This window comes from Brachyhypopomus gauderio, chromosome 12, assembly GCF_052324685.1.
Source record: "Brachyhypopomus gauderio isolate BG-103 chromosome 12, BGAUD_0.2, whole genome shotgun sequence".
Lineage (NCBI taxonomy): Eukaryota > Metazoa > Chordata > Actinopteri > Gymnotiformes > Hypopomidae > Brachyhypopomus > Brachyhypopomus gauderio.
Window position 1 is genome coordinate 6,801,128 of NC_135222.1, and position 286,091 is coordinate 7,087,218.

Sequence of the window (286,091 nt, forward strand, 5' to 3'; positions counted from 1 at the left end):
CTCCAACCTCGAGATATTGCACTCTGAACGGGAACACCCCCCCCCCCCCAATCACGTTGTTGCATAGCCTTTAAATGAAACCCGAACATAAAAGGAGATTCTACACGTCCTAGATTCCCTTCCAGTTTAATCTCTGCCTGCGAGTGCAGTACAACACACGTCTACTGTGGGCTCGCTGTACCATGATGGCATTAGAAGTCTGCAACAAGTGGAAATGTGAAATGTAACAAAAGCTGAAGTCAGGGAGATCCTGCAGTTTGATTGGCTGGCTTCAGCTTGCTGATCTGGCAGACACACGCACCGCTCCATTCCGTCTCACTTCTAACCAGTTATGATCTATTTACTAATGGACATCAGACCATCTTTCTATGACCTTTGATAATGTATTCATCTAACTGCTATCAACAAACAATGGCTGACTGCATAAATGCTGAATGACAGACACATGACTCCTCTGTGACTTGCTCTATTGTAAGACACAAAGTTCTTGGTCTGGGTATGTGCTATGGTACTCGTAAGAGTGTCGCTTACTTATAAATCCTTAAATTACTCCCCCATACCATAACACATACTATTTGGTAGATTAATAAGAATATTTATGATGGAAATTGTTTTTTTTAGGTGTGCATTTATGATGCAATTGTTACCTGTGAACTAAGCAAAGAGCAGCAAGAAGCAACACTACCCTGGAAGAGGGTCTACGTCCAGGGAACTATTCCCACCTCACAACACTACCCTGGAAGAGGGTCTACGTCCAGGGAACTATTCCCACCTCACAACACTACCCTGGAAGAGGGTCTACGTCCAGGGAACTATTCCCACCTCACAACACTACCCACGGGGTTACAGCAGTGCAAGCTTAAGGCAACCATTGCAACATCCTCAACTAAAAGATCACCCTTAAGTGAAGGTCAAAACTGGCAAGAAGCGCGTGCTTCACACACACACACACGCACACACATCCCTCAATGGAGAAGTACCAAGAAAAATTTTCTTGTCTCGACTTGCAGGTCTTGGTTGGGTTGGGTGGCTGGGGTCTGTCTGCCCAAAAACCCCGAGAACAGTTTCAGAAGGCTGTGTAACAAACTATAATGGTGTTTCTTTTTTTTTTAATCAACAATCAGACCACCAAAGAGGGAATTTGTCTGGAGAGTGGGAAAAGAATTTACACAACACCAGCACGTTGTAAGCTGTGAATGTACATAAAATGCAACTTGGCTAAATTTGTCAAAGCAGCAGAGACTGGGGTGGGATGGGGGCGTGGCTTCTGCTCAGCCTGTGCATCATAGTGAGTGCTCGTAGTCACAGCACATCGCCTCAGAAACGTCACGTGCCGTTGAGGGTCAGCTGACTAAACCAAGACTGGATCCTCTTTACCCCGCTGAACTCATACAGGCTCACAGGAAATGGGACTGGAAAACACATCAGCATATACGCACACCCCCAGTGATGCAAGAAACCAATCATCTATTAATCATAAAAAAAAAAAAAAACTAAACAAAACAAAAATCACTCACAAAAAAACTGCCCTCATTATGATCACACCCTCAAACGTGGTGTCTTTTCACTATAAATCGAGAAGCGTCTATTTTCATTTCAAGTCTCTAAGAAAAGCAAAGTCTGCTTCTGATCCGCCCCAGTTATTGGCCAGACATGTCGTGGGATGGATTGACGTCACGCTCCTTGGCAGAGGCTGCTCCTCTTCCTCCTCGAGGCCTTCCAGATGCGTTTAGGATGAAGAAGCTCTGTGCTGCTAGCTGAAGAGGACCAGGAGGTGAAATCGCAGATTGGAGGGAGGGGGGAGGGGCAAACGGATTCCTGGCTCAAGAAGGGGCGGAGCCTGGGTCGTTCTCGCTCGCTCTGACGGCGTCCCAGTCGGCCCCCTGCCGGGCATCCACCGCGCCCGCCTCTGACGCTCTGCAGTCCATGATGAGTGGGGCGGCTCCTGCCTCGTGGTCCTCTCCTCCTCCACCTCCTCCTCCTCCTGGGGGTCCCAGGCCCTGAGAGCAGCCCTGCGTTTTCACCTCCGCGCCCGGACACCCCTCACGTTCCTCTCCGGCGGGGGAGGAGGCTCGCGGCTCGGCGGCCAGCTCTGGCGTCTCCCCGCCGTCCAGGCGCGTGGACGACAGCGCCTCCGTGATGATGGCCTCCGTGAGGACGGCTGCCGTCTCAGCCATCCAGTCCTGCTCCGTGGGCGTGGCTGCCGCCGCGGCGACGGGGATGCCGTTGGCCGTCTCGGCCTGGGGCGGGACCGGAGCGGGCGGGCGGTCCTGGCTGTTGGCCGCGGCGGGCCGGGCTGTGGGGGCGGGGCCTGCCGCGCTCGTGTTGTTGTTCAGGTTGTCCTGCAGGGCCGTCTGGTTGGCTTGGCCCGCCTGCTGGTTCTGCAGCAACATCTCCTGGATACGGATCTGCTGGAGGATGGCCGGCAGCTCGTAGTGATGGAAGAAGTAGATCATGGAGTGCTGGAGACGGACAGGGACACACACCAATAAGCAGAAGGTTTTTGTTTTTTTTTTTTTTACTTTGCATCATTAAAACATTTTGTGGGCGGTCGTGTCTGTTCAGAAAACAACACGCAGCTTAAACTGAAAGCAGACATTCCCAGCTATGAGCAAGAGGCCTCACCTGAATGAAGAGCCAGGACGTGACCAGGGCCAGGCTGCTGTACTGCCCGTTAAAGCGATAGTGGTAGGCGTAGAAGGCAAAATGGTACAGATAGAAGAACCTGGGGGAAAGGCAGAGCCGGTTCACTGAAGTGACCTTAGAGTAACGCTCTCCTCTCCTTTACCTCTAATGTTTGTGCCGGGGGAGGAACCGTGCTTCAGAGCAAACACCTGCAGGAGCACCTTGACCTTCACGCTTTGAGTTGTTTTAACAGGGTAAAAGAGGATGTGTTAATGTGTGTGTGTTTATCATAGCTCAACTTAGGACTTGAACCAGTGAGTTTGACTCAGACGTGTGCTTGCAGCTACACAGCCTGGGCGTTGAGCAGCACTGTACTTTAAATAACTGTGCTTTTAAATGAGGGGATTTGGGGGGGCGGGGCGGAGCAAGGCCATACCTCAGCCAATGGCGTTTACTCGTGTTGGTGTGGCAGCAGATGGCATCATACTGGTCTGCCAGCCACACGATGAGGATGATGTAGAACGCTGTGGTAGTGTCATTGAAAAATTCAGACATGATGGCTTCCATTCCTGTAGATGAGATTGAGGAAAATCTCTTTGAATTCTGCCAGGTTTCAGCAATGCCACCCATGCATTTTACAGTCATATGAGCTTAAATAATAAAACGCAGCAAAGAAAACAAAAATCTTAAGGATTAAGGCTGATAATGCCAAATGATTTTCGCAAATACAAGAATCTTGCATGCTGAGTGAGACTTTGGTGTTCCTGTCACTGTTTGATACATATTGTGATTCTACGAAGTGAGAATATTTAGGCCAAATGGCAGAGTCCTGGTGGTCAGGGGTGATGCTGTGTAAACGCAGCCCGCTGCTTGGTGACGGGCATCTGGCCTGGCAGGCCACGTGGAGCAGAGCCCAGCAGCGCCACCTACCCACGAGGGCCAGGATCACAGTCAGCAGGGGGGCCGCAGGGAAGGCAATGGTCATGTTCATCTCCAACATCTGCAGGAGGTCCACTGCAAACGGGAGGAACCAGGGACGAATGAGAACTTCAACAGTTGTAAAGGACTATACATGATGGTACTGAACATGGAAGGCCTGTGCTCAGGGCAGTTTGGCCTGGACTACTGCTGCAGGCACACAGCGAAGGAGGGGTTGGTGTGGGATGGCGTTGGGGGGCTTACCTATGAAGACGAAGATCTGGTGGTGAGAGTAGCGGAGCAGCATAGAAACAGACAGAGTCTGTGGCACATGAAGACCCAAACATCAGGGTTCAAATATCTCCATTTTAATGAACAGCAGGTAGAATATTACTAATCTTTCTTCGCTAATATGATGAACAAATATTCAAAACTACATGATATTTGCAAAAATACACAATTGCGACAACAATGCATTTGTCAATTCAGTTGTCCGTTTTATACGTCCTGTGCGTTTTCTGAGACTCCAGCATTATAGGACTGCACTGACCAACACACGTCAGGAACACCACCAGTATTACATTCTCTGTTACGACATATGACCAGGTCAGCCAGTCTCACCACAATACTTACAAATATCACCATGATCACAAAGGCAGCCAGGTATGATGTCCGAGCCATCCACATACTAACAAAACGGTAGTGTTCTCCTGAAACCACATTCCTCAGGAACCCTACACACACACACACACACACACACACACACACACACACACACACACACACACACACACACACACACACACACACACCAATCAATTCAATTACATTCAAATTTTAATCACCGTTATTCCAGTCCATGTTGATACATGTTTATATGCTTAATATTTTTAGGGGTTCAAACACAAGCATTTTGTAACTGTGTAACTGCATTAACACATGAAAACTGAATACATAGTTTTCTCTCCTACGGATCATGAGCCTGCTTGGCCTGAAGGGGGCACTGCAGCAAAGCAGAATGCATTAAGGCCAATGACTCCTGATATTTGGGACCAAGAGACAAAATCCTGTAAATCTTGCAGATTCTGATTGCTTGGTTCAAGCCAATAAACAGAAAGTCAATAGGACCACTAAGCTCCGCCCACTTAGATTTCTTCTACATTGCATAATATACAAAACCTACTTTTGCAAACAGCCCCTAGTGGAGTTTTGCCGATTTGCACAAAATCAGTGTCAAAGTATTCACAATGTTTGCACTTCAATAATTATCTAAACTGCTTTGACATTTGCAAATAATATGGATATCATGCCAATCGAGTATGTAGGTCATGAATCCTCAAATTTCAAAACGCAGCCTACAAAGACTGGCGGATTTGGCCTTGGGGGGGTAAAGGTGTGGGTAGAACAGTCAAAGCACTTTTGGGTTTTACTGGGCTTGAACCCAACAAATCTATTTACCCTTGTTTTCCTCATTTTCTGCTAAAGCTTTAACGCTGGACATCAGTATGTCATCATAGCCCAGGAACTCGTCCAACAGGAAGCGGCTAAAACCGTCTCCAAAACACTGGTCCTTCATCGGGTCTACAGACAGGAGAGGAGCATCACCATACTGCCAAACATCAAATCATCATTTACAACATTTTTAAAGTACTCCGCCATGATAAATGAATATTCATAACATGTCATTTTAAACATGCATCATAGCACACAGAAGCGAAGGGTTGTAAATATAAACAATATCACAAAGTGGCAGCAACGTCTTCCTTTGAGCTTTCTTGAGTGTCTGTGGGCCTTACGGGCCCTGCCAGAGACGTGCCACTCACCCAGGGTAACCACCATGACGGGAATGTTGAGACGCTGCCGTGTGGTTTGGGACAGGCGGAGGAATCCGTACTCCAGAGAATACTCCACGATGTACTCCTCCTGGGGCCACACTGCACATGCAAACACACAGACCTGTCAGAACGTAACGCTCCTGCACCACTGCGTGCTAGTACGCGACTAAGGTTGGCAAAAGAAGCCAGCTGTGCTGTGAGACATCTCACCAAAGCCCAAAGGTAATGTGGATTAATAACAGTCAGCCCTGAATTGTTCCCACCTCACCCTGCTGGCCTATTTTACACATTATCGAGGAACAGTAATACAACTTAACAAGGCTTAATGTTCCTGCTAGTCAAATCAATGACAGACATGGCACTGCTAGACCATGTGAAGCCTTTATCATTTTTATTATTTCTGCAGAGATTTGACCTGAAATGTGATCTAATCCCTAAATTTAGATAGACATAAAACCATTACAAATTTTTACATTTATTTATTGAGCAAAAAATTTGAAACATTAAACATCGCCATTGTAAAAGTTGTGGCTACGGTTGAAATACCCTACTGCATACCGGATACTGCACACTAGTCTCCATAATAATATGCAGTATAGCGTCCAGTATGCGACAAACACAAGGACACATGAATGTATGAAGGTTCTGCCCACTTTTAACAGATTTTCCACCACCACTTCTTGACAGAATGCATTACAGCACAAAGATAACTGATCACAAACTGGAATATTTGGCACAAGTAGTACATCTCCTGCGTTTCTTTCTTATACAGGAAAATGTATTTTGGTTTTATACGGCATACTGACTTGGGGCCCACTCAGTATGTGGTTATTTTGAACACAGCATTTGTGAATCTCTAGGGGTTAATTTAAAGGGGTTATTAGAGTGGATTTAGCAGGCCTTGCCATTTCAAGAACATACATTTAAAGGAACCTCCACCAAACCACTGTGAGGCAGATGATCTACAAATGGAGTTCAGCCACACTGTTACTCACCCAAGGAGTGGTCGTCCAGCAAAAATTGCTCCAAGGGTGTGGTGCATAATATTAATACTGAAAATCACAAAGAATCCCAGGGGTAACATCTAGATGGTATCACCTAAAGATCTATAAATCTCTTTCACATCGAACAACATCAACATTACAGAGTCCACCATCAGCGAAACACTGAACGAGAATAGTTTACATGAATGAGGAAGCCAGTGCTCTCCATATATAACTGTTGCCAGTCTGAAATTTACTCAAGACGGCATGGATAAGTTAGAGTCTTACTGGAAGAGAAAAGAGCCAAGTTAGGATTTTTGGTTTAACTGAAAAATGTTATGTTTATTTAAAATCAAACATTGCATTCCAACCCAAGAACCCCTTTCCAACTGTTAAGCATGAAGGGGGGGGCCCGGATCATGGTTTGGCTGCTTTGCTGCCATGGGCCCAGGGCAGTTTACCATTTTTGATGGACCTATGAATTCTGGATTGTGCCAGCAAATACTCTGTGCTATCTGTGAACTGAAGCTTGCCCGTAAACAGGGCATAAACAGCAAGACAACCCTAAGCAGAGAAGTAAGTCTAAAGCAGACAAAATTCAACATTTTAATTTGAGCACATCAAAGTCCAGACCTCCCCCCAACAGAAATGTTGCATAAAGACTTCAAAAGGGCAGTTCCCACAAGGAAGCCCACCAACATGCCAGAGTTGAAGCAGTTTTGTAAGGAGGAATCAGCCCATTGTGCAGGGATGATCACTACTTAAGCAATTCTCAAGGGACTTGCACCATGGAATGCAAGGGCTCATTTCCTTTTTAAATGTTGGGTAACTCTGCTCATTAAATATATAAAAAATATGATAATTTTTGCACATTTTATTTAATTGGGTTCTCTTTTATTCTAAATTTAGGGATTAGATAAAAAATCAGATCACATTTCAGGTCACATTTTTTTGCAGAAATATAGAGGATTGTAAAGACTTTCCAGCAGCACTGTCGGTGGGAGAGCGCTAATGACAGAAACCGGGAGCTCTGTGCTTTACTGAACGGAGTAAAGTCCAGAGCTCAGACACAATCAGCAGGGACGCCCAGCAGCCTTGTCAATAACCAGAAGCCCTGTTAGCTACTAGAGCGCAGCCCCACCACCGCCACCTGTCGCCATCTCGCACACTCGTGCCGCAAGCGTGTGCAGACGCAGAAAGGCCCTCATTGTTCCAACTCTGACAAATCCCGTGAGTAAGGCGGAATTGTACTCATTCGTTTCAAAGCCACCTACACAGTCAACGTGTGACCAAGACATCTACACTGAACACCGCTTACATGACATCAAATGCAACATGATTTAATAGTTAACGAAATTAAACAAACAGAAATCTACAGTGAAGCTTAAAAGGATCGAAACAGCGAAGGGTTGAGTCAGGGTTAAAAAATAATGATAATCTATTTAGAATACAGAGCTAAAGCAGACCTCTTGCTGTCTAGCCAATGGCTGACAAGGTTACGAACTCTCAGTCCCTTGTTCATATAATATCACATTACCTACATGCCTCAAGGCCACCCAGCACAGAACCGCCTGCCATAAGACTGAGAAAGCAAAGAAACTGGGTGGAAAGAACAAAGGCCCCGAAAGGTGGGAGTATCGCGGGTGGAGGAGAGTGGAGGCGAAGGAGAGAAGCAGGCGAGGTCTTGAGGTCAGAGGGGACGAGCAGGAGCGGAGCAGGTTAGCATTGTTGGGGCATGAGGAGCTTTACCTGCTTGGGTTAGCATCTCAAACTGGGAAACCCTCTCCTTCGGCAGCTGCGTACCTTTAGAGGGCGCCTGGCTGAAGGAGAGGTTCTGCGTGTCGTTGTGGCCTGGGGCCGGGACACCTGCCCCCAGCGACGGCTTCAGCCGCGGCTCGATGTCCAGCTCGAACTGCGTGGGGGTGAGAGAGAGAGAGAGAGAGAGAGAGAGAGAGAGAGAGAGAGAGAGAGAGAGAGAGAGAGAGAGAGAGAGAGAGAGAGAGAGAGAGAGAGAGAGAGAGAGAGAGAGAGAGAGAGAGAGAGAGAGAACCGTGTTAAACCCACTGCTTCTGTATTGCTTTACCATAGGCCGTCACACGCCGGACCCTCACCCGCACGGAGCTGTTGTCGAACATGTCCATGGTCATCTCCTCTTCCTCCTCCTCGTCCTGGCGGGCGCCGTTTGGGAGGGTGCCGTCGGCGTCCGGCTCCCTGACGAGCCCCTGGAAACCTTCGGCCTCGTAGAACTGCAGGAAGATGGGCGCGCGGCTGGAGTTGCGCTGGATCTCCACGCGCAGGATGCCGTCGCGGGGCCACTTCTCCCGCACGTGCTCCAGGCAGTTGATGGGTGAGCGTGAGAAAGCGATGTGGATGTAGGCCAGAATAAAGAGCACAAACAGGGCCTGCCAGTGGAAGTGGGGGGTAACCAGGACACACACACACACACACACACACACACACAAAACTTACAAGGTGAAATATCACTGAAAAGAAAAACAGTACAGGTCACATCCATTATCCGAAACAGTTCAGGCCAGAAATGCAAGTCAGTGTGGCAGACAAGACCCTCTTAAATCAGTAAAGAAAAAACATTCTGAAGTTTTATCCATATGCTGACACAATGTTGACACCTGACTCAGTCATTAAAACTGGCGCCTACCATCACTGCCAAATGGGTTTTATCATCTCCTCTCACAAGGATATTTGATAATCGAGGTTTGGGTAAGGGTGATAAAACGGATGCCTTGAAGACGCCTCTTCAAGCCAACATGTCCTCATCAAATTGCACGAACATGGCAGTCTTCCCCTCACCTTCAAATATTTGTACCAGACTCATTCTTAGGGTTGTGCTATAGTCCATAGCTACAGAGCACTATGGAGTCTGTATTACAGTTACAAGTAGGATATTGTGTCAATATCTGTGAAAACATTCAGTATAATCTTCTTCCCGTAATTTCACACTCAATCACAACAGATTTCTCTGTGCAGGAGGTGGGGCTTCTCTGACGGTTAATTTAAAAGGAAAATCCGCAAACAAGCCTGCAAGAGGCTGTCAAGGGACTTCCACCCATCTCACCAAAACAGTAAGCCGGGTGGAAAGATCCAAGCAAAAACGGGGAGCTGTATTAGCCACAAACCAAAGGTCAGCTGTCGATATTGGGAGGATTTCAACGCTGTGAAATTAAACCAGACAGCAGTGTTAAATATTTCAAGACAATTATTTTCCTACTGCCTCGAATTTATTGGTCTCAAATTCAACAGGAACCAGTTTTAGATCCATTATATATTTAATGACATCAATGCCAATGGAGTCGATTCCACATCTCATCAGCAACGACATATTAGGACGAGGACTGTAGAAAAGTCATAAAAACACACATACAAACGTACCTTCAAGAGTACGAAGAACTCGAAAATGCGCCTGAAGGATGGTGGAAACAGCCTGGCGTAGGTGACTGCCATCTTAAAGAAGAGGGCGTGAAAAAGTCGGTCCCGCACATTGATGAGAGGGTTCTGGTTGATGTTGGGATTGCGCATTCGGTTCGGCCCGCCGTTGTTGTTCAGTGGCACGTTGTTGTTCAAGTTGCCCTGGTTGTCCGACATCCTTATTCCGGCTCCGAGACTTTATTAAGAGAATTGTGTCTCATGCAGGGAGGGGGGGGCAATGTACGCAGACACAGCTACGGATCACCAGGTGTTTTTATCGCAGATATAGGCGAGGGTAGATGGCTAGATAGGCCACTTCTCGCATTAAAACGCATTAGTTAACTAGCCACTCGCTGCGATGGTGAATGTCACATTAATTGGCACAGGCTAGTTCATCACGAATGTCATATATTGGCGATGGCGACGTGATGGGGCAAGGTTACTTCATGCTCGCCAGCTATCCAGCTACGCGCTTCTCACGACATGGCTACACGGCGGCTAGCAAAAAAAAAAACCCCAAACATTTACACAAGTTTATCATTTTAAGGACAAACCGAGGAGGAACATGTTACTCTTGAGCTGCGGTGGCGTTTCTGTGGCGGTTATTTCTGTGCGTTTGAATCAACGCTCCTCTCCGCTCGTACATCGTAGGGCTTGGCTAACTACTCGCTAACTTTACTCCGCTTAGGCTACGACGACCATTGACGCTACATTATAGCACTTTATACAGACTTTATTTCACATAGTTACGCTAACTAGCAGCGGGCCGTTTTTGCCCCTCGAATTTAAATCCTAACTGCGATATTTAGATATTTTGCTACCACCACACGGCTAAGCTGGCTACGTTAGCTTAGCGAGCTCGCGCAACTGCTAACTTAAGCGGTCCGCCACAGGACCCGTATGTTGTGGTGTTCTAACGAGCTTCCCGCTCTATAAGCCGCGACGCTGACGGTCACTGACCGGACGAAACACCCGACAGCTCCAGGAACGCTGTATAAAAATCTCATGGGAATCCTTTCGCTATGGTTTCCCCCCGCCCCTGTTTACTCTCGGCTTTAAGGCGTATTTGGGAGTGACGAGAAAGAAGCAAATGAGACGATATTAAAGACGAGTCGCGTCGATGTGTTTGAACTTGTTTTAAATGTAGTTTCAAATCACAGCGCCACCTGTCTGCCGAATGACCACATGCACTCAACAAGCTCTCACTTACTTATTTTCATGCAACACAGAAGCAAGGATTCACTAAATAGCCACAGTAAAAACACAAGCTATGAATCAGAGTTAGGAGGCGTTTTGTGGCTATAGCTTTTGGAGACCGCAAAAGCAGTAATATAGCAGATATTATCTCCAGTGGACGTTTCTCAGCGCCGGTAGCGGCTACCATTACACTCCTATCCAGTGGGGCGCTGTGACACGTATTCGGGGTTTGTACAAACCGTAGAGTGAGAGACAGACATAGCAAAAACCTCTGGTTCAGAGGTCCATTGGTTCTCTGGGGAAATAATCGAGTTTCTGAACGTCTGTTGTTTAATATTCTCAGCATATTCTTACACAGAACTGTATGGATAAGTTACATGTATGTAAAAACGTCGTCCTATCCTCTTTCGCGCTCAGTTTTGTCGAACTAGCTAACGTTATCTAGCTAGCGTTTCTCTGCCCCCAGATTCAGTGACTGGTACCTTGAACATTTAAGCAACCCAGATTAAACGTTCAAACATCACATTAGCGTGCGCCTTCATCAATGAAATAGTCATGGAGGTTGTGTATGTGTGCGAGTGGGAGAAGAGACCTAAAAGCAACCATAGCCCCTCTATCTCGTTGGTATGTGCATGGTCCTGCAGGAACCTCATCGCCTTCACAACAGACCTTAAAAATGAAGAAGACGATAAAGGTAGGACGTGCCGTCGGTTTCCATCCATATCAACTGCATTCTGCGATATTAATGTATGAAGAGAATTATTTTGATGACCAGGCACATCAGGTGGACCAGGCGTAGGACGTTACATGTGTTGTGGTGTATAAGCTTCATTATAAAACTTCCAAACACGGTGCTTCTTGTGTTTTAGATCTCAGTCACATGATCCACATCATTGACACTGAACATCCCTGGGATGTCTACTCCATCAATAGCGGTCATACGGAAGTGATCTCTTGCTTAGAATGGGACCAGTCAGGTAAGTAAACCTAAATGCCTCATTTACGCATTTTAGAGTCATTTTACAAAGGAAGCTCAATTGGACCTCAGTTATTTCCCATATGATTGTCTCTTCACTTTTGTGTCTCCAAATACTCCATGAAAAACATTTTAGTGATGTTTGGTATACAAAATGTGCATCTCTGCCTAGAAATTGACAGTAAGCCAGAAGGTGCATCTTTTAGATGATCTATATCTCAGTGAGGAAATATGTGCATACTCACAGAAAGGTTATTAGAAGCTAAATTATCAATTTCCTTCACATTAACTTAGACTTTAGAAGTATCTGACCTCATAAGTTTCAGATACTTAAGTTGGCTACGTCACTGAACTGCTTGGTTCTTACTGTTTTGTATGGATGGATGTGCACTTCCTTGTTACTTGGCTCTTGTTGAGAGGTGGCGTGCTGAACTTTGCAGTTTGTCTGATGTAAATGTGTGTGGCTAGGATCCAGGCTGCTTTCTGCCGATGGGGATGGACAGATCAAGTGTTGGGCAATGACTGAGCACCTTGTAAACAGCTGGGAAAGCATTCAGAGCAGCTCCGTGGAGGGAGACCCTATCGTGGCTCTCTCGTGGCTGCACAACGGGGTCAAGCTCGCCCTGCACGTGGAGAAGGTACGGAGGGGAAAAAACCCACGACTTTACATAAACATCTCGCCAGTGCAAGTCTCGGGTGCATACTTTTCACTTTGCTCCCCTCACCACACAGTCTGGCTCAACCAACTTCGGTGAGAAGTTCTCGCGGGTGAAGTTCTCTCCGTCGCTCACGCTGTTCGGCGGGAAGCCCATGGAGGGCTGGCTGGCGGTGACCGTGAGCGGCCTGGTGGCGGTGTCGCTGCTGAAGCCCAGCGGGGCGCTGCTGTCGGCCAGCGAGAGCCTGTGCAGGCTGAGGGGCCGCGTGGCGCTCGCCGACATCGCCTTCACGGGCGGCGGCAACATCGTGGTGGCCGCCACCGACGGCAGCAGCTCCTCGCCCGTGCAGTTCTACAAGGTGTGTGTGAGCGTGGTGAACGAGAAGTGTCGCATCGACACGGAGCTGCTCCCCTCCCTCTTCATGCGCTGCACCACCGACCCGGTCCGTCGCGACAAGTACCCGGCCGTCACGCACCTCAAGTTCCTCACACGCGAGAACTCTGAGCAGGTGAGGTTGCACCTTTGGGTGGAGGATGGCCAGGAGGATTTTTTAAATGTTTAAACTCATTGAATACTGAATGTTTTGATGCAGTCTAGGGTTCTAGGTAAAATTATTGTCTTTTTAATAACGTGAATGTTTTTGAAGGTACTGCTGTGTGCGTCCAGTCAGATGGGTAGCATTGTAGAGTGCTGGTCATTACGAAAGGAGGGACTTCCAGTCAATAACATATTTCAGCATCGTTCACCTGTTGGTAAGTAATGCAGTATCCACTCTGTAGATTTATTTGTTTGTGGCATGCTGGTCCTTTCAAATGCAGCATATGACAGTGGTATGGAAGCCTGCATTGTTTACCCCCTTTGTCATTTGTGTAGAGTTCTGTGTAGCCCTATTGTCTTGTGTAGCCCTCTGGTTCTGGAGAATCGTTGCTTTGTTTCTCTGTGTACTCTCACACACTGAATATGGTTGAAATGGCAATAAAACCCCACTTGGATTGAATTGACTTGGCCATTGGTTTGCAGTGGGGGAGAAGCAGCCGATGATTTTGAAGTGGCGAATCCTCTCGGCCACCAATGACCTGGACCGCGTGTCTGCAGTGGCACTGCCCAAGCTGCCCATCTCCATCTCCAACACGGACCTCAAAGTTGCCTCAGACACCAAGTTTTGTCCCGGCCTTGGTAGGCACTTGTAGGCACCATGCATTACTTCACACCCTTATCTTGACTTTCCTTTGGGGTTTAAGAATTTTTTAAAATGCTCCACATCTTGGGCATTTTACTGAGGTGATCTTGTGACCACCAGGTCTTGGTCTGGCGTTCCACGATGGCAGTATTCAGATACTTCACCGCCTATCCCTCCACACCATGGGAGTCTTCTATGGGACCTCTGGATCTTCCCAGAGAGTTGGGGACGAGCCGGCCATCAAACGCCAGAGAGCAGGCGGCCCCACCATACACTTCAGAGCCCTGCAGTTCTCCTGGACCTCGCTGGCTCTGGTTGGTGTGGACAACCATGGAAAGGTGAACCAGCCAGTTACACACAAGCAAATTTACTTATTTTAACTGGGATAGTCCTCAACATTGGCTAACGGAACATCTTTTTTGTGTGTTAGAATATACTTAAACTCTGCCTTACTTCCTACTTAATTTTAGCTGCACATGATCCGCGTCTCCCCCTCCATGGGCCAGATGTTGGATATGAACACTCTGTTGCGCCACCTGCTGTTCCTGCTGGAGTACTGCATGGTGACTGGTTATGACTGGTGGGACGTGCTGTTGCACGTGCAGCCCGGTATGGTGCATAACCTGGTGGAGAAGCTCCATGAGGAATATATGAGGCAGAACCAAGCCCTGCAGCAGGTACAGCACGTCTCCGAGACGTCAGCAGGGATGGGGGACCTCGCTCTTCGATTGGTGGAAATGATCTACATGAGTGTATATCTGCATATGTACATAAGATGTTAGCGCTGGTTAGCAGCATGTAGACTCAACTTTTGTTTTGACCCACATTGAGATTTCAATTTCCTAATTGAAAACCCAAGTTGGCCATTGGATAAACCCACCACCTTCTGCTATTATTCATGATATTAGCACTTCTGTGAATCTGAACGTCTTTGAGCAGCTGTTTGGTTTGAAGTAATATGCCATCAATACATGGTCCATAGCCAGGACTACCATCTCTGAGATATGCAGTGTGATATGTCAGCTGAAAACACGTCCATGAGCAAACATAGAGGCGTTGGAGATTAGTTTGTTTCCCAGCTGAAATAATCTATCGACTAAAACGGGTGCCCACAAGTTTTCAGCTTGCGAGCTACTTGTACGATGACCAAGTCGGAAAGATCTACCTATTTATTTTTTAGCTGCGTGTGTTGCTCGCTGACGGGGGAGGGGGGGGGCATGTATGTCAATCAAAATACAACCGTCAGTGCAGATAGTCGATAGCCTATCATTCATCCACTACTTTTTAATGTCATGCGATCTACCCACACTTGCGATCGACGTGATGGGCACCCCTGGTCTAAAGTAACTGCAGATGTTTACAGCTTGTGTTCTATAATAGGATGGATAGTGTGTTCTGAACCTGTTTTTCTTATTCTTGGTCACGTCTGCAAGGTGCTGGCCACACGTATCGTAGCCGTGAAGGCCTCGCTCTGCAAGCTGTCCTCCGCCACGGCAGCCCGGGCGTGTGACTTCCACGCCAAACTTCTGCTCATTGCCATTAGCTCCACACTCAAATCTCTGCTGAGGCCCCACGTGCTCAACACACCTGACAAGAGTCCAGGGGATCGGCTGGCGGAGATCTGTGCCAAGAACACAGACGCCGGTACGAAACCTGCACTACAGCATACGTCACTCTGAGAGCTGTTTCTAGATCACCTTTATTCCTAAACACATTAAGACTGTTTTGGATAAGAAGAACCTTCTTCAGGCCTGTCTGGGCCTAGAAGAAGCTGCACTCGTCCTGTCTGGTCCTAGATGGTACAGCAGGGGTGGCCACAGTTTTCAGCTTGCGAGCTACTTATAAGATGACCAAGTCAGAAAGATCTACCGGGGTGGCGGCGAACGTAATTTGTTGAGCGGGGGGGGGGGACGTAATTTGTTGAGTGGATTGCAGATTGGCTACCGTGAATGTCAATCAAAATACAACCGTCAGTGCAGATGTGCGATTCATCTACTACTATTTTATGTGACGCGATCTACGCACATTCCTTCGCGATCGACCGACACTTCCTCGGTCGATCGCGATCGACGTAATGAGCACCCCTGTGGTACAGGATTAGAGCTTAGCTGATAGTCAAGTGAAAAATGATGATAGTAATACACATATGGTGCAAGCAAACCAGAACAACTGGAAAAGTACACCAGACATCTACAACATCTATAATCTACAATGCATTGTGCTTGTGCCACAATCTCACCTAAAATGCATTTTAAATGTATTAAACAAAAATGGCTTGCAGGTAAAGGACATTTTTTTATCTACTGTGATTTACGTTTTGTTGCAAATCCTCCATAGGCGAAGGTATATGAAGTTAATTCACAAACGCCCTTTGGGATCTGCAGATCTAAACGTTTCGATCTGTTGAGTGATCCTTCTCGCCTCTTGGTTGTTCTGGCCAGACATTGACAAGGTGATGATCAACCTGAAGACGGAGGAGTTTGTTCTGGACGGGCCCCCCTTGCAGTCCCTCCAGCAGCTCATCCAGTGGGTGGGCGACATCGTGCTGTACCTGCTCGCCAACCTGCCCAACCAGGTCTGTTTAACACCTGCATGCTACATGAAGCAGCGTAGAGTTAATAAAACACAAGAGATGCGCAGGCCATCATGAGACGTGATGTGTGGTGGGTATTATTAGTCAGTCAGCCATGTTGTATGTGTTAAAGTGCAAACATTGTGGTTGTAATGCATAATAAGGTAATTTTTTGCCTGCGACACTGGTAAGTTGGCCACACCTAATGTTCCTCCTCATCCTCCTCTTCCTCTGCAGGGATCCATCGTTCGGCCGGGTTTCGGCTTCCTGCGCGACGGGTCCTCGCTGGGAATGCTGCGGGAGATGATGGTGATGATCCGAATCTGGGGCCTGCTGAAGCCGGGCTGTCTGCCCATCTACACGGCCACGTCAGACAACCAAGACAGCATGTCTCTGCTGTTCCGCCTCCTCACCAAGCTCTGGCTCTGCTGTGAGTCCACCACACGACAAGCTTCAGACAAGCATTGACTGTGGGAGTCTTTTTATGTTTTAAGCTTTTTGAAATACAAAAAGTAGAGAAAGGACAAAAACAAAGTAAAAAAAAAAAAAGCTTTGAATGTCTGTCTGGAAGCAACCACACTTACACTAGTGTAATGTGTCATCTTTCAGTGTGATTCACATATCATCAATCTTCCTAAATATCTACCTCTTCTTGTCTGTTACACTCCTGAAGGTTAACATGGTGAACGAATTGAATGTGTTTTTGTTTCCCCTGCTGTGGTTTCTCTAGCACGGGATGAGAGCCACCCACAGGAGCCGGATGACGCACTGCTGGACGAGTGCTGCCTGCTTCCCAGCCAGCTGCTGGTTCCCAGCATGGACTGGCTACCCATCAATGACGGCGTTATTACCAAGATCCAGACCAAGCAGCAGCTCCGTCTGCAGTTCGGCAAGCCCTATACACTGCCTGGACTCAACCCCAACGCCCAGGTGGAGATCTTCTCCAGGTGAGCTGCACCGATATCACCATCTTGGTTCAGGTCCTGTCTTTACCACAGGACGTTTGAAGTTAATGTTGGGAATTCCTTCTCTCCGACTACTACACTCAAGCATGGAGTAGGACAAGGGTCTGTTTTAGAGCTGGTACTCTTCTCTATATATATATGCTTCCATTGGGCTGTACAACATTTTGTTTCACGCTCATTCAACTTCATCTCCCACTGAGGCCTACTGATTCATGCTCTGATGGTCCATCTCTACTTCTCTAGCTGATAGTCTAGGTGAACACCTTGGTGTACTGTTGAATCAGGTGAAACCTCTGGTTTGACAAACAGATAAATTATGTTGTCCAGAATAGTTTCTTCCATCTTCAGTCAGTCTTGGAAAAAATGCTTTGTGAAGAGGTGAGTCTTCAGTCTTCGTTGTGAGTGTCTCAGCCATGTGCACACCACTTAGGTAGTGAGACAGCAGAGAACATCCACCCATCCAGTTTGTTCTTTTAAATGCACTTGTCATGTACAGCTATATGTCCAGGCCAACCAAGGCTTAGTGGACTGATTTCAACTAGGGATGCACCGAAATGAAAATTCTTAGCCGAAACCGAAAACCGAAAATGAGGAAACCAAGGCCGAAAGCCGAAACACCGAAATACATTATGCCAATTATTAGTAACATTGGATTTTTGGCTAACCTCACTAAAATCAAGGCATTGCTTTTCAAAGAATACATCAACTGCAAAATTTGATTTGAAAATATTTATTTAGCACTGACATTACAGTAATGCATATTATAAAATAAAATTAGTGGTGGGCCGTTAACGGCGATAACGCTGACAAGGGCCGACCACTAATTAAATTTAACTCGCTTGCAGACCGTTTTTATCTGAGAGGATAAATATATGTATTTTATACGAGTTAAATTTAATTATAACTGACTGGCCTGAAAGATAAATATAAATTCTCTCATAAAAACGTGACGCGAGTTGCAACAACATTAAACAGCTCAGGTAAACACGCTTCTGAGAAATGTCGTCTGCCCTGCAAAACATAACGGGGCTCAATGTGCTCTATTAGCCTACGAAATCCCTACGACAGAGAACGGCTGATCGTCTAAGGCAGGGATGTCAAAGTCAAATACACCGAGGGCCAAAAAACCAAATTTGCTACAAGCCGAGGGCCGGACTGGTTCAATGTTTATTAAAACATATTGAAATGATTGCACATAGCCTATTGAACCAAGACCTAACACAGTGTATATTATTTAATGCTTAAATGAATAAAGCAATATTTTTGTATGGATCTGTCAGTAATTTCAAGTGAAAACATTTTTCAACAAGCAAACAGATAAAAACAAACTTCCTTCAAAGAACATGTCCTGTACATTAAATGAATAAAGTAATAAAGGTTTGAAAAGTGCTGGAATTTAGGCTAAAGTACTTGAAAATGCTTGAAATTGTAACTACTTCGTTTCACAACAAATATCTGTGACTGCACAGTTCTCTTGTATAACGTTAACAAATACGAGCCTCTTGTAATTCCAGGACGAAACATGAGAGAACGTGAAGTTAAGATTGGGCGTTTTGAAAATAATGTGAATAAAAAGCCAATTATTTCGAATATATGTATAAATATTTAACATAATTAAGTTTATCGTGCTGGGAAATATTGAAATGGACCTTGAAAGTGACGTACAAGTGTTTTAATTCCACCTTATAAAGGTGTATGAGCCCAGCAAACATGACTTTGTTCATTGCGCTGAGGCGCGGCGCGCGCAAAGTTACAAAATTCGAGAGGTGCACGACCTCGCGAATCGACAGCGCGCGAAGCCCTCGCACACGGGCGGAGCCACTGCAATTACGTCATTTTCACCGCGCGGACCCTCGCCGCTTGTGCGCGCTGCAGTTACTTTGCGGGCTACCGTTGCATTGTGGGGAATGTAGTGTTTGTGCGTGCAAAACACCAGCGAGCGGCTGTGGCCTGCGGGCCGCTTCTAATAGTAATTGAATATCATCCAGGGGGCCATAGATAATCAATTCGCGGGCCGGATCTGGCCCGCGGGCCTTGGCTTTGACACATGTGGTCTAAGGCAACGAGTTCCATAATTTTTGGTGTAATGTCCTTTTGCCTTGGCGCCATCACTGAAACTTTTTTGCTAGCTTTATCCAAATAAGCGCGTGCAGGTGGCGATTTTTGTTTGCGTCATCACAACACATTGTTTCGGCCGTGTTGTTTCGGTGATGAAAGTATTTCGGCCGAAAACCGAAAATGCAAATTTAAGCCATTTCGGCCGAAAATTTTCGGTGGCCGAATTTTCGGTGCATCCCTAATTTCAACCTTCACTGAGGCAAAACTGGAGAAACTGATCTTGCACAACTCGACTTGCTCTAATTAAAGTATCAGGGACATAACGGTCTTTGGAACTGGTTCACTAGAAGTTAATTATGACTAAATGTATTAAATCGCTAAGTGTATTAATCATTATTAATGTACCATTTATACCTATGTTATATCCTGTGGGTAAATGTAACAGCTACAGTTAGTTCCTGATATATTAAATCCCACTTAAGAAATAAAACACTATAAGATTTATTATTAGGTTCAGCAGATAATGCGTTTTGACAAACACTGGAATTCAAGGGAACCTTTTCGTGCTCAGTCAGGACGTTAGCTGCTGCTGGCCTTGCCCTGTTTTTGTCAGACCTACCCACAAATCCCGGCTCTGCTGAAAATAGCCAAGAAATGTCTTGCTGTGACACCAGTGAGCAGAGTGTGTGTATTATTGTTTATATTGTGTATAAACTAATACAAATGTATATTAGTGTATATAATGATCAGTCATCCACATGACCAAGCAGATTAAATGTTTGTATCATTTTTGTATCACTGACGGTCACAAAATGAATAGCTTTTTGTTTAACATGGTCTTATTCCTAAATGCAAGCCTGAGGTATCCAGTCTTTCTTATTGGCAGTGACCCATAGTATGTCTTTGGTCTCGATGAGTACTCTGTTCTTCTGGCGATTGGGAACAATGACACACTGCCTGGAACGTTGGTCACTCAACACACTTGGCATTCAGATAACCACTCAGGTTTGCACTTTTGCTAATGTGACTGTCTTTTCAGGAGTCCAGCGTCCCAGAGGATGGACAACCTCCGCTGCGTACACATGGGCATCTCTCCCACAGAGGACAGCAAGGCTTGCACCAGGTCCAGACACACACATTACTTATCTCTCATATGTGGGGGAGGGGGTGGATTATCATATTGCAATACGATTTGTTTATATAGACTAAACGGGTATCGGTTGTGTCGTTTACAAGATCCGAAGTCTTGTCTACAGCGCGAGTTTGCATGGCCGAACGATTGTTGTGGGTGTTTTTGTGGCTCAGGTGTGGCTGCGTTACGATGCTGCGCTCCCCAAACAAGACCAACGCCATGAAGCAGTGGGAACAGCGCTGGATCAAGAACTGCCTGTGTGGAGGTCTCTGGAGGAACATCCCCAACTCTCTGCCATAAGAACGTAGCGTGGTCAGAGTCACACAGGAGACGACTTGTGCTAACTGCCCTATCATGGGCTGTGTCACCAGTGAGGTGGTCAGCACTGCCATGCCGTTACAAGTCAAAGAGACGGACCCTATGGGATATTACTCTCACTGCTGAGGTCTTCAAACTCATCAGGCATCTTCAGTGAAATGTTTGACTGAGTAATGGTGGAATAATTTCATGTTATCACTATTTGTAAATACAATTCTTGCTATTTTTTCATCTTATTTTGTAATATTTTACCTTTCAATAAACTCCAAGGTAGACTGGAATAATATCCATCTGTAGGTATTTTCCGAGCTAATGTGTTTTCTGCAGTTCCTTCTGTGATAACGGAGTTTTTTTGCGTCTGTGAAACGGAAATTTTAAGGCTTACAGTAGAGCCACAAGGAGGTTCTCCATTTCTCATATAATTCTATACGCATACAGACAAAATGGTCTTGATAAAAGGCGCATATATCGGAAGATCTTGAACTCACAATCGGAAATTGCTGAACCAGGACCAGGGCTGCCGCTCTGGTCTTAATAATAGAAAGCGCTGCGAACCGATCCAAACGTTGCTGATCAAAACCGTGTTATTGCAACCCTAGCCTCACAAAAAGAGAGAGGATTTTCGGGGATTCCTGATCTGAGCGTGTAGCTTCTCACATCATCAGCGCTGCGTTACCAGATTTCCTCACCTGGACGGACTGTTCCCAATCACGAAATGTGCAAATGCCTGCAGAAAATGGCAACGGCAAAAGTGATAGGAATATCTGGATTACTTGTAAAGTTGAGACGCGTCCAGGGAAAACGATATTTCTGCGCCCTCGAGAGACACTTAATTACTGATTCAACGCGGTTAAACCCTCGTCTATAATCGAAAAAACATTAATATCCCCCTAACCCGCGCACATCTACCGCTTTACCCCTGCCTGTCTTCAAGTATTTACATTACAGTGGCCCTGTTTCTAGTCATTTCTAATCTAGTAACAACTAATATGCATAGGAACAGTTTCTAGATTTTCCTATTGGGAATTATATTTACAAAAATTATATGAAGCTGAATATGATATATAATAAACAGAATTGAGCTCATGTAACTATATATTGTATATATATTTTGTAGCGCAGCGTTTAAACCCGTCGTGATTCCGGTTGAGGGGAGAAACCGCTATTTTACACATCGCCCACACACATTCATTTTCCTGTTCATTATCACCGTTATCTGAGTCCTTGGACATTTATTTGGAAAATAGCGGCTCTAAACTACGGATTAAACTCCGGTATTGGGATATAGGCTCCTTCGAGGGACCTCGGTTAACTATATTATTCACTTTAAAAACCCCCCGCGATTGGCGCCTCTTCAGTAGCGCGCGGAGGGCGGCAGCAGCTACACCGCCGCGTGACCGGGCTGCAACGTGAGCAGAAAGAGGAATGTACATGCCAAGCTGAACCCACTAAGGACAGATTATTGTATGGTTTAGATACCTGGGAAAAAAACATCACAGAGGATCTCTGTATTAAAAATTGGAAATAGATTTTTCTCATATTAGGTGAGTGAAAATGTATTCCTACCTGTATAGACTGCAAAACGAAGGCAATTGGAATGATGGTGTGAGGTGTTGTCGCAGTGAGGTTACAGTGAACAATCTGTGAAGCGCGCATTTATAGTTTTTGACAACAGTATTACTTAATCGCATATTGCTTGTTTAGACCATTTATTCGGATTATTTCGAATTGTCTTTTGTCGTGCATTAATTCTTCATTATTATCCATTATTACTTTCAGGTTGTCTCATCACTGTGTTTTTATTGCTTGTGTGTGCGTTTAATCAATCATCTGTCATCAATCAGTCTTGTCAAAAGTGGACTGCTGTGTTACTGATGGATTGCGGTAATAACATGCAACGGAATGCGGATTTTCTCACGTTCACAGATCACTGAATGTGTGATGGACACCCGAGTGCTATTATTAAGATAAGAATAAATCCGAGAATCACTCTGTCCGTTCGTTTGTCCATCCATCCGTCCGTCCGTGTATCCATCCATCCATCCATCCATCCATCCATCCATCCATCCATCCACCCATCTCCATTATCTTTACAAAAATTCATTTAAAGCACAGAGATCCAAATTTTAACAGGACATTTCTGTCCCTACCAGTAATGTAGACTAAGAAGGTAGACAAAATTAAATGAGCCTAAATGACACACGCAGTGTTATCCAGTTGGATTGTTCTGAACTGCATGAACTACCTGAACATCACCTTTGCACAGGGTCCATTTTAAGACCATTTTATTTTAGGAGATCCTTAACTGAAGAGTGGCTCCTACTGACAGCAGAGCAGTTCTAATTTAATTGCTCTTTATCGGCAGCTCCGCAGTGTCATGCTGCACGTGTGATGGCAAAGATCAGCCTGATTGAGGAGTAACCCAGTGCCTAACACCCATGCACCCTCTCAAACACACACACACACACACACACACACACACACACACACACACACACACACACACACACACACACACACACACACACACACACACACACACTCACACACACACACACACACACACACACACACACACAAACTCAGACAGCTCTGAATGCCATTTCATTGCCTGGAAGGCATTTGTGCATTCTCAAGATAAACAGAGCCTGTCTTCATGGGAAAACAAGCATCCTGTTAAGTTCAGCCAAGCTTCGTTTGCTCTCTACTTGAAAGTCGAGTGCATGTCTTTGGGCCAAGGAGCTCATTTAGGCACTAGTGGTCCAGCTGAGGGAGCAGCCAATTGTTCTGTCGCAACATGCAATAGCAGAAATGCTGCCTGATTCTGGTCTTCTTGCCTTCCACTTCCAGAATTACAAGGAAATGAAGGAATGACCCATACACCTTTCCACAGGCAAACAGGGTGTATATCTCTGTGGATTCCTGTCAACAAGTCTTCAACAAGATCATTGTTTTTATTTTTTCCTCATTTAACAGAGGGGGAGCATCTGGAAAGGGTTCTGTCATTGGTCCTTTCACCCATATGTTTCTGTAAGAGATTTTACAGGATAATTCTGCCCATTGAAATGGAGAACTATGGGGATTTAGCTGCCTGAGTCTCTTTGAGAAGATGTGACCTCACGTCAGCTTGCAGAACATTAACCATTAACCAATGCTTCTTCAGGGGAGCGTTTGAGAGAAGCCATAATGATGCCCACACGAGAAAAGCTCAGGAAGAAACCCCCCAAAGACAGCTTAACACTATTACCCTGCTTCTATTTTGTAGAGGTGAGCTCTTATTGTGTTCTGCTGCTGTGAACTGTTTAATGATATGTCATTAGTCATTTTTCTCCTTCCAATAACACTGTGGTTTGGCAGCAGCTCTTTGGTGGTCATTTCAAGACAAAGCACTGCATTGCGAAACAATTTGGGACCTGGCCAGGAAGACGCTGCCAGACTTGTACAGTTGCATTAAGGGAGAGTAACTCCAGTGTCCAGGTCACTACACTGTAACGGCATGGCCGTGAGCACCTCCGTGGAAACATCTCTCTCTCTCCTCAATCGCAGCTGCCCATCGTGGCCTCGTCCATGGTGTCCCTGTACTTTCTGGAGCTGACCGACGTGCTGCAGCCCGCGCAGGTGGGCTTCCGTTGCCACGACCGCGCCCTCAGCATGCCCTACGTGGAGAGCGGTGAGGAGCTCATCCCTCTGCTGATGCTCCTCAGCCTGGCTTTCGCTGGGCCAGCCGCATCCGTGAGTGCTCGCCGCCACGTGCCAAAAACACACCCCACCAGCAGAGGGAGCTGTGTGACGTGCTGTTCCGTGCATTAACCAAGGAAGATATGCTACAATTTGGACAACCTTAGCCAAAATATAACAAGAGAGCTCCCGCAAGCATCTTAGCACTCCAAACCATTGATTCAAAAGTTCCAGGAGCATTGTTAGGTCCACAAATTGTTAGATCCAAGTTAGAGATGTCAGAATATTTAGATTTCTGTCAGAAAGTTTAGCTTTCTTTTGGGGCATATTTGTCAAAGGTCTGCATTCCTATTCAAACCGATTTCTTGGACATGTGCCAAATCCGGGCTTGTGTGTGTAAGCCCTGACATGCTGTGTGTGAGGCCTGTTAAATCACAGACTATAAGAAAGAGCCCTGTGAAGCATCAAATGGCTCGGGCCCATTGTCCGAGTGATTGTCTGGCGCTGTCTCCTGTGTAGATCATGATTGGAGAGGGTATCGTGTACTGCATGCAGTCCAGGCTGAAGATACGTCCTGGGAATGAGGGCAGTATCAATGCCGGGGGCTGTAACTTCAACTCTTTCCTGCGCAGAACTGTGCGCTTTGTTGGTAAGCAGCCCCGCCTGCTTCTTCTTTTGTTTCTTGTTAATTCCTGTATTTATTCATAAATACACCATGATGTATGTGGCCAGTTTACAGTATTGTATCATATTGACAACACACAACTCATTATTGTGGCTTTTATAGCTCGTGGGATGTTGCTGTGAGACTTATATACATCACTGCTTATATACATCACTTATATACATTTTATATTTTCAAATTTTGAGATTGGTCTAAAAATATTACATCAAGCCATGATATCCTGCTTTATAGCACCAATGGGAATTATGAATAATGAATCTGGTTCTAATAGCCGGGACTTTTTTTTTTTACACAGGAACACATTCAGTACATACGTTGAATGCAACAGTAAGCAGTCTAAGTTAGTGGCCACAGTTAGTGATACAGGCCACAGTTAGTGCTATCGTGTGTTGTTGACAGCACAATTATGTTGAAGCCCTTTTTTCAAGCCAATGTTGCGTTTATTTGGCAGTGTGTGTTGGGACAGTGTGTGCTGACTCATTATCATATTGAAATGTAAATTCATTCCTGAGGGTTGAGCATCCTCTCATGTGGATAGAGACTTTTAAATCTAGGACTAATTAATCTTCCTTTCCCTACAGCATGATTATACCACCCCAAATCACTTGTATAAGCCTAGTATATAACTTAAAAATGATCATAAAATGATGTCAATTAAGGACTTGGCCACAACTGGAACATTCTATGTCCATTTTATGGCTGGTGTGATGGGAAGAACTGATTAAAGCTGCAATATGCAAGTGTGGGGATTTGAGCATCCATGGTGGAAATTGGTCAATGAAAACAACTCTCAGAAGCAAATGTTTTAAAGTCTGGACTGTTGCTCACCCTTCCCACAACCAGATTAATCTGATGATTGCATGTGCATACTCATATATTGTTTAATACAGAGAATTCAATCAAGGTTAAGTGAATGAAATGTCTTCCGAGGAGGCAACCTATGCTGTTATATCGACTTCTTTGGCATTAGTTGCATGTTGTGAACATGTTTATTATGACGATCATTAATGTGAATTAAGACATTAATGTGACTGACACAGTTACCACATACTAAGCACCTGATTTGTTGTTAGCCATTTTAAGTATCTGGTCTGACGGCTGACACTGTTGCTAGGAGAAGGTACTGCTACTGTAGCTGGCAACCCCAAAATACTGTAGTCTGTGGGTTGTGCCTGTATGTTGTTACCAATAATGAAAGGCATACACTAAACTATCTTGTCCTTTCAAGCAAGAAAAAAAAGCCAACTTCACTCCAGTCTTGAATTCCTGTCTGATTTCACAGTTAGTTCCACACCTGCCTAGCCATGCTAGGTTTATTCCTGTTTGAGCCTCAGCTCTGTCACTCTCTCTCTCCTCTCACGGCTCTCCTGAGTTTGAGGGCACTTTTTTAATTGCCCACGGGTGACGTCACACATGACACAACTGGGGTTGCTGTTTTGAAGTACCCTCCTATGTTCAGTGAGAACTAATTCGGTGCACCTCACCGATTCATACCTGCACTGTAAGCGACACCCCTGCTACTTGGGTATAAAAACTGGACTGGCTTTTTGGATGTGTACCAAAGGCAAATCCCCCCTCCAAACACCACCTGATACCTCTTTCATGTCCATAATTTAGTCTTCAGGGATAGTACAGGGACACCATGTTTAATGTATTTTAGGTATTGTTTCCTCTACTGCATCGTAACTTTGAGATTTTAACCAAAAACATATGTACTGCAGCTTTAATATGGGTGTCATGCAGAAGCACAGACTTTTTCACTGCGGGAGTGAATCTGGCATAAAGCAAGAGGTAAGCGACCACACCAGCTCCTTGGGGCCCAAGGCAACCCAAAGTGGACATAGTGATATCACCTACAGGGTTACGTAGCACCATTACCAGACAAAGAGCACTAGAACATTACTTTAGTTCTTAGCCCACCAGTGACTACTTTGTCAACGCTAACACAATCTCGTATTAGATAGATAGATAGATAGATACATACTTTATTGATCCCGAAGGAAATTTAGCAGCCAGTAGCAGTTACACCAAACAGTTAAGGAGACACACAGCAATTTCACAAAAACGTATATGACATTCACAAACAATACAAAGACTATACAATACAAGTGTACAATTATCCAGTATCCCGACCAGATTGGTAAAACTGGAAAAAAATGTGCAATGACCAGTAGTGCAAATAAATGGCATGTGCTTAGAAGTGTCAAAGTGTCGAAGTATAAAAGTGTAAAAGTGACAAAGTGTCGAAGTGACCATGATGGAGTGTCATCTGTCCCCCTCCCTCTTCCGACTCCACTGGGAGGAGTTGAAGAGTCTAATCGCTCTCGGGACAAATGATTTTCTGAGTCTGTCTGTGGAGCTGCTCTGTGACAGGAACCTGCCACTGAACTTGCTCCTCTGGTCCATAATGATGGTGTGCAGTGGGTGACCATCATCCTCCATGATGGAGAGCAGTTTGCGCATTGATCTCCTCTCCACCACCGTAACCACAGAGTCCAGCTCCACACCAACTACAGACCCTGCACGCCTGACCAGCTTGTCCAATCGCATCTCGTCCCTCTTCTTGATGCTCCCTCCCCAGCACACCACAGCGTAGAAGAGGCAGCTGGACACTACAGTCTGATAGAACATCTGCAGGAGCTTCCTACAGATGTTGAATGACCCCAGCCTCCTCAGAAAGTAGAGCCGGCTCTGCCCCTTTCTGTACAGGAAGTCTGTGTTGGTAGACCAGTCCAGCCTATCATCCAGGTGTAGACCGAGATACCTGTAGGTCTTCACCGTCTCCACATCAACCCCCTCAATAGAGACAGGCTGTGTGGGTGGTCTGGTCCTGCGGAAGTCCACCACCATCTCCTTGGTCTTGGAGGTGTTTAGCAGCAGGTTGTTCCTGTTGCACCATGCTGCAAAGTCACCCACAAGGTGTCTGTACTCCTCCTCCTGTCCTCCTCGTACACAGGCCACAATGGCAGTATCATCCGAAAACTTCTGCATGTGGCACGTCTCAGAGTTGTACTGAAAGTCTGAGGTGTAGAGTGTGAAGAGGAATGGAGAGAGTACAGTCCCCTGTGGAGCTCCTGTGCTGCTGACCACAGTCTCAGATGTACAGTCCTTCAGCCTGACGTACTGAGGTCTGCCAGTGAGGTAGTCGGTGATCCAGGAGACTAGGTGCGGATCCACCTTCATCCTCACCAGCTTGTCTCTTAGTAGGAGGGGCTGTATGGTATTGAAGGCGCTGGAGAAGTCAAAAAACATGACTCTCACAGCACTGCCCCCCCTGTCCAGGTGAGAGTGGGTCCGGTGGAGAAAGTACAGTACGGCATCCTCCACCCCCACTTTTTCTCTATAGGCAAACTGCAGAGGGTCCATTGCATGTTGGACCTTGGGTCTGAGCTGGTGTAGAAGCTCAGTTTTTATTATTTTTTTTATTATTATTTTATTTATTATAATTCAGTTTTATAATACGAAATGTATAATGCACATTTCACGTTTGCATAAATCTGGTTTCACTCACCCTTCACAAATTCGCATCGTTTACACGTGTTCCATTGTTAGCATGTTGCTTCCTCTCTGATTTGCCGCATTATCGTCTCTTCAGGAGTTCATGTGTTCGGGCTTTGTGCCACTGCACTGGTCACCGATGTCATCCAAATCGCCACCGGCTACCACGCACCTTTCTTCCTGACTGTGTGCAAACCCAATTACACCCTCCCTGGGGTGTCCTGTGAGAAGAACCCCTACATCACTAAAGACATTTGCTCCGGCCAGGACCAGCATGCCATCCTATCTGCCAGGTAATCCCAAACTCTGGCAGCCAATCTAGATTAGTGTTTCCCACTGACAAAAATCCTTAACCTAAGTGAAGTTTGAATTGGCTTTATTTTTGCATTTGGTTGTTTAATCTATTCCTCTGTAATCCAGCCTGTTTTTGTTTGTGTTTTTGTTTGTTTCCCCTAATTTTATCTTACTCTGGGCATTTGTTTTCCTTGTGGCAGGAAAACCTTTCCCTCCCAGCATGCAACTCTTTCTTCATTTGCAGCTGTTTATATTTCAGTAAGTCTCTCCCTCTCAGCGTGAATGTGTGTCTGCTGGGTGTGTGAGAAAAGCAAAAGCTGGTTCCCCATTTAGCAAAGCTATTAGTGCGACTAATAAAGGCATTACATTACATTTAATGTAATAAACATTACATTTACTATAGATACTATAGGCCAAAGCATTAAGTACTCTGTTTTTGCACGTACAGTTTTTATAGTTACTCTTTCTTCTAACCATTTAAGAGGAAGCATAATGTTCATATTAACATCTTCATGTTCCAAAGTATCTGACAGGTTGCGGGAAGCGTTGCGTTGTGCGGGAGGTTTAGATGAGCCAGTCACTCCCCGTTTATCAGCCTGCGCGGAGGGAAAAATCAGACTGGCAGGCAATTGATGGCAGTTTGTGCGAGCCGCTCTGCGCCATCTGCTGTGTCCTCCGTTCCTCTAGATGTATTTCAACTCCACCATATCAGACAGCACCAAACTGCTGAAGCCCGTGCTGGTGTTCGCCTTCGCCATCGCCGCCGCCCTGACGGGCCTCACCCAGATCACGCAGTACCGCAGTCACCCCGTCGACGTCTACGTGGGCTTCTGCATTGGCGCTGGCATCGCTGCATACCTGGTGAGCCCCGTGGCTTTCCGTCACCGCGACCCCGAATGAATTCAGCATCGGTTTTACCCCCCCCAAGGGCAGGCAAAGTGACAAACCTCACAGGCAAAGTATATCTCCATTTTCCAAAGTGTCGGATCCAAGCAAAGGGAGTCTGGGCCTGCAGGGACCAGCTTAAATCTTTTTCATATCATTACTTTTTCTCTTCCTCTCTTTGATTCCCTCCTCGAACAAGACTGTCAAACTATGGAAATGCTGTAATTAATGAGGCTCCAAAATCCTTTGTGACCACTCAAATATCTGACAATTTCTCATGGCATTTATCTCTTTATTCCGCTTGCATTGGCCCAAATCAGCAGAACAGGAACACCTGTCTAATCTGAGACAAGCTAGTCAACGCTTTCAGAGTTTGTACACACTTACATTTCCTAGATAAATGAGAAGATAATAGAACTGGCAACAGGAGGTATGAGTTTTGTTAATGTGCATTCACCTGTAGGATAATAACAAAAATGGCACTAATCTATTTCATGTGTTCGTTAGAAGTTGGTGTTCTAAGTCTTACCCGAGTCTGCTCTGATTTGCTGCAGGCGTTCCATGCCGTCGCTAATTTCAGACCAGCAGAGGACACGCCCCCCCTCCCTGCCGCTCCCCCTCCGAAGGATGCTCTGAGAGCTCTGACCCAGCGTGGCCACGACTCAGTCTACAACAAAGGCCACGCCTCTGAGAGCAACGAGGAGATCACGTCACCGGCCTCCCTGGATACGCTGAATCAGCCCTTGCAGAGAGAGAAAGCTTCCTTGGGCAGCCTGAAGAGGGCCAGCGTAGACGTGGAGCTCCTCGCCGCCCGCAGCCCCATGGGTAAAGAGACCATGGTGACTTTCAGTAACACTTTACCACGCGCCACGACTGGGGGCCCCGAGGAGCCGACGAGGCGGCTGGTGACGGTGCCCGTGCCCGTGGACCCCATGCGCTCTCAGCTGCTGGTCTCGGAGTGGAAGCAGAAGTCGATGGAGATGCGCAGTGCCAGCCTGCAGAGTGAGGAGGACAGCAAGGAAGGCTCCGACACGGGCGAGGACACCACCGAGGAGGAGAGCAGCCCCTCGCCGCTCCGTGCTGCGACACCACAGCCTGCCAGGCCGGCCAATCCGCCCACTGGCGCCAGGGCGGTGATGCCTCCGAGGCCACCGGGACAGCCGTCGGTCCCTCCGCCGGTATCGCCCAAAAGTGCCAGCACCCGCGCCAAATGGCTGTCTATCACAGAGAAGAGTGCGGCCAACATTCCCGTCGCCCTCAGGACCGGGAACCAGCCTCGAATTATGCAGGTCATTGCCATGTCCAAGCAGCAGGGCCTCCTGAGTGGGACCCCCAAGTCCTCCGAGGCCTCGTCCTCCTCCGCCGCCTCCTCCGTCACGGGTGCCGAGTCGCCCCCTTATCGTCCTCCGTCAGAGCGCGACAGCTGCTCCAGCATTGTCACGGTGGACGCCCACGCACCACACCATCCTGTGGTCCACATGGTCTCCAACCCTGCAAACCCCTGGGAGTGGAGGGGGTCCTCAAACGGGGGCTCGTCCGGGACGTACGAACTCAACGACCTGAACCGCGAGGGCTCCAGAGGTTACCGTCAGGTCAGGAACAGCTCGCCGTGCTCTTCGACCAGTGAGGCGGACCACGAGTCCCTACACCCCCCTCAGACCCCCCAGCCTCCACAGATCCCCCACCTGGATCACATCGTGGAGGGGCGGAGCCTACGCCGCAAGACCCCCCTGGTGTTCTTAGATCATGAGAGCACTCAGAGCCAAAACGAGCAGGATAACTTCTACAGAAAGCTGAAAAGTGGCCAGCGCTTTAAAGAGTGATGCAGCATTCATCAGGGCTGCGAAGAGCACCAATGGAGATGCTGGGGTCCACATATCTCACTATGCATCACGCAGACTGGAAATCATTTTGTACATTTATTTGGTTTTGATGACTCGGTTTGCTAGTGAGGGGAAATACCTGGGTAGATGTCATTCATCTGCACACTCTAAAGGAAAAATAGAGAATCAGACAACCTGACAAGCACAATGGTCTTCATTGCATCTCTCCAAGACTGGAGTGCAAACCAACACCACCAAAAACCCAACGACTGACATGTATACCTGTGTACTGTATTTATCTCCGATTTTCAGTTAACAACATTATGAAAGGCAGAATGTAAAATGTGGAATTGGCTATTCTGTTATTTCTCTGTTAACACATGATTTTAATTTGTGTGTGCCTATGATGTCAAGTGGATTTCATGTGTGTGTTTTAGTATGGTACTGTTGTAGAATATATTGCCTTTGGGATATTAATACTTTAAGAAGAAACTGAATAGAGTTTGAATTGAACTTCTTCTCATGGAGAGAAATGGATTTCTTTGTTTAAAGAAATGCATCACTCAAAAATGCTAACTCCGCCAAGAGCGGATTAAATATTGTGGCATGATATTTTTTCCAAATGCTAACTTGCTCTTAATACTTTTCATTTATGCTAACAATCTTAGCATCCTTGAGTGACGTACACCTTTAAAGGGGAATACTCACATTCATACACTTCATACATTGATTTTACTAAAGTTGGACCTCACTGGAAAACCTATGGTGTGAATTGGTTGTAGTCTTAAGAATGCTAAAATTCTGTTTTGACTCAATGGTGAGCATGTTTAAAAATAGTGCTTTAGAATGAAACGGAGATTTCCAGAATTACAGAATTTCTGAGATTTCTGTAGATTTTTTCTGATGCAAGTTTTTTGAAATTTTTCCACAGCATTTGGAACAGGACTGAAGAAAGGATCACTGATCCTGAAGTTTCCACATGTAAGAATGAGCTACATTCCCCTATAAAAAGACAGTACCTCTTAATATCAGTTTACATAAAAAAAAAATATCTTTAATGAAGTACGTTTTTATTGTGTTTTGAATTAAGGACTGCATTTTTCTCAGCACTTCTCAGCAAAGCACAGGAAAGTGTCTCAGGTGGCAGGTGATTTATGGTCATAGGTTCTTGTAATAAGACTGGGATAACTATTGAGCCAGGTCGTTTACAGCATTTGCTGTCTACATGTCTCGCCTATTTCAGCCATGTGGGGAAGCCTGTGGCTTGTGCCAATAGACTACTGCATGTTATATAAGTGGTTGTCAAGTTGGAAGTTCAGCTGTGTTACAGTGATGAATTAAAATTTGTTAGCCTATCAGTAACTGTTATTCTATTGTGTGACCAATGCGGAGCACTGAATGTATGACATAGCTTGCTCTGAAGATTCATTGCTAGTCTCAGATCACTGCTTCTGATTGGTCAACCTTATCTGGTGGTGATGATCATCCTAGACATCTTGGAGTACTGATTCAGTCATGCAAAAAAAAAAAAATGCAGTGTAATGCAATAAACGCTACCCTTGTAAATCATGTTGACAGGACAATTACCGTTTGTGTCGTGGTATGAAGATATACACTTGTATGTGGGTACCATTTTTTTTACAGTTTGGGAGCTGTGATTGACATACAAATCAAGAACCCGAGTGCTGATTGAACAACTATGTAAATGTCATGGTTGTTACTTTGTCACAGGGGGGTTTGCCGTGTCTGAATGACAAGTCCGCGAATAACCCCATCCCGGTTCTATTTCGTAACAATCAGTTTGATTGTTGTAATCATTTAAGTGCTCAGTGCAAAGAATTGCAGTCATTTTCATTGCTTTCACAGGGTCCTTGACAAATATACTTGTAAAGTGTTGATTTGCAAAGCCAGTCCTGGGTGTACAGCAGCCTGACGGAGACCAGGGCAATAGCTGCTCGAGGCCAGAACGTGCAGTGCACTCGGCCCAAGAACCCTGACAGAGCCCTGGAATTCAAATTTCCATGACAACAAGACCCCAGAGAATTGCCAACACAAAATACATTTTCACGTTCACAGATTTTGTCCTGTACAAAAGTAGCTTTAATAGCATAGTTATTTTCTCATCAAACCTGACTTCAGTTTCAATGCAGACCACACTTTTTATTAAGACTTCAGTCCAATTTATTTATTTATTTAGCCATTTTTATTTGTGAGGTGATATGGCTATAAGGAGTTGACATGACTACATATCTCATATTTCAACCAATTATATCATAAGCACACACAAAGGAACATTTATGAAATAGAAAAATGTATATTTTTTCTTCGTATATTACAATTCTATCACATTTCCTGCAATTTTATGGACTTAAAAAATGTTTTTCCAAATTAGCAATAATTTTATAAGGAAAATAATTAGACAAATAGATGAATCAAAGACCAAAGCAGGTGGACAGGGAGATGCAGTGAAACAGAGTGGACAGGCAGCTACATGGGACACACATCACACCTCAAGCACAGCAGCAGACCTCACGCCTGCTGCTTAATTATAGACCTACTGTTGCCACGGCAATGGACCAGGTGCTTGTTGTTAAAGATAGATGGTCCCACGCCTTGTGGGCTGTGCTGTGTTCGAAATAGCCTCTACTACATACTACTCGCGTACTGATTGGGCCCCAGATCACTATGCCGTATGCAGTGAGAGGCCAAAGTAAACTTTTCCAGTATGTGAAAGATTCTCAGGTGTCGAACTACTTCCGCCAAATACTCCAGTTTGTGACCAGCGCTATCTTTGTGGTGTACTGCATTCCAGCATGCAACCCTGGCAGAAGGTCTTTGACGTGGGCGGAACCTTCATCCGTTCACGTGAGCGTGTAGTGTGTTTTGCATTTGTTGCGTAATGGATACTCTTCTGCATTTCTGCATATTACTATGTGGACCAATATGCAGCACACATTTTATATCGAAAGCAGGAAGCAGTATACAGTATTTAGTAACCTACTCAGAGCACAGCCATCATTTCTCTTTTCAGAGGGCTGTGTTTCTGTTTAATTTCAGCAAAACGAGAATCTTCTGCGAGATTAGGCTAGAGAAACATTTCTTAATTGTCTTTATGGTGTGTTACCTGCTATGGTAATTGACAAAGATGCTTGTCACACATCATTTAAAGTTTAATCCTGATACGCATGAGGTGTTTGTAAGAAATGTACAAAACAGTGACGGCAAAGCTAGAAATACCCCTTAGTAATAAAACTGTAGAGAGCACTAATGTGTATCAGGAGTCTTGTGCACAATCAATTAAAATAGCTGTGATCTCGGGCCTTGCACCGTTCTATGCGTTTTGTCAAGGGCTTGAAGCAAAGTGCTGCTTTAGCTGCGCTGGTACCGGACCTCGTTACGACCACACCTGGCATCCCTCCTACGGTGCTCCGCGCTTTACCGACGCCCACTCTATCCGCCGCAGCCACGCGTGGGCCCATCATATACTTTTCATTTTATTTATCTCCTTCTTCAAGCCTACACGGGCTCTAGCTGTTGCCATGGTGACCGGGGGCGAGCAGCGAGTATCTGCCATTCATCACTTTAATGAGAAACACGCGAGGGAAGGGAGGAGGAGGAGCTTTAAGATCACAATCAAATAGTGGTTCGATCCATTTCATTACCCTGAATCCCGATGCCAGGCAGGGCTACATCAGACCTCAGGCTGAACGAGCCGCAGTCACACATCTGTTGTAAAGGAAGCGCAGCAAAGCGTCGAGATCCAATTGGACTACAAAGGCCGAGTCATCAATCACTATTCAAAGAAGATTTTTCATATCAAACTTTGCATATCTGTGCTTCATAATCATTACAAATATCCCAAAAGGGCCTAACATTTCATTTTTACAACAATTTTTATCTGGTCTCTTGGCACATCTGTTACTATAGCAGATTATCTTTCATTACTCGAATAAAAGCATTTTAACATGGATTAAAAGCCAGTTGTTTTGCTGTACGTTTCTGATGTCCGCAGCTGTGTCTGTAGCTAGAATGGCGCGAGCTTGTGGATTGTTTGCATTCTTTTTTCACACCTAGTTTTCTACCCTGATCAATTTATAAAGAGCTTTAATTAAAACCAGGACCCCTTTATTATACAAAAAACGTTTCCTGGTGCCTGTCATCCTCTCGCATGTGGTTCTGATCTTCAAAGGCTGTAGTAGTATGTGACATAGTAATTAAAAATGTCATCGTACCATTTTCAATATTTATGAGTTGGGGGATTGACCGATGAGTGGCACCTTATGTCTACATCTCAGATCAGTGTTTTCAGTAAGGATTTGTCTCAACATTAAAGCATGGTCCTGCATAGCAAGCTGCTGCCCTGGGTGTGGTGCAACCTATTGATAGTTAAAAACACTATTTTTAAGCACATTAAAAAAATATCTGTTAGCTATTAACATCAACCCCAGTGTTCTACATGTTGTAGGTTGTGAGACGCTCTGCTCATTATGGTAGTATAGGGTGCTTATTTGAGCTAATCATGGCATTTCTGTCAACACAGCTCTCCCCTGACCTCGCTCATCAGAGCGTTGCCGTCCACAGAGATGATGCTCGGTGGATATTGTGTTTTTTGCACCATTCTGCATAACCTTTAGAGAACGTTATGCATGGAAAAACCCATGACATTTATAAATATGTAAAAGCAGCCTGTCTGAAACCATGGTCACTTTGTCTTTTTGATGTTTAATGTGAATTTTAACCAAAGCTCTTGGCCTGGGTCTGGGAGACCTAATATAAATATATATATATATATATATATATATATATATATATATATATATATATATATATATATATATATATATATATATATATATATATGCATGATACAATACATTTGGATATTATTTGGCTGCCTGACAATGTCTACAGCTCCTCCAGTTTCCTGCACTATAACAGAAGGTAGAAAATCCCTCTCTATCGTTCTGTCCTGCTCTCTTTTTATTTCTCCCCCTCTCTTGCTTGTCAAGACTCCGTGTAGCCTGTGAGTCATCTCGTGTGCGCCCCAAGGTCAGAGCTGAAAGCATCGTCAACCCTCCTCCCTCCGTCATAAAAACATACTCAGCAGAATATACACACTAGAAAGTCTATATTATTCATGACCGCCCCATGCAATCACAGGTCACCTAAAACATATCAAATGCAGTACATAAGTAAATGGATGCACAATTTGCGATGTGATGTTTGCTCTGCAAACAGTGAAGGCATAGCTGTCTCTCTTTCAGCTGTCAAAGGGCGTATAATGTATGTCCCCAAAGTCGGAAGTGTTTTATACGTAGTTCCCCAATTTTAGGGGTCTGAATGTACTCGGAAAATTGTCTGCTCAGTTATTTGGACAGTAGCATTATATTTATATAGTTAAGGCATACAAGAGCTCAAAAAGAGCTTAGACATCCTTCTGTACACTAAGTGGTGACATGTACTGTGTATATTGTATACTGTGTGTGTGTGTGTGTGTGTATACATATATATGATTATATATATATATATATATATATCAACAACATCAGGAACAAGAACCACATGAAAATGTATGCATGTATGTATTATATAATTGTGTATGTGTATATATAATTGTGTATGTGTATATATAATATCTAAATCAGACTGAGTTGGAAGCTGTGCTGTCCTCAGTTGGGCTGTCTGGAACACCTTCCCCCTTACCCCCAACACACACACACACACACACACCCTAACATGCTCTCCAGGCTTCGCTAACATTTTCATTGATCAGAGTAAAATGGAAACATGTCAAGTTACCACGGCAACTAACAGGCTAGCTCAGGCCTGTGTGTGTGAGCAGTTGAAGAATCCGCAGAGGCGCTGACTGTAGGAGGAAGAGGTCAGGACCAGTCAGGGGAGAGAGAGAGAGAGAGAGAGAGAGAGAGAGAGAGAGAGAGAGAGAGAGAGAGAAACAAATTAACTGTGGTGCTTGCTCACCTAAACATTAATGCTTCAGTGTTTTCTCAACTAGGTCTCTTATTTTACCCAGTACCAGTTCAAATTACCCTGAACCATTTTAGTCAGGTTCTCAAATGAGGCATTTGGAGTGTGATAGTGAATAAGAAGGTGCCACTATTCAGTCACCACTGATTCACTGGGGGGGGGGGGGGGGGGGGGGGGGGGGGTGGTTGTCGGCTTGTTTATTTACTAGCCTTGTCATTCTGGCAAGTAGGGTGAGATTTCTTTGGAATGCACACTGCTCAAATGTCAACCAGAGAAGAAGGCCTGTCCTGCAGCTCGTGGGAGGGCCTTTGGAAGAGCTGGCCTCAGCAGGAACCCACCACGCTGCACATGGTTGTGTCTCATCTTTTATACCTCACAGCTGTGAACTCACTAGTGCAAGAGCACGCCACATTGCTGGTTGACAAGGAAACCATTGTGTTTTCTATAAGCTAAACTGTTATCTCATAAAATGGCATGCAGACATTAAGTTACATTAGAGCATTCATTAAAATGGTTTAAAAGTGTCAATACGATTGATTTAAATGGTGTCATAGTGGTCTATATGATTCACAGAGCAAATATTATACTTTGTGGTTTTGTATTCCTACTAATTAGAAATATTTAACCTAAACTGTATGACTAGATGCATATAGTGCACAATAAGATCACAGGTTAATTAGTTCATTTGTGAGTTTTGTATGTGTGTTGTGTTTGTGTGTGTTTCTTATTAAACTATTTAGTGGGCAGGGGTGCTCATTACGTCGATCGCGATCGACCGGTCGATCGCGAAGGAAGTGTCGGTCGATCGCGAAGGAATGTGCGTAGATCGCGTCACATAAAATAGTAGTAGATGAATCGCACATCTGCACTGACGGTTGTATTTTGATTGACATTCACGCCACCCCCCCCCCCCCCCCCCCGCTCAACATATTACGTTCGGCACCCCCCCCCCCCCTCAACAAATTACGTTCGCCGCCACCCCGGTAGATCTTTCTGACTTGGTCATCTTATAAGTAGCTCGCAAGCTGAAAACTGTGGGCACCCCTGGTGTATAGTATTTCGGGAAAAACAACTAAATAGCATTCAACATACTAAAAATGTCTTGTTAATTTGCAGATGGTAGATAAGACTATTTGTGACCAGTTACTGAACGTCTAAGCAGGTGTGGGCTCATTTAGGTGCCTGATTAGAAATATGGTAGAAATGCAAAAAAAAGGCAAAATGCCCATTGCTGCTTCTTCGCTCCTTAACCCCGACATACCACAAATTAAAACAACGCCCCTTCCTCTAGTCACACAAAAGCTTCTACAGATCTGCCACTAGGTGGCGCATGTCTCCACAAATATCCGTTTTTTGGAGTTGCACCTTTGCTGCAATGTTGCTGCGCATGTGTGCACCGGTGCTTCTCTAGCACGGTTTAGGTTTTGCAGCAAATGTCATACAGTATGTCATAAAGTATATATGTAACTAATCATTTTGAAGTCAATGCCATCATTTTAAAGCATAAAAAATACCTGGATACACTTTTGGAATATGGCGAAGTCTGTGAGGTAGTCCGTGGGCAGCAAACATTAAATCACAGTATGTTGTATTGACTGCGTGTGCCTGTTTAAGTAGGCTGTGCCTTTATTATCGAAGTCGATAAAGGTTCAAGGTAAATGTCTAGAAGTGTTTCGCTCGAAGACATTTTCCTCGGCTCCACAAACCGTTATACATCCATAAGGGGGCGTCTGGATCGTTTCCTTTCATCACCTGGGTGGATGAAATCCACTGAAATGCACGAGCACTGAAGTCCACACACCCTTGCCGGACAAAAGGGACAGGACACTGTCGACGGGGGGATGAGGAGAGCTGCGCTCCGCGAGCTGCATTGAATAGTCTCGACGCTACACCAATGCGATCTGATTAAGCTACTGTATCAGTGGTCTTCACGCTAGCAGCAGACAGCAAAGAGGGACGCCACCAAATTTGCCCTGGTTACCCAGAGGGAGAGGGTACCGACCGAGATCGGCGTTTTTGCGTCTTTGATAGGAAATTCAGAAGAACACGACAGAAACCCCACACTTACGCGTGGAAAACATTTGGAAAAAATTAAGACACTGCAGAGTAAGTCTTGTTATCTTTCCCCTTTGTAGGCCACTGTGTATTTGGGCCCTTTTTGTAAACGAATTTCCTTCCGATGCCACACCTGCAGATCCATCCTCTTATCTGCGCTCGTGCACTTTGAGATGCCTTTCATCTGTGGAATACTGCTGCCCGTTTTCGCTTTCTAAAATGTTTTTTTTAGTAGCTGACTGTGAAACCACATGTTTATTCGAAACCTTAGCTAGGTTTGCATGGCATGACTTTGGACGAGGGAGCATAATGAAGAGAAGGCACGCGCACTGGTCAGCGATAGTTATGGGAGGCATTGAAGCGTTGACACTGCACGAGCTTGCTTATTATGTTGTTTTTTTTTGTGCGTGATGACCACTATTGTTCTCTAGTCATTTTACGCATTTCGTGTCCCGTGGTATCCATGTTGTTTTCTGGATCAATACGGACGCCGCTGTTTACTTTTAGAAACGTGTAGGCCCCACTGATATGATGGGATATAATTGAGCCATGCTCGCTCTGCTATTGCTGCGCTATGTACATCGTGTCGTATAGCGGTGCGGGTCCAAGCGCTTGCGTCTGCACGCTCCAAAGATGAGCGTGCACGTGCGAGGAGGATCCGCGGCTCGCGCACAGGCGCTCATTTTCTCGCGCGTTGACAGAAACAAGCTGATCCAACATGGTGACTGTTTAGTAGATCACGGATTTAATTACCTCAAAAAATGAACTGACTACTTCTCATCACCAGCGACCTAATGTAATGAAAATAAATAACCAGGTCCTCCTGGTAGGAGTTGTTTATAATGACACGCTGCATTTAGTAGATTATTCGTATCATAAAGCTTTGTGTAACTTTGAACTTAATATGCAGTGATTTACTTCAGGAGTCACCATAGAATTTTCACCATAGAGTATTAAAAAAATTAAAGACCATTGTTGAAAATAGGTCTGAAGGGTATTCAGTAAAAAAAAAAATCTCTATATACTTTTAAAACGCTATACTGTATTTTCTAGTCATAAAACTTGAGATTTGCATTTCACACTCTTCACATTACGTGTTGCCTTTGCTGTTTCAAGACTAACTGTGACAGTAGTTTATGAATATAGTAAGGATATTCACAGTGCCTTGAGTGTCCCCAGTGCTAATGGGGAGAGGCATGTGCTATCTGATATGGGCAGGGCCTTTCGCTGAGATTCCTGGAGCAACTGTTGGGGAGTGATGGGGCTGGTCCATCGGTCAACCTCTCTCCATGGTCAAAAGGGTTGTCGTTATTACCCTAAGGTGAAGGGCCTCCTGCTGTTACCATCTGCATATTCACGGAGGGACGGTGACTGCTTTGATTACTACACTCTTACTGCACACTCTGTTCTTGGTGGAAATGCATGCTTTTAAAGAGAATCATTTCTCCGCAAAGTAGTGCTTTTTGGAGAAAAGATTTTCGGTTTAAATGAGTGATTGTTAATGAGTAAGGTGGATCAGACATTCCTTAGCCATCAGCACAGGTGGTTTGTAGGTGGTTCACACTTCAGAAAGGAGTCAGCACAGTCAAATCAGGGACTGTGAGCCTGGTCTTGCTATATGTCTTGTTATGTAACGGCATAGTAGAACTACAGTCTTTCTCATCCATCCATGTTCTGTGTGGATTCAAGGTGATTTTGTTTTATATGGTTATGAAGTTGTTTTATTAAACAACCAGTGATGGTGTGATTTGTATGGTGAATGACTCTTGTTCTTTAGACAGTTTGTGGGTAACATCTCTAGAGAAACTGTGTATGTGTTTCTACCTCTATGAACAGTTTATGGTGACCTCTTTATCTGGTCAGATTAAATGAAAAGTGTTGAGTTCATAAGAATATGTAAAAGTATGTCTCAGACAAAGTCACATGTGAAAGGTACCGATGGCCACAAGAGGCAAATCCCCTGAACCGGTTGATGGAGCTGTACATGCACTCTACAACTTATTCTCACACAATCAGACAGTCCTCAAACTAGAGGGCTGCTAGCCTGAGGTGCTGTAATGTTCTCAGTTTGTATCTGTTTAACTTCAGAAACATGAAGTGCAGTGTTGATCTTTGGCTAGTTTTAGGCCTCCTGTTTATCCATGTGTTCAGATCTCCATTTGCTCTTCTGATTTACATCCATCCATCCATCCATTATCTGAACCGCTTAATCCCGCTAGTCAGGGTCACGGGGGGGCTGGAGCCAATCCCAGCATCTCCGGCCGAAGGCAGGGTACACCATGGGCAGGTCGCCAGTCCACCGCATGGCCAACACACACACACACACACACCTACAGGCAATTTAGAGTGATCAATCAACCTAACACACATGTCTTTGGAGGAAACCGGAGTACCAGGAGGAAACCCACGCAGGCACAGGGAGAACATGCAAACTCCACACAGAGCAGCCCAGACCGAGAATCGAACCCAGACCGCCTTGCTGTGAGGCGACAGTGCTAACCACCACACCACCATGCCGCCCCTGATTTACGTCAACGGAGAAACACAAAGTCATGTGCAGTAAAGGGAGACCATCAAAAACAAACACAGTCATATGTTAAATAGCATGGACGTCTTATAGCCTACTACTGATAACTACTACACGCTTCATTCGTTTTTCTTAGTGTAGCTGAGATGAATGCTATTAGTGTTGACTGAGAAGTCCATGCAGTGACTGACATATGAGGCAGTTATTTGGGACTATATGTCATTTAGACTCAGAGCTCCCTATGGATTAATATCTAGAGCCAGCGCAGTCCGACTCTGGTGCTGTATGGGTTTCTAATGTGAAGGGGGCGCATGGGTATGCTTGAGCTCTGGCTCATGTGTGGGTCCGCACCCCAGATCACACTGGAGACCTGGAGGCACAGGCAGGCCTGAAAGGACGTGTAAATCAGTGGGTTTTAGCTGACGCTCCAGGGTTTCCACTGTGATTGCCTTTTCTGGTGAGTAATGGTATGCAGGGGTATTTTTACCCTCAAGGCATCACCATTAAATGGCACACACTGTGCAGGGAGCAGGTTCTGGTGTTGAATATAAACTAACTGAACTGAGCAGTACTATCGTATGTACTCCGAGGAAGCCCGGAGAGAGTCGCGTGATGCTGTAAGCCCTTTACACGGTACAGATGATGACCCTTATGTATCATCTGATCTGGCCACGGGATCCTACTCCTGAAACGCTCAAGTAAACAGTGATGCATTGAGGCTCATGCTGAGGACATTTGAGTAAGGTTTATCGTGTTATGGTTGTTTGTGTTGCAAAGGTATTATTAGGATATGACTTTTTAGACCGATTGCATTCAGCTCGCCGTATTCCACCGCAGGGCTACGCACTGGAGTGAGAGAGAGAGGTGGAATACAAACACACCATCTGAATGGTATGGTAAAATGAATCCTCCAGATGTAACAGTGCTGTGGAACATACAATCAAGCGCTCTCGTTAAGCACCGGCCAATCACAGCTGCCTGCACCGGGCTCACTCCAGGGCACTCATTGGCTGCAGATGTGCTCGTCCTCCGCACCACGCCCTGGGGCTGATGGGTAGGAGCAGTTGGTGTTCCACTTCCTGGCACCGGTGTTAATGGAGTTCATCCTGAGCCAGGCACCTACTCATGAGCTCACAAGCAACACCTAACCATTTTGCTGTGTGACTTTATACCCAAGGGGCCTGGTGTCTGGTATGGGCACATTAGTGAGCAGCCCAGAAGGTGCAAAACAGGAAGCTTTTAATTAATTCAGGATGTCTGATGACAATTAAAGACTTGTTTGAGTCCTCAGTACTGTTGCATGCTTTAAATAAAGTAAACAAATTGATAACAGCATTAGAATCAAAAGATCATATATGAGTATTTATCATATATTATATCAAAAGATCCTCTAAGTCACCAAGACATTTTAGCTGAAAATGTGTGTCATTTGGACATACGTATTCCTCAATTTTTTATTTGCATTATGAAGTACATATAAATTGCATAATCATGCCTGAGAAATACAACTTCCCAACAGCCTGACACCTTATGCAAGATGTAGAGCTCTGACACTGAGACTTGAGTTAAACTTATTCCATTATAATATACTGTGTACATTTACTGCAACCTAAAGGTCAGACACACTAAGTCAATTAGATGGGTGGAGGTTCTTGTACTTACACCCCTGCTACTGTTAACGAGGCTGTTTTATGAGCCGTTTGTGATTCTTGTTAAACATAAGAGCAAAAACAGTCAATGCTCCTTATTAGCTTTCAGCCCATGCCGCGATTTTCCCGAGGACCCTCTTTTATGTGACATGCCTTCTCTAGTGAAAGCGGTCCGGATACGGGCCATATTAACACATCTCACAGCAATGCTGTCAGCACACAAATTAGTCTCGAGGACGAAATTTGGCACGACCTCCCAGTACCCCTCCTGACTTAGAGAAAGCGTTTGGCGGTCATGAGTCTTTCAAAGCCTCTCTTTGTCTCTTCCCCGAGCGGCCGCAGACTCCGCCACGGCCGGCGGTGCGAAAGCTGCTTCTGGCCAGCTGAGAGGCAGGGAGTGATCTAACTGCAGAAGCATGAGCAGAAGTGAGAAGGCTCAGGAGTTCAGGTCGGCGGGCCCCACGAGAAGCTCTTCTCAACCGAGTGGAAAAACATCTGTTTTAGCTCAGCTGCGTGTCTGAAATGATTTCTGAAAAAGGGGAAAAATGCTTCAAATTCTTGTTTTTCCAGGGGGAAGCTTTAACGAGGAAAGCAACGAATGTCATCGCAACTAATTCACTTCTTCTGAGGCTTTAAAAGACCTTAACGCACTGAAAAGATTCTGTTGGGTTGCAGGGTCGTCGTGCAAAGCCAAAGGTCACGTTCGTGTCCTGTGCTTATGTACTGACATGAACGCCATTCCTTTGATATTTTTAGGTGCAGAAGCATAGAGGGTATCACCACTGTCAAAAAGACTGGAGGTCTCACTTCTGATGTGGGAACAGCCATGACCTTATAGGAGACCTCTTGCAAGCCTATATATTTAACATTTAAAAATCTTTAGTACTTGTGCAGTTTGCGCAGTGAAGCTTGGCACAGCGCGGCTAATGTCTGTGTCCACAGCATGTTACTCCTCTGGGCTCTTGTAGTGATAAGCAGCTGAAATATGAGCACAGATCCACAGCTGTCCTGTCCATATAGATAGAGGAGACAAAAATATCACTGCATTGTTTAACAAGATTTTTCACCTAGCAGATATAAACTTTTGGGTTTTACAATATAGTGCAAGAGGATCAGTCTTCTGCAAAGGTGATCATGATAATAATTTAATCATGTATCTGAAGAATGTAATTCGATGTTTGTCTGGCAAACGGATGATGTGAAACAGAAACATCTTCTCAAACAGATGAGCTGCTTCCACCAGGATAGTTGGTGGGAGCTGTAAGATACAAGACGATGTTTTGGCTTTATTGTAAGAAGGGGGTGGTATGTCGGAGAACATATCTTAATATATTATTAGAGGTTTTATGAAAAGCACTTTAGAAGAGCCCCAAATGTGTAAAAGAAATTGCATTCAAGGAATGTAGTATGGTGCAATAATAACTTGATCTCAAGTCTGGCCCTGAGTTCCTGTCATTGTTTGGGCTAGCTGTGGTTAAAATGATCATTTGAAAACTATGTTTCCCATGATATTTATCCAGAAGATGCTAACACCGAGCCTTTCTCCATAATGGTGGGCAGTGTCTTGGCCTAGCATACGCATGAATCCAGATTGTAGTAAGTCAAAACATTCCAGACATGCATTCAGTAACACACACTGGAGTTTGTGAAGCAAACCATTTAAAAACATGCGTTGTGCGGCAAAAGTGGTGCTTGTGTCTGGTGAGTGCTTTAGCCTTCAGATCCTGCCATTGTTTATGAGGCAGCAGAGTTATTGTTCCAGAAAAGTCTGTAAGACGAATGGTGACTTTTCCCAAATGACCCGAAACGTGCAGCTGACTTTAAACGATGGGCCTCTACCCTTTAAGCCACCACCCGTATACGCGTGGCCCCAGAGGACGGGCTGTCCCGCGTCTCTCGTGTGCTATCCTGACCTCGAGGGTGTGTGTTTTCCCCACTGCAGCCCGGTGCGTTATACAGTTCTGCTCCTTGAGCTGCATGCTGTCAGGTCAGCCATGCTGGAGCGTGACCTTTGCAGAGCGTGCACGCCCAAACCTCGCAGCCGACGCATGCGTCTGCACGCCAGGCTGCTCGTTAGCATGGAATTACAGTCGCCGCTGTCGATTGCTGGGATTTCTGCTGACCAGCAGATAACAGTGGGGAGGAATAAACGTCTTCCACCAAAAGAACAGCAACAATAGAAGAAATCATCTCAGAATCGTGCAGCATTCCAAGAATTGCATTCAGTTTTCTCCGGGCTTCTTCAAGTTTGCCTCCTGTTTGTACAAGTGGTGTATGTTATATGTTGAGGGGGGTCAGGGCGTGTGTAGCAGAGTTGGGGTGGGAGGTGGGGTTTTTAGGATAGGAAACACATGTTGGACTGTGGGGTGTCGGGCAGCAGGGCTGGTGGGGGGGCAGAATCCACACATTCCTCTTCTCCCTGGTGGCAGGTCTCCTCATCTTTCAAACGCACCCATGGAGGGGTGTTTCCCCACGCCCTGACCCTCCGAGTCGCTCAGGGGACAAGAGACAGGCAGCCTGTCTCAACACTTATTAGCAAATGTGCATGAGACTCTGTCAGAAAGGCGGAAGGTTGACTTGTGCATCTGCTGTTAAACATTGGCATGGTGTCAAACAAGGATGTCTTCAGATCTGGGATCAGTTTTGTCCTCTAATTGTTAATATCCGAGATTGAGGCAGAGAGGCTGGACACACATCACGTTTACTGTAGAGCTGACTGGAATGCCTCCTGAATCATCCAGTGATGTGGGTCCCCTGAGCTTTTGTGATCAGAGTAAACTAGGAATAGAATAACAAACGGTGTTAAAAATGTTGTCGCCTCCTCACAGTTACTTTCATTTCTCCATGTACGTAACTATGAGGTCTTACATTCAAATTCTCGCAGGAGAGATTTACCTTATATCCAGTTCATTGTTTTCCTTCTCCCAGGAATGTGCCGTCTTAATTTAGCATGAGCCGGAAATGTTCTGAATGTAGCAGCTGTGTCCTTCAGTGTCTGCGTTAAACATCATAAAGAGCAGCAGGCTGAATAGGGACACGGAGGTCTGGGCTGTACGGGAGCGTTTAGTGTTTAGCGAGGCTGTAAATCTCACACTTCTGTTTCAAATGTGCCTGAAATTATATACAGGAAGAGCAAAAAGTGATCAGCCCCATGAATACTGGAGCAAATATTGATCCTGCCGTCCCGTGCTGAAGGATACCTGAATACACATGTTCTTCGTGATAATATAACAGTAGCAGGACACTGTATAGATTGCTGTCAAGGAGGTAGCATAAGCTCTTGAGAAAGAATGAGTGGCAATGTGTGTTTAAGGGGGCTGAGCTGATATTGTGCAAACTGAAGAAAGCAAAGTGACTTTAGCCAAAAGGAAGGAACTCTCCCTCCCCCCCCCACCAACACACACACACACACACACACACACACAAACTACTCTTCACTGAATCTGTAGTGAAACTGCTCATAAACTCTACAGGAAACAGTGAAGACACCTCAGACTGTGATTTCCACCTTTTCAATCCATTGCCTTCCTTAAAGATGTTTCTCACTCATGCATCTGTCTTTCTCCCCGTGTTCTCTCTCTCTCTCTCTCTCTCTCTCTCTCTCTCTCTCTCTCTCTCTCACTGTCTCTCACTGGCAGGATGTCTGAGGCACTGTCGCAGCAGGAGAGGCTCCAGGCTATAGCAGTAAGTGAGAGACTCGCATCACATGTTTTCCTTGACCCCCACTGACCCCCAGACTTCAACCACACTGCAACATCATGACCCGCAACATCAAAAGTGCCCTATAAAAGACATCTCCCTCTGTCCTAAACCCTCTGAACAAAGTCATTAATGTTAGCTAATGAGTAAACATGAACTTTGCTCTTAAATGGTTAATCAATGCAGGCTTTAAGAGTCCTTTGATGGGTAATGTTTGTCACTACGCCCAGGTTTCTGCTAGGTCAAGCAGTAACCTCTGCAAGCTCGGGGTGGGGGTATGCTAGCCAGTGGCGGACTTAGCAATTTGGGGGCTCAAGGCGAATTTAGCTAGGGGGCCCATCAACATTAATATGTGAGAAATAATTTAGCTAGTCAGGGGGCCCCTACAGTGGGCTGCAGTGGGAGGGGCCCAAGGCAATTGCCTAGCCACGCCTCTATGCAAAGGCCGCCTCTGATGCTAGCACTCCATCAGTAGTGATGTGACCTATATACCCTCTATGGGCATGTATGTGGACACCCTTCCTCATGATCAGGTTGTTTCAGCCGCACCCAATGCCTAGAAATGTATGAAATGCACCCTTAGTCATGTGACCTTGTTTAACACCTGCCCTGCTGTTTCTGACCCGGTCACCCGTAAGTGCGTCTCATTGGATAACAGAGGTGTCTAGGTGCAGCAGCAGCTCGGCCACGAAGCAGCATAGCTGCAAAATGCCCAAGCAGAAGACTGGCCTGTCCGGTCACTGCAGGCTTCCCAGCTGCCCCTGGGGGTAACATCAGCACAAGAGCTGTGCATCAGGGTTTCCTCCACCAATCAATTGCACGCACGAGCCTAATATCGCTGTGTGCCAAAAGCCAAGTGACAACTGGCGTGGTACAAGGCACGCCGCCACTCGACTCTGGAGTAGCGGAAACGTGTTCTCCGGAGTGATGAATCATGCCTCGTTCTCTGGCAGTCTGATGGAAGAAAATGGATTTGACAGATGTGAGGGAAAAGGTATCTAGTAGAATGCCTAGTGCCAGCGGTTTGGTTTGGTGGACATTGACCTAGAGTTGTTTTTCAGGATTTGAGTCTGGAGCCCTAGTTCTACTGAAGGATGATAGTGCTGAAGTATGCAAAGACGTTTCAGAGAATCACATCCAGCTTTGTGGTAGTAGTTTGAGGAAGGTCCATTCCTGTTTCTAGCATGGTTCTGACCCTGTGCTCAAAGTGAGGTCCATGAAAACATGGAATGACAACTTTGCTGTGGAGAAAGTTCAGCAGTCTGCACAGAGCTCTGACACCAGTGTAGCTGAACGCCACTTTGGGGATGGAACAACAGAAATGCTATTTTGACTGAATGAATGTTGATTCCCACAGACACATTCCAAAATGTTCTGGACATCTTTGGCAGAACAGTACAGAGTCTTAAACCCACAAAGGGAGGGACAAGTCCATATTCATGCCCAAGGCCGGAGTGGGCCCCTTTTTCAGCCCGGGAGTTTCATGCACAAATCCGGCCCAAAATTATTTTTCCCTCCCAATCGGCCCAAACTAGAGACTGACATGAGCCGGCCCATCGGGAATCCTCCCGAATCTTCCGATTAGCCACTCATGCCTGTGGTTTTAGAATGGGATGCCCATCAAGCTCATACAGGTGTCAGGATTTGGTGTTCACATACATTTGTTCATATAGTCTATATGTAAGTATAGGGCCGTGTCACCACTAGTGAGAGATTTGATTGGTTGCCTATAACAGCATGCAGTCTTTAACTGATAGGCTTTTAACACACTACCTTCAGCAGCTTCTTGATCTACAAACATTTCCAAAGCAGGAAAAATTGATGTGTGTTGGATGTGGATGTGTGTTGCTCTCAGGAGAAGAGAAAGAGGCAAGTGGAGATCGAGAACAAACGACGGCAGCTGGAAGACGACCGACGACAGCTCCAGCACCTCAAGGTGAGACGTTCTGCCTCTCGCCACTAAACACGCACCAGACAGAAGCAGCTCCTTCTCGCCCGAGTCGACCGGGAACCCGCTGGATGTCCTGTCAGCAGAACCAGGGTCTACCAGAGCTTCCTCTCAGCAGTTGAGGAGATAATGCCTCATCCACTATAGCTTTACTTTGCTGGAGGTGAACCCGTAGTGTTATCGACGGCCGCTTGCTTGCTTTTGCTTTTAGTTGTTTATTTATGAAGGCTGTGCTGTTTACCGCCCGTTACTGTCTTATGCCAGTAAACAGCTCGCTAGCTTGGCAGCTTGGCAGGCAGAACTAAGGGCAGTCCTGAAGGTTTTATGTGCCGGTGGGGGCTCTGAAGGCCCAGCGCAGCAGGGAGGTCCTGGACCACAAGAGACGACCGGGCCTTAGACACTTTTGTCCTGGAAGGGACGGCCCATGCCAAGGACACTCATCCGTCAGACACAGGAAGAAGAAGAATCTGGGATGGGTGGGGATTGGGGGTGATTAGACATCCTGTTGCGTGTGAAGGGGACTTTGTTTCCTCTTGCTAAATGGGTCTCGATGACCCCTCGTTAGGGTGTATGTAGCGTTGGGATGTTTTTGAGATGCAGAGAGTTTTTATTTGCTTGTTGTGTTTTTCCCAGATAATACCACCCTTCCATTGTTTGCATGTTGATATGAGTCTGTGCTGAACAAAAGGCTCCTATTATTAATTTTGGTTTAGGAACAGGAGATGAAGTGTTTTTTTTTCTTCTTCTTTCATGTGCTGTAGCACCACTGATCGAACTTTAAAGAGCGGCTTCAGCGGAGGGAGAGTTCTGCTGTGTTAGCCAGAGATAAGATCCAAAAACCCTCCATTAGCAGTTTCCATGGAGCCCCAAACTCACAGTCAGCAAAATTTGTATAGAGAGAGAGAGAGAGAGAGAGAGAGAGAGAGAGAGAGAGAGAGAGAGAGAGAGAGAGAGAGAGAGAGAGAGAGAGAGAGAGAGAGAGAGAGAGAGAGAGAGAGAAAGAGAGGGTGAAACAAATGCACAGTGGACAGTGGGCCTTTTAGATCGAGAGGCGCTTCAGGGAGTCTTTAACTGTATGTTGTTCATTTCTGATAAGTGCACACAAACGATACTAATGCCTTTAAATGCAGGGATAGCTCCTTTTGCATAATTCTGTATTGTGTGCAATATTACAATATATTGTGGATGATATCAAGGCTAACTGGCCCTTCACTGCAATGCTTGTTCCAAATTATACATTGAACGTGTGTATACATTTTACAGTTATGAAGTTATCAACAAGTGCACACCAGAAACAGGGAAGAGATCATGTTGCTCTAAAATCTTAATGTGTAACCGCAGGCGGATGGTGTATTTAATTCACGCACGTCTCAATCACACACAGCAGGCTGCACCGCTGGTGTCCTCTGGCTTCCCAGCTTCCGTCCGAAAATGCTAGCTAACGAGCGTGTGCTGATTAAAGGAAACCCACACATCCCAGGAGTTAATTACCGCAGGATGCTAATGAAGCTAATTGGCTTGCTGGGTGAGTGAGTGGTGTGGGATTCTGGTCCGTGGCCTTGTAGCGAGGCTTCAGTCACACTCACCCGACACTCCTGTGTGAAGACGCTCGTTTCCTGCTGCGTGCCGGAGAACAGTGGTTAGGCACAGGAGGAGAGCTGCGAAGCTTCTGATGTTTGGTCTTCTATTTTCGATCTCATTGTGTCAGTGCGGAGACTGCGGGGGTCTGAGCACCACACGGTCGCTCTGCTGGGAGAATGGAATGAATTGTGTGGAATATTAAGGAGAGCTTCCATCCATTCCTCTTCATCATCCCAAAGGCGGAGAATTAATTCATTCTACAGTGCTCCAAACCGCAATATTTTACGCCATTGTAAAACATATTATGGAATCACTGATAGGGTGGCTTACAAACCAATATACATCCAAGAATACACTTCAGGGCTGTCAGGGACAAATGTAAAATGTAAAATATTGTGTCCATATTGGAGGTGTCTTGCTGGCCCCGTGCAAGGAAGCAGACTGACATCTATAAAATCCTGATCAGGAACAGCTGGGAGAGGCAGGAACGGCCGTGGCCGGAGACGCATTGTGTATTATGCCAAAAAAACCCCAGGGAACGAGCCACGGCCAAAACACACAGCTCCCCATTGCCTGAGCACACCATTCCCTTCTACGTGCTCTGGGCTGTTTTCTGTTTTGTGTATTGTGTGGCGATTTTTGTATTGATATTTCCCCCATTTAAATACACAAGTTGACTGAAAAGTCAACAATTTGTATTATAGATTCATACAATTGGATGTTGCAAATATGTGGCGACCAGATAGATTTTGGTTTTCAAAAAGGAGGATGGGATTGGGGCATGTAAACAACACTTTGTTTAACAAATACATTTATTAGGCATATTTAACAAACGCATTCATTAGACTTATTAACAGGGCCACTGCATTCACAGCCTATATGAACAGATAACCAAATTCCTCCCCATTCACTTCTTCCTTTCAAATTGAGTAAAATAAAACATACCAAGTTAAAAAATAAGAAAGTGAAATGAAATAAATGAAAATCAGTTCCCATAAAAATCTATTACTTCAGTAGACACTTTTCAGTAGTTCTGATGTATCCACGTATACTGTCCTGAACCCAATTATACTGTCCTGAACCCAGAATAAAACCCTGAATAAAAATTAATTAAATCAGAGTGAAGGTGGTGTGAGCGTTAAGAGACTTATGATGTATGTCAAATAATTTTGTTACATGCTTGTTGTACATGAACAAAACAGACATTATAAATCACTGTCAAGGCAGAATGCCTGACTCGTATAGAAGGTAAGCGTCATGTATTCTCTATGGCCATATGCTCCTGTGAAGCAGTTATTCATACATATTCAGGAGCAGTCTGACCAATGCATGTAGGGCATGTACATGATTGGTCAATCATGGCATGCAAGAAGGTCAAATCCCGGTCATCTTGGGCCTTTTTGAACTCTTGTCCAGACACACTTTTTTTTGGGTCACAAAAAGATGACATTTCTGGGGAAGAGGATGGTCATCCTATGCTAAGAAAGTTGTAGGTTTCTGCATTGCAGTTTTGATTGCAGAACTACTTAAAAAAAAGTTAAATCACACCCGGTTTGGTTTGACGTTGTACGTTCTGAACTGCATCTTCTGCCATGCCAGTCTCTGGTTTACAGGAACTGTAGATGGATCCAGGCCCAGGACTGGTGCTGAGCTCTGAGTGGTGGATTGACCTTGCCCATAGCATTATTCTTCAGTGAATGACTGTTTCCTGCCAGTGCCTTTCACCAACCAGCTGAGTCTGCACCCGCAGCAACTCAAATGGCTTCAAATTGAGAGGGGAATATGGGCTCCTCTGGATACTGATCAGAGTCCAGTTTACACCTTTAGATTACGATGGCTTAAATTACCAGAGGCTTGGAAAGACTGGCCATGGATCAGTCTAAGACTTAATACACTTAGTAGGCAGTGTAAGCGCCCAGACCTGTACCCAATACGGCTGTCCTAGAGAAACATTTGTGGGTTCAGTAGACTAGGGCACCGCTGGCTCATTTTTTGTGAGAAGGGGATCCATTAGCTTTCCCTGTTGCACTGCAAACCAACCACTGCCCTCTTCAGCCTTTGGTGATCAGCTGTAAAGCAACATGGTTGCAAACTTTGATAATTTTAGTGCCAGTTACCTAGGTTAATTATGCATGCAGTGTTACGTGCTTGGTCAATCATAAAAAATGAGGTGCTCGCTGTAGAAATGAGATTGAGTTGTTCTTAATTAATTAGTGCAATGTTAAATCTTAGAATATTTTAGATTGATTGCAGTCTGCTGCTGCCAGATTTCATTTTAGATTATTTCAGTCTGTGAATGCAATCATGAATTAAAAGCAAACTAAAAGCCTGAACTAAGGCTTTATAAGGCACACTTTTGTTGCCTCAGGACTTTGTTTATCCTCTGACTGTTTTTCCTGCAGTCAAAGGCATTAAGGGAGAGATGGCTGTTGGACGGAGCGCCCTCTGCTGGCTCGGAGGAGGATGAAGCAAAGAAACAGCTTCAAGAGGACGAGGCCAAGACAAAAGGACTCGAGGACACTATTCTGAGGTACGCTGCTTGGATCATGTCGATCATGGCTGTGGGTGTGCGTGTTGAACAAACCCACCGTCAACACAAGGTAGTCAGAGGTGGAGGTCCATATTAATGACCCGGTCTCCGCTTCTGCAGCCAGTGTTCAGACGCTGATTCTGTGGCTCCACCCCTCAGTTCCTGCATGGAACCAGCAGCCAAGCTCTTACTTATCCAATTTGTCTCTTTTTTCCTGATGGTTAAACAGTACCATCAGTCTTTCTGCTGGCAGGCCGGTCAGTGTTGCTTTCCATCCTCTTGATTAAATTCCTCCTCTTGTGCTGTGGCAGGCTGGGCTCAGAGCTGGATGTTGGCTCCACGCGGGCTTGTCACTGAATGGGGAACGCTGGAGAGCTACTGTCCCCATTTAAGGCCCAGTGTAAAAAGAGAGTATCATGAAAGGAATCGTCAGCATTGCTGTCAGTTCAAGTCAAAGCTTTGATCAGTCTAAACGGGAAGGTTGACCAGAGGCACAGATCTTTTTGGAAGACATTGTTGTACTCAGGAGCTGCACGAGTCTCACAAACTGGTTAAATACTGGCAAGATTGAAATGGGTTTTCAGCACAATTTCAGTATTACAATTACAATATTACCTGTGACTTATCAATAACAAGGCTATGAAGTAGCGGTAAAACTCTTAACCCATTGGTTTTCTTTTTCTGGACTCTAGATTGGAGCAAGAACTGGAAGAGTTGGAGACGGGTGTGTCCACAACTTCCACCAAAGAAAGCCTGTCGGACGCTGCACGTCAAGATGAAATCAAGGTCACAGACAAAAAAGTGAGCTTCCCACCTACACTGCTGTGAGGCCACATTGCAAGAACACAACAAACACTCACTTACAGTATTGAGATTCATTGGTATCCCTATAGGGATTGTGTAATATATGTGCCCAAGCGAGGGTCTGAGATTGCTGGTTGTTTTGCTTTATCCGCTACACTAGTGTCGGTGTAGAATCAGCGTAAAAGATATTCATTTACTACCAGAGACGCACTGAATAATGCGAAACAACTGACAAACAATTGACCTTAAAGTCAAATCTGCACTAGCTAAGCCCGGCCATTTCAGGAAGGATTTCAGTACCTGCTCACACCTGTAATTGTGGCCTCTGATTGTGCTTTCCTGTGCCAATCGATATCCATTACCCCATCAGACCACATCTCTGCAAGTGATTCACCCTCCAGGCTCATAAGTAGATTTTGCAAGCACATCTTCATGATCTAATGTGCTGTTGGATCACGAAAGGCACAGATTACCTTTTTCTTTGAACTTGAGTTGCTTTTGGGCAGATCCAGTATTCTGGAGCCTCTGTAGTCTTGTCTCATATGAAACCCCGAGTATCCAGTGTGCAGGACCTGAGTTGCTAACCGAAGGAGGAGTCAGATTTAGCTTCGCAGGGGTTTTAAATTAGCCATGAAGATGCCAAACATTTGGTTTTAGTTCAGTTGAATCAAAGCTTCCATCTAAGCCTTTGAGTAAATCTTCGAGGCAGGAAAATACATCATTTTTTTGCCATCAGTTTCCTGCATACAGTGTAGACTGTGGGCGTCTCGTATGCTCTCAGTGTGATCCATATGTCCTGCTGGAGACCTCACTGTGCTGCCATACACTTGGAGGAAATGCTCCACATTTATTAGAAAAAGTCTGATACCATTAATAGTTTCCAACATGCTGAATGATTCATTGGAGTAAAACAAAAATAATAATTATATCCCCCCCTCCCCTCTCTCTCTCTCACTCTCTCTCTTTCAGGTTTTGGTAGACACTGTACAAGGTAACGGCTTATCTAAGTTCTTAGCAGTACTTTCAACTCTGATTGCATGTTCATTAATTCATTATTAATCGTTTTAAAATATTTTGTGGGAGATAATAAGTGTTGTCAGTTATTAGAACAGGGTTGCCAACTCTGTTGGGTTGCAATGAGCGTGAGACACACGCATTCGACTGTCTTCACACACCATACATCCGATCACACGCTATATATCCGAATTCTCTGTAGTTTATTTATGGCTGATCTACATCCAAGATTCAATGAGTTACTAGTTCGCCAACCACTGGCGATCGGTCGATAGCGATATAATACTTAATGTGTCCATTTCACCCCCCACCCCAAGTGATTTTGAAAAGTTGGCAACCCTGTAGAACACTTGCAATATTCACTTACTCATGTGAGAACACCTGTCTGTCAGCATGAAATCAACAACTCGGGTACTATAGAGGACTACTTTTACCCTGGTGTGGTATGGTTTGAGTTTGAGTTTGGAAAGTTTCAAAGCATCACACAGTCACACTGATACTGTGGCTTTTTTATAGAGTTAAATAACCCTTTGGTTATAGGTTTCAGTTTAATCAAACTAGGTCTCACATCGATACCTTTGAGCCAGTCTCAGCGCTCATCAGTCATCACTCGGTCACTGCATGCAGTGTGTGTTCAGGGCATTTCCCACGCTCTTTCTCAGCTGCTCCCCTTTGACACCTAGCTTTTAAGATTCTGACCTCTTTCCCCCCCTCATGTCCTTGTTTCATGACCCTCGTTAGAGGTCAGAGAGATCAAAGTTCACGTCAGCCCTCGTTTGGAGAAATCCAGAGGTGACTGTGACATGCTGAGAGCAGGTGAGTGTGCCTGTCCCCGTAGCTCCTGTCAAGACTCCCCCTAAGCACGGTCGTGAAACTACCCTCTCCGCACCACGTTTAATCTGGCTGTTGTTCCCGGATCAAAATTCTGAGCCGCATTTTGACTCTACACCGTGTTTAATGGGGCAGCTTCTCAGAATCTTCACGCGTTGAGGCCATTTTGTTGGCCTTTGGTTCAAGATGGACTCATTTGGCAAACAGATGATTCCCTGTGGCATATCATCTGACTCTTCATCCTCCTCTCCTTGAGCAAGAGGCTCTTTTGATTGTTAATCAAACGTTTGCTTTATTCTGTGACACCCTAGCTGGGAACAGTGCGAATAGATGGGCCTTGGAGGACACCGTGTTCCTCGGGAAAAACGATGTCTTATTAGTAGCAGTGCCTCTGTGTCTCTAGAAGCTCCGCTACGTGGCCTTCAGCGTCTGGTTTCATTAAGATGTTAAAGAAGTGGAAAATATTACTCCCAGACTCCAATTAATTTATAACAACCTCAAGGCAAAGGGCAAGAGATGCTCAGATTAAGCAATAAATTACAATCTCACAAAGGCTAGCCACAGATATACAGTACTCAGCATACTTAGATATGTAGCTCCCTAGGTACATTTATTTGATTAGTAATTAGAGCAATTATTAGAGTTCGTTGGCACTGTTCATGTATTCATAGCCTACATGGAGACGTACTATTGTGGCATATATTCAAAGTTTATATATGCATGATTTATTTTATTAATTTATTTAGTGCCTCATGATGATGTCTTTCAAATGTTTGAATTAAGGTCCTCTATTGCTGTAGACTGCCTCCAAAATAGAACTACTAATCATGTTTTCTTCATACTGTGTCCTAACTGTCTCTGTCTTCCCTGTCTTTGTCTGCATGTATGTGTGTGTTTTAATGTGAACAGTGAGATCCTACCCTTTATATTAAATAATTCCCCACTTACAGACAGAAATTTAAGCTGCTGAATGAGTTATTAGAAAAGTTATTTTTTATGTAGATTCTTTCAAAAATTGCAAAGTTGCCATGGCAGTGCATCTGCCTTTGAAAGGTTACCTTGGTGCTGCACTCTTAACTGTTGTCATGGCAGCATGCAACTCACAGAACACAATTCTTAACAAAACAACCTTTAGAAAATGGGCCTCTAGCCGCGGCATTATAATTGAAGTGATGATTGCAACCTACAACATATTTATCTTTCTGAAACCTATTCACTGTGATTCCTGTGTTAGTTGTCTCTGTAAAAGTACTTTAAATGAAAATAATCAATAACTTGTCATGGCTAGCATGACATCACCTTCTGTTTGTCACACGTAAATAACTGAAGTGTCAGTTGGAGACTAAAACCCTGTCAGGTCAGGCGCAACTGAATGGTTATTATTTTTATTTTTTTGCGAGAATGAGAGCGACACCTTTCCAGGATGTTAATCTCTCCTCTCGTTGGCTGTTCAGCGATGTACTCCGTAGAAATCACTGTTGAGAAGGACCTGGCAACTGGCAAGACCAAAGTCTTGTCCACCAGCACCCTGCTCCCCAAAGACCTCTCTCAGCACGGGGTCAAAGTGTATGAGGATGAGCAGAAAGGTGACCGAGCAGGGAGGACACACACCAGGCAGGTTTAGACTGGAAGCTACTTTACGAGAACTGCATCTGCTCCATCTTACTTCTGGAACCTTCTGGAAGAAACAGCAGTGCCTTCCAAATTACTTTTTGAAAACTAGGTGCAAAAAAAGTCTAACTGCCTTCGTGTTGTTTCAGTAGGTTTTTTTTTTACCTACACTCACCAGCCACTTTATTAGGTACGCCTGTCTAACTGCTCATTAATGAGAATGAATCAGCCAATCACATGGCAGCAACGCGATGCATTTAGGCGTGTAGACATGGCCAAGATGATCTGCTGCAGTTCAAACTGAGCATCAGAATGGGGAAGAAAGGTGATTTTAGTGACTTTGAACGTGGCGTGGTTGTTGGTGCCAAACAGGCTGAGTATTTCAGAAACTGCTGATCTACTGGCATTTTCACACACAACCATCTCTAGGTTTTACAGAGAATGGTCTGCAAAAGAGAAAATATCCAGTGAGCGACAGTTCTGTGGGCGCAAATGCCTTGTTGAAGCCAGAGGTCAGAGGAGAATGGCCAGACTTGTGTGAGCTGATGGAATGGCAACAGTAACTCAAATAACAACTCATTACAACCGAGATATGCAGAAGAGCATCTCTGAATGCACAACACATCGAACCTTGAGGTGGATGGGCTACAGCAGCAGAAGAAACTGAGGCTACAATTCGCACAGACTCACCAAAATTGGACAATAGAAGATTGGAAAAATGTTGCCTGGTCTGATGAGTCTCGATTTCTGCAGCGACAATCGGATGGTAGGATCAGAATTTGGCGTCAACAACATGAAAGAATGGATCCATCCTGCCTTGTATCAACAGTTCAGGCTGGTGGTGGTGGTACAATGGTGTGGCAGATATTTTCCTGGCACACTTTGGGCCCATTAATACCAACTAATTAGCATCGTGTCAACACCACAGCCTACATAGCCTACCTGAGTATTGTTGCTGACCATGTCCATCCCTTTATGACCACAGTGTACCCATCTTCTGATGGCTGCTTCCAGAAGGATAACGCACCATATCATAAAGCGCGAATCATCTGAGACTGGTTTCTTGAACTCGACAATGAGTTCACTGTACTCAAATGACCTTCACAGTCACCAGATCTCAATCCAATACAGCACCTTTGGGATGTGGTGGAACGGGAGATTCGCATCACGGATGTGCAGCCAACAAATCTGCAGCAACTGTGTGATGTTATCATGTCAATATGGACCAGACTCTCTGAGGAATGTTTCCACTACCTTGTTGAATCTATGCCACAAAGGATTAAAGCAGTTCTGAAGGCATAAGGGGGTCCAACCCGGTACTAGTTAGGTATACCTAATAAAGTGGCCGGTGTATAGAAATTTTAAATCTTTTCATAGAGTTCAAATTAGTCAAAGAAAAATGAATCCATGATTTTTATTTTTTTTTATGATGAAAAAAAAATTAAGATTTTCCTGGGCACTGTACACTGGCGATAGAAAAAATACAGGATAATAGCCTGCTTAATGGAATTGAAGTATTCAATAAAAGCTAAATGACTGTACCAGTGCAATACCAGGCTGAAAGCTTGTCAGGTCTAAAACTATGACTAATTCATCTGACACACCTAACAGCAGCTTCTCGTAAAGGTACAACTTCAGCTCAGCATGGCTTAATGGAAGAAGAGTTTCATTGTTGTTTTTTTTGTTATTGTTTTGTTTTTTTACAGTTCCCCTAAAATGTATTTCTTCATTTTATATCCTTATTTGCCACTTGTGGTGATCGGTGGCGCTCGCTGGTAGGCATGTGCTCGTGCTCACCCCGGCTGGAGCATGCTCCTTGCCCCTTAGAGATTTCACTAGCTGCCTCAAACACCATTTTAAAAATCGGTTTCCTCATTGAGGTAAAAACATTTGTGTTACATGCTTTCATGTGAGGTTAAAAAAGCTAGTGATGCAAGGGGGCTTAAATCACACAAATAAAAACTACCTACAAAAGAAAAACCCCATTGTTTTTCAAGCATTTGTCACAAGCATGTTAATACTGCTAGCTGCTAGTGCTAACAGTGGTGCTAATCCTGTGATGTTCCCACCTTGCTTAGCCCCTTCACTCTGTGTGCTAATGCTTGCCACAGCCTCTGACTGAGCCTTGGGCAGCTAAGAGTTTCAGTGAATTTCCACAACCACTGGACAGTATTCCACTGTTGACTACTGAGTGCTTTATTCATTCCCTTCACTCTAAGGGTGACAATGTTTACTACATGATGTTAATGCTTCAATTGCGTCATCTGATATGTTCTTATTAGACATAGTATGTTCCTCAGGAAAATAACTTCATACTTACTGCCACTGCTGTTTTTTCATGATTAAAACAAACAAACCAAAAAAACAATTGGGATACCTCTTCACTTCCCAAGTTATGTACGTTGAGAAATTTACAATGAAGGGTATGAATAAGGTTTAACCCACAAGTCTGTCCTACTCATCCTGTCCACCTGTGCCTAACCTAAATTTGTCTTTTACAGTGGTGCATGAGGTACGTGCCGTAGATGGTGCTGTGGCCAATGGCGTCCACCAGCTGAGCTCCTCTGAGGTGGAGGACCTCATTCACAAGGCTGATGAAGTCTCCATGACTGAGAGCAGCAGAGCTACGTCCACACAGGAGGTGGAGAAAATCTCCAAGGCAGAGAAACCGGAGGTCGCATCCGCGCAGGCAGGCGTCCCTGCCGCCGTGACGGAGATCACAGGGGTGGAGGCCAAACCCTCCGCAGCCACCCCGCCCACAGAGGTGGGTGCAGCCAGCGCAGAGAACCCCGTCACCATGGTCTTCATGGGCTACCAAAGCGTGGAAGACGAGGATGAGACGAAGAAGGTTCTGGGGCTGGAGAGCACCACTGTCACGGCTGAGCTCGTGGTCATTGAAGATGGAGAGAAGAAGGCCACCGCTGCCGCTACCCAGGAGGAGCAGGCACCCCCAAACGGAGGCCCCGCCGAGCCGGCCAAGGCCCAGGAGGAGACCGCGGAGGCGCTTCAACCCGAGCCCGCCTCTGCCGACATCAGTGTCAAAGAGAAGCAGCCGTGCAAATGCTGCACCGTCATGTGAGCGCAGGCACGGTGCCCTGCAGGGACCCTTCCTCACCACGCTACACCGTGACACCATGCCAACGAAACAACACCGTCGCAAACACAGAGGAGTGACAACATCTTGCATCTTTTCATCGAAAGCTATTGTTTTCTTCATTTTTACCTTTTATAATTTTTTACTTTTTTTTTTTTTTGTTTTTTTTTCCTTTGCGTTCATCTGCCGCATGCATTTCTTTTCTGCTTTGGTTTCATTGTAACTGAGACAGATGCTCTCTAGCGCCACCTTCCAGAAAGAAGGTTGCAGATTTCATTATTTTATGCTCTTGCTTGTTACCAAGCACCGGTCAACACGTGTCTTTCTCTTTTCCAGCTTACACTTCTTACACAAATTCATAGGTTTTGTAGTCTTACCTTTCTATATGAAGGACTCTGATATCTCTGTAACTATAATATATATATATATATATATATATATATACGAATCATTTATTTTTAATATATATTTATTTTATGCTCCATTCTTAAGCTCATTGTTTGCAGAAGCATGGTGTGTGAATCGCTCTCTGTTTCTGCTCATATTTGATCTTTGTCCAAAGCAGACAACACCGGGAGGGGAGGGAACAGTCATCCCATGGCATAGTGCTACACTTCTGACTGATCAAACTGTGAGCAAAGACACAGCCTTGCTGTTCTACAAGGAGGACTAAAGATAATATGGGATTTCATAAACACATGCTACACTTAAATAATAGGTCACATGTAATGAGATATCAGTCCTGAGCAAGCTTACCCATGTATTGATTTCAGGTTGCATGTAAAAGTGCTTGTGTGTGTGTATGTGTGTTTGCGTGCACCAGCATTTGTAATGGTGCTGCCATTTGATTACTCTGTCTCACACATTCACATAAAAAAAACACACACACATACTGTGAGGCACTACAGAGCAATCCTCGTATCTGGACCTTGTGTTTTAATAGCCCTCCCAGTCACACACTCTCACATACACACACACTCTCACACATGCACTCACACACACACACAGTCATGCCTGCTCTGTTCCCTCACTGAGGTCAATTCTGCATAGTTTGGTTTTATATTCTTGTGTGTCCATTAGGGAGTGGTCCTCTTTAATCTGAGAATTTAAAGAAAATTTAAATAGTATCACTAATGTTAAAGAGAGGGGTCTTTCATATTGAAAAGTCAGAATGAGGAAATGATTAGATTTTCTCAGTTTTTCCCTGATTCTCACTCTCGCCTCAGTTTATTTGCATTAATTTCTCATGCTTTTTGATGTTACCTGAAGTCCAGTCCAGTTCAGTTCCTGGCTCATTTTGTATGAATAGCTGATCAAATATCTGCCTATGTAAGTACTTCAACAGCCTTGATCTTTCTCTGAGGTAGATTGCTTTCATGGAAACAGTGTGTATGTGGGGGGGGTGGGGGTCATGTGGGACAGTGGTGTTGGACGGGTGGGGGTGCGGGAGGGGTGCCAACTTGCACTGCCTTTACTCTCCTCTAAGACAGTCAGCCCAAGGAGAAATTAACACGGAGAAATGACCAGTTTGCTGGAGCCAGACCTATGCAAGAGCTCTTCCAGGTAGCCTGGTCAGCAGCTGTTAAATGATGCTTGCGATTGTGAAGTAAGATCCTGGGGTGTTCAGTTCCCACACACCATTACATCTCCTCCTGAGCCCAGTGGCTCCACAGGGCAACACTGCTGAATGTGGATGCTGAGAATAAATTTGGCATAGAATGTTAACTGGCAATTCAACCAGTTTAACCAAGTCTCAAAGATGCCTATCACAGTGTAAAAATATTAGCATGCCAAAACCGAAGTTCACATAAAACATGTTGGGTTTTCCTTATTTTAAAAATTCTTTTAGTTTTTTTTTCTTTTTGTGGTCATTACTTTTTCAGCTGGTGTCAATGGCATATGGCTTGTTGATCTTAGTGGAAGATGTGATCGTTGGTCTGTCTGTAATACCTACTCATGTATTATGAGGATTGATTTTATTAAGGATTCTTGTGGTGCTAACTTATCCAAACTGTCATGCAACAAGTTCTTTTTCTAAAATGCATTCTTTGCAGCTAGCCTTTTGCTCCTGGTAGCAACAATGAGTTACTTTATAGTGTTTGCCTCTGAGTATCACTCCTGTTTTTCTAAATTTAGCATGTATGCTAACAACAAATGCTAGCCTTTCTCTTTTGTTGGCTAATTCACTTTTATTTTTTTTATTTTTAGTCATTTATTCTTTGTAAACAGATATGGAAATGCATTATAACGTTTTTTATTAAGATGTTCGAAATTGCTTTATGCTCTTTCACTGGCACTACCACACTAGTTTGGAGGTATTTGTTTGGGACTCTTGGTTTGTGTCTGTGTGCGCGTGTAAGCGTGTGCACTTGAGTGCTCTCCTTTTGTATTGGCAGGAATGATGTCTACATAGCTGCACTTATTCTGGTAAGATTTCCTTGGGAAATCCTTGGCGCGTGCCTTGACACTACTATAGTTCTGACCGTGAGCCAAAGTTGGACGGAAATTATGGAACAGCTACACCTGTGTATCCATGTGAACCGCAAGACACCCCATCTGCAGAGACCTGCCATCTCATCCACAAGATCCACACGGTGCGGTGTCTGTGAAGCTTGCTTGTCTGCGCGGACATCCTGATCATGGAGCAGGCCGCTTACCCTCAACCTTCACCAATATGGCAGACAAGCAAAAGCTGATGGCAGCCATTCTGAGCTTCCTGTACCATCACCTGGACTCACATGTCACTATGAGCATTATAGTTACCTCTGATGTTTTTTTTTTGTTTGTTTTTTTTTGCTCAGCAGCGCACCCTAGTGTTCATCAGTACTAACATTCCAGTTCCGATGTGTTCCACAGCCCCGAATGCCTTCTTGCCTGGCCAAACGGCCTGGCATCTCTCTTTGTAAACATGCATGCTTTTTATAGGTATATCCACATATCTACATATCCATGTCTGTGTTCAGTAATGTCTCCCTCTCCTTGTAGCTGAAGCCTCTCCTATCCTCCATAATGTCAGTGATCTAGATGTTCCAATCATTGTGTCTGGGAGCACGGCCGAAGGAGCGGACTTCCTGCTAGTGTCAGTGAGGTCACTTCCTGTATTGCAGTGAGGCTCTTGGTTGCTCTGACTCCATTTCTTCCTCACGGGGCAGACGTCTCTTAGTCGCCATCATGGAAATGAACTCGGGCTCGGGAAGATCTGCTTTCTTACTGACGTGAAAGTGCTGTAGAATGGGTCTGAAACGATATTAAAATGTGACGTGCTTAATGGAAAACGATAACGGTCTCCTGTGTTTTGCTCTCCTAAAGAATGACATCACAAACATCTAGTTAGTGTGCATTTTAGGTCACCAAGCAAAATATGGTCAGCAATGACGAGTGAGTTCTGCTGGACTTACAAAGGAGCACAGAGCGTTGCAAAGAATAGACATTTCCCTTCATGCTCCCAAGATAAGGGGTGTTTCCTGCCCTTCTCAGCAGCATGTTTTTCAAAGCCGTTCTGAGAGAGGTCTCACATCGTCACTACTGCTGTTCAGGGCTAAAGGAATGGACTAGACTCTCTGTATGGCATGAGGTGGGGCTGGATTAGGTTATGTGGGAGGTGGTGTTCTATTCTTTGACTTTGTCTAGGACTTGCTGATGGTCAGCAGCATTCCAGCCTCATATCCCTGCTCTCAGCGCGCACACACACACACACAGAGCAACTGCAGCCAGAATATAACAACCAGGTCCCAACACACCAACTTGGGGCTTTGTCTATTTGGCTAATACCTTCTGGACCACACACGCAGATGGTGGAGTCAAACACACACATGCACGCACGCACACACACACACATCCAGCCAAAAAGGAGGGGGGGCTTTAATAGAGGCATCATCCCAAAGTCCATCCCAAAAACCAATGGGCCTTTTTTAGCACTGGACCAAGATTTAATGCTGTGCCTGGCTTACACTGCATGGAACAGACTGCAGTGCAAACTGAATAATCCTGAGTGGGCCATTGGTAAGCATGAGACGAGAGCACATACCACACATACCCCACACACACACCCCTTCCCGGCTGTTGCTTAAATCCAGTATTCAAGTTAACAGTTCACTGTTTTTTGAAGTTATCAGCCATGTTTCAGTACACACCTCCATGTCAAGTGTTATGCAACAGTTTGGAGCATGTGAGGTAAGTGAAGTCTGCTGTACTACCATATACATGTAGATGTTTCACATACATGTACACACACAAACATTAAATATTTAGGACAAGACTTATTCTACAGTTTGTTTTTAAATGAAGAGTGGGTTTAGACATTACATAGCACTACCACTAGATGGCAGGATTTTGGTATTTGTAAAACTTGTTTATCAGATTCATATCAAACAGATAAATCATATGAAAATATTTTATCCAAAACATTTTCAACTTGTGTTCTCTGTCCCCATTCCATATGGTGCAAATTCAAACGGGATTTCCTCAAAATTGAATGCATGTCGAAAAACACAGAAGAATGCATGTCAAATTAATATGAAAGTACGAGAAACATTAAATCCAAAACAGAAAGTGACAACATGTTCAACATGTGGAATACATGTCAGAATGGACAGCAAAACCTGTTATGTTGTTTTCACATCTCATTGGGTTTACTGAAAAATACACGTTTTGTTTTCCATATAAAAATGCTGAATTTGTGTTGGCATGGACAGTATTCATCAATTTGGTGCCAAATCTCTTTGATAGCAGTTGCCAGATCAGCTTTGCAGGTCGGAGCCTTCTTGTGGACCATTTTTTCTCAATTGGGTTGAGATCTGGACTATTTGCAGGCCATGACATCGACTGAATGTGTCTTTCTCCACGGAATGCCTTCACTGTTTTTGCCCTATGGCACGATGCATTGTCATCTTTGGAAAATAATTTCATTATCTCCAAACATCTGTTAAATTGAAGGGATGGGGAAAACTGTCCAAAATGTCAATGTAAACTTGTGCATTGATAGAAGAATTAACCACAGTCATCTCCCCAGTGTCTTTACCCGACATGCAGCCTCATATCAAGGACTGTGGAAATTTGGTTGTTTTCTTCAGGCAGTCCGCTTTATAAATCTCATTGGAACGGCACCAAACAAAAGTTCCAGCATCATCACCTTGTACAATGCAGATTCTTGACTCATCACTGAAGATAACTCATCCAGTCATCTACAGTCCATGATTGCCTCTCTTTAGCCCATTGCAGTCTTGTTCTTTTCTGTTTAGGTGTCAATGATGCGTTTCTTTTAGCTTTCCTGTATTGAAATCCCATTTCCGTCAGGAGATTTCTTACGGTTCGGTCACATACATTGGCTGCAGCTTCCTCCCATTTATGCTTCATCTGTTTAGTTGTACTTTTTCATTTTTCAAAACAATGAAAATGGCCTTAAGTTATTGTCTTGATGCTTTGAAGTCTTTCTACCAGTACACTTGGCTTTAACAACCATCCCATGCTGTTTGTATTTGGTCCATATCTTGGATACAGCTGACTGTGAACAGCCCACATCTTTAGCAACCATGTGTGAAGTTACCTTCTTCATGAAGTTTCACAATCCTCTCTTTTGTTTCTAGAGACATTTCTCTTGTTGGAGTCGTGGTTCTTACCACTCCACTTCGTCCAGCAGCCCTCCAAGGTGTCATGACTGCAGGTGTTTTTAACTGCAGACTAACGAGCAGATCTAATCTGAGGCAGGTGCCCATTTAGGGAAAGGAAATTGACTGGGTGTGTCCTTATTTTCTACCTCCAATTTGAGTGATTCCATACAAGTTGCACTTTGGATTGACCTTATTATTGCATCATGTTTTTGATCTGAGTTTGTTCTACAGAATAAAATGTCTGAATGTGTGCTCATCCCAGACTGGTGATTCTATACTTTTTGCCAGGGGTTGTACAGTCCACCTTGAAATGTAAACAAGGCACAACTACACAGTGTGTTTATAGTTGTTATTCATCCATGACAACACATCCATTCATTGATTCACACCTGACTTAAATGAATGCCTAATTGCTCCATAATTGCTCTACTTCCCTTTGACTTGCCTTTGTTGTTCACAAATATTAAGTCAAGGTTTCAAATGTGCAAAAAGAGATTTTTCTGCAGAGGAAAAGACAAGCTAATTCAACCTGAATGCAGATTTTGCAGTCTGGGCAAATTTGTGACATGCAGGTTCCAGTAACACAAAGCTTTAGTGTCTCAGATGAATTCAAACACAAGCTACAAACCAGCAGGGAAATGCTTGAAGACTATGAACTAAGATAAATAAAGAACAAACCTTGCTTTAAAGTATCATATTATATAGAAAACGCATCCAAGATAAAGACAGCATCCTGATTTAACCAAAAACATTGAAAAATGAGGAAATGAAATGGGCTAAACATACATAAAGACTTCTAGAAGGTAATAGTAACCAGAGAGCGCCATGCATCATTTGCTGGGCCAGATGGACGAGCCAATGACTGGATCTGTAATAATGGTAATAGTAAAACGCATATAGATGCTGACACGTACACATGACACATTCACCTATCATCTCACCCTACCAGGTTCTTAACAAAGGCCATGGCATTTGACCAATGGGAAACTTTCACTGCTTTTGCTCTATAAAACTTGCCCATGGCTCAGTCCAAAGTACGAGTAGCCAAAGAACAATGCCAGAATAACAATGGAGTGGCCAGAGTAAACCTGCCTTTCAAGATGGCTTCTTATTGGTAGACTCTTAAAGATGCCATTGGCAATTTTTTTTGTTGATACTTCTGTTCAAGGCAAGGCAAGGTTTCTTTCCATAGTACCTTTCATACACACTGGAGATTCAACGTGCTGTACACAAAAGAACAGAAAAAAATTATTATGACCTGAGCTCTCTCATCTTGGGAAGGTCACTGCCACACAGTATAATACATACAATTTAAAAACAATTTTATTTCTATTTTAAAGAAATAAAATAGAAAAAAAAAAACATTTTAACAGCAGGACCGCATCTGGACACAAATGATTCTGAAGATAATTCCGAACACGTTATTGCCTTCCACTTATAAACCTTATATCTTGACATATACCTAATTGATATTCATATAATGAATATGAGATTGCATTTAAACAGATTAAGATCCACTGCATTCATCAACATTACTCAATTTCTTAACAGAAAAATAGTATGTGTGAATTTGTGTTGAATTAATTCAATTCAATGTCATTCAGACCGCTTTGAAATGCAAATAGCTCAGAACTAAACTGCATTCGTTTGAGTGCTGTGAATGTGTCAAAGCAAAACACAAGACACATCACGGCTATTTGTTCCACAGCAAAATGGCATCACTGTCCAGTAACAGGCCCCCTGCCAAATGTGCTGTGTGGTCCATATGGGGCCCTACAGACCACAGCAGAGTTGCAGCCAATCAGATCACCAGAGTTTACTTTTGTAGAATGTAACTTATGCTCGTATCCAAGGCAACATACATATGTACCAGTTTGACCTCATATGTACTGCTCTGACATTGGCAATACTACCACCATGTGCTACCAGGTGAGATACAGGAAGCCACTGGAAGTTCAGCAGTTATTTGTAATGAATGGATCCTTCTCTGTTTCCTTTTGTGGAATAGTTACCCATGCATCTCTTATCACTAACTAGTCTGATGATCTGATGAACAATTCCTCTGGACATTCACTCTTTCTTAATCTGTAATGTTGTGATGTCACCGATACAGTCCATTTCTACCATGTGGTGTTTTTTCTACCATGTGGTGTTCTACCATTAGGTGTAGGTGCATGTGTGTGTTTGGTGGGGGGAGTGTGTCTAAACAACTTCCCCCCTCTCCCCTCCACAATCAGTCTCAGACACTCAGACACTGTATGTCTGGATGTGGTAGGTGTGGCTGATTACATTGGTTGGACTTTGTCTGTGACTTCGATTCAATAAAACTTGGCGAAAGGCAAAACACGGTGCTAAGTGTATATGTTATTTTGCTTAATTTACTGTCATAAGGTAAGTTTCCAGCGTTTCACTGTTATCGGAATATGTGCTCACCATCTCGTGATTGTCAACTATGTTGAGGTTTTACTGAGGATGGTTGTATGTAGTTTAATATTTATCCTGAAGAATTTAGGACGTTTTATGGTGTGGAATAAGGATTTTTTAAAAGGTGGAGTAGAGGTAGGAGTGCTTACTGGTAAGAGGAGAAATTAATATGAAGTTAAAGCACAGGCACAATTTTTCCAGAATTGTGACCTTTGCATGTGTTAAGATACTTAGGCTTGATCTATAATCCTTTAATAAAGTCAGTAATTTTTACTGATAATAGTTAAATTACCCTTCGGTTCTTGAATATTCTATGGACTGATCCTTGGTATAATTGTTGATTAATATACCTTGTCTCATTTTTAAATCAGACCCTGATGAACTGTAGATGAATAAGAATAAGAATATCTTTATTGTCATTATACCAGGTATAATGAAATTAAGGTGCCTTACTTGTGGTGTAAAGTGTTTAAAATATTTTAAATAAACTATAAATTACAGTAATTTACAAGAAAGTATTTAACAAATAACAAATAGCTTTAGAAGCAAATGCTATTGAGATGCTATTAAAATGTAATGGGATATGTTTAGAAATATCTGAGATAGAATGTTGAGAGATTATCTTGAATGACAGCTATGTGGACAAGTGTGCATTATTAAAATTACTTCATTTTCATTATAGCAACGATAGCATTTAAAACAAAACATTCCTTCTGTAAGGCCTCCCGCCCTTGGCAGCTGGCACTTGGGCTGAACTGACTTACCCATTGTCTCTGTTTTGAAATAAAAAAAATGTTGCAATCCACCCATCTACAGAATGCTGTCAACAGCAAAACATGGTGAGAATTTGACAAAATTATGACAATCTCTTGTTTTTGGGGCCCTCCCATCTAAGAGCCTCACCCAATCAGGAGTGTGTAAAAGTAAGCTTCCAAGAAGTGTTGCTACAGGTTTATCAGGGACGCACAGGCCACAGTGTCTGAACTCTGACAGTTCAGCTCGGGGACCTAAACTTTTGAAAAACTACGTCAGATAGTCACTCGAGCAGGCTGTCTCATCTAATGATTTTACTACATTCCGCTGCTCTCCTGCATTACATGAGAATAGAAGAAGGATTCATTAATTTCATCCAGTTTTTACGAGAAAACTACTGTATTCTCTTCGTTGTTAGGAGGTGAGTTTTTCAGAACGGTGGATTACATTGTGAAACTGGTCATTATTTTATACATGGCACTCATCTCTCTAATACTTATTTGACTGTATATATTTTAAAAGGCTATAACAAATAAACCTAATTCCGATGAGGAATATTATGTTTCATATTTTTCATATTTCACCTACATTTAATTCAATATTCTACTCAACTATGTTTTGCTCTTGTTTTTCCATGCAACACAGCATAAAAGAATCTTCTAGACATCTGATGTCGTGTTACATTATGCAATATTTTCACAGCTGTGTGAAATGTCGCATTGTTTAAAAACACTGGTGGCATTTTTTCTACATAATGGGAGCTTAAATTGTAAATGATTGAAGAAGGTGTGGCTGCTCTTCTGAGTTTCTCCGCTCACACTATTGGCAATCATGTGCTTCATTGTTAAACCTGAACTGTGTTAGCAATGTAATTTTATTATCATATATTATATTTTAATATATAATTATTATATATGTTTATATATACTTCATTCATTATATTTAATCATGGCATCTTTTATTTCACTATTCTGTCACATCAGGAGAAATGTTTTAGGACAAACCACAAATACACACACACACACACACACACACACACACACACACACACACACACACACACACACACACACACAGAATTAAGAGTTACACACACAGTTAATAGTTAAAATTCTGTAATCACCAAAAGTAGTAAGTAATTTTAACAGTTTGTGCCCTTTAACCATATTCAAAAAGGACTGAAATCCTGGTTTCCTGATTTTGCAGAAAGAGACGCCCTTTGTATCAGGCAACCCTCAAGATGGGCACATACTAGTTGACCTATTCCTGTTGGCCTGCTGCATCACTGGTGCCTGTGTCGTTAGAGTCCCTGCTGGGGGAATCATCCAGGAGAACCATGGGCAGCACTCCTAAACGATGGGTGATGAAACCACTCACACCAAAGCTGGAGAAGTCTGACCTACGTCCCATGCTGAGCCCTGGCAGTGAACCACAAGCTCTAGATCAGGGCTGGAGTCCAAACCAGGATAGAGGATCTCCTATCTTCAAGTTTGATGCCATCTCAGTGTCTCGATTCCAGCCTGTGACACTGTCAGGCACAAATGGAGAGGGCCCTTTGGACGTGGTGGTTCATGCTACGCAGGTGTTGGTGTCTGATGAAAGCAACACCAGTGACGACTGGCAACACAGTGATCCCAGCAGTCCTGGGAGTACAGACTCCCACATGGGCTTCTATTCTTTTGTGGAGGATCCAACAAGCCCAGAGGCAGAGAAGAATGAAGCCTACATGGTTTCGCCTGAGCGACAGGCCAAGCTTTCCACCCTGAAGGAGAAGAACAGCTTTAAGCTACAAACTTATTCAGGAGACAGAATACCTGAGAAGCTGTTCCAAGACAGTAACGGAGATTCCCTTTACCAGTTAGAGGACAACTTGACAGAAAGCAATGGCGACAACAAGCTAGATCGTATGGAGATCATCCGTAGTCAGGCCCCGAGAAAGAATCAAGTACTCAAAGAGCAGTGGAGTGCTCTGGAGAATCTGGATCTTAGCAAATCTCCCCACAGTCTGGTTGAAGGCTTTAGTTTGCGCTACAGCCCTGCGAGCATGAAACTCCCCAAATCTGAAGCAGAGCCTGACAGTGTTGACAGCCAGCAGATCGACTTCAATTCAGCACGAAAGCAGTTTCTAATGATGGAGCATTCCAAACATAATCTTTTCCGCAAGGGTTCTCCTCAAATGCTGACCTCTCCTAGACCATGGGGAAGATCTTCAGTCATAAAGGCTGGCAAGGAAATTGGGATAAACCAGAAGCCAAAGGATGAGCCTGACCAGAATCCAATCTCTTCAAAGAGACAAGAAGAGGAGACGGTGACCTTTATTGAGGATTCCAAAAGCCAGATTCAAAGTAACTCGATTGATGACCTGGTCACGGGACTCCATAACCAATGTGTGAGCAACACGAGAGATGGAAGCTTGTCCAGTGAACCTTCTGGGTTAGAAAAGAGGAGAACCTCATCAGTATCTTGCATGAGCGAAACCCCCATTGAGAGGGAGATTCGAATAGCTCAAGAACGAGAAGAGGACTTGCGCCGTTCGCGGGGAATATCGCACACTGACACTTCAGAGATGGTTGAGATCAAGACCAAGCCTATTCTCTCTCAGCCACTGCCACAGACAAAGTCGATCAAAGCCAAAGAGACAAGTAGGGTAAGTTTTCTCATTCAACGTGAGTTGGAAAGAGTGAATCAGGGCCAAGGCTTTCATGACCGAGGCACTCCACGTGATATGAATGAAAGTACAAAAACATCAGTCTCTGAGTCAGACCAGAAGCCCACTTTATCCTTGAAGATGAACCCCATAGACACCCCTGATTCAGAAGATGAAACATGGACTGTGGAGCGTTCTGTGTTTGTGGATCAAGAGGATGTGCCTGACTCCGAAGAGATTCTCTCTCCCTGCTGCCCCCATCGCCACAAAGACGAGACAAAGATTTGGAGGGGCACCCCTCACACCAGTGCTGCAGAAATCCTAGATGGACATGTCAGAACAAGTTATGCAACCATTTCAAGTCCACCATTTTGGAAGGCTGCACACAAAACAAAAGAGCAAGAGAGAGCATCTTCACCCGCACATTCTCTGTCCTCTCCTCCAGAACCCGTGAGGAGGATTCGAGCTGAAGGAGCCTTGTCTTATTTGGAGAGAACAAACGAGTGGCCTTGCATGCAAAATGCCCCAGACGTAATCCGCAGGGAGATCGAGGAGGACCTCAGACGGGAGCAGGAGCTTCAGGAGCTGCGGGAGACCAACAGCCTGGCCCTCTCAGTGGACAGGAGCGCAGGCATCTTGGAACCCTCCGTGCCATCTCTCATTAATTTAGAACACAAGTCGGAGCAAAGCAATGCTGACAATAGTCTGAAAACTGCACCAATCACTTCACCAAACATTTCTCAGGAGAACCTGCAAGAGATAGATGCATCTCTTCCAGACAGACAGAGGACAAATGAAAGTCTCTTATCCCCCTCAAACGTGGATTCCAGCCCAGTCTCCCGCCCATCATTGGCAGGTATAAAGATTTAGCTTGTTCACTATTGGTCGAGCGGAGAATTGGGCTTTTGTAAATATAAAGTCTTCAACAGTTGCAGGGAACAGGAAGGGCAAATGTATTCTTTTCAGAGGTCACTGTTAAGAGTCAAATTCCAAATGAATACTGGTAAGCGATGCAGATAATAATCATTGGGGCTAAAGTCTTTGATATGAGAGCGATATCAGAGATCTACATGCAGACTAAGCATGTGTGTGGAATGTGCCTGTACATTCTTCACTCAAAAGAGACTAATTACATCTATAAGGTGGATGTTACATCATAAACCTACGATTATGTGTGTTTTGTTCTCTGTTGATACTCCTCTACCCTGTCTCTGGTTCCTCGCATATTTTTGTCTTGTCACTTATATTTTCTTCTTTAAAGGTAACACATTTAGCATTTGATATTTTTGAATTATCATTCCATAAAACTTCTCAATGAATGCTCCAGTAGCTGACCTGGTAGAGAAGGTAAAGTACTAACAAGGTCATAGTTTTGATTCCCAGAGAACTGATAAAGAACACAAATGGGACAGGGTAATAGCATGCACCAAATGCTGATAATCTCTGATTCTAAAAATTCCATCCATGGAATTTACAGCAGTTATATGAGAGGAAGTGCAACATTTATATGCTGTATCTTACCAACTCACTGATTTACAAAGCAAGTAACTGATTAACTGTGTTACTTGTTTATGGATGTCAGTTTTAAGAGATGAAATAGCTTACTTCATTAGTTTCTGAACTTTGAACATGACATGCAAGCAACAAGACTAATTATACAGTGTTGGAGTGGTTAATTATTGATGCAGTGCACATGACATTACCAGAGTTTTAAAAGGCCCGTAAAGTCACAGTGTTATGACTTTAACACCAACATATACTGACTGATTTTAGTCACTGAATCAGCACATCGCAAACATCGCACATATTCACACTGAAATGAACAGTAATAGTTGTCCAGACCACAGGCCTTTCTGTGATACTCTGTAGGAGTATTTTTGAGCTTTACATACAACAGGCTCGTTTCTCCTTTACAGGGTCGAGATTTCCCACCATTATGACAGCCCAGCCTTGGTCAAGCTCAAGAAGCTCTTTGGCCTTCCTTAGGGGATTCTCCGTTCTCCCTGCTGGTCTACGGCATGGGACGTTCTCCTCCAGACCTGCCAACAAGGGCTGGACTGAAACTCTGCTAGAGGACTTTGAGGAAAGGCGACTCAGGCTAAAGCTAGAGGAGAGTTCTGTAAGTGAAATACTTTCCATGTTCGGAACGTCATTCAAAACTTCCATAGAACAGTGGGCACTCTTCCATAGAACAGTGGGCACTCTTCCTTAGAACAGTGGCCCAGCTAAGCTTCCAGTTAAACTAAGGAAGTGGTTTAACCACTCTAACAAGGTCTAACCACTTCCTTAGAATAGTGGTCCAACTAAACTCAGTGAACTAATTGATTCATAGCAAAGTGACAGTTGAATATGCAGATGAAGTAAGATAATTGGTAAATCCATATGAATTAAGATTTATAAAGTTATTGTAGTTATTGTATATAAATAATGATGCCATCAACAAGGGCATCATTTAAAGCAAAAAAGAGCTGTACGTGTTTGTAGAACTGAGATATCTTGGCTAAACTTTAATCTTCATTACCTTATATTTACAGTATGCTGGGATTCAGCCTATTGACACTATCAACAACGCGGTAAGAAAGCACATTGATGCCTATGGTGACAGAGCACAGGTTTCCTCGGGTCATGATTGTTGCTTTGCTGCAGGTCGTGGATGCAACGCGTGTGACGAAGCACAAAAGCCCACAGGCGGTGCGCTGGGAGGCTGGCGTGTATGCTAATAAGGACGACTGAGTCACCATGGAAACGGGATGATGCCTGGGATCGGCAGACTTGACGAACTGGACAGGCTGGATTTAAATTCCACAGAACGCTCACTCAGACACACACCCTACAGTGACACTCAACCAAAGACACCATGAACTATGAAGGCCATCCTAATGAATCACGAAGAAGAACTCTCTGAGGATGAAAAAATGACGGTCACTGTTTTGTGGCTGGAGTTCCAGCGTGTGGAGTTCCCGTGGCCCGTTTCAGTTCTCTGCTCTCACAGAGACAATGCCAGTCTTCACAAGCGCTGCCTGTGGTTGTCCCAACAGGAATAAAGTACTCTGGTTTGAAGAGGTTGGGTTAATAAAGCTTGACAAATTCTTTATCATCAAAAAGAGGGTTAAAGATATATATAGATAAAAAGTTGTAATCATAAAAGAACAGTTTGATAATAATCTCTCCAGCCGATGCCTTAAAAAAAACATGTTTCAGAGGTGGAGGAGAGTTTCTGTCTTTGCATCTTAAAATGCTTTATTTTTTTGAAATCATTTCAAGCTTATATTTTCAAGATCAAAGTTATCAAAGAGAATCAGTTTGCAGTTAGTTATCAGTTTGCTTTGTGCCCCAACCCCTAATCTCATCCTGCACTTACAGAAGCTCTGAGCACAATGTCGTAGCACTAGGCAGAATGACTTGAAACTATTCAATTAAAAAATTTTCAAAACAAAAGACATGTAAGAGACTGCAGGACTCCTCGGCATGGGAAGTGTCTGGGTATTAATGTCGGTTCACATAGACTTACATGAATGTTCATTCCAATAATGGCTGCTCCAACAGCACCTTGTGCAAAGGGATGTAACATGTAGCATTGCTTCCCTTAACTAACTGTGGGGAATGTGGGACAAGCACCTGTAGCTTTGTAGTGTATGTCAAATGCAGTAATAGAATTAGAATGCACAATACTGCAAAGGGTTAGGATGTGTGCACTGAACAGCAGAGGGATCTGTTCATCTGAGTGCAGAATGCATGATGGCAAAAAAAATACAGGTTACACATAGAAGCATGTACCAAGCAGTTAAGAAAGTGTAAAGGTCAAAAGCACTCAGAGTTAAAGTTTGCTAAAGGCTGCACTGGCAACCCAAAAGACACACCAATGCCACTTTCAAAAAACTGTATACAGAAATGAGAAACAAAATGCAGAATCTCTATAAAAGCACCTCTTTGAACCCGAAATGTGACATTCGTACGTCTGATTAAAGGTTGATACGCAGGAAAGGAGCAAAATAAAGTTTCAAGTTGAAATGGTCTGGCTCTGCCGGTCTTGAGACTCCGTCTTGTGAGTGACCTTCTGAAAGTTCTCCCTCTTGACTCTGCAGCGTCCACGGATGGTGTGGGCATGGAGCAGGAGGGGCAGGAGGGGCTGGTGCACGCTGCTGCCCGCGATGGCGTGGGTTTGGCGTGTGCGATGTAGATGCTTGATGGTGTTCCCTTTCTTCTGTCACTTGCATTTTCACTTCACTACCCTCGCTTCTTCTTTCCCTCCTGTAATCACTGTCAGACTGAAACTTCAGGGGTTTGCTGCATATAACCTGCTTTAATCACAGCTCAAACAAGACCACTGAAGCAGCCCAGAATGTGGAAGGAATACTTTGGGTATGTATAATAGACATTCATATATATATTGCTTGTATTGTATTAATTGTAATACTCAGTGAATCATGACCACTTTAGCATCTTTGTAAACACAGCATCAAATAGTGAATAAAGTTGTAAGCCATTGAAACATACAGTACTGCTTGAACGTTTGTGAACTCCTTGAGTAGTTTAGACTTTTCTGTTGTTTTACGATGATTCTCTTATTTTATCATTAATTCCATTTACTTGTTTTGAGGGAAATGTATGAGTTACACGAATCATGGAATCTGATAATGTACAAAAGTAAATGAACCACAGCTGCACTGGTAAAGTCAGTTAGGTAAAAGAGTCAGGTGAATCACGTACTCAAGAAATCAATTAAGCAGACTGATCAAATGAGACATCCTTGGGAAAAGACTTGAGCCACACTGATTAACACTGTCGTGCCAAGGAGTAAAGTACACAGATGCAGATAGGAGAAGAGACATCCAAGGACATCAGAAAGAAGGTGGTGTCTGTCTGTGGAAAGATACAAGATCTCCAAAGGTTTCCCGCTCCATCCTTCCACTGTAAGATAAATCATTTACAAATGGAGGACACTCAATATCACTGTATCTCTGCCCAGAAATGGATGCCCATCAAAACTTACAACAACAAGCACCAGAAAAATAATAATTCAGTTAAAGGCCAAAACCCACACATCACCTCCAGAGAGTCGCAGACCTCTCTGACAGCATCTGGGATAAATGTACATCAGGCAAAAAATGTATAACAAACCAGAGGCTTTCTGGAAGTCCTTTCTCTGGACAGGTGAGTCCATATTTGAATTATGGCACCACAATTACAGGTGCTATGTTTGAAGAAAAGTAAACACTGTATATAAAGAGAAGAACCTCTTTCCAAAAGTGAAGCATGGTGATGAAAAAGCGAAGATCTCTGCCTGCTTTTCTCCATATTGTCCAGGGAACCATAATTTCCCAGGCCTGTCAACATATTCTTGACCAGAATCTCCTGCCAACAATCTGAGAGTTCAAGCTGGAACGGTAATTGATTATGCAACAAGACAATGACTGGGTTGGCCCAGTCAAAGCATGGACCTCAATCTCATAGGGATGCTATGGCAAGATCTGAATCAGCCAGTACATGCCAGATGTCTCTCCAACCTCAACCTCAACTCTCAAACTCTAACCCTGCAAGGAGGAGTGAGCAAAAATCCCAAAAGCAGATGTGAGACACTCGTTTGTGGTTACAGAAGACGTATGGTTGAAGTAATGGCTGCAAAAGGATGCACCACAAGCTACTAAATAAAGAGTTCATACTTTTTCCACTTGGCAGATTTTTGGTTTTTACTTTTTTTAAAAATAAATTATGAAAAATATGTATTTTGTTTTACTGTGTGCCTTATTTGGAAGGTCTGCTTTTCAAATTGAGATTTGGATGTTCATTTAATTTTAGAAAACAATGATCATGTTTGGATGGTACACACATCGGCGCAGATGGAAATTCTGAAGTGAGGGGGACCAAGCTGTATAATATATACGTTTATGCTTGTAGATGCTAGATTTTGGATAGGGTCAATATAAATCTGGAGGGGACATGTCCCCCCCGTCCCCAGTGCCATCTGCGCCCCTGGGTACACAAACATTCAAGCAGCACTGTGTATTGATCGTGTGGCTCACTGCAATAGATGTTTCTATATTATATATATTATTGTATTTATTTACTTATTTTTATTTATATTTAAATTTTTTTAAGGTGAACAATACGTGAGTCATCCCATCTGATATAATGGAAAACCTTTTGAATATGGTGGAACCAGTCGTGGTTATCCATAAACTGGGGACCTCCTTCTTCGAGATGGCGCTTACCCTGACAGTGTACAACCGCTTGCTGGAAAAAGCAGGTGGTGAGGCAGAGCAGGTGGAGCAGGTGGAGCAGGCGCAGGCAGCCTCCGCCCATTTCTTTCTCCTTGACTCCATAATCTCTACCATGGCGGCCATGTTGTCCATCGTGCTGCTGGGGCGTGTTGCAGACCGGCGGGGTCCTAAAGTGTTCGTCATCGTCTCCCAGCTGGGCTCAGTCTTGGGAATGTGTTTCCTGCTGCTGTTCCTGTACTGCGACCTACCTGTGGAGTTCCTCTTCCTGGGCACGGCCGTGTACGGCCTCTGTGGGGGCTCTCCGGCGTATTGGGCCGGCGTTGTGGCGTTGGCGGCGCTCGGCTCCGGGCCGAGGTCCCGTACGCTCAAGCTCAACGTGGTGGACATGTGTGCGGGGGTGGCCGGGGTCCTGGGTGGCCTGCTCTCTGGATACGTATACCGAGTTGGCCACCAGGGGGCGGTGCTGCTCGTTACAGCCATCGCCCTCAGCACGCTCTCGCTGCTGCTCTCTACTTTCTTCCTCTCTTCCCCCAAGGAAGACAAGGAGGAAGAGGAGGAAGAGCGGCCGCTGATGGGGCCGGCGGGAGGAGGCCGTCCCGACTCCGTAGCGGGCGTCCTCCTGATGACGGCCATGGTGGTGTTTATGCTGGGCATGGTGGGGGCGGAGGACGTCCTCACCCTCTACGTCCTCAAGCCACCTCTGAGCTGGGACTCTGTGTGGGCGGGCTACGGCAGTGCTGCCACTAACGCCATGTACGTGAGCAGCTTCCTGGGCGTACTGGCGCTGTCCAGGGCGCTGGGGGACACGCCGCTCGCCCTGCTCGGCATCGTGTCCAACTGCACCGGGATGGCCATCATGGCTTTCACGGAGGAGAGCTGGATCTACTTCCTGGGTGAGTGGTACAGAGGGGTAACAATCTCTCCCTGCATGCCATGATCCAAGGAACTGCCACTTGACTAATGCCAGTACTACAGTGGCATTAATATAATCAAATACCATTTTCTAAAGCCTCACAGTACTGACATGCAAAAGAACTGGCTCGATCCAAACAAAAAGCTTATAAAAGAGCATGAAAAAGCTCTCATTGCAAGTAATAAAAGCAATGAGATATTATGAAAGCAGTCATTGCTTTGAGGAACTATAATTTATGCTTTGCTTCCAACAGCTCGAGGAATCATGATGTTTGCTTGTGTTCCCATGCCAACACTACGAGCAATGCTTTCCAAAGTTCTGGACACACAGCAATATGGTAACGCTTCAGATACGCCACAAAAAGCAGACACGTTATAACAAGAGGAGAAACACCCACATGAGAATAGATTAAGATGAAATAACAATATTCTGTATGGTCCAAAATAATATAACCAATAGACTTACTCATGAGCCATGGGTCAAAAAAGGTAGAAAACTAAAAACCAAATGTATAAATAATAAAAGTAATCTATAAAGTGAGTGAAAAAAATGTTAAATATTTATCATGACATAACCTGAAAATAATATATTAAAACACATTTGTAAAATATAAATAGTACAAAAAAGCTGTCTTAATATAGGCCTAACATTTCTTAACTGCTGACACATTCATTGTGGAAAAGCGACTCGTTCTATTGAAGTGTAGACATCTCAACACTTCTGTTTTGTGGTTTCATTCTTGGCACATGTCGTCTACAGCGATCTTAAGCAATCACATGATTTATTTCGGCACTCTAGAGTTGAAGTTCAAATATAAATACTTTAAGAAATGTCAAATAACATTAAAGATGAATATCCTGAGACACAGATGAGAAACACGGAGTGTGAAAACGCTCCACTGTGATTCTCGCCGTAGGCCGCGCATTCGGCCAGCTGCAGCTCGCCCTGGCTGTGACAGAGCTGGTGTCGACGGTGGTGTTCTCCTCCATTTACCCGCTCACTCTCCACAACTGCAGTGGCCTGTGCTTCCTCCTCTCCTGCGCCATCAGCTACCTCAGTGCCATACCCATCCTGTGAGTGTCCCCTCCCACACAGCAGAATGAGCATCACTGGATTAAGATGATGGTTCAGTACCGTGCTGGTGCGCTAGGGTGCACAGGCAGAGGTTTAAATTGCATTTGACGAGAATGCTTTCTCAGTAGGGACAATTGCACATCTACCTGAAGCTTGATGAGTGTCTGATTACACTTGTTTAAGCAGTCTCAAGTAAGACTGTGGTTTCATTCCATCACTGTGAAACTAACCCTGAATATGATTTGTTGTGATGTTGAACAGCAGCAGTGATGATTGTTGCTTAGAGTTCAGAATCACTCCTACGTTGGATTATGTTACAAACGCAAATCAGTTTTAGTTTTAGAATCAGTCCATTAATGCTTTACAATAATTTAGAGCTAGTTTCTCAAAATGTATATATGTGAATGTTTCTCCAGCACTGTGTTAGGATATGTCTTGAATGCAGAAAAATTCAGTTTTGGGTATCAATACCTGCTTTGTTGTACTAAATAAGAGGATGTGTCATACCTTATATCTGTGTCATATCACCTCTGTTCAACACACAAGGAAACAGAACACACTGCAGTATAACTAATGTGTATAGAAAGCAAACTGATAACATAGTTGGGCAATTCGATTCATTCACACAAAACAGGTAAAGTTCCTGTTCTAATTGGACACATTTTACTCCTGTCCCCGGCATGCTTATGCAAAGGATTTAAAACTAACCGTGCTGCATTATTTCCCTTTTCTTCTGTTTTTTTTTTTTTTTTTTGCTCATGTCAAAGGTCATAACCCTTTATTAAATGGGTACAAAATGCTCTGTTTGCAGATATCTGAAGTTCAGGCAGAGGAACACTGGGTGCCCTGACACACACGTACAGGAACAGGAAGCTGCGTGTGGCCTGGGTCAACCCAGCCATGATTACAGCCAATCACCAGGAGGTGCTTCCTCAATTATCACCAATCACATGCTGGAATAGGAGTCACGACAACGTTATACTGCAAAACAAATGCTTTAATCAGTTCTGATGCTGAACCGTTACACTGCATTCAAGAAAGACTGCTTGTAAGATCCCATGGTCTGAACAAGTTTACTGAGATCCCGTACCATCTTCTTCACCTTCACTGGTGTTCTAGTGTACCAGCTCAAGGTTTTTGGCTCTGCTCTGGGCATTGAGTAGAACGCGTCGTTGTAGCTGGTGAAGCCATTGCTATGCTTAGAGATGTACGTCCCAAAATCCTGCAGTGGGCGGGGTCCTCTGGAGAAGCGAGCATCCTTAAGGCCCCGCCCCCGTCAACGAGCGACTACTCGAGCCCTGAGAGCCAGACGGCCACTGCTGCTTGAAGTAGGACGCCAGAAGACTGTCTAGCTGTTCGGCCGAAAGGTCACGCAAGGATGAAATTGTCTCTGGTTGGTGTAGTAAAATCCAGCTCTGGAAGTTTGCGACATTACTAGAGCTTAAAGATTTATTTAACTGTCCTGAATGGGGAGAGTGATACAAGGACATAAGGTTACTGACAAACACTGGCACTGTAGTTATCGTCACAGGTCTGAATACAACTTCTGCTCTGTGTGGGTTTTTTTCATAATGACATTCCCACAGAATGTTGCACCATATAAACTTGGTGTAAAGGTTACACATTTAAAACATATTTATATATACGATGTAAAAATGAGTGAAATCCATCTGAAAATATAAAACAAATCTTTATGGAGGAAAAAAAACTCACGTTTGTCTGCATTTTCTTTGGCTGGTAGGTCTTTTTTATCTGTGTCCTGCAGTTCCTGCATTTCTACAGAAGAGGGCAGCAGTGCAGCAGAGTCTGGAGCGTACACCTTAGAAACGGGCTCCCCGTCCTTTATGGGGTGCGGCAGGGTCTGCTAGGGCAATGAGACGCCTGTGTACTTTCACTCTTTGAAACATTCAGCTCTTCTTCTGAAGCAGTGTCGTCTGAGTTCATATCCACCGCAGAACCATAGATCGGTATATCTCCTCCAGCGGAAAAGGCTACATCTTTCTTTTAACTTTTTCGGTCCTGGCCATCAATTGAGACGCTAGAACATGTGGTCTCAGGATTAAAACTAGAAGGTTCCTCTATTGACAGCATCCAGGGACTGCCAGAGAGACCCTTTGTCCATTTCTTGCCCGTTTTACGGATATTAGTCTCAGGGCTAGAGACGAGAGTAAACACTTCAGGTGAATACTGATTCATCCTCGATTTAGGAGCCTGCTCACCAGATATACTGACGCTGTCATCCGAGTCAAACACTTCACTTTTTATCGTTTTATCTAGTTTTATCATTGAAAACTGCGCATATCCACAGTATTGTTGTTTTGGCCGTCTTTGTTTGCCATTCACATCCTCGCTCTCTTCCCTCTCTCTTTTTAATTCCGTTAAATGAGTAAATGACCACCTGTACGCATGTCCACTGAGAAACTTTCCACGCTGGGCATATGACGACAGATGTGCGCGTGAGTGTGGACCCACGCCACTAATTTTTTAAAATCTGCTACCATAGCACTTGTTGCCTGGTGACCATGATGCAACAGCTGCCAAAAATATAAAAAAAATTAACATTAACCAAGAAATTAACCAAGCTAATATTAACGTAAATGTTGATACGTTAATATACACCGAGCTTTGGACGCTTGATTATTAAAAGCAACATTTAAAACATCGACCCTTAGGTCAAAGGTCCATCACACAGGTGCAGTTTGCCACCGAGACTAATGTAACTCAAAATCAAAATCTCAACGTTTGAGATGGGTGTATGATATAAATGGAAGCCATACCTCTGTCATCATCCTTATGTAGAAAATGGAAAAGCTGCGTTGCGAAAGTCAACGTAACGTGAAGCCGCTTCCCAGCTAACGCCCTTCAGAACGTCTTATTTTAAACGTAATTGTCATGAGACGAATTGATGTCACATTCCAACAGTTTATACGTAAATGGCAACATCATGTTAGCGACAGACCAGGGATTGATTTAATTATATTACAAAATTTAATAGTTTAGCATGGTCTGTGTGAGTGCAACTCCTTACATCGACCACAAGATGTCGCTCTATAGAAATTTCCCATCATTAGGGCTGAATCAACCGAAAGCAAACCAAACGGTTCCTGTCCGTTCACAGAATTTTGAATACAGTGTAATTAAAAATATTTCCAATAAACCTTTAAAATATTACTACGTTGGAAATGTTTTACGTAGGTAGCTGATTATTACGTGACTAACTGTGATTATAAAAATAGTAATAATAGTAGTAATAGTAGTAATAGTAATAGTAATAGTAATAGTAGTAATAATAGTAATGATAACAATAACGAAAGTAGAAAGATGATGAAGGAGAAGATGGAGATGAATCCGTGTCTTTTAAACCGGATATTGTCATCTGTTGCTGTATCGGTCCCATCTGTTGTATACGAATATTAATACTCAATATTAATTATTATTATAACGATAATAATTATAATAATGATAATCTAGGAAGAAGACTTTAAAACAACTGCCTTTAGACCTGTTTTTCTTGTTCCCATCTGTACGCTCGGTCCTCGGCTTGCAGACAACGAGTGTCAGGATCTCTTGCAACCTCCCAATGTATTATTCATCTTTAAGCAGGTGTGTAACCTGCACCTATGTTGAAAAGCAATTTTCTAAGTGAGCAGTAGAATTATTCATGATGATACCTGACTCCATATACCTTCATTTGAGAAAAGTCATCAGAACATTAAGAAAGCAGTTTCATTGTGGAAATGCTTCAAAGAAAGAATAATAATAATTGTACTATCTATAGTTAGAATTAGATCAAATAGATTATTTAAGTTACAAACGTATTTACTCGTGTTTATTTATTTTGTATGTTTTAACTTCAAACTCTTTATGAAGGCTCTGTGCATGTTACTTTATGACACATTTGCATCAGATTACCTAAACGGTGATCAGTTAATTTCAGAGCCTTTTAAATACATCAGTGAGATTTGGGCTTCTTTGATGACAGGAATGGCTGGAATTTAGTGGACATTCCATGATCAGAAGTCAACACTATGTATGGCTGTTAGTTAAGAACAAAGGCGAGTTTATCAGTCCCCTGTCCACCCATTTACCCTCCTAAAAGCCATGCAATTTTTAAAGGGATCATATTGCAATTTTATTTTTTTCTTATCATGTTGTCAGTGGTAACCCATGTAAGACAATGTTTTGTCAATTGTATTGATAAATATAAGGCCCACTTTAATAATAACAAGTTGACCTGTACTCTGTCTGCTAAGCATGGTGGAGGTTAAATCTTTGATGCATGTAAATGAGGAAATATACATATGCACATGAAATGTTTATGAACGATGTACATCTCATGTACATCACAATTAGGGGTGCAGGAAAAAATCGATTCGAGCTCGAATTGCGTTTCTAACATTGAACGATTCAGAATCGATTCTCATTTTTTTTTATCGATTTTTTTTTCTGGGTGCGTATGTGCCTTCTCAGCCACCGTAGTGCTAGGCAAAACAAGGAAACAGGTTTGACTATGTGCAGGTATGCTAGTAAAGCTACAGTGGGTTGTGTAGTGTACGGTATTTGTTGTTGCGCCGCTAAAGTATGAAGTCCAAATGGCCCCGCAGTCTTTGAAAGCAAACATTTGTAAACACTTTAGATTTTACCGTCAACCCGGCCCGGATGGGCTTGATCGTTTGCACACGCATAAAGACGCTACAGATGATATTCGGGAGTTACAATGATTATAACTCCTGGTAAAATAAAGTTAAAATAAAAAATAAAAATAACTTAGTTCATTGAGCACTCTAGTTTTGTCCTAACTAGATATTTAGACATAATACTGCTGTAATACTGCGAAGTCATGGTCAGAGGTGAACTTCAGTATAATCATTGTGTATTTTATTTAAAATAATTAACACCCTTGAGCCAGTGTGTCTTTGGACATAGATAATGCCGTTTGCTGTGATGAATAATTAAAGTCTAGCTCTTATTTATGCATAGAAACGTAAATCAACAATATAATCTGTAGCGTCTTTATGCGGATAAACGAGGGGAGTCGGAATTCGCCACAACACACAAGCCAAATCTGTCGCACATGAAATGCTACAGGCACCGATCACAAACTGATCAGTTCAGTTAAAAGTGTTCAGTTCAGTAGATGTAAGCGGCTTTTAGAAAATACGGTGTATATATATATTTTTCATCTGTGAAGTGGAAGTTCTGGCATCTAACGTAAGCCTACCCATTTTATTAATGTAACAGCACTTTTATTTTTGGAAGCACTTTCATATATTTTTTATTTTTGTGATTTGTTAAGGAAAAATGTGTAATTTTGTTTCTGGAAGTGGCATGTTCTCAGAAATAGGCAGCTAGCCTAAGCCTAATTCTTGTACGAAGCAATTTGTTGTTTTTTTACAGAAAGAGCAGTATTTTTGTATAATAAAATTTTTGAGTAGTGGCCAGTTCTGGCAGCTAGCCTAAGCCTACCAATTTTATTTACTTTACTACAGTTTTATTAGTTTAATGTAGTGTTCAGAGTGTCAGCCTCAAACAGACATGTTGTCTTGGATTTACCTTTGTGTGTTTACATTATTGCAATATGTTGATAAAACCTTTACAATTATAATATCTATATAAATGTACTCTGCTTTCATGCCAGCAGACCGAAGTAGCTCGTTTTGAATTGAGAATCGTTTTTAATCGGAAAATAATCGTTTTTGAATCGAATCGTTGGGATCTGAAAGAATCAGGGAAAAAATCGAATTGTGACCTCAAGAATCGATTCTGAATCGAATCGTGGGATTCCCAAAGATTCGCAGCCCTAATCACAATACGATATACATTTAAAGAGCATTGGGTTCGTACAGAGACTGCGCCCTTTACTTTGATGTGAATTCTCATCCAATCACAAACGACCTCGTATCTTGGCCGCCCACACGTTTCGCGCTCCCCAATCACCGGATTCGTCCGCCTCGAACTGCTCCGCCATTTTGTCGCGGTATAAGAAAACTCAGGCAGGCAACAAAGTTCCCGATTAGACCTGTAGTTCCTCTTTGTGCAATGGACGGGTAAGTTTATTGTTGATTTTTTTCCGAATAAAAATTATGTTGTTGTTTATTGCATCGCCATTCACTGTTCTAAGGATATTTACCGGGTAGATAGAAGATAAATTGTTTTGTTATGTAGTAAGTTTGCTTGCAAACGCTGTTTCGGGTTGCGATGGAAACAAACTCTGATGGTGGTAGCTAGCTGGACGGCTAGTTCTCCACGTACTGAGGTACTTTGGAAGTGTTCAGCCACCTAGCTAACTTTACTTTTCTTACTTACATCACTAAGTTGCTGATTTTATTCCCGGGTTTGCATGTTTTGATCGTTTGTTCGATGTTTGTTTGTTTTTTTTTTGCCAAGTTAGCTATTTGTAAAAAAAAAAAAAAAACTTTTTGTCGTCTGTGTTTTGCCGTCACCGTCTTCAGCCCTGCTCACAGTCCAGCGAGGCTGCACACCTTGGCCATCATGGCCACTTGTTGAATTGCACTAGTAAAGATCCAGAATTTCAAAAGTGCTAGGTAGTAACTTTACTAGTCAGCTATCAAACCTGTCAGACATAATGAATTCGTTTTGCCAGGAAGTAAGAGATTAGCTAGACAGTAATTAGCGAAATTCTTTCTCTTTTTGTTGTGGCACTGACTTCTCTTTCTCTGTACAGCCGCCTAGAGACTGAATTGTATCCTATGGGATCAGGTTACGCAGAATTAGAGTAAGTCCTCATGTTTTTTTCCTGCTTGAAGTTAACTAGTGTTTAATGAAAGAATGCATCTATAAGTTTAGACGACCATATCATATTTTTAAACTGTCAGTTTTCAGCCACAAATAGATCCGTGTGGTTGATTGTTTCCTTCTACACTTCTTCTCAGTGTCTCAGGCCATTGCTGGACCATTTTATTGTTTTTTTTCGCTTAGAAATGCTGACCTGTTGTCATAAGCTGGCTTAGATATTTGAATATCACGTAACACCATTTATACAGCTCCCTTTTACACACAATTTGTCCCAAACCCGATATATATAAACTTGGCGCTGATTAACTATTTATTTAGTTACAGATAACAAACCAGTTGCATACAATCATATACATATACCTATACCCTTAAAATCTGAAATGGTGCAACTCTAGTGCTGATCTGTTTTCGGGTTTGATTAAATATTTTATGTTTGTCGGTCCGCAACAGAAGCGCTTCAGTTGCTGCGTTTCCTGTACAATGGGGAGAAACAGGATGTGGGGGTTAATGTTCAACCAGCCATGGCTGAAATACCGCTCATATTTGTGAGGGGAGATCTGTGGGAAAGAAGGCTTGGATGCTGTTTTCACTATGTAAACCCTTCCCATTATATCTGTAGTGGGAAAACATCGTTCTTGTTTGCAAAAAAAAATATTGGTTGAGGCGAGATTCCAACTTTTGGGGATTTATTAAGATATGATGTACAAGATATATTTTATGTACATATAAAATGTATATATTCATATACTTAAACTCAAAGAAGATACCAGGTGAGTAACTGCAGTGTACTGTAGTAAGAGGTAGGACCTAGGATCTGTCTAAAGCGTAATGCCTTGTTTCTCTGGCAAGTTTGTAAACAATGTTGGTTTCTCTCTGGACTTATCAGAACATACTGTTCTACTTTTAAGTATTTGCATGAGAAGTTAAAGGTCATCTGCTTCTTCCCAATTCCAATGTGAGCTTTTTCTCCTTCGTTTGAAATGTACTTCTGTTGGCATTTTGCATCACAACCTTTTTCTCATTTTTTCTTTATATTTCTTGCAGTGTTGTCCATGAAATTGCAGTTGGTACAAAGGTAGGCCTTTTATTCCTTTGCTCTGTGTTTGATTTATATATTTTTTAACAGTATACCACTAAGCAACTGTAAGAAGGACGTGAGGGGTTTTTGTTGTTGGACAATGGCTCTGTTCCTGAGAGCTCATGTTCTCGCTAGCCGTCTGTCTGTTGCTGAGGTGTACCATATCACTGCTCCCCTCAAACCAGCCTGACTTGTTTCACCGTAAATATAAATGCCATGATGAAATTGGACTGGAATTCCCAGACCAACGCCTTTTAGTGGTCATTTCGTCTTTTGCTGCTAAATGTATTTTTGCACAAAGGTATTGTCTGCAAGTGTTTTTTGCAGTACTGCTTTAAGGTATTTCCAGATTACCTATGTTTATAAAAGCAAAGAGAATCTCCACTGTCTCTTGGGTCGGCTTTCAAAGGTTATTGTGACGTGCGTGTTCCTACCTAGTCTTTAATGAAAGATAATCATCTGTGGTATGTGGGTAGTAAAGGGGGCCTACAAGATTCAGAACAAAGGAGTGATTCATAGACACCATTAACATGACTTTGGGCCAGAGAGTGCTCTAAAGTGACCTGAGATTCTCCTGGTTTGTTTTAGGATATTTTAAGCAGGCAATAATGTAATGTTAGAAAGACCATGCACATTTTTCAGTTTGGGGCAAACTGAAAGTTGAATCAAATAAAGTGTGTGTGTGTGTTGTACAGTTTGTCTCCTGCTGTCCGTTTTTGGCCTGCAAGGATCATTTCAGGAGAGGGAGCTTGAGATCTGAAATAAGAACTATGGGAGAGATTTTCCTCTTCATTTTAATAAGTTAAATGGTGGTTAAATATTTTGTGGTGAAGTAAATATAATTGGGGGTCTAAAATAATATTTTGTTCTATAAACCAGGTTTACTGGTTTTGCAAGTTGACATGTAAAAATAGATTTGTAATGTGTGCTTTTTAGACTATTGAAGGTTCCCCTCCTTTTAGTTTTATGGTTGTGAATTTAAGTGTCCTCCTCTGGCTGGATTGATTCAGATGCACCGAGGGTTTCTCCCTGGTGTTTCGTGATTGTTTTCACCTGTGTTGTCAGGTCTGCCTCGGGGATGGTCGGCATTATGCTGCCTGATTGTTCCTTAGCCCTGCAAGTGAACCCATTTTAAAAGCATTCCTCAAAAATGGGCTCGGGTGTTGACACGGTGACATGAATGGAAGCTATTCATCACATGCAAATATGTTTGCATCTCCCCTCTGGACACACATGTTCCTCTTGTGTTTGTTCAGCAGTGCTGATTAGAGGGAATGTGGGTGGGGGGAAGTGCTAATGGACTCGGTTGATACCACTGGCCCACGTTTTTATTCTCATTGTAAGTCTAACATGTAACACATTATTTACTGGGTGAACATCCTAATTTTTCTTGGAATGTTGGGTTGATGGCAAAACACTCACGTCTGGGATGGAAACTACATTCTCGAGTGTTGGGACAGACGCACACCTGGTCCACCGAAGACAAACGGCCTTGTGTATTCAGGCCACAAAGTCCTGGGTTGGGTTTCAGTCACCTGCACCCACAGGCATAAGGTCTCCATGGTGAGAGAATGGCAATCAGGGCTGCCGTGGTAACGGCCCCATTCGTGGCACGAATTGCCCACGTCTCCCGCCTTCCTGCGTTTCTCCACACCTTGCTGATCCCTTTAACCTGGTTTCATTCCAGTTCACAGTCCCCACCCAACAAGTGCAGCAAATTCTTCTGTTTGTTCCTTTTACCTGTTGAACAAACTCTTACCAGGTTACATATTCTGCGTAGGGACTTTAAGTCCTCTTTGACACAACCTTAAGCTACTCTTAAGTGTAACTCAACAGGTTTGACATCCAAGACTCTGTGGTCTTCCTCTTCCGTTTTCTGAAGGTTGGCCTGAAGACTCGACAGTGGCTTTATGGCTATAAGTCGGTGTGGAGTGGTGAGAGAACTTTGTTTAGCAGTGCCGTAGCCCAGACCATTCCCCCTCCTCTTTTACCTCATGCACCCTAGTGGTACCCTCCCCCTCTTCCTAGCTGCATATGGTTCTAATTGAGCCTTGTGGCAGTGGAATTTTAAATGTGGCGGAGGGTATATGTGCATGTGGCCTGCTCAGTTAGGTGATTGATCCCTCTGGTCACGTCTAATGGTCTCGCAATGCCTGCAGAGTATTTTGAGGTGTATGTCTGTTCTGTATTCACTGTGACTTTCAGATATCTAACCGCTTGTTAAACTTGCATACTGGAACATTTTGCAGGCATGTGTGTGTGTGTGTTTATTTGCATGTCTTTGGAATGGAGATGATCTTCTGTCTAACTTGTATTGGGAATGTAAGTGGACTGCGTTGTCTGGTGGTGGTTGACCAAGCTTGTTTGCTTAGAACTGTAGCGATCGCTCAACTAAATCGCTGTGAAAACAGCAACTGAATCCAAATGTGAGCTCAGTTGCTTTTTTTTTTTTTTTTTTTTTTTTAAGAATATATATATATATTTCTCAGCAGTCAAATAAATGAAATTGGATTGGAGTCGTGTCCTAGTGGTAGAGACGGACTGATGTGAGTCTGGCCACTCATTCCCTCTGCCTACTGACCCAGAAACTCCCCCACTCCCTTTAAAACACCAGTTAATTCCTCATTCCTGGGCTGGTGGGGCTGGGGAAGGTTTAGGGCTGGTGCTTGATCTGTGGACCCACCCTGCGCGCAGGAAGTCTAGATGTTGTCACATTGCCCACTTCCGTTCTGGCTTACAAACCGTGTAAAATCTAGCCCATGGCTGTCCTTATTTGGTCAGCTAGCTCTGTCTCGCTGGATTGTGACTTCTCAGCAGCTTCCTGAAGCTGAATGTTTCACCATGTCTGTTCTTGTTCCTGCACTGCAGTGACCTGTCTACTTACTGGATGCTGTGTTTGGTGTCTGTTCAGTGGCGTGTGGTGATTGGTTGACTCGGGGGGGAGGGGTCACGCACCACAAAAAAAACTTGTCTGTCAAAGATTAATATGTAATCTGTTCAATTCACGATCGCTTTCCTTTGAACTTCCTTCTTCTCCCCCTCAGAGAGGATCTGACGAGCTTTTCTCCTGCGTTTCCAACGGGCCATATATCATGAGTTCGGCAGGTATATATTTCCGAGGCACACCCATACCGCTGCCCTGAGCATGCGTGTGTGTCGCCAGACTGGCGTAACCGTGTGGTCTCCCATCACAGCGAATGGCAATGACAGCAAGAAGTTTAAAGGTGACATCAGAAGTCCCGGCGTTCCGTCCCGCGTCATACATGTGCGCAAGCTTCCTGCTGACATCAACGAGGCAGAAGTCATCTCTCTAGGCCTTCCCTTTGGCAAAGTCACCAACCTGCTCATGCTGAAAGGAAAGAACCAGGTATTCTTGCCAACACCTCCCAAAGCTATCGGAATAGGACTCGTGAAGGAGAGAATTGATATTGCAGTTTGTTATGAAAGCTGTCGGGATAGCAGCCAAATAGGAAGTATTACAACTATTAAGGGTTGTAGGGTTTGAAAATGTTCTTACAAAAGGATTGGGGGAGGGGGTCGGTATTTCTTGTATGTAACTATTAATTTTTTGTCTTCAGTACTCCCTCTGAATGCTGATAACACCGTAGGCCTGTTTTGGAATGAAACAAACACTAAACTCTGGGTGGCACGTGAGCTAAGCTAGACTTTGTTTGCCTAGGCTTTCCTTGAGATGAACTCTGAGGAGGCAGCACAGACGATGGTCAGTTACTATTCGTCAGTCACGCCAGTCATCAGGAACCACCCCATCTTCATGCAGTACTCCAACCACAAGGAGCTGAAGACGGACAACTCGCCAAACCAAGTGGTGTGTGTGTGCGTACGCGTGTGTGTCTGCCCCCCCCCCCCCCCCACTGCTCCAAGACTACGTACAGGCTCTCTCTCCCTTTTATAAACATCCAGTCATATTTCTTATTGGTCCTCTTGGTGTAGGAATGGAATAATATGAAACCAAGTGAAAGTAATCTCACTTTTTGCTGTCATTGCATTATGGTGCTTGTAACCTAAATATTTTCCAAGTTGAAAACGGCCCTAGTAAATCCTGTTTGGAAAGCCCCACATCCCATAATGTCGTGTGTTCCTCTAGCTGCTGGAAACGCTGCCACTCCTACAGCTTTAGTGGAGTGTTGCTATGAGCCTGCGGCCTTGTTTACCGCCGTGCGTGTATCTTGTGGTTTTCTGTACTGCGTGGCCCAAAATTCCTGCCCTCCCTTTCTAAACACTGCTTCCCTGCAGACCTCACACGGTCTCTCTCTCTCTCTCTCACTCACACACACACACACACACACACACACACACATTCCACAGTCAAAAGCACAGCAGCCCTGTCCACCCCCTCCTCCTGCCATCAGTTATGTTAATAACGCCATTCAATTAAGCGGAAGGCATTTCTTTGTTGCGGGCTGCCGCGAGTGAATCTGTTTATCAGCAAATGGGAGAAACCACTGGTTTCCCTGTTTTGTTTGCAAGAATTGTAACGAGGACGCATTGTTAGGCAAACGTCCTGTGTGCCTTCTGAAACAGGACAGGAAGTAGGATGCGTGAGCTTGCTTGTTTCTGCTGCGACTGAAACGCTCCCTTCTCTGTCCCGCCCGTGACGGCAGAGAGCACAGGCCGCGCTGCAGGCAGTCAACGCTGTCCAGACGGGCAGCATGGCCATCGCTGGTGTGGACCCCACCGGGGGCTCCGGCCCCAGCCCTGTCCTCAGGGTCATCGTGGAGAACCTCTTCTATCCAGTCACCCTGGATGTCCTACACCAGGTAGGCGCCCCCTTGTGGCCGCTGTGCCATCAGCAGGAGTTGTGCCTGCCTGTACAGAAGGGTTTTTAAGTATAGATGAACCTGACATGCATTTGTCGGACATCTTGGAGGTTTCTTTTTTTTTTTTTTTTTTATAACCCAAGTGTTTTGTTTTAATAGATTTTTTCCAAGTTTGGCACTGTGCTGAAGGTGATCACTTTTACCAAGAACAACCAGTTCCAAGCTCTTCTGCAGTTTGCTGATGGGCTTACTGCTCAGCATGCTAAGCTGGTGAGTGGTGCCACCTAGAGGTCAAACATTTTAACACCGTTTTCTGAATTGGGGATGGTGCATTCTCAGCAGAACACATGACATGAAGACCTGACCTGTTAGAAAACCTGTCGGCACCATGGAAATATTGTAATCGACCTTTAGTTTTCATAAATGTTTCATTTCATCACGCAAGTAATGTAAATGCATTTAGTTGGTCAGAAGTTGCACGTGCCGTCCTGTAATGTCCGACGCGTGGCTGCTGTTGTCCAGGCGCTGGACGGCCAGAACATCTACAACGCCTGCTGCACCCTGCGCATTAGCTTCTCCAAACTCACCAGCCTCAACGTCAAGTACAACAACGACAAGAGCAGAGACTACACGCGCCCCGACCTGCCCACAGGCGACGGGCAGCCGGCCCTGGATCATCACGCCATGGCGGCCGCCTTTGGTAAGACACCCCCCCCCCCCCCCCCGCTCCGCCCTGTCATTGTCTGACGCCGAGCGTTAAGTGCTCTCCGCTCACGCAGTTGTGCCTTGTGGCCCACGTGTCTGTCCATGCGCAGCTACTCCTGGGATCATTTCTGCCGCGCCCTACGCCAGCGCCCACGCCTTCCCCCCGGCCTTCGCCATCCAGCAGGCTGCAGGTACGTACCCTCCGCTCTCCTCTCTACACACTTGCTTTGTGACCGGGCTCGTATACAGCGAGCGAGGCCCGGAATGGGCGGACTTCTCTGACTGGACTCTCTTGTCTCAGGCCTGGCCATGCCCGGCGTTCATGGAGCCCTGGCCTCCCTGGCCATCCCGGGGGCGGCCGCTGCAGCAGCCGCAGGCAGACTGGGCTTCCCCAGCCTCGCCGGAGGACACTCCGTCATGTTGGTCAGCAACCTGAACCCTGAGGTTAGAGACACGGCGCTTTACTAAACGCGTCCATGGGGGAGGGGGTTCAGACTTCAAAGCACCAGCGTGCTCGGTTGTAGACTTCAAAACACTTGAAGCTGGAGAGTAACGCTCCTTTTTATCTTTAAGTGCTGGTCTAGACCAAATATCTTCAAAGTGAGCTCATTCATGTAAAGTTTTGTCATCACGTTAATCAGAAATACCATCCATGTGTTTTCATATGTGAGGGGTATTTCAAAAAGTTTTTCCAGCATATTTAGCCCTACAAAATATAATGTAAGTTCCAAGATTGCAGAGCTAGGGGCTTTGGCTGAATAAATCAAGTTCTAGAAAGTTTCTATTTTGGTGAATACAATGTTTATTCTAGATGGCACTTTGAATTTCAGTTACAATAAACTTTTTTGTTTTCCTCCCAAATATTTACCCTTTCTGTTTACTTAGCTTTAGTTTTGTAATTCCTTTTCCTAACATTCCTAAGTTAATTTGAGCTTCATGAATATTTTCTGCTGACCCCTTTTAAAAAGAGTATTCTAATCCATTTATACAAGTTCATTGTGAAGTATAATTCTTTCCTGAAAGTTTGAGAACATACTTTGTGAAAGAACAAATGAAAGCAGCTTGCTGAAGAGATGCAGTCCCACCACTGGGAGTTGCTTTCTCAAACCCCTTCTAGCTTTCCTTCATGTACACAAGTGGCAAACTTGATGAACTTGAAGATGGTTTGATTATTCTTTTAAAGTGGTTCAGCAGTAAGGCTTACCTTTTGGTTGTCTTGAGGAATTATATGCTTTATTCTTTAATTATGAAAAAAAACAGCACCTTCTTCTGTTGGATAAGTTTCTTTAAAGTTAACTTGACCGCTATTGTATTTCTGTATGTGTACTGACCTTGTTTTTTTTTACCTCCTCTTTCTCTCCCTCCCCATTCCCCTTATCCCATTCTTATTTTATTTTTTATTTTTGAAAACCATATCTTCCTACACACCTCACATTTTAACCACACACACATATGTATACGTTATGCTCACACAACACCACACATTATTACACACACACACACACACACGCATGTGTATACATTATGCTCACCCTCAACACCACACATTTATTCCTCACACTGTTATGTTTACCAATCCCCCTCCTCTTTCTGCTCCCAATCCATTAACCATCTTCATGATCCAACCACCGTTTTTCGCCATTTCCCGTGGAACTGCCTCCTCGCTGTGGATATGTTGAACCTCCATTCTGCCTCCGATCTTTTCCTGTCCCTTCCTCCCTCCGCTGCCTTCCTCTGCTGTCCTCTAAAGAGAGTTACGCCCCAATGCCTCTTTATTCTTTTCGGTATGTTATCCTTAGCATCTTTTTTGTTATCACTTGTTTGTTCTGTTCTCTTTCGATCTCTTCCCTCACAAGGCAGTTTGTTCCTAAAACACGAGTGCTTCTGTGGTTTCTGCCGTTTGTGTGTTGAGGGGACCAGGAAGCCAAAAAGCTGCAGCATTCCCGCCAGCACTAACGGCTGGAGCGCTAGTGACCCTGCCGAGGCACCTCAGGCAGGAGCACATGCTGCATCTTTTTGTGCTTTAATGAAAGAGTATTTACCATTTTCAGAATGCATGCTTTTGGAAATTTTGCTTCTGTTTTTGCATGTCATGAGGGAAGCTTTTAAACTTTGGTTAATAGTCAAGACTCCTGATTTTTTTCCATTTTGTAGAAGAGCCTTAATTTTCACCCAACCTTTTGCCCTTGAGCTAGCTTATTATTTTTTTCAGCGAGTTTCATTTTCTTGAGTCTGTTATTCATATATAAAGGCCACACACAAGCCCGTTTCTCTTCCAGTCTGCAAAAGTGTCCACACGTACCCTTCCCCTGTCCTCTCGGTTAGCGTTTTCACTTTGACAAATATCCTAAACCCTGTCCTTATCACTAGAATTACTGAAGGCCTTTGTCTTAGACCTGTACCTAGGTCATGGAAATGGAGGACATGTCCACCTTTTTAATAGTTAACGTAGGCTAGCTAAGATTTCATTGACTTATTTCGGTAGCTCTTCGTGTACTTCTGTGAAGCCGCACTCATTTGATGGAGTGTCTTGATTGTGACCTGAAGTTTTTTGTAGGGCTCAGATGTGTTAACATGGTTGTAAATGTGTTTTTACATTTCTAGTCTGATTTATGAGCTTTCCTCTTCTGTCTAGGTGTTTATGGTGATGTGATAAGAGTGAAAATTATGTTCAACAAAAAGGAGAATGCCTTGGTTCAGATGGCCGATGCCACGCAGGCCCAGCTAGGTAACAGCCCAACCTTGGTTATTAACACTATTACATTTCACATGTTTGATTCTTTTAACAACACATTTCTCATGATGTATAATCAAATATTTCATATCTTAATTTCTCTTTTCATAGCCATGAGCCATTTGAATGGACAGAAGCTGTATGGGAGGGCACTGCGCATCACATTATCCAAACACACGACTGTTCAGCTGCCCCGTGAGGGCCACGAGGACCAAGGGCTCACCAAAGATTACAGTAACTCTCCCCTTCACCGCTTTAAGAAGCCTGGCTCCAAAAACTACTCCAACATCTTTCCTCCCTCCTCAACACTGCACCTCTCCAACATCCCGTGAGCAAAAACTGTTCCTCTCGCTTTAGGTTATGTTGAATTTAGTTGAGATAAAGAGAAAAAACAACGATGCAGTGTACTTGTATTTGATTGGTTGCGATTCTGTCTCTGACAGGCCTTTAGTTGTTGAAGATGATCTTAAGATGCTGTTTGCCAGTTCTGGTTCTCTGGTCAAGAACTTTAAGTTCTTTCAGTAAGTTCCTGACAATTTTCTCATACTTGGTTCATACTTTCCTTAATATTCATGCCTTTCGTTGCTTTCTAATGCATGTCACCTTTTCAGGAAGGACAGAAAGATGGCCTTGATTCAGATGGGATCAGTGGAGGAAGCGATTGAATCCCTTATCGAGTTCCACAACCATGATCTTGGAGAGAACCATCATCTTCGTGTGTCTTTCTCAAAATCCACCATTTGAGGAGACTATTGTCTCTGAGGGACTGAGTCTGGAATAACCAGTCACTTGCAAACATGGAGGGATGACTTCACTTTAAGGAGCCTCAACCACAGTACACTTCCAGCATTCCTATAGTGTATTTATGAAGAATATGTAGTGGTTCATATGACATTTTAAAGGGGTTTTGTGTGTGGGAGTGTGAGGACTATCAACTATCTATTGATGCTCCTCTTAATTTTTGCTTCTCGCTGTGTTTTGTTTGGTCAGTTTGGTGGACTCCTGCCTCTCATGGCATTCACACCTTTTAAGTACTTTTCCAGAGGTACTACCTGTGCCTTACTTTCAAATCTTACTGCTACTTCTGAGACCATAAAAATTGTCTATTGCCTTAAACCGACATTGACAGTGCTATAGTCTACAATCTGTGTACTCTCGTGTAATTTACTTTTGATTTTGTTTCTTAACAGCTATAGGGCATTGTGGGAAGTTGTTCCCTACCCCCCCCACCTTGCTTGGAGCTACACCCTGTAAATCCATATCTTTACTATACCCCCAGTTGGTTTGCTCAAGTCTTATCATGTATACTGTATCTATAGATCTAGATATAGAATGTTTACATTCCCTTTTTTATTTAATGCAATCATGTGTACAAATTCACCATTTATTGTGTATTTGAGTTTTCATACTGTTGGCCATAGCATGCTGGCCCCTGCTCAGTGGCTCCACTGCTACTGTGCCTATGCTATTTCTGTATCTTACATAGACCTTAAGTATTGACTTCATATATTGTGATGTTTTATAACTATTCTACTATAATTCCCCAATATATTTTGTGTATTCTTGTACCTTTTCTGTGTACACTACAGCTCAAAACCAAAGGTTTTATTCTGCTTAAGGAGATGTGTATTCTTCACACATACTTTCCAAAATGTCCATTAGAACTTGGTTTGTTTTTAAAGTGACCTTCAGTTTAAAAAAATGAAAAGGAGAAAAAAAATTGTATGCTGGGAATCTCCTACTGTTGGATTCCTACCAGTCAGTATGTGTTTCTTTCTTTCTGCTCTCTATCGTAATTTGTGTTTTTTAGATGAGTTGTTGTTTAATTTTAGCCATATCCACTTTGTTTTTCTTATTGTTTTAAAGATCAGGAGAGGACCTCTGGGCTGAAGTCCTTGGCCTAGTTTGGCGTTTAGCTCCGTGTTTTTCCACAGTCCTCAGGGCCCACCTGATGGGGCCACAGCTTTACTCTGTCCACGTTCCCAACACCATTAGGTTAGAGCAAAACTGTGGAGGCCATGGCTGAGAAATCCCTGGTTGAGTTGACGTCACACAGATTGAGCCTCTCCACATGATGCTGTGTAGAGACACACTTTAGTTCCTTTTATTTAAAGGCCGACATTTTGGAATTTATTTTTGGTTCACTTTTAAAGTTTTCTTTAAGGTAGCTTTTATCAAACTGCATGAAACCATGCCTGAAAAGAGGAATTGGCCTTTTACATTTTAGACAAAGATTTAGAATTTTGACATTTTTGAAGGGGGTGGGGTGGGACTTGCTAAACCTTAAGTGCTGTAAAGTTAAACTGCACAGTGGCGGTGTTTTTAGACAGTCATATTCCAGTTTTGTGAAAACGGCAGGACCTTTTATTATGCACCCCTTGCACAGCATTTGAACAACCTCAGTACACATCAGCCTTGATTTTTTTTTTTTTTTTTTTTTTTTTTTTTTTAAATAGTGCTTTCCTTTCCTTCAGGGGGATAAAATGAGGTGTAAATAATATTTTTGTACCACAATGATAAAAAAAAGCAATAGTTTGGTTTTTATATATATCTGAAAGCAGATGTATATTTTGATTACAGCTATAGACCATGAGCATGCAAAAATGTTGCATTTATGAAAAGTAGAATTACACTGTTTTCCAAAAACTCATGTTTCCTGTCATTACTCAATATGGATGGTGTACTTTTGTTACATTGTCTTCATTAAACATTTGTTTACTCTGATCACTCCAGTTCTGTCCATAATTTAAAAATAAATATTAGTTCCATGTACATGATGAATGACAGCAAAATATATTGCAGTAAGCTATGATTCATAGTATGTCTAGCACAGGGGTGTCAACATATGGCCCACCGGGGGGTTCAGTCCAGCCCGTGGAATAAACCTACATTATTATAGAAGAATACATTTTATTTTTAATCTATATTCCTATATTGTCTACTAAGGGTGTGTTTTAGTCAGTTCTATCATATTACCCACTTTTTCTGTTTGCCCTTAAATGAAATGTCTTTGTCAAAAAAGAAAAAGGTGGATACAGAGTCAGATTTTTCAAGAAAAATTGAAAGATCATGTGTTCAGATGATCACATTGCTTCCCAGATGTGGAAAATGTCACTGTGATCAGTTATGCATAATGTACTTGAATAAATGTTTAACTGAGTAAAAGTTGTAGAAATTGCATATATATTTTTCTTAAAAAGTAAAAGTAGAAAGTTCATTTAAAGATTTTTTATAATTTACTTCTTTGCACTAATACAAAGAAAAAAAAAGTGGACTTATTGTTAGTTCCATGTAATTTTGGAATGAGTGTACTGGTCTGGCCGCCTTGAGATCCGATTAAGTTGTATGCGGCCCCCAGACCAAAATGAGTTTGACACTCCTGGTCTAGCACACACGGATTCATGTTCACACCCTTCTATTTTGGGGCTTTACTTCTCATGAGTAGTTTGCTTTTATACATGCAATTCAGCATTTAATTCTAAATGCATCCAAACCATGTATGTTTGTACATAACTGATGACAGACACTGGTAGTTTTAGGCAGCTGATTACAAAAAGACCAGATTCTTGAAGACTTGATGTAGTTAAGTCAAAATATCATTGATGAATATTACAAGGAATTACACCAGATTATTTCCCTACTTATATTATAATGATTACGCAAGAGACAACCGACTAGACTGAAAGTTTCACTTAGATGTAAAAAAGGCATATAAAATATGTAGGCCTACTTACGTTTTGTGTTTATGGTTTGTGTCACTGATCCAAGGATAGAGGCACAATCTGTTGTAAAATTGCAAATATTCACTGTGTTAGCGCCCCCTTGAGGCCATTTCCACAAAAAAATCTTTTAAAAGTTAAAACTAAATGTACCTAAAAACAACATAAAAATATTTAGTTTCAGGCTGAATATAATTTTAAGACCAATTTTGACACAACTGGATGAACATAATTTATGTTGACTATCAGTGGATTCATTTTTAGAAATCTAGAACGAATTTTGAGTATGTAATGTACGGTACAGAAGTTACAGGCCAAAACATTTAACGCTGCGCCACTTTGCTGACGGGGGTATCAGTACTTTCCTACATACTGCACAAGCTTGGCGTCTGATGCTTTCTTTGCTCCTTTAAATTAGTGTTAATCCAAATAGCACCTGACAAAAATGTATTCGCATTTGAACTAAACAGGGATTGGTTATGGCATTGTTTATGAACGTGAATAACGTTTAATTTAATTTCTGAATTGCGGCCCCTTATTATTCGTGCTTGCTTACGCAACAAAATTATGTCACTTCCTATCAAGACGAACGTATTAGAGTTACGTCATCAAAACACAGGAACAGGAAGTAACTTAGAAACGAGTTAGGTAGCTAGCTGACTAGCTAACTGAACGGTTTCTCTAAAAACCCTGAAAAGTGACACGCTTTTAAAATATCTGTCTGGGAAATAAGTCCTCGCAATGAAACTTCTAGCTTTACTTTCAGTATATTTCTTGCTGGCAGTTTCGTTGGCTGGAAAGCCCGTTACGTCTCCGGGTATCGCTTCTAACAAAACGACGAAGCCCGAGAACATTTCGAGCAGCGGCGCTCACACGACCCCGGGCTCTACTAGAGGTAAGGGGATGGGCCAGGTTGTGGACAGCTCTATGCTCAAGAGGACTCTGTATGTCATCATCGGCGTCACCATCATCGTAGTGCTTTATTTCCTCGTTCGAGCAGTCCGGTAAGTAGCTGGCCAGCCGACCTCGTTTACAGTCCCCATGTTGGTGAACTTTGAGAACTTGGTGGATCAACACAAACATTGGCGCGTCCTTCCATCCGTATGTCCTTCTGCCTGATCTTATTCAATTAACCTTTCACGATTGTGTCACTTTAGCCTGAAGAAAACGACAGTACACAGGAAAAAATATGGACTTTTGTCAAATTACGACGACACCGTAGAAATGGCACATCTGGAAAGCGACGAAGAGGACACGACTGTGTATGAGGCGAAACCCTTGAGAAGGTGAGACAGACGTGCCAGACAAACGAGGCTTGTGCATGTAAGCACAGAGGTGGATATTCCAACTTCAGAAGGTAAAACTCCTTCCCAGGATTTTACTCAAGCTTGCTGGATTTTTTAATTGGTGCAAGCCAGGTAAAATTAGTGGAATCAACACAATCCAAGAAGCCTGAGCAAAATCGTGGTGAGGACTTTTACTTTCTGAACCTGTAATGTCAACCTCTGTGCAAGCACTTGTCCTGCCACTCAACCATGTTTAAACTTTGGACCAAGGCTACTTAAAATAATTGTAGCGTATGATGTTGACAATCGTGAAGTTTTGCTGAACTGTCTAATGTGTGTTTTATCAGATGAACCTGGAATGCCACAGCAACGATGAATGTACAGAAGACAGTCCATCTTCAATAAACATCCATATTCGATCAATATTTCAGTCATCTTCGCCGTGCTGTGAGCGACCAGAGAGGAGAGGCTGGATATTATCAACTATTTCAGCAATAAATTGGAATGTTTTCTTGTGATGGACTTAAATGACCAAAAAGAACATCTCATCGTTTTAGAGATGGTCCTACGTTACATATATGAAATATTATTGTGGACGTTGAGTGTGAGGTTAAACCTTTTATTTTGATGCTGTTTACAACCAAAAAACGATGTATAATTCTTTGTTGGGTTTAGTTTAAAGAGCTCTGGAACTGTGTATAAATCACTCATACAACCACCCTTAATTTTTGGAAATGCAATATTGTTTTCATATTCTCAGATTTACTGTAATTCTTTTCTTTAAATATCTTTCTTTAAAACATTCTTTAAAAGTTAAATTTTTTTTATTTATGGCATTTTGTAGCTTGCTGTTTTATTTGTGCATATTGGACATACATTCCCATGGAGGTGATCATGTATTGTAATCGAAAGGTTTCTGTATACTTCTAAAGTTATTTAAAAGACAGAGAAAGAACCTTAGAGCTACATCAGAAGTACAGTACGAACATTCTTGAAGTTTGATTCCATAGGCCTTGTTTTGCTGTTGCTATGACACTACGACTTTTTAAAGAGGAAGGTTAACCTGAGATTAGGAGATGGGAAGACCGATTGTCACGAAAGCCCCTTTATGCAAACGTGCAACCTCTTTTTCTTCCCATGATGTTAATTCAGACTAACAGATGACCGTCTGCTAGCTTGTCCATAATCTTTTTGTTGATTGCGTGTGGGTAAACTGGTCTCTTGTTTGTGGTGTCCTATAAACATATTTTTGGAGCTGATGTTGCCAAATATGAAACCCTGTTAAAACCAAGGTGATAGTTATGATGCCAGTTTTTATTGGCCATTAAAATGTGAAGATATTTCTTCATATGCATAAAAAATGCATAAAAGCAGAGGAGAGGAGATTGGTGGTGGTCAGGTGAGACAAGCTAATTACTATTTACAATGTTTTACAGTACCATTTGTGTGCATGAAATATCTCTGTCAATGTTTCATGTTCAGTATTCAAAGGTCTCAAAGTGTGCCTTCAAATCATTTTTTTGTGAGAGGATTCTGACTAAATTGAAATTAGTCATGATTAATTCTAATCTTTGTATTTCTATATTTCAAAAGCTTAAAGTTTGTGAAATAAAATATTTTATATTTATTGAATTTCTAAATTACCCTTTAGGGAAAGTTTTTGGAAAGGTTTTATAGTCATGGAATATTCATTCCTTTCATATTTTTTTTTGAAATTCAGAAATGGTTCCTTATCTTAAGATGAGGTTAAAATTAGACCTGCAATCATGCACAGTAATCACTGTGTAAATACATAAGTGGGCAGAGTCTAGACCAAGTTAAATAACCAACACATCAGATGCTAGTGCAAAATCCAGTTCCCCTTATTCTATTTTAACAAATTAAGATGTTCCATGATTGTATGGTTGGCTGTCATGCTGTTTAATGAGAGCTTGTCTGTTGGAGTCTGGGAAGAGGGGCCTGGATTTACAGTAGAGTGTGAATCAAGCTCGTATTCTGCTGTTCTGGCGCCCTGCCTTTGCTGCTGTGATTAAAAACTACTGTTGAAAATATTCTTATGAAAGTCTTTTTCAAATAAAGCGTCTTCTGCTCAGTGTTTGTTGGTGCATTATTTTAAGGTAGCTATTGTTGTTGTGAGCCCAGTACCACATATGAACAGAGGAATTACACGAAAGACGTACTGTATTATTACTACAACCTAATAAGGCTAATTAACTAACTAAAAACTCAGTATGGTTAAATGCTGATATGTAACATGATGCGATATATAACATATAGTATCTTTACAATCATTTACAGGAAGGAGCACTCTTGAAGGGTCTTTTATTGTATTACATATTAAACGGCTATAAATCATTAAAAAAATACCACGCTGCTGTAAACTGAAAATGTGCATTTTATTTGTGTGTGGGCCCATTTGTGAAGCCATATTATTATTTATTTAGCTGTAAGTTGGGTTGTGTCACTTTACAACTGTAGTTGCATACACTTAGGGAATGAGTATATGTAAAGTTTTCCTTGGCATCTCTTTTGACATTTTTTTTGAACGGCCGCTAGATGGTGCTCTCTGTCTTTAAACGTCACACGAGAATGAATGCATTTTAGGCAAAGGGAGCAAGTCATGAAGGCATACCAGTATACTTGGTCCTTATGGTACAATATCTGTAATATAAGACACATACCGTGTATTTTGTTACTAGCACATATTTGTAGTTGAGTACCAAAAAATGAAACAGTGTTGTCCAAGGAAAATTCAGTTATAATTGGAAAAATTTGTTAGCTGAAAAATTGATACATATCACTTTTATTTTACACATTATATATGTGAAGAACTTTGTTTGCAAGAAAGACCCCTGTTTGAAACTTCCTGTTTCTCTGGAATTTTTATTACCTGTACTTATCTAACCTAAGAACACATACCTGGATTCTTCTTCTGATCTGTTCTATATGTCTGATTATGGTAAGTATTTATTGATACAATTTCCTTATTAAAGAAAAAATCCAGTCATAAATGCGCCAGAAGACAGGATTTAAATATTCCTTGTTTTTTTGGAGTAAGTAAAGTTTACTTTACAACAGCCCACCAAAGCACTGCACATAGTTCAAAACAGATGTCAAGAAGAGGCAAGCCATAAGGCACAGCCTAAACACTTGTCCACCGTAACCCTGGATTCCTTAGTGGCCCACGTGTGCCAGTCTCCTGTGTCTACAGGAACCTGGCTGATGATCTGTACACACTTCTGTACTGACAAAAATTAGTACATGAGGAAATACATCAAGACAGTAATAAAAAAAAAACATTAACATCCATGTGTAGTTAGCAACATGCTAAATTATATATATATATATATATATATATATATATATATATATATATATATATATATATATATATATATATATATATATATATATATATATATATATATGTATATATATGTATGTATGTATGTATGTATGTATGTATTTATGTGTGTATGTCGGTAATGTTTTGGACTACCACTGCATATTTATCCACCATTTTGAGTAACTGTTGCTTGTTGCAATCCTTTACATGATTTTTCCAATAGTAACTGAAACATTCCACTCCAGAGGTCTACATTACAAAAGACGCCCCTCTACTCCATGAGCAGATTTGCCTTCAGTATTTTGTGTTCAGTATTTTGCTGCATTTCAAAAAGCTTGGAGAGGCAACCCAGAAATGGAAGGAAGGCCAGACCCGCCCTGCTGGTGCTGAGAGAAACACGACTCCAGTACCGCCCTCACTCACAACCGCCCTGGAAACGCCCTGACACAGCCACACACATTAAAAAGACCCTTCCAGGAGAGAGAGATTCATTCATTTTTTATTTTTTTATTATTGTTTTTTTTAAGTCTTCTTACTGATAAGGTGTGCTCCAGCTGTGTGTATCCTGCCTTTCAAACCCGAGTGAGAGCTTGAGTGTTGTTGATGATTCTTATTTTCTCCGCCTCGATTCAGCAGTCTGCCAGGTTCCTGGTGTAAAGCCAGGGGTGTGCAGCTGCTCCGTGCTACCTTTCGGATGCTATTCAGCAGATAAAAAAGTTCCCCTTTGTGCCCTTTTGTACGACTCTCTGAAATCTGGAGGCCGGTGTGGAGATTTGCGTGCCTCCCTGTAGAGATCCTCTGGCTGTCTTCAGCCATTTGTACAGTGTGTGAGCGGTTTGCGTAAAATAATGGCCTCTCCTGACTTTCAATAGTGACAAGAGCTTTGCATTATGTTCCGCTGCACTGGGAAAATCAGCCTTCCCTAGGGCCTACAACCAGCTTAAGGTTCCTCGCTGCTCCTTGAGCAACGGCCAGAGGCAAGAGGAAACAAAATTAGATGCTCAAGTCACTACTGAAAGAAAGTTCAAGTGCACAGGGAGGGAAGGTGAAACAGAATGTTTACACTGTACATCCAACTGGTGAGTTAAATATTCAGTCAAATCTAAAAATAGTTAGTTAATGCTGTCAGTCAAATCTAGGATTATTTGATAGCTAGTTTGGCAGCTACAGTGCATCGATTGTTCTGTAAAGGAACCTTTGGTCCTTGCTGTGTCATGCTTGGTTTTAGATGGGGTTTGGATTTGAGGGTGTTATGGAGGCAGAGACAGCAATCCAAGTTTAGCCCAGGCATGGATCTGTGGTTTGATCTCAACAGGCATAACAGATTCAATCAAGATGGGCACAACAGACCGGCCAGCATGCGCACAAGCAGAACCCAGGATGGTCCAAGATGTAAAAAAGGGGGATTATTATTAATTTTTTATTTATGTTTCATTCTCTTGTTTTGCATTGCTTTTTCTTCTGTGCCTTTTAAAGCTGGGTCTTACTGTCCTGTCGTTGACTCACAATCCTCCTCTCTCTCTCTCTCTCTCTCTCTTCTTTCTTTCTCTCCCTCTCCCTCTCTCTCTTTCAAAGTCACTAGAGAACTTTCCTCCTGACCTTGCTGGATGTTGGATTGCCAGGGCTGCCTCTGCTTGACGGAGTGCCACAGGGGGACATAATAAACTGTGCCCTTTTCATCCAGGACACAAAGGCTGTGAGCAGAAGACTCTGGGCCTCAAAGGAAGTGACAGAACAAAAGACCCGAGACCAATAGATCCACCGAGTGGCAAAGAAGCCCGTATCTCTCTCCGTCCCTCCTTCCTCTTTTCTCTCATTCACACATACATAATCACAAATAGTCTAATAAACAAAGGTGAGTAACTGACGAAGTTCACTGGGAATTGTCACTGTCGAGCGAAATCGTGTGAAGGTTTGCACCCTGAAGGTTTGTGAGGTTAGATAAGATAATATTCTTATCTTAAATTCAGAACTGTTGAATGGTAGACTGTCAGCTGAACAGTACAGCAGCACCTGTAGGCATGCTCCCTTCTTCAAATGTGTAGTCAGAGATCACCATCGCCATCTCGAGCCATGTTTAAAACCCTCTAATCTTATCATTCACACTCATTCAAACAATGGGGTCATTACCATTATTTTGGTAGGACACTTGGATCTTGAAAATGAGGCAACTGAAAGATGAAAGCTTGGAGAATTATTGGGACAGCACCCTAAAATTAATGTTCTTCATCACTCATGCCCGACTCTTAATTAGCTCACCTTTCTATTAATTATCATAACGATACTTCTTCTCTCCATCTATACTGAACATGGATTTGACCTCTAGTGCATATCCTTGCTAACTTTTGAATTAATGAGAGGTATTTATCACCAAATAGCAATACTGTAAATAATCCTAATACTACTAATAAAGCATAATACTTCTGGAGATGAGCTGCAAATCTGCAAAGGGAGACTTTGTTGACTCCTTGAGATTGTAGACATGAGTGTCCGGCTGCATGAAGCCAGATTATTGTAGTTTAAAATGAACTGCACATCAAGGTTTGAGGACACGTAAGGAAAGCTTTATCACCAGTGAGGTTGACTGGATCAAAGAGTTCACTCCCGTGATCTTGCTCTCTCGCTTCAGAGTTAAAAAAGGAAAGTGGAAGAGGATAATACAGAGGAAGTGAGGCGTTTTCACAGCAGCAGATCTTATGGAAATGAGATGGAGCGATAGATACGGGGGAGAAACGGAAGCGAGCCGCTCCTCTCCTCACAGCCGTCTCCTCACCGTCCTCACCTCGGGGCTCCGCGGCTTTGCATTTTCGCCCGTGACACGCCGGTGAACAAAGCTGGATTGTGGGAAAGTGCTGGAATGCCAGCTCGGTCACACACAGCAGTCAAGCGGCGAGCAGTTTCCACCCAAGTCATTTTTGGACTGCATTGCCCCCATACCCCCCCCCCCCCCCCCACACACACACACACACACACACCCCAACACCCACCCTCCCTTTTTTCCGGCCTAATCCCGCGCTCGCCTTCCTTCTCCTCTCCACTGCTTTTCCCAGCCCCCCTTCGGGCCTCTCTGTCCCGCCTGTCACGGCGAGACGGCTCCCAAACGCTGCCCCCTCCTCCCGTAAGACTGACGGACAGTTCAGAGGAGAGGGGAGACACAGCCCCACTCAACAGTCCTTTTCAGGGAGGTGATTAAAGATTTCTCCTTTCTCTGTGGCTCCTTTGACTCCCTCTTTTCTAGCGTGCGTCTCTCTGGAACAAAAGCTGCAGCCAGTGTTTGGGAACATGCACCCTCCTCGGGAGTTCGAGGTGGGAGAATGTGTGTGTGCTGGAGACGGTGTGTGTGCTGGTCAGAGGGTGGGGTGGGGTTGGAGGGGAGGGGTTGTGGGGTTACTACTTGTGACCTTTCTCTTTTCTCAGGCCGCTGAGGATGAATATGATTCGGCCTACGCAGAATCTGTATGTTTGACCCTTGTGAAAGAGCTGAACTCATTGTGTGTTCACCCGGTCGACCTTCTGACCCCTTCAGCACTTTGCATGAATCTGTTTTGAGCCGATTCATTCCCAGCTTCTCTTCCGGCCCTCTGATCAGTGCACATGGGACAGTAGCTCTTCATGCTAATGTTGCCATCGTATAACTTTTCATTGTAATTTTACATATTATTTCAAGACATTACAGCTGTTTCTACACATTAAGAAATACCTACAAAGGCAAACATGTGACATTAAGAATAATAAAATATCTTTAAACAATAATAAGTAAAAAAAAATGCAAGTGCAAAAAAGACTTTAAATAAAAAGGCTTTTTATTAGACTGCAATATTTGAATTATGTTATTTTGAGCATAACCAATAGAGGTTTTTGAAAGAGCTCTTGTGGGAAAGCAAAGCCCGTCTGGCTGTGTGTGCTACAGATCGCTTTGGCTGCCTCTCATTTATCTACACCATCCTCTCTCTGAGGAAGGCTGCATCATGTCAAACCACCCCCCCCCCCCCCCCCCCCCCAACAAATAGACCTGAAATAAATAAATCAATGCCTTTTAGACCATTACCTGTTTTTTTATATGGAAAGAGTGCCGCTTTACAGAAAATGAGGTATTAACCACATATCTTGGCAATATAAAACCTGTGCTAAATTTTAATTGTTAGGCCTTTGTAGACATTAATCCGTATAGATGAGGCATCTATAGGTAATCATCCATTTTGCCTACTGTTGAATATAGGTATTGCCAAACAGATACTGTAGAAAGAACAGATGTCTGACTAACTATATGTTAACATGAGAGACTTAATGTAGATGGATGTGAGAGTTAATGTAGCAGACACTAAGAGAGAGGAATACGGATCCTCTACAATGCTAACTGTTTCCCTCACCATTGTCTGTAGTTTTATTACCAAGTTGTGGAAGGACGCAAGTTGTCATTGCCTGCTACACTCATGAAAACGCCAACTGCGTTCAAATCAGTTGCTCTTCATTTAGAGATTGCATCAAAAACAGGTAGCAAAATAGCCCATTTAGTTTTATTTGCTGCCCCCTGATAGCTCTGTTCTGCCTATTGAGAATGGGACTCGAATGGAACTGTTGCTCTCACAGAGGTTGAACGTGTTGGAAAAGTTACATGAGATGGTAACAGTGTTGATTGGACTCCTGAGTCCGTAGGGGATTTGGTTCAGGTTCTGTTTCTTAGCACAGGTGCCAGACTGAATTCCCCCCATGTGGAAGAGACCACACAGCTGGTGTCTGAAAAACACCTTGGTCTTTAGGATTAATAAAGCACTTCTTTCAGTCAGTAATTTCAAAGGAGAGATTCTGTCTGAAGTCTCAGAGGCCCAGGTTTCTCTGCTAATCTCAATTATTATGCTGTTCACTGTTAGGGTCTCATAAATTCGAAAGAAGACCTTGTGAGGGTTGTTTTGTATGCATGTTAAAAAAAACTCTTATTTTCTCCCTTCATTTTAGTGTTTGTCATACTAATCACCAATTCTTAGTTATATGTGTGTGTGTGTGTGTGTGTGTGTGTGTGTGTGTGTGTGTGTGTAGCTGACGCTCAAAATAGAGCAATGCGTTACCGTGGCAATGCCAGATGTTGTGAGATTATATTTTACTTCTGATTGTTGTCTTTTATGTCACATAAAATTTAAGAAATGCAATTCATAGACCTTACTGAAATTATACTATTATACTAATAATTATATTTGCTGAGAGACGTCATTTCCTGTCTGGGTAACGTGCGCGGGAAATTGTGAGCGGAAAAGTGAAAGAGAAGGATAAGCGATGACTACTACTGGTTAAGCAGGCGCACACGTTTTCACTGTATCTACTCTGGTAATCAGACTGACGCGTCTTACTGATGTCCACAACCGTTTTATTTTGTCTTGTCCGTTTTCACGGTGTTCAGTAACTTGATACAGAAAATAAAACGGTTGTGGACATCAGTAAGAAGCGTCAGTCTGATTACCAGAGTAGATAGTGTGTGTGTGTGTGTGTGTGTGTGTGTGTGTATTACACCAAATTATTTAAAATGTAAATGAACTACATTTTCTTGCAATCTTATTTTAATAACCACATTTCAACCTTTCTAGACGAAGCACGACGTGATTTAGTTAAAGAGAAGGCCAAGAATGAACTTTGAATCGTTGAACTGTGAAACTCAAAATTTTCAAAATCCGAAAAGGTGATGCTGGTGCTATGGCCTGGTTCCCACCCATGCGTGCGGACTATACCCTGCCACTGAAAGAATAAACTAATTGAAATAAAGTGAAAGTGGGATAAAAACGGAGCCTCCGGACAATCAGGAAGGAGTCGTCTACGAGAGCGATCATGCGAACATGCGGTGGCCGGAAAAGACGCTCCTGTTGAGTCTAATGACACGGAGGGTAAGAATGAAACCCGCCGATTTACAATCCTGGTAACCGCGAAAAAACAATATCAAATGTACAGATTAGATCTCAATTTAGTAGCTATTAGCTAAACACATTTCAACCATCTGTGTAAGAAAAACGTTGGAGTCCACTGACCCCTCCAGCAATGCGACTCGACGTGTTACCACGTAGCCTACTTAATCACTCGCTTCGATTTATTTGTTTGTTTATTAGTCTGTTTGGTGTCTTTCTCAACACACAGTGTTTAAAACTTCTTCGCCTGGGTCAAATTTATTCCGGAAAACGTAGTACACAGGCAGCCTGCTCTGTGTCCGAATGACTCCACTAAACTCAACCGCTACGGCAGTCTCTCCCCTGACCGGACCGCTCCCTCAATCCTCATTCCACCCACGCGCTACGGCGCGCGACATCACTGGGCAAGCTCCGCGAGCGTCTGCTCTGGTCACACCTGGCGAGCGCGCCTCTTCCCGCCCTTCTCACGAGTGCCTCTGATACGCTGGCTTCCCTAACGCAGACGTTTCTCTCTTTATCTCTCGTTGTCGTTTAACGCCTCGCCACTCAGAGTTGTCGGTTCTTACACTGAAAAGACTAGATGGGGAGGGGGAGGGGGGCTTCATTTTCCCTTCATGCTTTCCTGGTCAAAGTTAAAGCCATCATCTCTCTTCTCATCTCTTTCGAGTTGCTGCCACGTCTCGGTCCATTAATAGATTATTTTCCCGCGTTTCCAGTGCCACACCAGGGCCCTGACGGGACTGGCTTGCCGTTGTTGACGTGTTGCCCGCCGTTGTTTTCCGGTGCGGTGATTAATGTTAATTGGAGGTATCAAGCCCCATCTGTGTCCGTTGACAGCGGCGTCAGAGGACTGACACCGTAACGTTATGTGTGTAATTAGACATCAGGTCCAAAACCCCTCTGCAACCGTCGCTTGATTGAGAGGATTGGACCTGAGGAACCTGGGAAAGGTGGCGCAAAGAAGTCAATTATCAGTTTCACAGCTGTGGTGGGTGTAGAAGCGTTTCAGTCTTACACTGTTCCTGACACAAATCCACGTGGTTCAGCCCAGTTCATATCATTTAAAGAAGGCCTAATTCTCTCCGTTAAATTTAGGCTTTTATTGCATTTGAACAGGCTCTGTCACCATGCTAAATCTTTCCATGCCTCGTTAAAAACGGTTGCAAAAATTAGAAAGTTCATTCATTCTCTTCGCGTGTCTGTGCTTGCATCAAATTATATAGTTAAGATTCATACACTGATCGGGAACAATTATAAACGGACACTTTCTGCACGCCCGCGTGGTCTACACAGTGGGGGGGAAACGCGCACCAGTCGGGTAGAATGAAAGCAGGAAGCTCTGGGCAGGACTATGAAAAAACTCATTTAAGTGCCCATTTCGTGGGCCTGTGGGGCATTGGCACCAGGCTGATTTAGCTCAGCCCAGCACTTAGACGGCAGCTGCCCTTCCCTCGTGCTAGCATTAAAACAGCAGGGGTTTTGGGGATGCATGTGGGGACCACAGACTGGTCCAGGAGTTCCCACCGAAAAGCGGTAACGACTGCTCGCAGCCCCCAGACCAAGATCCTCCGAGGACATTGCTGCTGTAGTCACTGACTTATTCATGTAAGCCACTGGAGTTGCTTTATTATGCTTTCTACAACAGAAAAGCAATACAGATGTCACTATATTTTAGCGCAGGTTGTCTGCGCATTTCAGTGCCCCTCACATTTGGGTGCCGTCCAGTAATTGATTTGTATACAGACAGGGTGTTTATCAAGCCAGCCATGCCGCACCCCGCCGCCTCTCCATATAGACTCGTCTTAAAACAGAAGACCGTCGATATTTACTGTGCCCTCCACACGTTGTTCCCGCACACAGGAGATATCGACACTCCGCGTCTGAGCCCGTGGGGGAGACGCGGCTCCCGCCGACAAACTATCGGAATTTCTCTTAGCTTTGCTGTCACTCTCCCCGCAGGGCGGAGACGAGCATCGCTTCCCCAGTGCTTTGAGCTGAGCCCGACGTGTCCGCCGGGGATCCTCAGCGGCGTCGGCCCATCAAAGCCTCTGCTCTGATCGGGATGAGCAGTCACTGAACCAAGTCACACTACAGGTGCGCCAAGCCATCAAAAAGCTCATGCCTGTGCTGTGCTGTGTGTGTGTGTGTGTGTTTTTACAGTGACAGCAAATGGCGATTTCTGTCTGCTGAGTTTCACTATATGCACACACACATACATATGGTGTGTGTGTGTGTGTGTGTGTGTGTGTGTGTGTGTGTGTGTGTGAGTAGCAGACAGAAAGTGACATCTCCTGTCACTGTATGTAGACGTATTTTGACCATTAAACTGTACTTCTGCAAGTGTAATTGAATTAAAGACAGAGACAAATTGGAGCAATTCAAATACAGAGACTTTAGTAGCGGACGGTAAGAAACGTTAAGGCAGTTACATTCTGGCTGTAGCAGTGGTTTAACTCATTCATCGTGGTGGCAGATGTGAAATCTGTGCCTCACTCATACACTGGTGGAGGATTCTTGGCCTAAGTATCAGTCCAGAGATGTCTCTCTCTCTCTCTTTCTCTCTCTCTCTCTCTCTCTCTCTCTCTCTCTCGCTCTTTTGAGACTCCTCTCCACTTCATCCATCACTGCCGTCTATCAATCTCTCTGCGTTGTGTTGCGGAGCGGCTGTCAGTGGAGGGAGTGTGGGGTGCGTTCCGCCCTGTTCTTCACGCCACTGCTCCTGTCATGCTTAAGGAAGATCGGCCTTTCCCTGCCGAGCTGACATCGTGCTCCACCTGCCCGCAGCGAAGCGGAGAGAGACGGAGGAACTTTCTCGCTACTCGGAGGGACCTCGCGCCGGCCTTATTATTATTTATGTGTTTGTTTGCGCTGGCCGCTGTTTATCCAGCTGATTGCCGGGTGGCGGGAGGCAGAACGAACCCTCTCGGAGGACAAGCAGGCGTCGTCATGCCGAGCTGATTTTGCCGCTGTGAGGTGCGCTTCCTCAGAAGAGGCCTGGGTGGAAGTGGGAGGAGTCTCACGATGTCAATCAGGTGCTGCTGCAGACAGAAGCAGGCCAGTCACTCAAAAGCCCCACACACTTCTTCAGAGCATTTGTAATGTAATTAGGTATTGAGCAAGCCCATTATTTACTATACTGGCTCAGCTTTGTCTGACATGTAATGCATAAGGGTTGCAGCACAGCTACAGAAATCATTCTTCTTCGATTCTTCTCTTCATTTATTTCTTATTTGGGTGAACCTTAGTTAGGCAATGAAACTTAATCTTTAACAATTTTGTAGTATTACCAAAAAAAAACCCCTCAAGCCTCTACGTTGGTGATACTGTACATTGGTACTTCTCAACTGTTGGGGTCTGGTGTGTACACGGGGCCAGGGGTGTGCACAGAGTCTGCATTATTTCACGCCTTTCGTCTGGTGGACGTGCAGGGTAGGTCCGTGGAGGGAAAGGTCGCTGGGCTCTGGTTTCAGACCCGTCCGACTCGTTGCTCCAATATGCTTGTTGAGAAGCCCCCGGCACCATCACTTCAATTACACACTCAGGTTTTGAGGGTTTCAATGATGCTCAATGGAGAAACGTGTATATGTATGGGGAGAAACCATACGTGGGGTCTCCAGGTTGGTGATAGGAAAAACACAAATTGGTACCTGTTTCTGCTTGTTTACTTTGAGTCACTCAGAGTGAGCGGGAGTGTGTGCACGACGCCGAGAACCCAGTTGCTGTTTAGCGAAAGCGGTGAGACCAGATGTGAGTCGCTGGAGCAGCCGGGACCCCTCTGGAGCTGTGAGCATCGCGTTTCTTTCTGCCAGCACTGGCCCGTGCGCTGGCCTGCTGGGCGAACCTCCTGCAGGGCCAGGGACCCAGCACCTCTGTCTGTTTGCCTAAGTGCCGATATCCACTCAGGGGAGACTGGCAGGCAGGAGAAGCTGGCGTTTTCCACACTTGTACCACGCTGATCTCTTCTAGCCAGCTTGCGCCCTCGTGGGCTCATCAACATTTTTTTGCATGCAAATTGTTCTTTCTTTCTTTCTTTCTTTCTTTTTTTCTTTCTTTTCCTTTTTTCTTACTTTTTCTGTACCTGCAAGCTGTCTAGCCGTCCTCTCCTCTAAAGTACCTATTTTAGTTTCTTCCTAGATTCCCAGGTCTGAAGTCAATGGTGAGTTAAGCCACTTCATTCTCCATTCTAACGTGCTGCACGGGCACTTTGTGCTGCTGACCGACAGCTGCTGGAGGATGCTCGGAGCATACAGATCTGGAAGCCTGGGAAGCTGCTTCTGTCATTTCCCAGCTTACAGGACGTTTTACCCTGGTGTCTGAATCCTTGCTGGCAGTAAACCTAATGCCAGGAAGGCGTTTGATTGACAGCTGTGCATTCTAATGTCTGCCTGTGGGTTTTAGGTTATGCTTGTGCATTTATGTAATTTCCAGGAATTACACGACTGCCGTGTATTTAAAGCACCCTCATTCCTCCCCTAAAGGGGAGAGCTGGTCTTGGTGAACTGCAAGATAAGACCAGTGGTGAATATGCTCATCTCTGCCAATTTTTGGGTGGCCAGCTCCTGGCTGTAGGCCTGAAAAGCTTTTCCACCTTCTGGCCAGAGGTCCATGGACAAGCCCCTTGTTTGTGGAGCCTTGCTTCTTTTGAAATGAGACCAGATAAGAATGTGAAGAAACAGAATACAAATATTAAGTAAGTAAAACTTCTTGCTTATTGTAAAGTCTGGACAATTTTGGCTCCAAAAATGAAAATAGACATGAAAGCTCTTCAAGTAGACTTGGGGTGTATCGTAGCAACTCTTGCAGGAGAGACAGGAGTTTTTTAAAGGCTAGCAGGGGGCATATTGACTGAGCACACAAGGTTAGCTAATGCCTGGTGAGCAAGCACTTTAAATGCTAATTTCAGTGGTTGCATTGTACCCTTCCCAAAATGCAAACGTGCACAAAACTCATAACAACCCCCCCCCCCCCCCCCCCAAAAAAAAAAAACAACAACACCCCCCATCGTTTTTCTCAAGCCCTGCTAACTACTGACGAGACAACTGCCTGCCATAGCTTGATAGCAATCGGCGCTACTGACTTCTAGCCACCCTGTTGATAAAGAACCGACACAATGACTGTGGGAGTGATCAATCCGAATAGCCGTGTACCGCTGTTGGAGACATGGAAGGGATGGAAAATGAAAAAGGTTTGGAGAGTGTTTGCCTCACAAGCAACAAGAGAGCCATGAGTGCCCATGCGTGATTTGACGAGAGACGAAAGCTCTGTTTGGATAAAACTTGCCACGAGCCCCATCTGACAGGTCCATCGGCTAGCATGTCCACACTTCGCATGCCTTTGACAACTTGGTGCTTTTGCCTAAAAGGGGTATTATGCAAAGGTATGGTCCAGTGCCTCCCATCACGAGGACCTTTTTCCCCCCCAGTGGGCCAGTTCTCCACCTAATACCCCCCACCTGCCAGCTTTTTGCCCGTCCCATTGTTTATTTACAAGAACCCCCTCCTGCGCAGAGCGGATGGATAATTGCGTTGGCATGTGAGACGTAAATAATTGCCAATTTTCCTCCCGCTCTCGCCCTTACCAGTGCCTGGAACTGCTCTTCGCTGCTGCCGCATTCTCCTCCGAGACTATTAATTGGACACATCTTCTGTTTTCAATTACCCTAATTGGTTGCACTTGTGAGTTCTACAGTAGGTAGAAAGGAAGGTGCATTTATTCCCCCGTCCAGTCCGCTTTCTCTCCGAAGAAGTGGCGGGCATGCTTCTGGAATTTTTATCACCGCTTCTCCCACTTCAGTCTTGAAAGGCTTTTATGGATCGCCTTATTGGATGGTGAAGCCTTCCCCCCAGAAGCACAATAAAGTACAGCCAATTAATGCTTGATGGACCCTCAAGTGACCGCTGAACAGGAGCGTATTTCTTACTTTTTTTCTCGATTTCCTTGAAATCGGCGTTGATTGACGTGGTCTCTTTCCCTCAGACTCCACTCCTGGGCTTCGTCTGAGGGAGCGTTTCACCTTGTCTTTGGGTCTCGTGTTCATGAGAGGGAAGAATGAAGCTTGTCTCTAGTTTTTGTTTTTGTTTTTTTGTTTTTTACCACCCGGTTGTTGGTAAAGGTAAAAAAAAAAAGACAAAAAGAAAAAAAGGTGTTTCTCACGTCGCACATCCGCGGGCCGCGGTCCTCACCCCGAGTGGGTCGCCGGCGGTGGCTGTGTGGCCCTGGTAGGCGAGCAGCTCGGTGGCTGTCAGGCAGGCATCCTGAGCGACTCCCTTCCGCTGGGCTCCCCCCCCAATCAGTATTCCTGCAGGTAGCAGCATGACTGTCAAACAGCAGCAGACTCTCTGGCACACCACGGAATGCTTGTCCCTCGAAGGCTTTGATGAATGGCCTTGATTCCTAGAACAATACCCATGCCACCAAGTCAGAGGAGAAGTGTTTGCTGTAAGCTCGGAAGTGGGGCTCAGATAATAAGGTGAATCTGTGTTGACTGTTATTCTTTAGGGGAAATATTTGGATCTTACTGCCTGGTTAATCCGTAAATCTTTGCTTGTTTATGTAAAGTTATTTTCAGCAACTGTAAGTCTAAAGTGAAGGGCTTCCACTTTTGCCAGCTTTCATTTTAAGATTGAAGAAAATAAGAATAAGATTTTTTTCTTATTCACATGTAATAGTACTCTCCTCCCAATACTGTAGACACTTTAATCTGACTCTTTTTAATGATCTAACTCCATTAGGTCATTAAGCCATTTGTACATGGAGTTCTCAGAACGGATGGATGGTTTAGGAAGTCTGAGAACCTGCGCCATTTACCTGTCGGTTGTATTGCTCTGAGGTTTAGGACACGGAACCAGCAACATTCTTTACATCTTTGCCAAAGCTTATGGGTTACTGCATCTGAAATGCTTTTTCTTTACTGGAGATTACAGACTCACATCATTCCTTTAGCTTTGGAGCTCATGTACTTGACCATCAGCGGTTTGGGTATCTGCCAGCCGCTTTGTCTTTCCTGAGGGCTGATTCCATAATGGTATCATGTTACACTCTTACTATACATGATATACTAAAGTTGAGTTGGGGAATAGCAGCCTGGAGGTGAAAAGATGGTGGATGCTTGTTTGTGCATTGGAGACACATGTTCCTTGTTGACCTTGAACCACAGCATCCCCCTCTCCATCAGCACCCTATACAGAATAATTATTATATCTGTGCGCCGCATGCAAAACTATACCGCTCTCGCTGGTTCACACACCCTCGGGACTCGTAAGCTTCATGCACTTCTGTTCCGCTATGAGGCCTTTCCTGACCTGCGCATGGGATGGGGTGTCCTCTCTCAGTTCAGTTAAACATCAGTGATTTGCTGTTTTTCTACATACCGGTAGAGTGCTGTTTCGAGTCAGGCTGTCTGTGGTCAGCCCTGTGTGTCTGGGAGCAATCGAGCTATGTTTTAGTCCCCCCCCCCAACACACACACACACACACACACACCCTGCCACCATGCCGCCCACCCTGACAAGCCAGTGATGTCATTACCCTTGAAGGTTTTTTTTCTTTCCTCTGCTTTGATTATGTTCTGGTGCTGCGGAGGCCGGACTGAGTCTGTCACTGTTTTGTATGTCTTTTCATAACCACATTAAAACCATACAGCGTGTATGTCTGATATTTCGGCCCATAGCCATGTAGTCGGTGCTCTGTGATTGGTTCAGCTGTGTGCTCTCTATTGCCCCTTGATCAAAGAGCCGATATACTTGTTCTGCTTGTCTAGTGTTCGTCCCTGAACTTTTTATCTTCTTTTTTTGCTCTTGTTTGGTTTTAATCTGTCTTTCTTTTGCACATGGGCATGTTGCTGACCTGAGTCACTATTGGATGGGTGATGGTGGGGCAGTGCTGAATGATATCTGAGTGACAGGCCCATATGTACCAGGTGATCGAGTCCAAACGGCCACAGTGGGAACAACTCTGTCAACTCCGCTTGCTTAGTTTTTCTTTACAGGCAGCACCTAAGACCAGATTTAATGAGATGACCTTAAGATTGACCTTTTGGAATGAGGCTGGTTGCAAATGAAATTCAAAACAGGGTCCCTAGTAAATTTGCCCACCGGTCAGGTCCAGAGGCGGGGTTAAAGATGACCCTTTGCCCCTGCCATGCACTGTACCCTTCAGACTGTATCCAGCCACGGGCATCCTGGACGAATGACTGCAGCTCTGTCAAACTGATGTAGAGCCGTCAAAATAGCCCTTTCATTGTGTGATTTCCCAGCCTGACCGAACACCGCAAGCTACGTTCTTCCCTCCATAGGAACCGGTTCAGGAAAACTGCAATTACCAAACCACAGAGTGTAGTATTTGTCAGGACCAGGCTAACAGGGGAGCATATATAGATACACCTGCCAAAATGGACAGGTAGTGAGGCTGAGTTAATTGGCCCAGGTTCTGCTGAATGTGGCCATTAAATGGTGGTGCTGCTAAACATTTACCCTGTCATTACTCCAACAGCGCTTCCCCGAGCCATTACCATAATTAACAAGAGAGTGCTTATTAAGTGAATAACCTAATGGTCTCACACTGCTCTCCCATACAATAGTCTCTTAATGTTCAAGAATTGCTGGCTAATTCTTAATGTTGTAGAATTATGGGCTAGTTTTAAATTCAGATTCAACCTCACCTGAGGAGTAATTTTGGTTAAGGGAATAAATTATAGGAATGTTAATTTAAATTAATTTATTTGCTCTCTGCTTGTAAGCAATGAGTTGCAAAGTCCTGAGGCTCAGGGAGCTTTAAAAATGTCTCCCATAAAGCCAGGCCTTCTCACCATGTCATATTAAATGATCATGCATATCTTGAATGATCATCTGAGTTTGTAAATTATAGCCTGAAATTTATCTAAATGATGTGGCAAGAGTCAGGAGGTAATCTGAGCTTTGAAAGTCAATCTCTCAACATGTAACTGCCAGAAACCACTCAAGATGAAGTTTACAACTTTCAAGTGTAAAACTATTTATTACCAACTGAATGGAGAATCTCAGGATCATGGATTCAGGGAACAAAGTGATGAACTAAAATGTTCCATGCTGAATAAATGGACATACTCCAGCTTTGGGAAGTGATGTGTCTTTAAAACATAAGAGTGAATAAGATGCACCTGGAGTCCAGATTTCAACTGGTTCCACAGTAAATAAAGCTTGTGCTCTCTCTCTCTCTCTCTCTCTCTCTCTCTCTCTCTCTCTCTCTCTCTCTCCCTCTCCCTCCTGCTGTCTCAAAATGTAAAAATAACTCCAGCACTGAGTTCCGGTCTCAGCCTTGTCTTGTTCTCAAGTACTTTGACTTCTATCATATATGCAGTATAGCTCAAATGTCCTTTTCTGTGCTGCTTTCCTGTGGGCTGGAGAAATCACAGAGGGCTAAAGTGGCATGAGCAACACAGCTAAGTGCCAACACCTCTGACTACTGTACAACCCTCAGACAAACATGGCCTTGCATAAGAAAAACAAATACATTTACAAAACGACCTGATGTGTGACTGTGACAGACACGAAACACGAAGGCTTTCTGCATTGTGAACGTTTTTATGAAAGAAATTTCCATATATTTGTATTATAATAATGATAAAAAAAACACAGCAATACCTACTCTTCAATACAAAGTAAAATCCCTCAAGGATGCTTAGTACAGCAATATTACATGGGCCGTTACATGGAAACAAACACGGAGGATTAAATGTATAAAGTCTCGGTATTGTGATCATCTCAGGCACGAGTCAGTGGTGTGTGTTCTCTCCTTCTGTTCTCTGAGTGGACACCTCCCTCCACAAATGGGTTACTCCCTGAGAATCTGAGGGCAGTGATTCGTTTTGTCCATTACAGTACATTGGTGCATCCCGCTGTAATTGCTCTCCAAGCAGGCGGTGGAAATACCGAATTCTGCCCCGGGTTTGTGTTACAGGCCTGGATGGTCTTCCATTTACATTAATAGGTCTATTTTCCTCCGTAAAAGCCTCGCCCGTCCATTTTGTACATCAGAGCCGCCTCTGCCTGCCTGTAATCCAAAAATTCTGTGAGCAGGACACCTCTCTTTTCTTCTAAGGCACTCCTGAGAACACCTGTCTTTTTTTTACCTGTTCCTTTGCAAGAAGAAAACTCTGATGTATGATTGACCAGCATGCTGATCTTACACAGTGTGTTTTAATATATTATGACACACAATGACTTAATGTAAAGGGGCCAGGCATCAGTGAGGTTGCCAGATAAGAGTGTCACACAGTAGAGAAGCGGATTGAAAGAAAAGATGATGCTGGTGATTGGTGAACCATGTGAACCACGTGTGAGTACACTGAACGCAGTATTAGATATATGGCCCTTTCTTCACTTCCTAGCTGAACGTTTTATCTGTCTGGATGGTTAGGAATGATCATGAGATTAGCGATTCATATGCGTGGTGATTGGGAAATGTACTGTATGGCACACCTGAGAGATTTGGAAAGATTGATAGTTGTAACGGTAGAGGTAAATGTATTTATTTATTTATTTTGCTCATCAGATGTCATTTTGAAACTGAAGGTGTCTCTTCACAAGATCAGCTAGTCACCTAATGCCCCGATCTCTATGATCTGTCTCCTTTTATCATAGGTGCAATAACTCCAGCATTTTCCCTCAGTGAACAGAAACATTGGCAAGGCTAAACAATGACACGTCTCCTCTGAAGGCCGAGTGTTTGAGGTAGGTCACCCCTGCCCCTGCCGTGTCTCCTCCCTGATGCTGACTGAGAAGGGCTGGGTGACTCAGCACTGTCCGCTTTAATGCCATACCAACCAGAGCTTTGTCTCTGCCTCTGTGGGAAGGCTAATGGCATCGGCGTGGGAGCGGCTGGGCTCACATGATGATTACATTACCCAGTTCATAATGCTCAAACGCACACACCAACGGCCCTGCTGAGTCATGCGTGTAACCCCTGAACTTCTACTGTAAAGGACTGGAGTACATTTACTGTTAGGTGCTCACTGCTCTAGCATATTAAAGTAATGCAGAGTTGATTCAATTGACTTGATAAGTAGCTTGTGTACATTTTTGTTGTGTCTGATTGATTTGTGGTTCTCTTTAGTATTCAGTTTAGTATTCAGATGAATAATCCATGAAATAATACAGCAACAGCTGCCATGGGTAATCATAAATATGAATGCAATTTCAAATGTGAACGCTTCACCGCTAAACTGTGCATTGCAGTGTTGCAGTATTGCAGCGTTATTAGTAATGACCAGTGACTGGGCACAAAGCTCTCTCAAGTGTGTATGCTTGGCTTGCAGTACCACTTGGTCTCAACAGGGGGTGCTCATAACAAAGCTCAGCAGTGCCTGGCAGCAGTAATGCTCCATGCGTTGAGTCTTTCATTTGAGCACACATCTGCAAGCAGTAGACCTCAGTGACCAGTGAACAGCATCCACGCTGGAAACATTTCACCCATTGATTAAACTGCTACTATCCTATCTTCCCTCTCAAGCTGCTGTAAATGCTTTAATTATGTTAAATAGAAGTTAAACAGATGGGATTGATTACAGAGGCTTTGGCTTGGCGACCCTTACGCAGACCGAAAAACACAAGCACGCCGAGATTGTCCTGGAGCACTCTGGCGATCATAAAGGCTGGTGGGGAAGTGTGGTTTATGCACACACCGCCATCCCGTCTTGATCCACTCCCAAGTCTGGCCTGCTCTCAGCCGACTGTCTGTGATTGGTGAGTGGCGTGTCTGCATTGGTGAGCGTGTGTATCTAACCTTTGCTTAAGCGCCTTTGTGCCGATATTTTCTCATTTTAACATTTTGTGTTTAATTGAAGCAATTTCTGTGACTGATAATTAACACGCTATATTCTGATGTTCATTCCTAATTCACCTAATGTCCAGTTTCATCATCTGTGCCATTGTAAAGCTAAAGTAAATTGTTAGTTATGTTTCCAAGGCATAATGGCTGGTCGTGAAGCCAACAACTGCAGGTTTTTCACCACTGTGGTTCAAATGGGTGTTAAAGGTTTATAAAGGTTTGCAGCACATGTTGGTGAGGGACTTGCTATCAGAGCACTAGAGAGGGCTGGTCTTCTCTCCTGTAGCCCCTTTAAACACAGAGCGGGGGCTTGTCTTGGACACTCAATATTACAAGGAACAAGAGGCCGACAGTTTCTTTGGTTACAGCTGTGTTTGAGAGGGTGCATAGCAGAAATAACACACACGTATGATTACATGGCCTCTCTCTCTCTCTCACACACACACACACACACACACACACACACACACACACACACACACACACACACACACACACACACAAACTTTTGCTTTAATATATATTGAGAATATTGAGTTTCACTTTAATCATTTAATGGCAGAGTAAATATTTAAGGGCACAGTTTATAAATTGGCTCTACATCATGAATGTAAGGGTGATATGTTTAGTACTGTGGTGCTATTTTATTTCTAATTTGAAAATGTGGAAGTGCATAACTGTAATGGCCAGAAGTCGGTTACACTAGGACTAAACAGTGTGTGTGTGTGTGAGTGTGTGTGTGTGCGCACGTGTGTGTGTGTGTGCGTGTGTGTGTGTGTGTGTGCGTGCGTGCGCGACTGACACTATTCCAACATAACTTGTCCTCCTTGTCCTGCTCGAGAACGGCTCCATTTGAAGCTTTATTAAAAAGGTATGCTCACTCCCTCCAGGATTGTTTTACACTCCCCGTGGTTGCTGGCGTGTGCTGACGATCTTTCTGGAAAGACCAAGCAGATGTGGCCTCTCCTTTCCCCTTTACCCACAACTCTCCTCAGGCCAGGATGCAATTCCAGCTGACTGCTTTTCACAAAGTGACCTGTTACGATGACAGATGTATTTTTTTTAACATCGTCTGGACCCGTCAGGTGATTGCTGGATGTGGAGGGCGTGTGGAAATTAGCTTGTCTCCAGTCCATTTTCAGCTCTCCCATCACAGCATTTTAGGCCTTTTAATAATGACTTTCAGTGGACAGACCTGAATGTTGACTGATCTGATGCTGTTGTGCTTGGTGTAAACAAGAGAATATCTGACGGCTCGGACTGGTTGCCAAGATTTGGACCGATGCGTTAGTCATATTGCCCCCTGCTGGCCAAGTCACGATATGAGCCTGGACCTGAGCGAGCTTAGTGTATAAGGTCAGCTTAAACATGTACGCATGCCTGCCACCACGTGACCTCTGCATCTGACCTGCTATACGTATTACCTTTGACCTGTACCTTGATCCTGCTTGTCATAGCCAATAGGTGGCGCTGTAGTAGATTTCCCTTGAAGAGGCCTCACCATAGGGCAGGGGGTTTCTGTCAGCCGTTTACAAAAGCACTAGCCCACCACCCACTCCTGTAACCCCAGATCTGATGTAAATTGGCCCCATAAAGCGTTCAGGAAGAGAGGGGCGGCAGGGAGAAATATGACCTGTGACTCGGACGTCTGCCCTTTGCCACCGCTGTAATGGAGAGATGGGTCTCCGTGAGCAGTGCACCCGCCTCATTGATTGCACATGACCGCCTGAGTCCAGCCAGTTCTTGTGCTGTTATTTATCTGCGCGCTGTCTAGCTAAGCTGCGCGTGTGAGTTATGGGTGAAGACCTGTCTTACTGCAGTCTAAGCATAAACTGCTATTAAACTGAAATTTGTTTGTTCAAACTCTTTTTTCCCTTTTTTTCTTGAACTGCATCCTGGATTGTAATAATTTCACCAGCTTGTACTACAAGTTGTCGACTGCCCTCGGTCCCATGCATATATGCATAAAAGCGGTTGAAACTTTTATAAGTGTGCGCCATTAATCTCAGTGCCATTTTTAAAAGGCAGGGAATTAAAGTTTCATTCGTATTTTTCTTTCCTCCTCCCGCCCTCTCCTTGGCTATCACCGGCCACCACCCGCCTACCCCCGACGGTTAAATATTTATCAGTGCTGAATCACACATTGTGCATCGCTCCGTTTCTGCCTTGCTTCCGTCCTAGCGCGTGCGTCTGCTTTCTGACGCAAAAAAGGATCGCGTGCGAGGCAGCCAGCAGCAGAAGGTTAAAATCAAATGCTAAAAATGCTGCTTAAAACGAATCTCGCCGTTCCACAAATAAATCAAGTTTAAAGTTTAAGACATAAATTATGCATTCTCGGTCTGCTCTGTATGGGCGTTCACAAAACAGCCCAAACTGTATGTAATGAAATCATAAGTTAATGTGATTCGAAACATCTGCGGGGTGTTTATTTATTTATTTACTTACCTGTTTGTTACATTCGAAGTACAGTTTGTATATTAGAACACGTATATTGTAATAATATATTAATTTGCAAAAAGAAACCCTGTCATTGAAACGTTTTAATGCGTGCATTATAGCTAACTGCTATTTTGGTAGTATTTGATAGTAAACTTTTGACACGGGTGTAGGTGATGGGGGTCTCCGTGCAGCCCCGCCCCGCCTGCACGAACTGGCTGTGAATGGAGACACACGCACTCAGTCAGTAGGAGCCAGAGAGTGCAACGTACTAAGGAGCGAGAACCGCTGGACTCGGATGGGAAAGAAAATATTGTCAGTTTCACTCAGCCGAGACTGCTGAGTGCGGGAGCGAGCGCGGGATCCCGGCTGCGCCCGACACGCGCGCCATAAAGGACGCGCGCACAGACTCAACTTCGCAAGTGATGCTGTGCGTCCTTGTCCCTGCGTCGTGGCTGCACAGCACGTCGGCAAAGAGACCGCGCAACACCGCCAAGACAGCAACTTTCCAACAAGAACTTGGCCCATCACACGGACGAGGATGGAGCACATGGAGGATGCTCTTTAACCTTTGACTGCTAAAGGAAACAGTCGCTCTCTCCCGTGGCTCTGCATCGCTATGCTGTACGGTGTCGTTGCTAGATTTATACCGGTTGCACAACTCCGTTTAACGTGGCGCTGATCTGAGGTTTTCATTCACACGCACCCGGAGCAACGACACTGTCATTTGGAGGACTGCAGTGTTGCGAGTCGCTGCTCGTACGGCTGAATGGACGCGCTTGGCATTTTGCGTCGAGGCTGAGGAAAGTTTTTCCAAGTAAGCAACGCGGAGGAAGAATGGATTTGAAAGGCAAACGGCTGTACGTTTGTCTTAAAACAACCGACGCACGAGTTTACACGAGATGTATTTAAAGAGCGTCTGTCACGCGTCTTGACTGAATGGATTATAACGGAGATGGACGCATACAGTGGGTGTGAAGTTGAGAAGCGCCAGTAAGGTGAACTTAACGTAGTCTGAATGAACGTTTACTGATCAGCTCCGAAACACTTGTGCATAGCGTCATTTCACTTTTCGGACCTTCTGCACACGTCGATGCGCGAAGAATGCGATGATTGAATATAAGAGCTTTATACTTGCTCGCACATAACCACTTTACCGCGGACGTTTTTCTTAACCTCTTCTGAAGAGTCAACAAACGCACGCGCAAAAACATTTCCCCCCAGATTCACTTGGAGTGACGGCGAAACCACCGCATTTCGTTTGAAGAAAATGGACAAAAACTGTATTGCATATCAAATGGAGTTGACGCTTTTGATGGTTGCCCTCCTATTTTGGGTCACAGTTTGGGCAGACGACAGCAAGATCATTTCCGACAGATATGCTGTGTATTGGAACAGCACGAATCCCAGGTAAGCAGGGTTTTCGTGGGGCACTTGAAAACTCCAGTGCGTCCACCGCTTTTTATTCAGTCATTACGGGGTGGGCAATGAATTGACTTTTAGTATCGTCAGCAAGGTTGTTTTATTTTGCAATATGATTAGTATACATTAAAGTTAGTTAAATTTTGTGTAATTGTGATTAAAAATATAGCCTCTCTAAAGTTCAGGTAGATCCTCTAGGTCAGAGCTGAGCAAGTTTTTTTTTCCCAACCCTGACTTAATAATGGGGGGGGGGGGGGGGGGGGGATTCAATCAAATTTTCTTAGTAAAGACATGAACATTCATGAATTTCCTTAACAGTCTTGCACAACATAATCACTGTGTAAATGATATCTACTTGAATATTCTCTGCCTAATTGGAAGCCCAACATATTGTCAGCACATTCTCATTTTTAGGCCTCGTTTGTTGCATATTAGCTTCAGTAATATTGACCTGTTATTAGTCTTGGGTTGCCATGCTTCGTATTCTGCCTGAAGTGTGTACCCCCATGTGTTTGGCGTTAATCATGCCTGTTCAAACTAAAAACCTTTTCAGTTATTTAAACATCCATTTTTTATTTCACATGTCTCAGAATTTTAGACTTCTTTTTAACATTAGTGTGTGTTTCAGATAGTGAGATCCTAAAACTACTCCAGCCTTCTCATCGTTTCAGTCCCAGCGGGCAAAGTTATTCACTGGTAGAAAGCTCAGGATGGTCTGTAGCCTGCAACCCTTCATAGATTCAGATCTATTTTTCACATTCTGATATAACATGCTTACCTTCTTTGGATACACTGTTATGCCCAGTAGACTGTGGGATAAAGGTCTACAGGCCCAATAGATCAATAGTTACATTAAGAGGTGGAGAACGGAGGATGCATTGTTTTCTGCAGGACTTTGCAATATTCTATGGCAGTGCTAGTATTCATACAGGCGTCCTGCCTGACCTTGTCGACTCTGCGTTTTGTGGATAAGAGACATTTAAGTTTAAGTTATTTATTTATTAGCAAGAGGCGAGGACCTAAAGTGAAGAAAGCTGTCTGGAGTTTCCCGAGTAACACATGCATACCTTCCTGTGGTTCAAGTTTAAGAAAGAGAAGAAAATCTGGACACCCATTTGGGTCATCTATCCGATTTCCCCAGCGGTGTCTTTTACAGCCAGAATTCACAACCAGCATTTACTCCTCACCCATGTCTCTCAGTTTGAAGGCTAGCTGGCGATGATTTTATATTTTTGGTTCCCCTAAATGTGATCATCCAGTACAGTAATGGCCAAGGTGCAGTCGCTCTGTATTTTGGGGAGTTACTTTTCCCTTCCTCGTTAAACTTAACGTTTTCAGAAACGTAAACAAGCATCGCATGTCCAGTGTTGGTTATTTCGTATCTCACTTTTATGCGCTCTGATACGAGATGGTGAAGATGTTACAAAAGCAACTGGTTGTTATTTTGGAGAAGGCCATGTAACTTCGCCCTAATCGCTGCTTTTTCTTGCTTTCTGCTGAGCTTGAAATCCCATGTCTGCTGGTGAGGTGGCCGACAGCTGTGTCGTCCTCCAGCAGACGTGTGCAGTTTCTTAGGTTGTTACTCTACAGTCCTGATTTTACCTGTCAGTGCGTCTGTGCTCACTTTTGTTTATTACCAATTTATTATGTAAAATCGTGGTTTGAACAAGACTAAACATATCTGAACACAGAGCCCCTTTGAATAAGCTGTTTTCTCTTCAGGAATTATTGTTATAAAACCTCAAAACTTTCACATGTGCCCTCTGTAAATACATTTTTTGCAGACTGGCATTGCACAAAGCCGGGTCACTCCTGAGGAGGTTGGTTATGTGGTTAGTGTGAATAAACCCAGCTGGAGCAGAACTGTGCTATCCTGAAGCTTCTGAGTTGTGGACTAACACTTAGCACGATAAAGAAACGAGGCCCGCTCTGCTCTGTACAAGTTACAGCTGCAAGTCCACACGTATGGTCAAGAACTGTATGGCCATGTCATGGTACACTTCAGGAGTGTCTGAAAACCTGCTTCACTTCCAGCTTAGGTGTTTGGGTTATTTCTTTTCTTTTTTCAGAATCGTTATTATTATTTTGTTGTGGACTGATGTATTCTTCAGGGCTCACATGACTAAAATACAATTTTGAACTCATTACTGTTGTTTACACCACTTAAACATATTTTGAATATACATAATTGAGTATACTTCTGTTACTGTGTAATGAGACCCTTTGCTTACATATTTGTATAGAAGTTTTAAACTCTTCATTTTTTGATTATGGGTTAAATATTTATTCCTTGAAAGGGTTTCTGGAAAAAAATGTCCAAATGTATTGTAAAATGTATAGTTGTACAGTACCTATTAAAATAGCTTTATGGAATAGATAAAAAATATGAGTTGAAAGTGGAGATACAATGCTGATCAACCCTAATCTACCAGTTAACAGCAGTTTTAGGGAAAAAATCTGATAGCATTAAAGAGGTCAGCATTAATATTTTTTGGTCACACATTTTTTTGCTTTTGTGTTTGTGTATGTATATATACACATATATATTACAATATATATATATATATATATATATATATATATATATATATATATATATATATATATATATATATATATATATATATATATAAATTCTTAATATAGAAAATATTTGTATCACAAGAAGAATAGCTATATAGCTTTTGCTTATTTTGGACTTTGGCTTTATTGTAAAGCGAAGTATTTTACATTATATTTTCTCAGGTGAAACTGGCACCCAGAAATCCAATGCAACAAACTTTCAAAGAAACATTTATATTTGTTATAGTGTACTACCTTCGTGCCCTAGTTTTACCATTGTTATCTGAACTACATTGGACCACACTGTGACTGACACTATGGCAGTCTTGATAATTATGGTATGTTTTATAAAGAGTTAAATATACATTGCGATGGCGTGATGCGTGAAAACATTTTGCTGAGTTCTTGTGTGTGACCAACTCCGTTTTGGTTTTACGGCCCTCTAGGTGGCGTTACGCTATATTTCAACTTACAGTTTTGTCCGCCATTTTCTCAACCTTCTGAGAGGCATGCTTGTCCTTGGAATGGTGTACACCGAAGCCAAGAAATGGAGCTCAGGGTTAAACTGGTCCTGATACTGAAGCTCATTCATTTATCAATCGATTTTAAAAGCGACATCTCAAATTTTTGATAAATTCAAGCAACACGATTGCTGATTCTCTTCAATAGCAATCAACTAAACCTTTCACGTTATATTGTAATAGCAGTCCAATGAGATACTTTATTCGGACTTCTACATTGAGTTCTTACAGTATATACTAAGGCAGTAGACATTTTTTGTGACTGTATACTCTTGATAAAAGGATATACATGACAATAGGAAAGAGACGTGTAATTCTAAATGAAACTGTCTTCCGAAAATGACAGAGGAAACACTGATCTGTTTATCAGGGTACTGAGATTTATTTTTTTTCCACTTTCAGTTGGGGAGCACTTTGGGGTCATTTTGCTTGTGTGTGCACAAATCAACTACACGTATGTGCCTGTAATTAATTTACGGTGTCAAGAGGGTGGCGATTTACTGTTTAATTTCTTCTCCATTGTGTGTGAAACCTGCCTCCCTTGAAATTGTGCACAGAGCACTAATGAGTGTTCCATCTGCTTGGAACGTGACCTTTTACCCTGAAGGTCAAGAAAACAGAGACCGTCTCCTTTTTTTAAGAAGCACTCACTGAAATTATGGTTTGAAGATTGCACAAGTTTCCAAAACATCCGCCTATCTCGTGACTTAGTGCAACAATGTCATGAGACCCGAGTTTATCTCGATAGTTTATTCGAATGTACCAAGTCATTAAATCACTTAAAGTGTAATCACTGCTTTTCCCAGTGCCTCTTGTCCATTAATAAGTAGTTACTGTGGTAGGAGGAAGGTACTTCAACTGACATAGCACAAGGCAGAGTGTATCCTTTAGTTTGGAAATCTGATTAAGCAGGAATGGTGGTCAACAGTATCTATTTGTCAGACACACAGCATCCTTTAAGATGAACATAATATGGAGTCTAATATAGAAACATTCTTGCTGTTGCTTCATTCTTGTGAGATTCCAGACGGTCGCTGGATTACTGTATGAGGGAATTTGGTTACAAAAGTCTTCAGGGCAAATGTAGATTTGGCTCTGGCATTGTTAGTCTTGGGTAATATGAGTAAGGAGAGATTTGTGCACTTGACTGTTTGAAGTAGTGATATTTAAAGGGGATGCATAGAATTCATAGAATTCATACATATTTTTTAATTTATTTATGTTATTCATCGGGCATCTCAAAATGGTTTCAGAGTATGCCTGTTCATCTCAATATTTAACTTATTTTTTTTTAAAGTGCAAATACATTTTGTCGAATGTTTTTAGTACAAGTGCATTCAGATAAGTAAAGGCGTCCATGAGGACCCAGAGAGTTTGGCTTGTATAATCAATGACATGGACAGGCCCTGATCCAAACGATGCACTACTCGTTGAATCTCATGAATCTTATGAGTAGATGCACTACTCGTTTAATCTTATGAAGCTCTTTTAACTGAACTTTGTGCAAATGTATTTAAACTGGATCACTGATTCAATCCGTTTTCTGTGAATAAAATGGAAAGAGAACAAAAAATGTACTCCAGTGGTGAATTTTCAGTTAATAGTCTGACACAATGTTACATTAAAAGTCTTGCTAACATCTCATTAAAGATTAAAGTTGCTGCCTGGTTTCTGCAAAAGCAATTGGTATGAAAGAGGAATTTGCTAATCAGTAATCTAGGTTCAAAGCTTCATTAAATAAAATGACCCGGAGGAAGCGTGAGCCCAGAGCTGCTTTCATATGGCAGGACCCGGCTTCTCATTTCCAATGTTAATCAAGGTTATGTTAATGCAGGATGGAAAAACTAGTTCACAGACTCCCCTCTTCCTCTGTCTAAGGACTGACCAGTGGCAAATGATGGGGACTTGCAGGTTTTCATGTTCCTGCTCTAATGTTATCTTTGTGACTCATTTCTGAGCCTGTGTCCCGGGCACACAAGGGCGTTCAAGCAGAGCGCGCCAGACTTACGAAGCAACCAAAAACATGCCTGCAACTTCTTGCTGGGGAGAGAAAAGTAGTGATTTTAAAATGAGTAGGTGACATTTTTTTCAAAATGCAAAGAAATTCTGCGAATACAGCACTGAAATGTGATTTGACAAATTAGTTTCAGTTGGGCTGCTTTTGAATATTGATGTACTGTAAGAGTGAGTGTAGATGGTCAGAGTTTATTAAATTCTAAATAAAATATTAATTTATTATTTAATTTATAATTGTTATTTACGGTCAGTTAATAGGCTCACACCTTCAACACATTTGCTTATGTTTGTCATACAAATTAACAGCTATGTAAGTAACAGCAGGGAAAGTAATTTTTTTCTTTTATTATTCCTCATATATCCCTCAGAGGTAATATAATCCCAAAAAGAACATTCTGTCACTGTATCTGATATTCTCTATCCTTGGAAGTGATATTTACCATTGTAGTATATAAATAGCCTTGGATCACCCAAATGTCTTGGTTCTTATATCAGTATGTGATGGCCCTTATGGTAAGCCCCATGCTGACTGTTGAAATGACCCAGCAAAGACTCTGAATAATGGACTCCGAACAGTGAAGATATGTGTATGTCATTATAGCTGATGTGGCAAAGCTTGTGACCACTGTTCAGTTCTTTCAGGACAAATGTGTCCCCCCCTTTGAAAATCATACTAGATGCCCAGAACATATTTGCAGGACATATTGGTGGTGTTTATTTCATTCTGGTTTTATACCCAGCAACAACCCCCATCATCACGTCATCATGCCTTCTGCATGCCTCATACATTTTAATGCGTGACCCACATTCATTTTTGCACACTGGCAGTCACGTGCTCCAGGAGAGCTCGGGACGTGATTTGAGATGGGTGCTCCGAGAACACCGACACCAACAGGAGGGGAACGAAGGACACGTGCGCAGAGCTTTCGTATGAGCCAAGCACTGACGGAAAGTTCCAGACCAAACCTCACACAAGCGAGTTCTAGTTTGCGTTTTTCCTGGGACGCTAGTGAGCTCTCTGCTTCTTCAATGCCGGACGTTCTCCCTTGTGTTTGTGCCTATACTCGAAGAGGCCCACGGGGGCGAGCCTCTTTCTCGCTGTCTGCCTATTCAGTGTACACTATTTATGGCAGAAAAAGTGGCACGGAGGCCTTTCTTAGCCGCATTATGTGTTTTATCCTAAGTCAGTGTTGAAAGACTCCAAACTGCCTTTTATCCTTACACGATCAGAGAGAATGACTGAGGCCATAATTTGTAAAACATTTTGCCTTTCACATAAACACAACAAATCTACTGCAAGACTATGCTTTCCTTTGCCTCGCGAGAGGATTGGGTCCATGTTTTCATGACATCTGTTCTTCATTGTCCATCTGACGGGCCTTGAGTGATATGGTGTCCAAACGGCAGAACCATGCATGGCTGCCACAAGTTTCCAACAACTGACCCATAAAACATGAAGGTCGTCTTATGGACAAGTGTGAGGCCTGCTGAAACAGTGCAAGCTTTTGTTTTGAGACACACATATTGTAATGAATGAAAGTGAGCAAAATCAAAACAAATATGGATGAAATGCTGTTTTAGAGCGCTGTTGGTTCTCACACAGACACACAGCTTTGATCTGTTGACCTGCAGTTGTACCCTAAATGGACTTCCCTTTGTTCATCCTACTCCAATTCGTACTACTCTAAAAAGTCGTAAAAACTGCATCCCTTCGTACTTTGCTGGCATGTGCTGTGCTAGTATACTAGTATACTTTTAACTGTTGTTAACGAGAAGATAATGTTGATTATAATATAGCCTTTCTAAAATTAACAAAAACTCGATACATGCCTATTGCAAAAACATAGGTGAAGATAGCTAGATTGCTAACCAATCAGTTTCACAACTAGCGGGCTAAGAATTACTTCCAATGATTAAATCAATAATTTGCAATCCAGTGAATTGAAAGCGTAATAAAATTTAATTAATCAATTACTTCAATCGAATCAACTGACCACAACTGTTTTCTGTCGGACTTCAAATTTGTGAATTTATTTGTTTAGTTATTGTAAATCTGATCTATTTAAATAAGTAGAACTTTGAATAGTGTATTTGTAGGAATAAAATGCAAAACAGAAATAATAAATATCCGTTCTGACCGATATTTTGTTTTAGCATCTAAAATTACATACTAAATTAAACCTAGCTATTCCGTAACAGCGAAAAAATTTAATATATGCTATGTGTTCAGTTAGTTTCCAAATCTGCTTTTAAATTATATGAATTTTTTTATTTTAATATTTACGTTAACTCAATACAAACTCGTTTACATTGTGTTATCGCGTAATTGTAGTTTGTGTAATTTTGCGATGTAAACTGATAAATGTGGTCGCTGTGTTTTAAAATTTGTCGCTGTGTGTTTTATATGTTTTATTTTGGCCAAAAATTTGCTAGGTAGGCTGTTTTTATATATTTCTTTATAATTAAATTTTACATATCCTCTTCAATAATGGAACATCATACATCCTGTCATAATCAAACAGTTTGAAATATTCAAATAGCATTTTAAAATAAGTTAAGATGTCTTACACTGTTCTAGTCCATCCTCCATAGGTCCTTTTACAGTTGTGAATTGTGAATATTTTTTCAAGATTCACAGATATGTATTTGTTAGCCTCTGAATTCAGGGAGCACAGATTTGGTTTCTCAAATTTGCGACTGTCCGAAAACAGCAGACCAAGGTGCATGTTCATGAACAAGCTCCAATTTTGTGTTCGACGGCCACCGTTCAGCCCGCAGTTCTGCCTTCGAGTGGGAGGGCAGGCAGTCACTGCGCCACAGTGCGCGGTAAGCGCTGACCTTCAAACAACTGGAGATTTGAGGAAGGAGAGAGTGGTAGAGGGGGAGATGGACGCATGTGGAATGTGCAGCATTGCTCCCCGTGTCATCAGGGAGTTTTCTCTCCTGAACTGCAGACACGTCAAACCTGTCATTCTCTCAAAGACAGAGGAAGGGCTTTCATCTGGGGGGGTTTAGTGGCAGACGGGGTCTCGGGAGTTAGGAGCAGTCTGAACAGAAATGGCCACCCCGTACTTTAAACACCTACTGTAAAATCAGTCATGGACTTGCTGGGAGAACTTTGACATGAAATATTGCTGCATCGCCACGGCTCTGCAAAATCCGTGCGGTTCTTCTCAGTTTGACCATTTCAGCTTTTCTGTGGTGGTCTGAAGCATATGGCTGTGGATGGCTTGGAGTCGCGCCTCTCCACGTATCACTGCTGCTCCCACAGACTTTAGCACTGACTCTTCATAGCTGTTGTGCGTTGGCCGTTTTTACAGAATGAATGTGTCACCAATAGACATAAAAATTATATGAAAAAAAAAAAAACAGAAGTTAGTCTTAATATTCATGGATGATTCATTATGGGCCGAATGTCCAGAGTTTATTTAGTAAATAAATTACTATTATCTACTTATTTATATTTAAATAGAATATGTGCTGCAATTTTAAACTGTAGGGTGATGGTGATATAAATAGTATATTGTTTGTGCTTACCTGGTGAGGCTGGTATTACTGACCAGACCCGAGCAAATTTACTGCTCTGCTGTCTTTTCTTTCTACCACGACTCGACTTTTAATACATTGTAATGGATTTAATGCACTTTTCAACATTTAGCACATCCAGATTATGTTTCTGTTAATAATTTACATATGGTAAGCATGAGGTCAGAGGAAAAACAAAAGAATGTTGGTTTTATTTGAGCGTTTTGTCCGTGTCTGTCCATGTTCAGTCAGATATTCCTTTTGAATTTTGGCCAGTTGGCTGGGAAACACTACTTTTGTAAAACTTCTGAGAATCAGAGCTCATGTTTTAAGGGCTTTCTCTTCAGGCCAAATGTCCAATGCCTTCTCACGCCAGTATGAGCACCAAAGAAATGAAAGATATCAGTAGTCTGTTTAGTATATAAACATTTACTGTTAGAATTTTGCAGCATTTTGTGTACTTTTTTGTCTTGCAGTCAGAGTGCAATACAGTTTTTGCTCCCTGAAGCAGCAATGCCACAAAAGAGGAAGCGTATGGAACCTAAATATTACCAGCTTGAGAGTTGTTCTGTCGAAATGGTTTTTTTTTGGGACCTTATCCTGAGAGAAGGGGTGACAACAGTGCCACCAGGCCGTGACACAAGACAGTTTCAACACTCAATCAGAGAATACTGTGTTCTCTTTGATTTCCCGTTCGCAGTACGAACGCACGAGTCACGGCCTCAAGCACAAAGGCCATCAAGCCACGGCTTCGAGCGAGTGACATTTTAAAATTACTGTGACACCAGAGTTCAGAGGAACAAGACTGAGCGGGGAAGCTGACCGGGGCGAGAGATATTTTAGAAGGGGGCCTTTTCAAATGTTTGTCATTTTCTGCTCAGTGTGGCTGTAGTTGGTTTTTGGCTCTTGTGCCGTTGTCGGTTTCACAACTCTTGAAGAGGAGAAAGGCTTCCACATGAACTAGTTTGCTTGTTGGCAGTTGGGGCATATGGCACAGCTAGGGCCCAAATCTGAATCCCTGTAGTTGGGTGCATCATTATGGAAGACAAATGAATTGTGGCTGACATGGCAACATCTTGGCCTCAAGCCATGGGTTTACAACCGCATGTTAAATTCAACAAATGAACCTACATGTCTGTGATTGGGGATTAATTGTGATTGGAGATTAATTGACCTATGCATTCTTTCTGTCGTTGCATAGCTCTGTAATCTCAAGTGATATGTACATGAGAACTATTGCAGACACTGTAAAGCTGGTCCATTGTAACCTCTAGCTGGCTTAAGTTTTGTGTGCAAAAGAGTTTTGAATGTAGAAGCTCCCCGTGGCTTTTTGGTGAAATCAACGAAACTGCCATAATGAAAATCATTGGCTGCCTGCAAACACATCTACGTTGTTCTTGCTCACAGGCTTAGATAAAGATCTTTTGGTTTCTGAGCTCTAGATTTGATTATTTCACTATTTTACCCCCCCCCCCCCCCCAACATTGCGATATTAGGGTTTATCTATTTTTGGCCTATTTTAGGCTGTAATTAATTAGGTTACTGTAGGATTTTACTTGCAGGCTCATTGGAAACTTCTAAATGAAGGCGTGCTTGATTAAACATGCCGCACGTTGCTCACAGAATTTTAGCATTAGTGTAGAATGTATTTTACTGTGCGGATGTACAGTAATTGTACTGTACATTTATTTGAGGTTGACTTTTGTCTATTAGTAAGTAAATATATCGGTGCAGTAGTAAAAAACCCAGAAGTATATTGTATTTAGCTGTTGTGTATTAGAATGCACCATTACAACGAACTTCTGCTCCAGTCAGATAAATAGCGATGTTAAAATAACTCAAATAACTTAAAACAGATGATGAATGTTTTAAGGGAGTAACACATGGGAAAATGTGCTTTTACCACTGGTGGTTTTGCCAGTGTAAGTGTAGCCAGTAACCGAGCGGGTGTGTAAATGTGTGAGTGGAGAGATCCCGTTGAACATAGGGCTTCATGCATTAACTGCTGTTGTGGACAAATTAGTACAGTTTTACATTTTTTTTAAAATACATGTGTTTTGTGTCGTTCCATCCCAATGCAAATACTGAGGAACTGGTGTGTTTTGTATTGCTTCTGCATGATCTCCACGTCCTAATTCCACGTATTACAACACAGCGCCACATTGCAGATGCTGTTTTTAGTTTAGCAATATAAATCAAATGAATTGCTAATGATTTTAGATAAATGTTTAAAAATAAAGTGCCCTTTACTTCTGGTTGGCACCCCAAACACACACACACACACACACACACACACACACACACACACACATGCACGCGCACACACATCTACAAAGTCTCTAATTCTCATGTCCGTGGACTACCTGCGATGTCAGACCTGTGATTTGCCATGAGGTGATCCAGGTGGAGGTGCGAATAGCAGAGCTCCCCGCATACTGATCAACTGCAGGCTCACCTCTGGGCACTGGTGAAGCCCAGCTGAACATCAGGATAGGGGGAGATTACAGAGCCTGTGTAGTGAGTTTAAACAGGATTAGCCATTCCAGCTCAGGTGCTGCACTAATAGGATTAGGGACTCCCTTTTCTTGTTCATCCCACCGTTAAGACGAATTATAGGCCCAAAACAAAGGTGTGTTTTGGGTGCCAGTAAGGACATTGAGGAAAATCCCACAGTCGAACACCCTTAGTAGTCACATCGATCACCCTTGTTGTTTTGTTTTGTTTGTTTTTTGGTGGTAGCTTTGATGTCGCTCTAAACACTGAAACACCTTGATTTACTTGATTATTGATCTATAATAATTGATCGGATTAATAATTGACTGGATTGGATAATAATGGACTGGATTGACTGTTGCATGCCTATATAGCAGTGTTTTCCTTGTGTTTAACCATTAACCGCCTAAACCACCATCACCATGTCCTTTTAGCTTGGAGGCACTTCTTGAAAGAGCTAATTTTCAAGTCTTTGTACGCCTTGTTAGCTAGTACAAGAATGCGTAGGAATGAGTAGAACTGAATGTTAGGGAGTCTGCCTGTAATGACTGGAACAACAAATGTGCTCTCTGAAGATGTTTTACTTGCTAGTATCGTGCGTTTTACATTCCAGGTGAAACGGGTCAATGACTCATTGAAGGACGATGGTCTTATGAGGACCAAACAGAAACCTCAGAGGACTTTGCCCTTAATACCAGGATTTAGTCTTGAATAGCCAGACTCCTCCAGAAAGCTTTCAGAGCTTCCCGATCCTCAGGCCTACATAATGGGGTGTAGAGTGATGACCAGGAAGGGGAGGGGTGCACAGTCGGTCTCAGAGTAACGCACACATGGCCAAAATCAATCATTTGTTTCGTAATTGCTGTAGTAGAGTTAATTCGGTCCTGTAGTTCACTATGTGAGGTTGTTATCTAGTCCTCCATCCAGGAATCACAGCGCAGTTTTCCCACAACCTGATATCCCTCCAGGTCTGTACGTATCCACACACAAGTGCTGCATGTGAATGAAGCAGGCATTACGGACGGAGGCTTTTATTTATAGTGGTCTGAGCTTGCCATATTGTGATCTCTATCTCTGGGTGTGATCTTGTGTCCTAGATGTGTTTTAAACATGAGCTGGAACATGAACGGAGGGGTCTCCTGCAGGCTCCTGAGCTCCAGGTGCCATGAATTGCTGCTCAAACATGATTTCCACCATTCTGTTCCAGATTTCTGTCTGAAATCAGCTTAAACCTAAGATTTTTATTTTTTTTACGGGAATTTAGAGCCGAATGTTTGAATGCCTTCATCAGCCGAAAAAAATCAGCTGTATTTTGAGAATTTTCCTTTCCAAGTGTTGGAAGGCTACAGTTGATCTCGCACGAGCTACTGTTTCACGAGCTGACTGGCCGTTTCTAAAGGGACCCACACACTTATTGACATTCTGGTAGATGTCAACTTTGGACTTTGAACCCTTAAAGGGGTGAGTTAAGACAAAAGGTATTTTTACATCCGTTCTGATCACCTTCGCTGTGCCATACACCAATCATGTGTCTTTTCATGTCCTACATTTCGGAGAGCATCGGCCCGACACAGTGCTGTTAGCTCGGCATTTGTGAGGACAGCACAGCATCCTGATCTGGTCATAAAGCATACCTCAGTGCACACTATTACCAGCATCCCTCCCAAACAGTCCCTATGTCTCCTGTGCCGTTTAATAGTCATACAACTCTTTTTTTTTTTCCCAGAAAGCTTTTTGGCAGCGGGCGAGGTAACTGCTCACTCACCAGGTGTCCAAGCACTTAGTGCTTTTTTGAAAAAGCCACTGTCTGGTGCCTCGGCGTTTGCTTGGGCCGGGGACGAATTTCATGGGTCATTATCATCGTTCATAACCGCACCTAATGCAGAGGACTTTTCAAGATGTGTTCTTTACAGCCTCCCTGTGACGACCTATCTGAGGAGATGGTGGACTGGGGCCCACACCCGTTCCTAGTAGAAGCGGTTTGTTGTGGAGAGCAGGGCTCTCTGCTCAGGGGTAGGCTGCAAGATGGCCGTTAAAGGTGCCTTGAGAGGCCTGAGGAGAAGGAAGGCTGAAATAGTATCCGTAGTTGTGTTGGGTCTGTTATAAGAATAGCACCGTGGATGCATGAAGGAGGGTACCAGGCAGCTCCAGCCCACAGTCACACAGCCCTCGATTCAGCACCCAAAAAGCCCAGCTGGAACAGTGGAGCTCGGGTGGGGGGGACGGCCGCACACACTCCCCCAAGAGCACAGGGTTCGCGCCGGACTGAGGGTTGGCCGATTTAATCTGCCTTTGGAACAGACAATTAGGGAGTCCTCGGAATCACCAGGCCACTGACCCCTTTGTTCCAAAGCCTCACACCACACGTACGGATTAAACTGCCTGGGAGAGACTCCACTGGAAGAATCTTTTCTGCCACATTAGCTTTAACAAAAAGGATTTCTGCGGTCCAAGAACAGTAGTGCAAGACACCCCCCCCCCCCCCCCCCCCACACACACACACACACACACACACACCCACAACACCCCCCACCACCATCACCCCACCCTCTCTGCCCACTCACTTTGCTTCTCTATCCTTGTCAGAGTTCAGCAGTTGCAATTAACTGAAGTTCCCACAGAAAGTGCGTTTGTCCGGCAGGTCTGTGCGAGGACACCGGGTCCTGCGTCTACACCCTTCAGCGCTGTAATTAAGGCGGAGACGACTCTTTGGTTTGGTGACACTGGGGGGGGGTTCCGCGGGGGGGGTTCCGCCAGCATTGTCCAGGGCTCTTTTCCGAGGAAACCAAGACTTGTTAGTTGAACCAGTCTGCATGGCTGAGCTTCTTGGACAGACTAGAGGCTTGTGCTTTGTCTTCAAGTGTGGGTGGGTGGAGCTTTGGGGTGTGTGTGCGCGCAGGGGTAGCCAATAAGATGCAGTGAGCACTCGGATCAATTCAAAAGTTGAGTCTATCAGACCTGCTTGTGTCTAATGTGGCAGTTAAAGCAGAATGCTCTATTAGTCTATTATATGGATTGAGTGTCAAAGGAGCAGTTTGACTTGAAATGTAGATGCAGGTACCATTGAACTGCAAAGCAGGATGAGCTCATGGAAATGCAAATCCTGGAAGAAGCCGTGGATTCAGGACAGAGATATTATTCTACAAAGGCAATAACCGTATATCCATAACATCCCTTCCTCAATATTAGCATTGGGTTGGAAACACATGAAATAAAAGTAGAAAAAAAGTACTCGCCCATCCATGAAACCAGCCATTGTTTTTTGTTACTATGCTGCATCGTGTTCTTTACGCTACGCTAGGTAAGCTGGCCCACGATGCCGCCCGCATTGAGTTCTGCATTGCGGGGGCGTGAATGACCAGCGACAACCACTCCGCTGCCCGTCTGGGTCACGCTAGCATGGTCCCAGCAGTCCACCGACTGGCGAAGAGCTTCAGGCTTACCTGGGTATTCACCTGGCTGGTCACCTGGGCGTAGGCCTGTCGCCCACCGTGGGCCAGAGCCTGACTGATAAGCACATGTAATTAGAGTTGTGTTCCCATGCTCACAAGCCTGCCTGTGTGTGGAGTTATGGGGCTAGCAGTCTACTTAATAGTGTTTGCCCAGATTCGTGCTTTCAGTACATTCTGCGTCATAGTACAGTAAGCAGCACAGTACAGAAGTAATAGAGCTGGCTTTCCAGCGGAGCGGTGAGGCCATGCGAATTTACGGGGCTTGATTTCAGCAGCATGCAAACCTGCTTTTGCACCGCCGTGTCGCAGAGATGCCGTTTTTGTACCCGGTCTTCTATTTGGGCAGAAATATTTCGTTTTCTAAATTTGGGGACAAACTCGGAGTGTTGAACGCAGCACTTTTTCTGAATACTGCAGTTTGTGACCAGCGTAGTAGTTTTTGACCACACGCTGCTGCCAGACGTCTAAAATGGATGTTTTGATGTTTAGTTTTTATAACAAAGTCTTGTGTCTGGCAGCTGCGTGACCTCTTTCTGTGTTGCCTGCGCTGATAGAACTGCTCTCAAGTCTGAGATTTCTCTTTAATGAAAAACAAACAAAATTTGTTTTATTACTTACTGCTGCCCGCCACATGCATTCTTTTAAACTCGATATAATGCAAAATATGCTTATGAAAAGTAAAAAAAAAAAAAAAAAAGATTGCCCTTGGATCATTTATTATAGATGACTTCAGATTAATGTGTGCCCTTTTTCATGAATTATTAAAGCCCAAAAGAATAACAATTGTTCATATCTTTCTCCACCCAAAGGGGAAAAGACCTGCTGTTACACATACAGTATGTCTGAGCTATCTGGATGGGAGTTAAAGACGCTGAGTGAGTGATGTGTTGCATTTCTGTAATGGCTCTTTTAAAGGCTCGGTCTGTGATCAGAAAGCCTTGCAGTGCGCTCCTGCAGCCTTGCGCATTAACTCCGTTTGGCTTTCAGACCCATACGTGAGTGATTAATGACCATTGATCAACGAGCAGACATACGCATGTTATACAGTGCATCATTCTAACATGCACAGTCCCCCCCCCACAAATCCATCATGCTGTTTGCGGAGGGGGCGTATTGCGTGTTGGAGGGGGCGTTGGGAATCTGTAATGTAATACTAGTGCCCGGAGCATTCCTCTGCCCAGCCTGGCTATCAGGCCGAGAAGTGGCGGTGTGAATTCCCACCCTAGTAACCCGAAGCCGGACTAGAAGCCGGCGAGTTGAGGGACACAGGTAGGCATCAGAGTCGTATGCTCTCTGTGTTTCTCTGTTGCTCACAGTGGTGCCCAGGGGGAGTCCTTATTAGAAGCTTTTTCTCTGGGTAAAACCTTAACAGATTGCTTATTGATCGGTGCCAGAACGAACGCTGGGAGGGCAGAAACAAAAAAAAAGAGAGAGAGAGAGAGAAAAAATTCCGTCACTCTTCCCTGCAGCAGGACGGCTCGCCTGTGCCGCATTGTGTCTTTCAGGGCTGCGATACCCAGGCTCTCGCACCCCTCGTCCCATGCTGCCGCTCGGTACGCAAGCGTAGCTCCGCCGTTCTCATATATCACCGCCTGCAGTGTGTGCAGTGTGCACAGGGGAGTGTGTGTGTGTGTGTGTGTGTGTGTGTGTGTGTGTGTGTGTGTGTGTGTGTGTGTGTGTGTGTGTGTGTGCACTGCTGCAAGGCATGTGTGCACTGCCCGTCTTTGAGTTGTCATTTGGTTCAGGGCTGTTTCCAACCTGCTCTTGCTATTCTTCCTCAGTTTCCCTGAATTTTGGAATCTTGGAGTGGAATAATTGTCACCGAATCATAACTTTTTAAAGAATGCTTTTTGTGTCCCTCAGCTAAACACGTACTGTTTAACTTGCTTATCTTCTACATTACCTCACCTTTGACCTTTATTGTGAAAACTGTAAAATAACTTCACAGGAGATAAGACGGTTATTTAATTTATAGATGTTTCAGGATTCTGTGACTTATTCACTGCGGGTCAGGTGTAATCACAACCACTGGTATTTATATTAGCGTTAATCTAAAGTTTTCATGTCTTGGACAGAATTTTGGGTGCAGAAGTGTTGTTCAAAGGTTACTTTTCCCAGAAAATTATAGTACTTTTATTGAATGTACCATAAACACAACTTTCAGACTACTAGAAGGTAACACTACCCAATTTAGAGTTCATTAACGTCAGTGTAATTGGGTATAAAGGATGATATGCTGCAGTGGGCTGTCCTGGAGGGTCAGGCACGCTGTTCCCCCTACACTTACACACCTGCTAGGAGTCAGGAAAGACTTGATAATTAGCTGATTAGATAAGCATGTGTATTAAGGAAAGGCATAAAATTATACTGCGCACTGACTCTCCAAGACTTGAATTAGTTGCAGAACTCGTTATACAGCAAAATCGAATGGCACTCTTGTTGTAAATGATTCTTTTGCTCATTTATGATGTGTACACATATGTATCACACATTGAAACCTGCCCGTCCTTTATGCCGCTGGATAGATCCGGTGACAGATGCACTTTGGATAGATCCAAAAGCGAACACATCAACTCTGCTGAGCCCTAATGCTGTTTATTTAAGTTGCTGGCTAAAAAAAGTTTGCAGATTCATCATCGCCCGTAAATGCTGTTACAGTCCCCATGTTCATAAAATTATTTCTGCCACTGATTTTTTTTTTCCCGTGGCATGGAACCACCTAGATCTTCTTTCCTTTCTTTTTGCAGCCCTGTACGAATGTTGCAAGGGATTGTCGTAAAGGCAGCGCAATAACCGGGGAGTTAATGGGATTATGCAAATTCGAGCGCTCTTAAAGGGCCCATTTGAAGTGGTTAATGGAGATTATGGAAATGGTCCAGTGACTAAGGAGCTTGGAGTGAAAATGAAAAGGCAGCGGAAAGGTTTTTGGGAGGAGGTCTGAGGTAGGAGACCAGGCACAAATAAATAAATAAAAAGCGGCAGGCCCATCTGTCAGGGCCGGGTGGAGCGGTGTGGGCCGCGGAGAAGGATGGAGGTGGTGTGAGCAGAGAGGTGGAGGGGTCTGGGAAAAACATGAGTAAGGAAAATGGCTGAATGGAAAGTTTACATCAGGGACACTGAGGCTTTGTTTATCTTCCTTCATTCTCGTTTTGATTTTTGCGAGAAACATGAATTGGCGCCCATGACAACAGTTAGTCGTGTTTACTCAGAGTGGTTGCTGGGGGAAGGTTCGTATGTACATGCCATTATAATGCTATTTCAAAACCTTTCTGGTTTCTTTATTTCAACTGACGTTTTTGTAGCCTAAACTATGGATAGATTTATTGGTAACCTGGGGCCATTTTCGGTGTACAAAAATTAGCGTTCACAGAAGAATACAGGAAACACGGTGTGCCAGGCGAGTCCTTTACCATGTGAATATATTACTTAAGGATGTTTAATCTCTGTGGAAAACTGATGAATGTTTTCCGCATTTACTACTGCACATGCAACTGAAGCTTATAGTGCTTTCACAGCTCTGTGCCTCAATGGCCAAACTTCACCTCCAAGATAAGCACTCTTCTAATACATCTCAGATGAGCACTCTTCTAATATATCTCAGATGAGCACTCTTCTAATATATTTCAGATGGACACTCTTCTAATATAGCTCAGATGAGCAGTTCTTCTAATATAAATCAGATGAGCAGCTTTTCTAATATAGCTCAGATGAGCAGCTCTTCTAATATAGCTCAGATGAGCAGCTCTTCTAATATAGCTCAGATGAGCAGCTCTTCTAATATAACTCAGATGAGCAGCTTTTCTAATATAGCTCAGATGAGCAGCTCTTCTAATATAACTCAGATGAGCAGCTCTTCTAATATAGCTCAGATGAGCAGCTCTTCTAATATAACTCAGATGAGCAGCTCTTCTAATATAACTCAGATGAGCAGCTCTTCTAATATAGCTCAGATGAGCAGCTCTTCTAATATAACTCAGATGAGCAGCTCTTCTAATATAGCTCAGATGAGCAGCTCTTCTAATATAGCTCAGATGAACAGCTCTTCTAATATAACTCAGATGAGCAGCTCTTCTAATATAGCTCAGATGAACAGCTCTTCTAATATAACTCAGATGAGCAGCTCTTCTAATATAACTCAGATGAGCATCTCTTCTAATATAACTCAGATGAGCAGCTCTTCTAATATAACTCAGATGAGCAGCTCTTCTAATATAACTCAGATGAGCAGCTCTTCTAATATAGCTCAGATGAACAGCTCTTCTAATATAACTCAGATGAGCAGCTCTTGACTCAACAGTTCCATACGTAGTCCACTTTGGGTAAAGCAGTGCTCTCAAGTGTGAGTCCAGCAAGCAAGGTGGATGTGGGCGTGGGTGTAGTGTGTAGGGTGTGTGTGTGTGTGTGTGTGGGAGGGGGAGTGTGTGCTCACCTGATTACACTGGTCGATTACTCATTGGACTGAGTGAGCACAAGCGAGCGGCTGCATGTTGGAGAAAGCCGTCCCTCTGCTTTAATTACAGCCGCGCGCAGACACTGCATGACCTGGCTCTTTTAGCTACATATTAAAAAGGCCATTAAAAGCGACTTTGGCACAGTGAATCCCAAGAGCATCAGCTCCCTTAAATAGAGGATCAATGACACTTCAGCCTCAAGTTTGTTTGTTTGTTTTGTTTCTAGAAAGTACTCCGAAACCACATGGACATAAATTTTTTTAACTTTTTTTATATAAAGTAGGTAATCTTTGCACCAATTTAAAACACTATGTAGTGTAATACAGTAAGGTCATTTGTGTGTTTGGCAAATGCCTTTTAAGTACTGAAGGAGGATGCAGAATAAGAAACCTTGTAGTCCCACGTACAGTATAAGTGTGTATAATCACAGTGGGGGAAATCCCATGCTTTAGCCACCAAGAGTTTTATTGTCATTTTTATGTTCTAATCCACTGTTCTCTTGTCAAGTTTACAGAGCAATAATTTAAACTTTACGGCTCAGTTCATGAGACGTGTATTTTTTAAGACTGGATATAAAATGAACAGGGTGGTTAATATTCGAGGGAATCGTAGACGGCGTCATGCTGGTGTCTTTTTCTGGGAAGGTACGTTTTTTGGAAAGCCTGGATCACACAGAAACCAGTTGACCGTCCTCAGTGTGGTGTGGTCTCGTCAATGCTACAGTGCGCCAATCCCATGAGTGTAGAGGGAGTACTGTGATGCAGTGTGTCTGCGAAAGTCCGCGCCGGTTGGCTAGCTGCTCTGTCCCCTACCGACAACCATTACCGTTAGTGATGGTTAGAGGTGTTGGTTTTAACCGGTGAGTAAACAATACCAAGTGGGAACAAAAACTTTATTTATTTATTTATTTATTTTTATACATAATGACTATCTAATGGTAATGAACATATTTGGAAAAAGTATGTGGTGGCGTACGAAACCCCAGCCGAAGTCCATGAATGGTGGACATTCGCTGCTTCCACTTTTAGTATATTCCCTACTTCCTCTAGTCTACTCCCTACTTCCTCTAGTCTATTCCCTATTTCCTCTAGTCTATTCCCTACTTCCTCTAGTCTACTCCCTACTTCCTCTAGTCTGTTCCCTACTTCCTCTAGTCTGTTCCCTACTTCCTCTAGTCTATTCCCTACTTCCTCTAGTCTATTCCATACTTCCTCTAGTCTGTTCCCTACTTCCTCTAGTCTATTCACTACTTCCTCTAGTCTATTCCTTACTTCATCTAGTCTATTCCCTACTTCATCTAGTCTACTCCCTACTTCCTCTAGTCTATTCCCCACTTCCTCTAGTCTACTCCCTACTTCCTCTAGTCTACTCCCTACTTCCTCTAGTCTACTCCCTACTTCCTCTAGTCTGTTCCCTACTTCCTCTAGTCTGTTCCCTACTTCCTCTAGTCTATTCCATACTTCCTCTAGTCTGTTCCCTACTTCCTCTAGTCTACTCCCTACTTCCTCTAGTCTATTCCCTACTTCATCTAGTCTATTCCATACTTCCTCTAGTCTATTCCCTACTTCATCTAGTCTACTCCCTACTTCCTCTAGTCTATTCCCTTCTTCATCTAGTCTACTCCCTACTTCCTCTAGTCTATTCCCTACTTCATCTAGTCTACTCCCTACTTCCTCTAGTCTATTCCCTACTTCATCTAGTCTACTCCCTACTTCCTCTAGTCTATTCCCTACTTCCTCTAGTCTACTCCCTACTTCCTCTAGTCTATTCCCTACTTCATCTAGTCTACTACCTACTTCCTCTAGTCTATTCCCTACTTTATCTAGTCTACTCCCTACTTCCTCTAGTCTATTCCCTACTTCATCTAGTCTACTCCCTACTTCATCTAGTCTGTTCCCTACTTCATCTAGCCTACTCCCTACTTCATCTAGTCTACTCTTCCTCTAGTCTGTTCCCTACTTCATCTAGTCTACTCCCTACTTCATCTAGTCTACTCTTCCTCTAGTCTGTTCCCTACTTCATCTAGTCTACTCCCTACTTCATCTAGTCTGTTCCCTACTTCATCTAGCCTACTCCCTACTTCATCTAGTCTACTCTTCCTCTAGTCTGTTCCCTACTTCATCTAGTCTACTCCCTACTTCATCTAGTCTACTCCCTACTTCCTCTAGTCTACTCCCTACTTCCTCTAGTCTATTCCCTACTTCATCTAGTCTACTCCCTACTTCCTCTAGTCTATTCCCTACTTCATCTAGTCTACTCCCTACTTCCTCTAGTCTATTCCCTACTTCATCTAGTCTACTCCCTACTTCCTCTAGTCTGTTCCCTACTTCCTCTAGTCTATTCCCTACTTCATCTAGTCTGTTCCCTACTTCCTCTAGTCTATTCCCTACTTCATCTAGTCTACTCCCTACTTCCTCTAGTCTATTCCCTACTTCATCTAGTCTACTCCCTACTTCCTCTAGTCTATTCCCTACTTCATCTAGTCTACTCCCTACTTCCTCTAGTCTATTCCCTACTTCCTCTAGTCTACTCCCTACTTCCTCTAGTCTATTCCCTACTTCATCTAGTCTACTCCCTACTTCCTCTAGTCTACTCCCTACTTCCTCTAGTCTATTCCCTACTTCATCTAGTCTACTCCCTACTTCCTCTAGTCTGTTCCCTACTTCATCTAGTCTATTCCCTACTTCCTCTAGTCTATTCCCTACTTCATCTAGTCTGTTCCCTACTTCCTCTAGTTTGTTCTCTACTTCATCTAGTCTACTCCCTACTTCATCTAGTCTACTCCCTACTTCCTCTAGTCTGTTCCCTACTTCCTCTAGTCTATTCCCTACTTCCTCTAGTCTGTTCCCTACTTCATCTAGTCTACTCTTCCTCTAGTCTGTTCCTTACTTCATCTAGTCTGTTTCCTACTTCATCTAGTCTACTCCCTACTTCATCTAGTCTACTCTTCATCTAGTCTGTTTCCTACTTCATCTAGTCTACTCCCTACTTCATGTAGTCTACTCTTCCTCTAGTCTGTTCCTTACTTCATCTAGTCTGTTTCCTACTTCATCTAGTCTACTTCCTACTTCATCTAGTCTACTCTTCCTCTAGTCTGTTCCCTACTTCATCTAGTCTACTCCCTACTTCATCTAGTCTGTTCCCTACTTCATCTAGCCTACTCCCTACTTCATCTAGTCTACTCTTCCTCTAGTCTGTTCCCTACTTCATCTAGTCTACTCCCTACTTTATCTAGTCTATTCCCTGCTTGCTCTGTGAGTTTTGACTTGGGTTTTGACTTGGGTCTGGTGGAAGAGAATCTCAGTGAGGAAGCCATAACACAGACGTGTCGAACCGATGGTGGCGTATCAGAGGGAGAGCTGCATTCACAATTTAAAACAGCTTCGGAGGCCCTGTGTGTCAACCTCACCTCAAAGTGGCTGCCAGTATAAACCAGGAGGGCAGAATCAAATTGACTTTGTGAAGTTTCCAACCAGAGTCCTGCAAACCAAATCCCCTCTTCTTCAGAAAGAAACCCCAGAGCCTGGAGGTTGGACAGATGCTTCAGTGCTGGGACCTTTTTGTCTATATCTTACACCAGTGACCCCACTAAAGATTGATAGCATCTGGAAAAAAATGTAGTGGTAGGGGCTCAGAATACCAAATACCACAGCATCCATCAATAACTTCCAGGCATGTCAGTCAGTACTGTCAGTACTGTAATAAACAGAAGTACAAACTCCACGCTCCCAAACCCCCCATCCCACTGACTGCTGGCAGCAATGTCTGCCTCTCTTTCAACTCTGGAAGCTTCTCTCACCAACCCTCAAGTGGCTGGAAAAGTGGGAATACCAGCCAAGGAATACCAGCCAAGGAATACCAGCCACGACCCCGCATTAGAATCCCCTCACCTACTCCTGTGACTTAACTTTCATTTCATATAATTGATATTGAAAGCAATGAACTGGATGAATTGCCATCAGGGACTTTGGGCTTGTTCCCTCCTTCTCTTTCTATGGCGAGGCCAAATGAACTAGATTTAGGAGATGGAAGGGTATCTTAGCATTAATGTACTTCTACTTTATAATGCAGAAGAATATACTTCAGCCAGCTCTATTATAGTGTCTTCAAAAGAAAATAATGACCTCCACATTTCAAATTGAAATTGAAAATCCCTCTTGTCTTGGTCATTACTTAAACCACTCTATTCTGTGCCGAACCATCAGGCGCTTCTCGATTTACGCTCCCTGGATGATTTTAGCAGAGATGAGTTGAGATTTGTGCTCAGGCCCAGTTTCAGCAAGCTCTTGTTTTTTTTTTTTTTAATGGTGGGATGTTTTTTTTTTGTGTATGTGTTTAACTTTTTTTTCTCCTCCTTTATCATTTTTGGCTTTCTTGTTTTTCTGGACTAGCAACCTCTCCCCTCTCTCCTAAAAAAATAAAAAAACCCCACAAGAACAACAGCGCGGAGACCTCGGAGGGGCCGAGCGGCGGGAGAGGAACGAGGAGACTGCCGACCAAGTGCGTGCAGACTGATCAAGGAGCTGCTGGCTTCTGTCTCGGCCTCTCCAACCTGTTGCGCTGCGTGCGGGCTCAAGCCGCTCCGTTCAGACGCGAGCCTTTCCTGCTCTCAGCTCCGGCTTTCATGTTAACAAGTGCTCCCAGGTGGGAGTTGCCATGGCGATTTCCCTGCTGCTGCCGTGGAGACCGGATTGGGGCGGAACGGAGAGCAGGTTTTGCCCTAGACAGCCGGAGCTCTGCTCCCCTCTCTCCTCCCCTTTCTGGCTTCATCTCTTGTTTTGTTCCTTAGGTGCATTTTAACCTCGTAACAGAACACTGTAAATCTAGATTTTCTTCCCCTCTGCTGAGTTTTAACATCATAACATAAAATTGGAGCTGTGCGTGAATTTCCTTACATTTCATTTTAAGATCTAAGGCAGATGTACATGAACAACCTGGTCACTAGCTTTCCACTGCTTTATTTTCCATTAGATTTCCCTTAAGTTCTCTGACACAGCGACAGAGTCCTGCAGGAAACACGGCTGCTGTCTGCTTCCTCGTGTCGGGAGGAACCGGAATTAGTTCAACTCACCTCGGCTAACGAACTGAAATATTTGCACAAGTCCTGTGTGAAGTGGTGAGAATGTGGTTTGTTGAGCCTTGGTGTGGGGTCACATGCTGCTCCTGTTTGCAGGTTCTTTTCACCCTCACGTCTCCTCCCACCAGGTTATCATCACGGAGTCCCACGCATGTCGTGCCACGCGATTGGTCGATGGGCGTCAGCACAAAACCCGCTCCCGTGCGCCCTCGACCATCGCCGACCGCGCTGTAGCCATTGTAAGACCTGCTGAGAGGAAAGAGGCAGGAAAAAGGAGCAGGGCGGGGCTAAATGTGGCAGGCACGGATAGGTGATAGGTGGTGGGCGGAGGGGGAGATGGGTGGAGCCTAGGCTTGTAAAGGGGCTCGGGGTTCAGGGTGACCCTCTGGAGCGGGCGGATGCAGCGGTTGATGGTGGGTGCCTTACGGGCCTCCGGCGGCCAGAGATGGAAGAGCTTCATCAGTGTGCGACACGACCCAGCCGCGCCAGGCTTTCAGAGTCACCGGACTCAGCCGGACTCTGTACCCCGCAGACACCATCACTGTTTAACGGAGAGCTGTTAAGATCTGCGTGCATGAGGCAATTTTGATAGTGGCAGAATCCTGCCCAAGTTCTACCTTTCATGTGCTCTAACCTTGTTTGGCCTGAATCAGAAAAGTAATTCACATGCTGAAGCGCCCGCTGGGGGTGGGTGTGAGGGCCGGGGGCCACCCCTGCCCCGGTGAGCAGAGCGAAGGAGCCAGGGAGATCGGCTCCAGGACCACACACATTTACTATGCTGGTTGAAAGTGGTGGAAGAGGGAGAGGCTTCAGCTTTAGTAAATCAGAGCAGGTCCTTATGGTAGTCCAAGTCCTCCTGAGTGTATGTGTGTGTGTGTGTGTGTGTGTGTGTGTGTGTGTGTGTGTGTATGTGTGTGCGTGTGCGTGTGCGTGTGCGTGTGCGTGTGTGTGTGTGTGTGTGAGAGAGAGAGAGAGAGAGAGGGAAATATATATGTATGTGAAGTTGTGTTTCCTGTTGTACCACCTAATAACAGTTAGGTTTACTATTTTTTTTTCAAACTAAAATAACATTCATTTGTAGCTCAGATGAAATATATTTCTCAAACAAATGTTTAACTTCTGAGAGAAAGCTAACACATTCTCTGGCTTTTCAATTTTGAATCGGGAGCTTTGAAAAAAATCTCTAGTTTTGGTCTCATTTTTGCGCCAAAAAATTGCATATTGCTAACACAGGATTTTAGAACAAATGCATTAAATTGCATAAAAATGTATAAATCATATTATAATTTTTTTTCCTCATATATTAGCATTTTACCAGTTAAACCAGTGTAATCGTTATGAAATATCTCTGTGATGGTGGTAAATCCATTATAGAGTATGAGGGCCAGTCTTGCCCTGTGGCTATAGGAGTATTTGTTATAGTAAGCGTTTATTATAGACACTGAACAGGAGGAGGTTTTTGTTTATCAGGAGTGGATTTGCAGAGGAATGTTTGCTGACCCTTTTTAAGTTATTCTCATTTCAGCATCTTCCTCGTAATTTAAGAATAAAAAAAGCAGGGCTTCAGCATAAAGTGCTTTCTTTTCTCCAACTCGTTCAGCTGTTCGGTGAGCGTGATGGTGCTGACTGCGGTTATAGAGTCTTCCAGGGGTTTATTGTCGGAGTGCGTTATCCCACCAATTTCCTCTGAACTGGTAAAAAATCATTTGTGAAACCATCATCTACAAAGTCATGTAAAACTTCCTCACGCCGAAATGTTTCCACCGTCAGCCGCAGGTTTGTGTGCGAGCGGTCGGCTCGGCGTAGGCAGGTCTAACACGGCCCATGTTCCACCTCCCGTGCTGGTGCATTCTGGGTAAGGTTAGGTTTGGGAAGGGCAAAGCCGGTTGATTGCGGTGGCACTGGACCACGCTGTGATGACACACCATCACTGGGAGTCGCCCCCTTACTGCACTTCCTTCACAGAGGGCGCAGTGCATACGTGTGTTTCCTGCTAACAACCGGGGCCCTTGAATCTCCAGCTCTTCTCTTTCAGAACCGAACGGTCCTGCAATGTTTCCGCGCCATTCCAAGGCTCTCCTGCCGTGAGGATTTTAAAGATCTCCTCGGGCAGCCCGGGCGCCCTCACTGCCCTCGCTGACTGTCTTCACACTGGGAGATGCGTGCGGCTCAGAGCTGGGGCCGGGGGCCCACTGCCCGAGGAAATGGTTTTTATTTAATGCATACATAAGCAGGCCCCCGGTCTGCTCCTTCACCTCGCGGCCCGCCACCCGCACACTTCTCCTAAGAGCGCCGCTGCGTTGGGGCGAGTGCGGATTATTCAGTCACTCACACTCACAGGAGACTCACATCTGTGGATCGGCCCCAAGTCACTGGCATGCGTGGACGTCCGCGTGTGTGTGCGTCACAAGCATGTGGGGAGAAGCGCGTACGCATACGCCCCCCAGGCCGGGCCGGCCGTGCTGGGTTTCAGTCGGTCTCGGATAGCCTAATGGGTCTCGCTCACCCACCGCCTTCCCAGAATGCTTTTAGGTTGTTTTTGAACTCGCCCACTTTTGCTACCCTCTCCTTTCCTGTGGAAAGGGCAGCGCTGAATAGAGGCCTGCGGTGCCTGGTCTCGTAGTGAGATGGGTCATTCGGGCCACTCGCCCGCCCGCATTTTCCTGTGTCGTTTTAGGAGAAATGGAACTCTCGCTCTCTGAATTTCAGCGCTACATATGATTGTTGCTTCAGGCTCCCTGTTGCATTCTCAGGTTTGATGGATTAACACATTTAGTTTATGGATTTGAGCTCAACTCCTCTTGTATAAACTTAACTTCATAATTAAATTGTTCATGTTTATTTTTTTTGTGCTCTTGTTTGTTGTCAGGGACAATATCTTGGCCGTTTCTTTGACTTAAAAAATTATTTTGATAAAATACCAGAAAGTCAACCACTGTCCGTTTGTTGTGTTTGAAGAATTGGAGAGAGAGTTATGGAGGCTTGTCATGCTGAAACAGCAAAAGCTTCCCAGTTTGAGGCTGATGGTTAAAGTGAGCATGCATCTCCCCAATACCCGTCACTACAGGGCCTTTTGTGGGGCTGATAATCTTACGCCATGTTGAGCGTGGCCACTGCCTGCCGTTCCACAACCTGCCCCCTCTTCAAGCCCCGCCCCTGAACTTGAGCTCCACCCCCTGGGCACTGTCACCAACCGCTCTCCTGGGCTGCACCCCTCTGTTTAAGGTGGTACAATGCGGAGCTTTCAACTGACTCAGTTTAATGCTGAAAGACAGGGCTCCATAAATAATTCATGCTTCCTTCAGCAGCCCTCTCTCTGCATAAGGCACTAGCATTAGCAGTGTGATGTGTGTGTGTGTGTGTGTGTGTGTGTGTGTGTGTGTGTGTGTGTGTGTGTGTGTGTGTGTGTGTGTGTGTGTGTGTGTGTGTGTGTTTGGGTGGGGGGATAGTATGCAACCTACAATGGCAACTACTGAATCCTGGGACCTGAGCTAGCTTACTGCTTAGCATTGTAGATGCTGTAAGAGAGGGTTGGCATCTCTCTCTCTCTCTCTCTCTCTCTCTCTCTCTCTCTCTCTCTCTCTGTGCCCCCCCCCCCCCCCCCCCCCCCCACATTAGTGGGTTCCTGTATGTGTTTATCTATGTACAGGGAATGGCTTTGGGCTAGGACAACCACATCCCTCCAGTTAGTGTTCTAGGTAAGAGATGATGAGAAGTTGCCTTGGGTTTAATTTTACGCCTCACTAAGGTTTTATTGCATTACAGCAAAATATAGCAAAACTCTGACAAGGTTATAGAGATTGCCATCGTAGCTTTAAAATCTCACATTCTACGTCTGATTTGTGTATGCGTCATTTTCACATTATTTTTTCAATATTATTTTTAGGCAAATTGAACTTCCTACCTGTTACAGGTCCACTTAGATAAGTGGGTGTGGTTTTCTGTTCTTTTTGCATATAATTTCTTGCTTTATATTTGTTGTTCAATCCAAATCTTTTTTTTTATATAATATTGCAAATACTTCCATTTGCTAAGAAATTTTCTTCCATGCCTTTGACATTGCATTTAAATATTATTTTCAAAGATTTAGATCCACCATTATGCAAATGAAGATCTACGAGTATTGGCATAGTCCTGGAAATTCAAATGCAGGACCAGTCATCTCCTTTGCTTGTACATAGTTGCTGCAAAATGTGACCTGGTCCTGCAAAACATCCTATAAAATGAGCCTAGGCTTCAGAACCAGTGCTCCATTGGTGGGTGTCTCAGGGCTGTCTGGGCCAGGTCCTGTTCTCCAGCATTGGCAGTACACACAGAGGAGTTCAGTACAGACAGAGGAGTTCAGTACACAGAGAGGAGTTCAGTACAGACAGGGAAGTTCAGTACACACAGGGAAACTCAGTATACAGAGGTCTAGCTTGTCTCTGCAGTAGCTGTATGAGGTGGAACTTAATTGTAGACAATCATTGGCCCGCGACTTCCATTAAGGAACAAGTGCAAAATATTATTTTGGAACAAAAAGCCCGAATTATCATATTTGGATCTTGGGCTTAAAGAAAAAAAATCATTGTGTGTGTGATTGGTTGTCTGTGACTTGTACCTGTGTTAAATTGTAAAGCGCCTTGGGAATTTGGAAAGGCGCTATATAAATCGAACATTCATTCATTCATTCATTCATTGATGATGAGAGAAAAATGTAAAAAAAAAAAAAAAAACCTTTATGGAATTGTTTATTTTTTAACCTTTTTTTTTCCTCCCTTGTTCTCTTTGTCTGTGTCTATCACACACTAGCCAGCTTGTTTCCAGCTCATCCACACCTGCCGGCCGCCCCAGTTAAGCGCTGCGTGTGGCCCGGCGTGTTTGTGCCTGTGGGACGCTGGTTAGGGAGCGCCCGGCAGGAGGTGCGTGTGCCCGGCCGACGCGCCAGGGCCCCGGGGCACACGCCCTGGCTCCCCTGACCCCCCCGCCGCTGCCGTTGTGGTAATTGCGGACACCGGCGCCTGGTCATGCCGCCCCCTCTGCCCCCGGCAGCTGCGTCCACGCACGCTCGCACTCCGTAGCCCAATCGGACAAATCCAATTCATTAGCCATCCTCACGTTCAGCCACGAGGGAGTCTGCACTTGTGGAGCTCGGCTTTGTTACGACCATTAAGCTCCGCCTTCACCGGCTCCTTCTCTCTCCGTCCTGCGGCCCTTGATTAAACGGAGAGGCACACTTGAAGACCGCTTGATGGCTTCCAGTGTCAAGCTCATATGGCCGTTTGAACTACACAAGTCTGTATTTTCCCTCTGTTCAGGGACGCGTGGCCATGGGTCACGCACGAGGAGAACTCGAGAACACGTGAGCGTGTCTGCAGTCTGGGCCTCGGCCCACAGTGAGAGCTATAATTGAGTTTTAAGGTTGTCCCCTGGCGTGCGTAAGTGCGGGAACCAGAGCCATGTTGTCCGCATGTTGCCACCTCCGGTGACACTAACGATGACGTCCCTTCCCACCAGGCCATGGGGCAGGCAGCAGCAGGCAGAGCTGACAGGAAGACAGGCATGCATGTGTCTGCACGTGTTTTGTCCCGGTTAATTGGCAAAGGTTGATCTTCATCTGCAGCGCTGATAAAGCCATTTTTCTTTCTTCATGTCTTTGGTTCAGCACACAGCCACACACTCTACCTCTTCTCAGTGTCGGTATCACCAGCAGCAGAGATCATTTACAAGCAAAGTCTGACACAAGCCCTGGACTCGTACTGCTGGTTACGTGTGTGCGGTTTTAGTGTTACGTCAGAGATTGTGTTTCTTCGTCTTGGTACGTTCTGCAGCTGCGTCCAGTCGGCCGTTGACCCTGCGATTAAAAGTCCCGTGTGTTCGGGACACGCCTCCTCCGTGGAGGTCCCCATTTGAGAGCCGTGCTTCTCCTCCTCTCCTCCACTAATCTCCTCTTCTCCTGTTCTGAAGAACTGACGATGTGAGTCAACACATCGGCCCGCTAACACAACCAGTTGGCTAACAGCACAGCAGTCTTTGTTGTTGTTGTTGTTGTTGTTGTATTGAAGGGCTTTCATGGCACTAGCAAAACAAACTGCCCACTACTATCGTCGTACAGATCACTTCTGAAGCACTGACAGCAGGCTTCAGAAGTTCTCTGGTCGGGGAGGTGGAGCGGCCAGGATTGCTGGGAGTGGAGGCTCCCTGCTGCTTAGCACCACCCGAGCCCCGTGCAGGAGAAGAAAGCTGTGTGTGGTAACAGGTGCAGGATCACTTCTGATCGGCTGTCATGTCACAGCGATGAATTTTGCAGTGGTCCACACTGTTGAGGAGTGGCCACACACCTTTAATACTGGACTCGTTATACTCGTTATTTTATATAATATTGGCTTGTTTGGTTCAAGATTGTGCCATCTTGCTTTTTTGTAATATCTTTGCTTGTATTTGCTCATGTGCCTCTGCAGATTGCCAGAGAGGAAGAAGCTCTTTTAGATTGTCTTCCTGCTGTGTGTTTTATTTAAATGTATTTGTCTTTTTTATTGAGGTGGTCCATTGGTTGGTTGGCAGTGCTGATTATATTTATTTTGTCCATGCAGATATATACAGCACACACACACACACACACACACACACACACACACACACACACAGAGAGATATGCACACACTTATCTTTTGAGGAAACACAAGCACAGAGCCACGTACATTTTCATTTTTGATTCGTAGTCACTGCTCCAGTCAGATTAGATCCTCAGCGCTGCCTACAGGAAACTCGAGTTGCACGCTGTGGTGATGATGGTGTGTTCACAAATGCACAACTACGATTGTTCTGCTGCTCTGTGATTGGCTCACCCCCCCACACCACCACACCCCTTGTATCTACCTTATCCAACAGTCAGTGATGACCCTACAATATGGCCCAAGAACTGTATTCAGATTGATTATTTGAATGTGTTCTGCAAGTGCGCATGCATGCAGAAATGATTTCATAGCAAACAATAGAGCAGGGCATCAGTTCTTATTTATTCTTTTTGGAAATGCAAAAGCACCTCTTCTGAAAAGTTTATTAAACAAGGAGATGCCTGCAGACCAGCCTGCAAACCCTGCAGCCAACGGGAAGCTCGACTCGCATGGTATGTGTGCGGCCTGTGGGGATTAGCGGGCTATAATTCTGCCATAATTCCCTAAAGTAAATTCAGTAATGACATTAGGACCCTTCCTCAGATCACACTGAGCAGGCAGTGAAGAGGACAGCTCCCACAACCACGACCTTGCCCAGGACAATTATCATTCAGCACGATGCAGACGAGCGAATGTGAACACCGGGTGTTTGGACCTGGAGAAGAAAAAAATCTGTGTGTGTGTGTGTGTGTGTGTGTGTGTGGTGGGGGAGGGGCGGGGTTTGGGGGGGGGGGGGGTGGGTGAGAGGAGCACGTATTGATTTCGGAAGCTCAATTACTGAGCAATGCAATCCCCATCTCCGCGTGCCCTTGGTGGCGAAGCATCCTCCGGGCTCTTCATTAATAACTGGGCACATGTTCTGTTTCTCATTAATTCACGCACACGTGTCCCTGTCGCCGGAACAGGACCCCCAACCCCAGCCCCCACGCCCCCTCCCCCGCCCCACTCTTCCCGGACCCGCTACGCCACCTCGTGCACCCGCCCCGCCTCGGCCCCTCCACCGAGCGGGCTCCCCGGGCCTCGTCAGACAAGACGGTGGGGGAGTCGGTGGGTGATTAATGAATTTATGTCTATTACCGGCTCCGGGCCGGCCCTGTTAAGGCGTCGCTGGTGCTTGCCAGCCCTGGGCGGATTAGCCTGAGCTGGGCTCAAGGTAACCTCGCGGCCGCCTAGGCGGGAAGCCGAGGATTTATTCCGGATGGACGAGGCGCTGCGATGACCCCCCCGGACAATCCTAATTCGTTGCCTCATCTGAGCCAGTATTGTCCCGGCTCACGCGGTTGTTGTTTGGGAGGAGTGTGTGTGTGTGTGTGTGTGTGTGTGTGTGTGTGTGGGTGGTGCTGTGCGCTGTCGTTCACATGAAGCACCACAACGCACACAACGCAGACGTGACGTTTGATGTTTGTCGGGGAGAGAGACCTGCTCGTTCACTTTTACCACAGATAACGTCTTCTGGCCTTCTGGCTCATGACGAGAAAAGCACATCTGCCAAGAATTATTGAGAAATCAGAAGCAGATTTGTCCCAGTGGGAGTGATGGTGTCGTGAGGCTGGCGTGGCGTGCGCCGCTGTGAACGTGGCAGAGAAGATTAAGCAGTTGTGTAAACGGCCAGTCCTCGGTTTGCGAGCGCCCTGTCAAAACCGGGCAGTCCCGCAGGGATCCGGATCGGTCGGTTCAAGAGTTTGTTTCTGTTTGGTATCGGTCACTGGTGCAGTAGGCTGTCTGCGCCGAGCTCCAGCGTTTCCTCTTGGATCCTGCGCTGTTGGCTTGCGTGTCTCTTTGGATTAACTGTGGCCACTGATTTTTTTGTTTTGTTTGTTGTGTTTTTTTTTTTTTTTTTACCCTTGTGCTCTCGGAAAGCACACAGCAAGAAAAAGGCCTCCTCTAACCTTCAAATGTTCCAGGCCTGCTGTGTCTCTAATATAAGTGCCTGCAGTGCAAGACTGCTCGAACACACTTCCTTACCACTTGTAGATATAAATGACTTGTAGCTAGTGGCCTTACTAAAACCACACATCCCAGTTCCCTTGCAGTTTAAAAAAAAAAAAATTCTCTCTCTCAAGTCATGATCAAATAGCATTTGGTCTCTGTCCCCATTTTTTTCTCAGGTTCATCACAGCTCTATTCTATCTTCTGCTGATAAAATGCAGATTCCTTAAAATTTTTTACCACATCATACGAATGTGTTGTGAAGTATTCTCACATGCCTGCCATGGCAGTGGTGATCCCTGCAACCACACCGAATACCCGGTCTGTCTCCTGCAGCTCTGACAGTGCTGTTACCCCCATCTTACACATGCTGCTGGCTTGCAGATGTTGGGGGGGGGGGGGGGGGGGGGGGGGGGGGGGGGCATTGTGGGTGTGTGAAGGAGAGACAAAGACAGAAAGTGAATGTGACTGCTCGCCAAAGGCAGTCAAAGAGAGTCCAGGCCTCGCACACACTCCCTGATTCCCTCCAAATTCCATTTAATAGTCCCTTAACCTCTTGAGAAACAGTTTTTCTGCGAAAATGTAAAACCGCACGACACAAATAAGGGCTTTCTTGACTCTCCAGTGTAACGACGCAGAGGGATCTTCCCTGCCTTTCCCATAATCCCTTGCCTGATGGATCATATTGCTGTGGCAGTCAGGGCAGAGGCAGGGCACCTCACGGCGTTTTATTAAGCTGCGTTGCGACTGCTGATTCATAAGGACCTGTCAGAAAAGGGGCACTAACGAGGCTCTTGAATCAATAAGCCCTCAACGGTCAAAACCGCTCTGATGAAGTGGGCTGGCATTTACCCCTCCAGAATTTTCCCCTCTGTGTCTTCCTCACACACCTGCTTTGCAGCCCCCCGGACGACATCCTGAGAGTGGGGCGCACGCTCCCTGCTAAACAATTCATCAGTCGATAAGCTACAAAAGAATTTATTTGCAAGTATTGACAAGTGAAATGATGAAGTCAAGATAGGATGTCTGTCCCAGCTGGGCAGAAAAACCACACTTCGGCTCAGTTTCTTGGCTAACTTGCTCAGTGCTTTTGATTCAGAGCGTGTGGTCTCATTGCCGCTCCTACGCCCTGTATCACTGCAAAATGAACATTTTCCTTACCTAAAAAATGCAGGGGAGCACATAATTTGTGTTTTCTCTCATTTTCCTTCTGCCCAGCAAACGCCCCAGTGTTTCACAAATCCTCCCAGTGGTCATCTGTGTCCAGCTGGACTTAAGCAAGCAGTGTGGATGTGAATTTGAAACGGCAGGTGTTAATTCCACACCTTTTTTTTTGCTGCGTGGATGGCCAAAATATTAACACTAATCATTGGTCCACTAGCACGCAAGCTAACGTCTGTTTACTAGCAGAAGAAGAACGTTGGCCATATTAGCAGGATAATCATGAGTCAAGAATTAAGTCGTGCAGATAAATATAGTATGCTGTCATTAGAAAGTGTACACAGTGTATCAAAGTGAACTTTGCATATTCTACAAAGATCTGAGTCTGTCCCCAAAATACTCAGAACAGCATTTAGATACAGGAGTTTGGTTTTTATTGTAGTCTCTGGAGAATGACGAAAGACTTGTGAAAAAAGCAAGGCATTCTGGGACATTGCACTCTGAATTTGACTGGCTTTTTTAAGTTTTGGAGGACCTTAGAGTGTGGGCGTAGTCTCATTCTATCATGGTGTGGTTTTTAACGGCACTTGCTCTGAATGCAGAGTGTTAGACTACAGAACATTATTCATGTTATTCTACATTTTCATAGCTTTCCTTCGTGATTCATCTGTAGAGATGTGAGATGTGAATTTTATGTAATGACAAATGTTTAAGGTGGTTTGAGTACCATAACTGCATCTAAAGTAATGAAGTGTTGGTTTTCCAAAGCTGTCAACAAATTCTTTGAAGGTGGAGACATATTTCTGTCTTTTCTGACTGGGAAAAACCCTTAAAAGAATGAGAGAATGTGAACGGATATTTTAATGCTAGTTTAGCTAGAAAAGCCCTTACCATTTATGTAGAAAACACTATTGTTGTCTTTAAATTCACCACAGGCATGCAGGACAAAACCCTTGATATAGATTTATTTATTTAATCATTTAGTCATTTAATCGCATTCAAGAAAATATAGCACTTCATTGCATATTAAACATATACTGCCAAAATAATGATAACTCATCATAAGTACTTTACATCTTTTTTTCCAAAATCACCAGACTCCCATTTGGTGAGGGCAGGAGAAATGGAGAGATCGTCTGAGTGCATGGTGCGGCAGTTTTGTCAGTGTAATATGTGCGCGACTCTTCAGGTGTGAGCAGGCAGGAGGTCCCAGTTCTCTTCCACTTCCACTCTCACAGTGGGTGAACCCCGAGATGAACGTGTTTGTGGAACTTTCTGCAGAAACCACAGATGTAAGGAACTGCAGCACTGTGTAGATCTGTAGCTACGAGAGCAAACGTGTCTATAAATATCAGAGAACAACTCATTATGACAGCATTATCAGAAAGGAACGCAGGGGTGTGTATCGCTGGGAAAGTGGCACAACTTTGGTTGTAGCAAATTCTCCACAAGTTGTCAAAGGGGAGGGTTCTTGGGTACACAGCCCTGCACCACTGGGTGGTATCTTCAGGGGTTCTAGGAGGGGGCCGAGGGGCATGTTCCTATCAAAAGGGGGGGGTCATCCCTCAGCACTGCCAGCTGCCACTCATACGCGAGGCCAGTGTTGCCTGGGGGTAACGTGACAAAGCCAGCAATGATGAGGTCATTGGAGGTTGGAGAGAGAGGAGCGTAAACCCCACCGCTGTTTTCTCCCCCTCTGTTCCAGTGATGGCTGAACGAGGCAGTGGGAAACAGGGGAGGGTCAGGATTACGGAGCAAAACCTTTTCATTTTTCTTTTTCCAAATCTGATTAGCACTTGAGTTGTGTGTTGGGAGAAAGGGAGGGGGGGTGGTGGGGGGGGGGGGGTGCAGGACGCGTCGTACTCGTCCTCCTGCTTTTGTGCTCGACTGAGGAAAGACCTCAATATATCACGGCAAATTAGGCTCTGGGGCTCCTCTCCTTGGCGATGCGACCGTCCGCACTTTGGCGTTCTGCTGCAGCTGTCCCACATCCCTGCCGCTCGGAACCAGATGCTGGCAGAGAGGAGAGAGTTGGGGGTCGAAGGTCGTTGTTACCTCGCCTCCCGCCTTGTCAGTCAAAGCGGAGCTGCGAGCGTGCACGACACTGAGTGACAGATTAGGAGCGGGACCGTCCCAAACCCAGCCTCCCTGCTTCAGTTCAGACCCCCCCCCCCCCCCCACACACACACACACACACACACACACTCTCACATACACACACACACACACACACTCTCACATACACACACACACACACTCTCACACACACACACACACACACACTCACATACACACACACACACACCACACTCACACACACTCTCACACACACACACACTCTCACACACACACACACACACTCTCACATACACACACTCACACACACACACACACACACACCACACACACACACACACACACACACACACACACGCACGCGGCTCTTTGTTCTCTCTCTCCACAGGCTGGCAGGAGAGGAGCCCGACCCTGATGGCACACAAACTCACTCCCAACCAAGCAGGAGTGAGACAGGGGAGGAGGGAGGGGTGGGGTGGGTGGAGGGAGGGGTGGGATGGGTGGAGGGGGAGGAGGGGAGGGGGGGGGGGGGGGCAGATGTGTGAAGATTTGCATGGCAGACAAAAGATGCCAGACAGCTGCAGGCTGGTTCTAGTGTGGATTGGTATTTTATAGGAATGCCCATTAATGATACAGCTTTCATGGACACTCCAAAGAGGCTGCTGTGTTATTTGAAACTGGGTAAATGTGCTTGTAATAATATCTGCTCATAAAATGCACACGGCGCAAGCATGACTTGGTTTCCTTCTTTCATACTTTGTACGGAAACCCGAGCTCCCTGTAGCTGAAAACGTTCCGCTTTTTCTGTGTCTTCTCATACGTCTGAATTTGATACCGTTCTTTATTAGCCTTTTGAGTTTTCCAGGTTTTATGGTTGTTGTTGTTTTTTTTTTGTTAAGTGGATTTGGCTGGTGACTGTGTTGGTAATGCATGTGTGCTGATTTGTGGAAAATGTGGAGTAGTTACTGGACGAACTCTAGCGAAGGTGAGCGTGCTCAGTCTCAGAGTTCTGTCTCATTCTGATGGATAACACGGTAGGAGCCAGACACGCAGGCCTGTTTATTCAGTCGCTCTTTTTTTTTTCTGCAAAAATGTTCAAGGTCACATTAATCTGGATGTAGTACCTCATATGGGCGCACTAAATACTCACAGAGCGAAAGATTCCCCGAAATACTTGTAACTTCTTCCAAAAGAATTTCCTGCTGTAGTCTTAGGCTGTGTTCTTCACGGAGAAGAAAGACAGCGTTCCACCAGAGACACGGTTTCCTGCCGGTTATTGAAGAACCAGATCCAGTGCGCTTCAGTGAGCTGGGCCTCTCTGTGTCGACAGAAGGGGCCGAGCCTCGCACCACGGGCCCCGTGCCGTCGCTCACCCTACAGCCCTGTCTCCCTGCCCCTCGCTGTACTTCTCAAAAACAAACCGCCGTTTCATATCAAGCTTGGCGCTTCTGCCTGGACCGTCTTGAAGTTAGCGGCCTCCTTCAGAAGAACAATGGGGAGGTTCGGAGCAGCAGGTCCCTCCTGTCTGGGCGGGAGGGGGGTCCCTGTCTCTTTGTCTCACTGGAGACGAGCTCTGTGACCAATTAGCGTTTTACTGGCCCAGCAGAAAGCGGGGGCCTGTGCTGGATGTGGCCTTCTAAGGGTGCACTACGGGGGGGGGGGCACGCCTTTCCCTTACACGGCTCTCTCCACGTTCATTCAGAGAAGATGCACTTTCTGTCTAAAGCTCATTATAAGTACACAGACTACATTGTTGTTGGGCAAAAACGGACCTTTAAAAAAGACCATTGTAGGAATTCAAAAAGATGCCTTTTAACTTTTGACCTCTAACTAAAGACATGCACAAATACTTATGCAGTGTATGGAAACAGACGTATGGAAACATAGTTTCTGTGTTCAGACCAGAGACTGTTTTGACTCTCTGATTTAATTCCGTTTTTGTGGGGGTTTTGTTTTGGTTTTGCTTGTTTGTTTTGTTTTCTAGACGTTCTTTGACTGCTGCCCTCTCTGCTGACATGGAGCTGCAGACACTTCATGCACATTACATTAGCAACACATTATGTGCATCACTGTCTGTGCATTAAACGCATTCATGCCTCCCAGGAACACTTAGGCAGGTGCACTTATTGACATCTGCAGGAGAAGCGGCAGCAGAAAAACCTTACTCTGCTAATGTAGAAAAATGTAAAGTTTTAAATGTTTTGAAGATTTTATTTTGCATCTTATAGTTGTTTTCGTTCATTCAGAAATTGAATGGTGTTTCTCCATTACTGGTGTCTCCTCACCTTGTCTAATGCCAGACTGTCTCTTCCTTTTCCGGGTGACTGTTTGCTGTGTCCATGGCCTGAAAAGGTAAGATACTTTACTTGTGTCTTTAGTTCCCATACTGCACTGCCTCATTTTGTATTTTGCACTTTGTAATTTAAAAAAAATGTTTTAAGGATGTTTGAGATCCTTTTTCAAACAAAGACTTTACTTTAAAGTAAAGTTTCTTTAAAGACTTTCTTGTTTTGTTTATAATTATTTGCATATAGATTTAACAATGATACCAGAAATGTGTTGACAGAGCGCGTTTGGTGAGCGTTCTGTACATAAAACCCTCTTGCATTCCCAGTTTAGGATGTGTTTGTTTATTTGGCTGATAACTCGTCCAAGCTTGTATAATGGCGCTTCACCACTCTACTCGTTTGTGGGTGCTCTGTGTCCTCGGGCATAACGAGTGGAGCCCTGTAGTTCTTCTCTAAGAGACGAGATGTTCAGTGCATCTGAAGTGGTTTAGCATGGCGTTGGTACGAGGGAACGGAAGGGCCGTCTCTTCTTTAGACGCTCTCGCCCAACTGTACGTCCCCTGCTGGTCTTCTGGCTCTTTCTTCCTGAGGAGAGTGCCTGTGTAGGTCTGTAGACCCGCTTCAAGCTCCTCTGCATTCGCCCCAGAGCAGCAGAAAGATGATGCGTCTCGCCGACTGTCTTCAATCATGCGGCGGTGCGTGTGTGGCGTGTCTCTTTACGCGTCGAGGAGAAAGTATGTTTATGTAAGGGCAATGCTCTGAGTAACGACGTTTTGCGTGTCTACGTGGCTCTCGTCACACGAGACCCTCTCTACGGCGGCATCCGTGAGTGCGTCAGTGTTTGTGTGAGACTAGCCCGTGGAAATTACAGACACGACAGGCGCAAGGAGGCCTCAGCCTCTCCTGGTCCGGCACCAGTAAACGCACCGGCGACGGCGCTTTAAACAGATCTGGACTCGGCTAGCTCGCCTGGCTGCGTGTAATTTTCCCTCGGCGGTTCCAGCCTTTCTTTCCCCCATTTTCCCTTCTTCTGCTTCTCTTTCTCTTTGCACACCATGAAATGAAGATGAATGACTTTGCCGGCACTGTCCCATTGCTCTCGTCATGTGCAATTCAGCTCGCGATCACTCGCCAGCAAGGAAACTGCTGCAATTACAGCTGGAGTGATCTAGTGGATGTGACGGGATAAGGCCCCTTCCATTCAAATGGGTCCCTTCGTTCAGTCATTAGCGAATCTATGTTAAAGCATCTGTTGAAGAATAATTGTTTCATGTCATGATGGTGCAGTGCCGTCCTGCGGTGCAATCAGCAAAGGGTCAACAGTGGAGACCTGACGTTAGCCTCTCCTTCATACTCACATCGTCACTCCTGTTAAACAACTGCTGTCCCCTGATGTTAGGTGGACAAAGCTGTTGTTAAAGCTTTAATAAGAGGCTCTCCCCACAGCGGTATCCCATAATTCAATTAGTTCTGATCCAGTTAATTCTGTCCTGGAAAAGACCTTTCGTGCCACTTCTCATAAACTAACATATTTGATCTGCTGTTTTAAGTCGGGATAAATCACCCAGGACTGCGCACGGTGCTCCTACAGGAAGCTTGGAGAATATGGATGTTCAGGGTTCGGGTGCGGCCATTAGCCCAGTCAGAACAGAGAGTGCAGCCTGAGTGCGTTGCATGCCGTGTGCAAGTAATGTGTGGTGTTGGTACGTGGGGGTCTACGTGCCTCAGCCTATGCTATGGGTGAAATGTCAGAGCAGTGAACGCTCTCAGACTGGAACCGATGAAGGCCGGGTCATTAATGGATCAGCTGAGATATTAATAGATTCTGAATTCTGCGTTGATGCAGTGGATTCTGTTTGGTTTGCACCAGGTTTAGTGGCCAGGAGAGTGTCACTTGCCTACTTATTGTAAATGATGATTGTGTTTATTGGCAGCTATGCAGGAAGTATTCATCAAAGCAGACGGAAGTGAAAAATGCAGCTGTACCCAGATGCCAAAGGGCTTGTGTAACCAGGGCATCGTGTTTTCCTGCTTATTTGTGTGAGGTATTCTGGACGTTAGGAGTTTGCCTTAGCCCCCCTCTACACCATCTCCATGGTACAGCCCAGTACGAGCAAACGTCTCTGGTTTCCTCGGCGTGATGGGGGAGTTCAGGGACGTGCTGTGACTTCTGTCGTCAGCCTCTCTCAGTGAGGCCAACTTCTGATGAATGCACGTCTAAATCCATCTCTCGCGTTGGCTCTGTCTCCCTCCCGTCTCTCGATCTCACAAGGGAGCACAGGGTCAACCTGGGGCCAGGCTGGGGTGGAGTATGCAGAGGTTGTGCAAAGGGTCTGCACAGGGTGGTTCCCCAGACTGCACTCCGCCTCTCAGCGTCTGTGATTGGACAGTAACCTTCAGAAGAGCTCCGCCTTTACCTGGTCCAGCACAGGAGCTGAGCTGACGCGGCTCCGCCTTAAATAGGCCTGCAAGATGTGGCAGAGTGATGGCCTTTGCCACCATGGTGGCCCTCTTCTCTTCTGTCTTTGTTGACGCAGCTCCAGGGGACGCTCTGTGCCGCGTGACGCCAGGAGCTGGGCCTGGGGGCCCCGAGATGACTGGCCTGTGGTCGTATCAGGGGCCAGTCGGCTGGTTGCTAAGCTGCAGGGGCACTCATCTGGAACCGGCAACACTCAACAGATGCTTCCGCCGATTCCCTTGTCTCCCATGCCAAAGGCGCGCGCACGTACACACTCACACACACACACACACACACACACACACACACACACACACACACACACACACACACACACACACACACACACTACTCACTATGCTCAGCCCTGCTGAAGGGCATTCATAGTTTTTCATTTTGAGGTACCCAGCTGTTTGGAGAGGCTTTTCCTCCCCACCCTCTTTGTGCCTCTGTAGACTGCGGTCTGGGCTTAGCTAATTGTTTAACCAGTATGTGCGGAATCATCGGCCGTCATGGGGCCCATTTAGTTGGTTTTGTCACAATCCTCCCTTTGAAAATCATGTCGACAGCTACAAAATAGCAGGTTGGGGGATTGTGGGTACCTGAGATACTTCTTCAGTTTTAAACCTGTTTGTATGGTTTAAGCATAAAGTCAGTGAGTCTTTTTTTGGTTGGTCAGATTTTTTTGTCTTCCCCATTTAGGAACATTTTAAAATTATGGTTGGGGGGGCAGTGCTGCTCCTGTTTGAATGTATTTACCTTAAATTTGCACTCAGCGCAACATTCACTGAGGGACAAATGCAGACACTTGTGCTTAAGAAAGCCTTTGAAGTTGAGCAGTCAGAGCTACAGTGCCTACAGGGCAGTCAAAGCTACAGTGCCTACAGGGCAGTCACTGCTACCCCACTCACTGCTACAGCCCTGCTCGTCCCACCCCCAGCCCTGCTTGCTCCGCCCCCTAATCAAGCTCTCCCCGCCCCCTAACCCCACTCCCTCCTCCCTGGGCCTGATTGCTCATCCCCAGCCCCACTTGCTAAGTCTTTAGCTGTGGCATGAATGTTTTGCTTATCTCTGTGCTCCCAGTCTGTGTTTTAACCTGGGCTTGCCAGCCCTTGTCTCCCTCAGACAGTTGCTCAGGCGTCGTGTCGTGTCCCCAACCCCCCATGTGCAGTACTAGCAGGACCGAGGCGTACGGTGCTCATTTCAAGGCTAACCTTGCAGAACAGGGGATGAGGAAAGTGTGGCGATGCTCTTCTTCTACTTTGACCCAGCAGAGAGATGTGCAAAATCAGTAGGTCTGTGGACCTGAAAGCTTGGAGTGGCCCATAAAGGTTCTGGACCGGTTACTTAGGCCCTCATCAGATGCTCACAGAACGCCTTTCATCACGTCTCAAGGGCTCCCTCCGGCAACACTGGAGCTACGTCCCTCTCTCTCTTTTTCTCTCTCTCTCTCTCTCTCTCTCTATCTCTCTCTCTCTCTCTCTCTGTCAGTGGGTTAATCGCTGTCCGTGGGTGCGTCTGTCTGCGGGATTTGCATGACATTTTAATGAGCGATTGGATTAACATGGCCGGGGCTGGATTGGTAGAAGCCTGTGGTCTGTAATCCCAGCAGTGGCGGCCCGGTGATAAGTGCTCACACTTACCCAGTGTGATCAGACCACAGCATGGCCAGAAGCTGCAGCCTGGTGCCCGGATGCATGCATCACTAAACTCCACCTGATTGGCCCAAGCAAGCCTGTCCGCTTGCCTATTGGCCTGTTCAAAAGAACTGAAAACCGTTTTAGTGCTTCAGTGTGATCAAAAATAGAGGAGTCTGTAATGGGATAATTTCTATTTTAGTTCTAGGTTCTGATGGTGCATATGGAGTGGGGGGGGGGGGGGGGGGGGGGGTTTCAGTGCTACAAGTTAAATTTCATTTTGTCCTCTGCTATAAAAGCCTGTTTGTCTTGCAGCGATTCCCAAAAATAAGAGTCTTTCAGTTTGGGAGATGTGAGCCATACTTAATGGATTTTTTCTAAAATAGAATTACTAAAACAATAAGGAAAGTGATTATACATGTACAGTATGATTCACTTTAAGTCACAACATACAACAGATCAGCAGATCTACAGAAATACTATACAAAACATACTGCATTTTGTACTGTGCAGCACATAATCACATAATGCGCAATTGAACTTAGATATACATATTTAATAAAGATCATATATATATATATATATATATATATATATATATATATATATATATATATATATATATATATATATATATATATATATATATATATATATATAAAGGGGGATAAACAAACATCTACAAATCCTGGAAAGAAGAATAAAGTTCCCTGTATTTATCTACTGCTTTTAATGAGACTTTTTAGATAGAAACCACCTAGCATTCCTGCGCTGAAAGCCTTCTTGGCCTGTTTATGAATTATACAAATGGGTTGCATTCTTCATTTAACCAAAGCTAATGTTTATTGGGTTTTTTGTTCTAGTAAGCTAAAGAAGCTCTCTACAGTATTGGAACACTGGGAAAATCCTCGTCGCTCTCTGAGGAAAGTCTTATTGTTGTCCAGCCTCTCTGATTTTTCTTCCATATCCAGCGCTGACAGGCTGGCCACCTCAGGGGTTATGTGAATAAAGTGGGGGTGCACCCAAGCAGAACAAATCCCCAACGCCTGCTGTTTGGAGCCCCCCCCCCCCCCACCCCCCCATTGAGTATTGTAGTTCAGGACACTTCAGAGGTAACCTGACCATCACCCATAGTCACACTGAGAGAGGCATGGAAAAATGTACAAATATTTCTCTCTTATGCCTTTCTGGATGTATTTTTAAAAATCTGTAATCATTTATAATTATAGCAGAAGGTTGAATATAAGGGCAAGATGTAATCGTCTTGGTTTGATCCTTGAGCTTGGTGCAAAATATGCAAACACGCACCTACCGTTTAAAAGGCTTATTATTTTTATTGCCGTCATGGTGATGAGAGTGACAACAGTGACCTTTTGGTAGAGAATCAAAATGTGACCATGTTTTTACTTGAAATGTAATAAGGCACGCTGCATGTGTCTGGCAGTACACAACTGCATGGTTATTTCCTCACAATTTGCCCCCTGTAATGCCCAGATCAGATTGAGTTACTCATGGAAGCCTGGCGCACGCACACACACACACACACACACACACACACACACACACACACACACACACACACACACACACACACTCACACAAATTAATTTCTTTTAGGGACCTTTTTCCTTCATGCTTCCCGCTGGGCGAAGGTCCCCCTTAAACGTTTGGCACAGGCAGGAGCACTGGCAGGTGCGGGTCGCACGCACCGTGACAGAGGGTGCTACGAGTGACATGCCCACAGGGCCAGCGCGGTGCTGTAGGAGGCCCTCGCTCTGCCCCATGGCTTGATGGGACGGAGGCACATGGGCCTGGGCCTGCTGGAGAAACCATACAGCCCATGCAGTGTCTAACCACAACAGTCAGATGACAGGTCTGAACACAGGTGGGGATAAAGGTCATGGAAAGAAACGAGTTCCAAATCCCAGTTCTGATGTTTGCAATTCCAGTTCAGAATCTTCTGATGTTTCTAATTCAGAATCTTCTGATGTTTCTAATTCAGAATCTTCTGACGTTTCCAATTCAGAATCTTCTGATGTATCTAATTCAGAATCTAATGACATTTCCAGTTCAGAATCTTCTGATGTTTCCAATTCCAATGCAGAATCTTTTGACGTGATATTTATTGACATGTGAAAGGTAGCATTTTACATTGATTTTGATAAAGAATCAATTTTTCTTTAAAATGTACACAGCTTAGTAGGAATAAGCACAGGGTGTACAGTACACATATAAGAATGCACTTCAGAATATTGTTTTATATGTTTGAATTAAGGTTAGCTTATGTTAGTGTTTTCTCTTTAAAACCTTTGAAAACACGTTTTAGCTTAAAATATGGCAGCGTTATCTTGGATTTGCCACCAAACTGCCAAATGCCGCATTGATGTTCTATTGATTTTTGCTGAGCTGTGGTGGCGTGTGTGCACATAGATCGTGGGTCTGCCGGTGCGTGTGGGGATGTGTGCGGACCAGCCCACAGTCCTGCACTAGTAGTGTAGCTTTACCAGCGCCACAGGCCCAGCAGACAACTGTGTTGAGGAAAGAAGACCCGAGACCGGGCTTCTGATGCAGCTTGCCAAGATGGCGTAAAAGCCGGCCCGTGTAAGATGATCCGGGTGCGTTTGCGGATTAGCCCGTTATCCATCGCACATATAAAAAACATAAGTGAAACTCGAGCAGGACTTCAAAACTGTGTGAGGATAGTCTATATAATGCCGCTCTACGGCTCTGTCAGATATACCCCGGAAAGAGAGACGGGTTTGTAGTGAAGTCAGCGCTGGAGCTGCCCCGAATAAAACGGCCGGCTCCGCTGTTTGGGTTTGTGCTAAATACCCTCTTGTATGTCATAGGCTGGCAAGGTGTTACAGGAATCGAATTTCAGCCTCTGAAGTGCTACAAATCAATGGCATTGACCCATGACTCTTTACAACCCACTGAGGTGCAATGATAGACACGTCTTTACCGAGTGTCTCTTTTGATCACGCACCTGAGAGCTGCCAAGTGTCTCCGCTCATCTGTGCCGGTACAGCGTGGTCGGTTGTTGTGGCGATTTACCCAGCTCATCTGTGTCGGTACAGCGTGGTCGGTTGTTATGGTGATTTACCCAGCTCATCTGTGCCGGTACAGTGTGGTCGGTTGTTATGGCGATTTACCCAGCTCATCTGTGCCGGTACAGCGTGGTCGGTTGTTATGGTGATTTGCCCATCTCTCCCCGTTTGTGATTAAGGGGGCTCCTATTGTTTGCTGCGCTCCTTCACAGAACCTCTGTTGCCATGAGGAGTGAAATATCGACTCCTTCTCCTTGCCCCCTTTTTTCAAGAGAGTAAAGTTGAAATGCTCTCACACATGGAAAAGCTGAAATATTCATGACCTTGGGCTGCCTCTAGTGCATCTCCACCACACCCGAGACCCGAGGCCACTGCACTCGCTGGGGGGGGCATCCGAGGACTGGATTTGTCTTGTGGAGAGCTCAACTTTGACGGGTCCTGAAACCTCCAGGCCAAGAGTGTGTGTGACTGGCGACGGGTGGGGGGGGGGGGAAGGCAGAGTGTGACACCAGGCCAAGCAGAGCCTCATTTACAGAAATGAAACATTGGGAGTAATAAAGGAAGACTGGCTTCACAAAGGGGCTTGACCCTTTTCACAGGAGCTCTTCAGACTCCCAACAGAGAAAGCAAAGTTTTGGCAAAACTGTTTCCTTTGTCTAACATGTGTCAGTGTCTGTGTGTGGAATGCTCCTTAATCAGGACCGGGTGACATTTCGTTAACGTTCTCCTTTCTTTCTGGCCGATCGATTCTCCCCGCTTTGGAATTGACAGATGCCGCCCGTATGTGGGCTGAGGAAGAGATGGGACTATATCACTGACTAGTGTCAGCTCATAGCTGAACCCTTTCAACCTGGCCAACATCATTCTTTTGGTATATTTTGCTTTTGTTTTTACCAACCCCCCCCCCCACCCCCCCCCACCTATTTCCCACCCCACGCCATTCATCGTTGCACTGGATCTTTAGTATATTTATTAGGGGTGGGACGCGATCAAAAAAATTAATCGAATTAATCGGAAGCTTTGTAATTAATTAATCGAAATTAATCGCATTTTAATCGCATTTCAGTATTTAACATGAGAAATATTCATTTAAGTTTGAATGATGAATGAATCAATGAACATAATCATAAACTTCAACATCTTGTTTATTTTTCCACCAGTCTACTACGAAGACCAATATATGTGTAGTGTGCAGAAAACAGTTCAGAACATTGGAAATTCTGACCAAAAATGTTGTTTAATTTAGGGAGTTTTGCTCAGGATATTGGAAGAATTGAAGTAAATCAGAAGATGTTTTTAATACCATTTTAGCAATTTCTTTAATTTCCCAGGCCTCTGCCACAGGCATCTCCATAGTGCCTAGAAGTGGTCTTCTGCATGCTCAAAGCAAATGACTGGATCTTCATCGTCTATAGATTCATCATCTATAATATGAGCTGTCACACCAAGATCATTCTTGTTGCTAACAGAGGTCCAGTGATCCCCAGTCAGAGCCACATTTGTGGCAGTCTTCACAATAACCTGTTTTAATTCTTTCCTCATCATACAGCTGCTGGATTTTCTTCGACATTGTCTTTCTGGGGTGAGTTTCCCAAAACGTTCTTACGTACGAGGTTAAGAAGTACCTGGCGCTAAGAACGTTTTGGGAAACTCACCCCTGGACGGTAGTTCGTAACTTGCATCAGTTGACGCAATGTGCAGCGCTTCTTGTAAGCATTTATCTTCGACCACAGGGAGCGGACAACACAAATAATGTGACGCGTTATGTATAAACGCGTGCGGAGTCGCGCGCCATTCGCAAAAGTTTAATCCAGTCTTAATGGTCCAATGAAGGTAATTTAAAAACCAGGACGTTTCCTCACAGGATGTGAATTACGGACGTTTGGTCACCCTATCGTACTAGGAATACATTTAGCAGCTAAGTTACCATTACTGACCTGCGTGTTAAGCTGGGCGTACACTGTGCGATTTTTGGCCAATTTTCAGCCGATTTTTCACTCGTTTCGGCTCAATCGCGTGTCGTGCATACCTATAGTTTACACAGGTAAACGAGGAACGATTCACACCTCACGACCAACTCCCGATCAGAAATCGCAGCGTCGCAAGAACATCAAACATGTTTGAAATTCAAATTGCTCCTCGTGAGAGTATCGCACTGTTGAAGCAGCTTCATGAGCCGACTCTCCCTGCGATTTAGTCGTACAGTTTGAGCTGGAGCTGAGTACACGATTTAAAATATCGTACAGTGTACGCCCAGCTTTAGCCGCAACATGTTTTGCGTTGGTGTGGTAACGAAGGGTGGAAGTGCTCCTGTGATAAGCGAACTCCTTCCTACATAAAGTGCAAATAACACTATTTTTGTTTGTACTTCCATCTGGAAGTTTCTTATATTTAAATTTCCCATCCACCAGCGTAGCCTCTTCAGTCATCTCCATCATGATCTTATTGTGCGTCCATACAATCTGTATGCCCGGAACTCGCGCACTGAGAAACATTCCACGGTGCAAAAGTGTCTCGTCCGTTAAATGCGTTAAAATGCGTTAATTTTTTTAGTGCGTTAGTTTTCCTGTAATTAATTAATCGAAATTAACGCGTTAAAGTCCCACCACTAATATTTATGCAAACAAACAGAGGTGGAGGTGGTGGTGGTGGTGGAGAAGGAGGAGGAGGAGGAGGAGGAGGAGGGCACCTCCTGTCTCAGTGAAAAGATCCCAGAAGGGGAGCTGATCCGAGGCTTTCGGACGCTGGAGTGGGCGGGTGCAGCGGTGGGGGTCGCCCTGCTGCGCGCTGAGCCCGTGAATGGCATTTGTCCTCGTGATAAACTCCACCCCACTCCCCCGCCCCTGCTGTGACCCCGCCTCTGTGTGAGAGCGACGGAGGCATCCGGGCCAGCTCCGTGCGATCGATTGGACACGGCCACGCGGCGGGTTAAACAGTAGAGAAAGGCCCCTCCAATGCCTACCCCCCCCCCCCACAGATGTCTGGGAATAGAGGTGGCCAAGCAAGCCCTAATGCGCCTGCAGTGATGACCGGAGCCACAGACAGAGGCACAGGGGCCCCGCTGACGGTAAACAGCAGCCATAGAGGCCCGGATGGTCCGGCTGGTCCAAACTAGCTGGAGCTGGAAAAAGAGTCGTGGGTCTTCCTGGGCTGTAGTTCCTGGGACTCCTTCTCTGACGGCGCTAATTGAGATCCTCGTTTGCTTGACGAGGACTCTCGCTGTCGCACGTTGTCTGTGCGCAACGCCAACACAAAACATCATTAAGCAGGGGCTCGTAATTGTGCCGTGGGTGCAGCAATTCGTGGAAATTCTCTATTTAATGAGACCCAAGGACTCACTGTTGTGCAAATACTGTTAGGCTATACAGGATTGTTAGGCTGAACTGTTTTTTAGGAAGGAGACACTGTCTTCGTATATGGTTCCTCCTGGAGTGTAATGAGCAAAGAGTTACTTTTGAATTAAGATAGATACTTTAGTTGTTAATACTTGTGTTTTCTTGTTTTTTGGTGTCCTTGGAGAAAAAAATAACCTGACTTCTCATAGCCGACGAGACCTTCGTTTTGTCCAAACTTTTGGCTGTATTTGCGTAAATAGGTGTAAAAATGCCTCAGCGTCCCCTCTGCTGCCAAGACGTGTGTGCATGTGCGTGACCCGGAGGTGAGGATGATGAAGAAGAGGAAGGTGCTGGTGACCCACTGCCGTGTTTCCCTTCACTTCTGCTTCACAGCTGAAGCGGCCTTCCGTTTGACTTCCCCTTTAGCTACTTTTGGATTTCAGCTGCACTGTTCCGCAGATCTCAGCATCTGTGCCACCTCGTTATCCAGCACGGCCACTGCCGGTTTTCGTTCGGGGGGGGTGCAAACGGAGCTTTATTTCAGCCCGCTATTAGTGTGGGGACCGGACCCCATTCACACTGTCAGTTCAATCATAAAAAAAGAAATGAGAGAAATGAGGGCTTTTGCAGCTGCGCTCGTGAGCGTAGGTGTGGACAAAGCCGGGAATGAGGGTGACGCGGAGGGAGAAGAAAGAGGAAAAACGAGAAGAACTTGCATGTATAGGTTGAGCCGTGAACTCAGACGGGGCCTAATTGTGAAGTGATACGAAGTGACAGGGCAAAGTGTAAATCATTCAGTCCACTCACACTCTGCTGGCACACAACAGTGTCTTTGACACAGAGCGGTAATTGGGAAACCCTGGCTGTGGTTAATGGCGCTCACCCCCCCCCCCCCCCCCCCCCCCCCCCCACATCTCAGCCTCCAACATGCATGTAATTTCCAACAATTTAGCGTCTGCTTTCACCGGACAGGGGCTTTATGAATCCCGGGTCCGTGGTGAAATGGAGTCTGGTGAGGATGTGTCCGAGGGGCGGGATGACGGGCGGGACGACGGGCGGGACGACGGGAGCGGCGTCCGGGTCGGCGCCGGAGGTGACGTGGCTTGGGCAAGCGTCCATGCCAATTAAACGCTTCTGTCGTTACGGGAACAGAGCGGTGCGTCGCCGGGCCCGGGGGATTTTTATATACTGTGCATATGCCTTAATTGTGAATGATGTAAACGACCCTTCATCGGTGAAGGCGAGGTGAGACACACCGCAGGTCTGTGGTTGGGCGTGCATGGAGGTGTGGGTTAGTTGGGGGGGGGCTTGGTTTGGCGGCAGGCCAAATTGCCGCTCCGCTGGAGAAGACACGGTGCGGGACCCAAACTCGAGGTTGCGGGCTACGTCTGTTGCCATGGCGCCAGTGTGGAGCCTGTAATGTCATTGACCTCTTTCAGTCCCTCGCCCCCCAAATGCCAAGAGCCCTCTCCCAGCAGGTGAGGTTTCATCATTAACAGCGGGACAATTAATTATCAGGCACACAAAAGGCATGCCCTGGACCTTTCAGGACCCCAGCAGACCTCTAGTCCTGTACTGCCTTGTAAATCATGTGGCTGTTGGGCTCAACGTCACAACACACTTTTTTTCTCCCCCTCTGGTATCCAGGTGTAGACTGAGTTGTGATTCATGTTAAGAAAGGCACCTCTCTGCAACCTTTAACCCAAGTTATATGTTTTCTCACTAAACGTCTCCTCCCTCCGGGCCTGTGTATCCCTGCGAGTCTCCGAGAATCAGATGAGATCCAATTGGATTTGGCATGAAAGACACAAGCGCGGGAGTGGCCTTGAGACTGGTCCCGGCTTCTGTGCAGGGAACGTTCCAGAAGGGCTCAGCGCACGCGTTCTGTGTTGCGTTCGTCCGCGGCGGAGCTGAGCGGCGATGCGCATTTACGCCGAACGTCCCGTCAGCCGCCGAAACAGCTGTCAAGTTAGCGCCGTAATTCTTCCACTAACACACAGCCGCACGCAGTCGCAGGCCTCACGCGCGGGTGTGCGTGAAAGCGCAGATCGTGGGCTCCGTGGCGTTGCGGGGCAGATGGCGGGAGGCAGCGTGTCACCAGGCACTTGAGGGCGTGCCAGCTAGTCGAGCTGCAGGAGTTGGAGGCCCCCGGCAGACAGATGGGGCTTTCACGCGAGAAGCTCCAGCCAGGGCTCCCCGGGCCGCCCGGGCGTACGGGGACCCGACCGTGGCCGAGCCTGCGTGCGGCCGTCTCGTTAGGCAGCTTTCGTCACCTCTGTCGGCGTGGAGCCGGTAGGTGTGGCCCTCCTTTAAGAGTCACGGTCGCACCGCTGAGCACGACGCGGACGAGAACCGCCTCAGCCCTGCTCCGTTACCCAATGGCTGCAGGGATGCTCGGACTGCCACAGAGCACATCACCGCGCGCGCCCACGGAGCTCCTCCCTGCTGGACTCACTTTTTTCTTTCTTTTTTGGCAAGGCAGTAAAGGCATTTTATGCACTTGCTGTGGTTGCTCAAGATCTTTTCACACACGTGTATGTGTGTAAGTGTGTGTTTTTTGTGTGTGTGGAAGCTTCTCCTCCTTGGTTAGATCTGGTTGGGAGAGGTGTATTGACGTTTTTTTGGGGGCCCATGGGAGGCAGCGGCATGGGGATGGTGGAGCTCACGTTTCAGCCTCCTCCACTTTCATCTCGAGCGGGTGGAGAAAACCGGCGAGAGCGAGTTGCACACAAACAGAATTCGGCAAAGGGGCCTGTCACTCAGTAGGAATGTTTGTGCATGCATCCATGTGTGAGCGTGCGTGTACGTGTGTGTTGCGTTGTGTGACAGTCTTTCCCTTTATTAATCTGCGCTACGATCACCTTTGTTGTATTTGTGCCTTTCTTTTAACTTGATCTTCTGGCTGTAGGAAGGTGCGATTAGGCTGTGTAGAATAACCTAGTTATTGCTGGCTGATTCACACAGACCTGACGGAAAACCTGAAATGTGAACAGACTGGAGATGAAAGTGAACAGACCACTCGGGCATGTTCTTTGAACGGGTTTTAGAAAGGACATTTTGTTTAACACAACAAATAAACAAATGTAATGCAATTGCTGCCCAGGTTTCACAGGTACAAATCCACAGCTGTTAATGACATAGTAGTAAAGTTCTGTGAGTTTTTCGACTAAAGCTGGTGTAACTGAATGTCTGTTTGGGTCAGCTTTGCCTGGTCTGTCCAAAAAAAATTCCTTTTGTTTTGTTTTGTTTTGTTTATTCGTTTTCTCTCACCATCTCTTCCTGTGTGATTATTCCAGTAGCTACTTGTTAAATGTTGGCACCAATATTACATTGAAAGGTTAGTAACTTGTACGCTATTACAAGAATTAATTTATTTAGCAATATTTTTTTTTTCAGTGAACATACTCATACACAGATGGGTTGGTGTTTTCGAACAGCCCCCATCTTCCCCTCTGCTTGAACAAGAACTGCCATGATTTCCCTCATCAGCAGGTTGAAGAAACACAATAATGACGGCCCTGTCCGTGTTTGCGCACGGATGACGAGCGTTCGTCGGCTGGCCGTGCAGGTGGCCGCGGAACACGCGGCGTGTTCGGTGCCAGTGTCCATTCTGTCGTACACCAGTACCACTGCAGGCGTGCGGGCTCCATACCGTCGCCATGCCTCCGACTTCCAGCAGGGTCTGGATACACGTCTGTCTGGCACAGGTTATGTTAGCTTTGGCATTTATGCACATGGATTAAACGCGCAGCTTGGATAACTGTTGTAAGAAGAAAAAAATTAATTTTGCGTGTTATTTATTTTGTGTGTGTCGGCACATTCATTTGACATACAAAAGCCCACCCGGCTGACTTCTCCTAGTGTGTTTGCTTTTACTCACGCTGGAGGAAGACACTGAAATATTATGCACATTAAACATGTAATAAACAGTGAACCTTCTTATTGATATTCAGTTCTCAGGTGTTTGAAATGTATTCATTTTTCAAATGTGACGAGGAATGTGAATGCTTTGTTAAAACTGTAAATATATATATAAAAGTTTCACTGAGCCAGGCGTGATAACCAGTCACGTATTCTACGTGTTAATTGGAATTAGAGCGCATGAAAAAATCTGAACAGAAAAAATTTCTTCAGAAAAATTTGCTTCTGAAGGCTAATGATGCATAAAAGGAAGTTGGACCCGGTCACTCCCCATCCACTCATCAGAACTTCTCTGGTGGTGGCCATGTGTGTAGCCAGGCAGCACGGAGCAAAGTGACATCTGAGTACTCGTTCTGTTTCTCGGGAGATGGCGGCCCTTGTCAGCATTCTGAACGGGCCCCTGCACTCCTGTGTGTGAGTGGCAGCTGCTTCTGTGTTACTAAGTTTAGGAGATATTCAGTTTTCGTCGATTTGGCTAATAAGCTCTCCTGTGGTGAGCTCTCTGTCCTACGCGTGCCCTTTGCCCCGGAGTAGGCGGTGGTGCCCGCAAAGACAATCAGAAGCACGGCCGATATAACTAAGGAGCGCTTTGAAGTCGGAGACCTGCTGCTAAAAGTCGTGCTCCTGCATGGTTAGAGGGAAGATGGCGTGGCCCCGTTGTCCCACGTGTACAAGCTCACGTGAGCCGCACCGCCAACGTGCGGAACGACTCGGAAGGGTTAAAGAGCATCGCAGCGGCCGTAATTACAGTAACGCACTGCGATGTAGTCGGCTGTGTTTATGCGAACACACGCACAGTACGGTAAAACTTGAGACGCTGTGGGGAGTCATTAAGGCAGCATCACAGGAAATGTGGAAGAATGAAATGAATTGTGTGTGCGTGTACCAGCAAGCAATGTGTAAACATATGGTAATCAGGAGAAATGTCTGCAATATTTACTTTCTGCATATCCAGTATAACAGCGGCAACCCAGCCTTTTAACCATGGGTGGGAGATATACATATATATATATATATATATATATATATATATATATATATATATATATATATATATATATATATATATATATATATATATATATATAAAATATAGTCATTTCAGTATTTCAGTTGTTTATACAGTGTACGTCATCCCGTGGCTCTCACATATATAGCCTCAGAGAGAAATTCTTCTCCATTATGAGATTATGAGCATTCAATATTGACATTAATTTGAGTCCATGTTATTTTTATATGCATCGCATAAGATATGCAGTTTGATTTGATTTTCATGATTTCCTTTTGCGTGGAGAGAATCCTCTTCCCCCCCCCCCCCCCCCCCCCCCCCCACCAGCACATGTGCACACGCACATATACGTGCACACACTCGCAACCACACACGCTCATTCACTGCCCCCTCCAGAGAGAGCTCTGTCTGAAAGAGATGAGACTACACCAATTATCATTATGCATTCATTTCTGTTATTGCCTGTTGTTGTATTCTAGCATGCACTGTCAGGGAGGGGCGAAGGGGCGGCGACCCAGAATGCCTTGCTCTGCGCCCAGACACGTGCTTCCTCTGTGCGCCCGGCAAGGCCTGCATGTGAATGTCCGCAGGGGTGGAGCCTGTTGGTCACGTTGCGCCCCCAGGAGGGGGAACAGTGTAGGAGCGTGCTGGCTTCAGCTCGGGGACACCGTGCAGGCCATCGCAGGAACCTGATGTTCCACTAATTGGCCACGTGTGAGCTCAGCGTGTGGGCCTGGGACGGGTTCCCGGGCGATCAGAGGAGGGCCGCCCTCAGACCGCAGCACCAGGTGTCCTCCACATGGCCAGCCCAGAGCTGCATCTGTTTGAAGAACATCGGCTTCTCCTGTACGCTTGACCCCAATCCCCACCTGTGGAACGCTGCTCGTTGCCACGGCGAGGGACCGCTTCAGGGGTCTCGAATTTACAAAGCCATCCCTTCTCTTCTGAGCAGAAGGAATTTCCAGACAACCCTGAATATTTTTATTTTTTTTCCTGGGTGCTCCTGAAAGATTGTGTCCCATTTTCATAAGCCTTTTTAGTGCAATGTAAATTGAGAGGAATTGAAGGCAAGAACACCCCCCCCCCCTCCATACCCCCCCTCGCTCTACCCCCTACTCCTCACCCTTTCCCCAAACCCCTCACCCCTTTCCCCAAACCCCTCACCCCTTTCCCCAAACCCCTCACCCTTCCCTACCGCTCCAGTTCTCCATCTCTGCGCTTGTCAAAACTGTGACAGGCCCGGGGTGTTTCTGCCAGGAACGCGTCTGGATTTATCGCTCTCGCACCTTTCGCCTCGGCCCGCTGGCGCGGCTCCAGCGACCGCCGTGCACTCGTGTGTCGTTTCTGTTTGTTTACCTATTTCCGCGTACGTCGGCCCGTCTGATTGGTTAACACAGAGCCCCCCGACGTCTCGCCGGTGTTCGTATTCAAAGTGCCATTTGGCGTTTTACCACCGCGGCTCTTTAAGACGCGTGCGAGCGTGGGACTGGCTCCTGGTGCGTTAAAGGACTCCCCTTTTCAGACCAGAACAGGGTCGGCGCCGGCGTAACGCGTGGAATGGGAGTGAAGGCAGCTTAAAAGGGTGCATGCTCACTTTTAGTGCACTAGAAATTACGTCTGGCTCCTCCCCTTCGGTACACTGGCACTGCTTTTTTATTTTTTTGGTATCAGGAGTTGCCATGGTAGCTAGGGATGGAATATGGCTATTTTCCTACCAGTAGACAAATCAGCAATCATAGATATAATTGAGTTGTGGCCTTCAATCTGCAGTCATTCCTGGGTTTATTATGTTCACCCTTTAATACAGTCCTAATGAGGAGACAGCGCATGCTGCAATGATATTTGAGCTGTTCATAGTCAGACATATATTGTGTCTTTTATTGACATTGTAAACTGTAATTACTGAAACTGTAAACAAACTTCATGAATCTCCTGGTGTTTTCATCAGTTGGGAGCGGTGATGGTTGACCACCAGAATGTGCAGCCCCCATATCCTGCACAGAACGCTCAGCATCTGTATCCCTCGTGTAGTCTGTTTCGAAGGGGCAGCTTTCTGCCCCGGTGTGTTTGACATCGCCCGATACAGATTGTGAGGAAGTGCAGACATATTCAAACTGCAACTCACATCCTAACTTACTGATGTTTGATAGTGGAAATGCTTGTTCAGTGTGATGATTGAAGGGTATTCCTATAAAATTTCCACGTGTTTCCGCGTAGTTTTTGACAGAATACTATAAAAGTCAGAGTGTGGCAGGATAATGTACTTATTATTTAAAAAATAAGTGTGTGGGTCCCTCATGAACAAGGAGGTGTCATTTCGAATGTGGAAGCCGCTCTTTCTGGTCTCTGGTTAATGAGGTTAATACCACTTAACAGGAGAAGAAAACTGACGACGTTGAGTGTTCCACGCTGAGTTGAAATTCAACGTTGAATAAAACTTCAGCAAAACCACCCGACAGTGGTGAGGAGTTCCCAGCGGTGGAGCTGAGCTGTCCGGGATTAATCGCTGCTGAGCTGGGTTGCGGCGGGCGGGCGGGTGGTGGGGGACATGTGGAGCTCGGGGTACCAGCAGCGGCACCCCCAGGCATCAAACTCCAGCCCAGCTCCCTCCCTGGGCCCGTGGGCTCCTGGGTCTCCTCTGTAGATCTGATCGATCCGGCAGTCCGGTGACCCATGCAGGCAGCGGGACGCTCCTGCGCTCGCCACCACACAGCAACAGCGATCTCCAACCGCCTTGCGCACGCACGCCAGGATTCCCAGAGGGGTTTGCTCGCGCGTTTGCTTGCGGGGTCTTATAATCCAGAGACCGCAGCACTCCCTGAATCCTGAGTCACACTTTGTACAACTGTCACGTGAGCGCCGCGCTGTATTTGCACAGATCGCAGATCTCGTCATCACCGCGGCGCAGAAGACGGCCTCGCATGGAGCCGGCTTCATCATGACGAAATGGCGCCCACGGTTGTTTACGTAAGGCTGCCAGGATGTTTACGTTTCATTCATGAAAGTATTATTTAGGAATGTTGTTATATAATGACATATATTCTTCCAGCAGCTCACCCACAGACGGGTCTGCTCGGCAGCAGAAGTCCAAACGGCTCCGTTTAAATTAGCGGTTTAAGATAGTCCTGAAGTTCTTCAAGATAAAAGGTCTGCAGCACCTGTGTGTTCTTCTGCCAGAATGTTTCACCCGCGTGTGCCGCTCACATGGGAGCTCACCTTTTCTCTATTCTTTTTATTGTTTTTATTTTTTTGGGTGTGTGTGTGTGTGCCGCTTAATAATATATGGTGTTCTGAACGGGAGGAGCTGGTGTCTCTCGCTGGATATTTTTACACTGCAGACTTTACAGTGAGAAAGAGAAGGCCTGTGTCATGGGCAGTGTTTAGTCAATAATTCAGGGCTGTGGCGATGAAAGAGAGGGAAGTGTATTTCGCAGTTGCGTCTGAGGAGAAAGCCTCTCTGATTGCTGGACGGTAATAAGGTGTCGGGGTGTAAACAGGTATGACAGACCAAGATGTGAAATGACAGGTAGTGTGCGTGTGTGTTTGTGTGTATGGGTGTAGGGGGGGGGGGTCTCTGTCCCATAGAGCATCACGGCTAATGGACACACACACACACACACACACACACACATAGACACACATTGAGTCAGATAGGAGTCGTTGTTCATTCAGCCAAGCTCAGTCACCTCCACTGACAGCTACACCTGCTACGCCTGATAGGCAGAGGCACCTCAGGCCTGTCACTGGCGTTAACAGTCCTCTCCCCCCGCCCGCTCCAACCTCAGCACCCCCCCAACGGGTGCGTCTCTGTTGGATGCCCACCACCGCGACAGCCGCCAACATGCCCGTCGCTCACGCCGAGGGCGGGTCCGTTTCGGGTGACAGGCTCCGCCCCCCAGCGGCTGGCCCTCCTCCCTGGATGCCGTCCGGCAGGTTGCCGCCGTCAGCCTGCCGTGTGCGGAGGGCCCATCAGTCAGAGTGGCGCCAGCCGGGTAGCCGTGTGTACATGACTGCCCACAAGCTCCGCTGGCACTCTGCAGGGGACTGGCTCTTCACGTCTGCACACACTCTTAACACCAGAGCAGCACACACACACTCAAACAAACTCAACACCAGGGCGCCCCATGCACACACACACACACACACACACACACACACACACACACACACACACACACACACAATACTGCATCCAAACAGTGTCACACAAAAGAACCCTCGCCTTTTCCTACACTTTAATGCAGACTTATTCCTTCTCTTTCTCTCATATATATGTACACACACACACACACACACACACACACACACACACACACACACACACACACACACACACACACACACGTGATGACGGACCTCGTTCCCACCCTGCACTTCCCTCTGAGTGTTTACTTAAGCTTCACTAACTCTTCGAAAGCGCGCGTGTATATTCCAGCTAAACGTTATGTTCGCAGCGTGCTTTGACTGACAGATGTGTATATTTTAACAAGCCCCTCCCGTCCCCTCACAAGCCCCTCCCCTCGTCTGCCAGTGATGGTGTTAGCAGAGGTGCCTGTGGGACGCGAGGAGGTCAAGCGTGTCGCCCCGTTGGCTGTTGATGGATGTTTGGTGGCGGTGGGGCCCGGCTCCAGGGATTACTGCCTCTGGCACGCCTGTGACCGCCTACATGGGGCGTGCTCCATGTTATATGTCAGGCATTTTTACACAGTTGCAACACAGCATTCACAGACTTAACGTAAGACCTTAAGTGACCTGCTGGTTTGGTCCCAGCATATGTACTGATACGTTTGGAATGAACTCTGTATACCAAGTCATGAGTGTTTTAGCGGATCTTTGAATGCTATGTAACGTGTTTGGTGTCAGGTTCAAACAAATGCAAACTAGCAAACTTAATTTAGGACCTTAAGTGACCTACTGACATGACCTCACCTTATAGGCAGAATACTAATGTTTCTGGAACAGTTGATATGCCTGGCGTATAGAGTTTCAGCATGTCCGGTCTTAAGTATTTCTGAGCTGAGTTGATTAGTGAGATTGGTGAGGCTCTGTATCATTAGAATTTTTGAGAGGTGTAACAGTGGATTTGTACAAGTTTTGAATGTCAAAGAACTTCCCTAAAGTTGCCTATGTTCTTGATTTTTTGGAAAAAACCTCATTATGTATTCAGAGGCCTCATTAATCTTTCAAACAAACAAGGCGAGAGGCTTTGTTTTGGTGGAAGTCAACAGGAGAGAAAGACCTTCGGTACCTTGCCAACAGGCAAGTTCAACCTGCTTTACATTAGCTGTGAGGACAGGTGTCGGGGCCTGCTTTGATGTGGAAATGGATTTTATTTCTAATATTCTTTGCCAGTGTATACTGGGTGTTAATGGTGGCCTGCAAGACAGCCCCCATGCCCCTGCCCTGACAGATCTGACTTTTCTGATCTTCGCTTAGCCATAGGCACTGAGACACAGGAGGAGAAAGACCCACCGATGCATTCTCAGTGCAAGGGTCTCGTGAAGAAGAGGGAGGAGTAGAGAAAGGGAGAGGCAGGAAAAGTGGAACAGGAGGAGGGTCCACAAAACACCAGCATAGACGCTGATGTGCCGTTGTGGCGTTTTCCGGCCGCTCGGGTCGCACGAGTCCTCGGCGCCTGTTAATTCACGAAGAATAAAAAAATGTTAAACCCCCTCACTTACCTCACAAGGTCGTTGTGGAATCCGGCAGGGTGTTCTCCTCTGTCCTGACTGCCGACCACAGCTGGCACGGAGCGAGGGCTCGGGGGAATCGCGAGGACGAACCAGCTAACTCGGAGAATACTCCGGCTTCGCACTTTTGCAAAGCATCTCGCTGACAGACGAGCGGAATGAAATCCTGAAAGCTCTCGCAAAGCATTGATGATATGGAACACTCCCCCGTCCCTCCGTGAGGGGTGTGGTGGGGGGTTGGTGGGGGGGGGGTGTATGGTTGGACAGGGACAGGACGAATTTAATTTTGTGACAGTCTTGAATTGCAAATGTCGAAGGACTGGTTGGCAGCGTTCCAGAGGAATCACAGAGGCAGGCAGAAATGGCAAAAGCCTGACAGACTTGGCTGCCACATTAGGAGAATGAGAGGTGAAGGCAGAGCCAATCATCTGGTAGAAGTAAAAATGCTCCTCATGGCATCGCCCTGACAGCTTTAGCCAATGGGGAGAGGAGACTCTTCGCAACACAACAGTCACAAAACAGCGGAGAAAAAAAAACTGGATCAATATGAGCTATTTCAAATTAAGGCCCTTAATGAAATAATCTGTTTACGTGGGAGGAGGATCTAGTGGTTGGGCAGAAGCCATTTAGTGGGACTAATGCATCACTGATAACTATTAAACTCCATCCCATTTTTGTGATATTTAAGAGTCTTAGGCGCATCGATCTTCCCGTGAGCGCACCTAACGTTGGAGGCAGTTCTGGAGGTGTAATGGTTTAATTCCGCTGTGAAGTGAAGGTAAAGTGGGGGCACACGTGGACCACAGTCGTAAAGCAGCAAGACTGAACTCAGCACTGCTTGGGACGATGCGGACGAGTAGCCGGACTCTGAGCCGTGCCTGCGGGCCAATCGAAGGGCTGAACTGCCCACCGTCTGCCGTGGAAGCACATCTCCTGAGTGAAACCCGGCACCGTGGCCGGCCGCATCGATCGGCGCTAATTCTGCATGAGGTATTATTAGGCGGAAACGCGACAGACGCGCGGACTGCTAGCCCTTTGCCGGGGCTCACGCGCCCCATGTCGCTCTCCGGCCTGCACGCGCACGCCGAGGCTCCCGCCGCCCTCCGCCTACGGCTACAGCGGTGCCGGTCCAGACACTCGGTTGAACGGATCGACCCCGGACGGCCCGATCCCACACGGGCAGTCAGGCCATCAGGTGGTGCTGAAAGAGTGGATCACCGCAAGGCCAGACCCAGCAGCCCGGACCATTTGAACGGAGGCCTGGCGTCTGTGCCCTGATAGTCTTTATGGCTGTGCTATCACATTCCAAATAAAAGCTTCGCTTGGCCGAATTTGTATCTCCCTGCCATTTTTGGCCTGACAGAGACCACGGTTAGTACCCGATGGTAATGCTTTACTTTATCATTTTATTTTTTTCTGGTCTTGCATTGGCTGTTTTCAATTTTCAGAGATGTATAAATGAAATTGCCACAAGCAATTAGAATTGTCTTTTTGACATGTTCCAGTAAATCTGTATGTAGCTGTGTAGCCGGGGATGTTCTCAGCTCAGACCAGAGTCGCCCCGACAGGAAACACTTGTCCCGCTGAGGCCGGGCAGAGAAGCCCCATCGTTTTCCCGCCTTCTCTGATGTGCCGCATCGTTAAGACGTCTTCATTTGCACCACCCATAAACACACGAGCTGGAGCACATTAGAGCATTCGGAAAAATTCCAGTCAGGATCCCTAGCAATGCTGGAGTTAGCAAGCTGTTTGTTTGTCTGGGAGGCCGAGTCTGTCCCTTCTGTTTGATTTTGCCCCGAAAGTTTCTGTTTGCCCTTTTGAGGTTTTCGGTCCGTGCGCTCTGTTTTGGTACTGGATAGGATTAGGTTCTGCCTCTTTGTATTTTTTTGGGCACTGTTCATTGCAGTTTTGGCATAACGCTGCATTACAATATTCATGATGCCTTTTGGCTCTGGGCTAAGAGAACCAGCGGGTGGAACGCGACACTATAACTCCCCCAACTGCTTACACGGGACGAGACTGTTTCACTGCCAGATCGAATTAATGAAGGTGTTGTGCTGGATGGCGTTTAGGTGGGAACACATAAACAACAGTGCATATATGCATTCAAATGGCCATCTAGCCCCGGTCCTGATGCGTCTTTGTCTTCATCATCTGGTTTACCATGGAACATTTCACAGACAATTAGGGATGCCTAATGTGTCCAGAATTTCAGTCCGTCTTTCGGTGTCGGCCAGGAAATGCTGTTCAAATGGCAGCTTCAGATAAGCGAAAAGCCCTTTTATTGAGCACTCTGCGCTAGCAGGGCTAGCATGATCTCATAACAACAAGTAAACAACCCTAGATTACCAACAGATGTCCAAAATGTTCCTCGACGTTCTGCTGTGGGACACTTTATATGGGAGAGTACATTTTTCAATGGAAACAAATTCAAGACAGTTGTAAACGGAATGTCGCATTTTACGTTTTCCAGTTATGCCTTTCAGGGGACCATTTTGACGCATTGTACAATATTTTAGGTAAAATACATTGTGTTTGTGTATAAATTTTTTTGTGTGCATGTAAAGACGCCTGACACTGAACACATTGACCATCAGCTTTTATATGTGCTTAAGACTGAAATGGAAGACCAGAAGCACTAACTGCTACTCTGCAGGTTGGGTTGAAGTTTCATGCAGCAACTCTCCAAGCACTGCTCCCTGTTAGATGAGAGTAAGAGCCTCTCAATTTAACCTCCCAGACCTCCATCACCGACCCCCACCCTCCCAGACCTCCACCCCCCATTCCATCCCACCACATCACTTACTAGCTCGTTAGATTATCCACCGAGGCCAATCAATACACCCATTAACCACATTCAACCCCTGCGACGAATCAAGCTTGCCCAGTAGGCAGTGTTCCTTCTCCATCTCTCTGTCTCTCTCGGTCTCTCTCTGTCTCTCTCTTGTATTGTGACTTGTTTTATGTCTTTGTTTGAAACCTTCAGAAAAAATGCCCTCCTGTGTAACTCTGAGTGACACTGGTTTATGGTACACTGACACTGGGCTGTTTGACTCTCCCCTCTCACCTGTATCACCCCCCTTTTTAGATCCTTCAATTAAAATAAACGAAAAATGTTCACGAACACACTTCAAAAGAAATGCTAAAAAATTTACAAGCAAGCAACAGTTTGTGAAAATTAAATAATTTAGTTACCTATAATTCCCTAGAATTACAGGACACACAATGAAGTTATGGGAAAAATCACTGTTTATTATTATTATTATTATTATTATTATTATTATTATTATTATTATTATTATTATTACGCCCTATGCATATCGTATTTTCACACATCACCATTTTTCACTGGAACACGGTAATGTTTTGCATGTTGTGCATCAGAAGTGAGAGGTGATCTGCGTGTATGTGTGAAACGTTACCATACATCTCCTGGAGGACCGCGTTGTTAGGGGGGGGGTGTCTGCTTGGCAGATACCTAACCAGAGCTTCACGCCTGCATGCTTCAGTATGTGGACGAGCTCCTGGGCAGGAATTTCAGAGGGTCTGAAGGGTGTCACGGTGGTGACAGATAAGGCCCTCTGTCCGTCCGTCTCCCTCTCTAACGGAGAACGGAGAGCAGAAGAGGAGTGCCAGCTGGCCAAGCCGCAGGGTGTTGGGTGCTTAATGACCGACGGGAGGCGATTTCTTTATTCCGATGGTGGCGTGTCAACTCGTAACACTCTCTGCGGAGTTGGGGTTACAGAGCAGGGGGAGTACCAGTTCTGGTGCTGGAGTCTGGGGTGGAGGTGTGAGTGAGGAGTGGCGGGTAGAGCAGTGCGACCTTTGACATGTTTCGTAGCTCTCCTTCTTGAGGCTCTTTGGCCTCCTGTGGCATGAAGGACAGAGGTGTGACCTTCCAAATGTGACTCCCGCACTGGGCCTCGGGTTTCGTCTGCCAATATATATATTTTTTGAAGTCAGGCTTAAAACGAAACTCAGTCAAAACATTCACAGTGTGGAGGCAAGCCAGATCGAAAGCATATTTAAATATTAATGTTAATGTGTTGCTATTAACATAGTAGTACTTGAGTACAATGGTGTAATTTTTGATTAAATCTTTTTCTAGCAGTTTTTGTTTGCTTGTTTGTTTGTTTTGCCTCAGTAAATACAAGTAAATACCTCAAATAAAAGTACATACAATCTTGTACTGTATGCCTCGTCTAGCACAAAAGCCATGTGAAGAGGGCGTGCACTTGTTCCCGTCTAGGTTTCCTGAAGCTGCAGCGATTTCCTCTTCCTGAGACAGATATTTTTCAACAAAATACAGTATATTTTCCATGGAGCCTGAAGCATAAACCAAGCACGGTGTGCATTACAAGGTTGAGAGTGGGTTTTTGTAGCCGTCTGTAGTGTCAACTGGGGAACTGATAGAAGTTGCTCCATATTGAGAGGGAGAGAGGGGGGAGAGAGAGAGAGAGAGTGAGAGAAGGGAGATAGAGAGAGAGAGAGATAGAGAGAGAGCTGGCATAGCCTCTGAAATATTTAACCCGAGCTAATTGGAGAGCACTTCCCATTTCAGGACTCCTCAACCTCAGAACAAGCAAGACCAGATCAAAGACTCGGGTTCTCCCTGCAGGATACTGGAGAGGGTGCGGGAGAGACGGAGGGAGGAGTGGAGTTGGGGAGAAGGACACGTCGGGATGGAGTGTGAGAGATGGAGTGGGGAGGGAGAATGTAAAGGAGGGAGAGCGACGGAGTGAGGGAGAGACGGAGAGATGCAGAGAGACGGAGGTCGCGTGATGACGCGGAGCGGAAGAGGAGGGCGTGGAGCTTAAAGGGGGAGGATGTGAGTCAGAATGCGATCCGGTACCTCGGCGACGCTGAAGTGCCATGGCATGGCTCCTGGCACTGTGAGCACTCGGAGAGAGGGAGAGAGGGAGAGAGGGAGAGAGAGAGAGAGAGAGAGAGAGAGAGAGAGAGAGAGAGAGAGAGAGAGAGAGAGAGAGAGAGAAAGAGAACAGCAACCGGTGCAGATGCAGCCCCTCATAGCACGAAGCCCCCCACATCACTTCCTCTCTCTCCTCCATCATTACAGCGCCTGCCACAACAGCACCCCCTACACAAACACACACACACACCCCCCCTACACACACACACACACACCCCACAACACCCCCCCTACACACACACACACACCATAACACCCCCCCTACACAAACACACACACACCCCACAACACCCCCCCTACACACACACACACACCATAACACCCCCCCTACACACACACACACACACACCCCACAACACCCCCCCTACACACACACACACACCATAACACCCCCTACACACACACACACACACACCCCACAACACCCCCCCTACACACACACACACACACACCATAACACCCCCCCTACACAAACACACACACACACACCCCACAACACCCCCCCTACACAAACACACACACACACACCCCACAACACCCCCCCTACACACACACACACACCATAACACCCCCCCCTACACACACACACACACACCCCACAACACCCCCCCTACACACACACCATAACACCCCCCCCTACACACACACACACACACACACACACACCCCACAACACCCCCCCTACACACACACACACACACACACACACCATAACACCCCCCCTACACACACACACACACCATAACACCCCCCTACACACACACACCCCACAACACCCCCCCTACACACACACACACCATAACACCCCCCCTACACACACACACACACCATAACACCCCCCCTACACACACACACACACATACACACCACAACACCTCCCCATACACACACACACACCATAACACCCCCTACACACACACACACACACACACACACACACCATAACACCCCCCCTACACACACACACACCATAACACCCCCCTACACACACACACACACACACCACAACACCCCCTACACACACACACACACACCATAACACCCCCTACACACACACACACACACCACAACACCCCCTACACACACACACACACCATAACACCCCCTACACACACACACATACACACCACAACACCCCCCCTACACACACACACACACATACACACCACAACACCTCCCCATACACACACACACACACCATAACACCCCCCCTACACACACACACACACACATACACACCACAATACCTCCCCATACACACACACACCCTACAACACCCCCACTACACACACACACACACACACACACACACCCTACAACACCTCCCTATGCACACATACACCCCCCCCCCCACCCCCCATCCCCCCAGTTGCTCGGCCTGCTCCCTAAATACGGTGGTGGGGGGAGTGGAGGAGTCCAGAGCCACGGCTGCCTCTCCACGCATCACCATCCCCTCCTGCAAGAGAGCCGCAGGGACGGGGGGGTGTTGGGGGGGGGGGTGTGTTTCTCTCCCCTGTTCCCCGTGGATGGTGCAGAGAACAGTACAGGTGGCTGGAGGCACGCTGGGCCCTGGAGTCCTTTATCCACCACCCTGAATTTACAGCATGTTCCACATTGCTCCATTTGTCAGAGCGCTCCTGGATTCAGCAACACCCCCCCCCACCGTGTCCTCACTTCCCCCCACTCCTGTCATCAGCTCTCTCCCCTTCTACCCCTCCCTGTGATTGACAGCCAAAGCTCATTTCATAATCCGGCCTGCCCGCCTTCCCCTGGCTCTCAGACTTGACTTGAGTCAATTAAAAATCGATACAGTGCTCATCTCTAATCTCACTTCCATGCTCCTTTGATCCGTGTCTCATTAGAAGCAGGCCTGAATCTACCTTTCTTGCCAGACAGCACACTGGAGTATTAATACCACACACACACACACACACACACACACACACACACACACACACACACACAACTGGACACACACACAGACACACACACACACATTCACGCACACACACACACACACACACACACACACACACACACACACACACACACACACACACACACACACATCCCCACACAGTCACACACACACACACACACACACACACACACACACACACACACTTCCCCACACAGTCACACACTCACACATTCGCGCACACACACACACACACACACACACACACACACACACACACACACACACACACACACACACACACACACACACACACACACATTTTCCCTGTGTGTTTCCCTACCTCATTGTCACTTTGTAAATCATTGTTCTTCCTGCTTAATCACTCTAACCAAAGAGCTTTAAAGGGATTCACAGAAGACCAGGCAGCAGTGGCTACTATAACTGGATCTAATCTGGAATCTGTTTTCAGTGCCCCATCAAAGACTCATGAAAAACCCCACTCATAAATTCCTTCGCTGAAGCGAGCTCATGAAAGGCAGATTTTCCAGACAGCGATGCCTTTTTTTTCACCCCGCACCTGCCATTTGAATGCACCCACAGGTGGAGGGATAACCACGGCAACGCGGCTGTGGGTCAGCTGGTGATTCTTCCCCCCCTCGGTTGGACGGGCCGACATTTCACGACCTCTCTCAGCGCCGTCCAATAACACCACACCTGTGTGAAAGGGGCGTCGCCGCTGCTCTCGCTGGCGTGCGGGGGCAGGGTGGAGGTCTGAAGGACGGAGAAGCGTCAACTCCACCTCCTGCTTCTCCTCCCGTTTCTCCCTGCCTCCGTCTCATTGGTCTGAAATTGGGCTAGCACAGAACGCCTGCCTCCCTCCCCCGAGGAAGAGCCTATTTCCAGATCTGTTCTGAAGGGTCGAGGTTCATGCGGGGGGTGGATGGGTGGTGGTGGTGGTGGTGGTGGTGGTGGTGGTGGGTGAGGGAGGGTAGCAGCCTTGTTTCCTGGAATGAACACGCCCTCCTGCGCGTATGGAGAAGGTGGTGTCTGCCTCCTGAGCGGCCTCCCCTCAGACGACACGTGGGCATCCCGCCTCGCGCTGCACACTGGTACCGATCACCCCGGTGCGGCATCGCGGGTCCGGCAGACCGCTCCCCTCCGGGCCGACCGCCGTGGCGGCGTGCCGGCTGTTTGTGTACTCGTTTGAGGCGTGCACATTTAGGACAAGAACCATTTATGATATCTGATCGAACCTCTCTGACTTCAGACCAGTGCTTCAGCACCAAGCCACATTGTGCATGTTGGAGACGGCCGTGTCTGGTGCTAAGTTATGCACATGTGGGAGTGTGATAATCAAGTCTTCATTATGTAAATTTTGTGCGAACTAGTTATTCAATGTCAGCCCCCCTCTCCCCCTCCCCCCTCCCAACACACGTTTTCCGGGGACTCTCTTTCCTGTTACGTGGGTCTTCTTCACAGCACTTAAAGCATGCCCGTCCTGCAGGGCAGATTGAGACAGGGTGTTGGGAGTGTAGTGGGCCGTCCCGCCGGGCCCCGCCTCAAGCCCGTGGCTCCCCAAGCCGTGCTCAATTAACCGGCCAGTTGGCTCAAATCCCCGCCGGGAGACCTCGTCCACGCTCTGGCGCCATACAGGGAAGTGATGTCAGCGGGAGTTGGACACAGTTGTCCCTCACCGGGACGTCCTCCCATCCACGGACGAGGTTCTTCTCACCTCCTCACCGATGTTTCCCTGTCGGCTGCTTATGCTTCGCGTCAAATCTGAGAAGCGGAGGCCGTCGCGTGACGTCCGATATGCATCACACAGCTGTATAATTCATCGCGCCCACCCTCACGACAGCCCCAGACCGCAGGCTAGTTATCGGATGGTGAGGCGTGACGTTTGATAAACATCGCCAGTATAGAATTTGCTGAAAACGAAATATCCGCTTGGGCAGTTATTGACGAGGAACTCCCAGATCTCACAGGAAGGGCTGCGTGGTTTGGAGAGGGGAGGTGGTTACACCTGTGTGCCCTTCTGTGATTTTCCAGCCCCTGTTGCGATCTGTGCCGTGACTGACCAAGTTGTCCATGAAGAGTGGATCACCGCGACAAATGACTGAAGCCCGTGTAATAATCAGCTGTGCAATAGTCATCGGCTTGTTGCACGAGGAAGAAACACTTCATTAGGTCCATTCATTACAGCTGTGCGTGTGTGTGTGTGTGTGTGTGTGTGTGTGTGTGTGTGTGTGTGTGTGTGTGTGTGTTCATATGTGTATGCATATTGATTTAGGGATGAATTACATAAATAAGTTACCAGAAACGTTTCTTTTACATCTGTCAATTTCAAATACATCATATATAAATTTTTTTTCACATTATTTTTTTTTTTTTGCTGTTGTTAAAAATAGCTCCAACATTTAGCATCAACAAATTGATTTTCCTAATCAATGCAAAACTTCTGGTCATATTAAATTCCTGCGTTCCTGCTTCCGTGGACCGAGCCCTTGTGGGCCAGCCCCGTGTTCCTGTTCTTCCACACCACTGTTTGGGAGCTCACCATTAGCTCCGCGGGCCAAGAACAGCTCGTGCTGAGCTCAGAATGACGTCTCCTCCGAGATGAGAAGGTGGACAGATGGAGGGCTTGGATGCTGCCGCCTCAATTAGCGCCTGATTCAGGCCCGCTGCTGCCATCAGCGCCGGCCAGCCCGGCCCAAACTTTTATGGTTCCGGGGTGGCGGCCAAACGAGGAGAAGCTTGGACGGGGACGGAACCGATCTGTCGGTGGAGCCCGAAGGCCGCGGGGCGACGGCGGCGACGTTTGGTCGTGCTGCGTGATCTGTCACCGGGCCCGAGATGGCTCCGTAGCCGGGGTGCGGATGCGCCGCGCTTGACCGTGAAAGTGAGGCGCGGGGCCGGCCTCCGGGGGCGCGAGGGCGTGAACGGGCCCGTCGAGAGTACGTTGCAGAGTGACGCGATCGTTTCAACCCCCGTCATTAATTTGTTGCCGCCTGTGGCCGGAGGGAGACGGACGCGGGGGAGTTTTCAGCGCTACCTAATAAATGGGCGGGCGGGGGGAGAAAGCAGCGTGGCTAACCCCAGGGGACGGCCTTTCCTGCCCTTGCCTCTCCTTGATTAACCGAGCGAGGGTGAAATGTAACGCCCCTTCCTCCATCCCCCCCCCCCCCACACACAGCGCTGCCAGCTCAGGGCCCGCGTGGATCGATGGGCCAATCACAGCTGCCGCTCAGCAGCTCGGCTCTGCAGACTGCGTGGGCCAGAGGTCACGACCCCCATCGATCCGTCAGCCCTGTGGACGTCTGGCCCCGAGATGGATTCGGGCCCTCTCGCGTGGCTCACTGATGAACAGGGGAACCGGAGGAAGGGATTGGTCTTTAGCAGCCGTCCGCCCTAGACGGAGATTCAAGCCTCTGCCATTGGCTTTTGTCTGCAATATCTCAGCCAATAAAGCAAGCTTTCAGTCGACCCAGCAAAACACAGATACAGATTACACAGATAAGCATCTCTGAAAGAATTATTCCCAGTTCAGTTCCTCTGGAAACATGAACACAAAGAATTACAGTTTAAAGCGGAACATGACATGGTTTCCCTTTAGAGGGTTTCTGTGTTAGTTTTATGATACACAGGGACATGAATACTTATTGCCGCAGGAACATTAGAACCCATTAAAGGTACAGAGAACTGCAGTAGTGTGTACAGATAGTGTAGTGTGTGCAGACCCACCCAGACAAGTTCAGCATGAGGTCAGCCGGGGTCGCCCGAAATCGGATATTGAGAGACTGGGCTTGGGGTTCATGTAACATGCTATTGAGTACGTCTGTAGACTGACTCTGCTGCTCTGCAAAGACCACCCGACTTCCAATTTGTTTTTTTTTCTACGAGCAAACTAATTTAGCTACATCACAAGTCAGTGACGTATAATATCACTTAATGACTTTTGAAATTCTTTCAAACTAAATAATCCTTGAAAAGTTGAAATAAAGCTTAAATTAATGCCAAATACAGCAATTCATTAGAGGCCATTGAATTCTAAAAGTAAAAGAAAAGACCAGATTTCAGTGATCATATGCAAACAGCCTTTTAAAGGGCAATTAAGACCCGTTTTAGATCCGTTTGCAGGTGCGTACGTGACGCGGTGACTCCCGCAGCCCGGCAGATGAGCGGGTGCCTTCCTCCTTCCTCCCTCCTCCTCCTCCTCCTCCTCCTCCTCCTCCTCCTCCTCCCCTCTTTCAGTGCCACAACTCAAACTGACGACCCAGTTTGACGACCTCCTGAACACCTTCGATCCCGGAGCACCTTTAAGGCCTCGGGCACCTCTTGCCCTGGCTGTGGTGGGGAGACAAGGTACTGGAACATGGTGCGGAGCAGGAGGAGAAAAACCGCGGAGATGGCGGCTCTTGGCGAGGCCCACGCACGTCCACGCGCTGCCGTGGCTCGATCGGGGTGGCCACTGAACCCCCCGCTGCTGCTAATTGATATCGTTTCTTGGCTCTCGACTCCGAGGGGCTCTGAGGCAATCAGCACGTCACGCACAAGGTCATAAAAAATGCATCGTCTCTGTCAGGGAGGCCTTGCCCCTTCTTCCTGTTGAGGAATGGGCTCAGCACTCTAATGGAAATGTCTGATGTAGAAGACAGCTCATCTTCCTCACTCTCATTTGACCCCGAGATGCATTAAATAAGGTGCTCACATATGTACTTTCATTGTACTTTTTCTCACTTACCTTCATTGGCTAATATCCCAGCAGCCCTTTATCTTTGGTTTAATATCTAATGTTAAAAAAAAAAGTTCTATAATCTGACAAAATGGAAAAAAAACAGTAATCCAGGCTCAGACAAAAAAAAAAAAAACCCCCCCCCGTCCCCCACACACACACACACATACACACAATTCTGCTAATACATCAGAAATGTGACCTGAGAGGGAGCAGAACAAGGAAGATGAGGGATGTGACAACAGACGTGTCTCTTAGCATAATCTGTCGTCTCGTCACTCCCAGGAGTGTGTGTGTGTGTGTGTGTGTGTGTGTGTGTGTGTGTGTGTGTGTGTGTGTGTGTGTGTGTGTGTGTGTGTGTGTGTGTGTGCGTGGAGGGGGGTCCAGACAGATACCTGACGAGGTCCGTGGTGGCGGCTGGGGCTGGGGGTTGTGGGTGTCCAGCCGGCCGGGGGAGAGGCGGCTGGGAGATCCTGGGAAAACGGCCGGCAGCGGAGTCTTGGGTTACCCGTGCTGCGTATCTGTCCGCCCAGGGGGCCGTCCTGCGCTGCCACTGTCTGCTGCCCCCGCGGCCGCTGCAGGCGGGCTCGGCCGCTCCCACAATAGGCTCAGGTTTCCCACTCCCCTGTTGGCCGATGCAGGCCGCAGATAACTTTGTCTGGAGGCTTGTTTCTGTTATCTCACATCAGGCAGCACTGCCTGGGAGTTGGACACTGACTACACTGTCTGCTTTGTCCCACGCCTTGTCATTACAAGGCTCGAGTTGCGGGTGGTGCAGGCTGCCCTCGAGGCACTGCCGCCCTCCACCTTAGCACAGGGACGCTCCACCTGAGCTTGTTTATTTATTATTGTTGTTGTTGTTTTTGTTTATACTTATTATTATCAGTGTTTCAATGTTCCTGCTTCTCTCTCTACTCTCTCTGTATCACCCTCTCTCTAAGTCTAGCTCTCTGTCACTCTCCACTTCTCTCTCTCTTTCTCCCTCCCTCTCTCTCTCTCTCTCTCTCTCTCTCTCCACTTTTCTCTCTCTCCCTCTCTCTCTCCACTTCCTCTCCTTGCTTGCTGTGCCCACATACGCACGTGGAACGCACGGGTACCTCCATTAGAGCTCTGTACACTGATCCAAAGCGAAGATGTAAAAGATAAGGTTACATAAGAGAAAGTTTGCTTCTTGGGCTCCTTGTGCAGCATGCTGTGTCTACTGAGGATCACATTTACTTTTTCAAGTTTTCAGAATTTATTTGCAGGTTTGAAGAATATATTTGCAGGCTGTATTGCTTGAAGACAGCGACTGGTGCACGCTCATACCGCATACCACCCGCATTTATTGATAATGCCCCTGTAGATAAAGATGGCAATTTGTCAGAATGTGGCGATTTCAGTGGGTGGGAGAGAAAAAAATGTGTAGTATGAATATGGCTAGCTTGGAAAATGATGACTAATGATGCAGAACTTCTCCCACTTATGTGAAATAGATATTTAATCCATACCTGCCGCGGTGGGGGGGAGGTGGCCATATCACTGCATAAATCAGTGTAAAACACACCAGCCACTTTAGACCATGCCTGCTAACACACCGCTGGCAAATCCATACACTCCTGCGAATCGTATTACGCAGCAAGTCTCCGCAGGTACATATAATCCAGTGTTGTGTGCTGCGCGGACAGCACGACGCTGTGTGCACCATGCGCGAGCGCTTCACAGCGGCTCCGAGCGCGCGTACATCGGCGGCGGGCGGGAGAATCTTCCGGGAGGAAACGAAGGAGAAGTACTACTGCTTTCCAAACGAGGCTCCCGGAAGCGGCCCGTCCATCACAGCGCGGCCGTCTGGGTTTGTCGCGGGACAAACGGCGGCACAGTGGGGCTCGGGCTCCAGGAGGGAAAAGGGAAGAATACATCAGGGCCTTGAAAGAGGCCCGGCAGAGCCCGAGGAGACGAGTAGATGGGGTCTCGGGGCAGCCGTGACACCTGATCCCTCTCGCCCGGCAGGAGCTCTAACTCTGTTACACTGCACTTTGCTAATGGTGTTAAAAAAGACAAAGAGGGCGGCCAGCATAAAGCAGCCCTGGGTGATACACTTAGCTGTAGAGTGCACAGCGTCATTATCGTTTTCCGTTTTGTGCCCCCGTACACACACACACACACACACACACACACACACACACACACACACACACACACACACGTATACCTCCTTACATACAAAGCTCGAAACCCGAGATGAGAGAAGGAGGGCTTTTTGTCTCATTCCTGAGTTGCTTTGTATGTTTGTTATGAGACGCTGATGCGTTTGTCCAGGGAAGAGGGGCAGTGTTTGCTTGTGTGGGCGAGCGGCAGTCCGGATGCACGTGCATCTGAATTCATACGCATGCGGAAGCGCCCCTCGCTGTGCCCTTGTTTGGTTCTGATAGTGTTTTCCGAGTCTGCTGTTTACTCACCCCGTGATAAGATGAACACTGCATATTCTCATCACTGTAGCTCCCTCCCTCACTCCCTTGCCTCAGAAGCCCCCTAGAGGACATCGTGTGTAGCATGCATACGCGCGCCCCCGTTCAGCGTTTTCCACCCTCTAATCAACTTAACCTGCTAACTTGCCATGAAATGCCCTCATTGTGAAGTGAATGAAGTAAATGATTGCACATGGCCAGTGTGAGGAAGGTGCTGGACCCGCCGTGGTCCTCTGCTCGTCTTCGCTGCCCGACGCCGAGTCACGCATGCTGATGTTTTCAGAGCGCAGAGTGTATTTTGCCAAATTAAATGGAAACAAACCCTCAGCACACCCACGATTAATCAAAAGCGTCCCTGTCAGTCAAGAGTGAAGCACAACTTGTCCAGTCAGAATGTACAGCTTTGCCACCAGTCCAAACAAATACTGGTGATTATAAAGCAAGAGACCCGAGATGTTTCTGGGGGTGTGGAGTTTCTTTAAGACACCAGCAGAAAGTGGCAATAAGAAATGAAGTGCAAAATATATATATAAAATATAATATAATATATAGTTTAATAGTAGCGTATTTGTCTGTTTTGTGTAATCCGGCTCTATGCTAAAGGAGACCGTATTGCCTGTCTTTGATTATTCCTCCTTAATCCTAATTGCCTGCTCCCCCAGCTCCTGCCGCCCCTCCTAAACTCCTCGTGGCTGGATTTCTGCTCTGTGTTTCAGCACCTGCTTCGCTCCTCGAGGAGAACATGGCTGACTAATAGCACGGCATTCAATAAAGCTTAGCGCCCCGTACCACGCCGATCAGTTAAAAGAGATCCTGCAGCCGCTCCGCGGGCCGTTAGCGCAGTCGGACGTGCGGCTGTTAAAACACTGGTTGATAGCGCTGCCCGTTTTAATGGCCGTCTTCTCATCGGGGTTCAGGCGAGGCCAGAGGACGGGGGGAGAATTCATCACGGCTCTGCCGATAGCCGTCGCTTTGCATCAGCGTTGGGCCGGGCGGCGTGCAAGGGTTGGTGCCGCCGGCCCAGAGCCGCCCCCTCCCTTCTCTCTCGGCTCGCCTCGAGTTAGAGGGGTGCCGCAGAGCGCCGAGGAGCAGGCCCGGCCCGGCCCGGCCCGAGGAGGCCCGGATTAAAGTTGCCATCTGTGTTTTGCCCGAGGGCTGCCAGATTGGGTCGGTGCGCTGTGTGCGCGAGACTTCTGTACCTGCGCATCCCGCCGCCCGCCCCGGCCCTGCTCGGAGGTCGGCTGCTGGTGCACGTGTGCTGGGAGAGTTCCCAGCAGCCCCTCCTCCCCCCGGCCACCTGCGGACCACTCCTGGGCTTTTGAAACGGCCAAACCGTCACAGATGCGCTCCTGCTTTTTGCTTCTCTCCCCGCTGGCCCTGCCGCCGTGCCGTCCGCCACCGCTGAGGCCATCGGGGGGGATTTCGGGGGAGATAAGTGGTTCCCCTGCTTGGAGCGAGCCTAATTATTGCTTCTTTGTTTCGTGGGGGCTGTGGGAAGCAAGAGTGCGGCCTGCCTTCCTTCTCGGCAGGCGCCCGCAGGTACGCGCACAGGCGTGCCTCAACCCAGCCGCTCAGCACTGAACGCCCCAATACACCAACTGTTAACACTGCTGTCTAGGCGGGAACCAAAAACATACTTGCAGGGTAATTGCAGAGTTGATGGAGATTGTGTGTGTGTGTGTGTGTGTGTGTGTGTGTGTGTGTGTGTGTGTGTGTGTGTGTGTGTGTGTTGGGGGGAGGCAATTCAAAAGTACTCTGATTACACCTTACAGTAAAACTTTACTCACGCTGGTAGTTTCTCAAAATTATTCTTGAATTGTTTATCTGGAGAAGGCATTGACTACAGTATGTGTAATTATCTACTATAATCTATGTCCATTTGCTATAATGTATAGGAAATGTGCAAGCCAGGTTTCACACTTCCTGATCGGACTTGCGGTAATGAGAAACGGTTCAGTACATCTCAGCTGTCGTCGCACACAAAAAGTTATTTCGCATCTTGATTGGTCTGTAATTCTTTCCTTTTTTGGACGTGTTTGTCTTGTTCACGTCGTCCTCCGTTTGCAGCCTCACCAAGTGCGTGGAAGGTGTGTGAGAGCCTGGGTGAGAGCAGGCGCACGTGAGAGCCTGAGTGAGAGCAGGTGCACGTGAGAGCCTGGGTGAGTGCAGGCACACGTGAGAGCCTGGGTGAGGGCAGGCGCATGTGAGAGCCTGGGTGAGTGCAGGTGCACGTGAGAGCCTGGGTGAGTGCAGGTGCACGTGAGAGCCTGGGTGAGAGCAGGCGCACGTGAGAGCCTGGGTGAGAGCAGGCGCACGTTCTGATTTACCCCAGCCCCTCCTGCACCGTGGACCCAGGCCTCTGCATCGTGACCCATGTGAGCCACCAGAATTATCTTAACCTATCCTGGCCAGTTAGATGCAGTGCAGGGATGGGGAGTTGAACTACTGCAGGACGGAGGATAGGTGGCGTGGTGTTTGTGTGTGTATGGGGGGGGGGGCGCCCCCTCCTGTCACTCCTGCCTTTGTTTGTTTGTGTGTTTCTCTCGCCGCCCTCTGGCAGACCCGAGCATTAGCGGGTGGGTTAAGTTTGCGTAACCGCAGCGATAGGAAAATTGCTCGAGTCGATTTGGAATAACAGGCGAGATTGCATGGAGATTCCTTCAGAGCGGGCGGGGCTGGGGGAGACGGGGGCCGTCTGCCCGACACAAAGAACAATAAACATGTTCCACATGGGGAGAGGTGGACTACAGCTGAAGTCCAAGCTGTTGCCCATGGAAATGGCTTCCAGACCTGGTCCTGCTAGCACAAAGGGCCATTCTAAAACACACATACTCACGTGCATGCACACACACACACACACACACACACACACACACACACACACACACACACACACACAGAGCATGGTCTCCAGCATTTCTGCACTTCTCTCCAGTCAGTCTATTATAAACACTGGCACGGTGCTGTCACATGTGTTGCCGGACCTCTGCCACTAAACTGACTGGCACACAAAACTCTTTCTCTCTCTCTCTCCCTCTCTCTCTTTCCCTCTCTCATTCTCTCTCCCACTCTCTCTCTCTCTGTCTCTCTCCCTCTCCCTCTCTTTCTTTCTCTTTCTCCCTCTCTGTCCTCCATCAAACTCTGTCAGAAAGATAACATCCAAACACTCCCATGCCAGTACTCCGAGGATCCCAGAATCTCTGCTGTTTGCTTTAGTTGAGATTTAAATATAATGGCACGAGGTTTGAAGCAAAATGAGCTCTGACACGTGTGAAAAGGTTGTGTCAGGTTATTAGCTGGCTGTGCTTGTGTTAAACAAACTTGGCTGGGTCATCGGTTAATTGCAGAATAAATTCATCCATTTGCTTTGGCTGCACATCAACAAAAGGTGAAAAACATGTGAGAGCACAGAGCCAAACCCGGCTTCCTGAACGTCCTGCCATGTCCGTGTGATGTAAATGGATCTGCACTTCTGTTTGAACTGGCGGCGCTGGGCACATTTGGGTTCTGTAGTCTTTGCTTTCTGTCAAGATCCAGGCCGCAAGGAATGATGAATAGTGGAGCTCTCACCAGGGAGGATATGAATGTTTGCATTATGGCCTTGTTATACCTCAATACCTTTCTCTCTCTGTGTGTGTGTAATTTGTTGCTTTTTTTATATAAAGCAAGTGACATGCACAAACAAACAGATGGAGAGGATGTTAGTGGGGTCCACGCAGGTGGAGTAGAGGGGTCCGTGCAGGTGGAGTAGAGGGGACCATGCAGGTGGAGGAGAAGAGTCCACGCAGGTGGAGTAGAGAGGGCCACGCAGGTGGAGTAGTGGGGTCCATGCAGGTGGAGTAGTGGGGGCCATGCAGGTGGAGTAGAGGGGGCCATGCAGGTGGAGTAGAGGGGGCCATGCAGGTGGAGTAGTGGGGTCCATGCAGGTGGAGTAGTGGGGGCCATGCAGGTGGAGTAGAGGGGGCCATGCAGGTGGAGTAGAGGGGGCCATGCAGGTGGAGTAGTGGGGTCCATGCAGGTGGAGTAGTGGGGGCCATGCAGGTGGAGTAGAGGGGGCCATGCAGGTGGAGTAGTGGGGTCCATGCAGGTGGAGTAGTGGGGTCCATGCAGGTGGAGTAGAGGGGTCCATGCAGGTGGAGTAGAGGGGGCCATGCAGGTGGAGTAGTGGGGGCCATGCAGGTGGAGTAGTGGGGGCCATGCAGGTGGAGTAGAGGGGGCCATGCAGGTGGAGCAGAAGAGTCCACACAGGTGGAGTAGAGGGGTCCACACAGGTGGAGTAGTGGGAGCCACGCAGGTGGAGTAGAGGGGTCCACACAGGTGGAGTAGAGGGGTCCATGCAGGTGGAGTAGTGGGGGCCACGCAGGTGGAGTAGTGGGGGCCATGCAGGTGGAGTAGTGGGGGCCACGCAGGTGGAGTAGAGGGGTCCACACAGGTGGAGTAGAGGGGTCCATGCAGGTGGAGTAGTGGGGGCCACGCAGGTGGAGTAGTGGGGTCCATGCAGGTGGAGTAGTGGGGGCCACGCAGGTGGAGTAGAGGGGTCCACACAGGTGGAGTAGAGGGGTCCATGCAGGTGGAGTAGTGGGGGCCACGCAGGTGGAGTAGTGGGGGCCATGCAGGTGGAGTAGTGGGGGCCATGCAGGTGGAGTAGTGGGGTCCACACAGGTGGAGTAGTGGGGTCCTCTTCTTCTCTTTCAGCCTTTCTGAGAGTCACTCCAGCCCCAGCTGTAGAGGACTGTTGGATGCTGTTTGTTCCAGCACATTAGTGGAGGTTCTCTGGATCTGATCCCTAGGTGTGCATTATCAGAAACCAGCAGCGTGCAAATTCTCCCATACCATTTAACCAAGACGCTGGGCTCTCGGGGCCCGGCTTTACGGCTCCTAATGGCTTTAATGACTCCTTGGCTCGTTGATTGAAAATGTCAAATGGCATAATAAATGATTGTGGGGAGGGAGGCGGTCTTATCAGATCCACTTGTTTGGTTTTGACCTCTCGTGGTGCAGATGCTTCCTGCTTGGGCCCTTGAAAGCAAGCCCAGTTGCGGGCAAACATTTACTAAAGGAAGTCATAAAGACCGGAGGAGGGGCGAACAGCAGCGTTGGCCGCGGCGCTAAACCGGGCCATGTCGGACCCGTGGGAGTGCCGAACCGGTTGAAAAGTTCACGGCGAGGATCCCCCCTCCCTCCACCCCCCCACTTCGTCTAAACACGACAAACGCTTTTGTCTGATTAATCGAAGTCTTGTGGGGATTTCAGTGATTGAGCAGAGCACCAGCCCCTAGAGGGGCTTCAAAGTCCACGCACCGCCTTAAGTTTGAAAGTGTAATTGATCAATCAGCGCCATGTGTTCCTAGTTGTCTGGCCAGCACACAACCAAGAGGTTACAGAGGAAGGTGTGGGTGGGTTGCAGGGCATCACGGATGATGCGATGGCACGCGGCTGGCTCCTTATATTAACGGGCCCTGGCTTGAGTTATGGAGAACTACTTTTCTCAATCGCCGTTGAGGTGATCTTCGATCAGCAGATTTGATCTCAGATTGTCTAGCATTGATTGGTATTCAGGAAAGTTGATACCCTGATGTTAAATGGGAAGTAAACATCACGGTAGTGGATGTTCGTCTCTTAATGGCTGTGAATGGGGGAGATTGTTTGGGCTGGCTGGTCCTAAATCAGGAGAAGGAGCTCAAAGTGAGCAGAGCAATAAGGAGGGCATGGAGTGATTGATGAACATGGCTCTCCGAGCTGTATGCATTAGCTCCTCTAAACGCACTGGGCCCTTTTATTGATATTTTCATCTGTCATCTTGCTCCCCTTCCTCTCAGCTCCTCCAATAACAACCGGCCGTCGCCCCACAAGGTCGTTTTTTACACTGAGCCACACATCCCGATCAAAAGGAACGGCCCAGACTTTCAGCATGTCAGAGCGGCTGGCAGCCCACGCTGTCTTTGATGCCACCCGAGCAGGAAACAGGAGGAGGGCCGTCTATTGATTTATTGACACTTAATGCGCATTTGGAATCCAAAAGAGAAATGTTACATGCTCGCAACGTGCCTTAACGATGCACATCAGCCATTAAAAGGCTCCTAACGCATGTCTTCATGGCAAGATGATTCAATTTAGACCACAGAGTTGCGTCAGGAAGGCCTCACGGCACCCCCGACTTTTTCATTTGCCGCTCCGTCCAAAGCCCCCACCACTTATTGGCAATGGGGATAATCACAGTGCAAGCCAAGCACTTTTCTGCACAATGGAAAGGCCGGACTCTAGAAGAGAGGCAGGAATATCAGCAGCGCACTGGAGCTAACAAATAAGTGTTCTTTTGTAGACGGGGACCAAAGTAATAGTGAGAACTTCCTGTCGAAATGGGACGAAGTATTCTCTTCTAAAAGTGGATAATCCCCGACATTACAGGCTGGTCCTTTTTTTTATATTTTATTTTGGCTTTCTCTCGCCCGCACCACGCTGGTTGTGCGGGACCAGGCGGCGTCTCCGCTCCTGCGCACCGTGGGTTTCCAGAGTCCCTGCAACAGAAGGAGGCGAGAGTGACATGTTGGAGGGAACAGCATGAAAAAAAAGAATAAAAAGGAAAAAAAAGTACAGGCATTGAAAAGGGGGGATTGATCTCTGGGCAGACGCGATAAGGGATGGAAGAGCGTCTCACGGAGGCAGCTGGAGTTCTCCCCTCCACGGCCCTCTGACAGTAATTCCACACCCAGATTAGCTGTCATCTGATGCCAAGCCTTTCTCCAGACCCCACCCCCAGCCCCGACCCACCTCCACCCGCTCTCCTCCCTCTTTGCCCCCCCCCCCCCCTTGCCCCTGCTGCTCCTGCCCTGCCTGTCTCTTTCAAAGACCCCAGACCACAGAGCTGTGTGCCGTTCTTCTGAACGCGAGCTTAAGCCTGCAGTTTAAAAGGGGGTCGTGGTGCTAGGCACGCTTTGTTTTGCTACCGCTGCTTGTGCAGACTGGGGTTTGAGCTTTCAGAGGACTAAAGACCAGGCCACACCAGAGGTGCTTTCTCCTGGCGCTCCTAATGAACCGCCAAGCACATTTCTATCCGTTTTTTTCCACATCGGTTTCAATTTATGTATATGAAAGTGCTTGGGACCATCCTGTGGAATGTCAAGTAGCATTTTCCGCTAACCTTTCCCAGACTAATATGATAAGGCTTATCTAATTTTCATTAGTCCGTCTATTTAAGGGAAACGTGGGTAGTGATTCCTGACAGGCCTTTTCGAACCCTTGCAGACTAAGTGTGTCGGTGTGGAGCAGGTGTGTCAGCTGTGCTGGTAACAAACCGTTCGAGCTCCCTGTGCGGGGGCTGTCACGTCTCACTCCCATAAAGCTCGGGCGACAGGAGACTTCCTACGAAGAGCACACGACTCATCACTTTTCCCTGGGCTGAGAAACGGCGTTAAAAATATAATTCAAGCAGCCGGCTAACAATAGGCTTGAGGATTTGGAGTAGACGTGTGTTCACACCCTCGCGCTTGTCCCGGGGCCCCGAGAGCTGTGCCAGGGGCCGCAAGCCGACAGCCGCCGTTCCGCCGAAGACGCCGTAGCACTCGAGATTTTGCCACTGCTTGCGGTTGCCCCGAGCGCCCAATTTGTTTCTAAATGGCCCTGGCCAGCAAACTCATTCCAGGCATGCCGGCCGAGAGGCAAACCCTTGCGAGAGGTGCTTAATGAAGCCTCTCACACTCGCTGAACCCCTGTCAATCTCGGCCCGGCCCGTGCTGCTTGGTCATTCTGGTCGGTCCCTCCTCGCCGCTGCCGTTATCTTCCCGCCGTCCGCCTCCCCAGCCAGAAGGAGCTGTGGGGACGTCTCCGGCATGAGTGACATGTGCCATCAGCTATTTTCCCCAGCCTGATGAGATGGCTTAGCGTGTGTTATGAGTCCTCTTCGCCGGTCAGTGGTGTTAAATGGGACATACGGGTCAGCGTCCTTCTTGATTCGCTGGCTTCAAGCCGGCTGGCGTGTCGCAAAAAGAGAAAGAATGGCACCAGAATTCAGTTTGTTCTCCGTTTCCTTTGCAGATTCGTATACGGAGAGTACACGGTGGAGGTGGCCATCAACGACTACTTGGACATCTACTGCCCGCACTATGAAGTGCCACTGGCCCCAGAGCGCATGGAGCGCTACGTGCTGTACATGGTGAGCTACGACAGCTACATCACCTGCAACCACCTCCTCAAAGGCTTCAAGCGGTGGGAGTGTAACCGGCCGCTGAGCCCGAGTGGACCGCTCAAGTTCTCCGAGAAGTTCCAGCTCTTCACACCCTTCTCGCTGGGCTTCGAGTTCCGCCCGGGACACGAGTACTACTACATCTGTGAGTGTCTTACTTCGTCTCCTTTTCACAGAGCTTAAAAGACACCCCCCCCACACACACACACACACACACACACACACACACACACACACCGCTTCTCCCGCTGCCTCTGACCAGGTGTCCCTGGCCGCCCCAGGGGGCTAATCATCCACCTAAACTGATGGCTCTCAGGTTACAGGAACCAGGGTCCAGAGGCCACAGGGAAGACGTACTATGGGGTGTGCAGGTTTCACAATGCCTTCTAATCAATAACATGTGTCTCTGGGATCCGTACATGTATCTGTTATTGTGACAGCTGTCTGCTCCGGCTGTCTCTCAAGATAAATGTTAGAAAAATAAAAACTAATATAGTGATATTTGTTTTAAGTAACCCATGAGCATGAATCAAGTTTGAATAGTACATTTGTTTGTGACATTTATACCTGTGATTCACATTGTTAAGCCTTCATGCATCCGATTTTGATTCTCCCGTGAAAGGTGGTTGACAGTTTGGAAAGTGAAATAGTCAAGCTGACACCATCAAACATTCTGGGTAGTTGTATTAAGTTATTCTAGGCAGCGTTTGCAGTGTAATGTCACCAGAAACATTTCAGTTGCCCTTTTGTCTGTGATTTCTCTGCTGTGGTTCGCCTGCTGCTCGTTTGTGAAGGGCGATTTGATCCTGCTTTCTGAAGCACGCAGGAGGGAACCTCAAACACGGCAGGTCTGAAATTAACACACTGCTGTGGCATCTCCTGCCTGAGGAGCCTGGTGAGCTTCGCTCGGGTTTCCACGGTGGTCCGCTGGACTTTCCCCTCCTCGCGTGACCAGCTGCCGTTCCATGGCGCTCGGCGATTGGTCCACAACGGTGACTCTAGAAGACCGAGTCGAGCCGAACCGGGTCGGTGGACCCGTCTACCGTCGGGCTTGTGTGAGGGGCCGTCTGGGCCGAGTTCAGGCGTAACCCGACCTTCCCCTCCTTTTGGTCCTGAGCTCTCCCCTTGATTAAAATGTCAATTTGTCAAATGCTACACGCGTTATTAGCCCGCCACTTAGCTGCGCAGGGCGAGGTCGGCACAAACCCAGTTACGCACGCCGCCGAGCGGAACACTCTCCAAATTATGCTGATTGACCAAATCATATTTGGTGGGGGAGGGAGACCTGATGGGCGTGACTCTGTCCCTGGCAGCCCGGGACCGGCGGGCATTACCATTTTTGGGTCAGGAGCAGCTAAAAGCCATTAACCTTCGTCCCATTTCAGCGAGGGAGAGGGGAGGGGATCGGGGCTCTGGACCTGGACACCGTTCAGGACATCCACGGCGGCGTCCCGCAGACAACCCACACCCGCCGTGCCAAGGTCACAGTGGCTGTGCCCCTCTGCCACCTGCAGGACTCCTGCCCCTCCTGCCCCGTCTTCGCCCACCTCTCGCCTGCCGTGCAGCGGGGGGGATTTGCCGGGGTGCATCTGTCCCTGTTTTGCTAATGGCCCGGTGAAAGGTGTCCTTTGGCCTGATAAAAGGGCTTCCCGCTGGGCGCAGACACAAGGGAAACGCTCAGGGCGGCACGCCGCATGCATTAATGAGGCAATTTCAGCTCTTTTTTGTTTTCTCTCTATTTTTTCCCTCTGACTGTTTTTCCCCACTCTGTGTGTGTGTGTGTGTGTGTGTGTGTGTGTGTGTGTGTGTGTGTGTGTGTGTGTGTGTGTGTGTGTGTGTGTGTGTGTGTGTGTGTGAAGTTCAGGGGTAAGAGGAGGGGAAAAAAAAAACACAGAATAGGTCTTTTCATCTTAAATGAATACAGCTCATTAAGTGGAATAGGATGGTCCCTGTCCTCCCTGTTCCAAGGCCTGCTTGTCTCGTGCTGCTAAAGAGGCAGGAGGTGGGGACGAGGACGGGGACGGGGACAGGGACGTTACAGCTGAGCGCTGGCCTCACTGGGTGACCCACGGCTGTGCTGACCCAAATGACACATTATGTGTCGGGACACTTGATCCTAAAAGCAGGGCGGTCCGAATGGCCGATTTGAGGGCTAAAAGCACATTTGTTATAATCACTGGTCACACGGCCGTTTGAGGATGCTCAATGCCATCTGTTGCCCTTAATGACTGCAAGGCTGGAAACAGCCTTCCAGGAAACGCCCCGAGCTTGGAAACTGAACGCCTTGACCTCACGCTGCCGCTGTTTGAAAAGTTGCGACTTTACCAACCACTTAAAAGCATAGAATATTTGTATGCAACATGTATAATGCAGTTCATACGATAGACTATGAGAATCAGATTGGCGCATTGCAGAATTACTGTCTGCAAGGTGACTGTGGTGCTGTCTGCTGGCCAGAGCACAGAGTCCACAGCAGCGGAGGCTGTAGGGCACCTCGCCGGCCCAACACGCCGGCACCTCCGGCCTGCCGGGCTGTCCCACTCGCCACATATGGTCCATATTTCATCCCTTATTATCTTCACAGTGATGGAAAGCTATTCTGGGGGAGGAGAAAGCAGAGGGCGTTGTAGAGAGAGCCCCCCCCCCCCCCCCCCCCCCAGCAATAAAAGATGCGGGGCGTCCCAGAACTTATTCCCCTCAGTGGGATGTTGTCAGTTGTGGAAAGAGGTGAGGCGGGAGACAGAGTGAGCGAACGACAAAGGAGGAGGAGAGAATAGAGGGTTCAAAGTTCGCCTTCAAGCCTGGCCGATTCGTCACCACTGCATGCTTTTTTTTTTTTTTTTCTTTTTCTTTTTTTCTTTTTTGTCGCCCTGCCTCACCCTGCCGCTGTGTGACTGGGCGAGCCATTGTGTGGCCTTTGTCCCCGACAGCAGCCCGGGCAGGGAGACACTTATTCCAGCTATTCACCACACGCCCCTCCCTCCTCCCACCCGGAGGAGTGTTTGGCTGCCACCAATATTGTAGCTGTCACGGCCCCCGGGGTTATGGGCCAAAGGGGTCTGGCAGACAGGAGCGGGGAGTGGCGGGAAGGGACGCTGGCTTGGCCTTCCTCAAACAAAAGAGCGTGTCCATCACCCCAGGAGTGACCCCACTACACCCGACTGAGAGGAGCACCGGCGGCTGTGGCGAGACCATCTCTGCCTCGGTCTCACAAGAACGCCTGCACGCATCCAGCAAGTGGAGGATACACACACACACATACACATACACACATGCAGACACGCACAAACACACATGCGTGCACACACACACACAGACACACTCTGTCTTTGCTTACAGGAACACAAACCCTATAACACCCTGTAGCAGAAACATGCACACACACTACATTCATCCACAGCCATAACATCTGGCTCATACTGTCCAGTTTCATTTGTAGACCTCATACACACACACACACACACACACACACACACACACACACACACACACACACACAGGAGTAGAGGCTGCTGCTCAGTTGGAGTTAGCAGCTTGGGGTTAAAAGGTCCAGCACTGAGGCCGTCTAGCAGCTGTGGGCAGCCATCTCTTTGAGCCGCTTTCTTGAAAGTGGCTTATCACACTGAGATGTCACTGGACACATTTAGAGCCCTGCATGAAAGACAGGTGCCTTCTAGTCTTCCGTCTGTCTGTCCGTCCGTCCGTCCCTACACACCTTTAATTGTGTTTTTCATGCTGAATTCTGTAAAGGAACCTTCATCTTGTATCACCTGATTACACTGACCCATTTTTAATGACCATGACCTTTGTAACAAGGTCACACAACCGTGTTACTGCAAAGACTTTCACTGTGTCTATAGTGGTGCATAAATGCATGGAATACACACACACACACACACACACACACACACACACACACACACACACACACACACAAACAGTTATTATTAAACTATTAAAATGTATGCAGCTAAATGGCTTGAAATTCAAGTCCAAGTTACTCTGCAAAACATTAGGAATGTAGGTCAAAATGAAAGGATTGAAAGTGTCTCGTTTTTTGCTCAATCGGAAGTAGAGAAGCGTGAGGCATAGAAGCCTGCTAATGGTGCCAGACGTTGTAGTTTACTACACAAAGTAGTTTACTTTTCTCCTCATTACCTTTGCCTGGGCATTCCAAGACTTTCCAAATGAAACATTTTGAAAGCTCAAAAAAGCAGTTCAGCTGAGTTCACATTATAACACATAATAGCATTGACTGAATATTTACGCTGCATGCATGCTTATCTTCATCAGTGTTCAACACATTCACAAATGTCTTTCACATGCTAAGGTTGCTAATGTTTGTGCAGGGGTCCTGCGCTCTCAGTGGTCGAGGTAACCAGGCCTTTGTGAACTGATGCCATATGGTAAATGGGACATTTCATTAACAGTCCCAAAATCATAAACCTGCCATTACCAATGAAATCTAATTGCAGCAACAAGCAGCATATGGGAACATGATTCTAATAATAACAAGACTTTACTTCCCTCCATTATTTTAGAGCTTATATTTAGTCGTACTTTTAGTACTCGTTTTTTATTTCCTGTATTTTCTTACAGTTCAGCTAGCCCAACTGCCAATTTGATCTCTATTACTTTGAGAACACCTGTTAGAGCAGAATAAGGCTATAAGAGCCTTTCCCTTTGAAACCCTTGAGAATGGCAGAAGTGAAGGAACTGTGTACAGAATAAAGACTTTGTCATGGCAGCTGTGAGCATTCTACCACTTCTGTTCTTTTTTAAAAAGTGTCCTTGGCCAAAACCGCATTACCAAGCTTTTGAAGACGGAGAGCAATAAAGGTTCATTCAGATCAGTGCACAGTGTGCGTCTGCCACTGATGTTATCACTGGAGGTGCATAGAGTGCACATATTCACATATTTTTCTCAAAGCCATATGGTGTGTGTGTGTGTGTGTGTGTGTGTGTGTGTGTGTGTGTGTGTGTGTGTGCGCGCGCCACATGGGTTGTCAGACGAGTGGTGGCAATTTGTTCTTTACACTTGAGTCACAAAGCATGCAGCTCGATGGCTGCCCTGATGAACGCAACGCGCTCTGTGCCAAACGTATCTCAGACACCTGCCCTGGATTACTTAGCTTACTCCATTAAGATCTCAGCCTCTGTGGTTAGACGCCTCGTTCTCCACCGCACTGCTTACACGCCGCGTTCTCCACAAACTTGTACCGAATCCAAGTATTAACATGCACATGTTCCATTATTTAGTATTGGGGTGCTCAAATCTTTTTGTAAATGTTGTTGCTTCTCAGTTGAGCACAGTGGATTTCCCAGTCTGTGGAGCCATTTGTTCATGAGGTAAACTTCTAACTCTAGTTTCTTTCTCTGATTCTCCACAGCCTCCCCACACCCAAACCTTGCTGGGAAGCCTTGTCTGAAGTTAAGAGTTTATGTCAAGCCGACAAGTGAGTATATCCATGAGGCCCAGACACCTGCCCTCTACACTTTTCTGTCTCTCTGTTATTTATGCCGCATGCCAGAGGAGGGGAAGCCCCTGGTACTCTGCACTGCCACGTCTACATCTGCCGTGTGGCCACAGTTACGCTGCGGTGCGGAACCTGCTGAGTCCCTGCTGGAGCTTTGCGGCAGGGGCGTCTGCGTTAGTGTCTCTGGCGGACAAGATCTGCAGCGTTGGCTTGATTTATTGACTCGAGCCTCGTTCCCAACCCTTGAAGGGCGCCGAGTCTCCGCCCGGACCTGCACCCGTGACACAGAACATGCTGGTTTACGGCTTGACCTCTGAGGACCGCCGTCGTAACTCCAGAGAGATAATGGGGCCCCTTAGGACACATTCTGGAGGAAGCTATTCATCTGACAAGGGCCAGATAACCTGTCGCTAGTCACCGCGCACATCTCCGGATATGGAGGGGCGTGTGGAGCAAACCCCCCCCCCCCCCCCCCTTTGTGTTCTCTCCTGTTCGTCTTTCAGAGACAGCAGATTCCGGCACGTAGCGTACATTTTTAAACAAAAAGCAGTCAGGACAACTGGCGTCTGAGCTGTGAGGTGAAGGCGGCTGACTGTGCTCTGCAGGCTTCGCGCTCCAGGGTCGGGAGCAACGCACGGGCTAATCCGCCTTCCACTAAACGGCGACCTTTGGCCTTCCGGCTTCTCGTGGACCTGTGGAATGACCACGAGATCCTAGATAAGACCTGTTGTGTCAGACACGGGTCGAGCGGGCCAACCTTCAAAGCCGGAGTGACACCAGAGCTATGGCGGTAAAGGTGTTTACACAAGGGCTGCAGAGTAGGCGAGGAATGCATTAGATGCTGTGGAGCGTTGAGCGGAGTTTGTCAATATTTGCAGTAGGCCCAGTGCTGTTCCGAGGAGCACCATTTCTCAGGGTTGAGCTTTTAGGGCACGTCATAAATTTGGGAGAGAAGCCTCTCTCAGAGCAGAGGCCCATTAGCCTGATGTAATTGTTAGCAAACAGACTGGCTCCAAGATCATCAGTTCTGGCGAGCAGTTAAGACAATTACATGCAAATTGAAATGATGATCCTATTCTCACGCACTCATTTATCTGTTTAGAAGAGTGCTTGTGCCCCCCCATCACTAACAACACACACAGACATGCTCACTATCCCAGAGCAAATGTGCAGTGCAGTCCCTTCCAAACAGTTTTAATTTCAGGTGAATTTTGGAGTCTTTTCAAGCACATGCATACTAAAGCTGAAGAGAGTGCTGGAACTGATGAGGGAAGCAGTTTGTGTGTGTTTGTGTGTGTGTGTGTGTGTGTGTGTGTGTGTGTGTGTGTGTGTGTGTGTGTGTGTGTGTGTGTGTGTGTGTGTGTGTGTGGATTTGGCACAAGGGGTTTTCCACAGCACACAGGCGAGGGGCCCTTGTGTTGTGAGACACCCAGGCCCGTGGACAGTCTTGCTGGGGCCCGGGACAAGAATTTTTTTTTTAGAATTTTCTCTGTAGCAGACAATCCTTGAGTTAGGTCATATAGTATACAATATAGCCACACATCAAAGCTGTTTCTGACAGCTGACTGGTTTATACTTGACGCGTCGCGAGGGTCCGCGAGGCGAAAATGATGTAATCGCAGTGGCACCGTGCGCGAGGGCCTCACGTGCTGTTGATTCGCGAGGTCGTGCACCCAGAGGTGGGACCAAGTCAGTGTTTTGCAAGTCTCAAGTAAGTCCAAGTCTTTATCCTCAAGTCCCGAGTCAAGTCTCAAGCAAAGACAGTCAACTCAAGTCAAGTCTTGAGTCAAGACAAGCAACCGTCAAGTCAAGTCCCAAGTCTGAAACTTGGAATTTCAAGTCATTTCAAGTCTTTTTTTTTTTTTACAGGCACCAACGCTTTACGAATGCTACGCTGATGTGTTTCTTTACTCGTTTTGTTGGTGTCCGCCAGCCAAAATATGACAGATCATTTACATTTTATCTTCTCTTAATTACATAAATGTACTTAAACAAGAATGTTTCGTTACATCATTTTACACGAAAATAGCAAGCTTCATCGTAAGCAAGATGCTGTCATTACGAATGGTTATTCTAAACATTTGGATAAAATGTTTAAATATAGACTAATAAAAGGTTAGGGTTATTTTTTCATTGTTTTCTGTTATTGTGGGGTCACGGTGTAGGCTACTATTGTTACCTGGAGATTCAGTGGGGTCACATATTCTGATGACTGCCGTCAGAATTGGTGACCCCAGTTAAAAAGGCTCACCTGTACATCCCATTCATGATTTCTTTGTTGGCTGCAATGGTGAGGGGATGGTAAATCTTGTTTAAGTACATTTATGTAATTAAGAGACGATAAATGTAAATATAAACATCTGTCATATTTTGGCTCGTGGACACCAACAAAACGAGTAAAGAAAGTGCATCAGCGTAGTTTACGTAGTATTCGTAAAGCGTTTGTGCCTCTGAACAGAAACTGAAATAGCGCCCCCTGTGGTCACATAACTCGACGGTCACAGAATCTGGTGTAACGCCGGTCTGCGTCAGAAGGACGGAAATGAAATTAATGGGGCGCACTTTATAAATATTAATATGCGTTTTAAAATTTAGATTTGGGGTAAAAAAAAAATCAAGTCTTTGCAAGTAAACAGGTTCAAGTCCAATTCAAGTCCCAAGTTATTGGTGTAAAAGTCCAAGTCAAGTCTAAGACTGTGTTCGAAATAGCCTACTACATACTACTGGCATACTGATCGAGCCCCAAATCAGTATGTCGTATGCAGTATGTGACCAAAATGAAAATTTCCAGTACGTGAAACATACCCGGATGACCTACTACTTCCACAAAATATTCCAGTACGCGAACAGAGCTATCTTGGTGGTGTACTGCATCCCATCATGCAACGCTACGTTCACGTGACACCGTAGTATGCTTTGCTTTTGTCGCATACTGGAAACTGTACTGCATACTACTACGAGGACCAGTATGCAGTATCCAGTATATACTGAGTCCAGTATGCAGTATCCAGTATGTAGTAGTCTATTTCGAACAGAGTCTAAGTCTCTGAATATTTTTTCAAGTCAAGTCAAAAGTCTTAATATTAATGACTCGAGTCCAAGTCATGTGACTCGAGTCCCCACCTCTGCGTGCACCTCTCAACTTTTGTAACTTCACGCGCGCTGCGCTGCCCTTTGATGGGCCCCCCTGGCCCTGGGGCCCGGGACAACAGACCCGGTTGTCCCCCCCTGTCGACGGGGCTGGAGACACCCGTATGCATCTGTGCATATCTGCGTTTGAGAGGAAACGTCCGAAGAATGGATGCCTGTCGGTTAAAGCGCTTTATTATACAAAAACGACCCGCCCGGCTCAGCCCAGCCCATTACCATAATTCCTTGCGCTAAGTCTGGTATGCCTGTGTTTATTTTCACGCTCTCTGCCAGTGCGAGGTCCTAATCTGGTTCCGGAGGCGGTGGGTTATTTCTAGCCCCGGACCCTCATTTCTGTGTGTTCAGGGACGGGCCAGAGAAGGATCCCGAAATGCAGAGTCCAACCAGGGAAAAGGGCAAACTTGGCAGACGTGGGAGGGAGACGGACTGGAACGCTGTGTGTGTGTGTGTGTGTGTGTGTGTGTGTGTGTGTGTGTGTGTGTGTGTGTGTGTGTGTGTGTGTGTGTGTGTGTGTGTGTGTGGCACTGCTGCAGTATCCGGCGTGATGATTGCGTTCACTACTGCGCCACTGGAATCTGCAGGAGCGCCGTGTGCCAATTAGGATGTTATGATGGCAGATGGACAAAGGCGGGGTGCATGAGAACGGGGGTGAAGACACTTCAGTGAGTCTGCTCCTCACCCAGCTATTAGGACCTAATATGCAAACATACTGGGGACAATGGAACACGTGGGGGACATATATGAGTCACCGACCACATTCTACACAACACTGTGCTTGGAATGCAATGGCACGCAAAATGCACTGTAATCGGCCGGTGTGTTCAGTAACAGCCTGTTGTGTCGAGTCAGTGGGAAACGTTTGTCTCAGGTTGCCCTGGCGTGACTGTGGGTTCTTGTGCTACTCAGTTGAGTAACTAAGCTGAGCCTAAACCATCAGTTTACTTACAGTGAGTCAGCAAAAAAAATGATTTTGCAATGCACGGTCTGCTGTGAGGTTCGCAAAGGCATTTTCCATGTTCCATGTTTTGTGTTTGGGGTCCTTGTGTAAGACTGGTGTTTAGGGAAATCATTGTGATGGTATCTGTGTCACAAGCGTGCACACCCTCACTCCTGACAGCTGTCGCTGACATGTACAGTGTGTTGGATTCTCTGTGATGCTATCTGCATAGCGAGAGTGACAGCAAAATTGCTGCATTCGTCCTTTTCACTTAATCTAGGTCAGTCAAGACAAGAGCATTCCATCAATACGGTGTCACTTTTACTGAGTCTGGCTTTCAATCCTAGAGTGTTATATTTGAGTAAAAAAGGGCTTATTTGAATTCTGTGGCAGTACTAGCAATGTTTGATTCACAACCCCCCTCCTCTATGTCTCTCTCTCTCTCTCTCTCTCTCTCTCTCTCTCTCCCTCTCTCTGTCAGATGACTCAGTGTACGAGTCCCCGGAGCCGTTTTTGACGGACGACACCAATGGCGGCCGTGCGCTGACCCCCTGCCTCTCTCTCATGCTGACCGTTCTCTTCCTGCTGCTCAGCTCCTCCTAGCACCGTGGCCCCGCCCCTGCCCCGCCCCCCCCTGGGCAGCAGGAACCCAGCCCCAACCCAGCATGCACCTCGCCACTGCTCTTCCCTCTACTCCATATCCCATCAGCCCCTGCAACCCCAGGTACTCCACAGCCCACACCCAACTCCCCTTCCGGACTCCGCCTGCACCTCCACCCACGCCCCTCTCCCGCCGGCCTCCTTTCATCTTGACGCTAAAGGACAGCCAACGAGAAAAGACTGCGGCTCAGAAAATATGGCTTTTACGACGCACGCTAACGCCAAGGTGTGTCCGTGTCTCTGAATTGATGTCGCTGGCGAGCATCTGAACCCTACGTCTTTGACTCCTCTGTGGATCCCCCCCCCACCAACCTCAGTGGGACCCACCCTGTCTTAAGCACCATTGTTCCTGTGGGTCTCATAGTCTGGGACATGTACACATTTGCTTTGGTTTGGTTTTGAGGTTTTTTTGGCACAGCAGTGAGAGGGGGGGCCAGTGTTCAGGGTGGGTGTTCCTTTCTCAATCTCCCAACACCATTTCAGAAACAAAAGAAAGTACAAAAATTCCATTAGTCTTTCAGAGTAGAGGAGGGTCTTTTGGGTAAATCTACCAAAGACACTAGTTTAATGTTTTTTACAGGAAGTGGGGAGGGAGGTACTGTCATTGGTTGGAGATCTCTCGCAGCCATGAAGCTTTGCAAACCTGCGGAATCATGGGAGAGAAATTCCAGAAAAACAAACAAACAAAAAAAAAACAATAATAATAAAAACGAACAGATGAAGGTGTAAAGATTTTTTATTACAATCTTTTTTGTCATACAAAAAAATTAATGTTGAGTAAATTAAAAAATGGCATAATAATAGTTACAAATGGCCTTTTTTCACTGGTGCTCAATCTGAAAATGAATCTGTCATGAAGCCACAGTGTTGAGTGGCTGGAGGGGTGTGCAGTGCTGTGTTGGTGAAGTGTTCGTGTGTTTCCGCTCTCTCTCATCATCATTTCTTGCTCTTCTCTCCGTCTCTCTCTCTCTCGCTCTCCCTCTTTCTGTGACTCTCCCGGTTTCTGGATGTGATGTTTTTCTATGTGACCAGCAGCTCCACATAGATCTCCTGCAACTGCACTAAATCACCCCAACCCCCCCAACCAGAAAAAAAAAAACTCGCAATTCCTTTCGCTTAAGTGAGCAGGCCAGTGTGAAGGGCTCGGGACGTGGCCGCCACTGAGGGCCTCGGGCCCCCGGCCTACAGCTGTTGGACCACACGCTTTTGTGCTGCGAACGGACTGCAAGAGAGCAAACAAACACATCCAAACTCACATGGCGGGGGCGAGGAATGACTTCAGCTTCAGTGGACGCTTTCATTCCGGAGAAACGAGAAGAGGACAGGAAAACACGTTTGGGATTATACATGGTTGAATAATTTTGTGACTGTACAAAAATGTTATTAAACAAACAAAAAAAAAGATTTCGGGGAGCTTGTGTTGATCATGCGAAAGATTGAAAAATGAATGACATTTATTTTAAATGTTAGTTGGAACTTTTATATTTTACTTCATTTCATGTTATTTTTTACTTTCCAAAAATGCAGCGGACATTACTCATGTGTGATATGAAATAATAATGTAGACCCTTGAATTACTAGAGCAATGATGGTACCAGTTCTGCAGTCAAACGAGTCTATAGAAGTCCGATGTTTGCTGTTGTTGTTGTTGTTTCCTGCTTGTATCACATTCTGGTACTTGTAGTCCTGTAATGATCTTTTCTTTTTAAGTACAGATCCTTTGATGGTATTATCAGATCATGTTTATTTGATAATCATGTGGATAAAACATTTTGCGTTCCTGTTAAATGTTCCAATGTTTTGGGAGAGGAAAGTTGCAGGAAGAATGGAAAAAATGAAAATAAAATAAAGCTTTTTGTCTATAGTAGAACCAGTCCAGGAGAATGTGTTTATAGTAGAACCAGTCCAGGAGAATGTGTCTATAGTAGAACCAGTCCAGGAGAATGTGTCTATAGTAGAACCAGTCCAGGAGAATGTGTTTATAGTAGAACCAGTCCAGGAGAATGTGTTTATAGTAGAACCAGTCCAGGAGAATGTGTTTATAGTAGAACCAGTCCAGGAGAATGTGTTTATAGTAGAACCAGTCCAGGAGAATGTGTCTATAGTAGAACCAGTCCAGGAGAATGTGTTTATAGTAGAACCAGTCCAGGAGAATGTGTTTATAGTAGAACCAGTCCAGGAGAATGTGTTTATAGTAGAACCAGTCCAGGAGAATGTGTCTATAGTAGAACCAGTCCAGGAGAATGTGTTTATAGTAGAACCAGTCCAGGAGAATGTGTTTATAGTAGAACCAGTCCAGGAGAATGTGTCTATAGTAGAACCAGTCCAGGAGAATGTGTCTATAGTAGAACCAGTCCAGGAGAATGTGTCTATAGTAGAACCAGTCCAGGAGAATGTGTCTATAGTAGAACCAGTCCAGGAGAATGTGTTTATAGTAGAACCAGTCCAGGAGAATGTGTTTATAGTAGAACCAGTCCAGGAGAATGTGTCTATAGTAGAACCAGTCCAGGAGAATGTGTTTATAGTAGAACCAGTCCAGGAGAATGTGTCTATAGTAGAACCAGTCCAGGAGAATGTGTTTATAGTAGAACCAGTCCAGGAGAATGTGTTTGGGGTGAACAGTATAGTTTACTAAACCAACTGAAAAGATTTAGGCTGCTGTTCTGACATGCCTTTAAAAAAATGTTTTAACAGATTCCAGCGTTTTGAATATGTGAATTTGAGTTACCGGTATGTTTGTGTGTATTATTGGTAGATAATGTTACCAAACAGTGGTTTTGCATTTCACATATTTTCATATTTAATTCAACAGGCAGGAACCTCTAGCCAAGATAATACATATTTGAATCAAAGGAGAAGGATTCAGCAGAAGACACTTGAGTCTTTCATAAGGTAGTTTATCTAAGACATCAGACATCAGTCACACTACAAATAAAAGCTTTCATGAAAGCTTCTACTTTGATTATGGACTTGTAAAATATTTCTTATCCATATCCCTTTAATGAGTGCCAGAACATGGCAACACGCATGCTGGACAAATTCCTACCTTTTGATATTGAACTTGAAAGAGGCAACTACACTCTGTCCATCTTCAACAGCTGACAGAGACACACACCTGAGTCTTTGGCGTTTGGTCATCCAACAGGCTGGAAAAGGAAGATGGCGTGAACAGCTCCTATTTGGAATGATGGCAGAGAGATGATCCGAAATGGTGGCTGATGGCTCTGAAAGCAGTGTGTTTCATGCAGAGATGGTAACCGCCAGGCTAGCGGGTCTGCTCTTACAGCGACAGAATAATAGTAAAAGTGTGTACGGATGTTTCCACCACAATTGTGGTTATTTTCTTTTTTTCCTGCAGATGTAGATCTTTAGAAAAAAGACTTAAGTGTGTTGTTGGAGATTGGTCACAAAGGCTGTGTGGCCTTTACATCCACAGGGAAAAGGTCCCTCCTTTGGGTCTGTCTGTATGCCTGTTAGATTCGTGTAAAGGAGAGCCGATTCGTGTTTTATTTGTTTGTTTGGGGTGGGATTCGCACTATCGCGCTGAGCGAATTCAGCAATGCCATACGTTATCTTCCAACCCTCCCAGATTATCAACATAGGCCCTGCTAGGTTGATCTTTTTAATACCTTTTAAGTCACGCTAAATGACAGTGGTTCTTAAGAGAAGTTTACATGTGAACTACAATGAATAGTCGTTCCAAGAAACATGCAATCAAAACTCCTCTCTCCTATGGCAAAGAAGTACCACGCGACTTCAACAAGTGCGAAACTTAAAGAGTATCGCATTTAAACCAGATCAAATATGAACTGATTGGTATTCCTGGCTTCCACCTTCCGACGGCTCTCATCTCAGGCATCCGGGAGCGGGCGGTGCCAGTGTCCCCTCAGCACTCCCTCGCCAGATAACGAAGCTCAGCTTGACCTTTCCGCGATCAAAAGCCCAGCAGCTGGGGCCCCATCACCGTCCCAGTGTGGGGCTCCTGCTCCTGGCTACCGCGCGGCGCAGAGCGCACCCCAGGCCAACCCCAGATTGCCGCTGGTAATTGGAGCGAGCCACGATCCCCTCTTTATCCAGTCAGGCGCCGAGTGACAACACACACGAAGCATCAGTAACAACGGTAATAACATGCTGCACAAATAACAGAACCGCCCTGTCATTAGATAAATGAGTGGCTTCCAGAATTCCAGTGGAATATAACAACAGCAAAAAAAATTATAATAGCTTAGGCTTTGTAGACTCTAATTGTTCATCTACTCTCACAGCTTGCTAAGGGATAATCAAAACGATAAACTTTTTGGAAAAGGTTCAAACAGAACACTAATTTTAAAAATTATTATGTTTATCATCCCACTGCTGATGGCTTTTATCTGAGGTTGTTAGGACTGGTATGAGTTGCTGATATCCTAAGGATGTGATAACTTGTAACACACTGTGATTAGTTAAGGTCATTAAACAACATTTCAGATTATTCCATAAGAAATATCTGTAGAATATGGGAGCTAAGATGAAAAAAACATATCCAACACTGCTACGCCAAAGACCTTACCAAGGTTCCCCGAGGGTATTTATGCTGATCATGCACCACCAAGCCTGATTTTATTCATCAAACCAGGTTCCTGTTTGTTGAGAATGTGTGAGCATTGACCCTGAACTATATAGGTGAATGATCCTAAGTGTCCTCACTCTTACTTTACTGCCCCAAATCCTCACATGCCAACCAGCAGGCAACTGATGGGCAAAACAGGCAACATTAGCCATGACTTTTAAAGAAGACGATGACCCTGGAACATCTAGTCCACACCTACCTCAGGTAAACTGAGAGAAGCAGAGATGATGCCGGCTTATCTCACGCATGTCTCTCCATGCCAGAGGCAGCCATTTTAAGACTTAAAAAATGGGTATTTTATACTCATACTTTTTAAGGTCAAAAACATAGGCTACTTTTACTCCATTACCTTAATCTAAGTTTCCTCCCAACAAATCTTTAAATAATTTTAATTCAGGGCACATTTTCGTGTACTTCATTCAGCTCTGGGTGTTCCAGTATGCGCTGTCACGTGTGGGAGGGTTACTGAGATCCCCAAGGATCACCACCGAGTGGCACCACTTTGCTATATAGTAAGTTAGCCAAACTGACAACAGGAAGTAAACCACGATGGCACAACATTTGAAACTGGCAGCAATAAGTGTTATTGTAATTAATCTGAAGAGAAACGAACACATTTGATTTGGTTTTTTAATGTGCTGCCTAAATCAGGCCATGATGTTGCAGCTCTGTTTGATTGTTAAATGAGACACAGTGACGTGACTAACTGTTTGAGTATTAACTAGCTGTTTGAGTATTAACTAGCTGCTTTCTTACTCTAACTTAAGCAATCATCTAAATGACGTTCACTTCAGTAATTGTTATTTTAAAGAAACTAAGCATTCTCGAGTAGTTTTGGCTTCAGTCTCCAGCCTTGCTTCACGCCCTTAGCATGTGAAATTCATCTCTCCATTACTCCGCTGTGAGAAAGCAAAGTTCAGATCTCCACCACTAACGTCTTCATCTTTCCTTAAACTTTATCGTACAGTTACAATGCGCTGTTGACCCTCTTAATTCCCTTCATTTAACAATATTTTAACATGATTAACAGGAGCAAGACAATCTGCCAATTGGTTCTGTACTGAGGCAGCTAATTCTTGCTCACTGGAGATATTAGTTTTTAAAGCCTCTCTCTCTCTCTCTCTCTCTCTCTCTCTCAGGCACAAGGGTGAAAGGCTGGCCTTCTTTATTAATGAGGACCATCTGTGCTGTGGAAGGAAAGAGCGAGTTGGAGTGGGAGAAGTAAAGGAGGGAAAGGGAGGAGGAAGTGAGTGAAGGAGGGGTGAATGGTGAGGCCAAACACTCCAACACGACGGTAATGGAGAACGCGTTAAGACCAAGGCTGTCGCAGAATGGCTGTTTTGCAGGAAAGTGATGATATGATGGTCTATGTATCGATCTTTAAGAAAGTGCCTACAACAAAACCTCCAGTCCGTTCTAATTTTAGCACAAACGTAATTACGTACAAGCACCGTAAGACTGTATGCTGAAAACTATTTCGAGCAGTTCAGTGATTGAGTCATCTGATTGATTTGAATCTGTCAATCAGACCGAAATGTTTGAAGTGTGCTAGCGTGAACTTACATGAGGATATTTGAAAGTTGCGTCATATTCGTTCATACTGTTCTGACATATTTTATGGTCTTTCGCCTCCAGGGTGTTTGGGACAGAGCTATTGGTTGGAACATAAATGAATTCATTATTGACATATATAATCAATATACAGGAGAGAAGGGGATTAATCATCATTAATGAAACCAATGCAAGCTCTTAATTGGTGAGGGGGATGGGGCGTTGAATGGCTCAGTGTGTTCTGCACTCCAGTCTCTGGATTTCATCTCCAGCGTAAGGAAGCTTGCTCTCAGTGCTTTATCCGATTGTTAATGTGAAGCATTAATCTTTTAGAACAACCTGCCCAAGATATTCACTCTCCTGAATGTCTCAGTTCATCTGCTTCTTGTTTCTACGTTGATCTCTTCTGGGCATCAGATCTACTTTGGTACAGATGCAAAAAAACAGGCCGAACAGCATGGGTTTGACAGCCTCTTGCATCACAGCTTGGTTGGTGTTGGCTGGGACCATGACTCCTTACGATTTGTAATCATTATGGCTCTGTAGAACAATTTTGTTTACTTCATGTACTTTAAGTGAAATGAATGACATGTCGCTGGTGCTAGCAGAGCTGTGTAACAACTGATGTTGCGTATGCCTCCTGCTGAACCCAGCTTTAGGGGTGGCATTTACAGAAAGCTAGAGGCAAAAAGTCAAGTGCTCTAAAACAACGTTTTGAACTAATACACTTTATGTATTTTTTGTTACACATGAGTATGATTGACTGGAAGGTCAGGGTTTGCACTCAGAATAGTTGTGGTGAAGTTCAGTTTTACCCAGTCACTGTTCCAATATCCAAAAGCTCAAGAGAAAGACATCTCCAAAAAAGGGATCAGAAATCATCCCGAGCACAGACTAGGCCTCGAAACATCACCTCTCTTCCACTTCACTTCAGTAATTGCCTGTTCCTCTCTCAATAATCCAATTAGTTTGGCCATCTGGTGGCATTTTGAAAGCATTATTTAGTGATTTTTAAAAAGGGCAAGCTGACCATGTTATCAAAGTCATGAGACTTGTAATTATATCGTAACACTGGGTCATCCATGAGAACCACGGGCAGCTACCACACAAGGACAGAGTAAGACCACAGGCTATGCACACATATCTTCTGAGATGTAATTAACCAAAGTCTTGAAAGATGAACGGCACGGTAGGGACAGGGATTTTTATCTCAATCTACCAACAAACAGGGGAAAACTTTACATATTTGAGCCTTGATAATACGAGTTTTTTTTTTAAACAGCAGGTAACCTAAGTGAATAATGACATTAATCTGCATGTTGCTACTCCAGTGCTTTCATAGCAACAAAAGACTACTACCATTTCCCCCAGTTCTTATAGCAAGATACTGGAGTGGTTATGGAAATTTGCTTAAAAGCAATAGGGCCGCAACTTCTTAACAGACTTCATGCTAAGATGTAACATTTAGAATTAAGAGATAACATAAAAATACCTTTTTAAGAGGGAGAGTGAAGGAGAAAGAGATGGCAGATTCTGCTAATTGACTTTCATTTTAGAAGATCATTATAATTACAAAGTCAGACTGTGGTTACAATAGATTCTTATTTATTGATTCAGGCTTTTTTTCTAAATGTTTTTTAAAAACCCTCTACCTTTTTAAAGCCAAAGAGGAAACACAAAGTCTAACCAGCTGGATATACTGCCTTAATTTAGTCTGCTGGTTTCTCCAGGTTTAAACCATTTTAATCTCCCAATTTAAGTACTCCTGGATGACCATCCAGACCTAGAGGATATGTTAGAGTAGAGGATCTTCAAAAGTGCATTCACTGATCTGCCTTAGACCCATGTGTGTTCTCCCGCTGCTTCATGAAGAGATGTTTGTGTTTGGAGCGTCAGCCTTGTCCAACACAAACCACGAGCCCACTAATGGGAGAGCAGTCCAGCCCAGGTCTCTGTAATCTGTCACTAATTGCTAATGTGAAGTGGTTAAATATTCATGGCCATTCGCACAGCCTCAGGTCTGCATCTTTTTACTTGTTCAGCACAACACGGATGACTTGGAGAGCTGCTTACTTTCAGAGATACTTCCACAGCTGGCAGAAATGGACCATTAGTAAGACCCCCCCCCCCCCCCCCCCCCCCCCATAACCCCCCCCCCCCCTTCAAAATCCAATTTGAGAATGTAATTGCAGTCACTCTGTGTTTTCCCCCCTTCTAGTAATTGTTCAACAAAGGATGTCAATTGAAGATTGTGATCTTGCCAAGTGAAACCACAACGCTTATTATAACAAACAGAGTCTGGAGAGGGCAAGGTCTCACTATTTTGCAATACGATACACCGTGACCTTTGCCCTCCCACCCCATCACTTGCCCCCTGAAACAAACTCCACAATAAGTAGGAAATTGAATTAATAGGCCTAATTCATTGCAGGCTTGTGATACCCTAGACGTCTATCATATATTTCAAATGTATCTTGCAGTTTAAGTAGCTTGTGACCAAGTGTGGCCCAATCAAAATGGGACCAAACCCAGGGAGGTTGTTCGCAGGTTGTTGGTGAAAACTGCATGTGCTTTATATGAAAATTACCTTTTTTTTCTTCTGCCCTCATCCAAAAAAAAAAAAAAAAACCCGCCTGAACCTCCAGTTGCTTCAGTGGTGTTGAGGAGGAGAGACTGCTGGTCTGATTACCATTCTGAACAGGAGAGTGGGACAGGGTTCATGCACAGGGTCTGCACACGTGTGCACATGACCGTAACTGAAATCCCCAACACCTCCCCTTCACAAAAACAAAAAGAGCTCCAGTGTATGTGTGTGTGTGTGTGTGTGTGTGTGTGTGTGTGTGTGTGTGTGTGTGTGTGTGTGTGTGTGTGTGTGTGTGTGTGTGTGTATGTGTGACTGTGTGCGTGCGTCTGTGTTGAGGCGTTGGGGGTGTGTGTGGAGGGGGATCAGTCGAAGTCATTTTTGTCCATCATGTTTCTCAGGCTGATGAAATCTCCAGAGATAACCCCCACCCCGCCCAGGCATGGCAGCTTCAGGCTGATAAAGAGAATTAACAGAGTGTGAACAGGCCGCGTTATGGGCCGATAGCTAACCTTGGTGAAAGGCAAACGCACTGGTGCAGGCAGAAACTGGGCCAGGTGCTAAGTTTGCACAGGCACAGACCCAAAGGCACTGGTGGCCGTGCTGGGCAGGGCTTGGGCGGAGCCTGGGCGGGGCTTGGGCGGGACTTGGGTGGGGCTTGGGCGTGCCTCCTGTTAGACAGGAGGGAAGATTACAGAATAGCATGAAGGTCTGCCTATCAGCAACCGAGGATTACGCTAGAATTTGGGTGAGAATATGAGTCTCAGTAATCTTTGTACCGCCTCGGATGAATGAGCAGAGATATCGCTGAGATAAAGCAGGAATACCTTTTGATTTTCTTGGAACTGAAAACCTCTTTCAGTAATTATATAACACCCTCCAACCTATATAGACAAGTTTGACTCTTAGTTTTATTTTTTTTTAGAAAGCTTTAATGCACACCTCACTTTCTTTTATTGGTAAAATAGCAAAAGAAAGAGTAGACTACAAAGCCAGATCTGTGCCAGGCGACATTTGATAAATAGATTTAATGATGGATGTTTTTTAGTGCGGTGAGTTGAACAGAAAAATCCTACTCTAGAACCAACCACCCGAGTCTTGTTCCATATCTGTTCGCTGTGTATGTCAGAACTGGTCTGAAAGCAGCAAGCCGAGGGCATCTGTCACCAGGCCCATGTGATGGAGAGACGTAGAAACGTCCTGGCCCTGTCAAAAAGGGCTGTGGTTTCAGAAGGGCTCCGGTGTCCGCCTCCAAACCCAGCTCGGCAGTAATGGCCCACAGATGTGGCGGACGAGCCTTCAGCAAGGACAAGGCAAGACTTTAAAGGGAAGCCAATTAATCCTAAGATCCGTCATTTCTCATTACTATTCCCTTTCTACGGGGACATAAGAAAAGGTCAATTATTCTTTGAAGTTGTGATTAAACCGTCGGAGAAGGGTTTTTTTTAGGGGGGGGGGGGGGGGGGGGGGAGTTGTCTTTTTTTTTAGTTCAGACACTTGGATTCCAAAACCATCCATCTCTATTGTGAAGCGCAGCAGAAAGACTGTAGCTACATCGTGTCTTTCAGAGTCTTGGCAGTGTTGTGTTTGCGTGTGCTGTGTTTGGTTGTGCTGTGCTGTGTTTGGGTGTGCTGGGCTGTGTTTGGTTGTGCTGTGGCGTGTTTGGGTGTGCTTTGCTGTGCTGTGTTTGGGTGTGCTGGGCTGTGTTTGGTTGTGCTGTGGCGTGTTTGTGTGTGCTTTGCTGTGCTGTGTTTGGGTGTGCTGTGCTGTGTTTGGGTGTGCTGTGCTGTGTTTGGTTGTGCTGTGCTGTGTTTGGGTGTGGTGTGCTGTGCTGTGTTTGGGTGTGCTTTGCTGTGGTTTGTTTGGGTGTGCTGTGCTGTGTTTGGTTGTGCTGTGACTGGGTGTGCTTTGCTGTGCTGTGTTTGGGTGTGCTTTGCTGTGCTGTGGTGGTGTGCTGTGCTGTGTTTGGTTGTGCTGTTACTGGGTGTGCTGTGCTGTGTTTGGGTGTGGTGTGTTGTGCTGTGACTGGGTGTGCTGTGCTGTGTTTGGGTGTGGTGTGTTGTGCTGTGTTTGGGGGTGCTGTGCTGTGCTGTGTTTGGGGGTGGTGTGCTGTGCTGTGTTTGGGTGTACTTTGCTGTGCTGTGTTTGGATGTGGTGTGCTGTGCTGTGTTTGGGTGTGCTGTGTTGTGTTCAGTTCTGGATGGCTGGCTCACCCTGATTTCCCCTTCATACACAACAGGCGGGGACATTAACTGACACAATTCACATTATTGTTCATTTTCCAGGCACCAAGGGTGTTGTAACTGCTGTCTGGTCAGGCTCATATCGACCTTTTCCCGTTCTTCTTTTGAACTAATTGAGGAAGCTGCCTCTCATGTGTACATGATGTATTTGTTCAAGTGCGCCAATTTCTCCTTCACAGACACCTCAACTTAAACTTGGCCATGTGCATATTTTGATTTTTATCACTACAAAAAAAACTAATTTAAAGATACATGCTGTTTTTGTTCAATTCAACACTGAGTAATAATGTTGAGTCTTTTTTTCTGTTAAATGATGTCTTCACTTGTTTGTTAAAGTTATTGAATGCTGACCACATAGACAGTCTGGCTTTCACACCCTGCTTTATTGATCTGACTGCTGGAACTTTCAACCCACAATGCCAATAACCACGGTCACTCATGCATTCATCATCCACATCATATTGTCACTTGTCCTTCAGGATCCGTCACCTGTTTGCTGTTTTCAGAGGTGCCAAGCAATGACTCACATGTGCTTGACAAGTCAGATTGACTGTATTTGACTCAGTTCCTTTTGTGCTAACTCTATAACAAGTGAAACGGTGCCTTAGACATGGCTTCACTTGTGATTGTCTGAATTTATAATCTTAGCACACCTCTAAACTGAATTTGTTTGATGAAGACATCTATCTGTATGTAAAAAGAAACTAAATAGAATGGTGTGGGTCTGTTGGTCACATTTGTTATTACATTAGGCTTTAACCCTTTCCTGCTTTAAGATTTGTTTTCTATTTCTCTGTCGGTTACCTTTTTTTTTTTTGCTGTCGATTTGTACTTCATCTCATCAGTGAAGCGTTGTTATATTACAGATCATATTGGAGGGAAATTTTCTGGAAAGGTGTATTCCATTGAAAAGCTGAGTTGCAGTGTTCACACACAACATAGATTAAACATTCTCAGAAATAAGAGAAAATATTTCAGATCAGTCTCAGGATTTTGAAGCAGCGTCAAGGTAGCTCACTTCTGAGAGCGCGAGTCTCAGCAGAAAGACTCGTCTGACCTTGGAGCTAAACGCTAAATATCCAATTTATGTTCAACGTGGAGCGCAGCAGCGGGGCATCATAATACGTCGCGGCCGGGAGATGAATGCAGGTGCTACTTCGCTGAGGGTTCAGGGGTGTCGTGCTGACTGTAATTCAAACGCCTATAAGTATTCGAGCTGGAGCCTCTGAACCATCTTAGAAGTGATGGAAGGGGCAGGAACACAAGTTGTCAGAGTGTTAATTAAGAGGAGGAGGGGCAATGAGATGGACCTTGACTTATCTGACGAGGAGAAGTCTTAGACAAGAGTTCTGTACTATCATAAAACACGAGGCACTAAACATCTCAACAAACATCTCATCTTGTTGTGATATGTATTTAAAAAATCCCTTTTAGCATGATAAGCCAATACTGGATAAAAAATAGAACTGATGATTCCTTTTCATTCTGGACACCCTGTGTCATATCAAGGGGAAAAATACAGTAGTTTTGCTTATGTGACATACTAGATTAAAACAAGAGGTATATATAGCAGAAGAGGAAAGATCTATGTGTTTCTGATGAGAAACATAGAACATCCTATCATCCAGTCAAATGGGGACTATGCAAAACAGGAAAAACTTCAAGCACCCAGTTGGTTTGTTTACTGGAAGATTCTCATCGAAGGCTTGGCAGGTCACACCCAAGTGTGCACTAATTCTGAGGTAGTGAATATGGTGGTGTGTTCTGGTGCATGGAGTCGCACTGTGGATAGGCTAATCCTGACAGCATAGGCAAACACTGCCTAGGCAGCTTTGACCCTCAATGGGGAAAACCCAGCATGTCAGCTTTCTCCGTTCATGCTGGGTTTGAAAGGGTGAAAGGGCTGGATTTGCAGCTCTGGCCACACGTCAGTGCTCCGGGGTAAAGCAGAGCGGGACTGGCAGCCCCGCACACTGTTCGTGTCATCCAGCGTCGGTAGAGGCGGAGAGAGGGAACAGGGCTGGAGACTTCAGCTACAGACACGCCATTCACCTTCCATTGGCTTTAGTGACATGAGGCTGGGATCTTAGAAACCAAAAAGGGGTGAGAAATAAATACGATCAAAGGCAGATGCAAATGTCACCTCAAAATTAATATTTAAGAGGGGATTAATATTTATGCAGGCACGTTTGTTGTCGGAATTTTCACCCTCTTTTCGGCAGCTCTGTGCTCGCTGGGAAGGAAAGGAGCCAAGTTGCAAATTTGAATTACTGGCCACGTTCCAAGGGAATGGTGTGATGAATATACACCAGAATTTTTCTGTCAAATATTTTATCTTATTTTATCACCTGTTTATCTCCTTCTCTCTTGTGTAAGACAAATCCCCCCCCCCCCCACCCACCTAGAAAAAATTTGTTTTGGGGAAATAATTTAGTTAAAAACGATCTCGTTAATTTTCCTTTGATCAAATTTTGGCAAATTCAAAACCCTGTGTTGTCCTCATAGTATTGCATTTTCTGGTTTTGAAACTCAAAATTTCCCATGTTACATTCTTAAATTTGGCCAATTATTTTTAATGAACATAACTGTTGTGTGTTTTGTAAAGCAACACTGGCAGTGAAAATGTTTTTCATCAGTTGCCCTTTGATTTTTGTGCACACACTTACAGCATAAATGTGCTCGCATGGCAGAAATGTGGCTGCGTCATTTAACACTGATTCCTGTGTCTGTCCGAGATCTTTTAAGATCTCACTCGGTGTCCTTTCATTTTTGCTCTTTTCTCCGAGCTCAACATCTGTTTCATACCAAGCATCACCACGTGACACCAATAGCACTTTTATGGTCTTTACTGTAGGTGTTGCATTTACTGTTTAACCAAAGACACTACCATCGACTGTTTATGTGTCATACTATTAATACCACGTCTCATTAAGAAGGAACCAGTGCATGCTTGGTAGCACCAAACTAAGCTTGGAAGAGGCTCTTATTTCAATGCCCTCTTCCTTGAACCTCAGTCTGGCATCTTGCAAATCGCTGCCCTCCAATGATGGCCCCCTACCTCGTGTGTCTGTCACCCCCCAACAGATATCACCTTGGAATACTCTAAGGAAATGGGGCTTTGCTCCCACCAACCCACCACCCCCCCAACCCCACCAGCACTGACCAGCCAGCCTCGTCCCGCCTTCAATGGGTTTGGCTCAGGCCAGTATTTATTTATTTTTATTAGGTCTCTGGCGAGAGACCCACTTTGATCGCACCATGCGGTGTGCAGCGGCGTTCCTGCCGTGCCCAGGTGCTGAGTGAAGCCATTTCCTTCGGGTTTAATTTCTTGGCCCACACAGTCCCCTTTTTGTTGAGACTGAACACGCTAGCCCGGCTCGGTGTGCCTAGCCGTGACACTCTGGAAGTCTGCTGGGGGACGGGAACAGTAAGCTGACAGACGGAATGCCAAGTCAGCCCGAAGAAAGCCGGAGCTTACACTTTGGGGTGTGGAACGTTCCAACCCATATGCAACTCCCATCAGAGATAAAAGCCACAAGAATTGGCTTCAGATGTGCTTGTAAAAGGGGAGGATTTATCTCATTTCGGTTGCTTGTGAAGCCATGATGGGTACTCCTTTAAGGCTATCCCTTTTCTTCTTTTGGCATGTATGTCCGTGGAGGCTTTTTAGAAAACCAACACAATGTGGAGCCTAAAACACATCTATAGTCCACTGTAGGAACAACAGAAAGGACAGAACATATCCTGAAAACTACTTCTGTAACGGGCCTTGGGAGATCATCTTAAAAGCATATCGCCAAAGCAAGAGTCTTGTTACAGACACTTGAAGGTGTCCATATCGACGCAATTTTACAGTTTAGGTGAAAGGAAATTTCTCAAGGCCTCATGACTTCACCCTCTTCTGTGATTTCACAGGTTAGAGAGGTTTAGCAAATGTGAAGATCAAGGCCAAGGTGCCTCCATCTACACCATCACCTCCAAACATACTTTTCACATTCCGTATGGAGCTCTGAAAACAAGATTGGTCCTGCTGGGCAGTACAGTACATGGTGGTTCCCTCGCTATATTGAGAACTCCGCTCCACACGACCTACTTCTATAAACAAGCAACATGGTAAGCATTTGGGCATTTTCACACTCCTAAGAATTACTTTCAATGGCAGTAGGAAAGAAATACTTATAACTCAGTGGAACATGTCATATGCAATCATCTTTAAGCCCATTTGTAATTCGGCAATGAACACTCTTGCTTGTATAAAATCTCTGGAGAGGCCTTTCGTTCTGAATTATTGAGCGCTTGGAGGTAGGCGTGAAAGTTGAGCCAGGGCAAGGCAGCGTCAGCGGCGCCCCAAACGCCCCCGGGTCAGGTTCCCACCGGAGACAACCCGTGCTGGGACCACCGCGGCGGACACTGCTGCCCGCCCCACCGCACCGGCCCAGCCAGGGCCCCCACCACAGGAAGGACGCCCCCCATCTCCCTGGCCCCCCGGCCCCCTCACTCCGCCCTGGCCTCCTCGCGACGGGGACCCCACTGGACCTGTTTTTAACTGTTCCACCTTGACTTCAGTTACAGCCTGTTTTCTGGAGGGGTTTGGGGAGAGGGGCAGGGGTCTTTTTTTGCCGATGTTATCTTTTGATCACTCTCGCCTTGCATGCTCTCCTTTGCAGCTGCAAAAGTGTTTATATTAAAGCATATGGAGACTCCTATGGGAGCCGTAGCAGCGCTACAGAGGTACAAAAGTAGATTTAAAGTCAGAATGAAATAAAAGATGACTAGAATAAAAGTACATCAAGGTAGAAATATGTGATCAAGCCATCAAGTTGAGAGGTGTTAAAGTTTTCCTTTGGGTAGTCTTGTTTGAAGAAATGGCTCTTTGGGACTGGGTTCGATTATCCGTAATCCGCTCAATGGCTTTAGCCACGTCGTTCTGAAAATGTAAGCGAATAAAGTTTCTTACATTTTCATGCGGTATTGGAATGAAATGCTTTAATTGCCTTTTTTTTTTGTTTGTCTGTAAGCAACCCAAAACTCAAGCGTGTGAGCGGTCATAGCCGAACATGATCGTCCTGTTATTTCGTATTCAGAGGTTTTATGTAAGAATCTAAGGTGAAATTGGAAGCCTGTCCTATCCTGAGACCACATGTGGACATGTGTGGGCTCCTGTCCCTGTCTGGGGCTTCCTGCTCTCAGGACCGATCTGGGTATTCTGTCTGCACTGTACTCAGCTTCAGTCTGCTTATGGCAGCCATCAGCATTAGCAGTGAAACACATACTGACAACGCAAATTTATTTACTCAATAGCTTAAAAAGAGCAATGGAAATATGTCAGTGACACTGCATGCAGACACACAGGTGGTCATATGAAAAATGGACTTTTGTTCAGCTATTCTGGTAATCTTGCATTAAAAAAATCATGTTGTGCAAAAAAAAAGTGTCTTTTTCTTCTTTAATGTAAATCCTCTTTCTGCAAAGGGTCTCCATGGGTGCCCTCCAAATATTGCCGTTACTGTTTATGCAAGTGAATTTGGGATTGACTCACAATGGGTGAATATTAGATCCTCAGGCATGGGGAAGCAAATCTTGTTAAAACACACCATGGAATGTGTCAGTCCAGTATCAGCCCCCCCCCCCCCCCCCGTATAAGCCCTCCTCTCCCTCCAAACTTGACTGACAGGTGATGGGGGGCTCCCTTGGTTTGGGATGCTTCAAGCTGTCAATCAGGCGTCTGCTTCACCCCGCAGGTCGTTTCCTGTCTCCCAGCTTTCCTGTGTAGTGCTAATGCTAAAACACAGGCGGCCTGTTGGGGAGGCGTTGGGGTTTTTAGCATCCTCCCTCCCGGTGGATGAGACCGTATTGATGTGGTTTAGTCAAAGCTGGATTTCGATCTCCTGAGAAGGTGTGCTCTCAGAATTCACAAAACGAAGAGTGAAGGTCAGTTGTACGAGTTCAAAATTGTTGTGACACATCATATGCAAGAATTGCTTATAATACAGGATATGGAAATTATACTGTACTACAAAAAGGCTAAACCATTTGGAGCAGTTCAACACTGTAAGGGCACGAAACTGCAGCATGCTGCTAAAGGCACATTATCCTATTCAACAGTGCAACAGAAGCACTTTGCAATAGAAATCCAAAACATCAGACTGGTAACAACAATATACGTTTCAGTTTATATAACAAACATTTTTTAAATGATTACCTGTCATCTACTATATTTGAAATAAAGAAAACTTCTTGTAAGACCTAGTTACTAGGGGCTTCCTGTAATAGACATGTAATAAACTGGATGGAACTGCTTTTCATCATGTCCAAACATGGCCCTTTTGAATGGTAGTGGAGAAATAGCACTGGGAGGGTGTTGAGATTTGAAAAAGAACCATTTTGTGGGGAAAGGGGTCCTCTGAGTCATTCAGCCATGATAACCGGGTGCTGACAGGAAATGCTGTTATGGTGATTGCTGAGGGATGGTTAGGAGAAGACAGTGGAGCTCTAGTGATGTTTAATCACACATGTAGGGGGGAACTTGCATTTTACCTCCATACCTGGTGTTCACATACCAAGGACATTTCCAGACATAAGTTGTCTCTATTTAAATGACTAATTGAGTTCTTTAGAGTATGTATGAGCAGTGTTTTTTAAAACTGTCTGCCACCGTATATGTACTTTCCTGGTCACTGATGCAAATTTGAACACTCCATATTCACTTCTTTCTGTATTCACACGAGCAGGATATCTCATTAAAACCAGTTATCATTTACTTGGATAACACCATCAACATAAAATGCTCCAGAGACCTCCAATTAGTATTACCCATTAGGACTCGTTAACAAAGCCCCGCCCCCGCACTAGAATGACCCAGTGATGTCTGCTCCGGGTCTAGTCTGCCTCTCCACAGCCTCCCAGAGCAGAGGGAGATGTCGGGTCCCTCCGAGCACATCGATCCAGGTGATGGAAGAGTACTGGACCTCGTATCCCAGTGTCATCGACTGGTTCCTCCGAGCTATCGCCCTCTCCAGAAGAGAGGAGGCTGTGGCAGTCACACCCTGGAGAGGTCGGAGGAGGTTATGGAGTCATCTCGTTTCTGCCTCCCCTTTGGGGTTTGTCTCTGCTATCCCTCAACATGGTAAATTTTGGTACAGGTCCTTAAATAGTGAAAATCCAATCACCTGATGTTCTGACAAGCTCTTCATGCTCCATTACTTTCACTTTAAATTCTGGTTCATTTTACCACAAGCACATAAGCTGGGAATGTTCTTCCCTTGCAGACACAGAGGCTGGTGCAACTGACTCCCATGTCCCGAGTCATTAGTGGAAATGCTCCACTAAGAGGGTCCCCCGTTAGTGGTTCGGGGGATGCAGTCAGCTGGCTGCATTGGGAAAAAAAATACACAGCCTCCTTATTCATGTAAATCAAGTAATCTCTATATATAATCAATCATTTAGTTAATGAGACCTTCAAAATTGAAGTAAATGCAAAGGGAAATGTCATTTTGAAGCTCATCTTGGCCTTTTGGAGAATGGTGAGACCTGACAAAGCTTTCAGGAAAGTTTTATCAATTCTAGTATACATGTGTATGTGTGTGCGTACATATGTGTGCGTGTGTGCATTTTTATATTTTTTTTGCATGTCCCTGAGAGCCCAGGTGCTGTGATATGGCATAAACCCTGTCAGCAGAGTGCCGACGGCGATGCGGTTTTTAAGAATAACTACACTCTAACCCAGGTGTCAACTGCCGGGTCCTGGTGCAGGGCACAATTGCCAGACAGTCGTCCTAATGATGCATTTGACCCTGCAGTGCGTTTCCTCCCCCATTAACCTGTCAATTAGACGTCACCTCCGGGCCTGCGCCTGCCGCAATGGGGAAGCAGTGGCGGGGCACGTGCGGGGGGGATTCAGTGCTCCACGGCAGGGATGGCGCTGGCTGTGATTGAGACCCCCTTCGCTGTGCTCTCCAGACCTGTTCTCCTCTCATCTCCTGGCTTGGATTGCTCTAACAAGCTCTGACACACAGCACTGGGCTCAGGAGAGGGCCTGCGGCACTCTGTGCGGGTGTGTACGTTTGTCCGTGTGTGTGTGTGTGTGTGTGTGTGTGTGTGTGTGTGTGTGTGTGTGTGTGTGTGTGTTTGTGTGTAAGGGAGGGGGTGGTCAGATTGGTGCTCATTGACAATCAGGTCTCATCCCCAGAGCAGCGGTCAAACAGTACATCCCGCGTCTTTCTCTGCATGGCTAATCCCTCCTACATGGACCCGTGCAGGTGTCGGGGGGGCTTGGGACTCTTCCTTGATAATACGTGTCAAAAACAAAATAAAAGTCCACGAGGCGCAAACTCACACGTTGCATTTAGTCTCTCTACACACACATATAGACACACAAACACATTCATCTGCTTTCTCTCATACCTTGTCTCTAGTGCGATATTTAATTGGATTATTTCTTTGCAAAAATACCAGTTGTCTTGTGCACTCTTGCGCATGGTGCGATTTCTGTTTGTCAGAGACCCATCAGATGCAGCATTATAATGGACCTTATTTATATTTTGTTTTGTTCTCCTTTATTTTTCTTTTTTTCCCTTTGGCTAATTGGCAATATATCTACATGCTGGTGGTCCAAAAAGTCTGGTGGTTGAATTAAAACGCAGGACTAACCACAGAATCAATCACAGATGCAAAAAAACGGATTCCCTTCATCAGAATCATGGTGGCAGACGATTCTTTTAATCCAAATCTGACTCATGTCGTTATCTCAGACGAGCAAAGGAGAGTTCAATGTGCTTCCTGGTCCATCCTACCGTGTAGAATCCGGTAGTATAGAAAAAGAAAACCCTTCTACAGTGTCATTCTCAACAGGCACAAAGAACACATATCCACATACATGCATGCACACAACATCACCACAGAGGTGTGATCAAGGCTGCGCCCTGCATGTTCAGTCAAGTGCGGCACAGGGCTGCAGTCCCAAAGGCCTGAGCAAATCTGGATGTACGTTTTGAATTATTGATGCAATGTGGACTATGCATAATGCAAAACACATGGGCCGGGGAGTCTGGAGGCGACGCTTAGGAGGCAAACGGCAAACCAGCCGACAGAGCAGAGCTGGCAAAGCCGCCACAGGCTGGCTGTCCAGGGTGCTCACCAGGCAGGGCCTCCTGTAGGAACGACAGCCCTGCTCATCCCGTTCTGCTGGGAGTGAATTGTGGTGTGAGCTGCAATGGCCTCTATTGTTGTGCGTTAAGGGCGTGTCTGAGTCTGGATACGTGGCCTCAGTGATGTGTTTATGACAGTGATCTTGCGCATAGCAATGGATCAATAGATCAATCGGAGTGGTTTAGATGCCTATTAAGGATGTTAAAACTCACTTTAGTTATAATTAGTTATAAACAACACTTAACTATGTGCAATGTCACTAAAAACCTCAGCAAGAGAAGCTTCATTCACTTGATGTGGAGATCAGTAGACATTTGTACCAGTTAAGCATCTTGTGAGTGACCTTTTTGGATGAGCAAAAATGACAAAAAAAAGACTACAAGACTACAAAGTATTGCTAAGATTAGGAAAAAATATATAGAGGATTGTGAGGGCAATGGTTTTCAGGTATTTATTCATGCCAAGAGGCACATATACATTCAAACTATTATCTCCTCTTGAGAACTGTCCCTGACCTTGGCCTGACCCCTACATTTGAGCATACACCAACCCAGACTGACAAAGAGACAATCACTCCCCCCTCTCGCTAGATGCCAAATCTGTGTTTACCTATCATGGAAAACGTGAGTATCAAAGGCACCTAACCAACAGAGCAATGGAAGTCTTGCGCCCCCGCTGGGTGTACGGTGGTTTTATGGGTACTCATGGTAACGATAGCCAAGAAATAGCTCTGAGCTATATCTATTCTGTCGATCTTACCCTCACAATATGAATTTAACCCTTCAGGGAGGTTAAATTAATTTTTTAAAATCCTTATAAAAATTGTGTCACAATTTCCACCAGTCTTGCATTTCCTCCTTGGCACATGGATACGGGACTAAAGGAAAACGAGACCATTCCTCCATGTAAAATTTCACAACTTTTAGGATTTAATCCTCACTCGGGGAACTCGTCTCCAATGCCCCCTGCAGGTCATTGGTGGAGTTTGTCAGGACACTGTGATGGCCACTGCAAAAGTTTGATCCTCTGGTCAGTCTAGCGTGTGGATCTGGAGACGTGCTTTGAATCACTGTACTGCTGGAAGAGTCTTCTTAGTCTCCTGGCAGAAGAAGCCATATTCAGACCTCAGCTCTCTTGGTGTTTGATGTAATCCATTGTAACATTTAATTTAACAAGTTTCCCAGGACCTTTAGGAGACATGTATTCCCACTACAACACAGATGCACAACCATACATCTCAGTAGTGACTAGACACTGACTCACACTTTGACTCACCTTGTCTCACTTCTCACACCTTGACTCGATGTAGCCGATAGACAGCGTGACCGTGTCCACGACACCTGGCGTTGCATACCAAACAACCTGTGTTTTGTTTTTTTAACCATCAAATCCAACTCAGGTTTAGTAGACCCCATATGCTTTTTGCATTTGTGGTCCAAAAACAACAAAACTTTACTGTGTCCTCCGCATATTTTGATGTGCAAATGAAAAAAGGCATCTGATTGGTGGAGATTTGGTGAGTTCATCTGTCTGTCTCTGTCAAGTGTGCACTAGTCAACTTTTGGAAACATTTTTCTGTCAGCCTTGTGCAAATGCTAGGGTTGATTTGCATTGTGATGTGGTAATATGTACTAATACACATCTGCTGTGTGTGTGTGTGTGTGTGTGTGTGTGTGTGTGTGTGTGTGTGTGTGTGTGTGTGTGTGTGTGTGTGTGTGTGTGTGCGTGTGTGTGTATGTATATAAATATATATTTATGCGTATGGGTGATGAGTATTGACAACACAGTTCATGTCTATAATGTCATATGTGATGTACTCCTTGGAAAGACTCGTGTCATTTTATGGATATGTGGAATTGTGTTGCCAATATTAATTGTTATTAAAAAGAAAAAGTAAAGTGAAAAATGTGCCTATCCTGCGTGAGGATAATACGATTTCATTGGCACTGTGGTAATAGAGAAGAATATGAAAGTGAAGAAACTGCTCTCTTTTTTTGCCATGCATTTAAAAAAAATGAAGAAAAATGATTTCAATTCTCTTTCCATGTCCCCGCACGGCCCTCCCAGGAGTCTGGCAAGCAATCACTTCATGCAACCGCACGGCCGCATTGGATTGCGAGACAGGGACGATACACAGCAACGTCGAGCCGTGCTCTCATTTGGGACGAAATGTAATAAAAAAGATGATGTCTGTGGGGGAAAACAAGCCCTCTTGGTCAATAGATTCCTGCGAGCGAGTGTCCTGTTTCGGTTGGTAGAACGCATTACAGTGGAATACAATTTTAGCTTCTGGACCCCTATGTGTGTGGATCCTCTGGACAGTTTAGTGAAGGAGAGGCAGAGAATTGGAAGGGAGGGGTTGCAGAAATGCTAAAGTGCTTTCACTCAAGCAGAGCTCTGACAGGACACCCCCCCCACACACACACACACACACTCCTGTGTCACCTGACTGTGTGTCATCTAGCCTGCTGGTTCCACATGCTCCCTGTGACTGCTGAAGGGGAAGAGAGGAGAACTCCAACACTTCACAGCTCCAACAGCTTCCTGTGAAACAAGGGGCCAGAGCTGCACTGAGCGTCCCAGGACATTCATCCTGGCCCCCGGGAGGCCAGTCTGGAGATGTAGAGAAAACAGGTCCTCCTTGGAAAGTAACAGAATCTGCAGTTTGATGTCAACAGTTTGATGTGAACCCTTTAATCCTTCGAGTGTTGTTAGAGCAGGGGGATAACGTTCGGGTTTTACAGCAGATGGGCGGGCGTTGAGTTGAGAAAGTTACAAAAACAAAAGCAGACCCTTATGAACGTGTTAGTTGCCTAAAAACACAGGGCACACGGATGTTGGGTGTGGGAAGAATATCATTTTTTTCTGACTTTGCCCTTGTCGTGTGGGAACACCCAGCAAGAACCTTGTTGCTAAAGAGAGGTTCCGCACAATCGCCGGGAGGAATTACATAAACACAAACACTCCTAGTTAAAGGGACGGACGGGCGGGGGCTCCTCCGTCCTGCGGCTGTGCTCTTTGGCAGCTGGATGAGCGTCTCCCCCGGTCCAAAGCTGCGTTTGTTTTGCATGCTTCCTAATGCATCCACATACCCAGCTAGCTCGGTGACCTAACATGGCGCCCTCCCTGTGACTCTTTCTGTCCTCGTTGGCAATCGTGGCCTTACGATGATGGCGACAAGGTTGGGGAAACTGTAGCTATGAGTGTTTGAGCAGTTCGACCCAGGCTTGACATCTTCGAGCGCTTCAGTGGAACACAAGATGGCTCCTTTAACGCTAGCTGGATGGGCCTGCACTCCCTTCCGGGCGCCAGGTCTGACTCTAGATTCCTCCAGTGACTAACTGACAGCCCTGACGACTGAAAGCAGATGTCTGCATTTTTTCCTGTGCACTCCCATTTTATATCTCTTCTTATGCTCGACAAAACCGATATTTGTCTCTCCCACAACGAATTTTGCATGATATTGCTTCAGTCTCCTGGAGTCTTTTATGTGTTTGACTTAGATCACCCTGTAACGGCAGGGTGTCTATTTAATGTATATGGCCCCTTCAAAGGCATTAGATAGAAACATAGGCTTATAGTAATTCTACTGCCAAACCATTCCATTTGGATGCTGTCCAAGAACAGTTTCCCACAATATCTAAGGCAGCAGCCAATTCCCCCAAAAGCGCCCACCCCCCCCTCCACACACACACACACACACACACACACACACACACACACACACACACACACACACACACACACATACGCACACACACACACACACACACACACACACACACACACACACATATACACCCACACACACACACACACACACACACACACACACACAGCTACGATTGTCTTTAGTGTAAGGATGATGATAATCTCCTGGCTACAGCAGATGCAGTGTAATTACAGCAGATGTAGTGTAATTACCAGGGACACAGGCTGGCCCGAGCAAAAAGACGCTCAACTGAGAAACACTCAAAACACGTCGTTCTCTCAAACAGATGTTTCCGATCAGCTGGGAGAAAGGCTGCCAGTGCCGTTCTTTGGTGGCTTTGGAAATCATATCAGTGGCTCAGGCTTTTTGGACATTTTACAGTAATGCGTTCGCTGTCTCAGGCATGCGGCTCGCACACCTTCCTTACACGCGTATGTACTGGAACAAAAACCAAGCCTCTGTTAATTTTTTCATTTTAAACACCTCGTGGCAGCCGGGTTTATTATCTTATGCATTCACTCATTCTCAGACCACACCACAATTTCATCAAATGGCATTTTACAGCCCTGCAAAATGAAAAAGTGTGGCCTCCTTTCACTTAGTAAACATGCCAAACGTCTGCTTCCATTGGAAGTAATCAGTTAAATTGGAAATGAGCTCCTGTTTCGAAACTCCTCCTTCCATTATGAGCGCCTCCCCCCCCCCAAAAAAAAAATCAATACCACTGTAAATGCAGAAGGATGTGGCATGAATACGGCGATAGCATTCAGCGGGATGAAGTATCTCTTGGGGTAGAGAGTTAGAACAATGTTAAAAGGCATCCTCAGAACTCGGCTAAATGCGGCAATCAATACGACGCTCTACAAGCCTAGTGGGTGGAAGAGGCAGAGAACTGGGAAGAGAGGAGGGACGTGACCTAACTGTTATATGGGCCAGAGTTCTCCGTTTGATACGCCATTTTCCCTCAAGCCCCTATGCAAAGTCCGGGTGATTATATGATGTTCACCAATGGCGTTACACAGGGTCTGCCAGAAACAGAAAAAAACACTTAGTATGCATGAAAACATTTTTCCCTCTGCTACAGCTACTGCGCCCAACTTCAGGTTGGTCAGGACCCAAGAAGGGAATTTTTAAATCCAGACAACCAACTGTGCGCACCGGGAGAAGATTAGGAAGTTCTCCTGTCTACTTCTACTGTAACTAATTTCCTCACCAGGTTTACTGTAAACATGTACAATTCGTGTAAAGATTTCTACTTTATTTCTGTTACACTGATGAACACTTTTAATGGCACCAAACAGTGTAAGTCAATTTCAAACTCGGGCTTATGAGTTTCATTTCCCTGGGTGTATGGGTTCTGTGGTTGGTACAGACTGGGTGGAGGTTGGTACAGACTGGGTGGGGGTTGGTACAGACTGGGTAGAGGTTGGTACAGACTGGGTGGAGGTTGGTACAGACTGGGCGGAGGTTGGTACAGACTGGGTGGAGGTTGGTACAGACTGGGCGGAGGTTAGTCCAGACTGGGTGGGGGTTGGTACAGACTGGGTGGGGGTTGGTACAGACTGGGTGGAGGTTGGTACAGACTGGGTGGAGGTTGGTACAGACTGGGCGGAGGTTGGTACAGACTGGGTGGAGGTTGGTCCAGACTGGGCGGAGGTTGGTCCAGACTGGGCGGGGGTTGGTACAGACTGGGTGGGGGTTGGTACAGACTAGGTGGGGGTTGGTACAGACTGGGTGGAGGTTGGTACAGACTGGGCGGAGGTTGGTACAGACTAGGTGGGGGTTGATACAGACTGGGTGGAGGTTCGTCCAGACTGGGCGGAGGTTGGTACAGACTGGGTGGGGGTTGATACAGACTGGGTGGGGGTTGGTACAGACTGGGTGGAGGTTCGTCCACACACATGTCCCGTAAGGTCTGACCATGCAGCCCTCCACACCCAAGCTGCATGGTCTGGCTCTGGAGTTCCAGATGACACAGTTCTTGCAGTAGTTAAGTCCAGTATTGTGGCCGATAAACTGTGAATCTGGAAGGCTAAAAATAACCCCAAATCACCACTGAAACATTTGGACGTGTAAACGTGTGTTATGCAAACATGAGACCATGAGGCTGCTTTGTTCTTTAGTAGTCACTATCTTTGCCCCACTTTCCAAACTGTGTGTTAGATTGTAATGATGCAATGTAACAGCCATGCGTTTTGCAATCAGGATTGTAGATCAGGTCAAATCTAGAGTGGGGCAGTCTCAACAAACAGGCTAAAACATTTCTACCAATACCTTCGTTGAGACCTACGTTGTTGAAACAACATAATCTTTCTTTTTGCATTGTGCAATTTACCTTTCTTACTTCAAATAAGAAGTAAAAACAACAAACATTTCTTCATAGTATTGAATATGAGATTTTCTCCAAGGTAGGTCTTGTGAAAATCTGTTGAAGAATCTGGATAAAGTAGGCCACTGTGTGCTTAGGAGAGTTCTGATTCATTTAACTTGGAGAAAGATGTTGGCATTAGGATGTGATGTGGCTGCAACACTTCCCGTCATCTGACATAATGAAAACCTAATGAAATCCTAATCAGCACTTAACCCCTTACATGCACATGTAAGAGTCAGGTCGGTGCAGACTCTGTCTTCATAGTTATAACTATAACTGAACAGTAGAATACACAATAAATACTGAATAAAATGCCCTAATAAACCAGGAGTATAAGAAATTAAAGTATTGCATAATATGCCCTACCTTTGTATCCCAATTACTAATATTTAATAACTAAGAATACAGCACACATTATTAACATTACATTGATTTCAATCATATGAATGTAACATATTACTCTGATCTTCTAGGTACTAAAAGTGTAGCTTCAACCCAAGTGATGACTCAAACTCAATAGTTTCAAAATCGGAGCAATCATATTTTATAAGGACCAGGGGAGAATGCTTGTTTTGTTGTCTGATAAGGTCAGAGGCTCCATTCTGACAGATCTCTGTTTGGCGTAATACATCCAGGGTTATGACCCTATTGGACTGGTGTCCCTCAGGTGGCCATTGCTGAGATTTGGAATCAGAGGTTATCTGTCTAGGGGCTGTTGGTGTCGTTATTAAAGCTAACAGGCAGTGTTTCTCTTAAGCCTGCATTCCGCTGAGCTTTTAATGATGGTCTTTGCCTTTCGTCGAGCCCTGAGGGGAGACGCAACAAGACAGTGGATCTGTCAAACAAACAGCAAGCCCCCGAGACAGTGCGATGCTTATGCATTTATATACGTCCTCGCCACGTTAGCACGTTGGGGGAGGGCAATAAGACCAAATGATGGCCAACATTTCAATATAGTACGATTAGGTTTTAATCTTTATTGTTTCATTCATCAAATCCTGTTGGTTGTTATGCCTTGAGGGATGATGGCTAATTTTGCGATATGAGCTAAGGCATCCAGAATACCATGGAATGTGTGTGTGGTGTTAAGTGTGACACTCCAGACATCATGGAAATAAGACGTACGGAACATGTGGCACGTATGTGAACTGCAAAGATCCTTCAATACAGTTCATTTTGTTTACAAAGTAATATCCATTAAAAAAAAATATCCATAAAGCACAATATCCATAAAGCACAATGGCCATAAAGCACAAAGTCCATAAAGCACAGCTGCTGCCCTCGTGGACGGGGCTGTCTGTCCTCAGGCTGCTGCTTCAGTGAGCAACAGTGTCTACTTACACAGTTTGCATTGGAAATCATGTAAACACAGAGTCCTAAGGATTTGTCACCATAATTGATTTTGGGTTAAGTTTTATGGTCCTGCTTAGCTATTCAAGGCAGACAAAATTCCTAGACTTCAGATTCCTAGAGTAAGATTTACAGACAGACACCACAGCATTAATAGTATCATAAAGAAATGAGTGTTACCATGCATGCGATCCGCCTCCGTTCATCCTTCTGAGGCAAAGCTACGCCACAGGCTATATATACAACGCTTGACCCGGTTAATAACCGTATGATACAGTGTAGTCTTACAATAAGCTGTCATAAGTCATCCTACGACATCAACCCGTCAGCCCCCTTTATGACAGCATGTGAGCAGGGAGAGAAGAGGAGCGTGCGGCCCAAACAGGAAAGGTGCGCTCATCTACTCTTCTCTTTGCTGGGGAAAATGCTATTAATATTCCATATCTGCATTGATACTCTGTCCTTATTAGGCTCCTAATGAAGATAAAAATGCGTTATATGATTCTGATGCTGAAACTATATAAATGCAAATCCAGGTTGGGCCTGCCGGGCTTTTCACAGGCCCAGTAGGCAGAGCACGAGCCCTATCAGGGAGCCGGCCCGTCGCACGGAGATACGCAAACAATTTCAACGACCAAATTGATTCTCTTATTTCTTTTCCCCTTTCTTTTCTAATCATTTCAATTGTGTTGTACTCAGCCCGCTCGAGTATTTGTCAGATGATTCTGTCAGCAAGGAAGCCTTTTGTATTCTGACTGGCCGTGAACCACTGAGACAGATGTAGATGAGATTCATCCTACGGTGCTACCTGTGTCAGAGAGGGCTGAGAGAGTCCTGAAGGCCTTTGTTTGAAAAGAACAGGGAACTTGTCCCCAAAACGTGGCCATACACCATCATACATCATAGATACATCATCATACATCACGAGCACATTACATCTGGTCATTTTTCATCTAAAGTGTCAGGTACACTGGATGGGGGCTGTTTCCTATGGGGGAGATACAACCTTAATTCTTGCGTCCACCTTAAGGGTAATGCTAGACCTCCGAAGCATAGTAAAACCATGTGGTGAAGGCATGTGGTTCGTTGTGACTGTGATGGAAATAATCGCGCTTTTTTTTGCAAGAACAAAGTGTTCCTTTCCATTGCCCTGTGTTTAACACAGTATGATTCTCCGGTTGGAACAAGCACTATGAAAAGTGGCGCCAGCTTTTCCAGTGGGCGTGCGAACGAGGCGCCCTGCGTCCTGCTTGGAGCGGCTGGTGGCACAGCGGCTCCCTCCGCGCGCTCCTTCCGCGCGACGCTTTTCTTAATGGACCCTGGCGCTTATTATCCACGAGTCTCAGGTGTGATTGCCTTTAATTTTGTTTAACACACCAGCTCTGTTTATTCTGCTCCCCTAGCTGGAAAATTGATTTCCTTACTTTGCGTTGTTCATTATTCACCAGTCAACAAGCCTAAATGCGCCAAAATAAAACACGAAGCACTTGTGAGTTTTAATTAGCTTCCGCTGTTTCTTACGGACTCGCACAAAGTGACTCAGAAGCGTCAGGCATGAAAAGGTTTTTTTTTTTTGGTCACTAGATAAAAACCAATATGTAATTCACTCAGCAAGCGATGGTTGCCAGTGTGAAAGGAAAACATACAAAGAGATGTTATGCACTCGGACAAGAACATGCTTTGTGTGCAGGTTCAGGTTATTTGGGAATTGGATTGGAAAGTTCTGTTGCGGTGCCATTGTTGTTTCGTGTTGTTCAACTTAAAAGCATGAAACTCCATTGACATCCTATGCACCGGGGGAAGTCCGGATTAAAACTTTGGAACATTAATGGACCGAATCATCAGCAACAGTATCAAAGCTGAATTCTCAGATTAGAGATGTTTTAGAATCCTTATACCAATGGTATCACATCTTTTTCACAGTAACCCAGTAGACAATCACTCATGATTACAAACAATCAATAGCCCAAAAATCATTAACGCTGCACACGATAAAGTCAACAGACTTCATTAAAACCCTCCTGTCGTGTTCGGGTCAAATCTGACCGATTTACAACTTAAACCACTCATAAATATTGTGTTTTACATCTGATTGCTGCAAGGCCTTATGCCATCCTCCACACTATGCACTGGAACATATAAAAGTGATGATCATCTTTTTCATTGAATTTTGAGTGTTTTAAACCAACGTTTTACATCTGTGTTGTTGCCGGTCAAGCGTGACCATCACAGGAAGTGAATGGGTATTCAGAATATATTCATCTATCAGACAGAAAACATCCCCATACACACTCACACACACACACCTACACACACCTACACACACACCTACACACACAGACACACACACACTCACACACACACACACAGACACACACCTACACACACACACACACAGACACACACCTACACACACAGACACACACACCCACAGACACACACCTACACACACACACACACACACACACACACACACACACACTCGCTCTCTCACACACACCTAAACACACACACACACACCTACACACACACACACCTAAACACACACAGACACACACACACACACACACCTATACACACACAGACACTCGCTCGCTCGCTCACTCACTCGCTCGCTCACTCACTCGCTCACACACACACCTACACACATACAGACACACACATATACAGACACACCTACACACACACCTACACACACAGACACAGACACACACACACATGTTATGCCTATGTTTGCAAGGCCCCTCTGATCTGAGTGTGACATGCCACTCATGTGCATGAATTCACACACACACACACACACACACACACACCTACACACACAGACACACACACAGACACACATACACACACACCTACAGACACAGACACACACACATGTTATGCCTATGTTTGCAAGGCACACTCTGATCTGAGTGTGATGAATTCACACACACACACAGACACTCACTCGCTCGCTCACTCACTCGCTCACTCACTCACTCGCTCACACACACACCTACACACATACAGACACACACATATACAGACACACCTACACACACACCTACACACACAGACACAGACACACACACACATGTTATGCCTATGTTTGCAAGGCCCCTCTGATCTGAGTGTGACATGCCACTCACGTGCATGAATTCACACACACACACACACCTACACACACAGACACACACACAGACACACATAAACACACACACCTACAGACACAGACACACACACATGTTATGCCTATGTTTGCAAGGCACACTCTGATCTGAGTGTGATGAATTCACACACACACACACACACACACACACACACACACGCACACACACACACACACACTCACTCACTCACTCACTCACACACCTACACACACACCTAAACACACACACTCACTCACTCACACACACACACACCTACACACACAGACACACAGACACACCTACACACACACCTACAGACACAGACACACACACGTTATGCCTATGTTTGCAAGGCACACTCTGATCTGAGTGTGACATGCCACTCATGTGCATGAATTCACATGCGCGCGTGCACACACACACACACACACACACACACACACACACACACACACACACACACACACACACTCTCACTCACTCACACACCTACACACACACCTAAACACACACGCACACACACACACCTAAACACACACAGACACGCACACACACACACACACACACACACACACTCACTCACTCACACACACACACCTACACACACACCTACACACACAGACACACACACACACACACAGACACACCTACACACACACCTACAGACACACACATGTTATGCCTATGTTTGCAAGGTGGTGAAAAAAATTTTTGTGTGTTAAAACAGACCGGTCTCTAAAGACCGGGAACACTAAAGTAAAAAGCGTGAGGTCAACAAAACCGAAGGGTTAACATCTCCAGTGTTTTATTTGAGTCTTGTGCAGACTGGAAATGGTTCTTACATACGACCTATGTTCTTGAAACGGGAGATGAAAGTGCATCAGATATCACAGATGCACCATTCCTAAAGACGTGATAACAAAACTGTTGAAGACACAAGTGTAAGCACGTCATGCTATATTCAGGCATGTCCCAAACAGCCCTAGTCTATTATCAAACCAAAGGAATCAAATATTCTCCAGCACTTCTTTCTGCAACGTCCAAGTGTTTCTAGATGCCTCCTTTACTTTTGCTTTACCTTTGAGCATGCATTAATTCTATGGAATCATGCCTGTTGGGTTGGGGTGTCTGTCTTCTCTCTTCACCATGCCTGTTCATTACCTGCTGAAGCCACGTGGTCAGCATTACTGCTGGGCTCCCTTGGAAGTAAACAATCCTCCTGCTGCACGCGCACCGCTTGTGCGCGCGAGGCTCAAGGGCAACACCGTGCTGAGATTTTCAGTGTTGCAATATAATACACAGAATGTGATAGTCTAAAACCCTGCAGTTTGCTCTGGGATCAATAAAGTTTCTATCTATCTATTGATCTAAAAGATCAAACATATAAAACATTTCTGAGACATCGGGCAGTGTGAATGAAACCTTCAACTGTATAACGTTACTTGATGCGTGCATGAATTGTAAATATATATTTTTTTCTTTTACATAATGCATAATCCAAACTCTGTTTTTGCCAGTGACATAAATATAGATTCACGATAAAGATCATCTCAAATCATATTTTTCCATGATTTGTCTTTTTGAGTATTATCGGCAGCTTTTAATATAGATATTTTTTAGATGTAGCCCAAATTCAAGTGTAGTGTGAGGGAAATCATGCAACTACCTTTGCTTCCATTTTAAAAGCACAGAAAAACAGACGCAGTGCCTACATTACTGCTAATGGACACTTTCATTCCCTAAGCTTGTAAAATCTCAAAGGAGATCTGCTGTGTCAAATTAGCCTGTGCAATTTGAGGCACTTATAGTGGTCTGAAAATATAGTCATTTAGGCCTACCTCACCAGTCCCAACCAGATGAATCACTGAGTCTGATAGCCCTGGTGATGCCGTGGAAATCGAATCAGTAATGCCCTTTAATAATACATTGAAGTCATTTAGAGGTATCAATATTTTCCAGGCCAGCTTCAGGAAGCAGTGAAATCCCGTTAACTATAACATTTTTGAAGCTAAGGCAGGAGGCTGTGTCACGTAGATAATTGGGAACAGGTCTCCGCTCCACGGTGCAATAGTTAACCCATATGCTTTGCAGAAAAAATTTGAAACAGCTTTATGAACATCCACAAATACAGTAAATAACATAGCCTACATTAAAAAAAATCAACTTCGAGATTCTGGGAGCAAATAAAGGGTCTGGTTAGATGTAAAGATTTTTTTTATTTGTAAGTTCACGATTTCAGATAAGAAATAAGTAACACGTGCATGTTTTTTTTTTTGTGCTCAAACTGTAACTGCAAGAATAAAAGGAAGAAGAAAAAAAGTTGGTGATAAATGTGATGTCTTAGTGTTTGCTGCCACCTGGTGGCTAGTACGAAACATTCTGAATCCATCCCACAATGAATGGCATAATGTTTTACAGAGGTGTCCAGATGTGCTTAAAGTCATCTGTAAACTTCAGTTTAGTGCATTCTGGTTTTTAGAGGCATTGTGATCCGTTTAATGTAGGTGGACATTATGTGTTGAATAGATCCTTTCCAGACCATAAAACACACAAAAAAGGCACAGCAGCTAAACTCCATAGGTGTGCAATGTGTGAGCAATTTAATTTTTATTAGCTGTCTGTGCAACCTGAGATTAAAGGAAAATAACTATTGTTCATCACTGCCTTCATAACTTATTCGAGCTAATTTTTTTGTTTCAATTTTCTGTTTAATGTGTATAGAGAGCAGGAGAGATGTGGGCAGAAAGCTCCATAATGAAATATGTCCAGCGGATATGTCAAAACATTATAATGTTTTTAGTACAGCTCAAGAATCCTCAGACAGTTCCCTAATTTATCCCTGATCTCTGAGGACACCTGAAACAAGTAGCTAGCATTCATTGATTGGTCTGGATTACCGTGCAGTGCCGCTGAAAATGAGATTAATCAGACTAATGACAGAACAGAGAAAGAATCTATGAAAATGTTGACACTTCATTATGGGACATGCAGTGTTAGTACAAAAAGTTTTGATTTTCGTTTAAACATACAGTGTAGGTAAACATATAAATCAATTACTTAACTTGACAGGGCAAACTGTTAGATGAAAATAAAATTGTGTTTTTAATTTGGAAGTGGTGTACTGACTCTATGAAATGTGTTGTTTAAAACAAAGTTACAACCAGATACAAGTCTATAATGTTATGTATAAACATTTTCATGGCAGGATATTGGGTCCAATACATGGAAATACTAACTGCATTTTATCATTTCATGTTTTTGTCTGTGGAAGCTTGAGTTCTCCTATGGTCCTGTGGTGGTGGTTGTAACTAATTTTTCTCATCAGCCTACGAACAAGCCATGCCCAACACCTGCTAATATTACACCTGGATTACATCAGCTTCTGCACTCGAGTTTGCCATCTTAAGTTGGAATTTGACCTTAATTTTGACGCAACTGCCGTGAGTATGTGTGTTCTGAAACACCCTGCTGCATGATTTCACACGTTTACTGCATGTCCCACATCAAATGTCAGGGGTTTTCACCTCGCTCTCTTCTCCCCAGGGGTATCCGTCTTGCCGGGTCAGGTTCTGAGGAGCAGGGCCCTGAGTCACTGAGCGGTACCGCCCACACACTGTTCTACAGTCATCAGGATCTAAAGTGAACTCCATTCACCCGGCGCCACGGCAACTGCAATCTGGTCCAGCATTCACAGCTGAGCCCGATTTCCCTAATTGGATACTTTACATGGTTAAAGAGGTAAGCAGGTAGTGGGGCCAGGCAATGTGATGCAAAAACAAATGGCTGCAGCACATTTTACTCTCATTAAATGACTGGGTCATTTCTAGGGATGGGTGCTCTCTTAAAGCACCACGATGGGGCCAGTAGCTCAGAGGGATATCAGAGATGCTTTACTGACCAGTAGGTAGTAAAGAAAGTCACTTCTATTTTAAAAAGTGCGACCTGTGAGATATGCTGTGTCTTTTCTTGAGAAGATGCAGATATTGTGTAGTTGGTTGGATGTCTTCGCACTCAACAGTGAGTAAGGGTGAAGCCTGTATACATGTGTGAGGAATGTACATGTAGGGGTTTTAGTTATGATATTTAACTACCCTACCTGCTTGCCTACAATCAAGGATGGAAACAGGTACAGGAGAAGGATTGACATGCATAAAACTTAATAAAATATCTGACTCCAAATTACAGTTGATAAGAATCTAAAAGGGCAATCATGGCCTGGTGGTTAGGGAACTGGTCTTGTGACCGGAGGGTCGTGGGTTCGATCCCCAGACCTGAGGCCATGACTGAGGTGCCCCTGAGCAAGGCCCTTAACCCTCAATTGCTCACTTGTATAAAAAATGAGATAAAAAATGTAAGTCGCTCTGGATAAGGGCGTCTGCCAAATGCCATAAATGTAAATGTAAATAACTCACTTCACAAATAGCTCAGTGCAGGTTCAAATCAAATCAAAATTTATTTATATAGCACCTTCCAACAATGCCTTGCATTAACCAAAGTGCTTAACAAAACAAAGAAAACAATATCATAAAACCATTTAAGGTAAAAGTAGGATATTAAAATGTCAAAATTAAGTGCTTAATCAAATTAAACAAATAAAACAATATCATACAACCATTTAAATAACAGTAGAAGTAATTAAAAAAGTCAAGAATTATACGTTAAAGGCCTTTTTGAATAAATAGGTCTTTAGTTTGGCCTTAAACAGAATCAGGTCAGAGATGGAACGCAACTCTAAGGGAAGACAATTCCAGGCCATTTGACCAGCCACAGAAAAGGAACGATCCCCCCAGTGCTTGCATCTGGATTTTGGTACTTTGAGTAGGTATTGGCCAGCTGACCGTAGGGCTCTACTGGGCTGATGGATTTGTACAAGTTCTGTGATGTATGGTGGTGCAAGGTTATTCATAGCTTTAAAAACAAAGAGCAGTAGTTTAAACTGTATTCTAAACTGAACCGGGAGCCAGTGTAAAGATGAAAGAACCGGTGTAATGTGCTCAGGTTTACATGTGCTGGTCAATAAACGAGCAGCAGAGTTCTGAACAAGCTGTAAACGAGAGATGGAAGACTGATTAATTCCAACATATAAAGCATTGCAATAGTCGAGTCTAGAGCTCACAAATGCATGGATGGCTTTCTCCAAATCAGTACGGCTGAGGAAAGGCTTTACTTTAGAGAGCAAACGGAGCTGAAAGAAGCTTAGGTTATAGAATAACCTAACCAACTTTATAAAGTTCCTTGCTATAAACAATAGCCTGCTTTGTCAGAGGTTTATCATAAACATGCACAAGAGATGGGATTCTTTAGAGGGAATTGGTATTGTGACGGGCAGGGTGAGCAACTAAAAAGGAAGCGATCACGCCAAGTCTCAGGGAAAGAGGATGGTTTAATAGAAAGTGCGCAAATACCCGTGACATAGATCCAGATTAAGGAAATAATAACCAGCAGTCAACTTGTACAAAGACAAGACATATATACACGAACAAACGACCCTCAGGTAAAACGGATCACGGGTCCCGCCCACCTGAGGGACGAACATCACGTGAGCAAAACAGGACATCTGCCGCTGTAAACGGGGGCGACCAGCAGGGCCCCCCCCACAACGTGACAGGTATTAGCATTGATTTATCTTTATCTGATACTAATAATGCTCATCTGGCCCAGTATAGCTATAACTAAGGAAGACTGTGGCTACACAATTAACCAGATTTATTTAATATCCAACAAAATATAAAACAATAACATAACCATACTAGATTAAAGTAACAAGAATAACACCTAATGGAAACAGAGATACCAAGCGGTGCAGGTTGCCTCACGGTGCGAGGAAGAAGCAGAGGCAGGCAAAGGAGGAAGAAGAGACCCTGCACCCACAAACCTCTCCCTTTTTACCCCCCCCCCCCCCCCCCCCCAACAGAGTAAAGACAACAGAGTACATTTGCATACAGAGTGCATTCCACTCAGGACTGCCACCTTTGAGGTGAAGACTAAAAACCTTCTCAGGGAGTGATGGAACTCTTACCCTGTTATCATAACCTTTCCCAGCACACAACAAGCTGCAAAATGAGAATGAACATGCTACACAAAAATCCTGATATAACTAAAATACAAATGGTCAGTTTTATCCCATTGATATGGGAACCTCTTGAGGTAAACCACCATTTGTTGCCCCCCATGGTTTTATGGAGGAGCACCAGATCCTGCATCTCCCACAGGAACATCTGACCACTCCTACATACACATGCACACATGTGAAAAAATGGAACTCTCATTTACATGAATGGATCAAGAAAACATGAGTTGATCTTTAACAGGTTATAGCAAAAAATAAAATTGTGTTTTGATTAACAATACACACATCCTTTCACACTGCCATATCCTTATTGAGCAAATTACTCATAACAACAAGGCAAATGTTAGAAAATTAAGTATGTGAAACTAGGATAATGGTTCAGTTGAAATCTGAGTAGTTCCAGGCAGTGTAGTTGTGGGCATTGCCAGGAACATTAAACCCCATCATCTGGCAACCTGCTTTTCACATGTCATATCGCCTAATATGTGCAGAAAGGTCGAGGCAAATAAGGTTGGCTGGATTGTAAGGAAATTTGTTGAAGTTCATAAGAAACCTACAAGAAGATTTCCAAAGTATATTCCAGAGTGTTCATTCCAGTAAATGTTGATGTCAGTCTGTAGTTTGCTAAGGAATACCTGAACAAACACTGTGTGGACAGATGAGAGAGAATGGGTACAACGGAGGGGGAGGGGGGTACAACAGAGGCTGGGTTTGTGGGGGGGGGGGGGGGGGGTACAACAGAGGTTGGGTTTGTGGGGGGTACAACAGAGGTTGGGTTTGTGGGGGGGTACAACAGAGGTTGGGTTTGTGGGGGGTACAACAGAGGTTGGGTTTGTGGGGGGGTACAACAGAGGCTGGGTTTGTGGGGGGGAAAACAGAGGCTGGGTTTGTGGGGGGTACAACAGAGGCTGGGTTTGTGGGGGGAACAACAGAGGCTGGGTTTGTGAGTGGGTACAACAGAGGCTGGGTTTGTGGGGGGTACAACAGAGGCTGGGTTTGTGGAGGGTACAACAGAGGCTGGGTTTGTGGGGGGAACAACAGAGGCTGGGTTTGTGAGTGGGTACAACAGAGGCTGGGTTTGTCAGGGGGTACAATAGAGGTTGAGTTTGTGGGTGGGTACAACAGAGGCTGGGTTTGTGGGTGGGTACAACAGAGGCTGGGTTTGTGGGGGGGACAACAGAGGCTGGGTTTATGGGTGGGTACAACAGAGGCTGGGTTTGTGGGGGTACAACAGAGGTTGGGTTTGTGAGTGGGTACAACAGAGGCTGGGTTTGTCAGGGGGTACAATAGAGGTTGAGTTTGTGGGTGGGTACAACAGAGGCTGGATTTGTGGGTGGGTACAACAGAGGCTGGGTTTGTGGGGGGGACAACAGAGGCTGGGTTTATGGGTGGGTACAACAGAGGCTGGGTTTGTGGGTGGGTACAACAGAGGCTGGGTTTGTCAGGGGGTACAACAGTTGCTGGGTTTGTGGCTGGACGCCCCTTGCAGGTTCACATGTGTAGGCAACCTAACACAGAGGAGGGCTCCACTACCTCGCCGTTTGGACATCAGTGAGTGACCAATGAATTTCAGATAATTTTATCGACACCTGTCTGTGATCTTAAACTCAAAAAAATGTAGGCTATGCAGGAAGACAAGTAAACACAAGAGTAAATCAACAACAGAAAAACTGCATATTGTAGAATTGCCTATTGTAAAAAAGTCCTGACCTTAAACCCACTAACACGCTGCATTATTATCATATGTGGGTCAGTCACAGTCTCAAAATATACATGAAATATACATGACCCTAAACAATTTTGTGAAAAATGTTTAGAAATACATTATAGCTGCAGCTGTAGACAAACACAGTCACAGAAAGCATTTGGTTGAGGTTATTACCAATACGAAACTTATTCCACTAATTACAAAACATATGGGTTATTATACTGTATATGTTACAGTTTGTTAAATAAGACTTTGTTGTTTATAATTATGATGTAATATAATGACTTAAAGATCCCATTGCTTTTAAGTCATTCATTCAGAAATTCAGGTCATTCCAGAAGGTCATAGACCTTTTCTGTGAGCATAAAGACGACTCAGACAACTCCCATACCTACTAGATGGAGCCTGTATGTGTAAACTATAAATGTTCCACAAAACTTGAAATCTTGACCTGTGGAGCGGTGCTTCTTTGTCACTCTCTGGCAAGTTATATAGCTGACTTTACACATGCTATGTCATGTTAGCCCAGTTCTCTAGAGGATCAAGTCAAATTTATATAGAGAGCTTTTTTTGTACAACAGCCATTGACACAAAGCAGCTTTACAGATGTCCGAGTCCAAGTCCCCAGTGAGCAAGCCCAAGGCGACAGTGACACGGAAAAAAAATATGAGCATGAGGAAGATACTAGACTTTGGCAGATCGAATTATGGTAGCACAGCTAAAAGGATAAAGTCAGAAGGTAACACAGACATGAGGGCTCCCAGGAACATCAGCTATCTGCTGGTCCTAGCCAACACACTTGAGTGACAAAAAAAATACAATCTTGAGTCTGCATCCCCTGCACTGACAGGAAGGTCCCCTGAGGTTTCTTTATTCTAGTTTGCACCTTTTGATCTAAGCAGGTGTCATAGATCATAATAGACCAAAAAAAATGCTAAGATACTGCAGGGCAAGACCGTGTGGGTAATACGGTTCTAGTAAGAAATCTGGCTGTTGCGTTTTGAGCTGAAAGAAGTGTGTAGGCTTGTCGTAATACACACTAAGTTGTCGTAATATTCCTTCTGTTGTGTGTTCATGGATGTATTTATCAATACATACAGCAAACATGATACGTTTGAACTCTGACTTCACAAAGAAACAAGATGAACTAATAAATGACATTTATATCCAAATTATCCCACAGAAAAATGTACTATAAAGCGTATCGATAGTTCATAAACAAATGGGTTTTTAATTACTATTCAATTACATCGTTTTTCAAACGGGAGCTGTCTACGGTGCTGAATTCACCCGCCTTTGTCTAAAGACAAATAAAAAACGTATTTCCTATTGAAAGAAATAGCAAAGAGATTTGCGACTGATTCCATGTGCTTTAGTAGTGCATTCAAGCTTTAATACTGTAAGAATATTAAGTTATTACGAGGGCAGAACGAGGACTGGTCGCGGCTGCAACACAGCTGTCTCAGACAGTGGAAGCAATGGATTGGTGGAAATCCTCGTAGGGCGTGTGGTTTAGGTGACAGACCCACTCCTTGACGTTGTCACAGCGTGCCCGCCCCTGTCGCCACCTACCCAAGTCAAGCAACACCGGAGATGAACACATATAATACCCGATATTTTCTTGGCATTCTTTCTTGTAACTGAGAATATTTACGACTAGATCCCGGAGTAGACTCGCAGAACACGATACACAGAAACGATTAGGAAACGCCCCGGCGATGAGGCGCGTGTTATGATCAAGTGCACTTGCTGATCGCGGCGCTGCGTCGCTGCGTCCGCTGGATTACGGGGTGTTTCGTTGCATGTTCTGTGTTGCGGCTGGACGTGAGACGATCGGCACACACAGACGCGCGATGGGGCTGTTCACGCCTCACACCGCGAGGCCTTCCGGAGGCTGATGATCAGCTCTGAAAACAATCGGCGTGAAATGTTATGATTGCGTTTTGCTCAGCACTGCGAGTACATTTCCCGTCAGATAGGACGCGCAAATATTCTAAAATCTTTTTTAGGACCGGATTTGTATGTTTCAAATAAACTCTTACGGTAGCCAAAGAACGGTTCGTCTGGAGTTTTGATATGCGCACTCTGTTGGAAATGGAAACATTTAACACGAGGACATTTTAAATCATTGAGACTCAGTTTAAAGATATTCGTCAGTGATTTGTAGAAAGGCTCTGAACCACGTTTAAACAAGGCACATCCAGATGTGTAAGTGACGTCCGATGCGTTTTCCTGTGCTCCCTTGATCTAAGGGACCATCTGTACTCTGAAGAGAGAAGCATCTTGTCTTTTGGAGGATCAACCATGCCCACATCTCGTTCCGGCGCTGATGCGGTGGAATACTGGGTCGATGGCTCGCGTCGAGATGTCTCAGTGGAGGAGTTCTACTCCATGGGACAAGAACTGGGAAGGTAAGTAGAACACAGCTTACATCTTTCTAGACCATCGCTGTGGTCTTATGTGGGGTAGCTGTCCTATGGTACATTTCAATTCAGTGGTATACAAAGTAATTGCTCTGCCTTTAACTTTGTTACTGTGGTAAAATATCTTCAATCGAGTGGTGTAAGATTACATAATATAAAATCTGCCTACAACGTAGCAGCTATTTTCTTTCAGCAGAAGAGAGTTGTAAAGAAACGATATGTCATGTTTCAGAACATTTGCGAAAGTGAGTTTACTCTGTTTCTCGAGATCAGTTACACTGAAAGCGTGTGTGTAAGGAAGGGAAATCCAGGCATATTGTTAATGAGGGCAGGCTGAGGTTTAAGGACAGAAAACAGACACGAGTGGATTAAACGGGGAGAGGATAAGCAGGTGATGCGGCTCGGTTTTCACCCCTGACCTGATATGCGCGCGCCCTTACAATGGTGGTGACATTTAAATACCGTCTTTTTCGCAAATACCGCCTTTGTTAAAAGTTCAAATCGCAAAATAGCAATTGGCTTCCCCATGGACAGTGCAACGTGATCTCGTGCATCCATACTGACAGTAAGTGTTCACAGTTTCACACTACGTCATGTCCAGGTCCCTGACTGGAGCTAAGAAAAAAAACGAAAAAACAACTTGGATCTATTCGGGTCCGGGAAAACCTACTCGATAAGTGGACTGTTGAAAGTTTGAGCTTTCTATCAGATCGTATTACAGTTTGCTCATAGATAATGGAACAAGGAGAATGGACCTCAGCTTAGTTATTTATATTTTGAAAAGCATTTGACATCCTTATGTAAACATAAGTTAAAAATAGATAATTCTAGTCATAAATCTGGAAAAGCCATTTAAAGCCATTCTCATTAAGCCATGTTTAATGTTTTCCTGTATTTTAGAACTTGGGATTCGGTCATCAGTTAGAAAGAGATGGTGGGTTGGTTACCAAGGAGACATACAGCTTGAGTGTGATTGGCTGGGGTTAGGCACAGCAGCCTCCTCAGTAGGTGCACGCTAGAGGTTTTTACTCATCTTGCCACAGTGAAAAGTGAGCCAGCATAGCCTATGACCTCTTTGACAGTCAAACGTGTTGGTGGCTCATTGATCAGACACAGAGAGATTTTAAATGACCAAAGTTCATTTGGAGTAGATCCCTTAAACTGAACACATTTACATTATCTGATATTCCAGGATCCATCAAACTTAACACATTTACATTATCTGATATTCCAGGATCGTGTTCTCTGGTAGCGACCCCCTGCCCTGTCTAAACGCTATACCATACCTTCGTATTATTAATCCATTCATTGATTGTTCCTGTCTTGCTGCTGCTACAGAGGGGCCACATCAGTGGTTTTTCGCTGTGAAGAGAAGCAGACAGAGAAGCCATATGCAGCTAAAGTGTTGAAGAAGACCGTAAGTCGACTTTTCATTCTGGAGCAAAATACGTGTTTTGCTTTTAGATCATATGAGATATTTTTAATCAGGTTTATCAATATGCATTGCAGATCGACAAGAAAATTGTGAGAACCGAAATAGGAGTTCTTCTGCGTCTTTCTCATCCAAACATTGTAAGATTTTGTGCATTTTCTATGTACAAACAGAAACGTACACTTGTGCAATTTATTAGGCCAGCAGTACACAGTTTTCATTCCACAGCATTACAAACACTTTGCGTCCGCAATACCTTGTGTTTTGTATAAAGCTTATTTGAATATTATTTTGTCATCACCAGTTGTTTCTTTTCCGTGGTCCATAGATCCGCCTGAAAGAGATCTTTGAAACGGAAACAGAGATCTCCCTTATCCTAGAGCTGGTGACTGGGGGAGAGCTCTTTGACAGGTGTGGCATCACCACTGTTAGGGATGCTGACTGTATTAAGGGAAACATCAAAATGTAATATATAGGATATAGCCTAAGGCCTATGTCATAACACAACCTCAGTTTCCTGGAGACAGACAGGATAAACTCTGACTTCAGACTATGAGGTATATGTATATGGATATTTGGGGTATATGTTGTATGGATAAATGCATACGGTAGATGGCAAGGATTTAAATCCATTTTCTTGATTTGAATGAATCAAAATCTGTTTTTTTATTTTTTATTTTAGTACAACCATTCATTTACCATAGATACAGTCAGAACTTAGTCTAAATGTTCACAACAGAATTTCCAGTCCAGCAAAAAAAAAATATATATATATAGACAAAAAAATACAAAAATCCTTAATTCACTTTCATATTCTGACAATAGTCATTCATTCGTTTCCATTTGCAAACATGACTCCTCATCCAATCAGTGCGTTCTGAACAGCTAATGCTACTGCTAGGTGATTTTAAGTAATGCTCACAACAGAATGCAGTTAAAACATGTTTTAAACATGCATGTGCTGATAACTGGATCTTTCGTGGCCGGTGTGACCAGGCCAGTCATGAGTGCGAGATCGCGCGCGCGTGTGTGTGTGTGTGTGTTCAGCCAGTGTGCTGTGTGACTGTTCCAGGATTGTGGAGAGAGGCTACTACAGTGAACGAGATGCTGCTCATGTCATCAAGCAGATCCTGGAGGCAGTGGCGGTAAGGGCTCACGTCACATGCACTAAATCCTCTTTTCATTTTCATATTTAAAGAAAATTACTTAAACGTCAATTAAAAAACCCCCCACTAGATCCATCTTAATTAAATGCCTATTTAGCGTGATATCATGCAAGTGAAAACCTGGTGAGGAAGATGATTGTTGGCTCTAAACTCTCAGTAGGATAGCTGTTAGTATCTGAGTGATGAAGAACAGGAAGCGTTCTCGCTCCCTCTATGTCACGCGTCTCCCATCTCCCCGAGTTTCTCACACCTCGGAAGACACAGATGGTGTTAAAAGTAAACTTCTTTTCCCCAGAAATGCCCTGATTTTTACAGCTACAGTCATTTTTAGTCATGCTAAGACTTGTTTCGTTGTTAATCCCGAAAGCTGTAAATCAGTCTATTCTTAGGACTTTGTGCTGTGCTGTATATGCAAATGATCAGACACACCTTGCAGAGATGTGTGATGTGCAAATGAACTGCTATGTAGGTTGCAGTTTGATCTCCAGTCTTTTGTTAAAGATCCTCAGTGCCAACTAAAAGTTAAGGTTGCTTTCTGTTATTATTATTTCATAAGACATTATAGCCATTTAATTAATTAAGCCATTTAATCAATTGCATTATTACCTAAATGTCACTGGGTTGCCTTTACCTTATGTACCCTCCATATTATAAGCCACTGGTCAGTAAATGTCTGCTTCAATTTGTGTTCCAGCAGGGGCTGTATATAATTGGTCTAGAACTAATTAGTATATTACTGTAAAATCCTGATCAGTCTTTCTCAATGATGTAGCTATATATAGACAAACTATATCAACATCTTAATATTGGGGTGAACTCAGTTCACGAGGCCAGTGCTCTTCACATAGGTTGATGATTAAGTCTCAGTGGGATCCTGAGGGAACTCCCGAAGCCGTCTTAAAATGACATCATGCAGCAGCCAGTTCAGATGTTTCCCAGTTTTAACGTCATGGAAAAACACAGTGGTTCCAGGGCAGGTTCGGTCAGAGGGAGTCACAGTACTTGCCCAAAGCCTGTAGTTTTGCAGCAGAGAGATTGAGGTAGGGGCCATTTTTTTAAAAACGGCTGGCGGATGTGTGATGTTTTACCGGTCGCTCATGGAAGGCTGAAGGGATATGCTACCAGCAGAAAATAATCCTCTCAGAGTAAAAAAAATTATTCTGTTGCAGTTTTGCTCTCCATTTTAATCTCTTGTCCAGGGGACATCTGGGCTGCCTGATATCTAACAGACTGGGAAAAGAGTGGAAACCTTGTGACTATGAAATAGAACTATGGTCCACGTGCTTGAGTTTTTGTGTGAGGAAGGGAGTGTGTACACAGGAAGTGTATGCGTGAAGTTGAGTGTCTTTGTGTCGGTTGCTTTGCATGAATATATGAACACGATGCAAAATTTCATTTCCTCTTGACATATTAATCCCTGCTGTTATACCATGATCAAACATGCTGGAAGCATTGTATTACAGCAAAGTAATATATGAATATGAAAAATATGAAGCACACAAGATGATCATGATGGCTCTTTCCAGTTTATACCCGTACCATACTGAAAGGTGCATAGATCACATGTAAACTTTTATTTAAACACAATGAACCATGTAAGTCTTTTATTATGATTCATCACCTACACCAGGTGTTGCATGTGACTGACTCATTTCTAACCTTCCAACTTCCACTGCAGAATGATCCTCTCAACACTCATTTTTAGATGCTTTCATTTGACTTATTCTCTGTGACCTGTTATTTACAGATATGAGTGATATGTGACAAAATGTGGTTAGTGAATTTATGACATGATTGAAAAATAAAGGTTTTGCAGGGGGGAACAGACACTGCTTTTCTACACCGTGCATGCCTGTCAGCATTTTTGGATTGCATTACTAAAAACAACATCTGCTGTTCCTGCTCGCCAACTTAATTAACCCAACTAGACGCTGCATGAGTCACACATCCACCGTAATTCGAATCAGAGACTCCCACGCTCTGTGAATGGATATCGACTGTGATTAATAACCAGCGAGAACTTTACAAAAACTCTGGGGAAGGAGAACTGGTTGTAAAGGTTCAGCAAAGACCCATCAATTGTCTCTTCATAAGGTGACATGGTTTTAAGCAGGAGCAAAAACTCTCCCAGCAGCCACTCTGGCTCTGAAAGGAGGCAGAGGGGGAGGTGGTCTGGCCTGGGGAGTGGATTGGGGGTGGGGGGGGGTGGGTAGTGTCAGATATTGTGGGCTCTGGCTTCCCAAGGACCTCTTGCAGTGACATGGGCCTGTGCAGACCTCCAGCATGTGATGGTTCCTCCACTGCGCAAATGAGCTCTTGCTGTTCAGTCTAATCTGGACATCAGAGTGCCTGGGCCCCACACTGGATTACACACGCTGGATCCTCTCACATGTGAATGCACACCATCACTTAATAGGCATTTAGGCACAGTTGAATAAACTAATGAGCAAAATCACCACAACAAATCACCTATTAGCACAACCCAATCAAATGAGAAAGCTTGCACTGAGAGCGGGTCAGCAGGTCCTGAGCTCTGGAGCAAAGCTTATTTTGTGCTTTTGTTTCAGATGACATATTTACACTATCAACTAATCTGGCCTGCGTATAATCTGATTTAATTATTACTTTATCATTAAAGTATACTTCTCAACTGGTGTTTCCCATCCCAGTACTAGGTGCACAATTTATTGTATCCCAGCCCCCACTATACAAGTTTATTTATAAAGCACTTTTTACAGTAGATGTTGTCACAAAGCAACTGGAATCTAAGCCTCTTGTAAACAAGCCAGAGTTAATAGTGGTGAGGAAATACTGCCTAAGGCTGCGAGTTAGAAACTTCAAGTGGAACCAAGACTCAAAAGGGGAGACCCATCCTGCTCTGGTGGACACAAGAAATCACCTGACCCGTTTCAGGTATTCACTGTTCCTGATTACTTGACCGTTGTAGGAGCTGGAATAGTGCAAAAATTTGGTTGCTCTACGTGGTCACAGAGAATTGAGATAGTAAACAATTATTTGGAGTTTCAATAAGGGAAATAAGGAAATGACCAGTGCTTCAAAGACAATTGATGCTAATTGCTGCTAATTGCACAAGGACAGAAAGTCTTTAGTTAGTACTTCAATAGAAACAGTGTGGAAAAGTGCAATAGCTCACTATAGCTGTTTGGAACTTTGCAGTAAAGGCTGACAGAATGTGCTGAAATGGCCTCTCATAGCTGGTGTGAAACTGTATCTTTGTGTGTTGTAGTACCTACATGAAAATGGAGTAGTTCACAGAGACCTCAAACCAGAGAACCTCTTGTATGCTGATCTGTCAATAGATGCTCCACTCAAGATAGGTAATTATATAACTACAAATTATATTGATACGTTGCCTGTGTTTTAAGAGCATGCGAAGGTAGGTTACTGGGTAGAATGTAATAACTGTAACTTGATCAGGTCAGGAGGCAGGAAATGCATTCACTGTTTTACACAACATGATGAAAATAGCTTTGTTTATCCAAACACTGTTATGTCATCTGGCACAGCGGACTTTGGTCTCTCCAAGATAATAGATGAGCAAATGACCATGAAAACGGTGTGTGGTACACCTGGATACTGTGGTGAGTTTGAGATATATCAACAAACACAAAAAATACAAATGCACCAGAAATTCTGAATCATGCCATCATAGGAGGTGACTTCACTGAGCAGTCCCTGGATTTCTTCCTCTCATATTCTCTTAGCTCCTGAAATTCTCCGTGGCAACGCTTATGGCCCAGAGGTGGATATGTGGTCCGTGGGAGTCATCCTGTACATACTGTATGTAAATAAGTGACTACGCTGTTTTATTGATCATGTGAAAATAACAGATACACACGAAACAAATAATTTATTTCAAAATTCTCTGTTTTGTCTCTGGGCTTCACAAAATTACCTGTGTAATTGGTTTTCTGATCTGCCTTTCCTCTCTCTCTTCCCCCAGGTTGTGTGGGTTTGAACCATTTTTTGATCCTAGGGGTGACCAATATATGTACAGCCGCATCCTTAACTGTGACTATGAGTTTGTCTCCCCCTGGTGGGATGAGGTTTCACTCAATGCAAAGGATTTGGTGAGTTCTCACTGCTTCCAGAAACTTCAAATGGCATCAGTACTTGGTCTGATCTGGTTTGGGGTAGGAGATCAGCTGCTAGTCATTCAAACAGCTACGTTTTTATATTAATTAAGTGATAAAGAAGCCTGAATGCTGAAAGCTATCCAGTCAATTAATCTCTGTGTGTTCCTGCTGCGTTTATGCGCACAGGTGAGCAAGCTGATAGTGCTGGACCCTCGTAAGCGGCTGAATGTACGTCAGGCCCTGGAGCACCCGTGGGTGCTCGGCAAAGCTGCACGTTTCTCCCACATGGACACCACGCAGAGGAAGCTTCAGGAGTTCAACGCTCGTCGCAAACTGAAGGTCAGCAGAAGCTTTGTGTGTCTGTTAAGCAGGTTTTTATTATGACATTCCACTACAATAAAATTTGCAAATCAGCAGGAAATGGGCTAATTTGGTGTCAGCTATTCTAAAAGAGGGACCTAGAAATTTTCACTATTGTAATCTCTAGACTAAAACTGTATATTAATTTGATAGATTTACAGAACTTGATCAGCATGTTTAATTGTTATAACAGTATACAGTTACTGGGGTGTGAATCCTTACTGAAGCAAAATGTGCTTTCCTTTGAGCAGTGGGGAACCGTCAGGGCCCTCTACGCCCTCTCAGAGGGCCTAAAATATTCTTAAAACAGAAATATATATAATATAATTTATCCAATTTTATTTTATCTACTTACAGCTTGACAATCGACATCTAAACAATGACAAAAATATAAGCAAATAAATTATTCACCCGTGTCTATTCAATCTGTGTTGGAAGGTGACATTGTTTAGATGTCGATTGTCAAACTGTAAGTAGATAAAATAAAATAAAATTCGATAAATTATATTATATATATTTATGTGTAAGAATATTTTAGGCCCTCTGAGAGGGCGTAGAGGGCCCTGACGGTTCTCCACTGATATATATATACACACACACACACACACACCAAATATGTCAACCTGGTTTCTGTAAATTTTTCCACAGGCAGCCATGAAGGCTGTGGTGGCCACAAGCCGCATGCACGAGGGCTCGAGGCGGAGGACAGACAGCTGTGAGATCCCCAGCTCTGACAAAAACTCACGGCGACTCAACTGTGAGATCCCCAACTCCGACAAAAACTCACGGCGAATCAGCATTCAGAGGGAAGCCCCCATGGATGTCCAGAATGAGCCTGTTCCTGTCGAACAGGATGTGGACAAGCCTGGGGAAAAGGAGGCATTACGTGACCTAATTCCACCTATCCACCCCCCACACGGTTCCAAATTGCCCATGCTTCCCCTGGGCCCTCTTCCCACCAGGCCACCCCTGAAAGCAGAGGGACTGAGACAGACCTCTGTCATCCCCAAAGTTCCAGTTGTCCGACCGAGGGCACCAAAGAAGAGCTGCTCGGTGGAACCTGGAGGCAAGCGCTAGCCTTCGTCTGACCTCACCACACCCCCAGCCCTACTAGCATCAGCAATGGCTTCATCAAGAGTGGAAATAGTACACAGAGTGAGTGCCGGTGATCCAAAGCACGTTTTTTTTCTTTTAAACATGACACAAACGGTGGGTAAGTCCTGGCACCTGGCCAGACAAGGCTTAGAAATATTTTAATATTACACTTTTGGATATGGGTCCCTTAAACAATAATTGTTTATGAAAATTTACATAACTTATATTTCCAAGGAGGCAATTAGATGTCCCTTCAGAACTATGCTACCAATATAGTTAAAATTTTTAAATTTGCTTCTTTACTTCACACACCATTGCCTATATATGTGAGATTTCCCATCTTGAAATTTTATTTCTGTATTCCTGTTATATATGCAGACAGACATACAAACTGTATGGTTCATGCTTACTTTCCATTAACTAGCACTAGGGTAGAAAGGACAATGTTATTGTGAAATTAATATTGTAAAGGTGTATTGTTCTGAATGACTGGTATAAGGAAAATGTTTGTATTGTAAATACAATTTTGAAATAGTTATATAAATATTCACTTATCCTTATCATTTCTACATGCTTATTTATCACATTATAATTGATTATAGAACATAGTATATATATATATATGTTTGGACATGTTTTTTTCAATTAATGCTCAGAAAAATGGTGGCTAGGAAACTGTCTGTGTGGTGATCATGAATACTATCCTGTACAACATTGTGTGCAGCTGTAATTGGGCATTTCCATAGCAGAAACACAACAGACTCCATCCCAAGGTTTTCACTGGACGTGATGTAATACTGGATCACCACATAGATTTTAGCACCTAAACCCTTTCCACTTGATCTGTTTACACATAACCATGTCCATATGCAGTAATGGTGTAGAAAATAAATCCCACTCACACTTATGTCAGCCCACAAGTTGTGTCCAGCATCCAGATGCATTCCATAAAAATGTTGAAAAAGGTACTATTTACATTTTCTAAGATGGGGAGATATGCACATCAAGCTCTGTTCACATGGATGTATGTCTCAACCACACTTTCTACCTCTTTTCTCAACAGGGGCTTCCAACCTCTTAAAGACTATTCTGGAAAAAAGTTACAATGTTTAGATACTAGGAGTTAATGACAGTGCTTAGCATACTGGCATAACACAAGCCTGGCATTTTATGTCAAAGGGCTGTTTTACGTCAATAGTGAATTTATTTATCTGCCTTTGTGAAAATGTAGCATCATAGAAAAATGCTTTGATATGTAAACATTCTATTCTATTGACAAACAGGAGCTTTGTATAATGCTGACATGCATGGTAATTAGTCTTCACTGAAATACATCTATATGATTATGTGTAGTAAATATATATTTTACCATGAATATGCATCACTTAGATATGCAGTCTTCAATAAACAGCCTGCAGGGCAATGTAGGTGACATTTGTGCTTGATCAGGAATTCTGTACTTTCATGATTAATAAATTGTGAGTTATTATCATTGATAATTTTGTGGAAGAATAAATATAGGGATTTTTTGCATCAGAGCATGACATACAAACATAATATATATATAAGACCTGAGAGACCTGACTGGAACATATCTAATCATCATTTCACTGAGGTACAGAGGAGCAAGACCATGAAGACATTTAAAAACCATCACTAGAACCTTAAAATCTATTCTAAAGCTGACAGGTAACCAGTGCAGTGAGTGGAGTGAAGGTGTAATATGATCTCTCTTTCTCCTGCGGGTCAGAACCCTTGCAGCAGCATTCTGAACTCGCTGTAGGTGAGAAATAGAGCTCTTTGGAAGAGCAGATAGAACAGTGTTACAATAATCTAGCCTTGATGTGATAAATGCATGGACAAGTATTTCACTGTCAGCAAGAGAGAGCATATCTCGGACCTTAGCGATGTTTCAAAGGTGAAAATAAGCTGTCTTGCATGTAGTCATGATGTGTGATTTGAAGCTAAGCTCATTATCAAAAGTGACACCCAGGTTCTTAACACATAGTTTGGCATTCAGATTTATTTGAATTAAATAAATCTGGACATCATTCCTTTGTGAATCACTACCAAGAACAAGAACCTCTGTCTTCTCTTTACTTAATTGCAGAAAATTGTCAGACATCCATGTCTGTATATAACCTATGCAGTCAAACAGTGAGCAAATTGATTTTAGGGCTTTAGGTTCTAGAGAAATGTAAAGTTGAGTGTCATCTGCATATTGATGATAACGAATACCATGTTTGTTAATGATATGTGGTAATATATCATTAAGCATATATAGGTTGAACAGTAATGGCCCAAGAATTGGTCCTTGGGGGACGCCACAAGTTGTTATTTGACGTGTGGAGAAAGAGGTACCTAATGCAACATAGTTATCACACCCAGTTAGATACAATCTAAACCAGCTCTGTAGTCGATCAAGAAGTATTTAATGATCAACGGTGTCAAAAGCGGCACTTAAATCTAGCAGAAAAAGGACTGAGAGTTTGCCTGCATCCTTATTCAATCTCAGGTAATCTACTACCTTAACTAGTGCCGTTTCAGTGTTGTGGAGAACTCTGAAACCAGACTGAAGTGTAATTTATCTGATTTACTTTGACAATCATTCAGCTGGATTGACACAACTTTTTCAATTATTTTGCTAAGAAAGGAAAGGTTAGATATAGGTCGATAATTATTGAGAACTGTGGGATCAAGATTTCTGTTATTTAATAGTGGTTTAACCATAGCAGTTTTAAAAATATTAGGGAATTCTCCCAGTTGCAGAGACTGACCAACAATCTTTAGAACTTTATTAACTAATGAGTTCAGAATCTGATTGAAAAAGCACGTTGGTAAAGGGTCCAGTTCACATGTAGAGGATTTTAGTGATGAAATCACATCAAGTAGTGTTACCATGTCAACTTCTTGGAAATAAGACATATTAAAGTTAGGCTGAGTAACTGATATAAGGGCTGATAGTCTATTAGTGCTTGTTGCTATGTTCTGCCTTATACTAGTAAACTTGTCCCTAAAAAATATTGCAAACTCATCACATTTTTCAACTGAAACAGTTTCAGGGAAGACACAGGAGGTGGGGTTTACTATCTGATCTATACTTCTGAACAAGGCAGCAGAGTTATTATTGGATGAATTGATTAAGGTAGAAAAGTAAAAGAAGTTTTTCCTTGCTGATTTCACTTCACTGTTGTAATTCTGCAATGTTGTTTTATAAATATCAAAATGTACTTGCAATTTTGACCTTCGCCAATGTCTCTCAGCTTGGATGGAATGTTTCTCCAGGGCATCTTAATTTTACCAGAGATAATAGAATAAAAAGAATAAAATTTAAAAATAACTTAAAACTTGTAAATAACTCAAATAAATAAAATAACTGTACAGAGCAAGCAGAGCTAGCAGAAAAGTGTCTGAACAGCAAGAAAGCAGGAAGTGGAATATAGGAATATAGAATTAATGATTCAGTAAAGGTCTGGTTTCTGAGTTAACTAAGTTAGTCATGTATGCTTAATACTGTGTATAATAATACAATATTAATATATATTTCCATCTTAATGCAAGTGGTTCAAGGTCTTATTTTTCACATTCAGTCAAATAGCATGACCATTATATAGCTACTTGGACATTTTTTTCAAAATTATTTAATCACATTTAAAATAGTTTTATTAGATGCAGCACAATATAACTAAAAAAAGATGCCTCAATTGTCAAATTTGATCAAGCCAGTCCAAAGATATTCACATTTAAATCGGCCCTATTTTTTTAATGCAATTAACCTAAAACGAAAGGACATCTTGTGATCAAGAAATGTGCGCTAGTTTTAGCATGTGGCCATATTTTGCTAGGTTCGCGGTTTTCACGCCAAATTGGGCTTGTTTGAAAATCCAGCCGCAGGTAAAAATTCTGGGGTCGCAGGGTTTTTTGGGCTACTTTTGAGTTGGGCCACCGTGGGAGTTACAAGTCAACACAAAGAATCGATCGCGATATAATACTTAATTTAACTCGCCGCCACCCCCCCCCCATCAATGGCTTTGGGCTAGTTTAAGCTGCTGAAGGGTGGGTTTTACACTGACTTTGTGTGGGATATTTTTGTAGGACCTGGCAACCCTGGCTAGTTTTGGCATGTGGCTAGTCCTTGTCCGCCGTTATCATGGTTCATCGGACCAACACGTTGTCTTGGGAGCCTTAAAAAACTACCTTAAACTGTACAGACTGGGATATCCAAGTACCTACATTATAAACGGGAGCTACTCAGCACCACACACCTCAACACCAGAAGGTATTGTGTGACACTAGGACTTAGGGCTGGGTATCGATTCAAATTCCAAGAATCAATCCGATTCCGATTCTGAAGATTAAGAATCGATTTATTTCGATTTAATCCGATTTAATCGATTCGATCCGATTCGGGGTTTAGTGTTATTAAAAATGTATTTGAGCTGTTTCCTGACTATGTACAGAAGCAACATGTTAAAACTAGTATTATATCGATATTAATCAGCAAATAGTTACTGGTAGTTACTGACGGCTGGACAATAAACAGAGGACATCTTTGAGGTGTCTATATCTGCAACAGTGGACTCCTACTGGGACACTAACCAGTGCATTATTATTATGATTGAAATAATTAAGATTTCACCCAAAAGCTGTTGCTACCAAATGCATTTTTATTTTAAAAGTGCTCACACTTAATAAACTGAAAGTATAAAATGTAAACGTGTATTTTTCTTTAAAGTGTGAATATAATAACAGAACTGTCACGTTACGGTCCCCGACCCCTCCCTGTTGGGCGTGTGTTAATGTTGTCTGCGTCTCGTCTGTAGATCTCCGTGGGTGCGGGTGCGTCTTGTGATAATCCCAATAGTATACGGCGCGAGACTAGGAGACTCTCTCACCATGGCTCTCTCATCCTGGCTGCACCGCGCTGGTGAAGTTCCATTATAGTATCGCGTAATTTGATAGGAATTTCAAAATAAAAGTAATAAATGAGAAGCTTACGCTGTCTGCGCTTTGGTAAATGTAATAAACGTAACAATTTGGAAAGTGCAAAGGATTATGTCTCGTCCATCGCCTTGCGCCCAACGTTACAAGAAAATTTTTAACTTTTTTAAACTGTAAAAACACTGGGTAAACTGTCAGTGACATGGACTAACTGTAAATAGTCACTGACACTGGATAAACTGTCCTTCTGCTTTTAGATTGCCGATTTGACTATCGTCGTTACCGTCACTGTCCGACGCCATGTTGTTTTACAGTTAGTTAGACCAAGCACGCCTGCGTGAATTCAGTGACGGGGCGGGGGTAAAAGTTCACTAAAAAAATCGATCTTTGGACGTACTAATCGATTATCAGATCATCTTATGCGAATCGATTCTGAATCGGAAAATCGATTTTCTCAACACAGGCCTACTAGGACTACACGCAGAGTTACCGATCTCCTGTTTTCATATTATACACCAGTAGCGAACCGTGACCATTAAACCTGGGCCCTCTCCCGCTCCCTTCCCCCCCCTTTCCTAATTAACTGCAATAAATAAATAAAAAAAACTGAGACGACAGTACAGCTTTAGAAACGCAATAAACAATAATATATGTACTAGATAACTTCTTCAAAGGTATGAATCGAAACTAGCTAGCGGTGGTACGCTAACGACAGCTAGCGTCGCCACAGCGGGCGGAAATTATCAAACAGTTAAGCCCGCCCACTAAGAGGGAAGATATGATTGGTCCATTTTGCTGTCATTTGAAAATGGTATTGGCTGAATTATAACTGCCAGGCCCTCTGTAAACGAACAGCGGGCATCACAGTCCTGATAGGGGGAGACACAGGCTCACAGGCTTCCACTTAACCCCTCACCTTCCAACACAGATTGAATAGACACGGGTGAATAATTTATTATTTGCTTATATTTCTGTAATTGTTTAGATGTCGATTGTCAAACTGTAAGTAGATTTTTAAAAATTGGATAAATTATATATATTTATATTTTAAGAATATTTTAGGCCCTCTGAGAGGGCGTTGAGGGCCCTGACGGTTCCCCACTGTTATACACTGTAAACTGTACTTAAATGTTGCTGAAACATGAGCCCACTGAAACGTTGCCATTTTTAAAGTACTTACACGGAGTTTTGGCTACTCTATTAAGTAGTACCTTTTTTCTCCATAAACACGATGAGCTTATTTATCTCTTTATGGCGTTTACTGTGCTTGCACGGAACACTAATTTGATGACTTCAGACAGGTAAAGAGAAAACTGCGTACAGTGGTTGAGCTCTGGCTGGCTACGTAAGGCCAGAGGGCGGAGCCAAAGAGTCTGACGTAACATCCGCTACTCGCGCTTGTATTGTTAAGTGCAAAGCGACTTCGAGTATTCCGTTTGTGGGGAATAAATTAAGTAGCTGTACACGCGGTTTGTCGACGAGGTGTTAAGGTATGTTGTTTATTTGTTAAATGTATTAATTTTCGTGCCGCGTGCGAAAGGTCAGCTTGTGAAGTACCGTAGCCACGCGGTAACGATCTTAAGCGTGGTTACGGCCTTCCAAGGCCCAGGTCCTTTATAGCTGCGCTGCTAACTCTCGACGGTTGTGTCGCTTATATCCGACCTGGCCGTTATATTCTAATACAGGTTAGATGTGAATTCGTAAGTGCGTCGCGTAAGGTGGTAGTTGGCTAGTTAAGTGAGTTTAATGCAGCTACTTGCATTTTATATAGGTCAGACGTTTCAAACGCGAACCGCTCGTCGTTGAACTAGCTACCTCGCTTAGCTTCGGGGCTACGTCGCCATGTTCGTGCGTTTTATAGCTAGGTGGGTTAGCACCCACGCTAATGCTAAGACGTATAACGAGATAGACTCGTTAACTGGCTATATAAACTCTTAATTGCTTAAGTACATATTTGCTACACTAAAACACCGTTTATCTCCCTGGCTAAGCTAGTTAGCCCCCGAGTTATTGTTAGCCTAGCCAGCTAGTTTAGTCACGCGGCGCCGTGTCTTTGTGAAAACTTTAGCTATCTGGTTAAGTACCTAACCCTAGCCTAATTGTTTCTGACAATCTGGTTGTTAGTCGTGTCGACACGTTAGCTTGATAGTTGGCTACCTAGCTGGTTGTAACGGACTATCTTTTTATTGTGCCGTTAGCGAGACGCATGCTAATTCGGTTTTTTTTGTTCTGAGGTAAAAAAAATTGTGCTCCGTAACCGTGACGTGGTGTAGCGATAACGTTCAAATCGCAGCTCGCGCCGCACGCGCTTTCGCTAGCTGGTTACCAGGGTGATTCGCGGCAGCGCGGGACGACGAGGTGCTGCTTCCTCAAAGCCGCAGTGTATTTGAAACGGGAAGCGAGACGTTCCGCGCCACTTTGTGTTAAACCGGCGCAAAGTCTCGTCGTCGCCCCCTTCACACCGGACTCGCATTTACTGTGATGTGCAATGTGCAGTGCTTAATTTCTCCTCTGTGTTTCCTCAGCGTACTACTTGGGTCTGTAAAGCATCTCTATGGCTGTTAGAAGGGGACACATACGATACCTGAAAGTGAGTATGATCATTATATAAGCCCCATACGAAACTGGAAGAATAGAAAATATTTAGACAATTTTAAAATTGTTTATTTTAACACAATGCATACTTTTATATGTGCTGTAGGTCTGTGAGGTTCAGAGCCAAGGTAATGACAGAGATTCACAACAGCTTGGCAAGGGTGTCATTAAGGTATGTCCGTTAGAGAGTATCATGCATATTTTGATGAAAGAGATCTTTATGAATTGATATGTACATTTTATTTGGTGCATGTTTATCAGATATTTAATTCTGTGTTGTTTTCTCTCTAGCAGGAGGCGTATGACTTGCCTAATGGTTATGAGGACCATATGGGGGACGAGCCAAAAGACGCCAAAACAAACCTGATCGTCAATTATCTGCCGCAGAACATGACGCAGGAGGAGCTACGCAGTCTGTTCAGCAGCATCGGCGAGGTGGAGTCTGCCAAACTCATTCGAGACAAAATGGGAGGTAAGTCTTCAAAAACGAAATGGTCGCCTGAATCTTGTCTTGACTGAGGGGATACTGGTCTTCGGATTGTTATTTCAGCACCAAACTTTTAGTAATGACATTTTGATTTTAATGTTTCGTGTTTGGTGGTCTTATATTGAGGCAAGCCCTTGGTTTTTTTAGATCGTTTTCCTTTTTGAATCTGAAGATGTTGAGGTGTTTTGTGTTTTATTTCTTTGTTTCTTTAATAATTAACATTAATTTGGACTGGGGTTGTTTCTAGAAGCATCAGCATTCCATGCACCACTGTCCACTTTTGTCTGCTGTATGGCTTATTGTTACAGGGTTTTTATTATATTTTTGGAGGGGCGGGGTTATATGTCCATACATCCTTATGGTATGGTTTGAAACTTCTTTGTTTGTTTTATTTCCTTAAAGCTCCTCACATTTTAGCTAAATTATTCCTGTATGGTTCATGTAAAGTGTTATGTAATTTGGAGGATTTTCTTACTTTTAATTATTTACTTTTTTACTTTTGATTTTGTGGCAGATGTCATTGTTTTACCTTGAAAATGTACACAACTTACTAATGTTTTGTGTTTATTTTAAAGGAAGCGATGGAAGCTAAGCAGTGTTTTATGTAATACGGACCCTTATTTTCATAATCATGTACTCGTGATATGTAACTGATTTCTTATTTTAAGTGATGAAGTAATTGTTCTGAAATTGTTTTTTCATTTTATTAATTTACTTTCCTCCCCAAGATTATGCTGCATTGTAACGTCTGGGTTTTTTGTTTATGAAAACTACTTTAGTCTGCAGGATGTGGACAAACGTTTGTTATTTTTATTTTGTTGTTTTTTTCCTTTTTTTTCTCTAGGCCACAGTTTAGGGTACGGATTTGTTAACTATGTTAACCCTAGTGATGCAGAAAGGGCAATCAGTACTCTCAATGGGCTGAGACTACAGTCTAAAACTATCAAGGTAACGTGCAAAGAGGTGTTCTTGTATCCATGTGTAAACTGATAGAAATGACATGTTCCAGTAGTAGCTAGGCAGCAGAGGGAAAATCCCAATACTGCCGAGTGTGTTTCTCAATAAGAAATGCACATTTATAGAGGTCTGAGATTTTGTTTTAAACATTTATCTTTCATTTCACAATTTTTGTCTGTTTCCAGGTTGTCAGACCCATATGATTTTAACAATTGGCTTTCCCCATTGACTTGGCATGGTTTTATTTTCGGTACAGAATTATACTGAAGTTTTTTGACTTTTGTAAATTCATGTTTTGCCTCCAGTATTGGTCAAGAAATGTGTTTTTGTTCAGTTTTAAGTTTATTTGCTAGAGGGAGGCACAAAAGATCATTTTGCTTGAGTATGACGTTGTGCCGAACCAAAGCCCTGCACATCAATCCCTGATGTGTCTCTTTATTTTCCATATTTTTGCACTAATGGGATTGTTTTGAAATGGAAATTGTCCCTTTTTTACATTAACTTTTTATGCCTTTTTTTAATTTATGATTTTTTTAGTTTAGCGTGTAGAACTGTCATTATGTACAAAATACAGATTGTTTTGGGTTTTTTTCCCCCTCGTCAATCTGTTGTTATACTAACGAATCAATGTAACGTTAACATTTAATTTGGGATGAGTTTGTTGCCTCTGTAACAACTTATTTTGGTGGTTTGTTGAATTTGTTTTATAAACTATTAATTACTATTGATTTTTGATCTGCTCCTTGTAATGTTGGTTCCTTAAAGAATTGTTCTCCCTTTTGTAGGTGTCTTACGCCAGGCCAAGCTCTGACTCGATCAAAGACGCCAACCTTTACATTAGTGGCTTGCCCAAGTCCATGACACAGAAAGATGTTGAAGACATGTTTGCCCGTTATGGACGCATCATAAACTCAAGGGTGCTGGTTGATCAGGCTTCAGGTAAGGACTGTTTCTACAGCAGCAGAGCATGCAGGTGGTGTACATTCAAACATCGTTCAAAAATTGCTCCTTGTTCTCCATTTCCTTCTCTGTGAGTGTTTCTTTAATTTTTTTCACTGTAGGATTTCAGACTGCTAATGCTTCCTCCATCTCAGGTTTGTCCCGTGGCGTTGCCTTCATTCGTTTTGATAAGAGAATGGAAGCAGAAGAAGCCATCAAAGGCCTCAATGGTCAGAAGCCCACTGGAGCATCTGAGCCAATCACTGTGAAGTTTGCTGCAAACCCCAATCAGGCAAAGAACTCCCAGCTGCTGTCTCAGCTTTACCACACACAGTCCCGGCGCTTTGGAGGCCCTGTCCATCACCAGGCCCAGAGGTTCAGGTGTGTTCGTCCAGCAAAGTCTCATTTGTAGTTTTTGTTGGTGGGGTTCGTAGTACCACAGCATGCTGGTCATTTTCCCGATAAACACCATCCGTTTGTAACTTTAAGCTCGTCTTTTTACTAGGTTCTCGCCCATGAGTGTGGACCACATGGGTGGTGCATCTGGCATGAATGTGTCTGGGAATTCCACTTCTGGCTGGTGCATTTTCATCTACAATCTGGGCCAGGATGTGGACGAGGGCTTCCTGTGGCAGATGTTTGGCCCATTCGGGGCGGTCACCAACGTCAAAGTCATAAGAGATTTCAACACCAACAAATGTAAAGGGTTTGGGTTTGTTACTATGACAAACTATGAAGAGGCAGCTATGGCCATTACTAGCCTCAATGGATACCGTCTTGGGGACAAGGTCTTGCAAGTCTCATTTAAAACCAGCAAGTCCCACAAGTAAAAGGACAGTATTACGTTTTGGGTTCTAAGAACTTGTCACTTTTTTTTTTTCTTTTGCCTCCCACCCCCTCCTACTACACCTATTAGTGTTGTGTCTCCATAAAAGTACTTGTGTATCTTTTGAATAAATATGTAAGTGGTAGTGTTGTTACTTTGGGATTTATCAGGCCAGTTGGCTAAATGGCCTACAATCTTTGACAAAAATGGGAACGGGGGTGCCTGAACACTAGAGCAACTAAAATTCTTCAATGGCCAGCAATGGGCTGTATCTAAAATCTGCAATATTCAAAATCCCAGAAACTACTATTTCGGACCGTGTATCTTTTTTTTTTTTTTCTCTCATTTTGGGTGGGTGGTTCGCCACTGTAACTGGCTGGCTGACAACTGTAAGATTGGACAATGAACGTCTGATCTCTTTGCCCCCTTTATCAAATCACTTGCTGTAGTTTTGAAAGCAGCAACTTAAATGTTCTTTCACCAATCCTTAAATGACATCAGATTTAAATTTGTTTTTAGTCATTAGATTTAAGAGGCTTTTAGGAGCATGCAAAAAGAGTTTAGACGATGTGCTTGTATCAAGAGTTTTGTTAATATCTGATATCAAGCTGCCTATGTTTTTGCTTAAGTAACCTATTTGAAGTGATTTGAGCTTAAAGGACCAAAGAAATGAGAGAATAGGTATTGATTTGCGCATATGCATATATATAATATATATAAATGCGTGCTGATCTTTTCGTTGTATGAAGTAGTTGTCTGGTTACAGTGTTTTTGCAATTAAAATATTAAACTTGTTTTGCATTAAAGCCTTTTACATTTTTGTCTTTTGCTTGCAAATTTAGCAAGAGGCAGAAATTACTTTCTTTTATTTATTTTTTAAAATAAACTTCAAGCCTCAAAATTTCAACATCAGTCTAATCTGCTTTTCTGGATACTTCTTCCTGCTCAAGTGTTCAGCTACTTTTTCCCATGAAATCAGTTGTCAGTCCAGAAGGCAGCCTGATCATGATGGTAATGCTATTTGTAGACAAGTTGGAACTTTTATTTTATTTTTAAGTGCTATGGTTAATGGAGACACCCACTACCCTCCTTTTAGTATCAGTACGTGAATACGTTTGTGTAATTAGTATTCTCATCACAACTCTGTATATAAGATTTAGCAATTATAGTGAAATTCAGGCTAGCTTAATTACTATTTACTCTTATGAATACTATACATAGATTATTAAACATTTGCATTGTTCTGCAAGACACCTTTAAATTCCTGCTGGTGTTGGACAGCAGTGCCTGTCTAGGGTAGATGTCAAATGTTTAACTTCCATATGTGCATGTTCATTTAAGGCATTTTGCCAGTAGCTTTCGCATATTGTGTTTGTCCTGTGTTGTTGACCTCATCAGAAGTGATCGTAGCTGTTGTAGCATGAATCTTTTATGTATTTACAAATAAATGCTATTCTTTTGTTGTAAAAATGTGCTTCTGAAGGCTTATTTCTGTGTTTGCTGAACAGTTTGACTATTTCTGTGATTGTGTATACATACTTCCTTCCATTAATTTTTTAATGGGTTGATTTCAGTTTGTATTAATTAAATGTGTGCACAGTTAGTCAAAGTTCTTCATCCCCAAGGAGATCTAAAATATTTACATGTTGGTCTCACTGAAAACAGCTTTCAAAATAACCCTGAACCTCATTGACCCCAATGTTTGTTTTCTTTGTAGTGAAAGCTACTGTAATACAGAAGCCACCTGCCTATACATACTGTCCTGAGGGTCTCAAAACTGCAAGCTAGTTCATTCACCTCATTAAACAATCTATTTTGTTACAAAATATTTAGCTTTATTACACAAACAAAATAGTCATGCAAATACATGAAATTGTCAAGTATTACCTTGTCCCTCCAGTGTGCTTTGTGAGAAAAAGAAATATCGCCTTACATTTTTCATCCCTAAATGTTTCCTTCTGCTTACATTTCTTTTAAGGCAACACTTCTATAGTCTTCATCATCATGACATGAAGAACAGGATCTTAACGTGCGTTAAAAATTTCAGTGCACATAGTATGGAGCACTGTTCTTGAATTTTGGTTTGTTAAAAGCATATGCAAATCCATCACCCATGAATGGAACAACTCAAAACATGCTGTCCAATGTCCAATTTGCTTTTTCAAAGAAAAGATAAAAAAATAAAAATGAGCAATGCATATTGTGTTTGTCCTGTGTTGTTGACCTCATCAGAAGTGATCGTAGCTGTTGTAGCATGAATCTTTTATGTATTTACAAATAAATGCTATTCTTTTGTTGTAAAAATGTGCTTCTGAAGGCTTATTTCTGTGTTTGCTGAACAGTTTGACTATTTCTGTGATTGTGTATACATACTTCCTTCCATTAATTTTTTAATGGGTTGATTTCAGTTTGTATTAATTAAATGTGTGCACAGTTAGTCAAAGTTCTTCATCCCCAAGGAGATCTAAAATATTTACATGTTGGTCTCACTGAAAACAGCTTTCAAAATAACCCTGAACCTCATTGACCCCAATGTTTGTTTTCTTTGTAGTGAAAGCTACTGTAATACAGAAGCCACCTGCCTATACATACTGTCCTGAGGGTCTCAAAACTGCAAGCTAGTTCATTCACCTCATTAAACAATCTATTTTGTTACAAAATATTTAGCTTTATTACACAAACAAAATAGTCATGCAAATACATGAAATTGTCAAGTATTACCTTGTCCCTCCAGTGTGCTTTGTGAGAAAAAGAAATGTCGCCTTACATTTTTCATCCCTAAATGTTTCCTTCTGCTTACATTTCTTTTAAGGCAACACTTCTATAGTCTTCATCATCATGACATGAAGAACAGGATCTTAACGTGCGTTAAAAATTTCAGTGCACATAGTATGGAGCACTGTTCTTGAATTTTGGTTTGTTAAAAGCATATGCAAATCCATCACCCATGAATGGAACAACTCAAAACATGCTGTCCAATGTCCAATTTGCTTTTTCAAAGAAAAGATAAAAAAATAAAAATGAGCAATGCATATTGTGTTTGTCCTGTGTTGTTGACCTCATCAGAAGTGATCGTAGCTGTTGTAGCATGAATCTTTTATGTATTTACAAATAAATGCTATTCTTTTGTTGTAAAAATGTGCTTCTGAAGGCTTATTTCTGTGTTTGCTGAACAGTTTGACTATTTCTGTGATTGTGTATACATACTTCCTTCCATTAATTTTTTAATGGGTTGATTTCAGTTTGTATTAATTAAATGTGTGCACAGTTAGTCAAAGTTCTTCATCCCCAAGGAGATCTAAAATATTTACATGTTGGTCTCACTGAAAACAGCTTTCAAAATAACCCTGAACCTCATTGACCCCAATGTTTGTTTTCTTTGTAGTGAAAGCTACTGTAATACAGAAGCCACCTGCCTATACATACTGTCCTGAGGGTCTCAAAACTGCAAGCTAGTTCATTCACCTCATTAAACAATCTATTTTGTTACAAAATATTTAGCTTTATTACACAAACAAAATAGTCATGCAAATACATGAAATTGTCAAGTATTACCTTGTCCCTCCAGTGTGCTTTGTGAGAAAAAGAAATGTCGCCTTACATTTTTCATCCCTAAATGTTTCCTTCTGCTTACATTTCTTTTAAGGCAACACTTCTATAGTCTTCATCATCATGACATGAAGAACAGGATCTTAACGTGCGTTAAAAATTTCAGTGCACATAGTATGGAGCACTGTTCTTGAATTTTGGTTTGTTAAAAGCATATGCAAATCCATCACCCATGAATGGAACAACTCAAAACATGCTGTCCAATGTCCAATTTGCTTTTTCAAAGAAAAGATAAAAAAATAAAAATGAGCAATGCATATTGTGTTTGTCCTGTGTTGTTGACCTCATCAGAAGTGATCGTAGCTGTTGTAGCATGAATCTTTTATGTATTTACAAATAAATGCTATTCTTTTGTTGTAAAAATGTGCTTCTGAAGGCTTATTTCTGTGTTTGCTGAACAGTTTGACTATTTCTGTGATTGTGTATACATACTTCCTTCCATTAATTTTTTAATGGGTTGATTTCAGTTTGTATTAATTAAATGTGTGCACAGTTAGTCAAAGTTCTTCATCCCCAAGGAGATCTAAAATATTTACATGTTGGTCTCACTGAAAACAGCTTTCAAAATAACCCTGAACCTCATTGACCCCAATGTTTGTTTTCTTTGTAGTGAAAGCTACTGTAATACAGAAGCCACCTGCCTATACATACTGTCCTGAGGGTCTCAAAACTGCAAGCTAGTTCATTCACCTCATTAAACAATCTATTTTGTTACAAAATATTTAGCTTTATTACACAAACAAAATAGTCATGCAAATACATGAAATTGTCAAGTATTACCTTGTCCCTCCAGTGTGCTTTGTGAGAAAAAGAAATATCGCCTTACATTTTTCATCCCTAAATGTTTCCTTCTGCTTACATTTCTTTTAAGGCAACACTTCTATAGTCTTCATCATCATGACATGAAGAACAGGATCTTAACGTGCGTTAAAAATTTCAGTGCACATAGTATGGAGCACTGTTCTTGAATTTTGGTTTGTTAAAAGCATATGCAAATCCATCACCCATGAATGGAACAACTCAAAACATGCTGTCCAATGTCCAATTTGCTTTTTCAAAGAAAAGATAAAAAAATAAAAATGAGCAATGCATTTCAACTACTAATGTGTTATGGCACAAAAAGGACTTGTCCTCAGAAGAGTGAAGGTGGTTGTAAGGCTTAATTTACAGCTGATAGAGAGCACTGCAGCATTCCTAGTCTTCCCAAGATCACACATCACTCCACTGCTGCCCTCTGTTCACTGGCTTCCAGTAACTGACCACATCAGATTTAAAACCCTGATGCTTACCTAGAAAGCCAAAAAACAGACTAGCCCCTCCAAACATGATGACATTGATGCCCGATCTGCACCTTGAGTACAACTGGTATGGACCAGTTTGAAACGCAATGCTTCAAGTCTCATGGAAGATGAGCATCAAAACTATTCTCTGTTCTGGCTCCCATATGGTGGAACGAACATCCCCTTGCTGTCCAGACAGCAGTGTCCCTTGTAGTCTTAATGTGTGTGTAATATTTAAATATATTTACCATTGATTATGCACCCAAGAAGTTCATGCTGCTGTGGAATAACTGAAATTCTAGCATGTTTTGTTTGATATTGTTATTGCACTTATCGTTGTCTGATATAGAGCTTATATGTACTTCATGCTTCAGAATTGATTCCTGTATTTCCTGTAACAATATTCTAGTTCAACGGTATCGTGAACTCTGACCTTCTGTACTAGCTACCATACATTCTATGAGTGAATGACAAAGCACTTTTGTAATTCACTCTGGATAAGAGTATCTGCTAAATGCCAACAATGTAAATGTAAGGCTATTGTTGAGCTCATACTTGACAAATGTTGTAGTAGACGGTTGGTCGTTCTGTAACTCTGTCTCCAATCACCTGAAATATATAGTCTTTTCTGGCAAGAAGTGGCACCTCTATCATAGGCACATTTATGCTTTGTGCATGTGCGTCTTGTGACACCCCAGAGGCATTGCCCTAAAAAAAGCCAAAATCCATATGAATTGTTAGTATATTACAGCTGAGCAATGTGTTTATTCATTTTTGCATTAGCCCATTTTGTCAGTTAACAAAATACAAAGTGAATGAACAAAGGGGAAATCTAAATCAAATTCATATTTGGTGTGACCTTCCTTTACCTTCAAAATAGCATCAGTTCTTCTAGGTACTCTGGCACAAAGTCAGATTTTGTTGTATGATAGACAGATGTATCATTAATCAATTATCCCAGAAACCAGTGGGACCCAGGCACACCTATCTACTGTTTAGAGAGGTCTGGCCAGAAGAATTGTGGGCAAAAAGCCAAACCCTCGATGTGTAAACAAGGCAACTATGTATGAAAACATAGGAACTGGGGAACTGAATATGGCAGCAGGTGGTCTGAAATTATGAGATAAAGCTGGAGTGGTACAATGGTGAGTGTCTGCAGGCAACACTGAAGCATGATGCAGGTTCCATGCTTGTTTGGGGCCGCATTTCAGCAGCAAGTGGAGTTGGAAGCTTTGGTCAGAATTAGTGAGGCATCTGATTGGCTACAATTGTTTTCTGCAGCAGGACAATGACCCAAAACACACAGCCAATATCATTAAAAACTTCATCATAAAGAAGAAGTCCTGAAGTGATATGGCTCGTGGAGCCTTCTCTTCAGCATCGAGTTTGTCTGGGATTACATGAAGAGGCAGAAGGATTTGTGCAAGCCTATATCCACAGAAGATCTGTGGTTAGATCTCCAAGATGTTTGGAACTTTGTCCATATAACGTTCCTTCAAAAACTGCCAGTGTACGTAGACGAACTGATGCAATTTTGAATATGTGTGGTCGCATCAAATATAGATTTGATTTAATTTCTTTTTCGTTCATACTCTTTGCTTTGTTAATCAATGAATTTTAAATGCTTATAGTTTTGAAAGCATTCTTACTCTGCAGAACCATAGCCTGCTTAAAAGTGTATACACTGATGGCTATTATTAAATACTACTCTCAGAAGTAGATGTACTCTCAGCTGTGTAGCAGTTAACATGAACTGTTACACTGAATACAGCAGCTGTTGTACAGTATTGTGCAAGCTTCTTTTCCACACAAGCTATCTTAATACAATAGACAATAATGAGGATGGTAATGAGGACCTACCACTATGTCAGGTGGAAAGTCTTTCCGACACAAGTGACCAATGATTCCAGCTGCCAGGGCATCTCCTAGTACATTGATCATTGTTCGGAAACGATCCCTTTGAAGAAAAAAAAAATAGAAGGTCGTAATTCTCACCTGTCAGTTCATTGTGAGGACTTATCTCTCGCCTATGAGTGGATTATAATACATTGCTTATATATATAATATCCTATATATATATATCTTATAGGACAATTTTTGGATGATCAGACCATCCATCAAAAGAGGCACGAAGAAAAAATTGTCAACTTACAGAATCCAGTCGATGGCCACAATTAGCGTGACGTCATCTGGCGGCAAGCCCACAGACGTGAGCACTATGACCATAGTTACCAGGCCAGCCTGAGGGATACCTGCAGCACCAATGCTAGCAGCAGTTGCAGTGACACTGTCAGGAGTTCCAACAGTAACAAGGGGTTGAGAAAGGCACTCGTCTCACTCCATCACACCAACGATTTGCAAGTTTGACTCATCTCACTGTTCATTACGTCTGCACAGAAAGTGCCTTCAGATAACACCAAAACTACAATAGTCTACAATAGTCTACCAAAAACTACGCATTTTATTTTGGGTGAGGCTTACCAACTAGGCAGGAGCACACCTGATTCCACTTATTGTTTGTCCTAAGCTTCAAATAAACAGTGAGGTATGTTCCTGCTTGGCTGGAACAACCCCCGCCCCCCAGTCATATCTGCCCTTTGCAGTCACTGCCCTGATGCAATGTGATAAGAATATCCTAGATTTTTTGTTTTCATGGATGTTTTCTGTGCTTTTTCAGTTTATAATGACAATGTGAACCTTCCTCATGATGCAAATTGCCTGCCCATAATACTGTGACTGATACTGCCGGGTGTGGTTACCTTATTGTGACCAACTGTCCAAAATCCAACTCGTACTCATTGACCTGCGCAATGAAGATGGCGGCCACCGCTTCATAGAGGGCGGTGCCGTCCATGTTGATGGTCGCCCCTACAGGCAAGACAAAACGCGCTATCTGCCTGTCGACACCGCAGTTCTCCAGCAAACACTTCATCGTGATGGGCAGCGTGGCAGAGCTGTGAAAATCAGGAAAACAGCACAGTGGACTCAATCCATACACAACTCCATCTTGTTTTAACACTTTAGTGTAGGACATATCAGGCCA

General features: G+C 44.7%; 13 protein-coding genes and 3 long non-coding RNA genes across 29 annotated transcripts in view; 11 read left to right on the forward strand and 5 right to left on the reverse strand.

The window, feature by feature from the left end:
* Positions 1-1,044: 1,044 nt before the first annotated feature.
* tmem259 (transmembrane protein 259) lies at positions 1,045-10,865 on the reverse strand. 2 transcript variants are annotated; one of them, XM_077024745.1, is made up of 11 exons: positions 9,752-10,865; positions 8,473-8,763; positions 8,111-8,273; positions 5,367-5,477; positions 5,002-5,124; positions 4,177-4,277; positions 3,808-3,865; positions 3,556-3,639; positions 3,062-3,194; positions 2,626-2,725; positions 1,045-2,462 (listed from the first exon to the last, which is right to left on the reverse strand). In XM_077024745.1, exons 1-11 carry the CDS (start codon positions 9,962-9,964, stop codon positions 1,824-1,826), a joined length of 2,016 nt encoding a protein of 671 aa, XP_076880860.1. In that variant the 5' UTR covers positions 9,965-10,865; the 3' UTR covers positions 1,045-1,823. The 2 variants fall into 2 exon arrangements, with proteins under 2 accessions (XP_076880860.1, XP_076880861.1); XM_077024746.1 differs by having other exon boundaries at positions 8,165-8,273; positions 9,752-10,861.
* A 189-nt stretch (positions 10,866-11,054) lies between these two features.
* On the forward strand, positions 11,055-21,127 carry med16 (mediator complex subunit 16). The gene is made up of 14 exons (XM_077024744.1): positions 11,055-11,678; positions 11,854-11,961; positions 12,429-12,598; positions 12,693-13,124; positions 13,263-13,368; positions 13,637-13,792; positions 13,917-14,134; positions 14,267-14,473; positions 15,230-15,440; positions 16,238-16,371; positions 16,606-16,798; positions 17,099-17,315; positions 20,431-20,514; positions 20,697-21,127. The coding sequence occupies exons 1-14, from the start codon at positions 11,540-11,542 to the stop codon at positions 20,821-20,823; spliced, it is 2,502 nt and encodes an 833-aa protein (XP_076880859.1). The 5' UTR covers positions 11,055-11,539; the 3' UTR covers positions 20,824-21,127.
* An 883-nt stretch (positions 21,128-22,010) lies between these two features.
* plppr3b (phospholipid phosphatase related 3b) lies at positions 22,011-33,273 on the forward strand. Of its 2 annotated transcripts, XM_077024747.1 has the most exons (8): positions 22,011-22,385; positions 24,005-24,108; positions 24,388-24,573; positions 25,039-25,168; positions 28,800-28,995; positions 29,197-29,254; positions 29,684-29,857; positions 30,436-33,273. In XM_077024747.1, the coding sequence occupies exons 2-8, from the start codon at positions 24,028-24,030 to the stop codon at positions 31,702-31,704; spliced, it is 2,094 nt and encodes a 697-aa protein (XP_076880862.1). In that variant the 5' UTR covers positions 22,011-22,385; positions 24,005-24,027; the 3' UTR covers positions 31,705-33,273. The 2 variants fall into 2 exon arrangements, with proteins under 2 accessions (XP_076880862.1, XP_076880863.1); XM_077024748.1 differs by lacking the exon at positions 24,005-24,108.
* A 5,821-nt stretch (positions 33,274-39,094) lies between these two features.
* Positions 39,095-62,424, forward strand: palm1a (paralemmin 1a). Of its 3 annotated transcripts, XM_077024749.1 has the most exons (9): positions 39,095-39,795; positions 47,559-47,604; positions 49,475-49,555; positions 53,551-53,678; positions 54,371-54,479; positions 55,452-55,473; positions 56,238-56,312; positions 57,782-57,913; positions 60,440-62,424. In XM_077024749.1, the coding sequence occupies exons 2-9, from the start codon at positions 47,560-47,562 to the stop codon at positions 61,015-61,017; spliced, it is 1,170 nt and encodes a 389-aa protein (XP_076880864.1). In that variant the 5' UTR covers positions 39,095-39,795; position 47,559; the 3' UTR covers positions 61,018-62,424. The 3 variants fall into 3 exon arrangements, with proteins under 3 accessions (XP_076880864.1, XP_076880865.1, XP_076880866.1); XM_077024750.1 differs by lacking the exon at positions 57,782-57,913 and having other exon boundaries at positions 39,098-39,795; XM_077024751.1 differs by lacking the exons at positions 56,238-56,312; positions 57,782-57,913 and having other exon boundaries at positions 39,102-39,795.
* On the reverse strand, positions 46,136-51,292 carry LOC143528838 (uncharacterized). The gene is made up of 3 exons (XR_013134532.1): positions 51,154-51,292; positions 46,816-46,915; positions 46,136-46,698 (listed from the first exon to the last, which is right to left on the reverse strand). It is a non-coding gene; the product is annotated as an uncharacterized LOC143528838 (long non-coding RNA).
* A 1,341-nt stretch (positions 62,425-63,765) lies between the features above and the next one.
* Positions 63,766-70,008, reverse strand: LOC143528843 (uncharacterized). Its single transcript, XR_013134534.1, has 2 exons — positions 69,830-70,008; positions 63,766-67,864 (listed from the first exon to the last, which is right to left on the reverse strand). It is a non-coding gene; the product is annotated as an uncharacterized LOC143528843 (long non-coding RNA).
* On the forward strand, positions 68,915-76,961 carry misp (mitotic spindle positioning). Of its 3 annotated transcripts, XM_077024754.1 has the most exons (5): positions 69,620-70,239; positions 71,025-73,321; positions 74,382-74,584; positions 75,000-75,038; positions 75,112-76,961. In XM_077024754.1, the coding sequence occupies exons 2-5, from the start codon at positions 71,155-71,157 to the stop codon at positions 75,196-75,198; spliced, it is 2,496 nt and encodes an 831-aa protein (XP_076880869.1). In that variant the 5' UTR covers positions 69,620-70,239; positions 71,025-71,154; the 3' UTR covers positions 75,199-76,961. The 3 variants fall into 3 exon arrangements, with proteins under 3 accessions (XP_076880868.1, XP_076880867.1, XP_076880869.1); XM_077024753.1 differs by lacking the exon at positions 69,620-70,239 and adding an exon at positions 68,915-69,032 and having other exon boundaries at positions 75,000-76,961; XM_077024752.1 differs by having other exon boundaries at positions 69,614-70,239; positions 75,000-76,961.
* LOC143528840 (solute carrier family 46 member 2) lies at positions 76,689-81,699 on the forward strand. Its single transcript, XM_077024755.1, has 5 exons — positions 76,689-76,827; positions 78,565-79,579; positions 79,853-79,936; positions 80,516-80,672; positions 81,485-81,699. The coding sequence occupies exons 2-5, from the start codon at positions 78,598-78,600 to the stop codon at positions 81,633-81,635; spliced, it is 1,374 nt and encodes a 457-aa protein (XP_076880870.1). The 5' UTR covers positions 76,689-76,827; positions 78,565-78,597; the 3' UTR covers positions 81,636-81,699.
* A 127-nt stretch (positions 81,700-81,826) lies between these two features.
* Positions 81,827-83,594, reverse strand: LOC143528841 (uncharacterized). 2 transcript variants are annotated; one of them, XR_013134533.1, is made up of 3 exons: positions 83,451-83,594; positions 82,387-83,207; positions 81,827-82,135 (listed from the first exon to the last, which is right to left on the reverse strand). XR_013134533.1 is itself a non-coding variant. In XM_077024756.1 (3 exons), exons 1-3 carry the CDS (start codon positions 83,460-83,462, stop codon positions 81,933-81,935), a joined length of 363 nt encoding a protein of 120 aa, XP_076880871.1. In that variant the 5' UTR covers positions 83,463-83,578; the 3' UTR covers positions 81,827-81,932. The 2 variants fall into 2 exon arrangements, 1 of the variants encoding a protein (XP_076880871.1); XM_077024756.1 differs by having other exon boundaries at positions 82,387-82,534; positions 83,451-83,578.
* Positions 83,595-86,620: 3,026 nt separating this feature from the next.
* Positions 86,621-99,448, forward strand: ptbp1b (polypyrimidine tract binding protein 1b). Of its 2 annotated transcripts, XM_077024757.1 has the most exons (16): positions 86,623-86,720; positions 87,359-87,409; positions 88,474-88,504; positions 91,552-91,612; positions 91,702-91,874; positions 92,187-92,333; positions 93,130-93,285; positions 93,445-93,555; positions 93,808-93,985; positions 94,101-94,181; positions 94,292-94,434; positions 95,741-95,774; positions 96,626-96,718; positions 96,836-97,052; positions 97,168-97,245; positions 97,336-99,448. In XM_077024757.1, the coding sequence occupies exons 1-16, from the start codon at positions 86,713-86,715 to the stop codon at positions 97,466-97,468; spliced, it is 1,695 nt and encodes a 564-aa protein (XP_076880872.1). In that variant the 5' UTR covers positions 86,623-86,712; the 3' UTR covers positions 97,469-99,448. The 2 variants fall into 2 exon arrangements, 1 of the variants encoding a protein (XP_076880872.1); XR_013134535.1 differs by lacking the exons at positions 95,741-95,774; positions 97,168-97,245; positions 97,336-99,448 and having other exon boundaries at positions 86,621-86,720; positions 96,836-96,973.
* Positions 99,449-101,054: 1,606 nt separating this feature from the next.
* Positions 101,055-103,821, forward strand: fam174c (family with sequence similarity 174 member C). Its single transcript, XM_077024758.1, has 3 exons — positions 101,055-101,447; positions 101,601-101,729; positions 102,077-103,821. Exons 1-3 carry the CDS (start codon positions 101,185-101,187, stop codon positions 102,078-102,080), a joined length of 396 nt encoding a protein of 131 aa, XP_076880873.1. The 5' UTR covers positions 101,055-101,184; the 3' UTR covers positions 102,081-103,821.
* A 7,766-nt stretch (positions 103,822-111,587) lies between these two features.
* Positions 111,588-124,510, forward strand: LOC143528529 (uncharacterized). Of its 2 annotated transcripts, XR_013134487.1 has the most exons (5): positions 111,588-111,954; positions 112,926-113,060; positions 121,585-121,674; positions 122,511-122,685; positions 123,661-124,510. It is a non-coding gene; the product is annotated as an uncharacterized LOC143528529 (long non-coding RNA). The 2 variants fall into 2 exon arrangements; XR_013134486.1 differs by lacking the exons at positions 111,588-111,954; positions 112,926-113,060 and adding an exon at positions 113,762-113,998.
* An 897-nt stretch (positions 124,511-125,407) lies between these two features.
* On the forward strand, positions 125,408-219,832 carry efna2b (ephrin-A2b). The gene is made up of 4 exons (XM_077024759.1): positions 125,408-126,616; positions 207,997-208,289; positions 213,535-213,600; positions 218,190-219,832. The coding sequence occupies exons 1-4, from the start codon at positions 126,477-126,479 to the stop codon at positions 218,309-218,311; spliced, it is 621 nt and encodes a 206-aa protein (XP_076880874.1). The 5' UTR covers positions 125,408-126,476; the 3' UTR covers positions 218,312-219,832.
* A 38,572-nt stretch (positions 219,833-258,404) lies between these two features.
* LOC143528847 (calcium/calmodulin-dependent protein kinase type IV) lies at positions 258,405-268,878 on the forward strand. Of its 2 annotated transcripts, XR_013134536.1 has the most exons (12): positions 258,405-259,252; positions 260,603-260,681; positions 260,774-260,836; positions 261,025-261,107; positions 261,769-261,841; positions 265,110-265,200; positions 265,390-265,464; positions 265,588-265,663; positions 265,827-265,953; positions 266,146-266,298; positions 266,968-267,474; positions 268,478-268,878. XR_013134536.1 is itself a non-coding variant. In XM_077024760.1 (11 exons), the coding sequence occupies exons 1-11, from the start codon at positions 259,146-259,148 to the stop codon at positions 267,394-267,396; spliced, it is 1,356 nt and encodes a 451-aa protein (XP_076880875.1). In that variant the 5' UTR covers positions 258,405-259,145; the 3' UTR covers positions 267,397-267,999. The 2 variants fall into 2 exon arrangements, 1 of the variants encoding a protein (XP_076880875.1); XM_077024760.1 differs by lacking the exon at positions 268,478-268,878 and having other exon boundaries at positions 266,968-267,999.
* A 4,809-nt stretch (positions 268,879-273,687) lies between these two features.
* elavl1b (ELAV like RNA binding protein 1b) lies at positions 273,688-278,965 on the forward strand. 4 transcript variants are annotated; one of them, XM_077024762.1, is made up of 8 exons: positions 273,688-273,845; positions 274,881-274,945; positions 275,057-275,122; positions 275,242-275,422; positions 276,282-276,385; positions 277,180-277,333; positions 277,456-277,714; positions 277,839-278,965. In XM_077024762.1, the coding sequence occupies exons 2-8, from the start codon at positions 274,910-274,912 to the stop codon at positions 278,161-278,163; spliced, it is 1,125 nt and encodes a 374-aa protein (XP_076880877.1). In that variant the 5' UTR covers positions 273,688-273,845; positions 274,881-274,909; the 3' UTR covers positions 278,164-278,965. The 4 variants fall into 4 exon arrangements, with proteins under 4 accessions (XP_076880877.1, XP_076880878.1, XP_076880879.1 ...); XM_077024763.1 differs by having other exon boundaries at positions 275,245-275,422; XM_077024764.1 differs by having other exon boundaries at positions 273,689-273,845; positions 277,489-277,714.
* A 3,595-nt stretch (positions 278,966-282,560) lies between these two features.
* Positions 282,561-286,091, reverse strand: part of slc1a8a (solute carrier family 1 member 8a) — a 9,942-nt gene continuing 6,411 nt past the window's right edge. Inside the window, exons 8-11 of the mRNA XM_077024761.1 lie at positions 285,808-286,002; positions 285,201-285,335; positions 284,909-285,005; positions 282,561-283,756 (exon numbers count right to left, since the gene is read on the reverse strand). Of these exons, the coding sequence (XP_076880876.1) occupies positions 283,598-283,756; positions 284,909-285,005; positions 285,201-285,335; positions 285,808-286,002 (586 nt within the window). The 3' untranslated portion in view covers positions 282,561-283,597. The remainder of the gene's footprint in view (positions 283,757-284,908; positions 285,006-285,200; positions 285,336-285,807; positions 286,003-286,091) is intronic.

What these genes read in the sequence shown, in the direction of transcription:
- tmem259 (XM_077024745.1), bottom strand. Translation starts at nt 9,964, where the DNA reads ATGTCGGACAACCAGGGCAACTTGAACAACAACGTGCCACTGAACAAC. An exon ending in TTGTGATCATGGTGATATTT is followed by an intron (nt 3,866 to 4,176) that starts GTAAGTATTGTG and finishes CATGTGCCACAG; the next exon opens with ACTCTGTCTGTTTCTATGCT. An exon ending in TGTGATCCTGGCCCTCGTGG is followed by an intron (nt 3,195 to 3,555) that starts GTAGGTGGCGCT and finishes TCTCATCTACAG; the next exon opens with GAATGGAAGCCATCATGTCT.
- med16 (XM_077024744.1), top strand. Translation starts at nt 11,540, where the DNA reads ATGGAGGTTGTGTATGTGTGCGAGTGGGAGAAGAGACCTAAAAGCAAC. An exon ending in TCAGCATCGTTCACCTGTTG is followed by an intron (nt 13,369 to 13,636) that starts GTAAGTAATGCA and finishes ATTGGTTTGCAG; the next exon opens with TGGGGGAGAAGCAGCCGATG. An exon ending in CAAGTTTTGTCCCGGCCTTG is followed by an intron (nt 13,793 to 13,916) that starts GTAGGCACTTGT and finishes TGTGACCACCAG; the next exon opens with GTCTTGGTCTGGCGTTCCAC.
- plppr3b (XM_077024747.1), top strand. Translation starts at nt 24,028, where the DNA reads ATGATGCCCACACGAGAAAAGCTCAGGAAGAAACCCCCCAAAGACAGC. An exon ending in TTGCAGCTGTTTATATTTCA is followed by an intron (nt 29,255 to 29,683) that starts GTAAGTCTCTCC and finishes CCGTTCCTCTAG; the next exon opens with ATGTATTTCAACTCCACCAT. An exon ending in CTGGCATCGCTGCATACCTG is followed by an intron (nt 29,858 to 30,435) that starts GTGAGCCCCGTG and finishes GATTTGCTGCAG; the next exon opens with GCGTTCCATGCCGTCGCTAA.
- palm1a (XM_077024749.1), top strand. Translation starts at nt 47,560, where the DNA reads ATGTCTGAGGCACTGTCGCAGCAGGAGAGGCTCCAGGCTATAGCA. An exon ending in CTCGAGGACACTATTCTGAG is followed by an intron (nt 53,679 to 54,370) that starts GTACGCTGCTTG and finishes TCTGGACTCTAG; the next exon opens with ATTGGAGCAAGAACTGGAAG. An exon ending in GTATGAGGATGAGCAGAAAG is followed by an intron (nt 57,914 to 60,439) that starts GTGACCGAGCAG and finishes TGTCTTTTACAG; the next exon opens with TGGTGCATGAGGTACGTGCC.
- misp (XM_077024753.1), top strand. Translation starts at nt 71,155, where the DNA reads ATGGGCAGCACTCCTAAACGATGGGTGATGAAACCACTCACACCAAAG. An exon ending in CTCCCGCCCATCATTGGCAG is followed by an intron (nt 73,322 to 74,381) that starts GTATAAAGATTT and finishes TCTCCTTTACAG; the next exon opens with GGTCGAGATTTCCCACCATT. An exon ending in TAAAGCTAGAGGAGAGTTCT is followed by an intron (nt 74,585 to 74,999) that starts GTAAGTGAAATA and finishes TTATATTTACAG; the next exon opens with TATGCTGGGATTCAGCCTAT.
- LOC143528840 (XM_077024755.1), top strand. Translation starts at nt 78,598, where the DNA reads ATGGAAAACCTTTTGAATATGGTGGAACCAGTCGTGGTTATCCATAAA. An exon ending in TCTGGACACACAGCAATATG is followed by an intron (nt 79,937 to 80,515) that starts GTAACGCTTCAG and finishes TTCTCGCCGTAG; the next exon opens with GCCGCGCATTCGGCCAGCTG. An exon ending in CTCAGTGCCATACCCATCCT is followed by an intron (nt 80,673 to 81,484) that starts GTGAGTGTCCCC and finishes CTCTGTTTGCAG; the next exon opens with ATATCTGAAGTTCAGGCAGA.
- LOC143528841 (XM_077024756.1), bottom strand. An exon ending in CAAAGAAAATGCAGACAAAC is followed by an intron (nt 82,136 to 82,386) that starts GTGAGTTTTTTT and finishes CTCCCCATTCAG; the next exon opens with GACAGTTAAATAAATCTTTA.
- ptbp1b (XM_077024757.1), top strand. An exon ending in CTGCTCAGCATGCTAAGCTG is followed by an intron (nt 93,556 to 93,807) that starts GTGAGTGGTGCC and finishes GCTGTTGTCCAG; the next exon opens with GCGCTGGACGGCCAGAACAT. An exon ending in CGCCATCCAGCAGGCTGCAG is followed by an intron (nt 94,182 to 94,291) that starts GTACGTACCCTC and finishes CTCTTGTCTCAG; the next exon opens with GCCTGGCCATGCCCGGCGTT.
- fam174c (XM_077024758.1), top strand. Translation starts at nt 101,185, where the DNA reads ATGAAACTTCTAGCTTTACTTTCAGTATATTTCTTGCTGGCAGTTTCG. An exon ending in TTCCTCGTTCGAGCAGTCCG is followed by an intron (nt 101,448 to 101,600) that starts GTAAGTAGCTGG and finishes GTGTCACTTTAG; the next exon opens with CCTGAAGAAAACGACAGTAC.
- efna2b (XM_077024759.1), top strand. Translation starts at nt 126,477, where the DNA reads ATGGACAAAAACTGTATTGCATATCAAATGGAGTTGACGCTTTTGATG. An exon ending in ACACGAGTACTACTACATCT is followed by an intron (nt 208,290 to 213,534) that starts GTGAGTGTCTTA and finishes GATTCTCCACAG; the next exon opens with CCTCCCCACACCCAAACCTT. An exon ending in AGTTTATGTCAAGCCGACAA is followed by an intron (nt 213,601 to 218,189) that starts GTGAGTATATCC and finishes TCTCTCTGTCAG; the next exon opens with ATGACTCAGTGTACGAGTCC.
- LOC143528847 (XM_077024760.1), top strand. Translation starts at nt 259,146, where the DNA reads ATGCCCACATCTCGTTCCGGCGCTGATGCGGTGGAATACTGGGTCGAT. An exon ending in ATGGGACAAGAACTGGGAAG is followed by an intron (nt 259,253 to 260,602) that starts GTAAGTAGAACA and finishes CTGCTGCTACAG; the next exon opens with AGGGGCCACATCAGTGGTTT. An exon ending in AGATGCTCCACTCAAGATAG is followed by an intron (nt 265,201 to 265,389) that starts GTAATTATATAA and finishes CATCTGGCACAG; the next exon opens with CGGACTTTGGTCTCTCCAAG.
- elavl1b (XM_077024762.1), top strand. Translation starts at nt 274,910, where the DNA reads ATGGCTGTTAGAAGGGGACACATACGATACCTGAAA. An exon ending in GACACATACGATACCTGAAA is followed by an intron (nt 274,946 to 275,056) that starts GTGAGTATGATC and finishes TATGTGCTGTAG; the next exon opens with GTCTGTGAGGTTCAGAGCCA. An exon ending in CACCAGGCCCAGAGGTTCAG is followed by an intron (nt 277,715 to 277,838) that starts GTGTGTTCGTCC and finishes TCTTTTTACTAG; the next exon opens with GTTCTCGCCCATGAGTGTGG.